Source organism: Ochotona curzoniae, unplaced genomic scaffold (assembly GCF_017591425.1).
Source record: "Ochotona curzoniae isolate NIBS_2020 unplaced genomic scaffold, NIBS_Ocur_1.0 contig_78, whole genome shotgun sequence".
In the NCBI taxonomy this organism is placed as follows: domain Eukaryota; kingdom Metazoa; phylum Chordata; class Mammalia; order Lagomorpha; family Ochotonidae; genus Ochotona; species Ochotona curzoniae.
The window spans coordinates 2,209,860-2,495,869 of record NW_024466559.1 but is presented as its reverse complement, the minus strand read 5'-3'; the positions used below and the strand labels follow the sequence as shown (position 1 = coordinate 2,495,869).

Sequence of the window (286,010 nt, the reverse complement as noted above, 5' to 3'; positions counted from 1 at the left end):
AGCCAGCATGGCAGTCCGCACTGGGCCTTTCACACCAGGTCATCTTCCCCAGTATGCTAACTCAAGGCATGGACTGCCCAGGGAGGAAATAGAATCCAAAGGGCAGCCTGCCCTCCCGGGAGCACAAGTTGTCCCTTTAAGACCAGCAGTTCACACATCTTCTGCTGTCATCAAACTTGCACTTTGAATGGCAATTCGGAAAGCAGCAAGCAGAGCCCCACATGTAAAAAAGGCAACATGGCATTTTCTTTTTTTAACAGTCACTTTCATTTATTTGAAAAGCAGAGTTAGAGAGAGAGAGAGAGAGAGGAAGACAGAGAAAGACAAAGATCTTCTCTCTGCTGGTTTACTCCCTGAATGCCCACAATGGCTAGAACTGGGCTGGTCTGAAGCTGGGAGCCAGGAGCTTCTTCTGGGTCTCCCATGTGTGTGCAGAGGCCCAAAGGCTTGAGTCATCCTCTGCTGCTTTCCCAGGCCACAAGCAAGGAGCTGGATCAGAAGTAGAGTAGCCGGGACTCGAACTGGCTCCCAGCTGAGATCTTAATGCTGTCACAGTGGTTCCACATGAGACACTGCAGTGTCAGCCCCCAACGTTTTCTGCTGAGTGATCCTGGTTATACAGACCCACCCACAGAGGGTCGCCAGCAGGAGGGCGACCATCTGCCCCAGTCTGCCACCCAGGATCTCAAGGATCTGCTGGAGAAGATGCAAACAGGGGTCATGGGGTAGGCATTCGGCCTCATAGCTAGATCACCCATGAAGATGATTGTGTCCTGCAGTCGAGGGCCTGGGTTCTGGACTCAGCTTCCTGCTAACGCACCCTGACAGGCAGCAGGTGAGAATTCAAACACTTGGGTCCCTGGTATCCCTGTGGGAGACCTGGGTTGAGTTCCTGGCTCCTGGCTTCAGCTTGGTGTAGCATTTGAGGAATGAACCAGCAGGTGGGAACAGTCTCTGCTTCTGTTCTCCTGCTTCTCAAAAGAAGCAGCAACCAAGCATCTTAAGAAGACAAGCCTTAGCCTCGGGGAAGTTTTCCAGTCTCTGATCTCTGCAACTAGGGTTACTGCCCAAATACTCTAGGCCACAGGGGTTCAATCCCATTACTTGGAAATAAATCCCTGTTAGGAAGAAGGGACCCCAGTCCTCAGAGAACCGTGTCCCCAGTTACTTAGACTACATTCCTGCTACTCTAAAGAGAGGTCCTGTTATTTCAAATAGATACCAAGTAGTTAGAGTAACTGCCTGTTCTAAGTACTAACTTAGTTAAGATCCCTGTTGGTTAGAATGGCTCCCAGTTACCGGAAACAGATCTATGTTGCTTAAAACAAATCCCTGATGTAGCCTAGCGACTTAGAACGGACCCCAGGGCTGGCGCAATGGGTCAACTGAATCATCTTCCACATGCAAGTGCCAGCATCCCCTACGGGAACTGTCCCAGGATACTGTTGCTTAAAATAGACTCCTGTTACTTAGGATCCCTCTCAGCTACTTAGAATAGACCCCAGGTAGTGTATGGAGCAGCAGTTTTGCATTCCTTGTTGGCCAACAGAGGGTCATAAAGTCCCTTTCCGGCAGTGACGGCCCCCCAAGCCTCTCACCACGGGTCTACTCCGCAACTCCCCAGAGAAGAGGAAACACGAGAAGCTACGCCTGTTGCAGAGCCCCATTCCTGCATCGTGGAAGGGAAAATCACCACGGTTTTAGCCACGCACACACGGTCGTTTTGTGTGTGGGTGTTCCACTGTCCTCCACCAGCCCACGGGGGGCAAAGCGGGGCTTACAGGAGGATGTTGCTGTGGAAGGAAGCAGCACTAAGGGCTCCCTGAATCAAGATGAGTGAGAGACCTTCCCAATAAACACATTTTGGATATATATGTATATATCAAAATATATACATATTTGAGATATATATATATATATATACCAAAAGAAGAAGGCCTAGCACGGTGGCCTAGCAGCGAAAATCCTCACCTTCAATGCCCCGGGATCCCATATGGGCACCGGTTCTAATCCCGGCCGCCCTGCTTCCCATCCAGCTCCCTGCTTATGGCCTGGGAAAGCAGTGGAGGACGGCCCAAAGCCTTGGGACCCTGCACCCAAGTGGGAGACCCAGAAGAAGCTCTGGCTTCTGACTTTGGATGATCTCAGCTCCAGCTGTTGTGGTCACTTGGGGAGTGAATCATTGGATGGAAGATCTTCCTCTCTGTTTCTCCTTCTCTCTTATGTATATCTGACTTTGCAATACAAATAAATAAATCTTTAAAAAGAGAAAGAGAGAGAGCCCAGCGCAGTAGCCTAGCAGCTCAAGTTCTCACCTTGAACGTGTTGGGATCCTATATGGACGTCGGTTCTAATCCCAGTGGCCCCACTTTCCATCCAGTTCCCTGCATATGGCCTGGGGAAGCAGTCAAGGACGGCCCAAAGCCTTGGGACCCTGCATCCCTGTGGAGGACTCAGAAGAAGCTCCTGGCTCCTGGCTTTGGATCAGCTGAGCTCCTGCCATTGCAGCCGCTTGGGGAGTGAATGAACACTTGGAAAGTCTTCCTCTCTGTATATCTGACTTTGCAATAAAAAATAAAGAAATCTTTTTTTAAAAAAAATAGGTCATATAGTATGGAATGATTCCAATCTTCTGTCTTCTGGCTTGGCTATGCGTTGACACAATCGGAAGGTTAATCAGACTCTAAATCATGCAAATACAACGCAATTTCTAATGTAAGAAACTTTCGTTGTTTTTTTAATTGGACAATCGGATATACAGAGAGGAGGAGAGCCAGAGAGGAAGAGCTTCCATCTGATGATTCACTCTCCAAGCTGTCTTGCACAACAGCTAGAGCTGAGTCAATCCTAAACCAGAAGCCAGGAGCCTCTTCCGGGTCTCCCACACGGGTGCAGGGTCCCAACGCTTTGGGCCGTCCTCGACTGCTTTCCCAGGCCACAGGCAGGGAGCTGAATGGGAAGCGGGGCCGCCAGGATTAAAACTGTCACCCATATGGGATCCTGACACGTTCAAGGTGAGGACTTTAGCTGCTAGGCTATCATGCCGGGCCCTAGTATAAGAAACTTTGTATGGCTTTTTCTCTGAGGTCCTACACTGAAAACTTGTTCAGAAAGCATTCAAATTCCCACAAGACTAGAAAAACACTACTGTGTGCACACATGGAGAAGGGCTGGAACACCAGTGTGGCTGTGACACTGTGGGGTCTTAGTTCACTGTGTAGGGTGTCAGCACAGGTGTGTGGATGGTCAGTGTGAACACACAGTATAGGGATGGTGGGTGTCTACACCCTGAATCCCCACCAGGATCTGCAGCACTGTGGGTTAGAAGCCAGTGGACTTAAAACAGCTGGTCTACCCCTGCCAGGACACTGGCAAGCAAAGCCTGTGGCTTTCCACATGGCATTCCCACCACTCAGGCGTTCTTGGTGCTGGGAAGTTGAGGCCCTAGTTGGGTCTAACTCTTACTTAAAATTTCCTACCACTACCATCATGAGACATTTCACATTCATCATGAGCTTAAAAGCAGCAAGGCATTTCTTGATCGCTTCGGATGAATTCTGAGCGGTTGGTTTGAGCTACCGTTCTCAAGGGCGCTTGTCACACCTGCATATTTCCATGATCTTACTTGTTTGGAAAGTGGAGAAACAGACAGGCAGACAATCAGCCATGAGGAGAGCTCCCCTCTGCTGGTTCACTCCACAACAGCCAGCAATGGGCCAGGGGCAAAGCCAGGAGCTAGGTAGGCCCCCAGCCGGACTTCCCACATGGGTGACAGGATCCACATGGTTGAGCCATCACTGCTGCCTGCTAGTGCAGGTTGGCAGGAAGCTGGAATTAAACCCAGAGGACTCGGGCACTCTGCTATGAGATGTGGCATCTCAGGTACCAGACACCTGCTCCGAGGTTTGCGTTGTTGCAAATAACCAACCCAAGCCTCCCACGGTCATTCTGAGCATGCAGCTCTGTTCAACAGGCTGCTCACACTAGTTTCCCAGTAATGTTTCCTAGGGCTGCTCTGGTCAGTAACATCCCTCAGAACTCTACAGCCGCAGACAGGACGTTCCAATGTCACCAAGCAAACCGAATCCCTCAGGGCCTCAGCCAGCCTTGCGGGAGAGATCTGATAACACAACTCCGTGTGAACGAGCAAAAGCTAAAGGTGCTGAGAGCAGGATGCGTGTGCCCTGCGGTCAGGGAGGGGCCGCCCGGAGATCCCTAGGAGAGCCCAGGGCACCCACCCAAGAGGTCATCAGTTGGGCAGCTCTTGAAGACACACGACCAGGCCAGGCCTGTCTTCATCAGTGGTCTCGGCTGAAGAGCATGCGTCTGTGGTTCTCCAAAAGGAACAGATGGGTGTGGGCCTGCAGATGTTGCAAATCCACCCTCCAAGAACCGAGAGTGCCAGGCGGGCACACCCACACCCGGGCTGTTCCAACAACATGAACCACACCCAGTCTCTTTGTGCCTACCTGAAAATGAGGAAGGCCTCATCGCGGCCCTTCAGTGGTGCCCCTGGACTGCCCAGGGTGCCCATCCTGACCCTGCTCCCACGGAGCGCCCCTGTGCAGTGCTCCGTGCCTCCACAACCTTGTCCATGAAATCAGAATGACAGGGCACAAAGACAAAGCAAATCGGCCTGCAGACTCTTGCTGAGCTCCCACGGCGCCCAGGAGCATGGGCACCCGGAAGGGGGCTTGGAAGGGAGAAGAAATGGCACCTGGGCTACGGGTTTTCTGCAGAGAGGTTGAGCCTGTGTTACAGCAGCGAGCCAATACGCAGCACTTACGTGATGACTCAGTGCTGGCATCTGACCTGTATCTCCCCGAACAGTTCATGCATCATAGGCCGTGGTAGGCAAAGACTTGGAGAGCTGGAGGCGGTCATGAACAGGGCTTCTTCAAAGAGTCACGAGGGCCGGGCAGAAAGCTCCAGGGACACAGGGATGGAAAACTGTAGGTAGAGCGCAGGTCTGGGTCAAGAGCACCAGGGAGCCAGGTGCAGGAGAGAGTGGGAGGAAGAGGGGCAGGGCTCCCAGGGTTACAGACTCAACGTTAGCTAAGAAGACAGGAACAGGCGAGGGAGAGCATCTTACACCCACTCCTGGCAGAGACAGAGAAAAATGGGAAGAACAACAGGGGCACCATACAGGATCAGATGAAAACGTGGACCACCAGCAGGACACATCAGACAGAGCTGTGTCCAGGCTCATCTCCGTGACTGCTCCAGGGGACCAACAGGCAGCACACATGTGTCCCCCCGCCTGCACTGCTCTGCCGAGGCCACGTCAAGCCGTCACCTCACAAAGACACCGACCTCCGTGGCTCCCCGCAGCACCTTCTCACTGCGTCTTCCTCACAAGTTTTTCAAGTGTGGCTTTTCTGGCCTCCTCCCAACCCGAGTTCACATCAGTCCCTGCTCCCGCTCCAGTTTTGCACCAAATGCCCAGGTTTTGTTTTTGTTTGGCTTGTTTTTGCCTGTGGAAGCCTGAGGTTCAGGAAGCCTACTCTTGCGTAAAACAGATCCATTCCTGATTTTAAATCCGCACATAACTTCTCTCAACTCCAACGTCCTGGTTGAAGGCGCAATTCCAGCTGTGTACACCAGAGGGCAGACAACAACCACAATCCCTCCGATCCCAATCGGAAAAATCAGGAAAAGTGGTCGGGAATAGCAGCCTCTCTGTTTCCATGCCCTTCCTATGCCCTCTGTCCTCTGCAAGAAAGCAAGATGCCGATGCCTCGTGCCTGTGACTGCATTCAGGGTAGGGAAAGTCCCCAATACTGACACACGCCCTGGCTGTGTGGGCTTGCTTTAGGCTGTGCTCTGCTTTGCCCAGACAGCAAAATGATGCAAGGAAAGTGAACCCATACTGATTGTCACGTGTGGATTTTAAGATTATGCCTTTGCTTTGCAGGTCAGGACGAAGCAGGTGCAGGAGGGAAGGGCAGCGGGAATGGGCAGGCAGAAAGCTAAGCAGAGAGAGGGCACAGACAGACCAAAGGCGCGAGCCTACTGGAGGTGGTGCCGCTGTCCCAGAACCCAGAAGCAGGGACTGCAAGTCGCATGAATGAGAAATCTGCCTTCTGTTTGCCCTCTGCTGGGATGAACTTAAATCCACTGGGGGAGAGAAGCCTCTTCTCAAAGCTAGTGGAACAAACGCTGCCTGGATTTCAACGCAAAACCAATCTTTTCATTACGCTCCTCTGCCAACTCTTACCAGTGCCATCCTGTTGAACGCTCTGGAAATTGGAGCGAACAAACACCTTTTGTGGTTTTTTTGTTTGTGTCTATTTGTTCTGAGAAGCAGAGTGACGAAGACAGAAAGAGATCTTGCACTCACTGACTCATCCCTCCCCCCCCCCAAATGGCCACAATAGCCAGGGCTGGACCGGGCCAAAGCCAGGAGCCTGGAGCTCCATCTGGATGTCCCACGTGGATGCAGCAGTCCAAGCCCTTGGCTCGCCTTCTGTCGACTTCCCGAATGTCTGAAGCAGGGGGTTGGACCAGAAGAGAGAAGTAGCCGGCTCTCCGATACGGAGACCGCTGTGCCATAACACAGCAACCCCTGACCCCAGTCTTCATGATTCTTGACTCACACTTGAGGGAGGCACACCCACCCCTAAAGGACTCAGAGCCTGCCAAGCCTCGTGAGACTTCTGCATATTTTTGAATATTCTGACAGCTTTCAATTTCCTCCTACCTACTTTCTAACTCTCTGGAGATAGAGTAAGAGTACGATTTCATTTGGAAATGAAATTTGAGTGGAAGTTGTAGGTACGATTCTTGGCAAAGCGAGCTGTTTTTAAACCATCGCTCTGAGGACAGAGACACGGCCACCGAATGCCTGCAAGGCCACATTTACAGAGCTTAACCCCCTCCCCCCCACCCCCATTTCCTTCCAACTCACCACTCTGAGTAAGCCTGATTGTTGAGTGATCAATCTTGCAGGCAACAGGCCTGCCCCACCCTTGCCCAGAGTTACACTTCTGGCCTGCCTGCCCTGCCCTAGCTGGGGTGCCCTCTCTCGGCCCTCTGGGTAGTGAGTGTGCAATGCAAACCTGAGCCACAGCGTGGACCACAGCGTGGTCGGTCATGAGTCCACTTTCTGAGCCTGCTGGGTCCCCCTCAGCGTTGCCGCTGGAGTCAGCCGCTGGCTCTCCTTGTGTGGCGTCGGGGAGCTGGAGAACAGCTCTGCACCCCCAAAGTTCTGGGGATGGAGAGAACCTCAGCAGCTGAAGGGCAGCACAGTAAGGGGCTGAAGATTTCACAAACCAATGTGCACCTTTAAGGGTTTTTTAAAAAACCCTATAGAGTCTAACCTGCTGGGCACCAAAATAAGAGTTTTTAATTCTGTTTTCTCATTTTTTAAAAAAGATATTTAGTTATTTATCTTAAAGGCAGAGTTACACAGAGGAAGCAAGATAGAAAGACCTTGCATCCCTTGGGTCACACCCCTTAATTATCACAGCAGCCAGGACTGGGATGAGCCAAAGCGAGGAGTCTCTTCTGGCTCTCCCACATGGGTACAGGGGCCCAAGGCTTTGAGCCATCCTCTGCTGCTTTCCCAGGCCATCAGCAGGAAGCTGGACGGGAAGTGGAGCAGCGGGAACTTGAGCGTGTATGGCAGGTGGTGATCTCCAATGCCAGTCCCCTTCCCCACCGTGGATGTTTCCAAAGGCCCTGGTAACAATGGGAGCAGCATTCCTGGGGCTAGCCAGGAGCACTGGGGCCTGCGGGGATTTGGGAAGATTATGGGACCATAGTGACAAATAAAGAAGGGGGCTGAGGTGGCAGCTCCGAGAAGGGCCTATGGGATGATAGGGGGAGGGAGAGAAGTGACATGGCAGGGGTTCAGGGTTGACAAAGCATCGAGGGACATGGGTGACAGCACCAGGAGAGGATGTGGGTGACAGTCAGGGGAAGGGTTGTGGGGTGACAGAGCAGGACAGGCCGGGGCGACCATTTAGAACAGGGTTGGAGTGGTCCCTGGGTAGTGGGATGGCTCTCCCTATCCCCTCATCTCTAGCCCAGCAGACAGGACAGCTGGGACGCAGCTCTGAGGACCAACCAGTCAGCAGCTGATGTGCGCAGCAGCCTCCACCATCTCCAGCCGAGAAGCCGGGTGGCCACAGCCTGCACTGCCTTTGCTCCTGTGGTTTCACTTTCCAGGCTTCCTGGGGAAACAGTGGCTGGCGTGCTGCAGCTTCGTTACCATATATAGAGAGGAAACTACAGAGGGAAAGCTGGATCGGAGGAAGCCAGGGGTGAGGCGGGTCCTGGGTAGGAGAGGCAACTCCCTGCAGCGAGGGCAGCCCCCCGGGGCTCGAGCACAGGGAAGAGGCTGGCGCTGGTCCATGGGCAGGCAGACACAGGAAGGTGGGGGTCCTTAGCGGGTGGATGGAGCTCTGTAGAACCCTCCAGGGGGCTTTCCTCCACCTAGAAATTCCAACACTAATGCTCCGGTTCTCGATTGGCCTACGTTTCATGAAAACGGAACCATCGAGGATTAAGACGCTGTGGGTTGGTGGCAATCTCACTGACATAGGTGACCTTGCCAGTGAGCTGAGATGCTTACTGAACGCTTACTGGCCTCCCTCCGTGACTGTGACATAAGAGTTCTTGGCAGCCTAGAGACGGGGTTGTTGGCAGTCCGGGCCAGAAGTCCATTCCAGATCCTTCCGTTTTGCTGGCTTGGCTAGAGCACACATCATCTCCCTTTTCCATTCCCTAAGTTTCCTTAGGAACGGTCTCTGTGTTTAGCCCTTGATGAGCAGTTTCTGCCGTGGTGTCTGTTGGCTTTCTGAACCTCTTGGCCTGCCTTTGACATATCCTGCCACCTTCTATTGTCATCTGCGGACATGCGCAAGAGGGCATTTCCAGAAGTCCATGGAACAAAAAGATGAGTTTATTTAAGTAAAAAAAAAATTGTAAAACTTATGCACATAAGATGATACATGAGGAATTTAAACATTACCAAATAACCAAAGTGAGCTCATTAGCATATAAAAATTATCTATCCTATGCATATTAGTTAGGAAAATATCCTGCTAAACTTAGATGACAAAAGTGATGGAAGACACCAGATAATTACAGTGAGCCTTTGTTTGCATATCAAAGAAGAACAATTCTTTACCAGCCAAGACGAGATTGTTTCTATTTAGAAGCTAGGATGCTCATAGTACAAGAATGTAGCAACCTCTTAGCCCCAGATTCTCCAGGGAGCAGAGAGGTCGTGCCCTGCCAGAACTTTCTCAGGGTTAAACACACACACTGGATCCTAATCCTGCCGGTGCTTCTTCAGCCTGTGAACTCAATACAGCTGTGCCCACCACCGCCCATGCAGATGCAAACACGGACAGCAGCTTTGTCACTGTACGCAGCTCTGTGACTATTTTAGGAATGGGAAAGCAAGACTAGACATCAAGCCTACCCTTTTTTATTGTTCTTAGCTTGGACAGAATTTGCCTTGAGTAATTTAAAGCCCTCTCCCTTTCCGGAAACCTTAGGAACCTCCGTGTTTGCATATTAAAGAAATGAGCCTTTAGGAAGTCCCCCCAACTCAATGGCTTTTTTTTTTTTTTTTTTTTTTTTTGAGCAGCACAGTGTGCTAAGACAGGCCTTGGGTCTGCTGAGCCACCTGACCCAGCCAGAAGGAAGGGTCCACCGCGCTCAGTGGAGCTGAATGTCTTCGTTCTCGCCTGCCCCGGGGTGGGCGGCTCCACGCGATGCTCTCACCGTTTCACTGCTGAGTGTGTGCATTGAGAGCTGCTTGCTGCCAGGAACCAGTGGAGCTGTCTGCACTCTCTCCAACCCTGCTTCCTCCTTCCTAGCAGCGTGCGGAATAAGCTGTCAAATGTCCCCCAAGCTCTTGGGATCGTTCTCTTACAGGCAGAAATCCTTTAGGCGTCTCTGCCTTTCGTTGGATGGGTCACTACTCTCAGAGCTTTTCTTGTAAGGGGGTTTTCTTTTCCTTCTTGTGGCCTTCACTCTGTTTTTGTTGTCACATGTGATTACCCAGAATATGCCCCCGACTGGTCATGCCTTCATGGTCTGGACCTCTGAACAGCTGGGACTCCGAGATGTAACCCTCTTCCTTGCTGATCTGTTACTAAACAAAGCAAAAAAAAAACTCGCTGTTGTTGACACTTAATGAATGTCTGAAACGTAATGTTCCTATAATTGGTAATTTTCTCCCACCTGCAAGCACAGTACTTATTAAAGCTCAGACGCATTATCTTCTATTATTTCATTGCTTGTGATTTGGGGTTGTCTCTCAATCACACATCCAGGTCTGTTCTCCGTGATACAAAAACCTCTCTCTTTCTCGTGTTCTTACTGTCAGCGTCGGCTAGTAGATTATTGTTATCTGAGTTTTTATTCTGGTCATTATGCTTAAAATGTTTTTCTGGGTTCTTTTCATGAAGTCTATTTGCTGAGATCTCACTGGCGATGTGAATTGGATGTTTCTCCAACGCACTCTCCTGGGGCTTGTTGCAGAACTGGCTGTTCGCCCTGGCAATCAGCAGCAGCCCTTGGCACCGCTGGCTGTTCGCCCTGGCGGTCAGCAGCCCTTGGCACCGCTGGCTGTTCGCCCTGGCGGTCAGCAGCAGCCCTTGTCCCCACTTGTGAATGGGTGCCCGTGCCCTCCTTAGAACTCTGACCATGCCTCCCTGCCCTGCTTCTCTTCTGTCACTTCCTGGCTCCTTGGGGTATCGCCCAGCTTGCTAGGAATGGCCGCCCATCTTACTGGGCATTATTTCCCAGCTTATTCGGTATCATAATAACACCCAACGTATTGGGTTATGCCATTCAGCTTACTTGGAGTTACTGCCTGGCCGGTTTTGCGTGACTGCCTGGTTCTCTGGCTATTACTGCTTAGCTTATTGGGTATCAGTCCTGATGATGAGGTACTGTTGCATTACTTACGAGGTGCTGCAGCTCGGTGTTGGCTGTTTAGCTGGAATGAGTCCCTCTCTCGCTATCTCTAACCTGGAGGAGAACGTCTGAGAGCTGAGAAATAGCGGCGATTGTGTCTCCTCTTGCGTGGCGTGCTGCTGAGGTTGGAGTAGGTAGAGGTGGCTCCCCTCCAGGTGCATACAACTGTAGTGCCCGAAACAGGGTATGAGAGACCTGGAGACTGTACCATGGTTACTATGGCAACACAGGGCTGCTGTCTCCATCATCTCTTAACGTTACGTTCCTTAGTGGCTACAACATGCTTACTGAACAGAAGGCCTCATACAATACAGTCTCATCCATCCTCTGGCCCCTCTGCCCTCCTTCCCTCCACTTCCCCACCCCCGGTGAGTGGGCCCATGGGATGTTTGTTCTGTGCCTGCTGACGTCACTCTGCCGGATGTCCTCCAAGTCCCTTCACTGAGGGCAAACGGCTGGCAGATCTCCCATTTTGGAGGATGCATCAGTCCATTTGTGTAAACCACATTTTCTTGACTGGCTTATCTGTTGGTGGGTGTTAAGCTTGTCTCCATCTGTCCTGGCCTCTGTGAGCAGTGCTGCAGTGAACCTGCGGTGCATTGTCGTCAAGGAGAAGTGACCTCATCTCCAGAGAAGGACCCCTGGGCCACACCACGGGTTCATTTTTAGTTTCTAGTGATCCACTGCACATTTCCATGCTGGACCAATCTACACTCCAATACCCATGCCAGTCTACAATTCAATAACTGTGTGCTGGAATTTCCTTTTACCCCTAGCCTCACACCCATTCACTTCCTGCCCTTTTTTTTTTTTAAGATTTATTCGTTTATTGGAAAGTCAGATAAACAGAGAGAGGAGGAGAGACAGAGAGGAAGATCTTCCATCCGATGATTCACTCCCCAAGTGAGCACAACGGCCAATGCTACGCCGATCCGAAGCCAGGAGCCAGGAACTTCTTCCGGGTACCCACACGGGTGCAGGGTCCCAAAGCTTTGGGCCGTCCTCGACTGCTTTCCCAGGCCACAAGCAGGGAGCTGGAAGGGAAGTGGAGCTGCCTGGATTAGAACCGGCACCCATATGGGATCCCGGGCGTTCAAGGCGAGGACTTTAGCCACTAGGCCACGCCACCGGGCCCACTTCCTGCCCTTTTAATAATAGTCCTCCTTGGGGCTGGTGCTTTGGCTCAGCAAGTTAATTCTCTACTTTCAAGTGCTGGCAACCCATACAGGCGCCATTTTGTGTCCCAGCTGCTCCACTTTCTATCCAGCTCCCTGCTTGTGGCCTGGAAAAGCAGTGGAGGACAGCTCAAAGTCTTGGGATTCTGCATCCATGTGGGGAAAAGTTCCTGACTCCTGGCTCCTGGCTTCAGATTGGCTCAGCTGCAATTGGCTCAGCTGCACTGATAGAGCCATTTGGGGAGTGAGCCAGCCGAAGGAAGATCTTTCCCTCTCTGTCTCTCCTCCTGTCTGTAAATCTGACTTCCCAATTAAAAATAAACAAATAAATCTTTTTAAAAAAATAATAATAATTCTCCTAACTGGTTGCTAGAGGTGATGCCTCTGTGTGGACTGAATGTGTCTTACCCTGAAAATGAGTGAAGTGGGACACTTTTCAGTAGACCTGTTGCCCATTTTTATGTCTGTTCAGATCCCTTGTCCAGTCTTTCAGTTGGAATCATTTTCTTGCTATGAGCTGTAAGAGTTCTTTACACATTTTTGAGTATTGGACCTCTGTTAAGTAAGTGACTCACAGATTTTTTTTTTCAGTCTCCAACTATCTTTTCGTTTTGTTGGCTGTTCCTTCTGCTGTATAGTTTTGTGTTTGATGTAATTTTTTTTTTTTTTTGCATGGGAAATGGTACTGGTCTTCCTAATACTATTTGATGAAAAAAATCCATCTTTGCCGCATGGAATTTTCTTGTTAGCTCACATAGTCTAGAATTCTATTTGAAGTCTCTGGGCTGCTCCATGAGTCTGTGTTTCTGCTGCTGAGCAGTGAAGGGCTGAGAGAAGGGACCCACACAGATGCACAAACACCCACCTTCGCTGAAGCCTTATTCTTAGCAACCAGAAGGTGGGAATGGCCGAGTGTCTGTGAATGGATGAACGGAATACAAAGCTTGCTGTCAGCCACAGCAACGAGCAGTGGGACATCATCCGGCCTGAAAGGAAGCAAACTGGCATGCACCTGGTAGACGCTCTGCCAAGGGCGATTAGCCAGGCACACAACAAGGACACACATGGCACTGTTCCACTTGCGTGAGCACCTGGTGCAGTCGCATTCAGAGAGACAGAAGCCAGAATGGCGGTGCCAGGGCTCAGCGAGAGCGGGGTTTTTGTTTCATGAGTAAGAGTTTCAGTTTGATAAGAAGCAAAACTTCGTGGTAAATAACGGGTATGGCTGCGCAGCAGTTTGAATGGATATCCTGCCACAGAACCACACATGACAAAGAGTGAAAACAGTAAACTTTAGGTTACATAAAAGGGAAGAATGCTGGGCAGTGGGGAACGAAGCTGGGTGCCCCGCAGGGGTCCTAGCTGCACCAGTACCAACCTTACCCTCAGTCCTGGGGTCTTGCTTTCCTCCCCTCCAGGACCTGTAAGCCTGGAGTCTTCATTCATGTATTTACCCATTCAGCTGACAGTTCCCATGTGTGCCACCTTTCCATAAAACTATGGAATTACCATTATCTTCTGTATCAAACTCAGAATGGATTTGATTGAAATCTATAAGGCATAATAGCTATCCAACGATTATTCTTTTTAAGATTGTGTGTTTGCTATTCCCACTGCAGATTTTTCACATTCAAATCCAGATCTGACTCCTAAATCAGAAACTCTGAAAGAAAAATGACCTAAGCAAATCACTCAATAAAATAATGTCTATTTCAAGTAAATTTCAGATTACCCATACAGTAAAATTTTAATGCTGGTACATGGCCTCCTTAATATGACTTTCTGTTGTTGGGCTGAAGGCATGCCACAGACCCATTAAAGTCATGCCAAGGATACTTAAAATTATTCAGGTGTATTTCTTCTCTAGAGCACAACGAGAAAGCCATTTCAATTCCTAGCCTTACTTTCTGTTGAACTAAGTGATGTGCCCAGCATACTTAATCAGGGTTTTTTTTGTTTTGTTTTGTTTTAATTAGGATCTTAACAAAGTAGTTCTAAGTTGTGATTGAAAGTTGAATTTCATTCAGGTTTTTTTTAATCTGCAAATGAAGTTTATTGGTGATGCCTTCAAGGGGCATGGTGGTAATTGTAGCGTGATATAAGGGCTTGAACTTGGCATCCGGGTCCTTGCCGCTCCTTGTAGAAGGTCATGTAACCTCTTTGACCTCTGTGCTGGAGGTTAGGGGGGTTGTTGTCCCATACACCAGTTCCCCAATGGTACTGTGTACATGTCACATGTATGTAGGATTTGTTAGCCACAGCATAAGAGAATAACAGCTTTCACTGAAACTGAACTCCTAAGTTTCATTAAACTGTGCAAGAATGTACTGCGGTACAATATCAGTTGTGAAGATGCTATGTGAGCTCAGTTGTTTTAATGATATAGAAATAAACTGTTATTGCCCAGAAAAAGAATCTGTATAGACAGATTTCTGAATCATACCTGTCATGAGGCAGGCTTCTCTGTCACCACGCCCCCCCTCCTACCAAGTCTGCTTCCCCCCACAGAAAGAAAAACATGATTTGTTGGCCTGCCACCTGCTCGCAGTCCTCTGGCATCACTCATTTAAAGCATGCAACTAATTTTTCTATTGGAAGTCTTATTAATTTTACTTATTGATGTTTTCAATTTTACATGTTTTGATAAAGTCCTTCCTCTCCTGGAATTAGCAGGAGCTCCAAACAGGTAACAAGAATTTCCATTTCAGACCGATTCCATCAGACAGTCACCAACCACAACAGAATAAACCCGTAGAAAGTTAAAGTTCTCTCGAGCTGACACGAGTTTTAAAAAGGATGCTTGTAATAAGCAACAAGAGGAGTCAGTGATGGAGGACAGGTGTCGGCCAACAAGGCCTGCAGTCTAGAACTGGTCCTGCTTCTGAAAACCAAGTTTGATTGGATCACAATCGTGTGTGTAGCTACATGTTGTCCAGAGCTGTCTTTACACAGAGACCTGATGCTCTGCAAAGCCAGAAACATTGACGCTTTGATCCTTTGTAGAAAAACCTGCCAATATCCAATTTAGGGATCAAACAGAAGAAAAAAATGATCCTGTGCTCCCTTTTGCAGAAGATTTTTAAAAACCAGTTTCTGTGCAGAACTGAGAAGCAAAGCTGACTGGAGCCTTGCATTCTGGGGCAGCCGGCCTTTCCTGCTAGGTGAGGAAGCCAGTGCGAGCTAGGTTCCTCCCTGCAGGGGTCAGGCACAGCTGACTCCTTCCTGATCTGTGGGCAGTGTGATTTTCTAGGACAAACGGTAATATGCAAACAACAGCAAGTTGCAAGCAACAGTGAGATAGACGGAGCAGGTTCTTCCCGCAGACTGCTGGACAAGCTTCTTCATCCGCGCTTCGTGCTTTGAGGAGCTGCATCTTTGAGACCCCAAGTCTAAAGCAGAGCCCAACAGGTGGGCAGCAGTACTTGGAGGTGAATCCCGATGTTGCAAGCCGCATCTGTATGCACTGGCCACATGCTGTGCCTAAAATGGCGCCGGCCAGAGAAACCACACCTTCGCCTAGCGCATGCGCAGTGAGCTGCGGCGTGGCCGGCACGTGAACACTGGGGACTGACGAATCCAGTCGCCCAGGACCCTGTGTGATCATGACGCTGACCTATCATCAGTGGAGGCGGGGCCAGTCAGCACATAAGAGCAGAAAGACTGCCGGGGTCGCCCCCTTCTTCTTCCTCATCTTTGTGCGCGCAATAAATTTTACCGCAGAAGGCTTCACTCGCGTCTGCCTCTTACTGCTGGGCGGTAAGACACGTGGGCGCGACATCCCAAGAGTCTGTCTCCAGACCTAGATGCCTCTGCATGTGGATGAAGCTTCTTTTCACACCAGAGTCACAGCACCAGCATTTGTTCCTATGAAGCAGAGACAGTGATCAAAAAGGAGTATGTGGTCGCCACACATCACAAGGTGAGACAATATGAGAGTGATCCTTCAGCCTCCTCAAGCCAGGATCACCTACTTCGGGACCCAGCCTTCACCTGCTGCTGCTCGTTCCGCACACCTCACTTTGTGAGTCACCTCATCCTTTCCGCTCCGGGAAGCCTTCCCTGCCCACCCTCTGGGTACCAGGACAAACAAGGTGGGAAGCCCGGCTGACGTTACAGTCCCAATCTTAAAGCACGTAACTCCACCTTTAAGGATGTTTCCTCTGGGATCATAATAAGAATATGCTTACAATACAGAAAAATGCAAAGAATATAATAAAGGCACAAGTCATTTTTATCATCCTGCAGTTCAAAGATGCCCCTCTCTCTCTCTCTCTCTCTCTCTCTCTGTCCCTCACTACCTATGCTTTATTACTGTTTTTCATGCCAACTCATACTGCCTCTAGACCTTATGTTCATTTGGCATGGTCATCAAAACTTCAGACTAACGGCAAGTCTAAGCATAGGACACTTGGCAGGCAGGATGTTATGGTCTGACTATGATTTTTTCTATCACTCATGTGGATGTTTAAACCCTAAAGTAACAGGTTGAATATATGTGGAGACTTTGTGCAGTCATGGTGTCTAAAGGCAGTGTCTGGGGAGAGCTTGGTTTAGGCTGGGTAAGACTGGGTTTCTTGGGCGGGTTGATTGTGTTGGGTGAGTTAGGTTACCTTTGTGACATCTATAATGGAATCCTTGTGGTTTTATAAAAGAGACTAGTTGGATGTGGAAGGATCACATTCTCCCGCATGCCTCCCTGCCCCCCTGAGTTGACCCTGGAACTCCTTCTCAGCCCTGATCTTTCCTCCACAGCCTTCAATGGACACCTCATCTCAGAATTGTGGGCCAGAACCAACCACCTTCCTCCTTATGTAGTGCTTCTTGGGTCATTTCTGTGCCCCAAGAGGAGAATGTATCAGAAAGTTAGAAACCTGTTCTTATCAAGTCAGGAGTAACACAGGAATGGGGCTTGTGGTGAGTGGGTGTTTGGTGAATCGGGTTTTGACCAAGCACCTATCCCACCCCAGCGGGCTCATGGGAGTAGGGCACATGCCTTCCCACTGCCCAGGCTCTCCTAGCCCTGTTGACCAGGACCTGGCCAGGCCATGGTATGAGTCTGCACATCATGTGTGAGCAGATTCATCAGCATTTGACCGAGGCAGGACCCATACAAGGAAATTTCCAGAAGCTCAGCTCGCCTCCCCAGCCTGAAGTGGATTCTGCCCCTCCTCCCCACTGGACCTGCTCCATATCAGCCCTGGTAACTCATTCTGCCCTCCCCTCTCCTGCACCAGGGTCGGAAGCTGGACACAGCACAGAAATCCCCAGGGAGATGAGGCAGGTAGGAGAAAGGAAGGCGGCAAGACTGGGGGAGCCATGGGAGTGAAAAAATCAGCGGCTTCAGACCCACATCTATGTGTCAGGTTCCTGAAAACAAACCAAAGGAAATGTACTTGCCTGGAAGCACCATGGTTTGTTCATCAAGGAAAAGCCCTGGTTGCCGAGCACTTAGGATGACCCTAAATCACCATGTGTCTTGCCCTTACACTGTCAGGTTGATAACCCCGAGCCAACTGCCTTGGGCAGTTGACTCTGGGACTGAGACCAAGGTTTCCCCTCCCATTTCAGGATGATCCCTGGCTGGTGCTGTAAACCTCGAATGGACTTTTCAAGAAACGCTGGGCTGTTGATACGCAGGGAGACTTCGTTTGCTGAAAATGCATACTCTGGAAAGATTGTGATTTTTTTTTTCTTTGCACCAAATATGCTTACCTTTTGTTTTATCCTCAAGCTGTGTAAGACTCCTGTCCCTATTTTAGTCTCATCAATCATCACTCACCCTAAATAAGAGGAACTCTTGGCCAATTCATTTCTACAAATATTCACCGGTAAAGGTCCAGTGTTTGCCTCTATTCCCTACTCCGCCACATACAGTCATCCACAGGGGGCACAGTCTGGTTCACCCATTTGGTTGCTGTTTGTGGCTCATCCCCAGACCCTCCATCACTTAAGGAAGAAAACATCTGGTCTCCCTGCCTGCTTGTGAGTAGGTTTGGGGGAGTCATTCACAGCGTGTTCTCACCTGTCACTGATGTTGGAGATAGCACAGCTATTTCAGCAAGGGCCAGAAAATAGAATTTCACCAAGTTGATTTCCGGATGCAGCCTGCAGTCTGCAGCTCAATGTGGGACAGGAAATGCCGCTCATGAGGACCCTGTGGCCCTGTCTGCTGACTCAGCCACCATGCTAGCCCTGGGGCCAGACCTCCCGGGGCTGTTTGTCCAGCCTGGAATTCTTCAGACTCCCAAGCAGGCAGAACTTAAAGGCACACAGTCCTATATGCCTGCTTCTGCATGTAATTAAAAGAATCGATTAGAAGAACAAAGCCAGCTCGTTTTCTGCTGAAGTAGAATTAGAATCTTGCTAACATTCTTCTGGTTCTGACTTAATACAATGAAATTCCTTTCTTCATGCAAAAGGATTGGATTGAGTAAAAAAAAAAAATTATTATTCACAGAATTTTGAAGTTGCGAGGACCTTAGAGTCACCCAGTGATAATAGGCAAATCTGGTCTCAAGAGCTTTCAAGACTGCAAGGTAGTCCAGAAAGATTGGACAGGGAGAAGAACAGTTAAAAGATAAGCATACCTTTTAATGTGCCTACTGAACCTGAAATCTGTGCATACAAGGAATCTTCAAAAAGTTTCTGCAAAATACATGCAATTAAAAAAAATTATGCACGGTTTTTAAATAACAAAACAAAGTTATCTTTTAATTAAATTTTTCCACAAGCTGTGTAAAGTGCCTCACGTGCGGGTGCCCTGGCCTTGACCAGCCTGTGATGGGGTGTAGCCGGTTGATAGCTAACACCCCCTTGCTGCTTCCTAGGTTAATTGACAGTGCAGATAGCTCAGAAATCTCCGTTTTGGCAGCCCGCCTTTCCTATCTCCTTCCGCACCTTTCAAGTTAATTGAATGCGGGAAACTGGTTCCAGAGGTTTGGAGGCTCAGAGGTTTGAGGGACGTATCCTGCCTTCCTTGTGCCATTCAAGTTAATTGACAGCACGGGTAAGATTCCTCTCCCCAGCCTCTCCTGCCTGCTACCTGCCACTTAGGTTAATTAACTACACAGAAACTTTGGACTCCTTCAGCTCCCTTCGTGCCTCCTGCCACTTAGTTCATTGAATGTTTTGTACTTCCTTGGAAACTTCCTGCTGCTTGGCTCTCAAGTTGAATGGAAGATGAGAGCTTGGAAGCCCCTAACTTCGGCCAGCCGGGGGCGCCGTAGCTCCCGGTGTGTAGCACCAGCTACGTCGCCAGGCTTAGACAATAAAGACTCCTCTTTCTCTCCTTTTCTGTGTAAATCTGCCTTTCAATACAAATAAATAAATCTTTAAAAAAAAAAAAGACTCTCAACATCCTACCCTTGTGTCCGGGTCTCACTGGTTCTCTGTAACAAACCCAAACTTCTCACTTCCCGGGAGAGGGAAGGAGATCCACCTGCAGACACACAGGACAATAACAGCAGTGAGCACACAGACAGCTATTTATGCAAACTCGTGTCTCTCTGGTTTATTACCAAGAAAGGCGAGGGAAGCTGGAGGAGAGCAGGCTGAGTCTCCTGGAAGAAACCTTGTAAGGAGAAGGCAGTTGGAGGGCTCTGCAGGGAAGCATCCAGGGCGTCTTCCGGGGGATGATCTTTCTAGGGGATCCTCATGGCAGGCGAGAGGGGTGCACTGGACAGAGCACCCAGCTTGTTTCTGCTCTGCACCGCCTCCGCCTTGCTCCACCTCACTCTGGTCCTGGTAGCCCCAGAGAGCCTGCCAGCACCATGCAGTGGTGGTGAACGCGGGGCCTGATTGATTTCAAGTGCGTCTGACTCCTGGTGATGCACTCAGGAGTTGGCTGCTGCTCTCAGGAACAGTCGGCGTGGACTCAGCGGCCCCAGGCTCTGCAGCACGAGGAGCGTTCCAATAGATGCTCGGTTAGTGGGCTGCTACCTTACGGCGCCTCAATCCTCCCGGGCCCGGCCCCACCCCTTAGCTGGATTTCTGTGCTGTAGGAAAAGCATGGCAGTTTTCAGGTGGAGACAGCCACGGTGCTGAGCGGGCGTGGGAGCATGTCCATAAGGATGCCCTCCCTAGGTGCCGGGAAACTGCTGCTACTGTTGGATCCCACACTGAATGCTGGCCTCATCTTCCTAAGTAAGGACTTTCATCTTGGGCACTGAGCTCTTCAAACATGAATGAGCAGAGATTTGACCCAGAAGAGACGGCTGGACTAGAAAATGTGGCCTCCTGGCCACCAGGGTGGCGGACTCTGCTGATTTTAGTCTTCTGTCACATGAACTCCGTGCAGCCACGTGTTACAAAGCGGGATTTAGTGGACCCCATGACTAATCCACCCTACTCCCAGATACTGATTTAGCATGTTAATTATAAGACCAAAAGCTACAGCTGAGGCGTGGCGCTGCCACATGCATTATGCTGGAAATTTCACCCCTGCCCGGATGTGGCAAAGGCAGAGCACGTGTACAGTGTCCAGTGGGCATGCGAGATAGGGTAGCCACCCTGGGAAGCAGTGTGGCAATTTCTTTGAAAACTAGAAACAGACTTGACGTGTGAACCAGCAATTCCACCACTGAGTTTACACCCAAAAGACTTGGAATACGGACCATCAAAGAGACACCTGCCCCACCACGTTCATACCTGCACGTTTGTATTGCACAATAGCCAAAATGTGGAATCAACCAAGATGTCCACCAGCAGACACCGGAAATAGGAAACGTGATATATGTACACAATAGAATATTACTCAGCTCCTTGAAAAAGAATGAAATGCTACCATTTGCAATAAAATTGATTTGGCCAGAACGACTTCATATGGTGTGAAAATAACCAGAGCCAGAAAGACAAAAATATCACACATTTTCCCTGTTGTATGGGAGTTAGAATTTGGAAAAAAAAAAATGTGTGTGTTGTTATTGCTGTAAAACTTTATACCTTTGTGAAACCAATGGTTAAAGAATGTTATACTACTCTATTTTTAATGATCTATAACGACCTTGTAACTCACTGTATATGGGAGAAATGGTTGTTGTTCCAGTCAGCCTTGGAGGTAGGACTCGTTGCCATTTTTGCAGACAGAGAGGTTAAGCAACATGTGCAAGACCACGCAGCTGTCAGCACAGCCAGGGTCTGCACGCCTTTGGGGATGGTGTTGTCCGGGGCTAGAGGTGTGAAAGCACAGCCCCCTGGGGGAGAGCCGGCTTCCATCACGTGTCCGCTGCACAGCTGAGCTGTACCTTCCTCCCCAAAGCCCTAGGAATGCGGACTAGGATCGTGGCCAAAAGGGCACGATGCTGCTGCCAGACAAGCCCGAGAGCCGTCTCAGCTCCTGTGTCAGTACCTCGGATTCGGATGTTCCAGTTCCCAAATCTCCCAGAAATGATGATGTGCCCTCGCCAGCTGACTGCCTGGTTCTCAGCTGACTCATCACGGCCCCTATCAAATGAGGAGCCACAGCAGACTCATGTTGGAGAGAGGGGGCTGTGAAGGCAGGAAATGGTGCAAAGCTCGGCTCTGACACTCTGCTGACACACAGCTTCTGGCTCATCCTTGGTGAGTAAGCCCCTGTAGGTTTTATTACTGGTTTTCCTTCCTTCCTTCCTTCCTTCCTTCTTTCCTTCTTTCCTTCCTTCCTTCCTCCTTCTTTCTTTCTTTCCCCCTTTCCTTCCTTCCTTTCCTTACTCCCGCCCACCCCTCCCTCCTCTTTTTTTTACCTTCTGGTGTTCTTTCCCTCACTCCCAACCTCGCTCCCTCCCTGCATCCCTTTCCCAGCCTTTCTTCTTCCCTCTCCTATCTTCATCCCTTCCTCTCCTTTTTCCTCACTCCTCCTTTCCTTCCCTCCTTTTCTCCCTTGTTATTGCCAGTCTACTGTAGGCCAAAACTTTTATGAAATACAGTCAAAATAGCTCAGCAAAGTCAAATGGTTATAAATGTTTGAGTGTTCAGCACCAGGCCCTTAAGGCTTCAGGGAACACACTTTGAATGACACAACTTGAAGCTTTTGTGTTCTAATCACCAAAAAAAAATGGGAGCTAGCTGTGAGAAACCCAGAGGAACAGTGCGGGAGAGTACTGGGAACATCACAGGCCTAGTACATGGGCAGTGTGGACACTCAGGGGCCTGAGCAGAGAAGGGGCCCGAGGCTGTGAGCACAGATGCCCCATGAGTCCCCAGGACCCCTCACTCTGGACAGCTCATATGTCCCCTGCACCCCAAGCTACACTTTTTCCTGGGGTGCATTCTTAGGGGGCAAGCAAGCAGCTGCGTCAAGCTGTGTGTCACCTCCGAGGGCTCCACATTCTGAACTTGGCCTGCTATTCTGTTTAGCTCATGATCAGAGAACATCACAGGTGTCAGAATGCCTGTGCCGGCTGAGAAGTTAGCAACAGGAGCCAGCCGTGTGGTGAAGCAGGCTGTGTCAATATTTCAGATGCCAGCAACCCAATAGGGTGCGGCTTCTAGTCCTGGCTGCTCCACTTCCGATCCAGCTTCCTGCTGATTCTCCAGGGAAGGGAACAGAAGATTCCCCTGCACCCATGTGGGAAGCTGGGAAGAAGCTCCTGGTTTCACCCCGGCCCATTCCTGAATATTGCAGCCTTTTGAAGGAACAAAGCAGCAGGTAGAAGACACCTTTCTCTCTTTTTCTGTCCCTCTGCTTTTCAAATAAGTAAGAAAATCTTTTTTTAAAAAAACCTTTTTATTTGAAAGGCAACTTTTGTGGAAAGAGAAGGGAAGATGGGGATAACCATTCTTTGGTTCATACCCCAAATGGCCAGAGCTGGAAGCCGGGAGCCTCTTCTGGGAGCATGTAGGGTCCCAAGGTCATGGGTCATCTTCCACCGCTTTTCTTTTTTTTTTATAAAAAGATTTTATTTTAATTTTTTTAGTGGAAAATCAGATTTACAGAGAGAAGAGACAGAGAGAAAGATCATCCACTGCTTCATTCCCCAAGTGGCCCCAGTGGCCAGAGCTGAGTCAATCCAAAGCCAGGAGCCAGGAGCTTTCTCCGGGTCTCCCAGGGTCCCAAGGCTTCGGGCCATCTTCAACTGCTTTCCCAGGCCACAAGCAGGGAGCTGGATGGGAAGTGGAGCATCCAGGATATGAACCGGTACCCATATGGGATACTGGCACATGCAAGGCAAGGACTTTAGCCACTGGGCTACCACACCGGACCCTCCACTGCTGTTCAAGGCCATTAGCAGAGAACTAAATGGGACGTGAAGCATCCAGGACATGAACTGGAGCCCATATGGGATATCAGCACTACAGGGTGGAGGATTACCCTGTTGAGTCACTGCACCAGCCCCTAAATAAGTGAATCTTAATGAAAGAAAACACTTTCTGTCTATTGTTTATTTCAGATAACAAGACAGAATGTTGAATGTCATTTTTTCCCATAGTGGTGACATGGGAAGATAAAACACAAAAAAGGTCTGAAAGACAATGTCTTTAAAAAACAAGATTAATTTTTATTTATCTGTTCATTTACTTATTTGGAAAGGTAGATCTACAGAGAGAAAGCGATTCAGAGGGAAAGATCTTCCATCTGCTGGTTCACTCCCCAAGTGACCACAATGGCTGGAGCTGAGCCATTCTGAAGCCAGGAGCCAGGAGCCTCTTCTGGGTCTCCCATGTGGGTGCAGGGTCCCAAGGCTTTGGGCCATCCTCGACTGCTTTCCCAGGACACAAGCAGGGAGGTGGAGGGTCAGCCGGGATTAGAACCGGTACCCATATAGGATCCCAACAAATGCAAGGAGAGGACTTAGCCACTAGGCTATCGCACTAGGTACCATGTCTTTTTTTTTTTTTTTTTAAGAAAGCAAAATAAAGCAAAGTTACAGAATGAAACACAGAGAGAGATCGTCCATCCCTTGGTTCAGAGAGAAAAAGGGAGAGAGATTCTCCATTTGTTGGTTTATTTCCCAAATGACCATAATGACCAGACAATCTAAAAATCAGATGCTACATCTGGGTCTCCCACATGGGTCTCAGGGGCCCACGCACTTGGACACACACCACCTTCCCAGGCCCATCAGTGGGGAGCTGAATGGGAAGTGGAGCAGCTGGGACTCAAACTGGTGCCCTCAGGGATGTCGGCGCTTCAGGAGGCAGATTTACGCAGTAGACCACAGCATAAGACCCCAAAAGGCTATACTGAAGTCAAGAATGAAGCCCCCAGGACACCTTCCACACGAAGTCTCATTGGAAACAGGCAGCGGACAGGGTGTGGAACAGTCTGGCGAAAACCCGGCCGGTAAGAAGGAGCATCACCAAGTGACCAAGTGACCCGATGGCCTCGACACGTACAGGGCTGCTGCAGCACTGTCTGCTCCCACCATCCGAGCCTGCACTGTCGGGAGGGCCAGGCAGGAAGGCAGGACACAAAGTCGCTTCACGCAGCTGGGTGGAGCAGTGGGGCAGGGGAAATGGGAGGTTACAGTACACCAAGCAAAGTCTACAGCACAGGGGCCATGGTGGGCAGGCTCGGGCAGGTGGAGGGGCAGCCTGAGCCACACGGGCCTACCTACCAAACAGGATTGGTCATGGCTCCCTCGGGGGTTAATGAAATAGTAAGAGAGGTGGGGGAAGGAGATCTTCAAAAAGTTCATGAAAATGCATTTTGGGCGTGGGGGAACTAGGCATGAATTTAGATCAGGTGTATTGGGGGTGCTGCAGAGAAACCAAAATAAACACTTGGCTTAAATTCTGGTTTTTTTTTTTTTTCCAGCTACCCTCAGACACACACATAAAAAATACTTGGTGAGTTCTAACACATGCTCTCAGGTAAAACAATGAGGGCTGTTATTAAGAGAGCAACAGGGTGGGTACTTGGCCTCCTTAGGATAAGACAGCTGTGTCCGGCATGCTAGTGCCTGGGCTCCGTGCCCAGCTCTTGTTTCTGACTCCACACTCTGGCCAATACAGATGAGTGATGGCTCAGGGACTTGGTCAGTCCTGGGTTTGGGACTGCTCCCTTCTGCCTGACCCAGCCCTGGCTGCTGCAGGCGCTTAGAAGTCAACTGGTGGATGGGTGATGTTTGTCTCCTGTTTGTGTGTGTGTCTGAAACGTGCATGTGCTAGTGTACAAAAAGATGCAAATGTGCAAATGTTCTAAACCTGAAGCAAGGTAGGCACATTGCCAACCTGCACAGCTGGCTAAAGGGAAGCTGCCCCGGGGTCATGGAGAAGAGACGAATACGGGCAGTGCACCAAGAGCCCGTTTCATTTCATATCATGTGCAAATTAGAGTGAAATAAATGAGCTCAGGAGTAATTCGTGTGCAGTCAGACAATTCATCAGGGTGTCAGTCATTTGTGTAACAAGGTGGTAATATTTGACTTTTGAACTTTGTGTGCTTGGAAACAAGTATTTCCGTGGATTACTGGCCCGGCTTTTCCAGAAAGTGGGCAGGGGAGGACAGGAGAGCCATAGTGCTTCCAGGCTGGTCTTTAGCTCTGATCTGAATAAACCAATTGTCTAAACATGAGTCTGTTGGACCCTCAGGGCAATTGGAGCATGGATCCAGTACTGGATGTTCAGGGAGAGGCTGTTTCCCCTGGGTGCTAAGGACGGGCTCCTGGCTGTGGGGCCAAGGCCTATCCTGAAGAAAGGAGAAGTGGAATGGGCATTTGGAAAGGAATACAAAAGAACTGGAGGGGGCGGGGGGGCGGAGAGAAGTTGGACCTGGGCCAGGCTGAAGCCAGGAACCAGAAATTCCATCCAGGAGACACCCATGAGTGGCAGGGGCGCAAGTGGAGCCATCGTCACTGTCTCCCAAGCTGTGCATGAGCAGGAGTCTGGAGGCAGGAGCTGGAGCCACGTCCTCCCATGTGGAATGCTGGAGTCCTAACTGGCAGCATTGGTGCCAGGCCAAATGCCACCTCTTAAGAATTTCAAAAAACCACAGCAGCTTAATTTGCCACGTGAGAAACCCCTATCTTATATCAGAGGCTCTGGTTAAGTCTTGGCCATTCCACTTGGCAGCAATGATAGCCCAAGATCATGGGCCTCTGCACCCACAGAGTATAGTTCCTGTAGTTCCAGTAGCTCCTGGCTCCTGGCTTCATGGTGGCTGAGCCCTGTCATTGTGGGCATTTGAAAGTGGACCAGTGGATGGAAGGCCCAATGTCTGTCTGTCTATCTCTCTCTCCCTCTCTCTCTCTCTCTGCTTCTCAGATAAAATGAAAATGTATAAACAAAAATTTAATAATATTTTCAGAAAGCTGCTCGTGGAAATGAGAACTCAATTTATTCATATTCACTTTTTTTCCCCAAGAAGAAGATGATACAGTTTCTCTACATTGCTTTGTAGAAACAGTACGATTATTTGGGATTTGCAATACTTACAATGTCGGAATCCCCACTTTGTTCAATTTATGGGCAGCTCTGATATCAGGACATTTGGCTATGACAAAGCAATTCACATACTCTGAGCAGTACGACTAACACGTTGAAGCATTTACTTCATGACCACAAGGCTACAGAACAAATTGGACAATGAGGTTAACTTTGAGATTGTTTATTCATCCATGTACAAAAACATCAAGAATAGATCAAAATCTGGAACTGCAAAGGTCACGTGGACCCTCTCTCTCTGTGGGGCGCAAGCTGCATGTGGTGTGAGCTGATTCTGATTCCACTCTCCATGCATGGTACATGTGTGTCTGTGATGTGTGCTGTGTGTGGTGTGAGCTGATTCTGATCCCGCTCTCCATGCATGGTACACGTGTGTGTGTGATGTGTGCTGTGTGTGGTGTGAGCTGATTCTGATCCCACTCTCCATGCATGGTACACGTGTGTGTGATGTGTGTGGTGTGAGCTGATTCTGATCCCGCTCTCCATGCATGGTGCACGTATATGTGTGACGTGTGCTGGCATTGGCTTCACCTTCTCTGACAACTTCAGGCACCAACCAATCTCTTTACCCAGTGGATCCCTAAGGGGTTTTAATTGTTTTACAAATACCCAAAAGTGCTGTGGACGAAATAAGCTATGACAACAACCCCCAGTAAGCATCTATAATAGGATCTGGAATTGAAACCTTATTGAATCCTTCACTGAAAACCTGAGAAGCTCACGACTAAACTGCACATCTAAGCAAAAATTAGAGTGGGTGAGGGTTGGTTGGGCTTTGCCACATCATCAGATGGCAGAGGCTGGCACTGGGAGCCAATTCTGTTAAGTTAAATGCCAGAACCACCTGAAGAGTGCATAATCCAGAAGTTAGAGTGGCCTTTAGGGAGATAGTGGGCACCTCCCTCATGGGTTACCACTCCCACTGGAAAGACGAAAACCAGGACTGGGGCAGGGGTGGCTAGACAGAAAGACATCTGCCAGTGTGGGTGTGGGCTGGATAGTAGGTTGGTTGGGTTGAACTAGGCTTCAATGCCCATTGACAAGTACCAGAGTTAAATGGGATGTGGGACAGACTGAACAAGCCTGCGGTACATACTGGCATGCATGGGAACCAGGGTAGGGGGCAGGCCTGGTGGGGGTTATAGGGAGTTGCCCCAGCTAGGCTGCAGCTCCCACTGGTTTGCGTGAGGACCAAGTATGGAGTGAGTAGGATCAGGCTGGACTACAACACCCGTTGGTTCACATGGAAGACAGGGCTGGGAACAGAACCGACCCAGCAATTGCAACAACCAGCATGTGCATAAGCTGATTGGGGCAATGGACTGTGCCAGACCCTGTACTGGCAAATTCACACAAGAATCAGGTTTGGGATCATCTCTGATGAAATTTCTTTGGAGATTCCTCCAACTGAACTGCTAATCTCAGAACCCCAACCATGGAGAGATTATGTCAACCAGTGGACTATGTCAACCATAGGTCTCATCGCGATTGGAAAGGCGAGATTGGCAGCAATTCAGAACTGTTGAACTCTCAAAACTGTTTGAGCAGGACCCTCGGAGTGTGCCTCACATTGGGGGCCTGGGATGGGTGGGGGGCTGGGTGGGGTTTTTCCCTTTGTTTCTCTCCTGACCCCAGATACAGGGAAAAATGATATTAGTGTGGAAACAATGGTATTACCCACAAAAAAAAAAAAAGCAAAAACTGCACATCTACTTGTGGCAGTATTATCCTAATGTAAAAAGGAGATTCTGGGAGGTGATACTGTGGCCCAGTGGGCTAATCTGCCAACTGGAATGCTAATATTCCGTATCAGAATGCATGGGTTTCAATACTGGAATTTTCTCATGCTAAGTATTGGGCAAGCATACTCAGGTTCCTCTCCCTCACCAGCAAGTCCTGGATTGAGTCATAAATGGCACAGCTGTGGCTGTGGAGGAGAGTTGGGAATGAACTAGCTAACTGAAGATCTCTCTTCCTCCCTCTCAGTGAGTGAGTGAGTGAGTGTGTGTGTGTGTGTGTGTGTGTGTGTGTGTGTGTGTGTTGCTCTCTCTTATTAAATGACAAATTAAAAAGTAAACATTGAGGGCCCGGCGCGGTGGCGCAAGTGGTTAAGGTCCTCACCTAGCACGCCCGGGATCCCATATGGGCGCCGGTTCTAGTCCCGGCAGCCCTGCTTCCCTTCCAGCTCCCTGCCTGTGGCCTGGGAAAGCAGTCGAGGACGGCCCAAAGCTTTGGGACCCTGCACCCGTGTGGGAGACCCGGAAGAGGCTCCTGGCTCCGGATCGGCATAGTATCGGCCATTGCGCTCACTTGGGGAGTGAATCATCGGATGGAAGATCTTCCTCTCTGTCTCTCCTCCTCTCTGTATATCCGCCTTTCCAATAAAAAATAATAAAAATAAATCTTTAAAAAAAAGTAAACATTGAAAGAAAGATTTAGAGCTGCAGAAGAATTAGAGGATGAACTTATTTTCCTTGACTCGTAGAAAGTTTAACATCTCAAAATCCATGTCAGAAGTTCAGCCCTGGAATCAGGATGGAAGAGCAGGGAACCACCAACCTGTGCTTAACACCCGACAGAGCTGTGCGGCTGAAGACTGCCTGAGCGGCAACACTGATTTATACCGCAGGACTGCCCTGGGTGAGTCAGCCTGCTCACAGAGCTGGGGGTTCCCACTGGCACCTCTGTTGTGCAGCTGGTGTCACAAAGCCTTTCTCCTGGCGTGTGATGAACACTGCACTCTGTTGTGGCACTCGGGTGCTTCTCCTTCATAGCTGGGGCCTGACTTCCGTATCCTGAGCCTGCAGACCAAGGTCTCAGAGAACTGTCCAGCAGTTGTGTTTCTTCCAACAATAATCCATTGACTCCACTGGCAAGAGGATGAGCTGAGAACCCCTGGCCATTACTGGAGGAGACTGGTCAACCAACTGGATGCCAGGGCTTCACACCCACCAAGCATCACGTGTTGTCAGGTGCACACTCTCCCACAGCCCTCGCTTCCTTTGCTCTCCTCCATCTCTCCCTGCTGTCTTACATTCTCATATTTCTTGTGTCAGAACTGTTTGCTTCCAAAGACTTTCATTCTCATCACAGGTACCAAAAACAACTATTTTTTTTTCTCAAAGGTGGAAGATTTCCTTCCCAGAAATTAAGCATTGTGCCTTCGAGTCCGCTTGCTGCACTTAGTGAGAAAGGAGAAGGTTCCCACTGTGCCGAGCTGTGACCATTAACACGTGGCTGGGTCCTAACCACCCACTGGCAGGCGCCCTAGTCTCCCCTGGCCAGAGATCCTAGGACCCACCCCAGTTGCTGCATAAGAGTAAGGGACCTCTGAGGTTAGACTGCCAATGCTAATCGCGACTTCAGCGCTTTGTGAAATCAGCTTTTCCTCACCACTTGCTAGGTCCCTTGCTCAAAGTTTCTCTCTCTTCTTTCTGACTCCTCCTCCCTATTTTTAGCTTCTTGGTGACTTTAGGGTGCAATCTGTTTAGAGCCCTTCCCGTCCTATGCCCGTGGGTTGACTGCTTGTGGGTGCAGGTGCACCTGGGCACCTTAGCAATGCTCAGGGTGCCCGACTCAGCCATGCACTGTCTGCTTTACATAACATCCTGGCCTGGCCCTCATCCCTGCAGTTCAGTAATCCTGCTTGCTCTGCTTTTTCTTTTAGCTTTTGCCTGCCTGCCCTTTGATCTCCGTGTTTCTAAGCCTGCCGCAAATCCAATTGATCCCATCGCATTGGAGGGTCTGAGCTGCACACAGCATTCTTGCAAGTGGGGCTGCCCAGCCCAGGAAGGCAATTACAGGACAGAAGAGCCTAGGGACCCACCCCTGGGGCAGGAGTGGTGGCCACTGCCCGACTGGACCAGAATGTTTTGAAAGGAAAGCGTTGCCTGCTTTCAAAAACGTGTGCCTGCTCTGCTGTTTCATATGTGGCCTTTGGCTTGTCTCTATGTCGTGTATATCATCTTGTTTAAAGCTGTGAGAACGGAAAGGCTCTCACTACCCGAAGTAAACAGCTTCTGAACAGCAGAAGCTCAGCCAGGAAGGGTTAGAATCACAGGGGCATTGGCAGGGAGGGCAGCTGGCATAGAGGTGTAGCAAGCTAATCCTCAGCCTGCTGGTGCCAGCATCTCAGATGAGCACCGATTCCTGTCCCAGCTGCTCCACTTTTGATCCAGCTCTCTGCCTTTGGCCTGGGAAGGCAGGGGAGAATGGCCCAAGTGCTTGGGACCCTGCACCCACGGAGGAAGCTCCTGGCTCCCTGCTTCAGGTCAGTTCAGCTCTGGCTGTGTGGCCATTTGAGGAGTAAGTTGGCAGAAGGAAGACCTGTCTCTCCTTCTCTTTGTGTGAAATCTGCCTTTCCAATAAAAACAAATAAGTTAGAGAGAGAGAGCAAGCTATAGTAAACTCTGCTTTAGCGTGGCCCAAGTGGGCATTGCCAATACTAACTGAGCTTGGTTTGCAAAAGCGGCAGCAAGGCAAGGCTCCTGCACAAGAGGCAACAGTGTCTGAGCCTTCTGACCCCGTTCACTCTGCTTCCCCAGGGCCACAGGGCTGGGGCATGGGGTACAAGGGAGGGGATGCGAGCTGCAAAAAAGAGCAGGGAGGAAACCGCTGTGGATGGAGCGGAGATGGAACGTAGTGCATGTTCCTGACATCAGCTTGGAGGTGCTTAAGCGAGCTTCCCACAGGCTTGATGGTGCTAAGATTGAGCTTTCCTGATTTTATGCAAAGCTGGGCCTGCAGTTTGCAAGTGGCAGTGTTCAGGGACTGGCTGCTTTCTTTCATTTTTCTTTCTATAAAGAGAGCAGATTTTGCATGTTTTATAGGGAAAATTCTACAAAGAAAATCAGACTCCTCCTCCATTCCTGGTTCCCTGAATTCCCCCTCCTGTTCAGTGGTGTTCAGACTGACGTCCTGGGGCCCTCACCCGCCTCAGACCTAGCCCTGTCTTGACTTTATGCAAATTATGTTAATGCATCATTTATTGTCTGTAGGTTTTACATCCGCTTTTTTCCCCCTGACTCACGGCTAGCACAGCAACATGAATTTGACTCAAATTCTCTTTTCCATGCTTTCAGCTCTCCACAGATATTCAGTGTAAGTCAGGGCGTTTCCCAGGACCACTCTGGCACGGGTGCTTATAAAACACTTGCATTCTGGGCCCAGCATGATAGCCTAATGGCTTAAGTCCTTGCCTTGCATGCGCCAGGATCCTATATGGTCGCCAGTTCTAATCCCAGCTGCCCTGCTTCCCATCCAGCTCCCTGCTTGTGGCCTGGGAAAGCAGCTGAGGACGGCCCAAAGCCTCGGGACCCTGCACCCCTGTGGAGGACTCAGAAGAAGCTCCTGGCTCCTGGCTTTGGATCGACTCAGCTCCAGCTGTTGTGGACACTTGGGCAATGAATCAGTGTATGGAAGATCTTCCTCTGTCTCTTCTCCTCTCTGTATATCTGACTTTCTGATAAAAATAAATCGATCTTTTTTTAAATTAAAAAAAAATGCTTACATTCTTCAGGCTGACTTGAGCCAGCCCACAGAGGAAGAACTTGACCATTACAGATGGCAATTTTCTAGTATGTTTGAACACGCCTCAGTCTGTACATTAAACCATCTCTTCTGTTTTTCCCCTTCCTGAAGTGTACTTTCTACAGATGGAGCGACAAGCACCTGCTCATATTTAACACCTGTAGGAGATACTATGCACAGAAACTGTGCTATAATACAGACCAGAGCTTGGGGAACAAGGCAGACTCAGAAGCCACAACGTTGGAGAATAATATATGGACTTGAAATTGTATAAAGACATCAAAGTCGACTGGGTTGGAAAATGTGGCTTTTTGCAGTTGTAGTCTCTCACTTTTTATTGATATGAAAAGTTTACGTTTTGGGGTGGGGGACAGATGGAGTAATGGATTTATCTTTTCATATATGTAGAATCTTAGCAAGTTAATTTAAAGCAAATACATTACCTTCCATATGATTTCCATTAGCATTTGTAGACTCTAATTAATATTAAATTACAACTAAAACAGTGGAGTTTGGGGGAAAACGTTTGGCCAGGGGTGAAGATGCCGTTTGGAATGCCCACATCCCAGAGTACAGCGTGCCAGTTTGTGGCCTGGCTGCCCCGTTCAAGCACAGTCTTGGCGGCCGTGATTCCAGCACTTGGGTCCCGGTCATCCACGTGGGACACCTGGGTTGAGTTCTCAGATCTAGCCAAGCCCTGACTGTTGTGGACATTTGGAATTTAAGTAGTGAGTTAGCCGTTACTATCAGCTTTTTATTTTTTCTAAGTCCAGTGTTTTTTTGAAACAGTTGCATTCATTTCCCCTCTTTGATGTTAAAATTTCCTCACTGCAGGCAGTGGAAGTCTTTAGAAGCTGGCTCTGTATAATTAGGACATAATCCAATTCACCTTCACACACACACACACACACACACACACACACACACACACACACACACACACCTTGCCTCTTAATGACATTCTCATGAGATGCCAACTTTACGTCGGCAACATTACCCACTGTGCCATAGCACAGGGCCCTCTTATCTGTTGTTGTTATTCAATCATAGGGGTTCTTCATATATTCTGGACTTTTCTCCTTTATCATTCACAAGGCTTGCAGGTGACCTCCCTATTTTGTCTGCTGCATTTCAACTCTGTGGTTAATTCTAAAAGAAATCTAATTCACGTATTTTTATTTTGTCTCTTGTATTTTTGATATCACATCCAGGAACTCTTTGCCAAACCCAGTGCCAAGAGGATTCCATCTTGTTGGTTTGTGCTCCCAGAGTTTCCTGGTTTGGAGACTACGGTCCATTTTGGGATTGTCTCTGTGTGTGGTATAAGGGAAGGGTTCTTTCTTTTGAGTGTGGGCACCCAGGTTTCCCAGTTCATTTGTTGAGGAGACTTGCAAGGTCCTGGCACCATGTCTGTGAGGGCATATTTCCAGATTTTCCTTTGTGTTTGTATGGTAGCATCTCAAGTCTTTGATTAAGGTAGCTTTATTCTGGTGAAAAAAAAAAGCTTTCAAATCTATGCTTATGTGAGGTCCTCAAAAGATTCAGGCAAAATAATGTGGTGCTGTGATGTAGTCGATTAAGCTACTCCCTGCTGTGCCAACATCCCAGATAGGCACTGTTTCAAGTGCTGGCCACTCTGTTTCCATTCCAGCTCCCTGCTAAGGTTCCTGGAAAAGTAGCAGGTATCATCCCAAGTCCCTGAGCTCCAGCACTCACAGGGGAAATTCAGCCTGGCCCAGCTCAAGCCATTCTTGTCATTTGGGGAGTAAACCAGTAGTTGGAAGATCTCTGCACTCCATCTCTCCCCCTTTCACTCTCTACAGCTCTGCCTTTCAAACAAATAAAATAAAGCTTAGAAAAAATAGAAAATATGAGAAAAGCTTATCTTTTTTATTAAACTTTTTTTAAAATAAGTAGTTTTTTATTGGAAAGGCAGATCAAACTTTTATGGTGAGAAAGGAGAGACAGAGAGAAATCTTCCATCTGATGATTCACTCCTCAAATGGCCACAATGGCCGGAGCTGAGCTGATCTGAAGACAGGAGCCAGGAGCTTCTTCTGGGTCTCCCATGTGGGTGCAGGGACCCAAGGCTTTGGGCCATCCTCAACTGCTTTTCCCAGGCCACAGGCAGGGAGCTAGATGGGAAGTGGAGCTGTCAGGACTAGAACCGGTGCTGATATGGATGCCTGTGAAGATTTAGCCATTGAGCTGTTGCGCCGGGGCCCCCAAACAGTTATCTTTTATCTACTGAATAACTAGGCTTATCTTTTAATTCTACTTTTCCGTAGACTTTAAAGGTATTTTAAAAACTTATTTGGAAGGGAGAGAAAGCCTACCTGCTTGCTCACTCACCAAATACTCACTCATTTCTCAAATGCCTACTACTATGGCAATGACCATGGCTAATACTGGGCCAAGCAGGATATCTGGAAGCTAGAAGCTTCATCCAGGCTTTCCACCACTACCACATGGGGGTCATGTCAGCGGGAAGCTGGAACTAGGGGCAGGACCAGCTCTTAAACCTAAAACCCAATTCCCACAATTTTTCCTAAGTACCCCAGTGCAAGACCTCTCGTGCGCAGGTGGTTTCCTCTGTTCTTGTTTAGTGCTTTCATTATGAATTAAATGTGATATTTTAAAGAGTAAGAATGCAAGGACATTGAACAGTTACTTTTTTTTTTTTTTAAAGATTTATTTTTATTATTTTTTCATTGGAAAGGCGGATATACAGAGAGAGGAGAGAGAGAGAGGAAGATCTTCCGTCCGATGATTCACTCCCCAAGTGAGCGCAACGGGCCGATACTATGCCGATCCGAAGCCAGGAGCCTCTTCCGGGTCTCCCGCACGGGTGCAGGTTCCCAAAGCCTTGGGCCGTCCTCCACTGCCTCCCCAGGCCACAAGCAGGGAGCTGGAAGGGAAGCGGGGCCGCCGGGATTAGAACCGGCGCCCATATGGGATCCCGGGGTTGCAAGGCGAGGACTTAACCACTTGCGCCACCGCGCCGGGCCCCGAACAGTTACTTTTTAAGTTGTTATTTTAACGTTGCTCCGAAATCTTCACACCATCGTCATGAATTAAATGTGATATTTTAAAGATTAAGAACGAAAGGACATGGAACAGTTACTTTCTGAGGTGTCATTTTGATGTTACCCTGCGATCTTCACACAATCTTGAAATGGCCATCACCCTTGTTAAATGCATCGCGAGCAGGTCCCTTATTCCTTGGGTGGCCTGTGCATGCCAGGCCCTCGTGGAGCTGGGCTGGGCAAAGAGTAGCTATTCTCATGGGTTTTCCATTTCTATAGTAGAAGAAATAAAATAATCAGGGGAAAAAAATAAATGGGAAAAGGATCAGACAGCAACCGATGGCAGGATTACTGTGCGGCGGTTGGAGAGGATCTGGGGCAGAATTCTGGCGTCTGAGGTGACAGCTAAAATCTGGCGGTGCGAAGTCACCCTGTGAAGATCACTGCAGGAAGGGGACTTCAAGAACAGAAGCCACAAGGCAAAGCTCCTGCAGTTAAACACAAAGGATGGGGGGGGGCGGTGCCATGAAATCAGTGAAGAATAGAAGAGTGATTGCAATTTGTAATGTAAAAAGAAATAAATACAAACAAATGATGTGATACAATACGTTAAGCTTGTACCTGTGGTGCCTGCATTCCACCTGGGCATCACTTCAAGTGTTAGCTGCTGCACTTCCAATCCAGATGCTTGCTAAAATGTACCGTGGGAAATGACCCCTCCACCTCCTGCTGAGTTCTTGAGATCATGCACCCACGTGGAAGACGTGGCTGAAGTTCCCGGCTGTGGTCTGGTCTGGCCCTGGCCGTTGCGGTCATCTGGATAGTGAACTGGGAAATAGAAAATTCTCTATCTTCCTTCCTCTCTATAACTGTGCCTTACAAATAAATTTAAAAAATGTTTATAAAAACTGAAGCAAATAATCATAGGTAGGAAACATTGTTAGGCACACACACACACACACACACACACACACACACACACACGTGGTCACCGCCCTTTGGGAAATAAGAAGCTAAAAGGCCTCTACTGACAACCATTGGGAAGATTGGGTTGGACAGTCTTAGCTATATCTGTAGGTCTCATATTTATGGCTGTCGGGGGCTCAGGGAGCCTGACACAGTCTCATGGCCACCTGAGCTGTGTCAGAGTTGAAAATGCCCCCCTGAACCTCCAGAAATGCTGACCCTGGAGGAGAGCACATTTTTGAGCAGTACACTCTCACACCGGCCTGTAAGTCACAGCAGCAGCCACTGTCTCTCTCTGCAGAGTGACAAGGGGATCAGACAGCAGCACAGAGGGCTCTTGGTTGGACTGCCTGGCACAAGCCTCTACTCTCTAACCTCACTTTTCTCCCTTGTGACATGAAGGCAAGCCCAGTGCCACTCACCCAAGGGATTGTACCAGTCCATTGTCTGGCTTCCCTGACTCGCTGCTTACAGTCACTGATTATCCTGTTCCATAGATGTGCCCACGGTTAGTCCCCTAAAGCAGAGTTTCTCTTTTTTATTTAAGATCTATTTATTTGAAATATTTTATTATTTGAAAATTAGATTTGGGCCAGGAACAGTCGCCTAGTGGCTGAAGTCCTTGCTTTGCATGCACTGGGATCCCATATGGACGCCAGTTCTAATCTCTGCGGCCCTGCTTGCCATCCAGCTCCCTGTTTGAGGCCTGGGAAGGCAACTGAGGACGGCCCAAAGCCTAGGGACCCTGCACCCGTGTGGAAGACCCGGAATAAGCTTCTGGCTTTGGATTTTGGCTCAGCTCTGGCTGTTGGGGGGCTCTTGGGGAGTGAATCAGTGAACAGAAGATCTGCCTCTGTGTCTCTTTTCCTCCCTGCATATCTGACTTTTCAATAGGAAGCAAGGAAGGGAGAAGGGAAGGAGGGAGGAATGGAAGGAAGGAAGAAAGAAATTTAGAGTTACAGAGAGAGAGGGAGAAGCAGAGAGTGGTCTTCTATTCACAAGTTCACTCCCCCAGATGACCCGTCCACCTCAAATGGCCTCAATGGCCAGAGCTGAGCTGATCCGAAGCCAGGAGGCAGAAACCTCTTCAGAGTCTCCCCTGTGGGTGTGCAGGGTCCCAAGGCAGTGGGCCATCCTCTGCTGCTTTCCCAGGCAACAGGCAGGGAGCTGGTATGGAAGTGGAGCAGCCAGGACATGAACTGGCACCCATATGGGCTCTCAGCACTTGAAGGGGAGGAGTAGCCAATTGAACCAGGTCCCAGGATAAATTTCTTAAACCTTAGAATTCAGTTTCCCTCTATTTTCTGAACTCAGTATCACATGTCAGTATCATTTACTGATGAAATCTTGCTTAAAGTGCTTTTTTTTTTTTTTTTCGTCTTAGCCAGTCTGAGAAGAAAACCAGTTTACTTTGTATTTTAGGCTTATGCAGGCTGTTGGGCAGCTATGGACACTGAAAGATTTCTTAGCATACAAGGAGACTCCTGGCTGAGGATTTCCATATCCCCTGTTAAATGAAGGCAAGATAAGGCATAAAACAGCATCAAAGAGTAAGATGGTCTAATCTTTTCAGATTGGGATGATTTGATTCTAGTACGGTAACGCCATGCAAAATTCTTTCAACTTAAAAACTGCACCCAGCTGGCAGCTGTGGGCTGCTCTCAAGCAGGAATTCTTGTGGCCAGAGGGGAAAACTCTGACGTCAGCCTGTAGCAATGCAGGGACCTCAGTGCCCCCGTGTCACCAAGACGCCTTACAAAGGCTGCCCGAGAATATTGTTGGGAAACACAAAATTTCTGTGGTCTTGTTCTCAATCTCACTGAGAAAGGTTGCGCGAGTTCTTAGCCTGGGTGGATTTTATTTTAAAATGTGTTGGAGGGGGATCGAGGGAGAGGGAGATTCTTCGAGAGAGACAGGGAGAGAAGAGAGAGATTCCGTTTGTTAGTTCCTTTCTTAAATGCCTGCAATAATTTGACAACTCAAGTCCCAGTTACTCAAAGCATCTCAATTTCCTCTGGATGTCTACACTGGCAGAAAGCTGAAGACAGGAGCTACAGCCAGGTACTTCGAGTTGAGCACCGGTCTTAACCCCTAGGTTATATACCGGTATTTAGGGTGATTTTTAGTGATGGCCTCTAAGTTCTAACATAGAAATTGGAAATCTGAAGAACAAAGGTTATCTTTGGAAATTTTTGATACTTTGAAAAATAATCACAAAGGCCTCTTGTGTGAGGCTGCTTCGCTTCTACCTTCTGCAGTGACCATCTTTTTACAAAACGATGCTTCCAGGTGTCATCTGCTGATCTAAAAGATTGTTTCAGGTGCGCCAGTCAGAACCCCAGCTTTACAACCAAGTTGTTTTAAGGCAGTTTTCCCATCACAGGGACTGATCCTAAGCAGCGATGCACGCCTCTGAACAAAGATGCCAGGAAGTCTGTCTGATATGTGTAGTTTGGCGAACGTGTCCTGGTACCCCATCTGTGGACTCAGAGAACCTTATCTTGCCTAACACGGGCTGCCGGCCTTCAGGGTGGTGGCCTTGGTGTGGCTCACCACACACGCCTTTGTTCTTCAGTTTGCTCCGAAGGCAGAGTGGCACAGGCTCAGTGTCAGCAGGCTCGGAAGGACTTAGGAAAGAGATGTTGTTGTACAGTCCCAGGCCGTAAACCCGTGGGCAGCTCAGTCATTTCCTCTGCTCAATGACCCTTGTGCCTAAAAATATCGCCCCTGCTATTCAGTCCGTCCCATCTGGTGGGTCCCTCATTCCTATTTGGGAAAGGCACAGCTGCAGTAGTTCAGGGTTTGCAAAGAGCTGCCTAACGACTCTCTTCCCTGCCCCCAGGGCTATGAAGAATGTGCAACCTCTGAGGGCTGGCAGGAAAACACGCCACACCCGGGGGAGGTGCTCTCAGGCCTGCGGGAAGACCAGGAACGCTATATATGGAAAACAGGAGGCAGAGCCGGTTGGGGCAGCCTTACTCATACCTGACCTGTGTTCACTTCCCAGAAAAGGACCCAGCGAGCTAACGGACAGCCTCTGCCAGAAGGGACACAATACCAATCAGGCCAGACTGTCAGGCCCTTTGCCACCTCACTTTTAAATAAACAAGGAGATGGTGCAGGCGGACTGAAGCCTCAGGGCAGCTCAGCCACCGCTTGCTAGGTCTCAGCACTCGCCCTAGGATAGGGGCTGTGTGCTGCTGGGTGCACCTTGCCTGCTTCCTCCAACAGATGCAGCTGTATGCTGAGTGTTCTCCCAGGCCTGAAGGTCAAAACGGAGCAAACAAAAGAACCTTTTAGTTTCCCTGTATTCATCGAGTACATGCACCTTATTTATATATTTGCAGGCAGAAAAAGGGAGGCACTGGATGGGCTGTGTCACCCCTTCTTGTTTTTCAAAGTGTCAGGGCTTCCCAGGGCTGCTCTGTCTGGCACCAAGGCATACAGACCCACATTGGAAAAGGAGCGTGTTGGAGAGTCCTTGCAAAGGAATGGGATTACTCCTGATGCCGAGACCCCGGATCACCAGCCCTTCTCCCTTCACAGCTAGGACACAGTCTAAGTGGCAGGAGGTGACATGAGGTGAGGACAAAGACATCCAGGTCACTCCGTGCAAAGTTCGTGCACAGGTCTCGACAGCTGAGGCCTCACCTGGCTGCGCTCACTCAGTCTGCCCCATGGACAATGAGATTTAAACCTCAATCCTGCGGATGAGCCTGGTTACTTCAGGACTTTTCTCCTCCTTAACCGAGTCATGTACGGGACAGCTGCACTGCAGAGGACTCGGTGGCCCACACACACCTTCTATAATTCTGCTTCAGCAAACTACAAACTGGGGTGTCTTGGCATACCAGGGCGCAATGTCATTTTGCTTATTAAAAGTCATCTTGGTGGACTTGTGACTGTCGGTGAAGGGACCGTACTATAGTAATAACATAGAGGAAAAGGAGGGGGTGGGGAGGGAGGGGATGTGGGGAGGATGGGAAGGGGAAATTTCTGAGGCTATATCATGAAAAATAAAAACAAATTTAAAAAAGACCATGGGGGAGGCCTCTGTTTGGTTTGCCTACAAGCATGTCTCAAGGGGCTCTGTCCCATGCTCAGGTCTGTTTCTGAACCCAGCTTCCTGCTAGCAAGCACTCTGGGGGGTGGGGGGGGGAACCTACAGGTAAGATGTTCCCCATTGGTGGTCTCCTAATTAATTAGGAAATGGGTGGGCAGTGCTGGTGCCGCCCACCTGAAGGTGTGGCCAAGACCTCAGCAGGCCTGGATGGGTCTCGCCTGTTGCAGCATTGTGGAGGGTGAACCAGAAGATGGAAGCTCATATCTGTCTCAATGCCTTTCAGTAAATGAAACACAAATAATAAAATTTAAAAATGATCTGATATGGATGGTGTCAGTCCAGTACCAAACCCAGGAAAAGCCTTTTTCTGTCTTGTCACTTGCCGAGTCTGTCAATGCGGGTACCCCTCCTCCATCCTAAGCTCTCACAGAGTCCCAGGCCTTCTTACCCCACGCTGTCCAGGCCTTGGATGGTGCCTTTGTGGACAAGCCACGCCGAAAACCGCCTCTGGAGAATCGCGGGGTGTGGGGACTACAGGGAGTACGTCGGCTTACTGCGGAGCGGATTGGGATATTAACTGTGAGATGGTGTGGGGAGGCAGTGCTTCACCTGGCCTCGGGGCTACACCGCAATGTGGCTGGCACTCTGCCTAAGTAGCACGGGTAGGGAACTGGCTTGGGAGTGCGTGGGCCACCCATTCATAATTGCATGACCGGATGCACTACTGAACAATCTGCTTTTTCTCCCTTTCTCCTGCCCTTAGAGCTCAGGAATCCTCCCATTTGCTCGCTCAGAGTTCCTCCCTGGTCCTACTGGAGCCAGCAAGGTTTGGTTAATTTATCCAATATCCCAGTACCTGTCTTTGTGTGCGAACGTGTGTGTGTGTGTGTGTGTGTGTGTGTGTGTGTGTGTGTGTGTCTGGTGGGTAGGAGGGGCTTGACAGTGGTCCCCGGAAAGATGTCCATGAAGAACTTTTATAAAGTTCTGCAAGAGGAGCTCCGGTCCAAATCCCACCTCGGGAAGAGAATTTTGGGTCAGGCAAAGCGCTGCTGAATTAACTACCACCTTCAAGTTCACGGGGGTAGAGTGCACAGCAGCGCCTCACAGGGTTCTCCCGTCCCTAGCGGTCACCATTCGTGGGACCTCGGAACTCGCTCCTCAGCGGGCTCCAGCGATCCTCCCTTCCCGTGATGGAGACCACGCGCAACGCCCCCCGTCCCCAAAGCGGGGGGGCCTCCGTTTTTCTCCCCCACTTGATCAGACCGGCGGCCACCACACCGTCTCCGGCCCCGGGAGGCCTAGCCTTGCAGGGTACAGGGAAGAGCCGGCAGGAGACGGGCCTGGCGGGGCCGGCACAGAGGGGGCGCGCGTGGCGAGGCCGGGCGCGCGTGGCGTGGGCCTCCTCGGCCGCTCCGCGGGGCCCTTTGTCTGAGCGCCTCCCGAAGCGCAGCGGGCGCGGCCCACAGGAATGCGCTTCCGGAGCGCGGGGCGCGCGAGCCGGGGCGCGGGGGCGGAGCGGCGGGGATGTTTCCGGCCGGGAGGCGGTGCGGGGCCGGCGAGACCACGCCTGGTGGCCCTGAGGCCGGGGAGGAGGAGGAGGAGGAGGAGGAGCGGGAGGAACCGCCGCCCGCCGCGCCCGGGAGCCTGGAGAGGGAAGCCGAGCCACGGGAGCAGCAGGCCCAGGCCCAAGGCGCAGGCCCGGACGCCTCTCGGAGAAGGTGAGCGCCTCAGGCGGGCAGCGGGAGGCTCGGCCGGGCCGGGCCAGGGAAGGTCTGGCCTGCACCCGTCCCTTCCTCGCCAACCTCCCCTGCCGGCTTTCCTCCCTGCCCACGGGCCGCCGGAGCCCCCGGTGCGGGAGGCCGGGGACGATCGCCGATGGGAACCGGCCCTTTTTCCGGCCGCGCCCGGACTTGGCGCGTGCGAGGAGAACCGGGCCTTTTAGCAGCCCTCGTTGAGGGCCTGTCCAGCCCCGGGCGCCTGGGAGCCGGGGCCCTTTGCGCCCGGGGGGCCGGGAGGAGCCGTGGGGCTTGGGATCCGTCGTCCTCAGCCCCTGACCAGCTGGGCGGAGTCCCTGGGGGTCCCGGTCCTCAGCCCGTGGGAGCCGGGAGCCGGGAGCCGGACACGCTCTCCTCCCAGGGAGCTGGGAGGAGCGCCTGGGAGTCGTGGAGCAGACGCGAGGCCCTGGACCCTGGGGAGCTGGGAGGAAACGCGGGAACCCCGGCCCCGGTTGCCCTCAGGAGGCGGCGGGAGTGGCCGGGGCCTGGGATCCCCAGGAGCGGGGAAGGAGCCGCGGGCGGCGCTGGCGGTCACGTCCGCGAGGGTCGCGGGGACCGTGGGGATCGTGGGCTCTTCGGGCCGGAGGAGACCATGATGGGCGCTCTGCATTTTTCCTCGCAAGTAATTGCTGGTGCTGCAAGCGGGCCTTGGGAGCACTCTAACTGGGACGCCAACCCGTTTTTGGCTTTTGATTTCCTACCTGAGGGAAAAACGGTAGTGACCACTCCCCACCCCCAAGCTCCTGGTTCCTCCTGTGTAAACGGGGCACAAGGAAGCCCACGCCGATACTGACATTGACAGACTGTAATTATCTCGCTCAGTTTTGGGATCGGGCAGTGAGCTGGGAGGGGGTCCTGTTGTCACCCCACCTCCCGTTTCACAGATGAATATCCCATGCGTGGTCCATGGGCCCAGGGACTGAGGGAGTGGCCATCGGGACCCTGCTGTGAACGCTTGAATGCAGATGTTTACATCTGTGGGGTAGTTGGGTACATGGATTTCTCTGGATCTGCCTTCGGCAAAGCTTCCACATAGATCCTGGCGGGCGGAATCCTGGCTGTCAGTTACTGTATTGTTTGGGTGTTTTCTTAGACTCTGCTGTGTGTGTGTTAGGCCACCTTTGCAGATGGCTGAGGAAGGAGGTTACCTGTCCTACCTTTGTAAGACTCCAGATACAATGCTCGTATTTTGAAATGACCTTGCTTTATTGATCAGTACTAAACGAATGCTTGGAGAGTGTAAGTGATGAATAGGAGACACGTGAAACAGATTGATGTTTTGCCCCGGGCACTTGGGGTTGGGGGTAAAGCGATTTTGCTTGGCAGAGAACTGGGTATAGAGCGGGAAGTGTTAATACAGCGCTGGTTTAAAACAGGGAATGTGGTCAAAGCCTTGCCATGTAAACAGAAGGCTAATGAACTCCCACCCGAACTTCAACTCTGATTGCATAGACCTGCAATTTTAAGTAGTCCTGATGTTGGGTTTTTTCTTTTAGGAATGTGAAATTCCATTTTAAGGGTTTTTTTTTTTTTTTTTTAATCTCAACATTCTGTGCATGCACAGTCATTAGCTGGAGCAGTTTTAGCATTCAGACCACTTTGCTCTGGTTTTGTAGGGAGTGCGGTTTAGATCGGCTCAGCTGCCGTCACTGAATGGAGCTGGTAGTCCCATCTTGGTGTTGCTGAATTCCCACTTGCAGGAGACGCAGGAGAGATGCTCATGAAAATGAATCGGCTTGTTTACTATTGTGGGAGTTTTCATAAGAATTCCTGCCATTTGTGATTTGCTGATTTGGCATCTTGCTGAGTGAGTGGTGCCTTGCCGGAGGGATTGGAGAAAATGTTTCTGCGTTCACCTCAGTTGGCTGGTTTACTCTGAGCTCATCAGCGCTGCAGGGACAGCTTTCGAGTTGGTTTAGATCTGTGTTTGGCTGAGAGAATTTGGGTACGCCTTGGCTAAGCTCCTGGAGGGGCCTGTGTCCCGCCAGCAGTGTGTTCTGAGGGCTCTGTGCTAGGGAGGATGAGTATGGAAGAGCATATAGTTCATGGGATCCAGGGCCCCTGAGTTCATACGTTGCTGTGGAATGCTTCAAGATAACTAACGAACTAAATATATACATTCAGAACCTTTGCCGCTTAACAATGGTTTGGCAGATGGGTGGGAAAAGGTGCTTTTCTGGAAAAAGTGTGTGCGAAAAGAGCCCAACGATGTTTTGTATTTTTCATTGCTTTGGAAATGGCTATTTATAAGACTTTAACCAACTGAGGTTTTATTTATAAAATAACGCCATGTGACTTTTTAGAGGTCAGCTTTAAACTTTATTTTTGGTTTGTGGATTTTAGAAGGTAAGGTTAATTATACTAGAAGTTACTTCAGCGAGTGCACATGACCTCATCATGAGGTGAATAAGTGTGAAAAAGAGAAGCTGCTTCAGACACACAGAAGGTGTGCGCACACAAATCCATATTGTAGGAGAGCTGTAATTCCACATAGTCCCAAAGCACCCCCCCCCCACCGGATAAGGTATCAGATTATTCACTGGGGTACATAAGACACATTTAGGCCTACTATTGTGAGTATTTTTGAATCTCATCGCTTCAAGGCTTAGCATTTTATTGCGATGAATAATATTGTAAGCTATATTGGTATTGAAGCATATGTGATTTCACTTGCAACTGTGCCTATATTTTAAGTGCATAAATACCTTCCCAAATGTTTGGGGGGCAAAAGTGTGGGAGCACAAAGCCTTGGAGAGCTCTGATAGGACGGGGATGGTTTGATTGGGAGCACACACGCTGTGTTTAGGAGGGAGACTTGTGGTGTCTGAGGTCAGGGAAATAAATGGTCCAGTCACCCAGATAAGCAGCGCGCTGGCAAAGGGAGCTGGCTGGCTGAAGGGAAGGGGGGACTCTCTTGCCAGTGGACATGTGTAAGAAGGGCAGGGGCGTGTTCAGGTGCACAGGTTGGGAGGTTCTGCCTTGGGGATTCTTAGGCTGTAAACACTGACAGCCCCAGGATGCAGAGGAAGGAAGGAAGCAGAGTGTGTGGAGAGCCGGCAGCCAGAGAACGCTAACAATGCTTGGCCAGGGGTGGGTGGGAGAGGAGAAATGCAGGAGAGGTTTTTCTTTGCTTCATTTCTTCTCTGGACTCTAGTTCTTTTGGATGACATTTTCCCTAGTGAGTGAGGCTCTTGTAGGATTTTCCAGTGACAGCGTACTTGAAAAACAAAAGATGTGACATTCACGACCCTCTGCGGTGGCATTGTTGGTGTGTTACGAGAAAAGCACTTGGGGAGGAAGTAACCCAGTGTCAGCGCAGGCCCTGCTGCTGGGTTTCCCTGTAACTTTTGTCCAACAGTGTGACCCCCGCGGCTTTACTGTGAGTGTGTTTGCACTTCACCATGGTCTCTTGATCTTTTTGGGTCTGCCATCCCAGGCCTTGAAGGACAGTGCAGGGTCCAACCTTTTTCTCCTGCCAGCAGCTCATTTTCCCCTGACAGACCCCCAAGAGGGCAGGAGTGTGCTGTGTTACGCTGTTTTTTTTTTTTTTTGAAAGATTTGTTTATTTGTATTGCAAAGTCAGATAACAGAGAGAAGGAAAGACAGAGAGGAAGATCTTCTGTCCAGTGATTGACTCCCCAAGTGACTGCAGTGGCTGGTGCTGTACCAATACGAAGCCAGGAGCCAGGAACTTTTCTCCAGGCCTCCCGCATGGGTGGAGGGTCCCAAGGCTTTGGGCCATCCTCCACTGCTTTTCCCAAGCCACAAGCAGGGAGCTGGATGGGATTAGAACCCGCGCCCATATGGGATCGTGGCGTGTTCAAGGCGATAACTTTAGCCGCTGGGCCACCGCGCTGGGCCTTCTCTGTTACGCTTAAGGAATGCGTGCCAAAGCTGTCCAGCCCCTCTTGCATGGTAGGGCCTCTGCAGGATGCGGCTGCATTGCATGTTGCGTGTTAGTCTATCAGCGTGTGGCGTTTGAGGCACCTGCAAGAGCCTCTGCTGAGTGGTTGTACATCAGGAAGTTGGCCTGGTGCCTGATGTTGAGTATTGTCTGTCTACCTGGAACAGTGTGTGTCTCTGCTTTAAAAACTGAACAACAACTGCTAGAGCATTAGTTGAGGGGGAGAGACAGAAAGTGCAAGTGACCTTTCGTCTATGGCTTTGCTCATAAAATCTCAAGAGCTGAGCAGGCCAAACCAAGGAGCCACTGCTTCCAGCTGGGTCTCCTGTGTGGGTGACAAGGACCCAAGTGCTTGAGCCATCCCCTACTGCCTCCTGAGGTGAGCAGTAGCAGGAATTTAATAAACCAGACTAGATTCTAGGCATCCTGTCTGGGATGTGAGTGTTCCTAAGTCGGTGGCTTAGCCAGCTCTGTCCTAATGGCATTGGCCTAACAGAAGACTGCTGGAGATTGGATTTGCGCTTGGAACAGTGATGAGCAGACACAAGGGGGCACCTGTCTGTGGGACCAATTTTTCCTTTAAGAGTTTATTTTATTTTTATTTGAAAGGCAGAGTTAGGGAGAGAGTGGGAGAGACAGTTCCTCTATCTACTGGTTCTTCAAAGCACCACACTGGCCAGAGCTGGGGTGGTCCGAAGCCAGGGGCTTAGAGATTGTTCTGCTCTCACATGGGTGCAGGGGCCCAAGGACTTGGACCATCCTCTACAGCTTTCCCAGGCCTCTAGCATGGAGCTGAATGGGAAGTGGTGCTGCCGGGTTGGGACTTGAACTGGTCTCCATGTGGGATGCTGGTAGCACTGGTCCCAATGGGGAGAGATATATATATATACATACATATATATATATATATATTTTTGAAAGGCAGATTTTAAGGAGAGAGACGGAGACAGAGAATGTGTTTGATCTTCTGCTTCACTCTCTAGATGGCCACAATGGCCAGAGCTGAGCTGATGAAAGCTAAGAGCCAGGAACTTCCTCTGTGTTTCCAACGTGGGTACAGGGTCCCAAGGACTTGGGCCATCCTCTACTGCCTTCCTAGGCCATGATCTGAGAAGTAGAGCAGCTGGGACGTGAATTGGAGCCCATCTACAATGCTGGCACCACAGGGCGCAGAATAAGCCTGCTGCACTGCTGAGCTAATGGGGCCAGCTTTAATGTTCCATGTTTAGTTCATCACAGCTGCATGTCGCTGTGAAGTTGTGTGTGTGTTGGGGGGTATATGCCATGAAGGTCCGAATTCCGGTGTTCAGCTCTGCTCTGTTTAGCCATGGACATGAATAGAATAACTTACAGCCAGTGCTTCATTGAAACCTAGACAGTGGGCCTGGCATGATAGCATAGAGGCTAAATCTTCACCTTGCATTTACTGGGATCCTATATGGGCATCAGTTCGTGTTCCAGCTGCTCCACTTCCCATCCAGCTTCATGCCTGTGGCCTGGGAGGGCAATTAAAGATTGCCCAAAGCGGGTCCGGCGCGATGGTGCAAGTGGTTAAGGTCCTTGCCTTGAACGCCCGGGATCCCATACGGGCCCCGGTTCTAATCCCGGCAGCCCCGCTTCCCTTCCAGCTCCCTGCCTGTGGCCTGGGAAAGCAGCCCAGGACGGCCCAAGGCTTTGGGACCCTGCACCCGCGTGGGAGACCCGGAAGAGGCTCCTGGCTTCGGATTGGCATAGCATCGGCCGTTGTGCTCACTTGGGGAGTGAATCATCGGACAGAAGATCTTCCTCTCTGTATATTCGCCTTTCCAATAAAAAAATAATAAAAGATTGCCCAAAGCCTTGGGACACTGTACCCATGTAGGTGACCCAGAGGAGGCTCCTGTGTCTTTCCTTCAGATTGGCTTAACTCCGGCCGTTGTGGCCACTTGGGAAGTGAACCAGCTGATGGAAGATCTTTCTCTTTGTGTCTCCTTCTCTCTGTATTTCTGCCTTTCCAATAATAATAATAATGATGATAATCTTAAAAAGCAAAACAAAACAAAACCCTACACTGTGTTACTGGGCATCGTTGAAAGTTTGTCACGCGGAGACTGTTAGAAATGTGCTTTGGAATCAGAAAGAAATAGTTTTTGTTGTTTAATTGTTAGAGATGAAGAAGCAGTAAGAGCTAAAAAGAAAGGTATAAGAGAGATTATCTTTCTTTTGTTTAGGATCAGGCATGTATCATTTGACATGTGGAAGTCCTTTCAGTGCATTTGTATTGATTGAATTTTACTAAAAACTTAGATTTTGTGAAATTAGGCAAAGTGATTTACTGTCATTCCCCCCTTGCAGCCAATATTCCAGTTCTCTTTTCTGTCAAAATGTCAGTGCTTGTAAAACGGGTAGTTGTGCAGTCATATCTGACCGTTAGGGAAGAAGTTGCAGTTTGAGTGAACACATTTACATTTAGTATTACGGTGTTATGGCCGCGTGCTTTGAGAAGCTTGTAGAAAATAGATACTGTATAAAAGCTGCACAAGGATTTAAAATTCTTATGCATCAATAAATTTAGCTTTTAATTCCATTTTCCCACAACCTTCAAAGTATCATCATATTAGGCAAATATAATACAATTACAATTAATAGAGAATAAAATTGATGCCAATTAAAGAAGTATGAGTTAAAGACTGAGTAACATGGGCCCGGCGGTGTGGCCTAGCAGCTAAAGTCCTCACCTTGAACACAACGGGATCCCATATGGGCGCTGGTTCTAATCCCGGCAGCTCCACTCCCATCCAGCTCCCTGCTTGTGGCCTGGAAAAGCAGTCAAGGATGGCCCAAAGCCTTGGGACCCTCCACCCATGCGGGAGACCCTGAAGAGGTTCCTGGTTCCCGGCTTCAGATCGGTGCAGCACTGGCTGTTGCGGTCACTTGGGGAGTGAATCATTGGATGGAAGATCTTCCTCTCTGTCTCTCCTCTCTGTATATCTGACTTTGTGATGAAAATAAATAAATCTTTAAAAAAAAAAAGACTGAGTAATATGTATTAAGTTTACTCGGGTTCTTTATTGTAGAGGCTCTTGGCAAGTGAGTTGATGAAGAACGATGGAGCCAGCAAGTAGATTAGGAGCTGAAGATCGCTATAAAGATGTTTCCTGACCCAAAGCTTTCACAGTCATAATCCTGTGCTATCCTCCTGATGAGCAAAATAAAAACTTAGATGACTTCTTCCTCCCTGCGTATAGTTCAGTTTTGCATGTGGAAGACACAGCCAGTGCTGTTTTTGTTCCTGATTGGCTAGGACAGAAGATCACGACCGGCAGTAGTTTGGTCAAGATAGGGTTTTTGAATGGTCCTACCTAAACAGTGGGTGAGATGGTGCAGTTTGGGGACATGACTCACAATTCCTGACAAGTTGTATGGAATCCAAGTGCCTGTGGTTATCATTAGTCAGGAAGTCCCTTCTGCCTGCATTCACTAGCATCTTTGTAAGCTTGCTCCAGAGTCAGCTTTCTGAACTCCAAACTCAAACACTTGCTAACTTTGCTTCTTCTCATGGGGAAAGGCCAACACTGTTCTTAGAAAGTGTCCACAAGAGCAGCCTGGGTTTTGCTTAGGTGCTGGAGGGACTCACTGGCTCAGCCCTGGAGGTTTGAATAGCTTTGTTTAGCCTGCTTGTTTTGCCATTCCCTAAGGCTAGCTATCCTCCTGCTGTTTTGAATGTATTTTGCATTCTCTTTCTTTGAATTTAATGCTTAATTTCCCCCCCTTGTACTTAAGGCTGTGTTAGCGGGAGAGGGTGGTTAGGTGGTTGACCAGTAGTTCCTTTTTTTGGGTCATGTTGATTGGCTTGAATTTTGTACATTTTTCTTATCTGATCTTCCTTTTGTGCTGGTTGATGTTTGAGTTCTGTAGAGGATCCTGATCCACATTTCCTTGCTTACTTTTCCTCTTTTTGTGGTCTTAATGTTTTGATCACTGGGATAAGATGTATTTGAGGTTTCCCAATTCCTTAAAGAACAAAATGAGTTCATGTAGATTTCCTTCTTCTAGAGGCGATTCCTTCCTCACTCTCACTTTTTGTCCTGGAGAAGCAATACGTGGTGTGTTGTCATTCTGTGTCCCCTGTGCCCCAGTGTTCCCAGCCTTTGCCTCTGCTTAACTCTTGGGCCCCTTGGTAGCTGACCTGGCAGCATGTCCCACTGTGCTCCTCGTGCATGTGGACTGGTCAGTGGTTAGTAGTGGCTGACCTTGCCCGGTGTGTCATTTCCTGGAGAAGGTGGTTAGGGCAGTCACCAGCGAGGAAGATGTTTGCAGTCTGTTGCTGTGTGACTCTTGAGTCTCTAGCCCTGTTACAAGCTGCTCTTGGATTTCAGACTTTGGCTGTTGGGGCTCATTAACTCAGGCCAACAGTAACTCTGGGTGAAGAGGTGTTGGTACTCCTTAGAGAGTTTTTTCCAACAGGGTGAGGATATTGAATTGTAGGAGGTTTCCGGTTCAGACTGCTGTTCCTGGAGTGGTGGGGGACAGGCTTCAAATGGTCGCTCACCTAGGCTTTCTGTCTTCTGTGTTACACAGCCTCTTGTCTTGTCCTCCTCTTACTCATTCACTCACTCACTCATTGCAGTTCCTTTTCTGTCCTTCCTGCTAGAGTTTGTTAATCATTAATCCTTCGATGTTATTTGGGCCATAAACATGTCTAGTCATCACCATACCTCTTCCTGCCAGACAGAAGGGAAATTTTACTTACTCTTCCTATAAGGGGAAGGGTGTTCTGGCCAGGGGTGATGTCATCCCCACGCCTCACCATCAAATGCTACAAAGCTCAGTGAGGTGTCTCGGTTTCTCACTTCTGTTCCCATTTGACCCTGTTTGTGGGATAAGTGGGAACTACCACATAGTGGTTCTAACTCATCAAGTCTGTTCCAGAGTACACCTATTTTTTAAAACTCCCTTTTAAATTTTGTATTTTTGATTATACCATACACGAGGCCCAGGGTTTTCATCCCTTCTGCCCTCCGCATTCCACCCCACCCCCATTTTCCCCTATGTTATTACAGGACTGTAGTCCTTCAGCAACAGTCATAAGTCCATCATTCTGCTACTGAACTGTCATGAGATTTTCAAAAATGTTATTAACATAAAGAAACTGGTGTAAGAAGATAACTGTACTTTCTTCCTTCTTTCACTCTCTCCCTTAATCTCCCCTTCCTTTTTTCCCTTAATTTTTACAAAGATCTAATTTCAGTTCACTGTAAAATCACAGACTCAATTCCCCAGTAACTATAATATTTAAGTAAAAAATAAGACCGTTATTATCACTGAAATAAGCCAGTCTCAAAAAGATAGAGTGATCTGCTTTCTTTACTATGTGGCAGTTAACATAGGATACCAAAGGAGTATAGGAATGAAATGGGTATCTTGTCATGTTTTTAGCTATTGCTTATTACTCCTGTGGAGCTAAGATCTTTCTACCTTTTACACTGATTTCTAAATATTAAAATCCATTATTGGCCCGTTTCTTTTTTCCTGTTTAATAAAGTGTATTAGTCAGGCCCGGTGTAATGGCTCAGTGGTTAAAATCCTCACCATATGGGCGCCGGTTTGTATCCTGGTTTTTCTGCTTCCCATCCAGCTCTCTGCTTGTGGCCTGGAAAAGCAGTGGAGGATGGCCCAAAGCCTTGGGACCCTGTACCCACTCAGGAGACCTGGAAGAAGCTCCTGGCTCCTGGCTTCGGATTGGCTCAGCTCTGGGTGTTATGGCCACTTGGAAAGTAAAAGCGGTGTGTGGAAGATTTTTCTCTGTAAACCAGACTTCCCAATATAAATAAATAAATCTTTTTTTTTTTTTTTTAAGAAAAGGTATTGTTAGGTTCTCTAAAGGTACAGAATTGGTAGGAAATCAAGTACGTGAAGGGGAATATATTAGGGATTTAGCTCCTGTGATTGTGGCAGCTGACAAGGTCCTGGCACACTCACTCCGCATCTAAGTCAGTCCAGGGCCTCGGGACCAGGGTTGCTGAAGATGTGTCCATGGGGGCGTGAGGTCAGAATGTCAGCAAGGGGGCTCCAGGTTTGGTCTTGGAGTCCAGATACCTGTACCCACAGCTGACATGTGAGGCAGGGGTCAGCTTGCCTCTGTGCTCAGAGTCCAAATTGCAGTCCCATTCTGTTTCTTCAGATACCTGGCCATTGACGATGCCCACCCATATGGAAGCCAGGTCTTCCCACCCAGCACAGTCAGCTCTTGCATGCTAATCTTACCTGGAAGCACCCTCACAGGGACCAATAATGCTTTCCCAGGTTTCAAAGTATTCCTTACCTGGTCAGGTGGGCACTATAAAATTACCCATCCCAAAAAGCAAATGCAGGAAGTAATAGTGGCAGTTAAGATCTGGTTTGAGAAGCCTGCATCCCATATCTGAGTCTTGGGTTCAGGTTTCAGCTCTGCTTCTGATTCCAGCTCCCTGCTGATATGCACTCCGGGAGGCTGCAGATAACCAGCCAGGTACTTGGGCCCCTGCCACCCAAATGGGATACCCGGGTGGAATTTTTGGTCCTTGACTTCAGCCCTGCTTAGCCCTGCCCATTGTGGGCATTTGGGGAGTGAAACAGTTAGATGATGCTGTCTTTTCACTCTGTCAGTCAGCTGGCTCGCTCAGCTTTCAAATGAAAATAAAAATACATAATAAAAATGTGGGAAATAATAGTGATAGAACAGACTTGGGATACATCCAACTTTGCTGTATTTCAAAGTGTGAGCAAATAAAATAAAAATAGATATTTTTTAAAGCATAGGGGTTGTGTAGGAAGAACTCTTGTGCATTACTTCTTGTATGGGTTAGTTTATGGAGATCTTACCCTGAAACTTTGATGTAAATGTCACCACTATTTTTAAAAGTTAGGCTTTTCCGTGAAGTGTAATTGCTTAATTTCTAGAAATACAGCATAGAATGAGCATCTCTAATGTGAAATTACAAACTATAAACTGCTGGAGGATCTGAAAGGTGAGGTGATACCCTGAGTGGAAGATTGTGCACCTGACCTGGGGAAGGGTTCACAAGCTGACGATACACTAACAGTCCTGCAGATCGTCTCCTCCGGCTGCCTATGAAAGCTGTGTGTGTAAGGAATTTCATGTTTAGACTTGGGTCCCATCTCTGATATATCCTGCTGTGCAAGCTGGGGTTTCAAAAAGTTAATGGAAAATTTGAATTATCATTCAATTCCATTTTCTACAAGCTTTTACCTCTCCACCCCATACACACTTCACTTCAGTATCCCCAAAGATCCAAAATCCAAACCTTTCTGGTCTCGTATTTCAAACAAGCGATTTTGACCTGTACATGCAGTTTTTAAACTGTCTGCAAATGTAAAAGAAAATGCCAGGTGAGTTAACTGAGTGTGTATTTAAAAGCTTGAGGAGAATATAAAACCATCTTTAACCTTCATGGATAAAGATGCTTGTACTGTGAGAATTGAGTCAGTTGGGCAGTTTTCCTGACAGTAGCAGCATTGCACCCATTTGCTGCTGTTAACCATTAAGATGAGATTGGTGTGTGGGAGGTGCCTAAGATTATTGTTCAGAAGGTGAATCATGACCCCATAGATAAAATTGAACATGATAGAAAATGACCTCAGAGTGAATATTCTGTTGGGAATTGGACAGAAACCTTGTGTCTGTGTTTGTGAAGTAACAAAGTTAAAATAGCTCTTGTTGGCCTCCAGTCAGCCCGAGAGCCCACAGGACCAACTCATCCAGCATGACAAGCTCTCCACATTTCTGCGCCCTGAGTCAGTTCTAACATGATGTTGCTTCCTTTAAAATAGTGATTAAGCAAGCCTTCAACAACTCAGAGCTAATGATGTTCCTATTCAGACCGCCTCTGGGCTCAGGTGGTCTGGTTTCAGTCCCACCCGTGCTAGTTCTTTACCTTGTCTGTGGCTTGGTTTCCCAAATAATGACTCCTGAACCTCACCGGGTGACTGAAAGATATAGATGCTATTATTATTGTCATTGTCCCTGTTATTTGAAGATGTTGGGATGAAAGCCTAGTATTGAAAGTTTAAGTGAAGTAACTCATGCATTCAAGTACTTGAGTCTCTAGAACACATCTCCTATGTTCCTGGGGAATGGCCTGTCTGACCTTGTCATGGAACAGGTCTTTCCCAGTGGGCACCAGGGGTCATTTGTGAAATCCAGCTGTGCCTTTGAGTGATGTCACATGGTCTCTACCAGGTGACCAAGTGGGCACTGCTTGGAAGAGTAGAGGAGGAAGTGCTCCTTGAGCAAGGCCACAGTTTCCCTGCAGGAGCCTGGAGTTGAAGAGGTGCTTTGCACTGATGCTCCTCTGAGCGCACGTTGTTGCTTTGGTTGTCAAGGTTGAGCCTCCAGGTACCCACTCTGAGATAAATACCTGTGTGTTGGCTTTTTCCTCTTTCTCTTGGGTCCCTCTCTTAAGCACCTCTTCTGAAGTCAACTTCAGATAAGACTGCTGTACGCTCATTGCTTTAAGAGGCAAGAGAGCCCTCATGCTTTGGTTCACTGGGGTCTGCATGGTGGGGCTGGGCTGGGGTGGGCTGAAGCTGGGAGCTAGAAACTGGTTTGCTGTGTGGGTGGCAGGAATCCAACCACTTGAGCTTTCACTGCTGCCTCCCAGAGTGCATTAGCAGGAAGCTGAGTGGGGAGCCAGAGCCCAGATACTCCAGTGTGGGTGCGGATGTTTTAATCACTAGGCAGATGTCCACACCTCTTTTATTCTGTGTTGCTGCCATCTCTTACTTTCCTGCATCTCCCTTGCCTGGAGGGAAAGCCTGGCCTTTCCCGGATGTCATCAGCTAGTAAGCACACCTACTTCTGGCCTGGACCTCAGCATCCCCAGGAGAGAGGAGTTGAGTGCTGGGACTGTTACAGCCCTCTCATGGGCTCATCTGCTCTCCTGTGCTCATGTTGGTCTCACCTGGTTCTGGATTGGGAGCTTAGCAGAGGCAGGGGGGTTTCAGAAGGTGCACCTTTACTCGTCAAGGTTTATTGAAGGAAAAGGGCAGTGCTCCTGAAAGTGATGTTTTAGAACTGATAGTCTTAGAATAATAGTAGGACATATTTTCTGTTGCCCAGTACCCTTGTCCTAGTAGCAAGTCTTGGAATTCTGTGGCCATTAAAGTAGCCTGAGTAGTGTCCCAAATGTGACTCCATTTGTGTGGTGGCTAGTCCCCCTGCTCCTGTGTGTGGAAGCTACTCAGACATCTTCATCAGGCAGTGTGTGTCCACAGGGCTCCTTGCACTCATGCCCTTGGAATTGTCAGCATTAGTTGAGTTGTGTAGGTTTCTAGTCTGTTCTAATGGATTGCACATTTCAGGCAGGCCTTAGAAGGTGAACTGCTGTGTGTTTTCCACTTGCCACCCTACCCTTCTGCTGCCATCTTGGATGCAGTCACAGGTAATGTGTGAGCAAAACTAATCTCAAGGCATGACAGAAGCAAGGCTTACATCATCGATGCCTGTGCAGGTTCACCTCGTGTTTCCCTTGGAGGAGCCAGCCTGGAGCTGGGGTGGCACAGGTGTTGCCAATGCGTATGGCACCATGGCATGGGAGTGCACCCAGGAGGGAGAACACTGGGCTCAGAGTTCAGTTAGCTCTTTGTTACTGGCCAAAACTTACCAAGAAACAAAGTTACTTGTTTTCATTAAAAAGCAATGTGACAGATGAACATGTGAGCACGCATGTGTTGTCTTCTATGGTGCTGTCTCTACACACACACACACACACACACACACACACACACACACACCCTGCTGTCTTCTGTGGTGTTGTCTCTTTTCCAGGTGTCTTGGTGGTTCATGTGCTGTCACTTCTGCTCTCCTTCTGTGTCTGTGTGTCTGCTGTGTCCTGTGAATGTGGTGGCATTCTGTCCTTTTTCCAGCTGAGTGTCCATTGCTCTGATGCCGTTGCACTTCCCTGTATCTTCTTGTAAGTGTCCTGAGCGCTGTGCTGTGGTGTGCTTGTGGATGTGCCTATGGGCGATTCCCCAGCAGTTGGGTTACTGAGTTACAGGGCAGAAGCTCTGTGAAATTACTTCCCCTGAGAGCTGCAGTTGGTTTCTCTTGGCCATCTTTAAGCAGGTTTTGTTGAGTTAAAACAACTTTTTTTTTTTAATTGTTCCTGCTCTACTGTAGGTTGCTTTAATTTTACTTAATTTGATAGCTAGGAAAGGCAAACTTTGGTGTGCGTTTCCTTTTTTGGTACCTGTGTCTTCATGTGTACGTAGTGACTAGAGTAGCTGCCCAAGGGTGGATGTGGTTAGAGAGTGCATCCGCGGTGCTGGCCGCTGAGCAGCCCCTGCTTCTCTTAGTATCTGCGCCTCGTGGTTGGGGACGGAGGGGATCTCTACGTGTAGAGTGCTGATCAGTTTTTTTTTTTTCTTGGAGTCTAATGATTGCTTAGGGACTTTGCCTTTTGATTTATTTTTCATTTCTATTGAAAAATCAGATATACAGCAAGGAGGACAGCCAGAGAGGAAGATCTGTCCGTTGATTCACTCCCCAACAGCCGCAATGATTGGAGCTTAGTCAATCCAAAGCCAGGAGTCAGGAGCTTCTTCCGGGTCTGCCATGTGGGTGCAGGGTCCCAAGGCTTTGGGCCGTCCTCCACTGCTTTCCCAGGCCACAAGCAGGGGGCTGGATGGGAAGCGGGGCTGCTGGGATTAGAATCAGTGCCCATATGGGATCCTGGCCCCTATAAAGTGGGGACTTTAGCTGCTAGGGTATCTTGTGCTGGGCCCACAGGCTGTGGCTTTTTAAAAGAATTGTTTTGCCTCATTTTCAGTCCTGCAAAATGTAGAGAATTAATATTCTAATTATTTTACCTACATCTAATTAAAAAAAAATGGGAACTCAGATGCAAAAATTTATTTGGGACTTTCTGCAGGTTTGTTGATTTTGGCCTGCAGAGGATGAAAACTCTTGAATAGTTGCAGAGGGGCCATGTGGATCGGGATTTGTTTGCTCACACTGATGCTCAGCCTTGAGGGTGAGCAAGGTGACCCATGCCTAGTGTTCTGACTAGGCCTCTGGGTCCTCCCCTGGAGCTGGAGAGCCTTGATGCTGTTGGAGGACACTGGGCACTGTTGAAGATTAAGATGCCTGTGAGTTAGAGAAATGCCACAGTGCTTCCTTGGGTGTGACATGGAAGTTATTGTGCTGGTGGGGGAGGGGATGACAATGGCTGTGCAGGTTTATAAAGTCAGGAGATGGACTGCAACGTTTTGTACTAAATGCATTTTCATTTATTCCTTTTTTTTTGATATAATGATACATATTTTTAAATTTTCAGATGCATTTACAACTGATTTTCTGCATTGGACTGATCGGTTCGATTTGCTGTGTGTTTGGCCAAACAGGTAAAAGAAAGTTTTCTCAGCTTTTTATTCTGGTACTGGTGTTTTGTTTTGTTTTGTTTTTAAAGATTTATTTGAAAGCCAGAGTGTGAGAAATGGTGGGAGAGTGAATGTTCTTCGATCCACTGGTGTTCTTCAACTCCCCAAGTGGCTGCAGAGCCATGGCTGTGCCGGGCTGAATCCTGGAGCTTTCTCTGGATCTCCTGTGAGGTCGCAGAGGCTCAGGTCCTCAGGCCATTCTCTGCTGCTTTCCCGGGTGTGTTAGCAAAGTCTAGATCAGAAATGGAGCAGCGGGACTTGTTGCTCGCATGGAACACCAGCGTGTGGCAGATGGTGGCTCACCTGCCGTTCCACCATAGCAGCCCCTTGTTTTCACTCTTGACCGGGCTCCTGGATAAAACTCAAGTGCAGTGTTGCCACTCCCCGGAAGCCCCACAGTGACACCATGTCCTCAGAGTGAAGGGCAAGGGGCCTCCGTGGACAAGCTGCCCCCACTCCTGTCCTGTTGTGTGGCTAAAGGCTGAGCTTACAAGCATGGATTGGACAGGATGACTGAGCGTGCAGAGAGAAGTCCTGGCAGGTAACGTGTCTACAAGCAGATCATGATCTGTTTGTCCCTGCCTGGAGCCCAGCCCAGGAGCAGTGCCTCACTACAGGTAGAAACAGTGGGAGGCTCCACCAGGGAAAACATGTTGGTCTACGTGGGTTACACAAAATAACCAATGACAGCAAGAAAAACAGTATGAGTTGGGATGTGATAAATCACACTAGAAATTAAACAGGCTTATACCTTAAATGATGTGAGCAGAAATCAATAAAAACAAGAAATGTGACAGTTGAAAAATTTGCAAGCAAACACAGAACTTAATAAGTGACCAGTAAACATGAATAATTGAAGCCTTAAATAACTTGACAGTTTGATGCTTTCTTTATGCCTAGTAGTAAAATTAAAATACATTTTTACATTGTACTTTGTTTGAGAGGAAGAGATAGAGGCAGATAGGCGTAATTGAGTGCCTAAACTCCCACAACAGCAGGAGCTGGACTGTGGCTGACGCCCAGAGGACAACCCAGGTACCCAGTGTGGGTTGTAGGACTCAAGTAGTTGAACCATCACCACTGTCTTCCAGTATGGGACATGCATGTTTTAACCACTAGGCTCAATGTCCACTGAGGAGCAACATTTGTGACATTAAGTACTTAGCATTGGAGGTTTGGTGAAATGGTGTTAATACATGGCATGTGAGAGTATTAATAGGTATATTACTTAAGTAGAAATTAGAATGTTTTCAGAATTGTGAAAACATTAATGTAATGCTTAGTATGACCCCTTTTGGAATGTCCAGTGTGTATATTAGATATAAGTGGTTGAAATGGGCGTTGTGGTGCAGCAGGTTCAGCAGTTGCTTGAGAACCCGTATATCATGTTGGAGCACCTATTTCAGTCCCAGCTATTACACATCTGGTCCAGCTTCCTGCTACCACATCTGGGAGAGAGCCAGTGATGGCGCACATACTTGGGCCCCTGCTGGGATTCTTTGCTTCTGACCTCAGGCCTGGCCTATTCCTGGCTGCAGTGGGCCTTTGGGGAGTGAATCAGCAGATGGAAGAGCTCTATTTTTTTCTCTGTCTCTATGGCTTTCATATAAATAAGTAAATCTTCAAAACAAAACAAAAACAGTTCAGAGTGCATAGATAAATGTGCGTGTTCACAATGTGAGTGTGTGTGCGTGTGCAAAGCACTGTGTATGTGTATGGTATGGTATGTGTGAGGATGAGTGTAGTGTGTTGTACATGTGTACTGGGCATATGTGTATGTATAGTAATTGTGTGCCCGTGCATGGAGTCTGCACATGTGAACAAGCATGTGCACACACATGGAATTGTCCCAACATTAAGCAGGATATATTCAAGTAATGAGAAGCTGTATAATAATTACAAGGCATGTTTTTGAAGAATTTGTAATCACACAACAAAATACTTAAAAAGCGTCATATTAAGTGCTATGCAAATTGTGTCATCAGTTTCATTAAAATGGTCTGTGTGTGCTTGCTTCTCTGTCTCTGCTCAAGACAACAGCTGGAAAGAAATAGGTGGCAGGGGTGCAGTGGTTAGCTGGTAGCGGTGGAGATGGCTTTTTTGGATTTATGGTTTTATGAATTTTTCAAATTTCCTGTGAATGAGAACGTGAAGTTAATAATCGGGAAAAAGGAGGACAGCCAGTCCTTGCTGTGTTTAGTGTATGAGAGGCGTGCTGCTCCTTAGGCAAGTTCAGAGGCATTTAAGGACACTGAACAGAACAGAGCAGCCCTGGGTTATGGATCGGATCAGTTAGCGCCTCAGTGGCTTCATATCCCTAAAGGAAGGTCCCCAGGGGTCATTTTGGGTAAGTGTTAGCCCTATACCTGATTGTAAGAAGGTGTAGGACATTTGTGACCATCCCAAATGACAAATTTTGGAATCCGTTCCTTTGAACACAAGGACGTAAATGTACAGAAGGTACCTGGCTTTCATATGGAAGACAAGGAAGACAGCTGTCCTTCCATGGCTTGCAGTACCACATCTGGGGTCAGCCGGTGCCTTCAGTTTGACATCTGTCATGCTCACTCACACAGCGTCACTTGTTTCAATGATCCTATTTCATTGTATTCTCTCTGCAACTTCATGGAAAATGGTCTGTTCATTTTCTTGACAGATGAAAATAGATGTATAAAAGCCAACGCTAAATCCTGTGGAGAATGCATACAGGCAGGCCCCAATTGTGGGTGGTGCACGAATTCGGTAAGTGGATGGCTTCCTGTTTAAAATCTGCAGTCCTCAGATCCCCAATGTGTATTATATAATACGTGATGGCCGAGAACTGAGCCATTCAGCATAGCAGCCCGTGGGCCCTGAGACTGTGGGGCTCTGACTTTTAAGGCTGCTCAAGCTAGCAAAGATTGTCTGCACCAAGACTTACCTTTCAGTTCTGATGCCACCAACTTCTTGCAATACCCTTGTTTGGGTGTTAGAAACTGAAAATTGCTGTAAGTTTGAAATATATATTGTAATGTTGAAATAATGTCATTTTGAATATATGCATATTTTGCATGTTTTAACACATCATTTTAGAGTTACTTTTTCTTTTTTTTTGTGTGTGTGTGAATGCTGGATAGGTTTAGAACATGTGTGATTCACCTTTAGGACAAGTGTCATATTTGTATTGGGTAACTTTCCAAAGTAATTGAGCTGTTTGTTGTAACTTTTCGGGGGTGTGTGTGTGTGTGTGAATAAATTAACTCTCCCAGTGACGTCTGAGTTAAAATAATATAGCATTGATTTGTGTCCTTAAGAACCTGCTGTGGTTGGGATTTGGATTCTATCTCTTCTGTCATTTTTAATGCTTTCCTTGCACAGGTCCTATTATCAGAACAGGAGGTAGAGAGGCCAGATCAGAAGTCAAGCAGTTTATTCACAGAATAAACAACTAATATCAGAAGATAAAAGCATAATTTTTTATCAGGCATTTGGACCCACATTTTAAGTACCTATTTGTTTTTGTTGCCATAGCTGCTCACATAATCAGATTTGTGATTTGACCATGGAAGAGCATTGAGAAACTTTGTTTCTTTACAGAATTTTTCTGTTGACACCTGGTGTTCTCTTGAGAATGGTGTGCAGGGTTGTATTGGGATTACACGGTGTGGGATTGGGTGGGAGGCATTGCAGAGACAGCGACTGCCCTCCGGGTCTGGCACAGAGCTTGCCTGACTGAGGAAGTGGAGGTGGTGCTCGCTGTGCTACGGGATTCACTCAGGCGTGGGATGTTCCTAAAAATTCAGCTTCAGAGTTTTGGGACATAATTTTTAAATGATTAAAAGTTCTCTCAGAATGTACTCTTAAAGTGTCTGAATTGGCTGATATGTGGGAAAGTATAATCCCTACCTAGATTTTGTGCTTTGGGTCAGGAGCTATTTCAGAGCTGAAGCTTTAGTCCCAGCCTTGAGCCATTTGTGTCTTGGTGGTCTCTCCCAGCTGCTTCTCAAAAGTGACCTCAGCAGTGTTGTGTTTGACTTGAACATTTGTGAAGTCATTGTTCTCTTTGTTCTGTTTTTATTTGAAAGCCATAATTAGAGACAGGGAGAGATGTTGCATTCTATTGGCTCATTCTACAAATGGCTGCTGAAGTCAGGATCCCGGAGCTTCTTCAGGTCTCCCATGTCGGTACAGACACCCACGTACTTGGGCTCTCTTCTGCTTGCTCAGATGTGTTAGCAGGGAGGTGGATCAGAAGTGGGCAGCTGAGTCTTGAACTGGTGCCCATATGGGATGCCTGCAGCACAGGCTTTACCTGCTGTGACCCAATGCTGGCCCCTGTTTATTCTTTACATTTAAGCATCTTCACTCATACTTTATGTAAAAGTCATGAAATTGGTGCCTAAGAACAGATATGATTGTCATGCCCTTACTTTTCCCTCCGTTTTCATATTTCACAAAATACTTAAATTATTTCAGAGAGCGACAGAGAGCTGTAATCTGCCAGCTCCTTGCCCAAATCCCTGTAATCACCAAGATTGGGCTGCACTGGAGCTGGAAGCCGAGAACTTAATCTGGGTCTCCCGTGGAAGGCTTAGGCCATCACCTGCCACCTCCCCCAGAGTCTGCGTTAACAGGAGACAGGAATCGGAAGCTAGAGCCAGGCATGTCAGTGTTAGATGTGGGCATCTTATTCAATAGAGAGAATGCCTGCTCCTGTAAAATACTTTGATTTAAATCGCTTCTAAACTCTTAAAACAATAGCCAATACTTAGAAACTTTTTCCGACTCTCAGGAATACTTCAATCAGTGTTAAGTTTCTTAGTCTCCTGAGATGTGTTTATGCTGCTGTGCTTTTCCTTAACTTACAGTTAAACTCCCAAAGTTGTGCTGAGGGAAGTGCTGTGGGGTTTTTGAAAAGGCACTGCTAAGGAAAATTCTGGGAAAGTGCCTGATACTTCAGTACGTAGGTTACCAGTTGCTGTCAACTGTATTCAACACACGGTTTCACTGAGAAGTTTAGTTTTTGAATTCACAAATGGAACATTTAAAACAAACACTTAGGTCAGTTCTTGAAAGAGGTGATACTTTCTCTGGAATGATTTTGTTTTTAAATGAGTACTTTAATGACTTGAGTGAAGGGAGCGCTTTATGTACAAGCCAGGAGTGAGACATGTCATATGCTCCCCTTTTACTTACGTGTTCATGTGTTATTTAGACCTTTCTACAGGAAGGAATGCCTACTTCTGCACGGTGTGATGATTTAGAGGCCTTGAAAAAGAAAGGCTGCCATCCAGATGACATAGAGAATCCCAGAGGTTCCACAGCCATCAAGAAAAATAAAAATGTCACCAACCGTAGCAAAGGAACAGCAGAGAAGCTGCAGCCTGAAGACATCACGCAGATCCAGCCCCAGCAGCTGGTTCTGCAGCTGCGATCAGGTGAGACCCAGCCCTCTGCCTCAGCCTCCATGGAGGCCTCAGGCTAGCCAGTCAGAAAGGCTGAGAGTTTCACAAGCACAATTCTTAAGATTTTCCAAAGGACAATACTAAATTTTTGTCTAAGATCAAGTAAGTTCTTGCAAGTATTAATTTGACTTCCTGGGTTTCACAAGTGTTTATTCTCTTTCTATTCCATAATATAAAAGCAATGTTTTAATGTTTTCTTTCTGTTGTTGTTTTTTAAAATTACTGGAGTTCTATTATCTGTGGCAGTGCTGGAACTCAAAACTTGTGTGCTGTCTCTGGAGGCGATGCCTTTGTGTGCAACCTCCTCCCCTTTCCCCACATCCACGCCCAGTCCGCTGCAGCACACCTGCGCTCAGTCTGAGACACCGCAGCCCGTGGATCCTGTTGGGGCTCTCTGGCCCCTCTGTGCCCAGCAGAGCAGTGTGCTTCCTCCAGGACATGGCTCCTGACTGCTCTCATCTACACCAACGCTTCCCAGGCTGCTTTTTGTGTGTTTCTATTCCCCCACCCCCTTTGCAATCCACTTGTTGGAGTGGTTTTCCTTGAGATTTAACAATATTTGCTTGTTTTTCTCCTACCTGCCTACCAGGAGTTTCTTCAGACAGAATTTAACAGTGGTTCATCTAAACCTCTCATTCTCCTGTTTCTGGAGGGAAGTGTGCCTGACATCTCTTTTCTTTTCTATCCTCATCATTTCAATTCATTTCTTTGTCACCTCCCTCTTGAATTTTTCCTATTATTTGTTAACTAGCCTTTGTGTCAATAATACAATTTAAAGACTATTCCTGAGTTTTCTGAAGTAAAAATAATATTTGGTGACTGACATGCATGTGGTAGTTTCCTGGGACCAACACCTGAGGTTTGTTAAAAATCCAATCTCCGTCCATCCTAAGTCAGTTAGGAAACTTAATTTTTGAGACACAAGTTACCTAGTATGGGTTGGGCATGCTGTTTATTTCATCTTTGTACTCGCAAGGCCTCGTGTGTGAAGTATTTGTTGAATGAAATTGAGTGTAGACTCAGTGAATTATTTCTAGAAATCTCTGGTTTTTGTTGATGTTCCTGCGTTTGCCAGGGCAGTCAGATCTGCTTGGTTTTCCCATTTGCTCTTGATGCCTGGCACACTCACGTCGTTTCTGACCCACGTTTGATCAGGAGAGCCACAGACGTTCACGTTGAAGTTCAAACGTGCGGAGGACTACCCTATTGACCTGTACTACCTCATGGATCTCTCCTACTCCATGAAGGACGACCTGGAAAACGTCAAGAGTCTGGGGACAGATCTGATGAAAAGGATGAGTTCAGTGACTTCAGACTTCCGAATCGGTAGGAATGTTGGGAAGATGAGTGGCTTTCACCTGCACATGTCTGGGCAGGTTTCATTCTTGGTTCTCCAGCGTAGACTTGGGAGATCGGAGGGCCAGCTTTTTGCTCTTCCTTCTGAAATGAAATGTCAGGCTGTGCACACTGTGCCTCTGAGCGGTGCAGGTGATAAAATACATTCTGTTCTCGCCTGCTGCAGCAGCTTTGTCTCACCTCACACCAAGTGTGCCATGTTGGAATGCTCCTCTTTCCAGCCCTTCCCATTCCTGTGCGGTGGTCTCCAGCTGCGCCTCTTTTTGCCTGCTATTTCCGGCTCTTGCTCCACCTGAGGTGTAGCAGCAGGGTGCTCGGAAACCTTGACAGCTCCTTGTGGCTGAAAAGCTGCCTTTTAAAAAGGAACTCTGTTTCAACAGAAACCATAAGAGAATAGCATTTGGTTATAGTTCCGTTGTCTTCAGGAAGCACAGATCTAGATCTAGGATCGTGGAAATAGGAAGTGGTCAGAATTCTAGAACATTGCTCCATTCATTCAGTGTGGCAGTGTGAAGACCTGAGATACAAGAAAGGCAGCGGGAAGGCAGAAGCTGGATGCATGGTCTGGTCCTTCTGTGATGCTATAGGCAGATGGTCAGGCGCAGGGATGCATGTCTCTCTGTCACATGGAAAATTGGGCTTTCATGGACATAGACACTGAGTCCATAGCAGCTTGTGTAGGAAACAGGGTTATTGCCTATCTGTGTATCTGTCTATTCTAGGGTTTGGCTCCTTTGTGGAGAAAACCGTGATGCCTTATATTAGCACCACACCTGCTAAGCTCAGGAACCCTTGCACGAGTGAGCAGAACTGTACCAGCCCCTTCAGCTACAAGAACGTACTCAGCCTCACAGAGGACGGAGCAGTGTTTAACAGGCTTGTCGGGCAGCAGCGTATTTCCGGAAATCTGGACTCTCCAGAAGGTGGCTTTGATGCCATCATGCAAGTTGCAGTGTGTGGGGTGAGTGTGTTTGTGTTTTACTAGGGGATGTCACTTGTGTTACTTATATAAATGCTAAGCGTGATTTTACTGTCAGCAGAAAAAGTGGCCTTATTTATCGTATCGCTTAATTATCCCAGCAGAGTCTAGTTCTTAGCCTTTGAGATTGCCTTCAGCTACATGTGCTCTGTTTTTCCAGCTATAAATGCTTTATTCCTTTAATTATTAATTCCCCTTTAAGGCAGGCAGTGGGTTCAGTTCTGAGGTTGGTGCTCACCCGTGGCAGTGGCTGTCTTCGTTGCTGTCCTGGGTTTGAGTAGAGGCTTCGTACCAGAGATGGATCGGTGCTGTGTGGCGTGTCACAGAGACTGTGAAAGGGCTGAGCTGCAGGAGTGTCCGGCTCTGGCACCCTTTCCTCACTCGCTGATGCTGTCCCAGCGACCTTGTAAGACTTGATTTGTAAGCTGGAAGAGAGCATGCCTTTTAGCATTTTTAAAGTTTTGTTTTGTTTTGGTTTGGTTTTTGATTTGGAAGGCAGACTTTACAGAAAGAGGAGGAAAGACGGAGAGAGTTCTTCCATCCTCTGGTTCACTTCCCCAAATGGCCACAATGGCTGGAGCTGAACCGATCCAAGACCGGGAGCTTCACCTGGGTCTCCCACATGGGTGCAGAGACCCAAAGGTTTGGGCTTCCCTTGGCTGCTTTCCCAGGCCATAAGCAGAGATCAGAAGTGGAGCAGCCAGAACACAAACTGGCACCCTTGTGAAATGCCAGTGCCAAAGGATGGAGGATTAGCCTGCTACACCACTGTGCCAGCCCCAGGGTAGCATTTCTAATTGCAAGCTTCTCTGTGGTAGTGAGCTCATCTGTCCTGTCCCAGTGATGGCATTGTATGTACCTGAGGGTTTTGACATGAGACTAAGAATGAGCATTGGGCAGTAGATAGAGTTTTGGTTTTTTTTAATTTTAAGCTTTATTTATTTCTGTTGGAAGGCAGATTTACAAAGAAAAGGAAAGACAGAAGGATCATGCATCTGCTGGTTTACTCCCCAGTTGGCTGCAGCGACAGCACCTGAACCTGTCTGAAGCCAGGAGTCTCTTTTTGGTCTCCCACATGGGTTACAGGATCCCAAGGCTTTAGGCCATCCTCCACTGCTTTCCCAGGCTATGAACAGGCAGCTGGATAGGAAGTGTAGTACCTGGGACAGGAACCAACGCCCATATGGGATGCCAGCACTTGCAGGCTGAGCATTAGCCAGTTGAGCCATTGTACCAGCACCTGGAGGTAGCTTTTCTTGAATGCTTGCTGTTGTCTGTTTTCCTCCTTGTATTACACCTATCCATGGAAGGCCTTTCTCTCCTTCTCTCTTCAATCTCTTCCTTCCTCCTTCCTCCTTTCATCCCTTCCTCTCCCTCCCTCTGTCCCCTTCCTTCTTTGTATTTGAAAGGCACAGCACCTGGGAGTTAGAGAGATTTGCCATCTACTGGTTCACTTCCCAAATGCCCATTACAGCCAGGGTTGGTGGGCAGGCTGATGGCCAGGAACCTGGAATTCCCAACTGGTTCTCCCACATGGGTGACAGAGACCCCCCCCCCCCCAAGTCCTGCCAAGACTGGACCCAGAAAGCTGGTTTGGAAGTGGATTATCTTAGATTTGTCCAGCTCTGGAGCAGCACCTTCCCTTAGGTGTCTCTCAGTGGTTATTTGTCGGTGAGTTTTCACTCAGGTCTAATTGGTATCCAGGAGAGTGAGTACAGCATTATGGAGTGGTAACAATTTTTCTTCACTATTGTTCCTAGACTTTTTAGTCTCTGTAGGGTTGCTGTAACTTTTGAGTACAGTAATTATTAAACTATCAGCTAACCTTAAAAATAGTAGCTACTAAGTTGTTAGTTTCGACTGCTTTTAAAGATTAGAAAATAGAATTTCAGTAATGTTTCATCTCATTTAGTTTCTAGTCATTTACTTGAGCAGCCTTTTCTTTCTTTTTAATTTTTGTTTTATTTATGTGAAAGGCAGTTACAGAGTGGGGGACAGAGAGGTCTGTCATCTGCTGGGTCTCCCTGTGTGGCTGCAACAGCCGGGGCTTGGCCAGACCATGAAGGAGTACAGATGTGGGGTGCCAAAGCACTGGCCCTGTTTGAGCAGCCTTTTAACAAGGCCTAAATCCGAAGACCAAAGCACAGCAGCCAGCCACATGGTCATGGCTGCTGTCCATCTTCACCATGCTTTCTGCTTCTGTAGTGCAAAGGAGATAGACTTCTAGCATTAATACACTTCCTTGTACCTCTGGGATTAGACTCACAAAGGCACAAACAGTTACATTTAGTAAATTGAGACAAATATAACAAATTTAACAGAGAGCCGTTTAAGTTTGTTGTTGCTGTTGAATTAGATAAGAAAAATAAAGGAACAAATCAACAGTATTGATTGATGAGTGGGTAGGCTTGAGCAGGCGAGTGCCTGGACTGTTACGTGTTTCTGTAATGGAAGAGCAAGCCTTAAATGGAGGCCACTGCAGGAGCAGACGGTGTGGAAGATGGAGCGCAGGTGGGTGGATCATGGCAGCAGTCCCAGGATGGTGTGATTTCACTCAGCAATGATTCTATATGCCAAGCTCTGTGTCAGCTTCCAGAGAAAAGGATGATAAGCAAAACCAAAACCAGTTTGGTTCTTTTTAAAGATTTATTTATTTGTTGGAAAGTCAGATATACAGAGAGGAGGAGAGACAGAGAGGAAGATCTTCCATCTGATGATTCACTCCCCAAGTGAGCGCAACAGCCGATGCTTTGCCGATCCAAAGCCAGAATCCAGGAGCTTCTTCCAGGTCTCCCACAGGGGTGCAGGGTCCCAAAGCTTTGGGCTGTCCTGGACTGCTTTCCCAGGCCACAAGCAGGGAGCTGGATGGGAAGTGGAGCTGCCGGAATTAGAACCAGCACCCATATGGGATCCCGGGGCGTTCAAGGCAAGAACTTTAGGCACTAGGCCACACCGCCGGGCCCAAAACCAGTTTTTACAGAGCAGAGATGGGGACAGCCAGGCAGAGGGATGATGCTGGGTGGTAGAAGTCTCAGTGGGTGCTGCACTCTTGAGCACAAGCAGCAGCGTTGGGAGTGAAGACACAGAGTCGGCAGGAGAGTGCAGGAAAGCCAGCAGATCTGTGCTCAGACCCAGGGACGCTGTGTGAGCCTTGCCTTTCTCTTGAAGTCACTGATCGGCTGGAGGAATGTCACCAGGCTGCTGGTGTTCTCCACGGATGCCGGCTTCCACTTCGCTGGAGATGGGAAACTTGGCGGCATTGTTTTACCCAACGATGGACAGTGCCACCTGGAAAACAACATGTATACCATGAGCCACTATTACGTAAGTGCTGGTTCCTAATGGTGAATTGTGGTGCTTCCTCTGCATGTTTGGTGGGTGACTGCATTGTGTGTTTCTCGGGGTTTGGCAATATGGTAACTTAAATGTACAGGGATGCTGGAGGCGCTGTCTGTGGGGAGTGACTGAACCTGCTTCCTTCTGTGCGGGGAAGGTCCTTGCCCAGGAAACAGGGGCTGCCTAAGACACAATTTCACTCCTAACTCGTCTTGTCTGCTTGCTGGAACACTTGGCTGGCAAAGTTGATGATTCCTTTAAACATTTTTTTTATCTTAGTTGATTTTTTTAGATTTATTTCTTATTGGAAAGGCAAATATACAGAGAGGAGGAGAGACAGAGAGAGGAAGATCTTCTGTCTACTGATTCACTCCCTAAGTGGCGGCAGTGGATGGAGCTGAGCTAATTCAAAGCCAGGAACCAGAAGCTTCTTGCAGGTCTCCCATTGTGGGTACAGTCTCAAGACTTTGGGCCATCCTCAGCTGCTTTCCCAGGCCATAAGCAGGGAGCTGGATGCTAAATGGGGCCACCGAGATTAGAACTGGCGCCCGAATGGGATCCCAGTGCGTTCAAGGTGAGGACTTTAGGCACTAGGCTATTGTGCTGGGCCCTATTAGTCGATTTTTAAAAGTAGGCATCTGCCTTTACTGAAAATATTGGCAAATTATTCAAGTTCTAGAAGAAATATGAACAACATTGAATCTTTTTTTCTGAAGTGACAGATAATAACACTTCCGATTCTTTGCCACTCGGTATGCACACAGACTGTCTTTGTTTCCAGTGTGAATCTATATTTTTTTTAGATTCATTTATTTTTATTGCAAAGTCAGAAATACAGAAAGGAGAGAGAGAGGATGACCATCCGTTTGCTGATTCACTCCCCAAGTGGCCACAGTGGCAGGAGCTGAGCCGATTTGAAACCAGGAGCCTGGAGCTTCCTCTGGGTCTCCCACGTGGGTGCAGGGTCCCAAGGCTTTGGGCTCTCCTCCACTGCCTTCCCAGGACACAGGCAGAGAGCTGGATGGGAAGCGGGGGCTGCTGGCACATAAACTGGCACCTGTATGGGATCCCACACATGCAAGGCTAGGACTTTAGCCGCTAGACTACTGCACTGGACCCTAGAGTGGATATTCTTATATGTACATGTAAAAGAAGGGATCAGCTGGGCAACCCCTGCTGTGTGTTCCACTCACCTTGGCCGTCACTGGCCTGGAGACTGTGACCTGTACAGGTGTGAACATTTCAGAGCAGATTGGAAGGAGGACCTGTGTCTAAGCTGTGTCTCTTCATTTCTTAGGACTATCCCTCTATTGCTCACCTCGTCCAGAAACTCAGCGAAAATAACATCCAGACCATCTTTGCCGTTACTGAAGAGTTTCAGCCTGTGTACAAGGTATGTGTGAGCTAAGAAGAGAGACAGAAGTGCTGGTTCTTTGTTGTTGTTGCCTTAGAGAGGTAGAGGAGTATATACGAACTGAAATGCAGGAAGGTGCCACTAGCTCAGTAAAATTGGATTTTACAGAAGAGGTTGATGTTATTCATACCTTGAAACGTGTGTTTTTCTGGTTTCACTCCCAGAGTGGCTTAGGAGATGTACAGGCAACGGGTATTTATAAAGACGCAGGTTGCTTGTTCAGTGGGCGCTGATCGGCTAGTGAATAGTAGATGTGCTTGATGTGTTACATTGTTTAATCGCAGGAACTGAAAAACTTGATCCCCAAGTCAGCAGTGGGAACGCTGTCCGCAAACTCCAGCAACGTCATCCAGCTGATCATCGATGCCTACAATGTGAGTGGCAGCAGACCCCGGGGGCTCTGGACTGTGCCTTGTGCAAGCGGAAGTGCTGAGAAACAGTGCGGGAAGCCCGGGGGCAACACAGAACTTAAATTCCGTATCTGGAGGGACGTCTTACACTGTGTGAAAAGCATAGCCTCAAGCAAGCAGAAATAGGATAAAAGCACATAAGGGAACCGCTCATGTGTGTGTCACTGTGTGAAAGCAAGGTTGCTAGGGAGCTGACGCCTGGATTTGGGGGGTCCTCAGTCCCCCTTCCCTCTCCAGAGTGTTCTTGGTACATTCTTGTGTTTGCTGGACAAGCATTTGTGCCACTTCTTTCCTCCCATACATGCAGAGAACATTTGTTTCTGTTTTTAGTAAGTGTACGCACTCATTTGTAAATGTAAGTGGAATATATAAAAATCTGAATATGTGCTTGTCTGCAACGGGGCTATTTTAAAAGCTTAATGGAATTCTTTCTCTTCACCTGGGAGAGCTGAGTTGATATTAGAAGGAGCTGTGCTTTCCCTCCAAGCGTAAAGCTTTGATTCCCATGAAGCATTGTGTAAGCAGGCATTGGAAGTGTCACCCTAACTCTTCATGTGCTGCATACACCGCTCTGATCCCCCTTTAACCTTTGGAGAGTTGGTGTTGGTTGAGTTTTGAGTATTTTTTTTCCCCCTTGGGAATCTCAGTATATTTTGGAAAGACCTGGTTTGAAGACATGAACATTTGGTTCACTCCATGATCGGGCTGGGAACTTAATCCAGGTCTGCTTCAGTCCTGGCTGCTGTCTCCCAGTGGGCCAGGAGCTGCTCAGCGGGGAGACAAACGCTGATGGGCAACCTGCTTGGTGTTGTGAGCGCTAGGACAAACACCTGCCCAGGACTTCAGGATGTCAGCAGTTCCTACGTCCTCCCTAAGCTGCTTTTCCCCACCAGACTGTTTTCCCAATTTCTGTCTTGTCCAAGAATGTGAGCAACTACCATCTTCTCTATTTGTCCTGAGAGGTCTGCTTGCTTGCTGTTCTTTTTTTTTTTTTTAAACAAAATGTTAGTTTTGATTAGAGACAGAGATGGAACTCCCGTCTTGGATGTCCACAGACTGGGCTGGGATGGGCTGAAGCTGGAGGCTGAGAACAGGAGTGTCCAAGGAGGGTGCTGGGAAATGCTGCCGCACTGAGTCGGCTGTGGTGGGAGGTTGAAAAATCAAAAGCCTTGAGTCCCACTTCAGCTGGGCAGGGGGTGGGTTAAGTATTGGCTTGAGTCTTTCCCCTGCAGGCGTGGCTTGTTTGTGTGTGTTTTCCAGGCAAGCAGTGGTAATTGGGTCAGGCCTGAACTGCGTGCTCATTGGTATTTCACCACAGGCATGGGGCAGAATGCTCTTTTCTACAGTGTCTGTGTTTGCAGATCCAGTCCTGCTTGACTGGAGCCTGCCTGGTCTCAGTTCTGTGTTTCCTAGCCGCTCTGTTGACCTGAGCTTCAAAACCCTGTCTTGACTGGATATGTCCTGTCAGCATTTTACCTGTCGGTCTCATGCATTCCGGTATATTCTGCTTGGCTTTCCTGTATATAACCATGTTTTGTTTCAGTCCCTTTCCTCAGAAGTCATTTTGGAAAACAGCAAATTGCCAGAAGGAGTAACCATAAATTACAAATCTTACTGCAAGAATGGGGTGAATGGCACAGGGGATAATGGAAGAAAGTGCTCCAACATCTCCATTGGAGATGAGGTATTGTATATTTATAAACAAATATCTGGAGAAATGCCAAAAGAAATGATGGCTTTTGGAAATATTTTCAGTGGATTGGTATTATTAAGCATATTGTTCACTCTATCTTGCTTTTTTCCTTAAAGGTTCAGTTTGAAATCAGCATTACTTCAAATCAGTGTCCGAATAAGAATTCTGAAACCATTAAAATCAAGCCTCTGGGCTTCACTGAGGAGGTCGAGGTGATCCTTGAGTTCATCTGTGAGTGCGAGTGCCAGGACGCAGGCATCCCTGCCAGTCCCCAGTGCCACGATGGGAATGGCACGTTCGAGTGTGGGGCCTGCAGGTGAGCCGGGATCGCGGAGCAGGACCCAGACGTGCACGGGGTGGGCAGAGCACTGGGAGCAAATAAGGAAATGTATTCCAAACTGGTGATCTTGAACATGGCATTCTGTTTTCCTGTCTGTCTCATCTTTCAAATGAAAACCTCATAGTCTAAGATTGCACTTGGTTTTCTGTCATGAGACGGTACTGTGAATTTGTAGTGAATAAGCCCAGGTAAGGTTTCAGACATGCATGACCGAGGATGGTAGCTTTCTCTGGGAAATGGAATGAAGTTGTCCTGAACAATGTTCAGTTGTCACCGCTTGTGCTTCTGCACTGTTGGAATCTTAAAAATATGTATGTGACATAAAATTAAAATAATGATACTTTTCAGAATATAAAATGTAACATCAGTAAAGCTATTTCACACTGTAATTACTTTTTAAGTTAAAAGCTGAACCTGAATGCATCCTGAATACACGGGGACATCTGATGTCCATGTAGGTTGTAGGTGACTAGGCCGGCTGGGTGCCAGCCATGAGGAAGGCACATGGCTGCCCCGAGTGCAGTTGCCTGTGCTGCAGAGCCATCCAGATGTTGTCAGCTCCTACTCCGTGCCTGATGTCCTCTCTTTGAGTCATGCGACTGTGTCTTTAGGGAAACACATGAAGAATTCCCATGAGCATGCCTCCTCTTTCTTCCCTTTCTCTGTTCACCACATGCAGAATCAGCTGGCAGTGTCCATGAGCGTTAGTTATATTTTAAAAACTCCGTAGAGTCTGGCTCAGTAGGATAACTTTGTTTTTGAAGAACATGTCACATTTTCAGCTGATGTGGCTGGCCCACTTCTGCTCGATTTCCTGTACTTCCTTGGATGTAGCTATTGTGCTTTTCTAGGTTAAAATAGAGCCATAGTTCAGTTATAGTTAAAAATGTGATAAGGCATCATTTAAAATTACGGTTGCTGTATTCTTTGAAATTACATGAATTCCGTCTTTCCAGACTTGTTTTCTCATTTAATGTTTGCAGTTTGAAGAGACAGGGGTTCTCGGTTATTTCTCCTGATACAAGTGGAGTTTTGTGATCTTGGCTCAGGTGCAACGAGGGCCGTGTTGGCAGACAGTGTGAGTGCAGCACGGACGAGGTGAACAGCGAGGACATGGACGCCTACTGCAGGAAGGAGAACAGCTCTGAGATCTGCAGCAACAATGGGGAGTGCGTGTGCGGGCAGTGTGTCTGCCGCAAGAGGGACAACACGAACGAAATCTATTCCGGCAAATTCTGCGAGTGTGATAACTTCAACTGTGATCGGTCCAATGGCTTGATTTGTGGAGGTGAGGAAGGGTCTGAAGTGTGGTCCCACTGTATGTGATAACAGGTCTTGAAAACTCACTCGGTTAACTAGTCAGGCTTGTGGAGTGTCGGTCCGTCCCTCAGACTTCTTCCGTGTTTTGGCCCCTTTGTAAGCGCATGCCATGATTTTATGTTTTCACCACTAGCTGGAAACGTGATATTTTTAATTGCAGGAAATGGTGTCTGCAAGTGTCGCGTGTGCGAGTGCAATCCTAACTACACCGGCAGCGCGTGCGACTGTTCTCTGGATACGACCTCTTGCATGGCCACAAACGGGCAGATCTGCAACGGCCGGGGGATCTGTGAGTGCGGCGTCTGCAAGTGCACGGATCCCAAGTTTCAAGGGCAAACCTGTGAGATGTGTCAGACCTGCCTGGGCGTCTGTGCTGAACACAAGTACGTATTTCCTGATTGCTGGCGAGCGTCGCTGCGTGAGTGTGTGCTGTCGCCCGAACTGGGGCAGGGCCTGCGTTAGACTGTGTCCAATCTAAATGCTTTGTGGAAGCCCACTCCTCATCCTTAAAAACCCTTTCTCAGCAGCTAATGACTGTTAATAGCACACGAAAATGTGTCATGGAGAGGTGTAAGGATATTTTGATTGGAATTTTCTAAGGACTTGGCTCTCTTCAGTTGCCTTTTTTTGTTAAATTTCTTAGAGTACTATTTTTTGACTTGGCAGAATAGAAGGCTTTTTTCCTTTGAAGGAACATTATTTTACCAGTAATATACTGCTTAAATTATTATAGTTTATTATTATTATTGTTGTTATTGGAAGGTCAGATATACAGAGAGGAGGAGAGACAGAGACGAAGATCTTCTATCCACTAATTCACTCCTCAAGTAGCCACAGTGGCAGGGTTAAACTGATCCGAAGCCAGGAGCCCAAAGCCTGCTCCAGGTCTCCCCCATGAGTGCAGGGTCCCAAGGCTTTGGGCCATCCTCGACTGCTTTCCCAGGACGCAAGCAGGGAGCCAGATGGGAAGCGGGGCTGCTGGGATTAGAACCAGCGCCCATATGGGATCCCGGCGCATCTAAGGCAAGGGCTTTAGCCACTAGGCTACTGCAGCAGGCCTGTTATTATAATTTTGTATTAATGTATTTACTCTGTGACAGGACTGTCATTTTATGACCTTTTTTAAAAACAATATTTTATTATTATTACTATTTTTATGATACAGTTCCATAGGCTGACCTTTTATTTCTCTATTGTGATTTTAATTTGAAGTTTTAATTTGTAATTTGGTTTGGAAAAGTACCATTTTGTAAAGTTTTCATTTGTTAATTTAAGACTTTCTGTCTGCTGGCACACACCTCAAATGTCCTTCATGAGTAGACTAGGCTGGCTTGAATCCACAACTCCCACAAGGGTGGCAGGAAGTGTAGCTTGAGGCACGGTGACTGCCTCCCGGGGTCTGCACTGGAAGGAAGCTGGGGTCAGCATCTGCAGCTGAGGTCACCATCTGGAGCTGGGGTCAGCATCTGCAGCTGAGGTCACCATCTGGAGCTGAGGTCACCATCTGGAGCTGGGGTCAGCATCTGGAGCTGAGGTCACCATCTGGAGCTGGGGTCAGCATCTGGAGCTGGGGGTCGAACCCAGGTATTCTGGTGCGATGTGGGTGTTTTAACCACTAGGCAAAAGGCCCACTCCCAGAAATTGTCATCCTCTGATGGAGTTTTTCCATCCAAGAGACAATACGCCTCTGCTGACTAAAATTCGATTTCATAGCACCTGGTTGAATTTGATCACCCAAATTTAACACTCAAGGTAATGTTTAAGAAAACACTTAGCTTCAATGGGGAATGTGAACTGTAATGACTTGTGTGTCTACAGAGAATGTGTTCAGTGTCGAGCCTTCAATAAAGGAGAAAAGAAAGACAGGTGTGCCCAGGAGTGTTCACATTTCAACATCACCAAGGTGGAAAATCGGGACAAGCTGCCGCAGCCCGGCCAGGTGGACCCCCTGTCCCACTGCAAGGAGAAGGACGTGGATGACTGCTGGTTCTACTTCACGTACTCGGTCAACGGCAACAATGAGGCCATCGTTCACGTCGTAGAGACTCCAGGTCAGAACCCGAGCGGCCCAGAAATCCCTCCCGCCCTCTCCTGTCTCCAGACTGCTTAGGCTCATTGTCAAGTTCCAGGCACCCAGAAACAGCTTCCGGTTGGATTCCCTAGGTTCAATGTGGGGGCATTTTTCATCTCTTAAGGCAGTATCAGAGAGAAGAGAAGCTGAGTTTCAGGTTGTCTGAGGAGGGAGTGTGAAGATGTCAGGATGGGTGTTGCAGGCGTGTAGAACATGCAGACTCAGGCCATGTTCAGTTACCACTGGTGACCTGAGATTTGAGCTGGATTGGGCTTGGGCACTGGGGAAGATAACCTGTGGAAGGATGGAACGGAAGTGTTGAATTTGCTCCGCTTCTCGGCAGATGGAGCACATCTTGGATTTTCTTAACAACTTTTTACTGGATTTCTTGAAATTCTTCTCGAGTAGGCAGGATTTTGTGAATGCGTGTCCTATATCTCAGTTAAATTTAGAACCAGAACTCTGGAACAGGCGGCAAGCGTGTGTTGAATGTGGAAGTGAACTGCCCAGTGGTTCTGCATTGGTTGGCATGTTGTGGCATAGAGTGTATTTGCGGACAAGCTTGTGCAAGCACTGCTTCCCAGTGTGTGTCTCCTGGTCATTCCCAAGCGCTGTCCATTGAACACGAGAGTTTGTGATCTTGAGCAATAATTGACCAAGATTTCTCCCGTGGATCTCACTTGACTTTTGTGTCCAAGAGCATCCTCCGCACGGTCGTGTCTTAGCATGTGGAGCAGGGTTCAGTGGGTGCCTTCGGCTGGGACCACTGTCTCCCTGACGCGCATGTACAAGCCTGTCTCTTACTATGGTCGGCTCTCAGTCTGTTCCTCTGAGTTTTGAAAATAGCTAATGTGAGCACTCCAGACTTCGTTCTTTCCCAAAGAGTTTCTGAAACTCTTACCTGGCTCTTCACTTTTCATATAGATTAGTTTGCTGATTTTCAAAGAAGTCCCATCAGGATTTTGCCTGGGAATAGTTTGCATTTATAGCTCAAATTGGGAACCAGTGGTAATCATGGCAGTATTGATTTTAGTTCTTGGACAGGGATTGTCTATTTATTCAGATTTCCTTTTACTGCTTTTAATACTGCGTAGGAATCTTTTTTTTGTATCTTAGGAGGTTTATTCCAGCGGGGCAGGAACAGGGGAAGGGGAAAGGAGGCTGGAAGGAGAGAGAGGGGAGGAGCAAAGAAGAGCAGGAATCTTAAATGCACAAATTTTTCCTGTATTTTATGAGACTAACCAAGTTTTCATGATTTTGATGACACTATAACGTGACTTTAAAAATTGCCATTTTTAATATGCAGAAATATATTTTTATTCAGGATTTTTGTTTGGGATCATCTAGCCTGGGGCCTGGCAGACTCGGTGTCGCTCTGGCTGCGCTGTGCTTACTCCCAACCCTCTGACTTTGCAGAGTGTCCCACTGGTCCTGACATCATTCCAATCGTAGCTGGTGTGGTGGCCGGCATTGTCCTCATCGGCCTCGCGTTGCTGCTCATTTGGAAGCTGCTGATGATCATTCACGACAGAAGGGAATTTGCTAAATTTGAAAAGGAGAAAATGAATGCCAAGTGGGACACGGTAAGTTGCATAATATCTAAAAATATAAGGTGCCTCATGCACTACTTAAGAGGACAGTGCAAGGATTTTACCTGGGTCTGAGACTGCCTGTTTAGTTAGGCCTGGAATTTTCTCTGAAAGTTTATTATTAAAGTAATTAGCATTTAGTGAGAAATAGAAAGCATCCTAAATGTATTCCTATTAACCAAAACTTTGCAAGAATGGCTATTCTTATTACTGTGTCCAGTGTGTCTGATTCTTCACTAGTGTGGGGGTTAAACCTGCCTCTCTGTCTGGTGGGAGGACCCTGACTAGTGTCACTGTGTGGGGAGCTGTTCCGTGAAGGGTTCGTACTCCTTTCACACAGTGATGATTGAGTGGCGAGCAGCTAGACGCCATTTCCATGATGTTCTAGAAAAGACAAGTCTGTGGGGACAGGAGTCTTGTTGCCTTTAGGTTTGGGGGTGTGTCTGCATGCTCAGGGGACTCCACTCAGAAAGGTACTCTATACAAATGTTATCTCAGGAAATTGGCTTTATAGGAAGGTTTCCAAGGTGCTTACTGCTTGCAGACTGGGAGTCAGGGGAAGGCGTGACACACGCCACGCCCACTGTTGTCTTCTTGACAGAAGAAAGCTGTGACAGCGTATTCAGATGTAAATGAATTTTAGTCATTTACATTTTACTAGTTGCTTGAATTTTTCAAGAATTGTCAATTTCTGGGGCATGGAAATAATAAATCGTAGTAGTGTTTAAACACCAGGAATGTCCATTTTCTTTCTGATGAAATCATTAGAAACCGTTTCTTTTGCTTTAGCAAGAAAATCCGATTTACAAGAGCCCTATTAATAATTTCAAGAATCCAAACTATGGACGTAAAGCTGGCCCCTGAGTTGCCACCGGTATCTCCTTTCCCTTTCTGCCTTGCACGTGAGCTCCTGCCTTTTGACTGCACTGGGTGTCCATTTAGCACTGTTGCTACATTTTTGGAAGTCTGGCTTTATTGATACGTCTAAACTGCGGCTTTTGCTTTTGTGTGTACACTCAGTCTCTTAGAAGGGCTTTTAAACAAAAGTGGTATGTGAAATCAATGACCCAAATGGAGTAGTTTTGGCACTGGAAGACCTGTGCTGCTCCTTCGGGACGATGCCTTTCACCAACACCCTGAGTTCCCTTGTTGTCACATGCACGCTCAGCAGTATGTGGTGCCAGAGCTGTTGTTTTCCATGGTAGCTGAGAATGGCTTGGGCGCTGAACTTCTCCCTGGATGTGGAGTTCTTAGCGCATTGGAGAATCTACATCCTTGTTTGTGTGCGGTGATCAACATGCTTGAGTTCATTATACTGGGCTCCATGGGCATTGGACGAGAAGGGACACAGCAGGGTTTCCGGGAGAGCTGCAACTAAATCTGATGGTGTGTGAAGTTAATGACCCAAATGGAGTAGTTTTGGCACTGGAAGACCTGTGCTGCTCCTTCGGGACGATGCCATTCACCAAGACAGGGAGTTGGTGAATGTAGAAAGGACAATTAGCTTGTGGTGATGAGCCAGAGCTGGGGTCAAAGCCCAGCTCCCCACATACTAAGTGGGACAGCTGTGTGTCCGCACTTCGCAGGCGTTAGCCCCTCTTGTCTTTGGTAGGAGGTGGGCATTTCTTTGAGAAGGAGTAACTGACCGGGGCCAATGCTCTGTGGTTATGATGTCACTGTGCCAGTATTCATCCTCATGACAGTCCTGTGCCTGAGGTGGGATTGACCTGGCATAACCAATTGCTGTCCATGTCAGGGTTAAACGTGACTATTGGACCTGGGAAGTCCAAACTGCAAAGTGGATAAGCGTGACTTGCTGTGCTGTTTGTGTAGTACACAACTGTAGTGCTATTGCTAATGATTCTAGAAGGAATTCTAGAAGGAATTCTAGATTCTTCAGTTAGTGTTTACAGCCTGGAATTCCTTTAGAAGGCAGAAGAGCAGGAACGTGCACAGTGTGTCATCCTGACCTCTGGATGACATACTTGGAAACACGGATTAATATCATTGTGTAAGCTCCTCAGACCAATAGAGAGGATAAAGGTGTTTGGAGCCCACTTTCCCTCCTGGTGTGATCGGAGCTCTTGTTGCTCAGCTCACCTCGTGGGTGGTGATGGGACATGAAGGATTTGTCTGTTCTCCTGCCATCTTGTTCAGGCTGGCTTCCAGTTCACCTGTATGTATGTTCCTGTGTCTCTGCCTGTCGCACAAAGCGTCACAGGGCCACCTCCCACCGTCACCAGATCCCAGAGCCTTTTTACAAAGAAACTCTTGAAAAGCATAGAGCTATTTCAGTTTATTAGTACAGTGACTACTGCTGCAGGCAACGTCTTCACCATGAAGTTGCTTTATTGCATAGAAGTCAACTCTGCCCTGTACCCGGTCACTCTCTGGAGGTCTGCTTTTATGATGGTAATTTTACCGAGATCTTGAAATACAGAGTTGTTCTGTATTTTTAAGGGATAGCATTAGAAGTCATTACTTGTTAGATTTCTCACTTATTTCTGATCAGATGTTAAGACTTTTTAAAGTTACATTTGGTGTCAGAAGGGTAGAAGAATACAGTGAAACTGATACAGGAACAAACTTTCATGTCTTTTAATTTGAAACTCAATGCATTCTGTTACCTAAGACTTCCAAAGAAAGTCATTTTTATCGTTTTCAAAAGATTTATTCATTTGTTTAAAAGGCAGAGTAGAGTGAGACGAGATACTGATTTTCTGTCTTCTGGTCCACTCCCCAAATGGCTGCCTCAGCTTTCCCAGGCGCATTAGCAGGGAGCTGGAACAGAAGTGGAGCAGCTGGGACACGAGCCAGGGTTGCAGCAGTTCAGCGTCTACACTACAGTGCCGAACCCCTGAATTGATGTGGAGAGGAATAGCAAGCTCCTTGCATATTTTCTTGTGCTGATTTTGTAGGTGGGTAGCAAGCAGACACCACAGGTCCACAGTTACTTCTGTTTGTCCTACCCAAACTTTCACCTTTGCTGTATGTTTAGTTAAACTTTGAAAGCATCAAAAAATAGAAATGATTATTTAAGTCCAATTTCTGTAGCATTGACTAAAGTTTTACGTAAAATGTTACTTGTTCAACCAAATTAGGCTTCTTATATCACACAAGAGGCCAAAGCTTGGTAAAAATGTCTTGTACCAGTGAAATCCATGCAAATGTAGCCTAAAGTTTTGGCTGCAGATTATTCTGAACTGTTCTTAAGAAAAACAAAGTAGAAATTAAGGGATGAGTGGCTAAAATCCTTGCCTAACATGAGCTGGGATCCCATATAGGCGCCGGTTCATGTCCTGGCTGCCCCAGTTCCCATCCAGCTTTGCCTGTGGCCTGGGAAAGCAGTGGAGGACAGCCCAAAGCCTTCAGACCCTGCCGTTGCTTGGGAGACCCAGAAGAAGCTGCTGGCTCCTGGCTTCAGGTCAACTCAGCTCTGGCCATTGCATCCACTTGGGGAATGAATTAGTGGACAAAGATCTTTCTCCTCTCTGTAAATCTGACTTTCCAATAAAAATAAATGTCTTTAAAAAATAAGGGACGAACCATTAATCAAACAAGTGAAATGATCACGCATTCTGAAGCACTTTTCTTGTACTGGACCAACCCTTGCTGGTTCATTCATGAGTCACAGCAGGAACACATCTGGGGGGACATGATGGTGTTACTGACAGCAGGAACATATCTGGGGGGACATGATGGTGTTACTGACAGCAGGAACATATCTGGGGGGACATGATGGTGTTACTGACAGCAGGAACAAGCGCTGGTTCTGCCGGGCACAGCGCACTGCAGCACGTTAGGCTTGCTTCTTGTTGCTGCCACGGGACTGCACGTGGTTGCTGACTAATCTCAGGCACTTAGTTGGCCTCCAGGGTGTCTAATTCAGAGTGAGCTTATTTTTACCTCTAACCTTGCATGTTCAACTTTTGTTGGGACGGACTTTGAGATAATGTAATGACAAAGAAAATATTTTCTCAAAGGTAAGTGCTTCCTTGCTGTGCGAAGCATAATGTAGGTTGTACTTGGGGCCCATCAGACAGTAATAGTCTTTGCCATTCTATTTGATTTTTTTTTGTCCCTCCCTTGCTATTCTTAATTAGAACACATTAGGCGGAGTGATTCCCACGCAACTGGCCTCGTGCAGGTAGTCTGAGTCTTGTTCACATTCTCCAGGACCTTCTAAGAAGGTGATCGCTGGACCCCATTTTCCCGACTCCACAAAGTCCCATTTTGGGAGTCTGGCTAGCAATGAATTGACTCCAAATGGGGGTGGGACTTGGGATTAGAAGTCCTGTTGAGTTTGACCTCAGGTGTGTGACCCATTTTGAGAGGGACCCTGAGCCCGTGTCACAGCACAGCTGGCCTGGTTGTTCTGTGGTCTGGCTTCTTGCAGGAACCACCCTTGGTGTGCTGGACTTCCCTGCCCACGTCTCCCCTCTCCCTGGTAACATGCCCACACTCTAGTCAGGCACACAGGACCTGGGTGATTTGTCTGTCTTGTCACCTCTCCTTGCCCAGCACCTTAGCAAGTAGACCTTTTACCACACCTAAGAACTTTCGAATTATGTACATTTCTGTATGAAGTAACTGTTCTTTTTCCTACACGTTGATTTGATTGGTATTTTTAACTCTGTACGTTTTCACCATGAACCAGCTGCTGATTTGTTGCTCACTTTTCTTGTTCCCTTGCTATATTTTGTTGTGCAAAATTCTATTTTGTTCTATATCAGAGTACTTATTTCTCTTTCACTCTCCAAATTGTATGCTTCCCGGGGGCAGAATGGTGGTTATTCATTTTCTGCTGAAAATGTTGCCAGCAGTGATTTGCATGTTGAGAGATCTTGAGCTAATGGCCTGGAGTCACTGGCTTGGTTGGCTTGAGGCTTGATTTCAGTTCTGTTCACTAAAATCTGGCATTGCAGTAAGCATTTCTCCTGGGATGACAGTTGTGTCCTGAGCGCCACGATTGTCTGTGTTAGCATTCTGAGTGGATTCAGTGGAGGGTCCCGCACCTCCCTCCCTGCAGTGGAAACTGAGGCTCCCTTGATTACCAAGCATCTGGGTGTCCAGCAAGTGGTGAAGAGTCGGGCACCGTTAATGCTTCCCTAAGGAGGAGTGAGTCTGGGGATGCCTTGTGCTGGCTGCCGAGGATGGAGGGTGCTTCCAAATCTGCCACTGCAGGAAGGACCCAGGGAGTGACAGGGAGACAAACCAAGACCGACCATAGCAGAGCACAGCTTCCATTTCTCAGTTGTGCAGGTGGTTACTAATGCTTTCCAAATAAGACAGAATGACTTATTAAAATGACTACCATTTAATTTTGATGTATAAATACCACATGATTTTATAGTGCAATACTTTTTTTTTTTTCTTTTTAGGGTGAAAATCCTATTTACAAGAGTGCTGTGACAACTGTGGTCAACCCAAAGTATGAGGGCAAGTGAGCTGCCCTGCAGACTCCGAGCACTGATGTAGCTGTCTTCCTAGTCACAGTGTAGTCGCTCTAGGGCAGTAGCGCCATGGTTTTACCCAAGGGCAGGATTTGAAAATGTACAGTATGTATAATTTTTAAGGATTTTTATTATTTCGAAATAATGTTCTAATGCATGCCAGGGACTGACAGAGACTTGAGACAGGGTGTTAGCCTTGTCAGCTAAGGTCACATTGTGCCTTCTGACTTTTTCCTCCTGGACTGCTGAAATCACGTTGCCACTGCGTTGGTGATGCTTGTGGGGTCATTGGAAGGGCGAGGGGCAGGGGAATGCGCATGGGGAGAATTTCTGTTAATCATGTGTTACAGTGGATTTTTTAACTTGACAGATATGTCCATATTCAGTTCTACAGATTCCCAAAAGTAAAGGTTCCACTAGCTAGTTTAGGATTATTTAAAAAGTGTTATTTTGCCATTTGCCTTTTATTACACGCCTGATGACATATCTGAAAGACAAGTGTGTTGGGAGTTCCTGAGATGAAACAGCGTTGAGATGGTTGATCTGCAAAGGCCATGGGGAAGGTTCAGAGATTTAGGAAGGAAAAACCAATAGCTTTAAAACCTGTGTGCCATTATAAGAGTTACTTCGTCGTGGTAACTTTTATGCCTTCTCTTTAAATTCCAGCCTTGGATAAGAATACTACAGCTTTTGGCTTACCCATCCTTGGTTTAGCACTGTACACACAGGCCGTAATTTACATAGCATTTGCTCAAGGGGGATATTTTGCATTGAATTTTATTTTGTTATTTTGTTTGGAGCCTGGTGCTTTTTATCTCCTTTTCTAATCTGATGCTTATTTGTTTCCATGTCAGGTAAGATTTCCTATCAATGCGTTTCCTTTGAAACATTAGGTGTAATTTGCTTTTCAGTAAACTTGTGATGTCCTCCTGTGGCTTGTGGGACAGTCCCCCCCATACAAGCCTTACTTACCTTTGGTTAGTGCCACAGGGACCACCCCACCTGTATTGTGCTTCTCACAGCTTGAGTTGCCCCTCACACCTTATTTTAAGTGCCTTTTAATTTTAACAGATCACTTTTTACAGTGCTATTTTCTGAAGTTATTTATTAAATAAAAAAGCCTAAAATACTTGAATTGAATGTTTTGGCTCTATGTTGTTATATTTTATGTCAATTCATAGGTTGAAAAGTTGAGGAATAGTATTTCTGACTGGTTAGTTTCCTGTGCGACACTTAATCCTCAGTTGTCAAGAGATACGAGCCACAGACATGGAGCAGCGGATGTAGCAATATACAGACCCTGAGACTGTGGCCGGCCGGGCTGCCCGGAGGCTGCTGGACAGCTCCTGGCGTGCTGCTGTGGGGAGCGGGCTAACTCTGTGACATCCCTGCAGAAGTGCAGGCTCATTTTATTTCACACGGAGATAAGATTGTCACTCTTCTGACAAGGAAATTTAGGGGAAAAAAATGTATTTTCAAATTGCTTTGGTTTATTTATGTTTGAAAGTATGTATCCTTAAAAACACATTCGCTTGAAGCTTATTGCTGGAACAGCAGGAGTCCGGAGGGTGGGGACGAAGATGACACATGGAATGTTCTGGCCTTGCCGGCATCCGACATCTCTGTCCACTGAGCTTCTTTGTATGTATCCACTTGAACATTCTTTTAACTAAAGCATTTTAGAGGTTAGAACATCACATTTTTGCAAGTTGGTAATTCTGTGAGAAAAATGACAATCTTATTTATATCACTCTGTATCAGCTTGTCTTCCATAAATCTCTGCTTCTGCTTAGCTTTATTCAGTTTATTCTGCTCAAGGTATAATCACCTAAATTGACTTATGTATTTCTGCTCCAGAGCTCTGATCTATAACATTTTAAAATAAATAGTATAAAACTGAAGTCTGTTTCCCATATGCACTTTTTCACCCCTGGTATCATTATATTATCACTGAGATGAAAATATGGTGATTCTAAGAAAAATTTCTATGACAATCATAATGCATAAAAAGACTATAGAAATTCCTTTGTTGGTACAGAACGTCTGTGAGGTATTCTTCATGCTGATTTTAGAAATACATTTTAATTAATGTCCGATGAAACTGTCATTGGGACTGGCGTGGTGGTATCAGAATACCAACAGTGGTTTGAGTCCTGGCTGGTCCACTTTTCTATCCAGCTCGCTGCAGATGTTCCTGGGAAAGCAGTAGAAGTTGGCCCAAGTCTGTTGGCCCTTGGACTTCTGTGGGAAGATACAGGTGATGTTACTGGCTTTGGCCTGGCCCAGGCTTTGGCTGCTAGACATGGTTTGAGATTTAACCAGTGTGTGGAAGACCAACCAATCGATCTCTCTCCCTTTTCCCTGTTTCTGCAACTGTCTTTCCAATAAATAATCTCTTTGACAGAAACATTGGGCCCTGTGTGATGGCTCAATTGGCTAATCCTCCCCCAGCCAGGATCTCCTGGGCACTGCCAATTCATGTCCCAGCTGTTCCACTTCCCATCCAGCTACCTGTTTGTGGGTCTGAGATAGCAGCAGAGGATGGTCCAGAGACTGGGGACCCTGCACCTGCTTGGGAGTCTTGGAGGAACCTCCTGGCTCCTGGCATCAGATCAGCTCAACCCTGGCCATGGCAGCCATTTGGGGAGTGAACCAGCAGATGGTTCCTTTTCTTTCCTTCTCTGTAATTCTGCTTTTCAAATAAAAAACAAATCTTTTTTTTTTTTAAAGTTATCATTAATATAATTTCCCAGAAATATTTTTTGAAAAGTCTACATTTATTGGAAAGGCTGAGCAACAGAGATGAGAGAGACGGGGGCGGGGAGAGGGATGGAGTGTTGATTGATCTTCTATGTATTGGTTCATTCCCCAAGTGCTAGCAATCCAGAGCTGTACAAGGCCCAGGTCAGAGCTGGGAACGCTATCCGGGTCTCTCGGTCGGTGCAGGGGCCCAAGCACATGCGTTACCAGAGGGAAGCTAGAATGGAAACGGGAAGTGGACTTGAACCAGGCACTCTGTTACTGGATGTGAGCATCCTAAGTATTGTCTTAACTGCTGCATCACATTGGCTGCCCCGGAAGTGTTACCTTCGGATCTCCACTGAAACACTTTGCAGATAAGTGTTCTGAAAGGAAACAAAATTATTTCTAGGGTTTGGTGTTATGACTGAACAGGTTAATCCTCCACTCTGTGGTGCCAACACTGCATACGGATGTGGGTTCCTGTCCTGGCTTCTCCACTTCTTTTCCTGCTCTGCTTTTGGCCTGGGAAGCAGCAGAGGGTAGCTTGAGACTTTGCCCTCTGTGTGAGAAAACCGTTTCACCCCCTGGCTGTGAATCGGTTCAGCTCTGCCCTTGTGGAGTGAACCAACAGGTGGATGACTCTGTCTCTACCTGTCTGTAAATCTTTTCAAAGAAACATCTAAGATAAGATAACTTATAATCAAATTATAAGAAATTGTTGTGAATTATTGTTACACACATGATTCATGACCATTGTTGTATTTTGCGTGTTTCCTGTGTGTTACCTGTAGCATCTGAAAGATGACCCCGAGTCTAGCCCATTTGTCGTTAATTGCCTGTGTCTTCTAAGACTTAGATGCTCCTCGCTGTGCACACAGATGTGCAGAGCTCAGCTTGTGAAGGTACTTTGCGGTTCTTCAGGCTCCCTTGTATGGTCCTGTATTCTGAGAATTCGGGTGTAGGTAGAAGTACCTTCTGCACGGGTTCCCGTTTTCTAGCTATTTCAAATCAAGACCAAGTCACACACCATGGCTGCATCACTGTGAGATGATACGTTGTCTGAATTAGAAACTCGGGTAAGAAAATGCTAGAGACATATATTGATTGAAAGTGGTAAATTCTTAGATTAATTTCCTTCAGTGATACTTCAAATGATTTCGATTTTACATACTCTGATAATTATGGTCTTATCAAAACGAATCCTAAAGGAGTCTGGTATACTAAGTTACTTACGGATAACCTTGTGAATGGAAATATTATTAAGGAGATTTAATTCCCATAATGGGTTGCTTTATTTGATTTAAAGAAGACACCACACAGTGACAACTGCATTAACATTACTGTATTATTGTGCCTTGCTTACTGAAAAATACTTAGGTCTCCTGTAGTAGCAGTCAGCTGACCCTCCCACGGCCCTTAACCATGAATTGGGTGATATTCAGATACCGTCTCCCACCCAGCCTGACTTTCAGAGGGTCAGGACTATCACGCCCGTGTTAAGTGTGATGTTTCTTATATTTGAGAGACATGGAGAGAGAATGAGTGGGAGAGAGACGAGTTGGAGATGGAGTTAGAGAAGAACTGTTAGAAGAGAGTAGGAGACAGGGTTCCAGAAGGTTAGAGAAAGAACAGAGCTAAAGTTAGAGAAAAGTAACTGTAGAGAAGAGAGACAGTTACTCAGAGTTGGGGATATACACACACATACATAAACATATAGAATTTAAATCTACATAGAGATTGCTTAAGGAGAGGTTTGAGACATGCTAGATAGGTGATACTGCAGAGTATCAGTATGTAGAGTAACGTGACATACCTGAACGTAAGAGCTAATGCCCTGACAATATTAGAACATATAAGGACAGGGCCCAGCGTGATGGCTCAAAGGCTCAATCTTCCCCTTGCATGCAGCGGGATCCTATATGGGCGATGGCTTGTGTCCCTGCTACTCCACTTCCCATCCAGCTCCCTGCTTGTGGCCTGGGAAAGCAGTCAAGGACAGCCCAGTGCCTTGAGACCCTGCATCTGCGTGGAAGACCTGGAGGAGGCTCCTGGTTTCAGATCTGCTGAGCTCCAGGCATTGCGGCTGCTTGGGGCATGAACCAGAGGATGGAAGAACATTCTCTTCTCCAATAAAACTTTAAAAAATCTTAACAAAAATGAACAACAAATTTTAACGTGTTGGCTTATGCAGTGGTTTGTTGTATATGAAATGAAAGGTTCAGACAAAATAAATTGGACTTGAAAATTTTAAAAATTTGTGCCTTTATTTTTAAAAATGTATGTTTTCTTTTTAATATTATTTACATTGTTTAGAGGGATACATGCCTGTAGCAGGCCTCTGATTAGAGCTGGGAGGGTCAGGTATGGAGGAAGGTGAGTGGGACAAATGTTTGCCCTTTTTTTTATCCTATGTCCACAGGGGAGGAGGGTCATTGGGAGCACTCCTTGCTGTCAAACTGCATCAGCACTCGGGGATGGGGACAGTCATTTGATGATGTGTTAGAGATCCCAGTGTAGGGAAGAGAGTTCTGAGGGTGTTTCAGTAGTTCTGAGAAAAGATGAGAACATCTTTGCAAAGGTCTCTTGGTTGACAAGGCCTACCTTAGTGCTCCCACAGGAACATGCTGCAAAGCTTGGCCAGGAGAACTGTTCAATCTGTTCTGCTTTGCATCCTCTGATGAGACTGTTAACACAACCCTCCTGGCCTAGAGGAGCTCACTCTTGTGTCCCCCTTGTGTACCTGGACATGGTGTCCACTACAGAGACATCAGCTACTTAGGAGGCACAGTCCAGATACATACACCAAGGTCGGAACACATCCTGTGATTTTTTTTTTTTGTTTCTTTGTGGCCAGGGTCGAAGTTGAGTGTTGTAGTTGGGGAGTCCCTAAGAAACTTCACCTGAGATGACCTCAGACTTGAGTCTTGTATTCACCAGCTAGCACAGGTTTGGTCATCACCTGCACCTAGCACTGCACATACAGGTGAATTTAGCTGCCTGGTCAGTTCCATAGATCATGAAAACTGAGGGATGCTGTGGCACAGCCCAACCAGCCACAGACTTGGTCCTCACATCTATCAGCAGTTAATGTGGATTAGGGTGACCCTCCAGTAACACCTGCCAGGCCCATCCCAGCTCATTTTGGTGCATGCCAGCCTCTGCTGCAGCCTAGCCTGGCCTGGTCTGCATCTCAACAAGCTCTCATGCACACCCATGGGTGTTAAGGCTTAGCTCAGCACAAATTGCTCTCAAACCTGACCTACTTGCATGCCTATAAGTGCAGCCATCTTGTCCAGTCTGGCCCACCTCAGGCTCTTGTGCTCACTAGCAGGAGGCAAGCCTACCAAGGCAGTGTCCACAGTTCCCTTGGTAGACATGCTCCCAAACCCAGATCTTGAGCCTGCCAGGGGCTTCTGCAGTCCAGTCTGACAGGACTTGTACCGCCAGTCCTGGAAATTGCCAGCTGGTACTGTGACCTAGCCAAGCTGGCTCTCGTTACTTCTGCCTCATGCCAGGGGCTGTGGCAGCCTAGCCCAGCCTGATCCATCCCCATCCCTGCTCTCATGCTTACCTGTGGAATCAACAGGACAGCAGGTTAATCCCAGAGGCTCCCCTACTAGGTTCACTCCCTACTCTTGAGTCGTGTGTGCCAGTGGGTGCTGTGGTACAGTCTGAGATGGCCACTCCCAGTCTGCATTTGGCAGCACTTGCTGCAGCCTGGCTCAGCTCAGACTAACCCACCCCAATTCAGCTCTTGCTAGCAGATGTGACAGCCTAGCCTGGCCTGGCCCATTCCTAGTGCCAGCCCTCGTAACTGCCCAAGCTGTCCTAGCATGCACTCAGTCCTGGCTCTTATGCAAGTGTGTGCTGTGGACTCACCCTGCCTGGCCTATTCCCAGCACACAGGTATCATGGATGCTGCAGCCGAGCCTGGTCTGGTCTCTCAGCTCCAGCTCTCACACTCAGCTGGGGGAGCTAGAGCCTAGCAGGGAGTTCCCCAAATTTCTCCACAAGGCCTTCTCCCAGCAACAGATCTTGTATGTGCCAGTGGGTGTTGTTGCCCATACTGACATGGCTGTCCCCGAATCCTGGCATTCAGTGATGGGAACTGTGGTCTAGCTTGACTGGCCTGTACCTATTCTGTCTCATTGATGGGTATTACAGCCTACCCAGACCCAGCCCTCGCCCTTATCAGAGCTGCAGCCCAGCAGGGCTGTCCCCACAGTCTCCCTAACCAGGTCTGTTCCCAATCTGGAGTCTTGAGCATGTAGTCATGTGCTTTACCCCAGCCTGGAAGGTCTGCCTGCAGTCTCAGTTCACTGGTGTTGTGTTGCAGCCAGGTGTGGCCCACATCCTTCCCTAGCTCTCCTGTGGGCCAACAGGTACTGAGTCCTGACCCAGCCTGGCCTTTTCTCACACCTGGCCCACACAGACTCACCTTGCCTGCCCCCAGTCCTGCCTCTTGTGTTCTCAGCAGGAGCTATGGCCTAGTAGGCGAGTTCTCCATGTTCCCCTTCCAGGCTTGTGCTCTCAATCCCAAATGTCTCGCTTGCCACTAAGGACAGCAGCCCAGTTTGTCATGGCTTGCCCTCAGTCCTGGCCCTTGCGTGTGTTGAAGTGTTGCAGCCTGACCTAGCCAAGCTTCCTCCCCGTCCCAGCTCCCACATGTGTCAGGTGGGTTTCTGTCAGTTGAGTTCTTTGGTCCAGCCTGGCTGAGCCAGTCACCCACCCACCCCCAGCTCTGCATGAACAGCAGGTGTTGCAGTCACAGAATCGGTGAGCCCACAAGTCCCCCATAGAATCTGACCCCAGATCCAGTTGTCCTACGTCCTGTTTGGTGCTGTGGCCCAGACTAACATGTCCTATGCATTGCTCTAACATTCATGGGTAGGTACTGCAGCCTAGCCCAGCCAGGCATGCACCACCAACTCCATCCCAGCTGGTGTGTGTGCACTCTTGAGTAGTGGGTGATGCTATTAAACGTAGCCCAGATCTCCCATGCGGGTGAGTGCTTTGGCCTGACCCAGACATGCCTGCTGCTTCTGCCACTAAATTGTACTGTCTCAACTCCCTCACTTACCTGCAGGTGCAGTGGCCTGGTCTGTAGAAGATGCTAGAAATCGTTCCTGTCAAACATGCCTTCAGCTGCTCCCACTGTAGTAGGTTCCCAGCTGCCCTCCCTTGCTCTGGGAGCTGGGTGACATAGTCCAAGTGGCATTCCTGCTTTCCCCCACATTAAAAAAAAAAAAAAGGAACCAGCTATGCAGTCATACTGGTATAGTTAGCACACATCTGGCATTGACCAGGCCTCGAATACCCCCAGCAGTTACCGGCTGCTTCTTTCTAGAGGAAGGAGTGAAAGAATAAAAACAAAATTGTATATAAGGGATTAATACGCAGAATTTATAAATAACTGTTAAAGTCAGACATAATGAATTCCCAGCTTAGTGCCTGGTGCAGAAGTCTAGTGTCTAAAGTTCTCTTGCCTGGAGCTCATATGGACACCTGTTCTAATCCTGGTGGCCCCGCTTCCCATCCAGCTCCCTGCCTGTGGCCCAGGAAAGCAATCGAGGACGGTCCATAAAGCTTTGGGACCCTGCACCCGCGTGGGAGACCCAGAAGAAATTCCTGGCCCCTGGCTTCTGATCAGCTCAGCTCTGGCCATTTCAGCCACTTGGGGAGTGAACAAGTGGATGAAAAATCTGTCTCTCTTCTCTGCAAATCTTCTTTTTTAATAAAATAAGTAAATCGGTGAAAAAAGAAATAGTGGGGTTGGCATTGTGGCTTAGTAAGTGATGCTTCTGCCAAAGGTACTGGCATTCTCTATGTACAGCAGTTTGAGTCCCACTGCTCCACTTCTCACACAGTTCCCGGCTTATGGCCTGGGAAGGCAGCGAAGGATGGCCCACGGGCTTGGGCCCCACACCCTGTGCGAGACCCGGAAAGAAGCAGCACCTGGTTCTCGGCTTCAGACACATCCCAAGTCTGGCTATGGAGGCCATTTGGGGAGTGAACTAGCGGATGGAAGATCTCTCTGTGTAATTATACCTTCTGGATGAATAAGCCTCATGCAAACACACTTCACTGGGTTCTACACATTCATAAAAATGTATAGTTTCTGCCATTTCCATTTGAGACATGGCATGGAGGCACAGAACCATTTCCAGAGGCCTGGTTTAGGAATGCCGTAGCCTTAGTCCATTTTCTGCTGCTATGACGGAAAACCCGAGAATGGCTAGTGTTTACAAAGGCTTGTTCAGCAGGCTGACACGCTGCTGGTGTCTGAGCAGCTTCTGCATTGGGCCTTGTGGATCACAGCAAAGGAAAGCAGAAGGGCAGGAGGCTAGCGCATGTGACAGGTGCAAACTCTGTGGGCTGGCTCCCGTTGCAGCAGTGCACTAGTGTAGAGTTCAGTGTCACTGGAAATGCCTTAGTCTCTTCACAACCTCACACTCTCTTAAAGATCCCAACACTTCTCATTGTTACACTGCACTGGAAATTGGGTTTCAACATGAATTGGGAAGCCACAAACTCTATTCAAACCACAGAAGAGGATTTTTGCACCCCGGTTCTGTTACCAGTGAATCTGTGTTCAGCACTGCAGCCTTGGTGACCCGGGTGCTAAGTGTCTGAATGCAGCCCGAGGAAGAAGCTAACAGAACATGGGACACTGAAGAGTACAGGAAAGCTTTGTTTCAGGTGCCCTCTAGTGCTGGAGCATTGCAAGTGCAACAACAGGGCGCTTGAGGCAAACATCAACTTTCAGCACCAGTTTAATGTTGAAACAGCAAAAGTGTCCACATTCTAAGAGAAAATAAACAGGTTGCTTGGAGTTTCATGGAGAATATCCACATAGACAGACAATAAAGACTGAAAGAATTTAGCCCTTTGATGTTCAGATGATATATACCACTAAACATCAAAAGCTTTCAGAGAACCATGTTATCACCTAATAAACAGAACGAGCTGCCATAAGCATTCAGATAACAACGGAAGCCTGCAGAATCAAAAACAGGTGTTAAGTGAACTCAAAGAAGTTTGATGCAATGTGGGAAAATGACTCACTACTTTAAAAACAAATAATTTAAAATGTCAAACAGGAGTACTGGAAAGGCAAAATTATAAGTGACAGAGAAGGCATCAACTCAGAATCGATCAGTTAGAATCAGCTCAGAATTAGTTCAAGCACAGACTCTTTGAAAAACGCACAGCTGGGAGAGGAAACGCAGGAGGAATGAAGAAAGATACTGGGATTTGGGGGGCAACCTTGATAGAGCCATGATTTCAGTTGTTGGGGTTCAAGAGTTACTTTCAAAACCAGATATACACAGCATAGCCACAGGTATAGGAACAATAAATGTGCCACATGCAGATAAATATGCAACTATTCAAGCACAGGAAGGTCTACACCGATAGGCATACTCATCAACCAGGTCCACCACACACTGAAATCAAGCCCTTGTGCAAGTTTAAACACACAGAGGTTAATTACAAGAGAGTGGCCCCGCTCACCTAACTAGAATCCCATCAACATCATGCGTGGGATGAGACTTTCATGGTACTTACAGAAAAAAAGATGATAGCCAGGAATGTTCCTTTACCTCTGAAGGAAAGATAAAGTTTTCCCAACAAAAGCATATTAGACCTATATTACAAGAAACAGTGATGGGAATTTCTCTTAGTAAAAGAAAAGATTCCATGAGAGAAGTGGCAGTGGCCACACAGCCTGGGAAGGCCCTTGGTGCACCTTGGCCCACAGGCACCTGCCATACATCCTCCCCAAGAGGAAGACTTGGGATGTGTCTGTACCCCACCTTCTTGTACCCCGCAGCCTTCCTGCAGGGGTGAAGGAAGAGCCCAGGAGGAGATGGATGAGGTTTTTGGCTAAATACACCCCTGCCAATGTGTCATGCAGCCAAGGGGGGTAAATCACGGGACACGAAAACATGCAAGCACGGAGAAGGGACGAGAAAACGGAAAGGAGCCATGGAAGAATTGCCTGCAGAAAATGAAGACACGAAAAAGGAGCGTCCAGCCTCTGATGAAGTAGCAGAAAAAGATTAGTACTGTAAGCCAGGTCTTATCAGTGGGCCCTGTCTGCCTTGTACAATATGGAGGAGTATTTTGATTGGCTACTTTGTAAATGCAAGCATTTTCTGCTTTATGTCATTTTAGTGGAAGTGGTTAATGTACATTATTTTTAAAAAGAGGTAGAGTCACATGCGGATTGTTTATTCTTTGATACAACTATATCCATCAGTACAACTCATGCTACTTTGCAATTGGGAGTTACGGTTTGTTGTTTTTGTTTTTAACATGGATGGGCCCAGGCAGACGTGGGTCCCATCCCATATTTTGTTTTAAACTTGTGCATGAAATCTGTCTTGAACATTTCAGTTGCTGATGAGGATTATTGCTCCTTGCTGCTGTCAGAACCGTGTGTGCATCTTTGGTTATGGTAATTCAGTTCTCCTAATCTTGTTAATGTGCTGTCAAAGATTGAAAATTTCAGTATGTTTTGTAAATGATGTTAAATTGTGAACTGGGAGTTGTGTAACCACCACATTTGAAGATGCTGGTCCTTCACAGTCTGTTAAGGAAGAGTTGTTTCCAAATGTGAAGCTGGAAAGTCACTGACTAAAGTTTAAAAAGACTAACATTTGGGCCCAGTGCTATAGTCTCACGGCTAAAGGCCTTGCCTTCATGCTCTGGGATCCCAGTGGCTCCATTTCCCATCCAGCTTCCTGCTTGTGGCCTGGAAAAGTGGTCAAGGATGGTCCAAAGCCTTGGGACCCTGCACACACGGGAGACCTGGAAGAGGCTCTTGGCTCCTGGCTCCTGGCTTCAGGTCAGCTCAACTCCAGCCATTGCAGCCACTTGTGGAGTGAATCATTGGATGGAAGATCTTCCTCTGTCTCTCCTCCTCTTGTATATCTGACTTTCCAGTAAAAAGAAAAAATCTTTTTTAAAATTATTTTTAAAATTATTTTTTATTGGAAAGGCAGATATACAGAGGGGAAAGACAGAGAGGAAGGTCTTCCGTCCGATGATTCACTCCCCAAGTGAGCGCAACAGCCAATGCTGTGCCGATCCGAAGCCAGGAGCCTCTTCCGGGTCTCCCACGCGGGTGCAGGGTCCCAAAGCTTTGGGCCGTCCTCCGCTGCCTTCCCGGGCCACAGGCAGGGAGCTGGAAGGGAAGCGGAGCTGCCGGGATAGAACCGGCGCCCATATGGGATCCCGGGTGTGCAAGGCGAGGACCTTAACCACTTGCACCACCACACCGGGCCCAAAAGAAAAAATCTTTAAAAAAAAAATGAGTATGAAGAAAATACCAGAATATAGAAAATTCACTGGTGAGGGTACAAATTCAGGATTTTCTGGTATTAAAAACGATGGTCTGTAATCCATTCACTGGCTTTGGTATGAAAAGAGAAAATCCAACCCAGTAAACACCTCCAGAAACCTCCAGGTATTCAGCTGTCTGGAATTGCTCTGTGCCCTACCTTTGAGTATTTAAGTAAATGCATCATCTAGGCATGGCTGAGGAAATTCTTTGTCATTGGTGGCCAATTTAACCTTCAGCCTCTGTTCCCACCCAAGATTTTGAGGTCTAGGGCAGAAAGTGCCAAATATCAAATCTGGTCCCAGTCTGTCCAAAGCCCATCCAAGTCCAGGAGCTCTCTGAGCACTGCCAGCCACAAGCCAATTCATGAATAGGCAACCTAATTTATGAATATACAAGCTGTACAGCTTGTATTTTATTTGGAAACAGAAGTTATTCAGAACCAACTACTCTGAACTAAGAAAACCAGGCTGCTAGCTCCCATGTGCTTCATGTTGATTTCCCGAAAATTGTATTTATTTATTTTTATTGGGGAATCAGATTTACAGAGAAAGAAGAGACAGAGAGAAAAATCCTCCATCTGCTGGTTCACTCCCCAAGTGGCCACAATGGCCAGAGCTGAGTCGATCCAAAGCGAGGAGCCAGGAGCTTCTTCTAGGTCTCCCACATGGGTGCAGGGTCCTAAGGCTTTGGGCCATCCTCAACTGCTTTCCCAGGCCACAAGCAGGGAGTGAGATACAAAGTGGAGCAGCCAGGACACCAATCAGTGCCCACATGGGATCCTGGAGCATGCAAGGTGAGGGTTCAGCCACTAGGCTCTTCATGGCAATTTTAACAGAGGTAACCGAAAAGGTGGCCCTCGTTGGTGCACAGGCAGCATCTCCCACAGTGGTTAGATGGCCGGTGAGAATATCAGTCACAGGCCATACATATGCAAATCCATTTTCAAACTCTTGATTTTATCATTACATTTTGAGCACCCACCAATCACCGATCGTTGTGAGTTTCTGATGTTTTTTCTTTCTCATTTTTTCTTTACTTCTTATTTTCCATTTTACAGCTTTGCAGGTATATGGCTTCCTTCTCTTTCTCCCCTGCCCTTTCTCCCCTCTGCACTGTCACTGTGTTTTGCAGTGATATCATCCTTCAGCTGTAGTATTGAATCCAGCTTTCTGCTCTTCATGTGGATCATAACATTGTAGGTAGAAGCAATGGTAGAGAGCCTCGTATTTTGTTGTCTGGGTATATTTAGCGGTTTTATTGGAGGCCTACTTTTATTTCAGAGTAGAAATGCATACTGTTGGTCTTTGGTTCCTAGTACTCTGGTCTCCATTACATCCTTTATTTGTGAGATTACAAGTGTATACTTATCTTTTTTTTTTTTTTTAAAGATTTATTTTTAGGGCCCGGCAGCATGGCCTAGCGGCTAAAGTCCTTGCCTTGAACCCGCGGGGATCCCATATGGGGGCCGGTTCTAATCCCGGCAGCCCCGCTTCCCATCCAGCTCCCTGCCTGTGGCCTGGGAAAGCAGCTGAGGACGGCCCAAAGCCTTGGGACCCTGCACCCACGTGGGAGACCCGGAAGAAGCTCCTGGCTTCGGATTGGCTCAGCTCCAGGTGTTGCGGCCACTTGGGGAGTGAATCATTGGATAGAAGATCTTCCTCTCTGTCTCTCCTCCTCTCTGTATATCCATATTTCCAATGAAAATAATAAAATAAATCTTTAAAGAAATTTCTGGCCCTTAGATTTAGCTGGACCAGTCAGAGCCACAGTGGTTCTGTGGGGAGTGAACTAGCAGATGAAAGGTACGTCTCTTACTCTGCCTTTCAAATAAATATATCTACATAAATGGCGGGGGGAGAAGAAAAGAAGAGCTGAGTTTGAGTTGAACAAACCATTCTTTATACACCTATTGTTGTTAAAAAAAAAAAAGTACAGAAAAACCAAAAGTAGTGTGAGCCAGAAGGAATTAAGAAATGAATGAGAGAAAATGTGTAACACTTCGAGAATTCCTGTACTGTCACAGGAGATCAATGGTGAAAATATGAACAATAAAGGTGCTAGTGGGGAAGGTTCTGAAAAGACATGAGGAACATTCTGGATAACACAGGAGACAATCACTGTTACACAATGAAAGGAAGTATAACTGAATTTCATCCTACAAGTCTGATTTAGATATTAAAAAAAAAAATCTTTATTTGGGCAAGAGAGCATCATCAAGATCTCCCATGGAGATATCAGGGACTCAAATTCATGAGCCATTGTCTGCTGCTTTCCCAAATGCCCAAGCAGGGAACTGGACTGGAAGGGGAGCAACTGGGACAAGAACCAGTGCCCATATGTGCTGCTGGCATCCCAGGTGCAGCTTGAATTGCCATATTGTTCGCCTCTGGTAAAGTTCTTCTTTCTGCATATAATGAAAAAAAAAAATCTATGGTAAGAGATTAGTTGAGGAGAGTTAAAAAAAGAAATAAAGGGCCTGGCGTGGTAGCCTAGTGGCTAAAGTCCTCACATTGTACGTGCCTGGATCCCATATGTGTGCCCGTTCTAATCCCTGAGGGCCCCGCTTTTCATCCAGCTTCCTACTTGTGGCCTGGGAAGGCAGTCGAGGATGGCCCAAAGCCTTGGGACCATTTATCTGCATGGGAGACCTGGAAGAAGCTCCTGGCTCCTGGCTTCCAATTGGCTCAATTCCAGTCATTGAGGTCACTTGGGGAGTGAATTGCTGCATGGAAGATCTTCCTCTTTGTCTCTCCTTTTTTCTGTATATCTGAGTTTCTGATTAAAATGAATACATTTTTAAAAAGAAGAAAAAGAACTAAGATGCTATGGTCTTAGACTACCTAGGTTCAAAGGGATGTTAAAACTAGGAGACTCACTGTCAAGCAATGAGCTCCAGAGACAAGGCACATAATGTGACAAGACAATCATTGAGCAGTGTTGAAGGGTTTAGACACATGTCCCCTCAAACACTGTAGCAGAGGTCAGGAACAGAAATGGGACAATCCAGGAGAAACATGTCAGGACTTTTGTTTAAAGTGTAAATCTGAAATACAAGAGACCCCCAAGGGTTTTGAGTATACTGCATCAAAGGAAACACTGCCAGTTTGTACCAAAAGGGAAAGAAACGATGAAAGGGAGGAAGACAGACAAGCTTCCAGTTTGCACTAGCTGGTAAAATCATTCAATTGCAAGTCTTCCTGATTCAGTAGCAGGACTCTGAGGGTGAGGGCCTGAGATGAAGAGCAAGGAACCTCAGCCATGGACAATCACTGCCAGGATGTACGGTATAACCGAGCCTTTCTGGTTGGCCTTTAGATTTTCTTAGGGCTGCTCACTCCTTCCTTTTCCCCTTGTGGAAGCAGAATGTCCATCCTGTGGCTGTCCTCCTAGCATTAAAAGTTGGGAGCACAGGCCGTGCTTTATTTTTCTTTTAAAAAGTTTTGTTTATTTCTGCTTGAAAGAGTTACAGAGAGAAGCAGAGACAAAGAAATCTTCCTCCTGCCAATCCATTCTGCAAGAGGCTGCAATAGCCAGAAGTCAATTTATTTGCACCCAGGAGCCAGGTTCTTGGTCTCCCATATGGATTCAGGGGCTCAAGTTCTTTAGAAAATCTTCATTGCTCTCCCAGGACACAAGCATGGAGCTGGATCCAAGCTGGAGCAGCCAGTCATTGAACTGGCATGCTCAAGTGAGATGCTGGAGCTACAGGGAGAGGATTAGCCTACAATGCCATAGCCTTGAGCCCAGATGATGTGTTTTCCAATTGTAGAGGTGCACAGGTGCAAAATGACTTTCCCCAGATGAATCATATTCAAAGTTTCATTCTTGATTCACCTGAAAGAAATGATGAAATCTAGAACTTTGGAGCTAAGTTTGAGATAACGGTATCCAGATAAAACTTTAGATCTAAGTTGATGCTGCAGTGGCTTAACACCTTTGGAGATGTGAGAAGGGGTAAATTCTGTGAGTGTGATGGATGTGAAGGCTGGAAGGGTGAGGGGGGGCTATATAGGCTGAATAATAACCCCCAAATTAGCCAGAGCTTATTGTTACAAGTGATGAATACTTACATGGCATAAAGTTTTCCGGCATAAGGTTAAACTAAAGATGTGGAGATGAATTTGCCATGGGTCTTCTGCACATGTCCTGAATGTAATCCTATGTGATCTTGGAAGAGCAAGACAAAAAGAGATTTAACTCTAGAGAGGGCAACGACATGAGAGCTGAATCAAGGTGCTACATATTTGGGTATTTAGGCCAAGGAAGCCATGGCAAGCCATGGAAAGCAGCTGCACAGGCAGGGGGAGCCAGGGACTAGGACTGCGCCCAGCCCACACTGTTTTCCTCTCAAGTGAATTTGACTGAGGACTTCTGGCGTCTGGAACCATACACTTCTGAGTTGACTCAGGTCATTAAGTGGGTGGCACTTTCTTAGTGCAGCCACAGGAAGCTCACACACCTTCATCTGAATCTGTTTTCCCCTTATTGCTGTGCAAGGCTTGTTTTAGCACTCCCCCCCCCCCAAGAAAGCTCTCTAATCATTATTGTGGATTTTTCTTCTTCCCTCCTTAATCTGGTTTTGTTTTATGCCCTTGGAGGCTGCACCTTATACATCTCAGGCTCACTCACAGACTTGAGGGAATTTCTTCGCAGCCCTGGGTCCTCTCTGCTATGTGGCTTCTTCCTTTCCAGAAATGAGTTTCTCACTTTCTATTGGCTCTGTCAGCCTCCAGTGCCATTCAGTAGAACCTGAGATCAATGCAACTGTGGCTTTTCTACTATAAGCTAGCAAGCCCACCCATAGGGTATGACCAGCACAGCGATTACTCAATAAATGTGAAAAGGCACAACCTGCATTATGTACTCTAAATGTCATTTACTTCATATCTGCAATAAGCCTATATTTCTTTCTTGGAATGAAAAAAAAAACAGTACCAGAATGGCTAAATAAAATTATGAAAGACACATATCCAATAAGTCTAAGATGGAATACCTGAAATTCTACACCCAAAACTTACTTGTGCCATTTCACCACAACACAGTCTCTCATTAACAGTGACTCTGTTACAGCCAGGAAACCGAAGGAACCAAGAAGCACTCGAGACTGTGGAAAGGCATGCGTGTTCACGCCTGTGAGCTTGGCAGGACGTACATACCAAGAGTCAAGCGCCAACTCTTGGTCTGTATTTTTATACTCCAAATCTGTCCACCAATGTTGCAAGGCTGTTTCAGGAAGCAGAGATGCATAGCAACCTGTAAGCAGCAAGTGGAGGAGAAGGTGTGGTCCCTAAAGCCAAAAAATAGGCTTTCCAGACTGAGTTAGTCACCCCAGCTAAGGGGACACGTTTTTGAGTTTGGGGGTATGTAACGTTTCGTCTCCGTGTCTCTTTAAAAGGTTTATGCTTATTTTTTGGGAAAGGCATATTTAAAGGAGCCAGGAGTTTCTTCTAGGTCTCCCACGTGGATGCAGGGTTTGAAGGAATTGGGCCATCTCATTTCTCAGGCCACAGCAGGGAGCTGGATGGAAAACGGAGCAGCTGGGACAGGAACTGCTGCCCTTATGGGATCCTGGTGCCTGCAAGTTGAGGCTTTAATCATGGAGCCATTGTGACACCCCTACAGTTTGTCTTATTGGGGCCAGTACTAAGTAAAAAGTCATTGGAGATTGATCTTGGACATCCACAGGTTGATAAAACAGGCAATGGCATTGAATGAGCAGGTGCCAATTACAGCTACTAAAAGGAGGAAAACCAGGTCTGGTGAATGGCTCAGTGGCTAAATCCCTGCTACAATGTGCTGGGGTTCCATATGGGTACTGGTTCACGTTCAGCTGTTCCACTTCCCATCCAGCTCCCTGCCTGTGGCTTGGGAGGGCACTGGAGGATGACTCAAAGCCTTGGAACCCTGCACCCATGTGGAAGACCTGGGGGAGGCTCCTGATAAGCTCAGCTCTGGCTGTTGTGGCCATGTGCGGAGTAAGTCAGTAGATGGAGGACCTTACTGTCTCTTTCTGTAAATCTGCCTTTCCAATTAAAAACCAAATAATTATTTTTTGAAAAAAAAAAAAAGGAAAACCAGGGGTCCAGTAAAAGGTCATTGCCAAGGAATCAATCTATCATGAAGCCCCACCATGTGAACTGTGACAGAAACTTACATCATCTATCGTTTTTATCTTGAAGTTGTGAGGTCTCTCAAACCAACCCTAATCTGTGAGCACAGAAGCAACATTCTTCTTGGAGGAATAAGCAAAGGCCTCCACGGGCAGCATTTCAACCAAGGCCTCGTCATTTGGGATGCTTGGTGGCCAAGGTGTCTAGTTACTGTTGGAGGGTCTAGTCAAATGTGTGAAGGTGATAGCAATTTGTTGAGTGGAAACTCTGGACTCAGCATGGGACCGCCCTGTACCCATGGTCTCAGAATGGCCCTGGTGGCAACCAGACCAGTGATGAGGGTTAGGCAAGGAGGGTCGCAAGACCCTGTTACGCAGGAGTAGACTATCTGAAAAAATGAAATTTCTGTCACAATGCAGAAGACACGGTGTGAGCAGGCCATAGTGGTATGATTGGAGCTCAGACTGGTAGACCTGGACAGAATAGGAGAAATCTCCATAGAAGGGTACTGGGGCCATCAGGAGCTCTCAGCAGATGCCTGTGTCAATAAGAGGGCTACGGAGAAATCCATAGTGGCTCCAATGTATTGTAAGGGTCATGAAATCCAGCAGTTTCTGATTAGTTTGTGTTGGCATTGAGTACATACCTATCCAAAGTGTGTTTGATGGTGAGCTGGTCCTGAAGCTGCCTGGTCTTAAAGTTGCCAAGGCAATAGCGTTCATAAGGCTGTTGGGGAGTAGCTCAAAAACATTTCTGGGAAAGTAACCTGATCAAGCACCCTGGACTTCAGCATGACACAATTACAAGAGACAAAAGACTTCTAATAGATCCACCATTCTTATACAGAACACAGCCAGAGCAACTTTTAGTGGCCTGCTCCAGTCTACTGGGGCAGCCTCAGCTACACATGCAGATAGCAGCGAGATCAGTATTTTCCTTAGCCCTAATGCAATAGGGTGGAATGGTGAGTCACTTTTCGAAGGTTCATGTGGTGGAATCTGAGCCTATCCCCACCTGAAAGCTCTCTTGGACCGAATCACCCAAAATAGAGACTTGAGGCTCCTAGGGGATAAAGTTCTCTCTCAGAGACTAAGGCTTCTCTTGGCAACCCAGAAATGAGAGGGCAGATCCCAGGAGTAAACAAGAGTGGTGCTGTAACAAAGTCAACTGCCTGCCTGGTGGCAGTGGGTGTTTGAGAACAAAAGCACAAAGCCTGCTATCACTTGCCCATCGCAATTGAGAGAAGACACAGTGCCTTTGGAGTGTAGAAAGGCTAGCTGCTGATTATTATACACTGTGTGGCAGGAGCTGGACCACTCCCACTCAAGGCACCATTTTGGCAGGCAGAGGCCGCAAAAGCACAAGGCGGTGGGGGACCCTCACCAGCTAGAACACTCTGAATAGCCACTCCACTGTCAGAACTATTTAATCTATAGGAGCCCCATATCTGCCCCACAGCAGGAAAGGTGAGTACCCAAGAGAGTGAAAGCACTTGTCACCCACAAGGTGGCAGCAGCCAACAAACCTCCTGACCACCTAACCTGCTGACAGAAAAATTAGTGTTGTTTGACAGAGAACCACAAGAAACAGATTACAGGGAAGAAAAGGGGGGGGGTCAGGCAGTTTGCATGGGGTACCTGGAGACCCTCAGGACAAAGGGAAGTGGCAGCAATGCTGGAGCAGTGTTGCAGTGAACAGCAATCCCTACCAGTGTCTGGTGGACAACAATACAGACCCCAGTGGACAGCCAAGGATCTAGCGGCAACCATGGCTCGACTCTTGTGGCAGCCAAGTAATACATCTTAGAAATCTGCACTAAGGAGATGAATCTGCCAAAAAGAATTACAACATCAAGAGGTAAAAGAAGACACAGAGGCACTATGATTGTTACTGAAGTCTCTCCAGCAAAGGAGGAAAAGCCTTGACCACTCTCAGAGTTAACTGAGCAAGACCCTTAAAAAAATGGGAACTTAGAATTCAGAGAACTCATTATAAACTTTCTTTTTTTTTAAGATTTATTTATTTTTATTACAAAGTCAGATATACAGAGAGGAGGAGCAGAGACAGAGAGGAAGATATTCCGTGCGATGATTCACTCCCCAAGTGAGCACAACAGCCAGTAATGTGCTGATCCGAAGCCAGGAACCAGGAACCTTTTCCAGGTATCCTACGTGCGTACAGGGTCCCAAAGCTCTGGGCCATCCTCGACTGCTTTCCCAGGCCACAAGCAGGGAGCTGGATGGGAAGTGGAGCTGCCAGGATTAGAACCAGCGCCCATATGGGATCCTGGCACGTTCAAGGCAAGGACTTTAGCTGCTAGGCCATGCCACCGGGCCACATTATAAACTTTCTAAACAATGAGAAGCACAAGGAATTTAAGGAATATGTTAGATAGTAAATAATAGCAATGAATCAAATGAAAGCAGATATATCAGAAATTAAGTACACAGTGGAGCAAATTAAAAGTACAATGAAGACTCTCAAAAATAGAATGAATGGAGCAGAAGAAAGAACTTCAGAATTGGATAATATTTCCTGTCAACAGAAGGAAACAGTCAAAAAGCTGGAAGCAGAGCAAGGTCAAACTAAAAAAAAAAAAAAAAAAGTATCCAAGAATTAAGAGATACAGTTAAAAGACCCAACCTAAGAGTTACGGAAGTTCCAGAAGGTGCAGAAAGAGAAGCTGGGATTAAAGATGTACTAAAAGAAATAATAAATAAGAAGTTCCCAAAGCTGGAAAAGAATTGGGAAACAATATACAGGAGGGTCATAAAACTTCCAACAGAGTTGATCAAAAGCGAACCTCACCACAACACATGTAATCAAGCTCTCTTCAGTTGGACATAAGGAAATGCGCACGTAAAAGAAAAAAATGAATGACCTATAGAGGAACCCCAGACTCACAGCTGACCTCTCAGAGGAAATACTAAATGCCAGAAGAGAATTGAGTGACTTATTCCAGATTCAAAAGGGAAACATTTTCAGCCCAGAGTACCATATCCTGAAAAACTCTTCTTTGTCTTTGAAAATGAAATAATATTATTCCACAGCAAAGATAAATCCAAGAAACTGCTTTCTAGACTTGTCTTGCAAATGAAATGAAAGATGTTCTCGTGAAAGCAAAAAGGAATAGCAACTACCAAAACCAAAGGCAAATCTGAAGAACATCCCACTAAAAGACTAGCAGAAGACTAAATCAAATAACAACCCATTGCTAAAATGACAGCACCAAACTGAAACCTATCCATATTAACACTGAATGTAAATGGCTTAAAAATATCAATCAAACACTATAGATTAGAGGACTAGAACAAAAGACAAACTCCATCTATCTGTTGCTTGCAGGAGACACATCTCACCAACAAAGATCAGAGGAAACTGAAAGGGAAAGGATGGAAAAGATATTTCGAGCAACTGGTAAAGAAAAACGTGTGGGTGAAGCTATTCTTATATCAGATGACATAGATTTTGATGTGAAAACCATCAAAAGAGATGAAGGAGGACACCACCTAATGATCAAAGGATCCATTCAGCAAGAAGAGATCAATATAATAAATGTACGTGCACCAAATGCTAAGGCATCTGGCTATGTGAAACAAATATTGATGGATTTAAAGGGAGAAATAGACTGCAATACATTCATAGTGAGGACTTTAATACCACATTAACATCAATGGACAGTTCGACGAGACTGAAACTCAGCAAAGAAACAACAGAATCACCCAAACTGTAGAACAAATGGGTTTACTTGATATCTACCAAAAATTTTACCCTACAGAGAATGCACATTTTTTTCATCAGCACATGGAACCTTCTCCAGAACTGACCATGTTACAGACCACAAAACAAGCCTCAATGAATTAAAAAAAAGATTGAAATCATACCACGCATCTTCTCAGACCATCATGGAGTGAAGATAGAGACCAAAAGTCAAAACACCCAAGAAGACTTGCAAACACATGGAGACTGAATAATATGTTACTAAATGATTGCTGGATTAGAGAGGGAATCAAAGGGAAAATTTTTAAAATGCTTGAAACAAATGAAGGCATCAACACAACAAACCAAAACTTTTGGGACACAATCAAGACAGTGTTAAGAGGAAAGTTCATCTCAGTCAATGCTTATGTTAAGAAACTGGAAAGGAACCAAATAAATGAGTTAACCCTGCAATTGGAGGATCCAAACAACAACAGCAAAGAAATCCAAAATAAGTAGAAAAAAATGAAATAATCAAAATAAGGAATGAAATTAAATAAAGAGAGACCAAAAGAATTATATATGAGAATAATAAATTAAAGAGCTGGTTCTTTGAGAAAATCAACAAAACAGACTCCCCACCTGCCCAACTGATCAAAAAATGGAGTGAGAAGATAAGCATCTATAGCATCAGAGATAAGAAAAAATATAACAATACATAGCCCAGACACACAGGAAAATATTAGGAACTATTACAAGCAATTATATGCAAACAAATCAGAAGACGCAGAAAAGATGGACAGATTTTTTGGACACATACAGCCACAAAACTAAATCAAGAAGCAATTCACAACCTAAATACATTTATACATTGGACTGAAATTGAATTCAAAATTAAAACCCTGCTAACCAAGAAAAGTCCTGGACCAGATGGTTTCACTGCTGAGTTCTAAAAAAACTTTTCAAGGGGAACTATTCAAGAGGATTTATTCCAATTCTCCACAAGTTTTTCCAAACAACAGAAATGGAGGCAATCCTTCCAAACTCTATGAATCTAATATCACCTTAATACCAAAGCCAGATGGAAAACAACAGAAAAAGTGAAATGTAGACCAATATCCTTGATGAACAAAGATGCAAAGATCCTCAACAAAATACTAGCCAACAGGAACCGACAGTACATCAGGCAGATCATTCACCTGGACCAGGTGGGATTCAGCCCAGACATGCAGGAAAGGTTCAACATTCATAAATCAATAAATGTGATACATCATATCAACAAATTAAAAAAATATGATCATCTCAATAGATGCAGAGAAAGCATTTGATAAGATCCACTACCACTACATGCTGAAAACCCTAAGCAAGATCAATTTAGGGGAGGAGTCAAGTTGGCCAACGGAGTTAGACTGATGTAACTGATGATCCTAAAAGTTAGGGACGGGAACAGTCTGAAGTGAGCCCGAGAGGAAAAGAACCGCGGGGAACACTGTGGGAAATCCCCCAGTCCCGCCAGGACTGAGAAAGGCAGCACACAGCAGAAAAACAAACACGAAGTACTGGGATCAGCAACCTGAGAAGGACAAAGAGGGAGCCCTGGGCAGCGGAGACTCAGCGAAATTCAGGGAGCCGCTAACACAGGGAAGTGCCCGCCCTTAGCAGGAGGTGATGGGCAGGTGGATTTTGGGACAAAACACGGTGAAAGGTGCCTGAACTGTTGGCTTGGATCTGGGCAGGCTTGGATCTGGGCAGATGAGCCGGAGAGGGCAACTAGGCACAGAAACAAAGAACCTGGGAAATCCTGGGAACTGGAACTCCCCAGCACTAGGCACTGCCAATCCCAGGGCTACGAAAACTCCACAGAAGGAACACTCAAAAGCTACCATAAATCCTGGTTTTAAAAAGCCCACAAGACCGCAGACTGAAGAAGTAAGGGGAGGGAAATCCAGGTGCCACAAAGAAGAAAATCAAATCTAGGTCAGCAAGACCTCAGGTCACCCACTAGGAGGCAACAGAGGTTTTTGTGTTTGTTTGTTTGTTTGTAAAGTCAGATTTACATAGAGGAGAGACAGAGAGACAAGGAACAGTGGTTCCTTGGAGAAACCAGCAGAGGGCGAGGGTGCGCTGGAGGAGAGAAGCCTCACCATGAGCCCTGAGGGTGAAGCCTCACCCCGTGCCTTCCTAAGGGAGCCCCTGACTCCTCCTAGGGGAACCTCACCCTGAGCCTTCCTGAGGGGGAGACACACCCCACGCCTTCCTGAGGCAGAAGTGTCAAACACGTCTTCCTGAGGGGAGACCCTGACTCTCCAAGGGGGGAGCTCACGCCACACCTTGGGCCTCCCTCTCCAGGCGGTTAGGAGCCTGGGCTCTTTGGTGTGGTGGAGTAGAAGGAGAAAAACTGCTTACCTGAAGTTGGAAGTCCTGCATCTGCTGGATTTCAGCACACACGGCTGCCCTCTGCACACAGCTAGCCTGCCCTCTACAAACACGTTGCTGTTGAAAATTGGAGCCCAGAGCTGTAATTAGAAGGGGGCAGACCGGACAGGGCCAAGCAAACTTCAACTGACAAAAAAGGAAAGAAATCAGGATGGAGCACATGTCATTCTGACCTTGGCTCTTACCCCAACTGGTCATCATGAGGTGGGGATACTACGGCACAGCATCGAAGGGAAAGGCTGAGACAGGTGAGGGGCTAAGCCAACTGGGTCAGAGCACCCACTGGCACACATGCAATCTAGGACTGGGAATAGACTGGGGGAGCTGTGAGAGTACACCCTTGCTAGGTTGGGATTCCCATGGGAGAGTGCGGAGGCTGGAGTGGGGGCTGCGTTCTGGTCTGGACGCGGCTGCAATTGTGGTCTGGGGCTGGGTGCACCTAACATGGCTAGACACCAGCACCATCTGGGGATCTGGAGAACCTGGGTAGATACAGGACAGACTAGGCTGGGTCTCTACCCCTACTGAGCCATGTGTGAGCAGTGTCTGGGTCTGGACAAGCCTTGGCTGGGGTGAATCAGCCAGCACCAAGAACTGGAATGGATTGAAGGCCAGCAATGAAAGCTGGCCCATGGAACCAGCAGTACACGCAAGACCTGGCATAGGGATAGGTTCTGAAGGAGAAGCTTGGGAAACTCCTCTGTCGGAACACAGTCCCTGCAGGTGAACCATGATATGGAGCAACCCAGACCAGACCAGAGGAAGATACCCACCATCACACATATGGCATAGGTGGGGAGCACACCAGGCTAAACCCATTCACATCAACTGCTGGCGAATCCGAGCACCAGAACGAAGTGTGGGTCAGGCCAGGTTCGGTCACATCACATACCAGTGCACATTAAGGAATGCCAAGGTGAGGTGAGCCGTACCAGATGTGGTTGCAGCGCCCAAACAGCACACATGAGAACCGGGAGGGCGGTGGGGGGAGGCGGAGAGGAGGCAAAGCCAGCAGGGGAATGTGGGCTCCCTTGCTGGACAGCCACTCCCACTGGAGAGCATGAGTTGGGATGGGGGCAGACCATGGGGAAAACAAAACAAACAGAACCAAACAAAACAAAATAAAACAAAATAAAACAAAAAACACCGCGGCAGATGGCAGTACCTTTCCCTGTGGTTCCTTGGAGAAACCAGCAGAGGGCGAGGGTGCGCTGGAGGAGAGAAGGCAGCAGACGCAGCCGATTGCCTCGCTCCGGGAAGTGCATCCTGGCAAGGGCCAGAGGGGGGAGGCAGTCACCCGAGGACGACTTCCGTGAAAACAGTCCATGTCTGTACTGCTCAGTTTGGATAAACTCCTCTCTTATGCTGTCATGCAGGGTTCCGCGGGCTGTTAGCTTAGTGATGAAGGCTCCTTCCTTCCACCTGGGTCCCGTGACCGTTAGCACAGCTCCCTGCTAATGCAGATCCGAGAAGTGCAGCCTGGACAGTTCCTGTTAGCCTGCGGGGGGGGGGGGGGGGGGGGCGGCCGGGAGAACCTGAATTGAGTTCTTGGCTCCTAGCTTCAGGTCCATATTGGGGACTGTGTTCAGGAATTTGGGGTGGGGATGGGAAGGGTGATGAGCCAACGGATGTGAACACCTTTGTCTCTTGTTTTTTCAAAGAAATAGTTATTTATAATCACCTGTTATAGGACAATGAAAAAAGAAGTCCACGTTTTTATTTGGAAAGCAGAGTGCCAGAGAGGGAGAGAGTGGAGAAGCAGATTTCACTGCTCGCCCTCAATGTTCAGGTCTGGATCGGGGCCAAAGCAAGGAGCCTGGGACTCCGCTTGAGTCTCACACACAGATGGCAGGGGCCAAGCTTAGGCCATCCTCCAGGACTTCCCCAAGCACCTTAGCAGAGAGCTGGATCAGGAGTGTGTCAAGGAATAAAACTGGTGCTTCAGTATCGGATAGCAGCATTACTGAGGGCCACTGAGCCCTCTGTGCCAAAATGCAACCCCAGGCAATGTGTTTGCTTGCTTCATTATAAAACCCAATTGGGGTAAACGTACATTGTTGGCTGAGGGCTAAGTTGGTGAAATATAATAGGCAATGTCTGTCTAGTCTTGGGAGACATCCGCTGGGATCCCACACACTCACCTATATCTGCTGAGTGTTCAGAATGTGTCGATGATAATGTCCAACATAGAATTGCCTGCAGTAGTTAAAAACTAAGTTTAAACGCCAGTGAGGGGGAAATGCCAGAGTGGGCTTCAGTGATAGGTGCAGCAGGTCAATTGCTAGCCCCTCCTTGCCGAGCAGATAGCATGGAAACAGAGGTTCCCCAAGCACCTGGTTGCAGTGCAGACAGCATGGGAATGGAGGTTCCCCACCCTGCCCCCCTTGCCCCCTGCGTGGTTCAAGCTGATTGACATCACAGAAGTGGCTGCAAAAGCTCTGTGCACCCTGCCCTCCCGCCTCCTACCATGTTGCTTTAGGAAAACTTTCCGTTTCAATCCAGAATCCTGATGAGAGACCAAATCTGGAGAGCACCCAGAACTGTAAATGGCCTACAGAAACGGCTCCGTGAGCATTGCTAACTACAGTCCTATTTTACCAGAGAAAAGCGCCCTTTCTTCAGTTTCCTAGTGATGTTTCTTCAGTTTCCTATCATTCTCCATACATCCAAACTGTAACTGGGGCTAGTGTTCCAACACAGTGTGTTAAGCCACCACTAGTGATGCCAGCATGCTCATATGAGCACTGTTCAGGTCCTGGCTGCTCCACTTTTGATCCAGCTCCCTGTTAGTGCGCCTGGGAAAGCAGAGGAGAGGATGGCTCAAACGCTTCTGCCCTGTATCTAGATGGGGCACCCAGATGAATTCCTGGCTCCTAATTTTGGCCTGCCCAGCCAGAGCTGATGTGACCATTCTGAGAATGAATCAGCAGATGGAAAACTCTCTTATTCTCTCCCTTTCGAAGAAATAAAATAAAACAGAAGCCAATTGCCAGCCTCCACCTCCTGTTCATTCTTCCTCCAAAATGCTTCTGAGTTTATCTCCCGATTTATTTATATTTTGGTCTGCTTTACAGTTCTTGAGCATCCATTTGTGACATGAACTTATTTCCTCTGGATTCTACTGGCACGTCCCAAGCTAAGCCCTCACCACCACTCCTGCACACCACTACCAGCAGCTTCCTGGGCACTGTCCTTCTTTCCTACATGCCACAGTCACATTGATTTTTCCCTATGCACATTCTGATTGGCTTGGGGTTTTAATCTCTCTCTTTTTAAAAACATGTATTTATTTTCATTGCAAAGTTACATATACAGAGAGGAGGAGAGACAAAGAGGAAGATCTTCCATCCATTGATTCAATCCCCAAGTGGCCACAGCCACTGGAGCTGAACTGATCCAAAGCCAGGAGCCCAGAGACTCTTCCAGGACTCCCACATGGGTCTGGAGTCCCACGGCTTTGGGCCATTCTTGACTGCTTTCCCAGGCCACAAGTAGGGAACTGGATGGGCACAAAGGCTTGAGGGATTAAAACAAGCGCCAAAATGAGATCTAGGCCCGTTCAAGGCGAGACCTTTGCTGCTAGGCTACTGAGCCAGGCCATGCTCACATTTTGAAACTTGTCCTTTAGAACATCCCTCAATTTGAATTCCACTGGACATTGTAGCCATGCTGCACCTGAAACGCCCAGCCCCTCTTCCATCCTCCAGCTGACAGCATAACCATACCATGAGCACATATCAGAATCAGCACAGCCCGCACTTGCTGTGTCAGGAGCTTTCCAAAGGTTCTAAGGTGTGGTAATTGAGTCATGGTGCAGCAGAAATGGCTCAAGTAATTAAGCCATTGCTTGGGACACCCATTTCCCACACGGGGGGGATTGGGTTTGAGTCTCCACTTTCATTACAAATCTAGCTTCCCGCCACTGCACCCTGGGAGGCAGCAGCTGATGGTTCCAGAACTTGCATCCGTGCCACCCTCATGGGAAACCTGGATGGAGGTTTTGGTTCTTGGCTTCAACCTGGCCCAACCCTGACTGTTGCAGACATTTGGGGAGTGAGGCAGTAGATGGAAATCTCTCTATGTTTGTTTCTTTTTTCTTTCAAGCGTTCAAGTAACTAAATGAATAAAGAGCATATTCTTTATGATCAGGACTATAGCATATAGCTAGTAAAGCTGCTGCCTTTGGGGCTGGCCTCACTTAAAGACACCAGTCTGAATTCTAGCTGCTCCACTCATAAACAACCACCTGCTAATATGCTTGGAAAAACTGCAGAAGATGGCACGAGTGCTTGGACCCCTGTACCCATGTGGGAGATTGAGGAAGGGCTCTAGACTTCTGGCTTTGGACCGCAGCTCTGGCTGCTGTGGATATTTGGGGCGTGCATGAGTGCATGGGAAATACTCTCACTGTCTTTCCAACTCACTTTCCTTAAGTCTGCCTCTCAAACAAATAAAAAAAAATTTTAAAGATTTATTTTTATTGAAAAGGCAGATATATAGCGAGCAAGATCTTCCATCCAATGCTTCTTCTCGGTCTCCCATGTGGGTGCAGGGTCCCAATGATTTAGGCCATCCTGGACTGCTTTCCCAGGCCACAGGCAGGGAGCTGGATGGGAAGCAGGGCTCCCAGGATTAAGCCAGCACCCAAATGGGATCCTGGCTCATTCAGGACAAGGATTTTAACCACTAGGTTATCGCCCTGGGTCCCTTTTTCAAAAATTTTAACATAGGGGTTGGCACAATGGTTCAATTGGCTAATCCTCCACCTACAGGTGCCAGATTGCATATGGGTGCCAGTTCATGTGTCAGGTGCTCCAATTTCCATGCAGCTCCCAGCTTTGGCCTGAGAACACAGCAGAGGATGACCCAAAGCCGTGGGACTCTGCATCCATGTGGGAGACCAAAAAGAAGCTCCAGGCTTCCTGGCTTTGTATTAGCTCAACTCCAGCCATTGTTACCTTTTGGGAAATAAATGAACCATAACATGGAAGATCTCTGTCTCTCTCTCTCCTCTTTGTAAATCTGCATTTCTAATAAAAATAAATCAAAAATGAAAAATACAAACAAATAAGTTAATTAACAAAAATGCCAAAAAATGGTCCATGTTTGCTCAAAAACAAAACCTCAACGTGTGCATTTGTGTAAGGTATTTTTGCAAGATAAAGAATCTTGCACATTTATGCAATATCTTCTATATCATCAGTGAATCCATTCTCTTCCTCCCCCCTCTCCCCTGTAAGATTTGCCCCCTGTGTTTCCTGTGGCTGAATCACTCACACCTGCTATGGCAAACAGCACGCACTTCTCCAGGCCCAATCCCATTGTGGCTCCTTGTCTTACTAGACTCAGCCGAGAACAGAACCATCTGCTGACAGAGCAGTCAACCTCACCTTCTATTCGTGGCGTCAGTGGCTGTGGCCAACTGCAACCTAGAACACAACACACAAACGTAAGGGACCACATTCCTGTCATTTTCATTCCAGTTGATTATTCCAGCAATTTGGGTTGCTAATATCTCATTAATGAACACTATGGGTTCAGCTTTCTCTGAGGTTTCAAGAATCACTGGGGAGCTTAGAACATATTTTTCACATTTAAAGAGGCTTTACTGTGCCCCATAGAATCTTCAAATTAGACATCAAATTACAAGATAGGGGTGAGTGTTTGGCTCATTTGTGACAAGGCCACTTGAGACACACTCCCTCTCATAGGATGAGGGTTCAAGCCGGGGCTTTGCTGCAAACCCCAGGCTCCTGACAGTATGTGTCCTGGGAGGCAGGTGGGGAGAGCTCAGGAGTTGAGTCCCTGACACGCTTTCTCTGCCTCCTGAGTGACCTGGCCCAGCCCAGCCTTAACAAACGAGGCTGAGGAAGACGACCAGAAGAGCACCCGGGCTCCTCAAGGCCCAGAAAGTTTCCTGGTCACAAGTGCAGTTGGTCCCTGCCACCAGGAGCACCAGTGGCTGTGAATGTCCTCACAATGATTTGTAAGCGGGCACGAGGCATTCAATGCGCTTTAACTTGAGGACCTGTAACATTCCAATACTCAATTCTGTAGACGTGGGAACTCACTGATTCTCTCTCTCACGCTGGCATACTATTCTGTAGTAATATTCAATGTTCTTACACCATGGGCATATATTTCAGATTGGAAATACCTTACAACAAAAAATTAACTACTTGAAAAGAAGGCATAGGCCAAGAGCTATTATACTGCCACCTGCAACATTGGCATTCTGTATGGGTATAGGGTTTGTTTCCCAGCTGCTCCACTCTGACCCAGATCCCTACTGATGAGCCTGAGAAAAAAGTGAAAGATGGCTCAAGTGCTTGGGCCCTTGCCATCTACAACAGGAACCTGGGTGAAGCCCTAGGCTCCGATCTTTGGCCTGGGCCAGCCCTGGCTATTGTGGAGCTTGGGGAGTGAGCCAATGAATAGAAGATCTCTGCTTGTGACACTTCCTTTCACATAATTATTTAAAGTAAGATTAAAAAAAATACAAAGAAGACCAAAAGGAAGAGAAAGAGTGAGAAGAGAAAGATACAAAAATATGAGAAAGTCAGTTGCATGTGTTGGCCTAGATGTTTTGGGCCTTCCTTGCCTCCTAGCCTGATCTTATCTGCGGCACATGCTTTCCACTTTGAGCACACCGCAGTACCACTGGCCATTTGCTCTGGTCCAACACAGTGCCAGCCCTGGGGAGACCCTGAATACCCCAACTGCACAAACTTTGCAACAATGCTAAGCTTTTTGACACTGTTTGGATTTTCTAAGTAAAAAAAAAAAAAACCACTCTCCAAGAAGTTGAATCACTTTCCCAAAATCACATAGCCATGTTAAGGCAGACCTAGGGTAGGAGCCAGGACTAGCCCTTTCACAATGGTGCCTTCCCAGGGTTCCTGGGTTGCCCTTGGGGCTGGCTCCACAATGGACACTCACTGTCTTTTTGTTCAAGTTCAGAATTCTCACCGGCTTTTCATTTTGGGACTGGGAGGATGTGCAGAGACACAGAGCAACCTGTCTCTACCCAGAAGCGAGTGCCATCTGAAGTAAAGGGAGTGATTGGTCTCAATATGTTCCCACCCTGTGTCAGTCGAACTTTTTATTCTGATATCAACAAATGCATGTCTGCTTGTCCAAACAGCAGGCATTTTTATGATGCGATGACTGATTCTCTTTAACTCCGTCTGTACTCTAATCAAACGGCAAAGTCACTTAAACTCTTTACAGTATAGTGCATAATGAATACGTTAACACGCAGCTAAGGAGGAGATACCTGTGTCTGACTGATATACAGTTGTCACTAAAACCAAAGTTAGAAGACAGCAAGAATGAGAGAGGCACACACGGGCACAACAGACTTCGGACTGATGAGGATTTTGCTCTCCAGGGAGCCGGGTGAGATGAGACCAGTCAGAAGCTTTGAGCGGCCTCTGTCAGCTGTTGGTGAGGGCAGCCCAAGGAAGGGTTTCCAGGACGCATGGAGTACGGCCTTCGGAAAAGGCTTTGCAACAGCAGGAAATATGCATTGTGTCCAAATCAAAGAAAGGTCAAAGGTTCATGAACACAAAGAATTAGGGACTTGGGAATGAACATCTAATATATATTATTATATTCAACTGCATTTTTGCAAGGAAGAATGAATTCCCTCCACGCCAGCAGACCTGCGCACATCAGTTGAACATGTGTGTGTTCAGAGCAATCCAACTCCACATTAAGATCATTTGACATGAGGTGCAAGATTAGTCTGTACTGCAATATCATAGAGGAATATACCTAATGTTCATTTTGGTTTTTTAAAAAGATTACTTTTGGGCCCAGGGCGATAACATAGTGGTTAAAATCTTCGTCCTAGAACGTGCCAGGATCCCATATGGGTACCAGTTCTAATCCCGGCGGCTCCACTTCCCATCCAGCTCCCTGCTTGTGGCCTGGGAAAGCAGTTGAGGACAGCCCAAAGCCTCAGGACCCTGCACCCACGTGGGAGACCCGGAAGAAGCTCCTGGCCTCTGGCCTCAGATTGGCTCGGCTCCAGCCGTTGTGGCCACTTGGGGAATGAACCATCAGATGGAAGATCTTCCTCTCTGTCTCTCCTCCTCTCTGTACATCCGCCTTTCCAATAAAAATAAATAAATCTTTAAAAAAAAAGATTAATTTTATTTATTTGGAAGAGTAACAGAAGAAGAAAGAGAAACAGAGTGTGAGAGAAAAAGAAAAGAAAAGAGGGAGAGATAGTCCATGCACAGATTCACTCAGCAAACGGCTGCAATGGGCCAGATGGAAGGCAGGGCCTGGGACTCCATCCACGCGAGTGGCAGGTGCCCAAGAGCCTGGGCTGTCATTCACAGCCTTGTGGTGCATGAGCAGGAAGTTGGCTCAGAAGAGAAGCAACCAGGACTCCTGCTGGTGCTCTGATAGGGCATGTTGGTGAGCCCAAGCCATGACTTCGCACACTGAGCCACCAAGCCCAATCTCCTTAACAGAATTTTAAGAAAGCATTAAATTGATAAATCAATTTGAGGCAGAGTAAACATCTTCACTGTACAGAATTTTACAATCTGTGATAAGTCTCTTTTAACTTAGATCTTTGGTCCTTACATTGGTATTTCAGCTTTTATCATATGAAACTTGCAAATGTTTTGTGAGCAGATAGCACCATGGCACAGTGGGCTAAGCTTCACCCTGCGATGCTGGCCTCCTATATGGGTGCTTTATTGTGTCCACCTGTTCCATTTCCCATCCAGCTCCCTGCTTACGGCCTAGGAGAGCAGTTGAGGATGGCTCAAGTCCTTGGGACCCGACATTCCTGTGGGAGATCCAGAAGAGGCTCCTGGCTCTTGGCTTCAGACCAGCTCAGCTCAGGCCGTTGCAGACATTTGAGGATTAAAGCAGAGGATGCAAGATAACTCTCTCCTTCTGTCTGTAACTGTCTTTCAAGTAAAAATACAAATGATTTTCTAAAAAACAGATAAATGGATTAAACAAATGTCTTGTTTTTAGATTTATACTTCAACAATTTATGTTTTGGTGAAACTAAATTCCTGTTTCCCTGTATTTGTTGCTATTATTTCCATATATTAGCATACGTTTCCATAGCTATTTTGCCATAAACTAGCATATACATGCATACTAGTATATTTCCATATACTTTTGTATCTTGAGCTTCTTACATCCTGTACCCAGCTAAGGGAGACCCAGAGGCTCTGCATCCTCACCAGCATTTAGTATTTTTATTTTTATTCTATTTTTATTCTATAAATTTCTGTGGCTCATTTGTATTATACTGAAAAGGCAAAGACACAGCAAGCTCCCATCTGCTGATTCACTCCTCAGGGGCCCTTAACAGTGAGGGGTACCAGGCTCAGCTAGAGCCAGGGACTCCGTATCTCTCCAGCGACCCAGTTACTTCAGGCACCACCACTCGCTCTCAGGGTGTGCGTTAGCAGGAAGCTCCCATCACAAGCAGTGGATTAACACACTGGGCCAAAACGCTGACACCTCCTTTAGTCGCTTTTTCCTCTTTGTTTTCCTTTCCTTCCTTCCTTTCATTTTCCTTCCCTTCTTTCCTTTCTTCTCCCATTCCTTCACTCCTTCACTCTTCCTTCTTTCTTTCCTTCCCTCCTTCCTGCCTTTCTTTTCTCCTCCCTCTCTCCCTCCCTCTCTTCCTTCCTCCCTCCCTCCCTCCGCTCTTCCCTCCCTCCTTCTTTTCCTTCCTTCCTCCCAACAGCTTATTACTCAAACATGTGTTTGCTGATCTGCTAATACGGTAATAAAAACATAAAGTCAGCTGAAATTTTGGTGTGCAGGGGCCAACTTAGCATTGCATTTCTAGCTCGTGTTGAATAGTTTGGAGTCCAGTCTTCAACCCATGAGCACAGAAAGACATTTCATTGTTTGGTGTACCTTGGATTTCTTTCAATAATGTTTCGCATTTTTAAGTGTGCTGGTCTTTCATCTGCTCAGTTAACTTTTTTTTCACCGTTACATTCTGTTGGATGTTACCGTACACGATACCGCTCCTTCCTTTTGGCTTGCCTACTTTTAGTGCATATAAACACAGCTGATTTGGGGGAGTTGATTTTGCTCCTTGTAACTTTGCCGAATCTATTCTTAGTCCTAACAGGTTTTCTGTGTGAAATTTTAGGATTGTCTACAAACAAGATGATATTGTTTGCAAACGAGAGATTTTTCCCTCTTCCTTTCTGATTGAGATAAACTTCTAGATGAGGTTGTAATCTTGTGCTTGTCTTTGACAGGGCTTCCAGGGCAGGTGACAAAGGGCCTCCCTGCTTTATTCCTGACCCTGGGGGAAAAACTGTCCATCTTGTGCCATGGACCACGATGCATTCCCTCTTTGGACTCTCTGCACAGCCTGCGTAATCTTGAGTCAGCTTCCTTCTCATCTTGGTTGGGTAGTTTTCATTGAGAAAGGCAGTGGAACGTGCTCAAGTGCTTTTTCTGCGTGTATTGAAATGATCATGTGATGTTCTAATCATCTGTTTGATGAACCGTATATCACATTGATTTCCATCTGATGAATTATACTTGTGTCCCAGGGAGAAGCTCTGCTTGGTCATGGCGTTTGAGCACTTGGCTATGCTTTTGAATTGGGCTTGCTTATACGTTATTAAGCATTTTTCCATCTGTATTTATCAGGGATGTTTGGCCTGTGGTTTGTTTTTTGATTCCTGCTTTTTCTAAGTGGTCTTGTCTGGCTTTGGATTCCTGGTGATAGCGATATCATCAAACGATTCGGTATGTGCTTCCATCTCTCCTGTCTTTTAGAAGAATTTGACAAGGAGTGATCTGTTACAGACTCTTCTTGAAATTTTGATAGAATTATATACTGATGGTATCTCATCCTGGTTGCTGAAGGAATTTTTGAAATTTTGCATTTCTTTATATCTACCTTAACTGCAGAGTAACAAGAGGAAAGAGAGAGAGAGAGATGATATCTTCCATGTACTGGTTCACTCCAAAGGCCCGCAATACCGCGGCTGGCCAAGCCACTTGGACTGTACTTTGCTGCCTCACAGGATGTATTAGCAGGAAGCTGGCTTAGAGGTCAAAGGTAACAGGAACAGGACTTGGAGTCTCCTATGGGATACAAGTGTCCTAACTAGTGGCTTAGACTGCCACACCCCAACATCCACCCCATGCTGTGAAATTTGTGACAAGTCATCGAGCTTTCCCACCTAATATGAATCTAATGATTCAGAGTCGTTTTCCTTCACGATGAGATCTTAGTACACTGCATGTGGCTGGAAATTCTTGCATTTATTCCAGGTTCCAGTCTGCGGGTGCAGTGATAGGACTTCCATAATCCTTGTTCCTTTTGTGACATCAGGAATGACTCCTCTTTCATTTCTGATTGTGTTTATGGGAATTTTGCTCATGTTCACATCTTCCTTCTTTTGTAATGTAGACTTTCACTCTTAACAATGCATTTTGGGCCCAGTGCGGTGGCGCAGTGGTTAAGATCCTCGCCTTGCACACCCGGGATCCCATAGGGTGCCGGTTCTAATCCCGGCAGCCCCGCTTCCCTTCCAGCTCCCTCCCTGCCTGTGGCCCGGGAAAGCAGTCAAGGATGGCCCAAGGCTTTGGGACCCTGCACCCACGTGGGAGACCCGGAAGAGTCTCCTGGCTTCGGGTTGGCATAGCATCGGCCGTGGCAGTCACTTGGGGAGTGAATCATCGGACGAAAGATCTTCCTCTCTGTCTCTCCTCTCTGTATATCTGCCTTTCCAATAAAAATAAAATAAATCTTTAAAAAAAATGTGCATGTGAAAAAACAAATCAGTTGACATACAGAGGAATGGCAATTAAATTCACAGGTGACCTCTCACAGGAAACTACAAGCCAGAAGAGAGTGGAGCCACATATTCCAGATTCTAAAAGCAAAAAATTTCAGGCCCAGAATAATGTACCCAGCAAAGTTTTCCTTTGTCTTTTAGTTCTGGCTGCTTCACGTTCAATCAGCTCCCTGCTAATGCACCTAGGAAAGTGCAGGAAGACAGTCCAAGTATTTGGGCCCCAGGCACCCACCTGGGAGCCCCAAAGTGAGTTTCTGGATTTTGGCTCAGCCAGGTACAGCCCCCCAACCATCTTGGCCATTTGGACAGGGAGCCAGCAGAGGGAAAATTCTCCTCCTCTTCCTCCCTTCTTCCCTATCTCAGTTACTTTTCATTTCCGTTTTTTTTAAATATACTTGAAATTATTTTTTGAAGGCCGAATTGCAGTGAGAGATGAAGAAATCTTTCATTGATGGTCCACTCCCCAAATTGCCACAAGGACCAGGGCTAGGCCAGACCGAAGGAAGGGGATGGAAGTGCAGGGCCCCAAGCACTTGGGCCATCTTCTGCTGATTTCTCAGGTGCGTTAGCAGTGAGCTGGACCAGAAGTGCAGCAGTTGGGTTAGGAATGGGCACCCATACGGGATGCATTACAGGTGTCTAACCCACCAACTTCCTTACGTTGTACTACCCCCAGCCCCACCCCCCAAAAAAAAAACCTTTTAAAGCACAGTAGTACAGTGAAGTCTCTTGCTAACACATCAAAATTTCTAGTTCAGATGTCCTCATTTTCTCAGAAATATTTTTACGGGTCCCACAAACGGGTGCCGGTTCTAATCCCGGTGGCCCCGCTTCCCATCCAGCTCCCTGCTTGTGGCCTGGGAAAGCAGTGGAGGACGGCCCAAAGCTTTGGGACTCTGCACCCACGTGGGAGACCCAGAAGAAGCTCCTGGCTCCTGGCTTCTGATAGACTCAGCTCCAGTCCTGTGGCCACTTGGGGAGGGAATCAATGGCCGGAGGATTTTCCTCTCTGCCTCACCTCCTCTGTGTATATCTGATTTTCCAATAAAACAAATAAATTTATTATTTCATTTTTTAAATGAAAAATGAATATCTTTTTACACTTCAAATCAGCATGCAAGCAGTTATCTATTACAGCCAACTGCTTCTTTGCTACGCCATTCGTGTGTTGAGCAGATTGAGCCTAATGTATAATTTAAAAATCCACAATAAAAAAAACTGCAGTATGTGCAAAAACAGTCATACAAAGGAAGTAAATTCAGACTTAAGTCACAGCACGGAGGAATTTTGAGGCCTTTATTCTAAGTGAATAAGCTTGTCCCAGCCTGGCACGTTTGAGGTGCAGGAGTTTAAGCCACTGCCTCGGATATGTAGGATACCAGAGACTTTGAGGCTCAGGAAGTCTGCTTCCACTCCAGTTCCCTGCTAATGTGCCTGGGAGTCAGTGAAAGATGGACCAGCTGCAGGGCCCCCGCAGCCCACGCAAGGAGACCAGATGGCGTTCTAGGCTCCCGGCTTTACCTGTCCCAGCCTCCCGCTGTGGTAGTCATTGGGGGAATGAACCAGCGGAAAAAAGACCTCTTTCCTTATTTTTTCTTTATTTTTGAAATTTATCATGCAATTTTGTATAGTCTGGGATTCCCATCCCCCCATCTTCCACCCAACGATTGATTTTTACCATAATATCACAACTCAAGAAGATCTCTTTTTCTCTCTTTCCCTGTGTCTGTCTGCATTTTAACTAAAACATTTTTCAAATCTTTAAAAAATTTATTTTTATTACAAAATCAGATGTACAGAGAGAAGGCTATTTATTGTTATTAGAAAGTCAGATATACAGAGAGGAGGAGAGACAGAGGGGAAGATCTTCCATCTAATGATTCATTCCCCAAGTGAGTGCAATGGCCGGTGCTGAGCTGATCCGGAGCCAGGAGCCCGGAACTTCTTCCAGGTCTCCCACATGTGTGCAGGGTCCCAAGGCTTTGAGCCATCCTTGACTGCTTTCCCAGGCCACAAGCAGGGAGCTGGATGGGAAGCAGGGCTGCCAGGATTAGAACTGGTGCCCAAATGGGATCCTGGCATGTTCAAGGTGAAGACTTTAGCCACTAGGCCACCGCGCTGGGCCCCATTTTTCAAATCTTAAAAGAAAATCTACATGATTTCATTTATGTGAAGCACCCAGAGTGGTCTAATTCTCAGACAGAAACTCAACACTCCCTGCAAGGGTCTCGGGAGAGGGGGTACTGGGAGGCAAGGAGTTACTTTGTGGATTCAGTTTCAGTTTTATGAGATGAAGAGAGCTGCAGAGATGGCTTGCACAGCCACATGAAGTCACTCGACACTCCCGGGACCACACGTGGATTGAGGCAGAAACGTTGCCTCATGCATGTTCCATCACAGTTGCACATTTTTACAAAGAAAAAAATAACTCACTTGGGCAGTCGGATCAGTGGACACAAGAAGTGGCTGACCAGCTGGGATTCCACTAAGGTGCTCGAGGTCAGAGGTCAGATGACAGTGGCTGGGACTAGGGGACTGGAGGTGCAGGATGCTGGGCACAGTCAGATCTGGGGTCTGTGTTGAAAGCAGAGACAGCAGGAATTGGAGATGGAGAGTGCAGGAAAAGGAGAAATGGCAGAGAACGCCTAGGCTGGGACCTGCTTTCCTGAGTGTGATGGCACCGGCCAGCAGGCTGAGGTCCTGTGGAGGAGTGAGCTGCCAGGTGGCACGTTGATGATGCTGGACCTGTTCCATGCTGAGGGGGTAGCAATTTGTTCCTGCTGGATTTGTCTCCTGATTCCAGGCTTGGATCTGGTGTCCCTGGCTGCTTGCCAAGCAAGTCTTCCACTGGAGCTGCTTAATGGTGCACATTCCCTTATGGTCATCTAGACAATGTGGCTTCTTACTGACAAGAGACTGGCAAGCAGTGGCCTTGTGAGCACGGTACTCCCTTGTGGCATCACAGTCTCTCGGCCCCAGGAGCAGGTGGCTTGAAAGGACAGAGTGAAAGGCCACTGTTTGCCACTTCCTGTGCCAGCTGGAGCTACACCTCCAAATGACACAGTCTGTTCTCTAGCTGCAGTTGCCATGTCTCCCCTTGCCAGGACACATTGGGCCTGGAATCCTAGCATCACCTGTGATGGCCAGCTTTCTATCCATGGACTGTTCTCCTGTGACTGGCGTGGGAGTGACAGAAACAGGACTAATACAGTGAAATGTAGGAAAGGACACTCCAAGCGAGGTATGGGGCAGGGCCTGGGCTGTTCTTCTTCTCAACTTAGGGCTTTTATTCCTAAAGTATGAGGGGCCGTGCCACTCATGATTGACATCCTGGAACTGCATGCCTTCGACTTAAGCACAAGCTAAGCTTCAAAGTGGGAGGTGTTGGGTAGCCCCTGAGTGGAGATGAGGGCTACCCTCTGCCCTACTCCAGAGAAAGGTCTTGGGGCCCTTCCCCTGTCACCCTTGCATGACTGTCCGCCTTGTACAAGAGGTAGCAGCGGCAGAGTTTGGGGACTTCTCAACATGACACCTCCCAACCCAACCTACCCTGCACTATTTGCCTCCTATACCTGAAACTCTAGTTAGGAGATGCTGTTACACTGAACAGACAAGCTATCACGTGGAGACACAGCCCTCCCAAAGGGACTGGCACCTCACCTGCTAAGCCAGGGGATGCTGGCCAGGTTCTACACGACCCACATGCTCTGATACCTGTCTATTGGTGGGGGTGGGGGGAACACTTTCTGGATTCAACCTATTCCATTTAGGTCCACAGGGTCTCCATGGATTACCTTCTCTGATGTTGTACCCTGCCCCCAGTCTTCCTCCCACCACATCCTCCCCACCACATCCACACCACATGGATTTCCCACCCCCTTGCCTGCCCCTTTGAGATCTCCTGGCCTGGTTTGGGGGAAGGCTGCATGAAACAGATCGATGTCTCTGCCCAGTGACACCACAGCCATCCTGCAGCTGCAACCACCCTCGCACCCCCTGCTGGGCTCTGTGCCTTCCTGCAGCGGGTCCAGGGTGGCAAACAGCAGTCACACACACTTCCTTTTGAGTCTTGGCAGGCAAGCAGCAATGAAGATGCTCATTCCTCTTTCTACAGGAGCCAGAGCTATTCCAGCAGGCAGAGCCCAGCCTTTGCACTTCAAAAGAACAGTAGAGGCTCCAAGATGCAGCCCAGAATACCTGCACCTGCCGTAAGGTAAGTGGTGACCTGCTGGCCCTCGGGCATAACTGATGCTTCTAGTGCAGTGCACAGCATCTGGCCAGCCAGCTTCCCCAAGCACACAGAGTAGGTACACACCACTCCTGCCATGAGGAAGGCAGCTTCACTTTGGGGTGGCAGTGGTTGTGACCTCACGTCATTGTCTTTCATTCCATAGGTGGGCAGAGTGAAATCTTAGCCAGCTGGGGTGACTCTCAGCTAGTCTTTTTTTTTTTTTTTAAGATGTATTTATTTTTATTGGAAAGGCAGATAGAGAAGGAAACACAGAGATAAAGATCTTCCATCTGCGGATTCAATTCCCAAATGACCACAATGCCTGGATCTGAGTCCATATAAAGCCACGTACCAGGAAATTCTTCCAGATAGCTCACACAGCTGCAGGTTCCTAAGCCTTTTGGCCATCTCTACTGCTTTCTCAGGCCACAGTCAGGGAGCTGGACAGGAGGTGGGTCAGCTAGACTTGAACTGGTGCCCATATAGAATGTTGGCACTTCAAGGGGAGGCTTAGCCAATTCATCCATTGCACTAGGCTCTCAGCTAGTCTCAGAGTGTCTCTAAAAAGTCCAATCCCTCCCCAACACTGCCCTTGAAACCCTCCCTCCCATCCAAACTCTGGGCCTGGCTGCATGGAGCAGCCCCCCGCTGGCTGCCTTCATGGGTCAGCTCTGCAGGTGCCCTTGTCCTCTGGCACGGTCCCTGGCTCTGGCCTAGCACTCTCTGCTGTACTCTGGCTCCATCTCTCGGCTGCACCTACACTGCTCTGGGCCACACAGGTGCACAAGGACTCAAGCTGCCCCAGGCCCTGGGGCCCAGACATCCCCCTCTCTCTCTTTTGCAGCTCCTAAGCTTCTTTTTATGGGAGGGAAATGCTCTTTGCTCTTCCAGAAACTGTAAGAAGTTGATTTGAAAAACAAACAAACAAAAACCTGCAGAGCTGGCACAATAGCTCAATTGGCTAATCCTTCACACCTTGTAGCAACTGCGATGCTTATGGGCACCTGATTGTTCCACTTATCCAGCTGCCTGGATGCGAACTGGGACCATAGAATGGAAGATCTTTCTCTGTGTAAATCTGCCTTTCCAGCAAAAATAAATAATTCTTTTAAAACACACACATACACAAAGGGGTAGCAACCAAGATGCTGCTGGGGTTTGAAGCCCAGCTCTGCCTCTGACTCCGGCTCCCTCTTGTGGCATGCCTGAGAGGCAGCAGTTTGGGGTCCCAGTATCTACAAAGGAAAGCTCAGATGGAGTTCCTAGCAGCTCTTGACTTCAGTCTGGTCCAGCCCAGCTGTTGTGACCATTGGAGAAGTGAACCAACAGTTGGGTGATTCCCCCCCTGTCTCTCAAAAAAGCTCACAATAAAAAAGCAAAGCAATGTAGACTCGCCTGAGAAAGTGCCCTCCCAGCAGGCTGTGACAGGTGGTATGCCTCTTCCTCCAGGGCCCAGCAGTTGGTGAAAGCCTGGAGCCCTTCTATCCGGGTCGGTCTGAGGTCCGGAGTTCCTACAAGCTACAGTTTTCCTCCTTTGAGAATCAAGGTCAGTCCGTGCAGGGGTTTCTAGAACAGTCACCTGTGCAGTCCTCATAGCTGTCAGTCAACAACCATGATCCACCCGCATGATGGTCACAGTTACAAAGCCCACGCCTGTCTGAGGCTTCAACCCAGCTGGATCAACATCAGTCATTTGATTCTCCCCTTTTCGTGATTTCATTCTCATTTTGTGGGTCCACCCAGTCCTGCGGGAGGCAAAAATCTCCCTTCCAGTGACTGCAGGCCCCTCCGCCCCTGCAGCATGGAGTCTTCTCTCTGGATTTCTTTTCCAGGACTGAGGGGTGGGCGTCTGTAATGTATTGATCAGTCACCCCAGGAAGGTCAAGGACAGAACCAACCCAGAAGGCCTTGCGCCCAAAACTGATGACAGAGCAAGGGCCAGGCCCTAGACATTGGCCCTCTGGGTATGGGGAAGCAGAGCTCCAGGTGACAAGTGAGTGGGCTTTGGTAGGGCTGGGAGGTAGGAGGGAATGTGGAAGGAATCCGTGGCCACGTGGTTGTCCTCAGTTGGGAGTTTTGATATCTGTTTTACTTTGATTCTGTATCAAAGCCTGGCTTTGGAAACATCACAGTGGTGATTTTCTGTCGGGCTTCCCGGGATCAAATGAGGTACGAGCTCTTGCCGCGGGAAAAGAGGAGAGTCAGGAGGGAATCAGGTCAGGGCCAGCGTTCTGGGCACAGTGGGTAAAGCCACCACCTGTGATGTCAGAACCCCACATGGAAGGCAATGGTTCATGGCCTGGGTGCTCCACTTTTTATCCAGCTGCCTGCTAACACACCTGAGAAAGCAGTGGAAAATGGTCCAAAGTGCTTGGGCCCAGGTACCTGCTCCCACATGGGAAACCCAGGCTGTTAGGGCTAACAACTCATGCAGAATCTGTTTGACCTGTTCTCTCTCTCTCTTTCTAACTTCCCAAAATTGTGTTGCTGATGGCACCTGAAATACTAGAAATAGAGAAGTGCAATTTGGCACAGCAGGTGAACCCACTGCCTGTGACAGGGGTGTTGCAGGTCTGAATGCGGATCCAATTTCCTGCTACTGTGCCTGAGAGGACAATAGGTGTTGATTCTGCCACTCACATGGGAAGCCAGTCTAACTCCTGCTAATGTACCTGGGAAAGCAGAAATTGGTGGCTTAAAAACTTGGACTCCTGCCACCCACATGGAAGATGTGGATGAAGCTTCCGGTTCCGAGCTTCCCCTGGTCCTGTCTCAGACAATGTGAGTGAACCAGCAGAGGAAGTTATCTGTATGGGTAACATTCCCTTTCTCTGTAACTGCCTTTCATTTAAACAAAATAAATCTTAAAAGAGGGGGCAGAGGAAAAAACAACAACAACAAAAAAAACCAGCAGTTCTTCCTGATTCTGCGATCCAGTCGGAAGAGGTTAGAAGATCTTTTCTCTTTATCATTCAGACTTTTAACCCTCAGTCAGTCCAAATGGTACTTGCATAATTCATGTTTAATCTCCTCCATGAAGTAGCCCAAGGATGGTTATGGGGGCTCAGATGAGTGGCAGTGAGCACAGAGCAGCTGGTGCTCAAGGGAGGCAGGGAGCACAGTACAACTGGGGTTCGGTGAGAGGCAGGGAGCACAGCGCAGCCCGGGCTTGGAGGAGGCAGGGAGCACAGTGGCTCGGGGGGAGGCATCCAGGAGAGAAGAGGCCTCTGCAGGGATGCAGCAGGTGGACTGGTGTGGGGTCAGGCTCTTGGGGGGCTGTGCAGGCAGGGTCCTGGGGTATAGCACATGGCAGAGACTCAGCAAATCAGTCCTCTCCCCTCATTCTCACGGCCTGATCCCACAGAAGCTGGTGTGAGACAGAGCCTGGTGAGTATCCCTGGGCAAGGTGAGGACGGACTGTGCCATTCAAGACGGTGATCTTGGAGAGTAAAATCAGGGGACAGCATGTGCAATAGGATGCCAGGGAACTCAAGGAAATAGAAGGAACCGGCAGGCTTATTTGCATGTAAGAAAAAAAAAACATTGAATTCTGTGTGATGTTCTCATAGGATGCATTTTCCATGACCTTGCTGAAGACACTGCTTGTCACCCTCCTTTACAAACACAGCGTGTTCTTGGGTTTCACGCGGTGACATATCATGCTAATCTCCCACCTGCAGTGCTGGCATCCCATACAGCTGCCAGCTCATGTCCCAGCTGCTTCATTTCCAATATGGATCCCTTGATTGTGGCCTAGGAAAGCAGCAAAGATGGTAGAAGTCCTTAGGACCCTGCACCCACATGGGAGGTGTGTAGGAGGTCCCTGATTCCTGGCTTCAAAATAGTTCAGCTCCAGCAGTTGTGGCCATTTGCGGAATGAAACTGTGAATGGAAAATCTTTCTCTACTTCTCTCTGTAAATCTGCCTTTCCAATAAAAATAAATAAATCTTTAAAAAGAGAGGAAAATCTGTAACTCACAAGTGGGTCCTCTTAGTCCATCGAGGTATAGATGTTGTGAATTTCTTCCTTTTCATTCTCTGTATTGCCTAACTTTTCTATAATAAAAGTTGATTGCTTCTTTTCTTTTAGCTTGCATAAAATTTTCTTATTTTTCAAATTTTAAATTTTTATTGCTGATGTTTACATAGTTGATCAGGGTGGGAAGGACTGAGGGTGAGGAGAAAGTGGATGAGACCATTGTTTTTAACTTTTCCTCTTCCTGTATCTGGCAGAAGGGGGGAGACAAGGGAAGAAGCCACATTCAGCCTCCCAACTGCCCCAGTACCCAGGGATGGTTAACAGCACCTGATATCCACTGAGGGTCCCTGATGTGGAGCATGTTCCAAAGGTTCTGCTTATGTAGTTTCAGTAGTTCTGAAATATTGTCAGTCTCACAGATCCAAGGATGAGGAAATCCTTCTAAGGTTCATTGGCTGACATAATCAACCTTAGGGTCTCCATTTGTCCAGATATTTCCTGTCATCATTTGGCTGTCATCCATTGATCAATTTGTTCTATTCTCCTGCTATGGAGCCAGATGTCCTCTGCAGGCGCCAGTGGGCTGCCAGATCCTCCGTGTGCATCTGGGCATATCATCCACTGCTCTGGCTTTTCCAATGAGGAGGCCCAGTCCTGACACATGCACTCCATGGTCAGACCACAGATCTTGGACATGAACCGTCATGTCCCTGCAAGTGCCATTCCCTAGAACTCCTGCAACTCCACACACCAAGCCTTACTAGGGCACTGCCAGGCAGCCATGGGGGTTTGCCTGGGTCCACTGGTGCCCTGGACCACCTGGTCAAGGCCCCACTGGACTCCCACCCCAGGACTCACAGACCCAGCACCCACAATGCAGATGGACCTAAAGACCCAGGAGTGGTGACCCGGGCCCCGCTGTAAGCTGGCATCTCCTCCCTACACACACATCTTTAAAAAAAGAAAGAAAGAAAATACAATAAGCTAGGTGACTATACTGGCACACTGGCATGGTCAACACAGATTTGGCACTAACCAGGCCCAGGATGCCTGCCAGCTATTAGCTGCTTTTCTCCCAGCAGTGTAACACTATCTAGGTACAGGGCAACCTAGGCCGTAACCCACAGCTGGGGATACTGGTTGCTTTAAATCTTATACCATTAGGGCCAATACTGCAATGTGCCACATTAAAATGTACAAATACTACAAGTTCATAAAATTCTTTAAAATGTAAAAATAATTAAAAACACATTGCAACAAAACAAAACAAAAACCAGCTAGCAAAGTTGCTATGGGTGCAGCATCTGAGGTAGTTGTTAAGATGTTGTTCGGACATCCATTTCTCATGCTAAAGTGCATGATTTCAGTTCAGTCCCAAAACCACTCTCCCTGATAGCTTCCTATTGATGTGCACCCTGGGAGGCAGCAGATGATGGTGCAAGTACTTGGGTCCCCAGCATCACTGTGGGAGACCCAGATGGAGCTCCTGGTTCCTGGCTTCAGCCTGGCCCAGCCCGGGTATTGCTGACATTTGACAGCGGATCAGTATGTGAAAGATTCAATGTCTTTCAAACAACATAAAAATAAGTTGACAGTTTTTACAATGTCCAAAGTGATGTGGTTTGGGGTATGTCTCTCAAGGGCTCAGGTGCTGGAGGCTTGCTTCTCAAGGTGACCGTAGGGAGCTTTCCCAGTTGGCAAGGAGTGGGATCCAGCGGGAAGTCATGAGGTTTTTGGGGGTGTCACCCCTCTCAGGGGGTTTGTGCTGGTCATTTGGAGAGTTCTCCTAGGAGTGAGCTGTCATGCAAAGTGCAGGCAGTTCACTCCCCTCTCTACTCTTCTCTCACTCTGTGCTACCTTCCACTGGCAGGTGTCCCGGCCATGATGCCATCTACCAGGTGGTGATTGATATAGCCAGGGAGCACCTCCCACTGGGGTCAGACAGATGGGGCTCCCTGATTTTGGAATTCCAGCCCCTCAGACTGTGAGCTAGATGAGTGCCATTGCTTGATTTGGAAAGAAAAAAAAAAGCCATGGCCATCTGAGCACCTGTCAGCAGTGCTGGCACAATGGGGATCCAGGTGGCACCACATGAAGTTGGACACCTTGTCTCTTCAAGCTGCATGCCAAGGCCAATATATTTGATTTCAAAAAAACTAGACACTGACAGGCATTCATATAAAGGGAGGAAATCTCAAACGCACATGAGACAAACAAAATACTGAGAGGTCCATGAAACAGAATGATAGTTCTTGGATAGACAGAGTCCCAGAGTAATAATAATAAACATAGCTTGGGGCCAACGCCTCCAATTAAGCCTCCACCTGAAGCACTGGCATCTTACATGGACGGAACTGCTCTGCTTCTAATCCAGCATCCTGCTAGCAATCTGGGAAAACAGCAAAGATGGCACAAGTGCTTGGGCCCCTGCATCCACATAAGAGACCTGAAGAAGTTCCTGGCTTCAGACTGGGCCAGCTCTGGCTGAGTGGTCATCTGAGGAGTGAATCAGCAGATGGAAGATCTTTCTGTCTCCTTCTCTCAGAAAATCTACTTTTCCAATAAAAAGGAAATAAATAATACCTTAGGTGTTGATAGCTGAGAAATGCAGCTAATGTGACAGACAGCTGGTTAACAGTGAAGATGAGAATTGTGCCGTGTGCAGACCTGTCACACTCAGTGAAGGGCAGGGTCATTGCAGGAAGAGAAAGCAAAAAGACTGAAGGTAAACCAGGCATGACCAGCCTGGGATTCTTCATGTCATCAGCCAGATGGGTGAAATGGCCTCTTCTGAGCTGGGGCCAGCACAGGGACAGGCCACAGGGCAAGTCCATGCTCCCTCACGGCTGGGCAGTGCCACCTGGATGAGAAGCATGCGTTCCCTGACAAAGACCGCCAGAGAGAAGCCAGAATAGGACTGGAACAAGGACCCTGACATTAAGTGAGAGAAAAGAGAGAAGGGCGGGGGGCGGGGGGAATAATCGCCCCTAGTCCCACTGTCCTGAAATAGTTGCAGTCATGTTGGTATCTGCTCCTTTTTTTTTTTTTTTCAGGTACGCCTAGCATTTAAGCATACCTTTCAAAAATGAAAGAACTCTTAAAAACAAAATAAAACAAAACTTTGTAAAACCTAAAACTACTTGTTGGTTGACTAATACACCTGGCATAGTTTGCAGTGTTGCTGAGTATTCTTTTTGCTTGTCAAAATATAAACAGCTTTGTCAAAATATAAGCAAGAATAACCGCTGAGTTTAAAAGGTGAGTCAGTGTTTCGCTTAGCAGATAAAATGCTGCTTGGGGCTCCATCCTATGCCAGAGTGTCTGGGATCAAGGCCGAGCGGCACCCTCAATTTCAGCTTCTTCCTAATGTGCATGATAAGGCCAGCACTGGTGGCTCAAGTGCTGGGGTCCCTGCTGCCCTTGAGGGAGACCTGGATGGAGTTCCAGGCTCCTGGCCTCAGACTCACCTAACCCTGGCCATTGTAGCCATTTGGAGAATGAGCCAATGGCTGGAAGAGACCTCTCCCTCTCTTCCTCTCTCTCTCTTGCCCTGCCTTTCATATAAGTAAATAAAAAATTTCAAAGACAAAAATCCCTCAGGAGCCATCTGATCTCCCACATGGTTGACACAGACCCAAGCACATGGGCCATCCTCCACTGCTTTCCCAGATGCTTTGGCAGGGAGCTGGATTTAAAATGGAGCAGCTGGGAGTCAAACTGCTGTTCATATGAGATCCTGATGTTCCAAGTGAGAGCTAAAACCTTGAAGCCACACCATCAGCCCCTGTGTCTCTGCATCATCGGGGCTGAAGCAAAATTTAAAAATTATTACTAAAAATTATTTAAAAAAAAATAAACAAAAGGCAATTTCAAGCAACATAGAAATGCATGCAAAGGAAAGAAAATGGTACATGATATTTCGCTTGGGACATCATACCTTCAGCTGGTACCAATCACAAAACGGCTAGAGGTCAGCAGGTGGGATGGCTGGACAGTGCCGCCAAGCTCCGAGGGTGTGTCTGCCTTTCTCTGCCATCTTGAGTGCACATGTGCACACACACACACACACACACACACACACACACACACACACACAGAAACCCTGCTGTGTAGCTGGCAGGGACTACTAACCACGTGTTTCTCAAACCCTGCCTCCCCTTGAGCCCAGTGTCCTCCTAACCACAAGTTTCTAGGGACAACCAAAGCCATGCCCACTACCTCACTCCTTCCAGGCCATGCCCCCTTGCTCAAACTGCACACTAGGCCCAGCTCAGTACAGCACAATGTCCGGGTTGGAGCTGTTTACTGCTAACTGGGAACTGCTCTAGGGAGGAGTCAGCTTGCCCTTCAGTGTGTGGTGATGTGGAGGAGGCCTGAATGCCTGAACCTAGTGGGAATTCTTCCAGAAGAGACAGAGCAAGTGTGGTCAGATGGTCAGATGAACCATGGGCAGCTCTCTCACAGCTCATATGGACTTAAAAACAGACATTCTGGAGCTGGCACGATGGCTTACTGGCAAATCCTCCACCTAAAGATACTAACATTCCATATGAGAGCTGGTTCATGTCCTGATTGCCTCATTTCCCATTCAGCTCTGCTTCCACCTGGGAAGGCAGTGGAGGACGGCCCAAGTCCTTGGGCCCCTGCTCCCACGTGGGAGACCCGGAAGAAGCTCCTGACTCCTGGCTCTTGGCTACAGATTGGTTCAGTTACGGCCACTGTGGCCATTTGGGGAATGAACCAGAGGATGGAAGATCTTTCTGTCTCTCTCTGTAGATCAGCCTTCCCACTAGGAACAAATAAATCTTAAAGAGATTGCATTTTCTAAAATCAAAACTAGCACCTTCTGAGTATTTACATACATCTGCATTCTGCTATTATTATTTAAAGATAGGTTTGTTAGTCAAGACAGAGTAAGAGAGAGAAAAGGACCTTCCATTCACTGATCCACTTCCCAAAATTGCTGCAACAGCCAAGCTTGACATTGCTTCAGGGTCTGCAATGTGGTTGCTGGAGACCCAAGTGCCGGGGCCATCTCCTGTTGTTTCACAGGGTGTGTGGGAGTTCCAAGTTAAGGTGGGACTTGAACCCAAGCACTCCAACTTGTGGTGTGGATGTCAACATGGCACCCCAGTGCCTTGTGCCACACTGCTTGCCCCTTACCTCTGACTTTATGGAGACTCCTGACTTGAGGGGTAGTCGGGTGATCTCCTGCGTCCCGTGGATGGGGCTGGATGTGTCGGCCTTGGCCCTGCCCCTTTCTGGCACAGTCACTGTGAAGCACAGGACCTGCCCAGTGGTGCCTGCTCGCCTTGGCTGCAGTGGCTATGTGTCTTCTGCCTGCCCACTTGCTGGGCTAGCCCCATGAGACAGACAGTTGCTGCTGGAAGCTGACTTCTCAACTCTCTTCTGCTGTGGCCTGGGACTGATGTCCTGCAACCAAGTGGGGAAACAACGCCCCCACAGAACATTCCAGATTTTCACTGGCCAGCTCAAGCCTCTTTATTTCCTGTGGGATTTTATCAGAAAAGGAGAGGGGGAAAAATTCAATCCAGCCTCTTGTCATTACTCTATGCACTCTGCCTCCCCCACTCCCCAAAAAAGGGAGTTGTGGTTTATTCCAGAACCTTCTTTCAATACAGCCTTAAATGCTTGGCCTTTGGCTGTGCTATGTATTTTGGGCTTTGAATTTCCTGAAGTCGGTGGCAAGAGGCTGGGGAAGCAACCTGGATGTCAAGTGCAACTTCTTGTATTCCTTCTAGTCAGTGTTGGCAGGAGGTTCTATACCTGTTCACAAATCATGGTGAGCAGGTACTGCCTGGATGTTCCTGCATTCAATTCCGCATCTTTAGAGCATCCCCTTGCAAGGAGAGAGGGTCTGATGGACTTGAGCCATGCTCGGCCGACTTTGCATGTGTCGTAGCTGTAGTGTGCTCTGGGTGCACACAGCCAGGCACTCCTGTGGAAGGGCATGCTGTATTCACAGTGACAACAAAGCCTTGGCCATGCTTCGCAGCCTTGTGCTGGGCTCTCAGGGGAGCGGGCCCAGATGAAGCCATCACAGGGCTTTGGTGTTCCAGGACACACCAGGCCCTCTGGGGACTCTGAGCAATGAGCCCTGTGAGTAGAACTACGGTTGGGTGCCAGATGTGCTCCTCAGCTGTGTTCCCATAGCCTTTCACTCTCCCCAGCCTCCTACCCTGCCCCTCCTGGATGCTCCCCTGCCGGCAATTCTTGTGTGTCCAAAAGATCAATGTGCTGATAGCCATCAGCTTCTGGCCAGTTCTTTGTCACAGACAAGCAGTCCTACACATGGGCACACACACACATGCTGACTCCCCACCGTGCAGCTGTCAGAAGGCAGGGACCACTAACCTTGTGTTGATCAGACCCTGAGACTTGACCACCTGCGTGAAAACCTCACAGGTGCTTGTTAAAACTCAAGTCATGGGCGACACCTCAGACTTGTGGGAGTTAAATCTTGGACATAGGACACAGGGCTCAGAGGTCTGGATCTCATTAAAATGTAAAAACTCCTACAACCCACAAAAATGCTTTTTTTTTTTAATAAACAATCTTATTTTAAAAAAAAATTTGAGGAGCTAGTGCTGTGGCACAGTGAGTAAAGCTATCGCCTGTAAGTGCCAGCATCCCACATGGGTAGCAGTTTGGGTCCCAGGTGCTCCACTTCCAATTGAGCTCCCTGCTAATGTGCCTGGGAAAGCAGTGCAAGACGGCCCAAGTGCTGCAGCTCATGCCACCCACCGGGGAGACCCCGCAGAAGCTCTAGGCTGCTGGTTTCAGCCTGACCCAGCCCTGGTCATTTTGGCATCTGGGAAGTTAACCAGCAGCTGATTAGCTCTCCTTTGGAACACCCTGGTTTTAGGACTGTGCCAGGTGTGGTCACTTGGCTTTTGAATTTTCCACCCCATGCCTCTACTGAGGGAAGCCGTTGGAGCATGTGCTGCGATGGTCCAGGACACGAGACAGGGGAGCGGGTGTCAGCGTGGGTCGCTCTCGTCTCAGGAAGCAAATCCCCAGCAATCTTTAGTGAACCCATGCATGAACGAGAAGGAAGCCATGGAGGCTTTAAGGGTGTTGGTCGCAAGTGATAGAATCATGTCAGACTGCTGTCCCTGCTCACGCCCAAAGGCTAATTCCAAATTCAGGGTCTGTCACAAGTGTGCAGCACTGAAAAGTTGAGCTTTTAAAAATTTTTTTTAAATTTTATCTATTCTTATTATAAAAATCAGATATACAGAAGGAGAAGAGACAGAGAGGAATATCTTCCATCCGATGGTTCACTCCCCAAGTGGCCACAAAGGCTGGAGCTGAGCCAATCCGAAGCCAGGAGTCAGGAGCTTCTTCCGGGTCTCCCATGTGGGAGCAGGGTCCCAAGGCTTTGGGCCGTCCTCGATTGCTTTCCCAGGCCACAGGCAGGGAGCTGGATGGGAAGTGGGCTGCAAGGATTAGAATCTGCACCCATATAAGATCCCGGAGTATTTAAGGCAAGGACTTTAACCACTATGCTATCGTGCCGTGCCCAAATTTGAACTTTTTAAAAGCAGTACTTCCTAAAATCAACTCCCATATTTATAAGAAACTCTATTCCATTTTGAGTCTGTGTGAACAGAGTACAGCACTTCCTGGGAGAGAGTGAAGGACAGGAAGAAACAAAGGAACCTGGACAGAGTAATGGAGCTGAAAGCAAACCAGCCCACGCTTGGCCCAGACGGCCAAAAACCAGCCCTGCTGCCTTTACAGACAAAAATGTGATTCTGACAGTCTGTACTTAGCCCATCTGCCAGATTTTATCCCCCTAACATTTTCAATCTCAGTTTAACTGTCTCTGCATTTGGAGGTGGCAGATCAGAAAAGCTTACTATGTGAGTCTCACACTTGCCCAGCAAGACCCACTACCAGGGTACCACTCTGTGCCTTTTGGAATCCCAATTTGCTGCCAAGGATTCCTAAACCTTCAGTCGCTACTTAGTTTAGCTGCTATCACCTCCTCCATTAGCAGGAGTGTGGAGGAAACATTGATTAAAAACATTCATTTATTTTATTAGAAAGGCAGAAAGAGAGAAAAAGCACGCTTTCATCTGCTGGCTTATTTCCCAAATGGCCACAAAAGCTGGAACTGGATCCTACTGAAAGCATGGGTCCCAGGCACTCGGGCCATTTCTGCTGCCTTCCCAGGCACATTGGCAGGAAGCTGGATTGGAAGTGGAAAAAGCTGAGACTCAACCAGCGTCCACATAGGATGCCAGTGTCACAGACAACTGCCTAACTCACAAAGCCACAGGGCCTGTGCCCAAGATAAACTTGTCTTTGAATTTGATTTTCCACAAACGTATTCAAGTTCCCTAGCACACATGAGCAAACCCATCCCTCTGATGCAGTTGCTCTAGGAATGTGAATTCCTTCAGCCCTTACAAAGATGAAATGAGGGGGGAGAGGAAAAAGAATGGACCAATTAGGAATGAGAGAGAGGAGGATTTTAAAGCCAAAATGATCTGGGCAAAGTGTATAGCTACAGAATAATACACTGAGATCTCAGTTTGGGTAAACATTGGCTGTTGGGGCTGGCACTGTGGTATAGCAGTCTGAGCCTCCACCTGGGGCACTAGCATCTTCATACCCAAACCAGTTCGAATCCTGGTGGCTCTACTTCACACCTAGTTCCCTGCTTATGGACTGGGAAGGGAAGGCAGTAGAGAACCCTGCACCTGCATAGGAAACCTGGAGGAATCTCCTGGCTCCTGATTTCAGATGACCTCAGCTCTGTCCACTGTGGTCATTTGGGGAGTGAACCAGCAAATGGAAGGTCTCTCTCTCTGCTTCTCTCTATAGATCTGCCATTGAAATAAAAATTTAAAATCCCAATAAAAATCAATTGGCTATAATTCACAAGCAACTCTTTGGTTAAAGGTCTGTTGTCTCCTGGAAAAGGTGTAACCCCAGGCATATCTGCAAATTAAAAAAAAAAAATCAACAGGCAAGGTCAGCAAGTGTTCTGATTTCTTAGAATTTGACTCCCTCCTGAATTGTTCCCCCACACAGCAATGGCTGGAACTCAGCAAGCAGCTGCTGCTCATCTGCAGCACAGTCCCGGGGCAAGCGGAAGGAAGAGGAAGGGATGTGCTGCCCAGACCCAGGAAAGCACTGGGCTCCAGCTGGCTTGGTCTCTCAGCAGAATGGGGGAAGGAAAAACACGGGAAGATTCACATGAATACACTGAAGAGAGAAAAATGTGCAATCCTTGTGACACACAGGAACATCAGAACTGCTGGGGAGAAGTCCCGAACAGCAGGCGTGAGTGCAAGGTCATGCCAGGAGTGGAAAACGTGACTGTCATCTGGCCGGGGGGTCCCATGGGCAGAGGTAAAGTGGCTGATGGGTGGGTTCTGTGCTCAGTGGCAGCCCCTCCCACTAATCCCCCTGGCAATCCAACGCATGCAGATGGGACATTTGATCCCAGACTTCGCTTGTATGCTTATCATTGCAGTTGCAGCGATTTGGGGACCTTGTCTTTGCTTCCTGAGCTGCAACTGTGAAAGGCAGAATCTTCTTTCTCAAAGAATCCGGGGCTAACAGAGGGTGCAGCAGTTAACACGCTCTCCTCCCTGATCCTGGAACATACACACGTCCTAAACAGGAGTGCCTGGGATTGAGTCCCAGCTCCATTTCCTACTCCAACTTCCCCAGTATGCGCCACATGGCTGATGGCTCAAGTGGTTGGATCCCTGCCACCTGCATGGAGATCTGCATCAAGTCCCTGCTGCTGCGTCTGCGTGCTAGGCGGGAGTGAATCAGTGATGGAAGCTCTCTGTTTCTCTTCAAGTAAAGAAAAAAAAAAAGCAGCAAATAAATAAAAACAACTCATTGCATTGTGTCGAATATTTTATATGTATGCCCTCTATTTTTTGCTGTTGTTGAATCAAGATTTTATTGTCTGTAGTAAGCCCACTGGCTAAATGCTAAGTACTAAATTGTCCCATGTGGGTTACCACTGTGCTTCCCCCACCCATGTGAAGCAGTATGTGATGGATTGTGCACCTGCCTATCTTTATGCGTCATATCCACCTGTGTCTGGAAACCTTTAAAAGGAGTGGGTGTCTCAATGAACTGTCCATCGTCCGTGGGCTCCTGACCTCCCCTCTCCTTGCATATGAGCTGCCCGCAGTTCCGGAGTGCCAGCCAAGTGAACAGGGCAGAAATGGTGCCATTTCTGTCTTGTTTGAGTTGTAAAAACAACATGCATCACTTAAAACCATTTTTTAGTGCACAGACCAGTGGCATCATGTCTCTTCTTTTGCAATCGTCACCACCTTCCCAGGACATTCTCATCTTGCAAAGTGAAAATGTCACATCCATTAAATACTGGCCCTCCATTCCCATCCCCCATCCCCAGCCTAGTCCCTGGTAACTGCCATCAAATATGCTCTTTATGAACGTGGTTGCTCCAGGTAACTCATGCGAGCGGGATCCTATGATGTTTGTCTCTTGAGACTAGCTAAGTGTGCTTCCCACTTGGCACTAGTGGTTGAGGTGCACTAGTGGTTTCCCACAGGCCGGATGCCCCTTCTTTTATAAGCCTAGTAGCGCATCATTATGGGTAAGCACATCGCACTGTGCTTACCCATCCAAATGTGATGCACATCGGATCAGAGCTGCTAGGGATGTGAGCATATAGAACTTGTTTTCAAATCTCCTTATCCTTATTATTATTTTATTTCAAAGGCAGAGTTACAGAGAGGAGACAGAGATAGACAAAGAGAGATACTCCATCCACTGGTTTGCTCCCCAGATGGCCAGGAGCTTGATTTGGGTCTCCCATGTTGGTGGCAGCAGTGCAAGAACTTGGGTCATCTCTTCTGTGGCTCTCCTCAAACCATCAGCAGAGAGCTAGGTCTGAAGTGGAACAGCTAGAACAAGAAATGGTGCCCGTATGGGATGGTGCCATTGCTGGCAGTGCCTTAACATGCTCTGCCACAACACCAGCCCCCGTGGCTACTCTTCGGAGGCAGGCATCATAGTGCAGTGGGTCAGGCCGCTACTTGAGATGCTCACACCCCATGTCATAGTGCCTGGGGTGGAGTCCCACCTCTGCCTCTTCCATGTACCCTGCCAATGTGCATTCTAGAAGGGTTGGGTTACGGTTAGGCAGGTGATGTCCTAAGTACCTGGGCCCTGCCACCCATGTGAGAGACTGGATGGAGTTCCTCCTCTTGGGATTTGGCCTGCCCCAGCCACCTTGCTGTGGGCATTTGGGAGTGAATCAGTGAATGGAGATTCTCTCTCTCCTTCTCCCCATCTCTGCCTTGCAAATAAAAGTGATTTAAAAACAAAAAAGAACAGGCATCTGACATATACTGAGTACCTACACTGCAGGTGGTACTGGATTTCTGAACGCAGAATTGGTGTTTCATATTTAATTCTCTCAACCCTGCATGATCAGTATTATTATTTTCATGTGATGTGAGGGGGTAAGGAGGAGGGGAAATGAGCCTCTGCTACATTAAATAACACACTGCAAAGTCCCAGGATACAAAGTAAGGAGATTTCAGGTAGGAAGTAACTGTAAGGCCCAGTCAGAGACACGCAACAAAGTAACATCAGCTGAGATTTCTTGCTGGTGCTACTGTGCTCTGCTGGGGTCACCAGGTGTGCCTCCCCTCAAACGTGTATGTTGAAGCTCTAATTCTCAAGGCGACTGTGTCAAGACAGAGTTTTCAGGGAAGTGATGAAGATCAGGTGAGGTCATGGGGTGGTGCCCAGATCCACTGGGGTCAGCATACCTACCAGGAGAGATGCTTCTCTGCTTGTGCCCACACTGCACTGAGAATGCGTCACGGGAGGGCACAGTGTGCAGTGGTTGTCTGTAGGTTTGGAAGTGAGTCCAAGCCAGACAAATACCACATCAGCTGGAAAGTTGACCTTGGCCTTCAGACTGACTGGTGTACAACATGGACTAGCTGGCCTGGGGCAAGGACTGCTAGGCTGGCTGAGATGGGGCAAGGAGGACAGCTCAAGAGTCCACAGTGCTGCTCAGGACATCACTCACTTTTGGAATTTCTTTTTTTTACCATTTCTGGTCACACAGATAACCGAAACTGCAACAGAGGAAGAAGACACAGGAGGGAGAGGACATGGAAGGGAGAGCACAGGGAGGGATCCCAGGGGCAGGGGAGCACGGGGAGGGGAGCACCGGGCAGGGGAGCACAGAGGAGGGGAGCACCGGGCAGGGGAGCACAGGGGAGGGGAGCACCGGGCAGGGGAGCACAAGCAGAGGAAGCACAAGGGAGTTGGAGCACAGGGGAGGGGGAGCACCGGGCAGGGGAGCACAGAGGAGTTGGAGCACAGGGGAGAAGGGAGCACAGGGGAAGGGGAGCACAGGGGAGGGGAGCACAGGGGAGCAGGAGCACAGGGGAGGGGGAGCACAGGGGAGGGGGAGCACCGGGCAGGGGAGCACAGAGGAGGGGAGCACAGGGGAGCAGGAGCACAGGGGAGGGGGAGCACCAGGCAGGGGAGCACAGAGGAGGGGAGCACAGGGGAGCAGGAGCACAGGGGAGGGGGAGCACCAGGCAGGGGAGCACAGAGGAGGGAGAGCACAGGGCAGGGGAGCACAGAGGAAGTGGAACACAGGGGAGCAGGAGCATAGGGGAAGGGGAGCACAGGGAACAGGGAAGCACACAGGAGGGAGAGAACTCAGATAATAGGTTGAGGTCCTTTATGGAGACATCATCTAAAGACAAGGAGGACAGGATTGCCAGGTGTCAGAGAAGCTGCCCACCGCCCATCCAGCACTGCAGTGGGTGAGTCCCAGGCCACCAGCTGTGTGCACCTGCAGACACCCCTGAGCCTCATGGCAGTCACAGTCTTTCCTCAGCTCCAGCTCCCAGGTGCCCCGCTCCATGTGTGGGGGACTCTGGGAAGGGGCCAGGGTTCAAGCCTCCAACACCCTAGGGGATCAGCGAGGTACAAGTGACACTATTGTCACTTTGGCTAAATTGTTTTCTTTAAAATCAACCTTCTGGGCCCAGCGTGGTGGCCTAGTGGCTCAAGTCCTCACCTTGAACGTGCTGGGATCCCATATGGGCACCAGTTCTAATCCCGGCAGCCCCACTTCCCATCCAGCTCCCTGCTTGTGGCCTGGGAAAGCAGTCGAGGACGGCCCAAAGCCTTGGGACCCTGCACTCGCTCCTGGCTTCGGATTGGCACAGCACCAGCCATTGCGGTCACTTGGGGAGTGGAATTATCGGATGGAAAATCTTCCTCTCTGTCTCTCTTCCTCTCTGTATATCTGACTTTGCAATTAGAAAACAAATAAATCTTTGAAAAAATAAATAAAAATAAAAGTAACCTTCTGATTACATTCATGTGTGCTTTGCCTCGCAGCTCAAACATTGAAAAAGCGCTAAAGGAGGGCCTTTCTATGGCTGATGTTGTGGCACAGTGTGTAGACCCACCACATGCAGTGTCGGCATCCTGCATGGGTGTTCATGCCCCAGCTGCTCCATTTCCAATCCAGCTCCCGGAAAATACATCAAGGAGAGCAAGGGAATACGATTCAAATGCTTGGGCCCCTGTCACCCACATGAGAGACCCAGATGGAGCTCCAGGCTTCCTTTTTGGGTCTGGTACAGTCCTGGCCATTGCAGTCATTTGAGGGAGTGAACCAATGCGTGAAACATCCTTCTCTGTCTCTCTTTTTCTCCATAACTCTGACTTTCAAATAAACAAATCTTTAAACACAAAATGTCCAGTCTACGGTTTTATGATAATTCCTTCATGTCTCAGACCGAATCTAACAATCATTTTATTTCCTTCTTTGAGAACTAATAGCATTTTACACACATGACGGTGCAAGATGCATGCACAAGAAACTGGTGTTTACTGAAAATTGCCAGCAATCTTTACAGCAGTGTGACCCATGCAATATTATGCAATGTAAAACAAGCAAGCTCCATGCCCTGGAATTCTCTTAGATGGAACTTGTACTTGAAAAACACCTGCTTTTATTTTCCCTCTTTCCTTAGTTACAATAGAATGGATGATCAGAATTCAGCTTTAGGGCCCATCGCAGTATCCTGACTGCTCCACTTCCCATCCAGCTCCCTGCTTGTGGCCTGGGAAAGCAGCTGAAGATGGCCCTAAGCCTTGGGACCCTGCACTCACATGGGAGACCTGGAAGAGTCTCCTGGCTTTTTAAAATTTATTAATTTTTATAAGGCAGATTTACAGAGAGAAGAGAGAGAAAGAGATCTACTGGCTGGTGTGCTTTCCAAAATTCCACAATAGTCAGAGCTGGGTTGGTCCAAAACCAGGAGCCAGAAGCTTCTTTTGGATCTTCCATGGTGGCACAGGGACCCAAGGACTTGTGCCACCATCCACTGCTTTCCCAGGCAATAGCAGGGAGCAGGATCAGAAGTAAAGCAGCCAAGACAGGAACTGGTCCCTGTATGGGATGCCAGCACTGCAGGTGGAGGTTCAAACTACTGTGCCTCAGCACTGCCCCTGATATTTTGATTTCTTAAAAGATGGGGGCAGTAGAAAGACAGCATTGCTTGTACCATAAAATTCAAAATTTTAAATAAAATTTTTTTAAAAAGAAAGATAGCATTGTGGCAAAATGGGTCAAGCCACTGCTTGTGATACTGGCATCCAGTACTGTAGTGTTGGTTCAAGTTCTCTGCTAATGTGCTAATGTGCAAAGCAAGGAAGTGACACAGCCCAAGTATTTGGACCCCTGCTACACACAGGGAAGATCCACCTTCTCTCTGTCACTCTGCCTTTTGAATCAATCACTTCTTTAAAGATGACAAATCAATCCTTTAAAGATGTTCAGTAGTTAAGATACTGGTTCAAACATCCATGTCCCACTTCTGAGAGCCTGAGTTTGCTACCTGGCTCCAGCCTCCCGCCGATGGCACTGGTGAGGGTTCAAGTATCTGAGTCTCTGATGAGAGATGTGGGTTGTGCTCCAGGTTCCAGACCCCACGGCATCACAACAGGATGGGGGCGTGAACTAAGGAAGCGGGGGAAAAAAAAAGATCAAATCTAGAAGAATGAGCATTCAAATTGAAATGAAGCTTCCTGTGATGGCTGATTTCATGCGTCAGCTGGACTAAGTTAGGGGTAGAGCATTCCTTCTGGGTGTGTCTGGAAGAGGTTAGTACTTGAATCTTTAGATCCGGTAAAGAAAAACTGCCCTCCCCAACGCAGGTGCGCAGCATCCCAGTCATGGGGAGCCGTGTGGGACAGAAGTGGTAGTGAATGTCCCTTGAGCGGGATATTTGTCCCCTTCTACCCTCAGGTACTGGAGTTTTTGATTCTCAGGCTGTTGGCATAAAGCTTGAGTTACCCCACCAACTCTCTCTCCTACTTCTCCAGTCTGCAGATGGAAACTGTGGGACACATCAGCTCCTGTATGACTCATAATAGCATGAATCAATTTCCATAATCAATCTCCTCACTTATATACCTGATTGGTTCTGGTTTTCTAGTGGACCCTGACTAACCCACAAACAGTTTTACTTTCCCCTCTCATCCTGTAAGATGGCATGGAGGACATGAAAAAGGAAGGAGTTCCCTTTGTTGTAACAAAGAGGTAAAACTCCTCGGCGAACTCCCAGCAACTCTCTACCACTTGCATTCACGTGAGGAAGAAACACCTCCAAATTGAGTATTTTGTAACAACTTGCCCTGTCTGAACAAAAATTGGCATCAATTGGTTAGTAATGGTGTGAGATTTTGTTCTTCTCACAAATCACCCTCAAAATGTAGTTGCTTAAAGCAGCAACCAACTACCACAGTTCTTCGTTGGCCCTTTGGGTGATCTTGCCAAGCTTGGCCTGTGTGAACCTCATCTGGGATGTTGGATTGGCTGGGCTGGCAGCTGGGTCCTCCACCTGCCTTGTCACCCATGTGGAGACTCTTAGGGTGACTAGCAGCAGTAGTCAAAGAGGCAAGCCCTTGTGAACAGAGCCTATGTGGCCTCCGGCTGCCATTGTTCTTATGTCCCATTGGCCAGGTTTAGATTAAAGGGGTGGGAAAATTTTGGGGCTCTGTCTCCTGCTGGTTAGGCACATCAAGGCCACAGGGCAAGGGGGTGCGCACCCGGGCTGAACTGACAGCCTTCTTTTGTGACATGAGAGCGGAATGCCTCCGTTACTGAAAGGGGATGGGACAGTTGAGTACAGGCCACACAACAAGCAGGAATGGGCGCAGCGTGGAGTTCCTCCATTCGGCACCACACCTTGACTGAAGCCTCAGAGAGTGACCTGTGGGCGGGTCACAGTGGGTTTTGGGGTTGTCCCCACAATCATGCCATTTGTGCCTTGCATCCCAGATCAAGTTCAGTGCAAGCCACTGAAAGGATGTGGGCAGTTTATTTCCACACATGGCCAGGGACAGACGGTGCCTGTAAGCACACATGGCACCTGAAGCTGTTTCACACAGCATTCCTCCACTGGAGTTATCATTTAAATCTCTCCCAGTTTTCATCCTAGCTCACTTACTTCTCCTGCCAGGCTGAGACCAGAGCCATTTGCCTGTGTAGTTTAGATCCTGCCTGCTACAAAGACTTCAGGCAATTTCCAAATTTCTTTTTCCCATTCCTTTGGGCACGAAGGAAACACATTCCTCCCTGAGTCTGACTTTTCAGTCCAAGCAAAGAATGCAGTCTGCTGTTTCTACCCTCCCTCTCTATAATTCCAACTTTCAAGACAAAAAAAAAATAAATTTTTCCCCATCCCCAACGCATTCTTGATAGATTAAGAAACCCCTAACCAGACTAAGTCAGAGTTGTTCAGCTTTTTTCATTTTAAAACTTTTATCTATTTCTCTTAAGAGACAGAGACAAATGTTCCCCCTACTGGTTCACTTCAAATGTTCACAGTATTCAGGGCTGGGTCGGGCCAAAGCCAGGAACCAGGCAGTCACTTCAGGTCTCCCAGGGGTGGTAGGAGCGCAACCACAAAAGCAGTGTTACCTGCTGCCTCCTGAGGAGTGCGTGAGCAGGAAGCTGGACTCTGGAGAGGAACCAGGCCTCGACTGCAGCTAGTCTGACACAGGATGTGGGCATCCTAGCTAAGGGTTTAACCACTGCACCAAATACCCATCCTTCTTCTTTGGGTCTGACAGTTTTTATTTTTTAGTTTCTATGCTTACTGACTCTAACTGAATATGTTTTCAAAATTTGGCCATAATTGTGACATGCTGTTAATAAGGAACCATATTAACTAAGTGATGACCACAGAGAGAACAAAAAAAAAAAAAATGTTCTCTGAGAAAATAGGGCATAACAAGATCTTATCACAAGCTATTTTTTTTCCCTGTCTACCTCTTCCTACTTTGATCAGAAAAGGTGCATACCAAAGCCTACTTACAGACTACTGGTATGCCCTACACAAGGGCATGACTCGGCATTGGGGTACCAGTGATTACATAGCTCCAAGTTGTCAGTTAAGAGCAGTCCCTTTAGCTTTCGCTCGCCAAAAGAGGGTTTGGGAACCAAATGGCCAGCCCTGGGATCCTGTTTTCAGCCAAATGTGAGGGAGGATGGCATAGCCATGGAGCACCTGTCCATGGATGTGCATTGGTGAACTTGGAGTAGACCACAGGCTGGTGTTAAGGGTTTGGGGATTACTGACCTCTGGTTTGTTTTTCTCAGTACCACTAAGAATTGTTTATTTCTCCTTTTGAGAAGTTTTGGATAACAAAAATGATTGCTTCTCGGCCTTTTGGCTAAGATTAGGTGTGGCTAACAAAAATGAAATGAAATGAAACGAAATGAAATGAAATAAAGGAAGAAAAAAATAGGAGAGACAAGTTCCCGGTGGCTTGTGGTACTTCCTGCCCACCCCCTCCCCACTCTCTGCTGCTGTCCACTCTGCAGGTTTTTGAGCACACAATTACTTGTCGCTGGTGGCCAGGTTTTCTGGAATTTGAGTGAAACCCTAAACCCTGTATGAGACTTGGTGTCATCTTTGTTACTGGGTGCAGATAGCTCTGTGGAACTGATCCAAGCAATGAAAGGGTGATTGAAAGGAAGAAATGTGGTGAGGGATGGGAGGGTGGCACCAAGGGTGCAGTATCAAGGTGCTAGGCCTGCACCCATGTTTCGCAGTGTGTTCTTCCTTCACCTCTACACAGGCCAGCTCTTCATCCCTCTCCTTACTTCTGCTATGAACTAGTCACAATTTCCTTTCACTTTTGCCCATCATACCTTCTTCAGTAGATTCAAATCCAATTCCTCTACTCAGTTTTGTTGCTCTGATAAACACTGAGAAAGAAGCAGTCGTCTTTAAGAGATGAGCACTATTTCTAAGCTGGTATCGTATTCAGGTATTTCATTTGCATTTTAATTCAAGCAGCTATGCTAGGAAATCTCTGAATGAGATATCTAACTTTTTCATGTCCTTTCGTAAAAGTTTGCCCACAAGGAGCCCAAACTGAGTCACTTTGAACACTGGTAGGGGCAGCTATGGCTGTCAGGCCATGCCCTCTGCTTTCCGATCTTTGGGGGTGCCCATCTCTCACTGGAGGAGGAGAGGGAGAAAAGTAGCAGTGATAGTTGATTTTTTAGCTTGTGGTTTGAGCTTGGACAAACCTTGAGACATCAGATTCTGACTCAGAAGCAATATGACAGAAACGCCAGTGGACAGGTGGCTGAAGGCACTGCAAAGTCAGCTGGTGTTGGCAGCGTATCCCTCTGCCAATACATGACTGCAGATAACTTGTTAATCTGACCCATGTCCATCTTGAGTAAAATCTGTATATGAGTAAGAAGAGGTTTACAAAGTGCCTGTTTAAAGGTTCTCCACATATCTCCATGTAAGATTTTACAACTTTCTGAGATAGGCAGGGATCATCACACCTCTTTTATAAGACAGAACAAACTAAAGCTCAAAACAATGCAGGAGCCTTGTTCAAGCCTACTTTCATGCTTGGAAACTTACTGTAACTTTTAAAATCTGATCTTTCCATTTCATGAATCCCAACCTCTTCCATCAAAGATTCGAGTGGATATATTTTTAGCTAGAGCCTACATGCAAATGGTTTTAGCCAAAGTAAATGTCACTTAGAGAAAATCTGGCATCTTTCTAGAAGTATCCTCAGTTAAAGTTACCGGATAGTTTCAACTGAAACATCATCTATTTGACAAATAATACATCATGGGTGTGGGGATCCTGCTTACAATTATCCAGATTATACTTCATATTTCCTTTTTTTAAAGATTCAATTAGTTTTCATTGGAAAGGCAGACTTATAGAGAGAAGGAAAGACATAAAGAAAGAATTTCCATCCACTGGCTCACTCCCTCAAGTGGCTACAATAGTCAGAACTGAGCCAATCTGAGGCCAGAAGCCAGGAGCTTCTTTTGGGTCTCCCATGCAGATGCAGGGTTCCAATGCATTGCACCATCCTCCTCTGCTTTCCTATGCCACAAGCAGGGAGCTGAATGGGAAGTGGGGAAGCTGGAAATAAACCATGCTCATATGGGATCTTGGCAAGCAGAGGATTAGCTAGTTAAGCCATCACACCAGGCATGTACTTCATATTTCTTTTTGTCTAGAACAAAATATTTACTTCAAAACAAGTAAAAGATGTATTTTAAAAGAAATCACAGAATGCATCTCTTTAATGCCTTATTATTATGAGATATATAATACAGAAAAGTATCTAAACATATGAGTAGTGTAGCAACATATACAACTGCTCACTGAATCAATAAAGGATAGAAGCACCAAAGAAGCAGTCTTGCCAGTACAGCATCCTTCATTATCAACCCAGTGCTCAACACAAAGTATCCATGAGCCTGATTTTTTTCCAAAGTTGAATTAGGCACAATCATGGAAAATGAACATGGAATTGCAGCAGATTTGAACTGGCAAGTTATTTGATTCAGCTAACTTGTTTCCACAAGTCAAGGAGAGTGAACCTATGAGAGGAATTGAGGTCAGCATTATTATGACTGATATTATTATTGTTACCATTTCTAATATGATAGGGCATCATTCAGACCTGAATAACCATGTTAAATGGAACTGCCATAAGTAAGCCAAAGTGAAACCATTTGGAACAAAAAGAAAAAGTATTCTCTCCGTATTGGAGCATTTAGTGAATTAGACAGGAGGAATAGAAAACTGCAAATCACATTCACACACCTGGAGGTAGACCCTCAAAGCCGATGTGCTACTCTCTAGTGTCGGACACCAGGCTACTACCCTGAGCTCATAGTGGGAGAAGGCTGTTCAGGCTCCAGCTGTAGCCAGAGTGAAAGCAGAAGCAGAACAGCCCTTGCTCATGACACATCTTTCTTGTAAGTTCTGCAGGGAGAGGCAAGAGTGGCACAGGGCACAGACACGTTTGGTAAGTCGGAGAATCTTTGGACAGGGTAAAGTATAATACGTAGATTACAGGGAAAAATAGGGTTCAGACAGCAAGCAGGGGATACCTGGAGACCCCCTGGACACAGGGAAGTTGCAGTCATGGGTCAGCAGTGTTGCAGTGGACAGAAAAACCCACCAATAGTTGGCGAGTGGCAACTCAGACACCGGTGATCCGCTCTGGTGATCCAGGCTCTGGTGATCCGTTTCCAGTGCCAGCCAGACCTCCAGCAGTGGCCTCTACACAGCGCTTGTGACCGCCAGGTGGGAGCCTGAGTCTGCATGGGGAGCTAGGGAGGCGAGTACAGTCTGGAACCTGACAATCAAACTGGGTGACTGGGACCAGCCGCAGGCTGAGAAAGAGTAGGAGACTCAGGATGCCATCTTGTGTGGAGAGGTGGAACGCGGAGTTGACGGAGCGGCACAGAGGAGGCTCCCTCCAGTTTGACAGAGAAGAGGACTAGCGCCCACCAAAACCAAAGGCAAATGGGAAGAACATCCCAGTAAAATGACAACAAAAGACTAAATCAATGAACAACCCATTCCTAAAATGACAGGACCAAATTACCACCATTTGCATTAACCCAGAATGTAAATGGCTTAAGCAACTCAATCAAACAACATAGATTATCAAACTGGATTAAAAAACAAAATCCACCTATTTGTTACCTACAGGGACATATCTCATCAACAGAAATCAGTGGAAACTATGCCTCATGGATTTTGATTTTTGTTGTTAGTTTCATCTCTTTAAAACACTTTCTTCTGATTAAATTCTTCGATGACTTATAGACCATACAGTAGCATCATTTTCTTCAAGAAGGTTCTTGATTTTCGTTTCTTCAGCAACACATTCAGTAGCATGTTATTTAACTTCATGGTGCTGTTAATTTCTTTTTTCTCCCTGATGTTGATTATGTTTTGTGGCTTTTCATTTAAGGGGATGCATAGTAACTGTGTAATGGAGATTATCATATCTAGCAGCATGTTATTTAATTTCATGGTATTGTTAATTTCTATTTTTCTTCGTATTGATTTTGTATTGTGGCTTTTCACTTAAGGGGATATATAGCAACTGTATAATGGAGACTATCATATCTAGATGTGAGGATATAATGCAGTATGCATCTCTACTTCCAGATCAAAGATGGACTTGCGATGAAACTGCTTACTGTATCTTGACAATATGATGATGGACTGCCTGCCATTGTCCATGCCCACGATGGACATATGAGTGTGTACGAAGAACTATACTATAGTAATTACATAGGGGAACTCAGTGAGGTGGGAGGGAGTTGGGAAGGGGATGAGGTAAAACCCACTATCTATGGAACTGTATCATAAAATGATAATAAAAATAAGAAAAAAAAAGGTTTTACTTATTTTATTTATTTATCATGGATGGCAGAAAAAGAGAGCTCTCCTATCTGCTGGTTCACTCCTGCTGAGGTTGAGCTGGGTCAAATTCAAGAGCCCAGAAATCCACCTGGGTCTTCCATGTGGGCAGCAGAGCCCAAGTTACTTGAGGCATCACCTGCTGCTTCCTATAGTGAGAGCATTAGCAGGAAGCTGGAATCTGAATCCAAGCTGGGACTCAAAAGCAGTTTCTCAGATACAGGATGTAGGCATTATACCCACTATACCAAACAGGTGTCTCCACCATGCTCCTCCTCCTCTTTCTTTTCAAGATTTATTTATTCATGACTTGAAAGGTCAATTTACAGAGAGGAGAGACAGAGACTGATCTTCTATCCACGGTTCACTCCTCAACCGGCAGCCACTGCAGGAACTGAGCCGATCCGAAGCCAGGAGTCTCCATCAGGCCTCAAACCGGGATACAGGGGCTCAAGGACTTTGCTGCTTTCCCAGGCCACAAGCAGGGAGCTGACTAGGAAGTGAACCAGTCGGGACCTTAACTGTTGAGCCACTGTACCAGTCCACAACACTCTTTAAAAATAATTTTTTATTATTATTATTTTCCATGATACAGTTTTGTAGGTGAAGGGATGCCTCCGTTCTTCTATCTATCTTCCCTCCCCATTTTCCTCTCTCATCATTTCCCCCCATATTACCATAGTGGTGTAGTCATTTAGTAACAGTTACAAGTTTAACTTTTTTTTTAAGATTTATTTATTTATTGGAAAGTCAGATATACAGAGAGGAGGAGAGCAGAGAAGAAGATCTTCCGTCCGATGATTCACTCCCCAAGTGAGTGCAACGGCCGATGCTATGCCAATCTGAAGCCAGGATACAGGAACTTCTTCCAGGTCTCCCACATGGGTGCAGGGTCCCAAGGCTTTGGGTCGTCCTCGACTACTTTCCCAGGCCACAAGCAGGGAGCTGGATGGGAAGTAGAGCTGCCGGGATTAGAACCGGCGCCCATATGGGATCCTGGCACATTCAAGGCGAGGACTTTAGCCACGCTGCCAGGCCCTAACTTTTAATTATTTAAGTGTTTCATGGGATTGTAGACACAGGCAAAAGTAGAACATATATCTTCATAACACACTTTTTTTTATAAGCACATTTACTGGAATAAAAGCCTCAAAGTAGATGTCCTCTTCCTAAAATTTAGAATCAAAGGGACCCAAGAAAGTACTTGTTGGTCTTCCTTCTGCCTTGCCTCAAGGACAGATAACTAGGACAATATAGAAGCTCTGGAAGGCAGGAAAGCTAAAGAGCTCTACTTAGGGACACCATTCACCGGCAAAACCATTAGCAGACTAAGAAGCCACAGTGGGCTGCAGCCTCTGCACTTGCCCCTGTGTATTTCACAGGGAGCCTCCTCCTGCCACCCTGAGGCTGCCCTGCTGCTCCAGGATTCAGTGAGGGACAAAAGCTTTTGTCACAAAGCCTAACGGACAGGGCTGAAGTAGAAGAAAGAGAAATGCCTTCTGGGAAGAAAGGTTAAACAACTCCAGGCACCGCTCAATAGCTCAGTGGCCAATTCCTCACCTCCAAGCACCTTCATCCCACAGGAGTGCCAGTTCTTGCTCTGACTGTGTCACCTCCCACCCAGGTGGCTGTTCGTGATTTAGGAAACTCGAAGGAGAATGGCCCAATACCTTGAGACCCTACACCTGCAAGAGACCCAGAAGGAGCTCCTGGCTCCTGGCTTTAGATCGTCTCTGACCGTTGTAGCCAATTGGGGAATGAATTAGTGGATAGAAGATCTTTGTGTCTTTTTCTGTCCGTAAATCTGCCTTTCCAGGAAAAATAAATAATTTTTAAAGAACTTGCCCTTTTCTCAAACTCTTTGTTGGGGAAATGTTGCTGGTGTATGGAGTTCCCAAAGTGTTCTAAAGCTTTTTTTGTTATTGTTTTAAGCATACAGCTCTGTGGCGTTCAGTTCACCCGCAGTCGGGCCCACATTCCCACCTCCTCCGAGACTCGTCCCAGCACAATGAGGCTGAAATTCTGCTTCACTCTCACCCAGCTCCTGCCGCCATCCTGCCTTCTGTCTCCATGACTTTGACTATACGAGCCTGGGACCTCATGCCAGTAAGTTCACATATGTGTACATTAATATCTTCAAGGTTCACCTTTTGTAACACATTTCCTTCCTTATGAAGAACCTAGATGTTTTCTGCTTTTGTGATCTGTGCCTTATTGGCTTGGCTGGGGGCTGTGTGAACTCCAGGCCGGACAGTCTACATGACACCCGGCAGGACACCTGGCAGGTCACGTAGGCAGAGCACTCCTCAGGAAGGAGGTCCCTGGTGTTAGATAAGACCCACTGCCCTATAGCCCATCAATTTGTACTTTTTGAAAGTTGCTTGCTTCAAACCTACCAATGGAAACCTGCCAACTTGCTCTTTTTGAAAGTTAACAGATAAACTGACCAATCATGACTATATAATTACATGGAATTGTCCTGAAGTGTATAAGAACCCTGTGCTGTTGAATCTCACTCTTTTTCTCTGCCTTGATGTTCCTGCTGTAGCCTTCCTTGGCTGCAGCTGCTCCTCCCCTGCCCAGCCCTGTTGGTCTGGGGGTGCGGGGGGAGATGGGCAACTGGGAGACATAGGTTAACCTGAATAAACTGCCCTTTAAGTGTTAGCAACGACTTCAGACCGATGATTTTCTAGGGATCTCAAAATCCAGCACAACACCTAGAGGAAGCCTTTGGCCTTGCAGTTAAGACAATCAAATCCTGTTTGAGTATCTGGGTTCAATTCCTGGCTTGGGCTCCTGGCTGCAGTTGGTTTTCTGCCAGGATGGACCCACGAAGACAGTTGTGACAGGCTTAAGTATTTGGAAACCTGGATCATGTTCCTGGTTCCTGGTTTCAGCCCCGGCCATCACAGGTCTCTGGGTGCTAAACCAGTGGATGGGAGCCTTCTGTCTCTCTCTCTGTATGCCTCTACCTCTCAAATAAATACTTAAAAAATTTTTCTTCTTTGAGCCTGGCACAATTGCTCAACTGGCTAATCCTCCCCTAGCAAGCACCAGGAACACATACGGGTGCCAGCCCATGTCCTGGCTTCTCCACTTCCCATGCAGGTCCCTGCTTGTAGCCTGGGAAAGCAGAAGAGGATGGCACAACACATTGGGACCCTGCACCCACATGGGAGATCTGGAAGAAGCTCCTGGCTCCTGGCTTCAGATCAGCTCAGCACTGGCAATTGCAGCTATGTGGGGAGTGAACCAGCAGATGGAAGATCTTTCTCTTTGTCTCTCCTTTCTGTGGAACTGCCTTTCCCATAACAATAAATAAATCTTAAAAAAAAAAATCCTTCCCTTTACAGAATCAAGAGTGTTCTATTCCATGTATCAGCTACATTTTAATTATGTACCAACCAACACTTGGATTGCTTCCAGCTTTTGGCTGGTGCGAGTGATACTGCCATGAGCATCCGTGTGCAAAACTCGGTTTGGCACTCCTGCTTTCTTTTGTGGCATTGTTAGCTACATGGTAAATCTTTTTAAAAAAATGTTTTGAGGAATTAACACACAGCTTTCCCCAAGAGCTGAAACATCTTCCAGGTCCCCCGAATCATTAACAAGCTCTTAATTTCTGTTTGGAACAGCCATCACGATGCGTGTGAACTTGCCTTTAAGGATCAGCAGTGTGCTTACAGCCCATGTGGAGATGTGAGGGGCCAGAGCATCACCTGCAAACCCTTCACTCATTTTTTTTCAGAGTTGTTTGCTTTCTGGTTACGAAGCGGAGAGAACTGTTTGTGTCGACTGAGCATCCATCCCTTGCCCGTTGGATATCTGCACAGTGCTTGAGGAGGAAGCGGCTCCACAAGGAAGGTGGAAGAAGTCGCAGGGAGGGGCGCACTGTGCGTGTGACAGTCGCTAGGGGAGCAGGCAGTGGAGACACGATGGCCCCTCATACGCTGTGGGCAGGGGTGGGATATATATACCCTCAGGTGGAGTTGACTTTGCCACTCACTTTTTGCCATGCCTTGCTGGGGGGTTCTGGTGTCAAAGTTCTGTGACATTTCTCCTTCCATCTCCAACTGCATCACCCAGGACTTCCCGAGACAGACCATGTGCTCCAGAGAGAACTGCTCCAACTCCCTTGCATGCAGCCATTTCCATCATAGTTACTCCCGCCCCCACACTGCTTTTCTTCAGTTCAATTCCATCCTGGGAGCTAACTTCATTTATTTTTTTTCCCCAACTTTATTTATTTTTTTAAATATTTTATTTACTTTTATTGGAAAGTCAGATATATAGAGAGGACAGACAGAGAGGAAGATCTTCTGTCTGATGGTTCCCTCCCCAAGTGACCGCAATGGCCAGTGCTGAGCCAATCCGAAGCCCGGAGCCAGGAACTCTTCTGGGTCTCCCACGCAGATGCAGGGACTCAAGACTTTGGGCCATCCTTAACTGCTTTTCCAGGCCACAAGTAGGAAGCTGGATGGGAAGCAGGGCTGCCAGGATTAGAACTGGCGACCATACGGAATCCCAACACATGCAAGGTGAGGACTTTAACCACTGTGCTACTGTGCTGGGCCCTTCCAACTTTATTTTTAAAAGAAACTTTAAAAGGAGTATTAAAAATGGTAAACCAGATAGGTGTCCCTGTAGGCAATGCAGATGACCAACAATCATAACTCTTGTTATTCCAGGACACCCTTGGCTGTGGTTCCAGATAAGGAAGCCCTCTCCCTATCAGGCAGCCCGGTAGTGCTTGCTGGGCCTCACTGTAGAGCAGAAGTGCTGCTCCACAGAAAGCCTGTACTTGTGTAGACAGGGGCAGGGGACCTCCCAACTGTAAACATGGTAAGTTTGGAAAACACTTGGCTGGGATCGCATCCTTGTCAGGCAGGACCCTGTAGTTCCCAGAGGTGTACTCTGTGTGTGTGAGGGAAACGGAGAAGGGGACAGAGGTAGAACCGGCCTGGCTAGCGGGGCCTGGAGGTGACCCTCTCCTTCCACGCCTCTCAAGTGCTGGGGTATCAGCACCTCGTCACATTTCACAAAGCAGTCTCTAAGGCGCTTTCATTTTTATGGGCTTTGCCCAGTGGTACTCGTCATGTAGGATTTAATGTTGGAAGTGGGCTGTGAGACTGGCCATCAAGACCTCGCGTATCAGAGTGCCTGGATCCAACATCTGGCTCCATCTCCCTGCTACTGCATACCCTGGGAGGCAGCCACTTGTGGCTTAGGTAGTGGGCTCCCGCCACACATGCGGGTGACCTGGCTCAAATCTGGGGCTCTCAGCTTTGGCCTGGCTCATTTCCAGCTTTTGTGGGCATTTTGGGGGAGTGAATCAGCAAACGGAGCTCTCTCTTTGCCTATCAAATAAGTGAATAAATAGTGAAGACACGTTAATTCCTTGAAACTAGTGATAGGAGTAGGGGTACACACAGCAGGTTGACACTCTTTGGGTGCCCACATCTCATACTGGAGTGCCTGCATTCAAGTCCCAGCTTGGCACCATTCCGATTTCCAGCTAATGTACCCTCTGAAATGCAGCAGGTGCTGGCTCAAGCACTTGGTTCCTTGTCATGCTTGTGGGATGTCCAGTCTGAGTTCCTGTCCGCTCGTTTTGGGCTTGCCCAGCCTTGGCCTACTGTGGACATCTGGGGAATGAACCAGTGGATGGAAGATTTCTTTCTCTTTCTCTCCATCTTTATCTCCCTGACTTTCAAATAAAATAAAACTTTAAATGACAATAAGCTGATTACATGTTAATATAATCTTATGAAAAAATAACTGATACAGAGGGTGGAAACCTTTGTGCGCTGGGAGGCAGCATGGACTAGAGTCCAGGTACTCCCAGGTCCCACATCCCAGCTCCTCTGCTTACATTATCTGACTCTGGCCAAGTAATTCAGCTGCTTTGTGCCCTGGTTCTCCTATCAGTATGGTCAGGGCATAACCCTGACATAGATGTGACAGACACAGAGATTAGAAAAATAAAAAGGGCCTTGAAGGATGTAGTCAATAAAACAGGACGCTCACTGTCTTCTGTCTTCTAGTTCACTCTCCAAGTGGCCACAATGGCCAGAGCTAAGCTGATCTGAAGCTAGAAACCAGGAGCTGCTTCTGAGTCTCCCATGTGGATGCAGGGTTCCAAGGACTGGGGCCGTCTTCTTCTGCTATCCCAGGCCACAAGCAGGGAGCTGGCTGGGAAGTAGAGAAGCCAGGACACAAACCAGCACCCATATAAGATGCCAGTGCTTGGAGGTGGAGGATTAGTCAATTGAGCCATCACACTGGGCCCCCAAATCTGTAATTTTTATTCATGGTGTATCTTTCACCAGGAGAACTTTAAAAATGTCTATCAACTCTATTGCTCCCCACTCAGGGCAAAGGCTTTTTGATGAAAGCCATTATCCTAGCATAGGCATTGGGCTTAGTGATTAAAATGCCATTGGAGATGCCCACATCCTACATCTAAACACCCAGGTTAAAATCCTGCTGTGTTCCTAATCCAGCTTCAGGTTACTGCGCACCCTGGGGGTGGCAAGTGATGGTTCCAGGAGTAGCTGGGTCCCTGCTGTCCACAGGGAAGACCTGGATTCAGTTACCTGTTCCTGGCCTCAACCTGACTCAGCCTTGGTCATTGCAGGCATCTAGAGAGTGAGCCAGCAGATAGAAGCTTTGTTTATCTCTGAAGTAAATACATATATACACAACAAAACCATTCTCCTGTACTTTATTTTACGAATTCATTTTCTTAAAAAAAAAAAAAACTTAGATATTTAATGCAAGTATGGAGTTAGATAGGACTCTGGACTTAGGGAGACATTACATTTACATATAAATTTGGGGGCAGATTGCCAGTAAACAGGCAGAGTTGAAAGTCATGAAACTGGAAGATGGATGTTGGAGACACTTAACCTGAGCCCTGGGGATTTAGGGGAAGCGATCTGAGAAGGGTCTAAGGAGGAAAGGAGATTCCAGTAACGTGCCGAGGAAGCACAGGGCAAGTGGTCTGGACTTCCAGGGGAGCAGGTGTACCAGGGTCAGGAAGTGGCCACTGTGGCCCGTGTCATTGCTGGGTCAAGCAGTACCAGGACTGACCACCGATTACTGACATTCACACACAGAAGCTGTTCTTGACCGCGCTGGTGCAGTGATGGGGAGAATGGGTCCAAGTAGGCATTCAAAGGAAGCAATGTGGAGCAGCAAATATGAACTATTATTTCAAGGTTCTGTATTGCCAAGGGGAGACCAAAATAAATAAATAAATAAAATAAAATAAAGGTAGGAGTGGCAAGAAAGTGGTTCCAAGAGGTCCCAAGTTACTAGCAGCAAGAACACTGATTGGTTGCTGGTGTCAATGTTCTAATGTGGACACAACCATGGACTACCGTAGGAGAGAAAGGGGCAAATGCCCTGTCAATACTGTCAATACTGACTACATCAGAGAGGAAGAGATCTGGCACAGGAATCATCAGTTTTTTTGTAAAGGACCAGAGACTGAGTATCTTGGACTCTGAGCCACACACAGTCTCAGGTACATATTTCCCCTCCAGCCATCTAAAAATACATCGATTCTTATTTCATGGCTTGCATGAAGATAGAGGATTTAGTTCAGAGGCCACAGGTGGCAGGCCTCTGATCTAACACACCACCAGGGGGCCTGGAGGCTCCATGGCTGGCGAGCAGTGGAGTGCGGCGGGGAGTGCGAGGCTGACACGGAGACAGATGCCTCTGCAGGAGGCATCCTCTAACTATTTCAATTTTCTCTAGGAAACAGGAAAAAAGTTACTACTTGGGGAAGGATTTACTGTAGAAAGTATTGGGTATTTGGGGAGGGTAACTAGAGAGAAGCATAAGAAAGGGGGAGAGCTTGTGTGCCCTTCCCTCCACCCCTCCCTATATTGAATGTTTAACTCCTATGGTGGTGGTAATTGGAAGGCAGGATGTTAGCAGGGGAGGACCATGAGACAGGAACCATGATGACTGGGATTAGTGTCCTTCGGGAAGAGGTCCAACAAAGACCCCTCATCCCTTCCACCATGCACGATCACAGTGAGAAGGGAGCCCTCCTGACACACCCAGCCCACTGTGCTTACTGCCTGCACTTTACAATCTTCAGAACTAGAATAAACAAATCTGTCATTTATAACCTACCTAGCTCGTGGCATTTTGTTGTACTAGCCTGAATGGGTGAAGACAGGAAGAGTGAATAAACTCGAAGGAAAAAAATAAACTGATTGGTAGCATTTCTGAGCCACAATATATTTATGTTCATAAATTTAAGGTGAGACCCTCAGATTTTTCTTTCTATTCCACTCTAAGAGGAGCAAGAGTACAGTCAATCAACCCTGACTAGGGTTCTGGCTTTGCTGGATGGACCAAAAGAGGGACATCAGAGACTAATGGAATGATGGGTGACTATGGAATTCAAGCATTGAAAGCAAGATGGAGAGGGAAGAACGGGATTGTGGATAAAACAGTGACAGGGTCAGTGCCCTGGGATTCCTCATAAAGTGGAACAATTAGTAGCAATCAGGGATCTAGAGCCAGTGAGGTGGTGGTCACAGACAGGACTGTACAACACTCAGGTGAATAAGGGTTTCCCAGTGAAACACTAGCACCAACTGGCACAGCTGTGCGTGAGCCAGGAGGTCAGACAGGAACAACCAAACCACCCCGAGTGAAGGCAGGAGTGTTGGAAAGATGGACCATGAGCCAAACAAAGACAGCCTCTGCTGACCATGAAACGCTGTAGCTTTCAAGACTGCTACCTTCTGATTTGGCCCAAATACTGCCAACCACACGGTTAACATCTGCAAGCACTGCTTGATATCAACTCCCTACTTGTGGGACACAAAGCTGTATTTAAAAAAGTTCCTCCTGTGGCTGTTCTAAAGTCATTGTGCAGACAAAAGGCAGTGTCTTGGTGAGCCAGGCAGGAGCAGGGGGAGCAGCTGTAGGAGGGAGAGCTACTCAGAAGGAACCCACAGTAGAACTGAATGATGAACAGGATAAGATGCATGACAGTGAGCAGCAGCCAGGAAGCCGCCTGCTCTGTATCAGGTGGACAGTCAGTCCACATCCTCAACAATACAGATGCTAACAGGACGCCTCTGCTCCGGGTTAGCCTGACTCACAGGCACATGGGCCCACATGCTGCCTCAGCTCTCACTGCACCAAGAAGATAACGACATGTGGGGTTTTGTGAGAACTGTGTGAATGCAGAGGAAGTGCTCCATGGCAGTAAGTTAGCTTTAGTCTTCATTGAGACAGGAAACAAACATGATCAAGTTAAGGCATGAACTCAGCGTTGTGGGGTTCAAGACACATGTGAGGCCATGTGGAGGCGTCATATATGCAAGCAATACGATGTTTAGGCCTGGGTTGGGAGATGCACATTGCCTCGAGTGACACTTCTGTGTGCACAAGCTGTGCAAGTTTGAGAGCATAGAAGGTAGTCAGTGAGAGGGCCTGGATCTTTCTAAACATCGAGGGAGAAGTCACACAATTTAAAGGTCCACTTTACTCGTTCAGTGACTTAAGTATTTTCACAACTACTACAACTACCTAAGCTACTTTTTGTCTGCAGATTTGATTCTAGACCTTTCACATAAGTGGAATCACATTCTCTGTGGTATTTTTAGTGGGTGGCTTTTTTTTTTCCCCCCAGGGCCAATCCATGTTGTAGCATGTATCAGGCCTTTATTGCTACTATTCCATTGCATGGTTACACCACCATTTGTTACTCATTCAGGTGTTGATGGAACATTTAGGTCGCTTCCACTTTTTGACTATTTTTTTTAAAGATTTATTTATTTTTATTGGAAAGGTGGCTATACAGAGAGAAGAGTCAAAGAGGAAGAGCTTCAGTCCGATGATTCACTCCCCACAAGTGGACGCAACGGCTGGAGTTGAGCCTATCTGAAGCCAGGAGCCTCTTCTGGGACTCCCACGTGGGTGCAGGGTCCCAAAGCTTTGGGCCATCCTCAACTGCTTTCCCAGGCCACAGGCAAGGAGCTGGATAGGAAGCGGGGCTGCCAGGATTAGAACTAGCGCCCATATGGGATCACAGCGCGTTCAAGGTGGGGACTTTAATCACTACACTATCGTGCCAGGCCCACCACTTTTGACTATTAAAATTTCACTATAAATATTCATATGCAAGTTTTTGCTTGAATGCCTGTTTTCTGAGTATACGTTTAGCAAATCGTTAACAATTTACTGTCTATTCTCTATAAAACTCTGAGGAACTTCCAAAATGGTCTGCACATTGACTTCATCTTCTTACTTTCTCTCTAGCAATTTATGAGGCATGTAGTATCCCATATTACCATTACTCGGTCAGTGTGAAGTGGACCTTGCCACTGTCTCAACTTGCATTTCTCCAGTGAGTACTGACAGTGAGCCTCTCTGCTCATGCTTGCTGGCCACTGGACTATTCTTGGGGGTGGGAACAGAGTTTTGGCACAGCGAGTTAAACTGCTGCTCGAGATGTTGGGCTGACACGGCAATACCAGTTGTAAGTCCTGGAATCCAGCTGCTTCATGTCCTGAGCACGTGCCAGGGAAGGCAGTGGGGGATGGCTCCGTGCTGGGCTGCCTGCCACCCACATGTGAGACCAGAGGGGAGTTCTTGGCTCCCTCTTGCTTTGGCCTGGCCCGATCTTGGCTCCTGGCTTCTGATCAGCTCAGCCATAGCTGTTGCGGCCATCTGGAGAGAGAACCAGCAGATGCACGATCTGTCTTTCCTCTCTGTAACTCTGCCTCTCAAATAAAAACAAATAACTCTTAAAAAAACACACATATATATATATATTTTTTTTTCCTCCTGACTTCCTTTAGTCTTTTGCTCATGAAAACCTTAAGGTGGGCCCGGTGCGGTGGCTCAGTGGTTAAGGTCCTCGCCTTGCACGCCCGGGATCCCATATGAGCGCCGGTTCTATCCCGGCAGCCTCGCTTCCCTTCCAGCTCCCTGCCTGTGGCCTCGGAAAGCAGTCGAGGACGGCCCAAAGCTTTGGGACCCTGCACCTGCACGGAAGACCCGGAAGAGGCTCCTGGCTTCAGATCGGCATAGTATCGGCCGTTGCACTCACTTGGGGAGTGAATCATCGGACAGAAGATCTTCCTCTCTGTCTCTCCTCTCTGTATATCCGCCTTTCCAATAACAAAATAATAAAAATAAATCTTTAAAAAAAAAAAAAAAGAAAACCTTAAGGTTTTCTAGCATTTGGAAAGGAATTGATGAAAAGCCTTTGTCTAGCATTTCCAATGTCTGGTTTTCAGGGATAGTTTAACGTTTATTCCATGTATGGGCAACATTTTCTTTCTTTCTTTTTCTTCCTTCCTAATTTGTTGTCAAGGATTGGACACTCTGACTACTTTGAACAGGCAGCTCTGGCAGTTTGAGACTCTTCCCCCTGTGGGGTTCACTGTGATCTTAGTGGCTTCAGTGAACTTTGTAAACATCCGTCTGTCTTGTGCTGTGTGACCAGTGAAGCCTGTTCTGTCAGCTTAATTGTTAGCTAGTGATGCAACAGAGCTTTTGTAAACTCAGAAAAACAGGGATACAGAGGAGGACAAAAAAGGAAGATGATCAAAAAAAAAAAGAAAAAAATTCCCAATCTTTGGCCAAAGGGTAGGTGCTAGAGCACACAATTACCACTCAGTTGGGCAACTTAAAAACGCTCCTTAGCTTTCTCTTCCTATTTGAGTAGAGCTTAAACGCTGGCCAAAGGTGAGAGTTTAGGCTTCTTGGTAAGCCTTTGACCTGCCTGAGGTGCATATGTATTCTTTCAGATTCCCAGGAACATGTGGACACTTTTAAAGCTCTATTCCCTCAAAGTGTCTCACTGCCTAGCTTTCCCCCAGGTTTTCTGATACGTTCACTGTTCGTTCCACTGTCTTTGTCCCAGACAGTGCCTAATAAAGGTGCAGTGAAGTGTTTTCTACAAATGCCACCTTTATAATCCCTGTTTCTTGAGAGTCACGAGCCACAGAAAATAAAGGCCCTTCCGTCACCTGTCCTTCAGTGAGCCACCAGACAGCGGAAAAAAAAAAATCACAATTCTTTGAGAATAAGTTCCATCTGTTTCTTCTGACAAGAAGAATCCACTTTAGAAAAGAAAGCTGTGATTCTCAAAGCTGCTGCTGGACTTGGGACAGACAAGTTTTAAGGTTGCAAAGTCCTCTCTGAGACTCCACTACCCTTGTCTCCAATGTGTGCGTAGTGAGTTAAACTGCCAAGCTCTGACAAGCTTCCAGAGTTCACAATGAGCTGACTCTGACAAATTGTTCCTTGCCAATTATTCGCTGTTCTGAGGAAGGATGGGCCCATGGATCCTTCCTTTGTTCTGACATTACTTCCATGGGACTACTTGTCAGAAAACTTCACCATACGGTGGTGGAATAAAAGAGAATGGAGGAGGACTGGGTACAGTCAGAGGTCACAGAGGTCAGAGGAAAATCAGGTGTGTGTTACAGTCAGAAGGGCAATGCAGAGAGCGGAGGTCAGTGCCAAGCCTTCTGTGTTCTGAAGTGTGTTGGTGTTGTGGTTAAGATGTTGTGCAAGATGCCTGGATCCCACTGTGTGGTCTTTGGGCTCAAGTCCTGTCCCTACTCTTAATCCACTTTCTGCCTAATGCACATCCTGAGAGGCAGTGAGTGATGCCTCAAGTTAACTGGGTCCTTGGCACCCAGGCATGTGCCAGGATCCCACACGGGCGATGGCTCATATCCTGGCTGCTATACCTTCCATCCAGCTCCTTGCCTGTGGCCTGGGAAGGCAACGGAGAATGGCCAAAGGCCTTGGGACCTTGCACCAGTGTGGGAGACTGGGGGTCGGGGTGTAGGAGGGGAACTCCTGGCTCCTGGCTTCAGATCTGATAAGCTAAGCTCAGGATGGATGGGCAGAAGAACTTTTTTTCTTTTTCTTCTTCTTTCTGTAAATCTGCCTTGCAATAAAAATAAATAAATCTTCAAGAAACAAACACAAAAATTGAGTTTCTAGTCCTGGGCTTTAAACTTGGTCCATCCCTTGCTTGCTGTGGACATTCGGGACTTGAACCTGCAGATGAGCAATTTCTCTCTTATTCCTGCCTGGGTTTTTTTTTTTTTTTTTTCCTTTCTTTCTGTATCTCTTGCCTCTCAAACTAAATACATAAATTTAAAGAATATGTTGAATTCAAGTGAAAACACAGAATGATAAATGTCTATTGACCCTGGGTACAAAGAAGTCATGTGTGACTTTACGACTATTTCTTGAGGCAGTAACACTGCTATTTGCAACAGGTATGCAGGCCTGTCCTGGGCGGCGTTGTTGTTGTATGTTGTTGTATGTTGTTCTCCACTAAGCAAGCACTAATCTTTCATCTTCACTGTTACTGAAAATACGCCAAGCGATAACCAAAACTGCCACTACACATTGCTAAATGTGTCCTGAAGACTCAGCCCTGACTCCTGAAGAACCATTCATTGCCGTGGGAAAATTTGGTTTGCTAATGTTATAGGATACATGTCAGATTGTAGTTACCTGGAGAATTAAACCAGTGCGGTGCCATGGGTAAGTCTCTGTAGAGGTTTGGTAGAAATAAAGAAGGTGACAGAGCCGTCATTGCATAAGGGAGTAGGTGTCAAAGAAGGATTTTTAAACCAAGATTCAGGGTCCAGCACTGTGGCATAGCACGTTAACCCATCGGCTGCATCACCAACATCTGATATGGGTTGCTTTAAGTCCCACTTGTTCCATTAGGGATCCAGGTCCCCAAAGATGCATGTGGGAAAGCAGTGAAAGATGGCGCGAGTATTTAGATCCCTATATCATGTGGGAGATTCGGAAGAGGCTCCTCACTCTGGCCTAGCCTGGTCATGACAGCTATGCAGCGAGAGATCTCTTACTTTAGCTTCCCCTCCTTGTCCCTCTAACTCTGCTTTTGAAATAAATCTTTAAAACAAATATAAACACAGGATTCAGACATGCTGAAAAGCCAAAGGAAAGTGGAGCTTGAATACAGGAAGAAGGGAAGAAGAGGTCCCGGAAGGCATTGGAAGGGGTACAGGCAAGTATGGGTGGACCAAGCTAGTGATCCTAACTCCTGCACTGAAATAGTGACCTCAGGACAATGCAGCAGTTTCTGAGCTGGCTTATTTCCTTCCTTACCCCACAGCAGTTTTCAGCACAGTGGTCAGTACCACTTCTCTACTCACAGCACTCCCATGCTGCCCATCTCTCTGAAGCTGGGTCTACAGGGCTGGTGGCCCACAGAAGACCTGTGACATCTTTGGGTCTGGCTCTGCCAAGGCAACCACAGATGACACCCGAAATTCAGTAAATCTATAGAAGGCAAACTTTTGAAACTCCCATGTGTCCCACAAATGATATGCTAAATATCTGAACGGCCTCTGGCAGGAAAATGTTCTCCCGCTGGTGCAAGATCCTTCAGAACGGAGTCTCCCACCCCTCTAACCTGTCTGAGCTCATTCTTTCAACCACAGGGCTGGAGACAGGAAGTGCACTTCTGCCACAGCCCCTCAGCTAGGCGCTCTCCTACCCCCATGCAGCTTGCCGCCTCTTCACCCTCACGTTTTAGCTCTGATCTCACCTATCCAGTGACCACTCCACTTGAACATAACATCCTTCGACCCAGCGTTTCCTTTGACCCAGTTCTTGTCTGTAGCCCTCATTCCTTTCTAGATAATGGTCAATGATTTTATGACTAACCTTTCCTACGGGAATATAAGCTCCCAGAGGGCAGAGTCCTGCTTGTATTGTTCACCCATGTAGTCCCAACACACAGTGGGAACTCCATAAATACTGGCTAAGTAAACAAGCGAGTGAGTATAGGTAATCCGCATGCGTTAAAGCAGGAAGAGAGGGACTGCACTGAAGTGCAATGGACATCGCATACCAGGGCTCTGGGGCAAGTCCTGGCAGCTACACTTGTGATCCAGGCCCCTGTTAGTGCACCTGGGAAAGCAGCAGTGTAAGATGGGCCAAGGGCTTGGATCCCTGTGACCCCCCATGGATGGGATCCCACGTGCCTGGCTTCAGCTTGGCCTGCCAACGACTGTCTCAGACCAAATACAGGGAAGAACTGTCTCCTCTCCTCTCTTTTTCACTCTTTTCAAATGAATAAATCTTGAACAGCGATAACAAATAAAAGCAGCATTGCATTTCCATTTGGTGACTTCCGTTTAAGAAGGCAGTTACATTCCTGAAAGTAAAGGGAAGGTCACAAAGTGAGGGGGACAGGCTTAGGGAGAAAAGAACTTGAAAAACGTGTTGAAAATTGTCTGGTTGTGCCAAGGGCCCATTTGCCTTTGACGATCCTGAGACTGCAATGGGATCCGTTGAACTGACTATTTTATCACGAAGAGCAGCATGCACCTGCTTACAGGTACTGACAGAGTACACAGCGGAGCTCATTCAGGTCAAAATGTTTTGCCAGGCCGACACAAACAGTTGACACGGGGTGGCTCTGAACAGTGGAAGAAGCTTTAAAAATGACCAGTTTGGTAAACCTAATAGTTATCACTGCTGCCAGCACAACAATACTTAAGGCAGCTGTTGCTATCCCTGCCTACAGGGGCTCGCCACATATGGACAGCATGGTTGCTGGCCTGGAGGCTTCTTGGTCCCCTTTTCTAAATGGGAAATTCTGCTGCTTCTTACTCTTCCTCCTTGAACACCGACAGTTAACACATAAAGTCTGTAAGTGAAGCGGAAGACCGAGTAATTTAGTGTATCACTGTATTCCCAAGACCTGGCACACAGCAGCTCAAACACGCTGTTTTTCTAATAAGTTTTTACTTAATGGATGGATAATAGCTAACAGTAATGGAGCGTGCATTTTCCATACACTGCTACTTACGCAATTTCACTTACTTTTCACCGACACTACTATATCCTGTCAAGTTCAAACATTGCCCAAGGTCAAATGGCTAGTAAATCAGAACATATCCAGAGCTTAACTTGGATTCTAAAACCCATGCTTTTAGTCAATACATTATACTGCATTTGAGAGGAAGGTGAGGGCAGAAGAAAAAAGAAACAAAAAGTATGCGGAAATTTCTGAGAATGTATCCTTATTTTGTGACCCTTTAAAATCTGCAGCAAAATATGTAAAATTTACTAACAATGAGAAGTGAGATTCTTTCCCTCTCCATCTTCCCCATCAACAGGATCACATTAAAAATTTTTCCCAGGCCTGGCGCAATAGCCGAGTGGCTAAATCCTCGCCTTGGATCCACCACGATCACATATGGCTGCCAGGTCATGTCCTGGCTGGTCCACTTCTCTTCCAGCTTCCTGCCTGCGGCCTGGGAGGCAGTAGAGGACAGCCCAAAGCCTTGGGACCCTATACCCAAGCAGGAGACTCAGAAGAAGTTCCTGGCTCCTGGCTTTGGATCAGCCTAGCTCTAGCCGCTGTGGCCACTTAGGGAGTGAACCAGCAGAAGGAAAACCTTTCCTATCTCTCCTCCTCTTTGTATATCTGCCTTTCCAGATTTATAAATTAAATAAATCTTTAAAAAAGATTCCCCTTTATTTTTAAAAATTACTTACCTGGAAGACAGAATCACAGAGAGAAGGAAACAAAGAACAAACTCTTCCATCTGCTGGTTCACTTCGCAATTAGCCACAAGGGCTGGAGCTGAGCCAATCCGAAACCAGGAGCCAGGAGCTTCTTTTGGATATTCCTCAGGGGTACAGGATCCTAAGGTCCTGAGCCATCCTCTGCTATTTTCCCAGGTCATAAGCAGGGAGCTGGATGGGAAGTGGAGCAATTGGAACATGAACTGGCATCCGTATGGGATGCCAGCCCTGCAGGTGGAAGATTGCATTCTATGTCACTGCCCTGGTCTCATCTTTATTTTTTTAAAGGTAGAGTTGAAGAGAAGGGAATTAAAGAGAAAAGACATCTTCCATCCACTGGCTTACTCTTCAAATGGCTGTAAGAACCAGGGCTGGGACAGGCTGAAGCCCAGAACCAGGAGTGTTAGCTGGGCCTCCCATGTAAGTGCTGGGGTTTAAGCCTTAGGCCATGTTGCACACCTTTTCCCATGCCAGCAAGGAGCAGGACTGGAAATGGGACAGCAGCTGGGACAGGATGGGATGCTAGTATTGCAGGCAGCAGCTTTACCTGTGTGCCAAAGTGCCAATAGTGAGACCTGTATCGTTAGCCTTTGAAAGTGATCAGTGTGCCCATGGTGTCAGGGGAGAAGCCACTGGCAGGTAGGGCAGAAGTGGAGGCCTTTGCCAATGATGGGCTGCTTGGGTGGGAAATGAATCAGATGAATACGGAAGTGCATAGAGGTCAGAGAGTAGAGGTACCATGGAAGCAAACCTGGCAGGATCGGCTGCCACGGCGTGTAAGTCCAGTGGCTCCTCCAGAGCTGGCTCAGGCAGCGAGCTTCATCCAGCTGCAGGCATGAATGCTATAGCCCTAGGAGAGAAAACAAGAGTAGCTGTGAGATTCTCATCCCGGGGCACTCTTGCATTTAGGTGCTGGAAAATGAGGAAGAACCAGCAAGGAGACCAACAATGAATGGCCCTTCAGCAGGGAAAGGAAGCATGTGGACTTCGGGCAAAGCAAGACAAGGGCTTCATAAAGAAAGCTGCTCCCCAGGCTGCACCAAATGAAGTGAAATGGGGACACCGACCCCCTTCAACAGGCTCAGGAATGCGCGCACGGTCAGATTGTGTGGCTTTAATCGTCCCAGTGGAGGTATTTCAGTCAAGTAGAGACAGTCACAGAGCAATGGGCTGGTATTTGGAGGGAGCTAACACTTCCAAAGCGTCTTGTTCTGTAAAGTGGGTAGCTTCGTTTAGAAGCTAACGGAAGCGATTCGGCAGCCAGGACAAGTCCACAAGCACAGGAACTGATTCGGAGTCGAACGCAACTCAAGGCCCAAGCGGCAAGGCCCATCCTAGATGATGTATCCTAGGCTACCGGAGCAGAGCGCTGTAATCAGATGCAGAAAGGTCGGCAGGTAGAAGCAGTTACCAATTTCTGATTTAGTCCATCTTCTTGGAGATGTGAGCTTCTGACAGGGTTGGAAGACGGACAAGAAACAGGTGGCTGCGAGAAGGGAAGGGCAGAGGGATTAGGGAAATGCAGCCCGGAGGGTGGGAGCTCCAGGAAGGGGCTCCCTTCAGAGACGGTCCGATTTTCCCCTTTCAAGTTCACCTGGTCGGTGCAGATGCACAGGTCGTAAGCCTGCGGTTCAGTCAGGCAATAGGGAAAAGAGGAAAATATTTACAAAGGAGCACTCATGTAACATAGGCAATGAGCTGAAAATAATGGGCATAAGATTCAGGCGTGCTCCTCAGTTAACAGTTGATTCTTGTTCTTTGCAGTACTTAACTAAGGCTTTGAACTGCTGATAAACGCAGCATTTAAGTTCTCGCAAGCCTACTGGTCATATTTAATCAACAGATCCAGTGTTTCACGGGTTTAACACACAATGTTGACTTATCAACACGGTGCACAGGACTCACGGCACCAATGACGAACGTGAACTTTCTCGGTCTGTAACTCAGGATCCAGAGCTGGGATGGGCCCGTGCTTCCAGCGCCTTCATCGGCCTCCTCACCCTGGGAGTTAGCTATGGGACTGCCCAAGGAGTGGAGTCCTCGCTGTCCATGCAAGAAGCCTGGACAGAGTTCTTGGCTCCCGGTTTCAGCCAGGTCCACAGCATCCAGGGAGAGAACCAGTACACTCTCCAATTTAAAAAAGCAATTCAGCACGGGGATGGGGTATTTAAAACAGCAGAACAATTAAAACAGCAAAACAAACACTTCCCCCCCCCCCCCCATGTCCTGTGCGGGGGAATCCTTTGAAGCCCAGCTGTGAACGGGAAAGTTCAAATTTCCATCACCTGCAGAAACAGGAGGAGTACAGCCGGGCCAGGTGAGCAGCGAAAGCCGACTAGGGCCGGTGCACAGCACACAGCCAACACGTCTACAGGTCGCTTTTGGGCAAATGCCAACCCGTGCTTGGACTAGAGCTAGGCATTTTGCTGTTTTCACGGTTTCTGTGAAACGGCTGTATTTGGTTTTAAGCTTTTCCATCCATTTCTGAGTAGATGGAAACTGCATTCTGCTAGTAGGGTTTAGTTCTTGCAACTCCAGGAGGCCTTAAGCCGGCTTCCTATAGTTTTTAACACAACAGGAATGCTCTGAACGGCAGGTGGAAGTGATACAACTTTCCAACCAGTGGTGCGTTCAGGGCTTAACCCCTCCTCCCCCATCACTGCAGCTCTTCAGCGGGCCTAGCGAACTTAACTGAGCACCCGATAAAGTACTTGACTTTGTTCTGACTTGTACCCTGGGGTAAATAAAGCCTACCCTGTCGGCTACATTTGGGAATCCCGCTGCATACCCAATCCTAAGCCACAGCCTTGTGCCCCCTCATCCACGTCCAGCCGCTCTGCACGGGGCGTTAGGTGACGACGGGGAACAAGCACAGACGAAACGAAGGGGACGGGAGGGAGAAGCGCACGTGCCGGGCCAGGGCGAGGCGGCTCAGCGCCCCAAGGCCCCGCAGCGGCTCGCGGGAGGCCCCCGCACGCCAGCGCCCCGACGTCCCACGGCGCCCGCCCGCCGCTCTCGGGGCGCCCCCCGCGCTCCCCGCCTCCCGCCGCGCCGCCGGGCGCACGCGCAGCCGCCGCCTCCCTCATTTAGCCGGCCATGGCTTCCCTCGCGCCCCACCGGTCTCCTCCCGAAGGCGGCTCCCTCCCAGCGCAGGCCGGAGCCTTCGGGACCGGCCTCGAGCAGGTCCCCGAGCGGCACTCTCCTTAACGCGGAGACGGCGCGAGGAGCGAGGCCGGACCTGAGCGACTGAGGGAAGGGGGTTAAAAAAGGAAAAAAAAAAAAAAAAAAGCGGCCGCCGGAAAAGGGCCGCCAGGTCGCCGGGAGGCAAGCCAGGCCTGAGGAGAAAGAGGAAGGCCGGAGCGAGCCGAGGTTTGCCGAAGGCGGCTTTCCGGAGCCGCGCGGGGGGCGGGGAGCCGGGCCGAGGGTGGGCCGAGGAGGGGCGCGGCGGAAACTGCCGAGGCTTCCCGAAGGCGGCGGCGGCCGAGTTGCCCGGATGTAGTTGGTGGAGCGGCAGCGGCGGCACCGGCGGCGGCGGCGGCGGCGGCGGCGACGGGAGGAGGAGGAGGAGGAGGAGGCGGAGGAGGAAGACGAGGCGGCGGCGGGGAGGAGGGAGGTGGCGGCGAGGGGCGGAGGAGGCGGTCGCTGTCGGCAGGGCCGAAGGACGCGTCTTGTGGCTCCGACCGCCCCCCCACCCCCCACCCGTCCCCGCGGGCCGCGCCGCCGCCGTGTCGTGGGGGGCGCCGCTGCCCCGGCTGGAAGTGAGCGTGGTGTCGGGCGACGGGACGGAGATGGCCCGGGAGCGCCGGCGCCAGTGACGGGGGGCCGCTGAGAGTCGCCGAGGGCGCGCCGGGCCCTGCGCCGGGGCCGCCGCCAGCGCGCCCGCCGCCCGCCGCCCGCCGCCCGCCTCTCGCGGCCGCGCTCCCCCCTCCCCGCCGCACACGCTCACAGGCCGGGCATTGATGGTAATGTATGCGAGGAAACAGCAGAGACTCAGTGATGGGTAAATTGTGTTTTCGTTTCGCTTGGGGCCGCGGCGGCGGCGGCGGCGGGGCCGGGGGAGGAAGGAAGGGAGGGCGGGCGGAGGTGGGGGCCGGCGGTTCCTCCCGATCGGGAGCTAGCCGCAGCCGCCATTTTTGTTGTGAAGCCTGCTCCGGCTCCGGGCTGGGGAAGAGCGGCGGCGGCGCGGGCCGCGGGCCTGGCCGGCCCGAGGGGGGTGGTCCGGCGGGGGGCCCTCGGCGGCCCGGGGGGCGCGCGGCCCGAGCGCGCGGGGGGCTCGGCGGGGCGGCGCGGGAGGGGCGGCCCGGGACCCCGGCTGCTGGGGGCGCCCCCCGCCGCCCCCTCCCCCCGGCCCGGCCGGGGCTCACGCCGCCATCTCTCTTGGTGTTTTTCAGCTGTCACGACCGGAGGGGGGACTCGCAGCCTTACCAGGTACCAGCCGAGGCCGGGGCGCGGGCGGCGGGAGGGAGGCGGGCAGGGACGGGCGGACTACTCGAGCGCAGGCTCCGCGCGGCGCCGCAGGCCCCTCGGCCGCCCGGAGCCCCGCGGGGGGCGTCCCGGGGGGCTGCGGCGAGTTGAGGGGGCGTGTGTTTAAGAGGGAGACGAGGGATCGGCTCGGCAGCCAGGGCAGACCTGCCCCGGTCTTTTGGGTGTGGAGGAACAGGGGTTGCGGGGAGGAGGCCCGCGCCCGCTCGCGCGCGGGGAAGGGAAAGTTGGCGTGGGGGCCTCCCCCGCCAGGAGCTGCGGGGCTCGGGGAGGCGGTGGGGGTTGGCTGCGGGCCTCCTGTCCCGAGCCCAGCACAGGTGCCTGGCAGGGGGAGGGCAACAGCTAGAGCTCCCCTGGAACATCAGCAGCGCCCCCCACTCCCCCCCTCCCCCGTCCTTGGCACTAAATCTCACCGACTGTCCCTCCAACCGGCTGCCCACCCTTGAAGACGAGCATAGCACGGTTTGGTCAGAGCAGTGGAATATTCTGTAAGTTCTGTTAAGCTCTGCCTGAGATACCAGTGCTGTTTAGGGTTAGGTGGGCCGGTATTTTGGTATGTTACTGTGGTCCACACCTGCAAGAGCTCGCATGTGAGGCCTGAAATGTTTGCATCCAAGAACCGGCAAGTCAGTTTTTTGTCTTTGGGAGGTTTGGGGGAACAGACACGCCTGTGGCTGTGAGTTGTGGAGCAGAAGCAGTGTAGAAGTATGCTGACTTTGTAGTTGTGCTTCTGTTGGATCGTCGCAAACGGGCCTTAAGCCCGCTTTCCCGGAAGTTTCTGAGGCCTCCGTGTGCCCAGGTGGGGGAGTGGATTTCTCCTCTGACTCTCGTTGGCTCGTGGTATCTCTGCTGGCATCTGCAGCCTTACAGGGAGTTGCACACACAGTGCGGCCTGGGTACAGGACAGGAAGGTGAAATTGGAAAGAATTAATTCTTCCTTCCTAGCGGTCTCTCACACTAGGGGGTCAGTGGTTATAAAGTTAAGAGTTGACATTTTTTTCCTCTCTCTCTTTTGGGGGGTGATGTCTTACAGGCACTTAAATACTCCTCAAAGAGCCACCCCAGTAGCGGTGAGCACAGACATGAGAAGATGCGAGACACCACAGACCCTTCTCCACCCAGTAAGATGCTGCGGAGATCGGACAGTCCTGAGAGCAAATACGGTGACAGCACAGGCCACGGCAAGGCCAAAAACGTGCACGCCCAGCGAGTGCGCGAGAGGGAAGGTGGTGAGTCGCTGGCTCCCTAGAAGCTGTGCGGGAGATGAGGATGCTCTGGGGTGGACGCACCAGGGTGTGGGTGTGTCGTGTGTTTGACACGCAAGCCGCTGTAGGAGCAGATCAACAGGACCGCTGGCCTGGCCAGGTCTTGCTGACAGGTGATTTGATTTTTCTGAGGAAGATGCCCTGGCTTCCTCACGTAGTGATGTGTGTTTGAGATCCGTGCTGCTGCCTCAGCTTTACTGTTAGGAGCGCCAGTCTGACCGACCATGAGTTTTCAGATGCAGGCATAACCCTTCACAGATTTAAGAAAGAAATTGTGGCTCAGAACACAGTGTTGGTTTTGCATGGTAAACATTGAGCATTCCCAATCCTGTATTCATTGCAACACTCCACTTTTTCAAAAGCTTCATTTGTTTTGCACATAGCTGATGTCCTTCAGCTAAAGCACCTTACTTCATGCTCCTTAAAATGGTAAGCGGGGATAAATAAATAAACCAGCTCTCAGTAATTGAGGCCAAGCTTTTCCAAAATCAGAGTAATATATTTCATGCCTAAGTGTACACTAAGAATGAAGCCAGTTTTACTAAAATAATGGAGACAAATTTTCTCCTGTTGTTAGATCCATTGCTCAACTGGAGGTACTGTTTGAGATGACCTACAGGATATCAGAGTTCTGAAGGAAATGGAATATCATGTGCTTTTCTAGTTTCTCAGTAGTTTGCTTAAATTTAAGGAAAAAAAAAACCTGCATCTTTTGCTTTCCCTGTTCTCCTAGAATAGAGATCAGTTTTATTACAGTTTTAATACAGTCTGTGTGATTGTATATTGGAAAATAACAGCATCCTCTAAACAAAGGTTGAGTTGACAGTTGTTGAAATAGAGTAACTTTGGTGGTTGGATGGGAAGCAGTTGATTAAAGCTGTACCTCTGCTTCTTACATAGATCACATTTTTGTTTGTAGGTTCGTAGTACTGAGCTGAATCATTGTAGTATTGGGAGGTTTTTTTTGTGAAATCAGGATCTTGATGTTTTTGGTTTTGTATGCCAATTTTCCGTAATACTAGATGTAACAAGAGATGATACTGTCGGCTCCTTTTCTGTAGTGACTTTGGTCTGACGGCTAGCTCTTGGAGGGTGCCTGTGATTGTCCTGTACTGCGCTTGCTCTCAAGATGCTGGTAATTATGAGAGCGGGATGTGACACCTCACTTCCTTGCACATAGGCTCTGGACTGCAGGGACACGGCCAGCTTCTCTGCCCGAGTCAGGAAGTCGGTATAGGCTCTCACCCCAGTGAGCGAGGAAACCTCTGAATCCTGGTGCCCAGTTACACTCAGCCGCCTTAGATCGCTTCCTTCGCAGATGAAACTGTCCCCAGACATGGGGCATACCAGCACATGGTCCATACTGGAACTCCAGAGAGCTAGGCATCGTCACTGTTCCTAAGGCTTGGTTCTTGAGGACTGGTGGAGTTGCAGCCATGTGTTTACCCTGTTTTCTTTGCTTTTCATCTGCAGTGTGAACTCCAGGTCATTTCTGATTGCGTCTTTGCTGATGTTTCCTCAGCTCCAATTTTGAGGAGCTTGCTACGTACTTATCTGAACTAGGCCTCAGTAATTTGCTTTCTAGCTGCTGCCTTGAGCCTCCTGTGTCCATGTCCTGTCTCATGAGCTTGGTTGTTGTATTCTAAATCAGTACTCACTGATCAACAGGGACCCAGGGTACCCTCTTTGTTCTTATTCTTGCCTTTAAAGATAGAAGGAAATGTCTCTTCCTTCATCTGATACTGGATAGTATGGCTTCAGGCATATAGGTTCTGTTTCTTTATTGCTAACACGTGGTTGAAACTAAGCTTTTATAAATACGATTTTATTACAGACATTACGAATTCCCCTTTATAATCATTTATGTGTGTGTGTGTATCAATCAGACGTTACCAAAAGCTGGAAGTGAATTGGCTTCTCCGTGCTTTGAGCGTGCATAAGTAAGAGTAAGAGCATGGAGGTCTTTATTTTACATTGTTTTAGGTCGTTTTAAATTGTGGTAACTGACAAGCGTACCTGCGTTTCACACAGCCAGGTGAGCACGTGTGTAGCTTGGAGAAAGCATCATCCTTAGGATGGGATATGACTGCCGCCACACCAGACATCGCGCTCGGCATCCTGGGGTTGCTCAGAAGACATGGAAGGGAGGACTCTGAGCAGACCTTGGGAAGGATTGCGCCTGTTAACAGTCTGCGCTGGCATGTGTTCACTGCTGGGTGTTTGTCAGCCCCAGTAACAGGCATTGCTAGTGAGAGGCAGTGTAGCTGCTGTTCTGCACCTCGAACTGGTAGAAGCGGTTTTTGTGCATTAATTGACATCAACCTTGGAGGGATTGGGAGTTGGTATGATAAATTAAGGGTTAGAAGATTGGCTAACATAAGACTTGCTGCAATCCAGCATGTGCAGTTTGAAGGATATGATTTTATCCTTTAGAGCCCGTGAAAGCAAATGTAGATCGTGTATTGCATAACTATTAAGTTTATAACAGTTAAAAACTTTATGTGAAATGTAACTTGACATTTGCTTGGTGAGGTTATTTCTACATAACTCTGACCCTCTTTTTGCTCAGAAGTAACCCAGAGTTGGGGAAGAGGTTGCAGTGAAGCTGATAAGGAGCGGATGGATGTCTGATGCAGCTGTGGAGGCTTGCGGGGCACCCTCAGATGCAATATCAGAGGCTCTCCGGGTTTGTCTTAACCTTGCTTCTGGTTGTGGTGTCCCTGGGTCACAGCAGGTAACGACTCCAGTGTTTGAGTCTTTGCCCACCATGTGAGAGACCTGGATACATTGCCTGGCTTCTGACTTCAGCCTGGCCCTGCTGTTGAAGTCATTTCAGGAGTAACAGTGGATGCCAGATCACCATCTCCCTCATCCTGCACAGGCAGAGACTATTGATTAAGCTACATCCCAGGGTCTGTGTTATGGTGTGGTGAAGCAGTGTGGCTGCTCTCCTTATAATCCAGCTCCCTGCTGATGTGCCTGGGAGAGCAGTGGAAGATAGTCCAAGTCCTTAAGCTCTTGCCACCCGCAAGGGAAACCAGGAGGGACCCCATCGCTTCTGCCTGGCCCAGCTCTGGCTATTGTTAGGGAGTGAACTAACAGATGCGAGATGGAGGTTTCTCTTCCCTTCCCTGGACACCCCCCTATGTTTTTTTCAAATAAATAATTTTTAAGAGGTACTCAAGTTTGTATTGGAGTTTCTGGGTCCCATTTCCATCTTCTGAATAATGTAGACTCTGGGAGTGAGTGGGTGGTGGCCTAGGTATCTTGTTCCTGCCAGGGCCACTCCTGCAGGGACCTTAGTTGAGTTGTGGCTCTGGGCTTACCTAACCCAGATCCAGCCTTGATGACATTTGAGGAAGGAATCTGGGGAGGGAGCTTGCTTTCTATGTTTGTCTCAGAAATCAAAGACAACATGCTATAGGAGGAGTAGTAACCAAAGCGAAAATGATAAGGCATAACTGTTGGAAGTGTTTTGGTTTTTTTACATTCATTTTTATAGCTTAGATATGTTTAAAGTGTAGCTGTCACTCAAATCTAAATATGAACACACTGTGGTTGGACTGTGCTTTTTACATTTTTCTTTGGAAGTCAGAAAAAATTCTAAGCGATTGTCCTGTTGTTAGTTTTTAAGGACCAGATCTGGATAGTTAGTTTGCCAGGTGACATCAGGATGAAGCTACAAAGGAGCGAGGTTTGGAGGGGACTTTAGGTGTTCTGGGAAGCTTTCCTCCACCTCCCCTTTCAGGATTGCTGTAGAAGCTTCTCTGCTGGGGATGCTTAGAGTACTTGTCAGAAATGTCCTTTGTTGAGGAAATGGCTCAGTCTATTAATGACTGGTTCCAGGTTTGTAGGGATTCTTGTAAATTTACAATAGTGTTTTACTTAGCATGTGAAGAACTTTTTGCTAATAATTAAAATTACTTTTAGAAGGGCAATAAGTGTTGTTTCTAAAGATTCTACATTTATAGCTCTGCAGTGAACTTTTGTCAGACAATTCTTTGGAGGAATTTGGGAGGTTTTTTTGTTTTTTTTTCCTAAGACTTACTTATTTGAAAGACAGAGTTGGAGGAAGAGAGAGAGAGAGAGAGAGAGAGATATGCTTAATCTGCTGGTTCATTTCCCAGTTGTCTGCAGCAGCCAAAGCCAGAAAGCACTGCTTTTTTCTGGGTCTCTGCATGGGTGCAGGAGCCCAAGCCCTTGGGCCATCCTCTGCTGCTTTCCCAGGTGCATCAGCAGGAGCTGGATGGGAAGTGGAACAGCCAGGAGCTGAACCTTATGTGGGATACTGATGCTACACGCTGGAACTTAGCCTGCTCACCACGATGCTGGCTAGAAAATGCATCTTCATCTTGTAATTTAACTTTTTTTGTTTTTTTTTTCTGAAGCAGATGGGTGTAGAGAGGAAGAACATGCTATTTCCCTACAGTTTCAATACCAAGATGCTGTGATAGTCACGGTGGGGCCAAGACTGAGGCTGAAAGCCAGGGACCCAGGGTAGGTCCCTGACTGGGAGGAGGAGCCTGGTTCCTTAGAGCCATCAGCCTGTCTTCCAGCCTCTGCATTAGCACAAAGCTGGGCTGGGATTGGCACTGGGTGTGGGATCTTGGTGCATAATGTGGGATGTGACAGAGGACACGCGTGTGTTAATCACAAGGCCTCACCCCAAAGGTTACTACGGGTTAAACATCCTTAGTCTGAAAGTCTGAGCGCTCCAGAACCTAGAATTCTGTGAACTCAGCGTGTTTCAGAGTTTGGATGTTTAGCTGAGGGATGGTCTGGTAAAGGCTGTGCAGGTGCTCCCAGACTGAAGTCCTCAGCCTATGTGGGTATGAGCATTTGAAAGCCGTTATTTTATAATGATGCCATGTGGGATAACTGTTCTTGCAGTTTTTTTAAAAAGTCAGTATAACTTTACATTTTGAATAAAATGAAATGTGCTTTGGATTAGTAATGTGAGAGAAGCACTCATTAACTCCATTTGTTGACACTGGAAGGTAGCTAGAGCACATAGTTACCCTATCTTACAAATGGGAATTTTGCTTACGTAAAAGTGAGAACAGTGACCGTTGACTGCCCAAGTTAGTTTTGTCTGCTCTGGTGAATGGACTGCACTGTCAGAGATGAAACAGACCTGCTGACAACTTGATCGGTGCTGGTTAGTATTACAGAAATTAGCTGCTAGTTATTCTTGCTTTTGTCCTCTTAATACCCTCACCCCACTTCCATCAGTACTTAGTCCAGCAAATTTTAATATAAAAGTCAAAGCCAGAACAGGGATATACTGTTGCTGCAAATGGGTATGTGTATTCTTGTCAAGTTGTCACATATTATAAGAGTTTTTAGCATGAAAACATTCCAGAAATTTCACTAGAGAAAAACTAGGGGAAAAAAAAAATTAGGAGAAGCGAGTATGAAGGAAAACCTAAACAGCAATATGTTAATGTTTGCATATTTGTAATAGCCATTTTAAGTGTTGCTTGATCTGATGAGACTAAGAAAATAGCATATTTTGAAAAAATGATATGTGCTGTGTGCTGAGCTAACAAACTGGACGGAAATGTTTGCATTGGGTTTCTGTAAGGCCAGTTCAAAAAAAAAAAAAAAAAACAACAAAACGCAGGAAACTTTATTTCCAGGGAGAACAGAATGAGGTTCATTGGGTAGCAGTCCTCATGTTTCAACTCTTTATTTTTCCATAGTTTTAGAAAATGGTAGTTCATGGAAAATGGCATGAAGAATATGTGTGGGTTTCAAATATTTTTAGCACCAGAATTTATTTTTCAGCTTCTTTTTTTTTTCTATTTACTTTTGTGAAATATCGACATTAATCTAAGAGTCTGTACATGTAAACTGTGATATTTGAACATTGTATCAGGTTTTCTAATGGCTTGTCATCACAGAATTTTAACATTTTTCTTTTAACATTTGTTTGCTTGAAAGGCACAGCAGCAGAAAGGGGGAGAGACAGAGATCTTCCATCTGCTGCTTCATTTTCCACATATCCACAACCGTCAAGACTGGCTCAGGCCAAAGCAGAAATTCCATCCCTGGTGTGCCACATGAGGGGCAGGGGCCTAAGCGCTGGGGCTGTTGTCACCACTCTGCCTCATTGTGTTATCAGGAAACTGGCTGGAAGTGGGACAGCAGCACTCAGAGCTGGTGCTCCAGGAGAGGACACTGCCACGATGCTGGTCCCTATTTTGATACTTTTGGAGGGGTGGCTTTATGTATTTGTGATTTAATGCTGTATTTTAGAGTCATAGAAGCATTTTGAAATGCTTTACTTTGGCCGCATAGGAAATTTTTTTTAAAAGACTTTTCTTAGGAAGGTAGAGATTTAGATCTTGCATGCACTGGTTCATTCTCCAAATGGCAGTAATGCATAGGCTGAGCCATGCCAACGTTAGTGGCGTGGAGCTCCCCACCTGGGTCTTTCCTTCCATGTGGTAAGGACCCCAACACTTGCGCCATCTTTTGCTGATGTCCCAGGTGCATGAACAGGCAGTTCATTTAGAGATAGATGGGGCAGCCAGGACCCAGCCAAGCTTCAGCATGGTAGTGGTGGCACGACTGAGCATATCCTACAGATTTATTTTTATTGGAAAGGGAGACATTCAGGGAGAGGCTGAGGCAGAAAAAAGGTGCTCCATCCACTGGTCCACTCCCTAGATGGCTGCAATGGCCAGAGCTGAGTGCAAAGTCTTAAGGACTTGGGCTATCCCTGCTTTCCCAGGCCATAAGCAAGAAGCTGGATGGGAAATGAAGCAGCTGGGACATAAATCAGCATCTACTTGGGATGCCAACTCTTTTTTTTTTAAAGATTTATTTTTATTATTTTTTTTATTGGAAAGGCAGATATACAGAGAGGAGAGACAGAGAGGAAGATCTTCCGTCCGATGATTCACTCCCTAAGTGAGCACAACGGCCTATGCCAATCCGAAGCCAGGAGCCTCTTCCGGGTCTTCCGTGCAGGTGCAGGTTCCCAAAGCTTTGGGCCGTCCTCGACTGCTTTCCCCGGGCCACAAGCAGGGAGCTGGAAGGGAAGCGGGGCTGCCGGGATTAGAACCGGTGCCCATATGGGATCCCGGGCATGCAAGGCGAGGAGGACCTTAACCACTTGCGCCACCGTGCTGGGCCCGGGATGCCAACTCTTAAAGGTGGAGTGTTAACCTGTTAAGCCAAGGCACAGGCCTAAAGACATTCATAGTGTCTCCTGCTTGTGCTATATGTATTTAAAGTTTTTAGTATAATAGGCGTAGAGGTTTTGATCAGTTAGGGAGAAAATATATTACCCTGGTTTGTGTCTGCACAAACCCCCTGACTGGTGGTCCTGATTCCTGTGGTTACCAGGGAACTTCAGAGAGTTCAGCCTTGGGCTTGAAGGATGAGCTTATTCTGGTACAGACGTTTTGGTATCATCACATAAAGCATCTTCAACATTCCTGAAAGATTTATGCTGTGAAAAACCAGTGTGTGGATTTCAGACATTTATGGCAGCATAAACCTGTGTTTTAATTCTGTTTCCCAAAAGTTTGTTGAGGTCCCTTTGAATTTCCCTGTTTGGCTGCTGGAGTGGTCCATGTAACCTTTCATCGTTCTGGTAACTGCTGGATGCCCTGTATAGCCCAGTGTCTGGATGGTCACTTCTGCCTTCTCCTTTGTTTACACTGGCCCTGCCAACATGCTTGTTCTATTAGGGGTCTTGCAGGTTGTGTTGTCTAGAGCCTTTTACCTGTTCTGTTTTCAGTCACGTTGTACTGTGATGTCACCCCTCACTAAGACTGACCGCCATGGCCACTCGAGAAACAGCCATTCTCACTGGCCGCACCTCTGTCCTGTGAATGTATGCAGCCTGATGGGAAGTACTCGTAGCTGTTGTGCTCTGCAGAACTGTACCACGGATCTGTGGACAATGACTTTGACAAATCAGAAAATGCTGTTGACAGATTAAGAAGCATGGGGGGCCTGGCGTTGCGGCCTAGGTGCTAACGCGTGCTCCCATAATGCGCCGGTTCTAATCCTGGCAGCTCCACTTCCCATCCAGCTCCCTGCTTGTGGCCTGGGAAAGCAGTCAAGGATGGCCCAAGGCCTTGGGACCCTGCACCTGCGTGAGAGACCTGGAAGAAGTTCCTGGCTCCGGGCTTCAGATCAGCGCAGCACTGGCCATTGCGGTCACTTGGGGAATGAATCATCGGACAGAAGATCTTCCTCTCTGTCTCTCCTTCTGTCTGTATATCTGACTTTGTAATGAAAATGAAATCTTAAAGGAAAAAAAAAAAACATAGGACTTGGGAAAAAAAGATTTTAGTGTAGATTTCTAGAAGGGATAGTCAAAATTCACGGGGATTATGTTTCCTGGGTTTGTTTGGTTTGGCTTTGTTCTTTTCCTTTTTTCTTTTTTTTTTTTTTTTTTTAAGACTTGGAGATAACTTAGACCACGCTAGCCAGAGCTGGGCTGTGCTGTATTATGGAGAGGCCCTGGGCTTCAGCTGGTTCTCTGGGTGGCAGGCACCCATTTACTTGAGCTATAACCTGCTGCCTTCCAGGATCTGTGTTAGCAGAAGGCTGGGTTTGAACCCAGGAATTCTGAGGTGGGATTTGGATGGCTTGTTTTGTTTAGGATTTGGAAAGGCTGATTTACAGAGAGAAGACAGGATGTCTGCTGGTTGACTCTCCACGTGGGTACATGGCCAGAGCTCAGCTGAGCTGGAACCAGGAGCTGCTTCCCGGGCTCCCCTGTGGGTTCAGGGACCCAGGAACTTGAGTCGTCTTCCTCTGCTTTCCCAGATCGTTATATTGGCAGCGGAGGAACCTGGACTAAAACAACATCCACATGGAATTCTTGCACTGTAGGCAGAGGATTAGCCTGTTGAGCCATTGAGCTGACCCTGGATGTGCATGTCATAACTGCTAGAGCAAATTCCTGCCCTACATTCTCTTTTCCCCCTGCAGTCTTTTTGGAGTGCCGTTATACATAGCAGATATTTATGAATTACTTGAGCATTACAACAAACAGATGCATTGTTGTTCAACAGGGCATCTGTTGGAAGGATCGCAGGGCTCTGTTAATCTGACATCCTTGGGCAAGTTGTTCCCCTAGACGCGAATGGATGTGGCTTGTAACTGACCGTAGCTTTAAGCAGCTGCCAGGTGTTTGAGGTCTGTCTGGGTTTAGTGAGTTTCAGTGTAGCTTGATGCAGCTGAGTGCACCTGGCACAGGTGAAGTTACACAGAAATAACATGAGAAATACATGTTCCTATTCTGTGATGTACCAGTTGTGTTTGAACAGCTGTGCAAAGTTTGCATTTTTAAAAGCAGATGATACAGATCCATTTTTTTAACACATTTTTATTTTGAATTTTGAATTGTTTGGTGTAATTTTGTGTAGGCTGGGATTCCTCCCCCAAACTCCCACCCCCATTAGATTTTTTCCATCTTGTTACAGTAGTGTAGTCCTTCATAAGGAATCAGAATTCTGTCAGTCTCTTATTTAAGATAATTTTTTCTGTAATTTGTCCATCTTTTCTGTGGGATGCAAGCTTTACTATGTTTTTGGGTTTTTTGGTTTTAGCCACAGGTTTACTAGGTCCTCATACCTTGTAGTTTTTCTTTTTCATTTCATTTCTCTTCCCCTTCAACTTATACTGGGCAACATGGGTCTCAGGTGACCGGCTTGCCACGGGGACCAGTGTCCCCACTACCCTCCCACAGTGAGAGCTCCAGGCGGGACGTTAGTGGCCAGGGGGCAGGGAGTAGTTGAGCAGCTTCTCAGTCGAGTGCACCTGGGACAGCAGCATGCGGCAGCAGAAGCAGCGCTTCAGGTCCAGGGTGTCCCCTTGGTGTACTTGGCCTGCAGCAGCCCCAGTGGGCTCCTATTTGTTGCTCACGATCTTGCCACAGTGTACTGGGCTCTGTGCTCTCCACCTTGTGGAGCTTCAGTTGGTGGGCACCAAAAGACAGGAGAGGTTGTCGTGATTTAGGGAAGGGACAGAGCCTCTGCCAGTCTGCAGTGTGCTTGTTGCTTAGCTGGGAGCTTGGTGAATGCAGAGCCTGCCGCAGCTAATGCCCATTCTGTGGGCTTTATGTAAATACTTTGGTCCTGGCGTGGCACTTTGCCAGTGAAAACAGCATTAGCTAGTCGTGCGGACAACATGTCTTCTTTTCTCACTGTCTCATTTTAAAAAGTAAGTGAATTTTAGTGATTTTTAACCTGATGTATCTGAAGTACTAACATTTCAGTGTGTAATTGGAAAATTGACAGCTATTAAGGAATGTTATATTTCTTTTTTGTCCAGAATCTCTAAAGTCCAAGCATATTTTGTACTTACAGCACCTTGCAGGTTAGACTAGCTATGTTATTGTGTCCAGTGTGGTTGGTGGTGGCCAGTAGGTTGCACGGTACAGTCCAGAGAATGCTGTGCCACATGCTTGTCCTTAGAGAAGACTAGATGGACCTGCTTTCAGGACTGTGTTTATGCAAAGCACAATTTGAATTGAGGGTCCATCGGCTAGATAGTGTTTGGTTTTTCATGTGTTTTGCTTTTTTTTGAAAGGCAGAGTTAGAGAATGTTTGATCTGCTGGTTTACTGTCCAAAAGGTCTCAGTGGGTGCGGCTGGGCCAGGCTGAGTCCAGGAGCCAGAGAGCTTCTGAGTCTCTCACTTGAGTGAAGAGGCTCCAAGACTTGGACTTTCTGCTGCTGGATCAGAAATGAAAGAGCCACGAATTGACCTGGTGCCCAAATGGTATGCCAGCACGCCAGTGGTAGCTTAAGTTACTATGCTACAACTCTGGCTTCTGTATGGTGCTCTTTACACTACATTCGTTAAGAGAAAAATTAGGAAATAGAATGAAAGAAAAATAAAATTACTTTGCAGCCTGTCATTTACACTCAGTCACTAGTTTCCATAGAAGATATTTTTTATGCCATAAAATAATGGGATTGTTAAAAATCTCGCTAGCATTTTTCAGTATTTGCGTAATGGACTGGGCAGATACTTGGTGCTGACAGTCTCAGTCTGAGAGGATTGCCTTGGAGTGTTGGTAATGCTCCAGGGGTAGTAACCCTGCCTTTGTCCTGAACTGATGAGTGACATCTTTTCTCAGGTTTGTGTTTAAATCCGGGTACCTTTAGGTGTTTTTATTGGGAAGGCAGATTTACGATAAGGAAAGACAGAGAAAGATCTTCCATCTGCTGGTTCACTCCCCAGTGCCACAGGCCGATCCCTCAGAGCCTGGAACCTCTTCTGGTCTCCCGCGCGCGTGCAGGGTCCCAAGGCTTTGGGCCGTCCTTGGCTGCTTTCCCAGGCCATAAGCAGGGAGCTGGATTGGCAGTGGAGCAGCTGGAATAGGAACTGACACCCAGACTGGATCCTGGGCATACAAGATGAGGACTTTAGCCACCAGGCTAGTGCACCAGGCCCGTACCTTTAACTTTAAAAGGCAGAGTTAGAGAGGAGCAAGGATAGCATCTTCCATCCTCTGGTTCACTCCTCAAATGACCACAATGGCTGGTGCTGGGCAGCAACTGGGAGCTTCTTTCAGATCTCCCTTGTGAGTTCAGGGCCCCAAGCACTTGGGCCATCTGCTGCTGCTTTTTTCCAAGTGCATCAGCAGCAGGGAAGTGGATCAGAAGTGGTATAGCTGATGACAGCACTATGGCATAGTAGGATCAGCTTCCACCTGCACTGCCAGCATCCCTTATAGGTGCTAGTTGAAGTCACGGCTATTCCATTTCCTAGCTGATTTCCATCTACGTGCCTGGGGAGGCAGCAGGAATTGGCTCAACCTGGAAGTTTCCGGTTCCTGACTTTGCACTTCCCCACTCCAGCCATAGCAGCTATTTGGAGAGTGAATGGGAGCAAATGGAAGATCTTTATCTGTCTCTCCTTCTCTATAAATCTGCCTTTCCAAAAAAAAGAATGCAGCCAGGCAAAGTACAAATTGGTACTCACATGGAATGCTGGTGTTGCAGGTGGAGGCTTAATATGGTATGCCACAGCATCAGCCCCAATGTACCTTTAATTCAATGCTGTGTCTACTCCCTTATCATTGTTACGGGACTAAATGAAATTATGTGTGCACAACCATTTTAAAGCCTTTGTTCAGTTCCTGGGCCTATAATGTAACATTTTTAGGGTTACTGTTACTGTCATTTAAAAGCACCAAGGGCACCTTCATCTGGTGTAGCAGTTTGGCCACTGCTTGGGAGACACACAGCTTGCCTTGGTGTGCCTGACTCAGTTCCAGCTCCCACTCCTGTGTGCAAGCAGCGCTGGGCTTGTGTTTTTCTTCACTCCTGGCCCTGATCCGGCATGCCCCTGAGGTAGTGAATCAGCAGATCAAAGCTCTTTCCTGTGAAGATCAACAGTCTTAGGTGGCAACTCCTTCTTCCTTTAGAGTTGGCAGGAAAATGCTGAGCAGGTGGTGAGTGAGAACCATGAGAACTGTTGGGGCCTTCTGTGGATACAGTTTGCAGCTCAAGGAGGTTTAGGCAAGGATAGCATGTTTGAATCTAAGGTGTAGGGGAGACTTACTGAAGGAATCAGACTTTAAAGATTGAATTTTGGGCCTCGGCATGATGGCTCAGTGACTGAGACCTCACCTTGCACGCGCCAGGATCGCACATGGGTACTGTTTTTTTTCCCGGCTGCTCCACTTCCCATCCAGCTCTCTGCTTGTGGCTTGGGAAGGCAGCGAAGGCTGGCGCGAGGCCTTGGGACCCTGTACCTGCGTGTGAGACCCAGAGGAAGCTCCTGGGTCCTGGCGTCTGATCCGCTCAGCTCTGGCCGTTGTCGCTACTTGGGGGGTGAACCAGCAGATGGAGGATCTTTCTCTTCTCTGTGGGTCTGCCTTTCCAATTTAAATTTAAAAAAATTTTTTTAAAGAAATTTTATACTTAGGAATATCAATATTGGACTGGTCATCTGCCAGCAGATGGACATGGAGCTTTTTTCTGTCTGCTGCTTCATCCCCCAAATGCATGCAATGGCTGGGTCTGGGCCTGACCTTGGTCAGGCCTGGGAGCTGGACGCTCCTTGTGGATCTGTTGCTGCTGGCAAGACTCAAATACTCAACTCATTGGCTGCCGTTGAGGGTGCAGGTGAGTAAGAAGCTGGAAACGGGTGGCACTAAGGGTTCAAACCCAGGCACCCTAATGTAGGATGAAGGTGTCCCAAGTAGCATCTTCACCGTTTGCACCTGTAATATCGGGAATTTTCTTCCTGGTCTGGAAATGTGGCATAGCTGGTTAAACTGCTGCTTGCTGTGGAGGCATCCCGTATCATTCAGCGATGGTTTAAGCCTTGGCTGATTTACTTGTGATCCAGTTTCCTTGCTCTGCCGCCTGGGAGGGTGACCTGAGTGGAGTGCCTTGCTTCAGTCAGCCCCAGCATTTCGGGGGTAAACCAGTAGATGAGGTTTTCTTGTAAGTCACTCTTTCTGCCTTTGAAATCAGTAAGTCCTAAAGATTTTTTTTCATCTCATCTTCCTAGATTCACCGATAGTGTTGTGGTTTGTATGCACATTAAACAGTTAGTAGCACGAGGCCAGGACAGAGATCGTAGTGGCTGTTAGCAGCTGGATGAACCAGTGAGTTCTGCGAGTTATTTGAGCAGTGTGTGGAGTCAGCACTATTACTTCAGATAAAGCTTTGTTTGGTCTAAGTATCCACCTCTGTCCCCTTGCACGTTGTCCTGGTAACAGTTTAATGGTAAATCTCAAAGCAGTTTCTGTCTTGAGTTTGAGAAACAGCCTTTATCCATGCCGTCGTATTCCTGCTCAAACCCTAAATGTTGCAGTCCTTTGGGGATGTGAACCAGCAGATGGGAGATCTCTGTTTCTCTGTCTCTGATGCCATGCCTTTCAAATTAGTAAACAAATTTTTATGCGAACTCTAGTCATTGTAATGTTTGAAGTTGCTTTTATACATTCATGAAGCACATAATTTTTAGACTTTCCAGGACAATGTATATGAAAAGCAACTTATAAACTGAAAAGAATGGTGTACATAGTTGATGTGGTAATTACAAACTATATTACAAGTTAAAATCCCTTAAGTCCTCTTACTTGTTAGACTAGATTCAGTTGCTTTGTTAAAATCCTATAGAATCAGTATATACTTGAATAATGAAATTACTTAACATCCTATATCTCTAACTTTCTCCTGATTTTTTTCTGTGCCTGTCTAAGCCATTGTTTTTCAAACCTTGACTGGTGTTAGTTTTCACAGCATATTAGAAGAGTAGGGGATGTTTCCTAAGCATAGCCCCTGTGCTGGGATGTTCAGTGAGCCTTTTCAAGCCACCGATGCATCCCTACAAAGTCTCGGTTCCCTTTGTCCTTCAGAATTGCTGCTTTCCTAAGTGACACTGCTATTAACTGACGGTCATTTATATCAGGAAAAAAAAAAGAAAGCGCCTGCTAGGGGAGCTGATTTTGAATGTATGTGTGTGTGGACAGCCAAGCTGGGAGTCCAGCAATCACACAGTTGAATTCGCATATTGCCACTTAGCAGATCAGTGTTGTGGGGTGCAAGAACGGATGTTAAGGGATCTTTATTTACCACACGTGGTGATGGCAGTGCCCACTAGCAATTAGCAAATGAAGTCACTGTGGCAATCTAGTTTGAATTGAAACCCTGAGAGGAATAAAAGGTCATTACTTTGAAACCCATCTGTTAACCTGAAGACCCATGTTCCCTTTTCCCCAGTAATAGAAGTTACCCTGAGAGATATGCAGCAAGCAACCTGGACACTTGAAAAGCTGCATTCACTTTCCTACATTCCATCACCGCTAGGCCTTACCTCTCCTGGTATGCACGTTAGAGATACAAAGTGCATTAGCAGTTGCGTCTTCACTGACTCGCCCAAGCAGTGAACTGAGGGTGAGGAATACAGAGGTACAGGGGCCATGCTCAGAGACTACCTGCCCTGTCTGTGGGAAGCCAGAGAGCAAGCAGGCACTGGGGAGCCCGAGGGTGACAGACGCACGTGACCCAGTGCGAACCCCTGCCTACCATGGACCTTTCTGGGGGCTGCAACGGCACAATACCGCCCCTTCTCAGGTTCGAGGTGATGATGGGTGAGCATCATAGTTGGGCAGGAAGGACAAGTAGGTGGCTCTCAAGCACGTGATCCTGACTTAGCTGCCTAAGACCAAAGCAGTCAGTTCCAACTCTAAACCCATCTTCCTTTTGATCTGAAGATCTGAAACAATGTAAACCAGTTGACTTCTGTTGTGCTTCCTAGTATTTCCATTGTTTATTGGTTATTTTTAAGTAGTTAAATCTCCTCTGTGATTGAAGAGCGAAGTAAAAATATTTGAACAAGCTATCAGGTCTGAAATTATTTCTCTACACATGTATTTGAAAATAGGCTTGTCACATTCCTTCAGGTGAATTTGTCTTGTACTTTTCTGAGTTAATATTGTGGTATTTACTTTTCAGAACACATTGCTGTCTAATTTTTTCTGTTACTGCTTATCCATAAGAATATGTGTGGTTTTTAAAAAACAGCACAAGATTTTGCAGTTGCTGGGTTACCTGTATCATGCTATGGTTATTTCCTTTGCTTCAGCTGAGAATTGACCAAAATTGGGAGGAGAGATTCCAACATGTTGGTCAGAGTGCTGCTCTGTTTGACTTTGTAAGGCTTGTTATCTGCTTCGAGTTGGCTATTACCCCTGCTGTCAGTGTCAGTGGAGGAAGGCAAGGAAATATAGACAGAACTTCTGCTTGGTTTTGTGCACTGCTCTTTCTAAGACTTCCTCATGGGCTTTTTAGTGCAGATCAAAGTGTCATATTTATTACAAAATAAAAACTTGAAAAAACTGAATAATATATCCATAACACTTTATCTTCTCATTATTTTTTCATTTTTTGAATTTTTATTGAAAAGTCAGATATACAGAGAGGAGGAGAGACAGAGAGGAAGATCTTCTGTCCACTGAATCACTCCCCAAGTGGCCACAATGGCCAGAACTACATCAATCCAAAGCCAGGACCCCAGAGCCTCTTCCAGGTCTCCTACACAGGTGCAGGGTCCCAAGGCCTTGGGCCGTCCTCTGTTGCTTTCCCAGGCCACAAGCAGAGAGCTGGATGGGAAGTGGAGCTGCTGGGATTAGAACCAGCGCTCACATGGGACCCCAGCACATGTAAGGCAAGGACTTTAGCCACTAGGTTACCATGCCAGGCCCCATACTACTTTCTCAGATTTATTTATTTATATTTCAGAGGCGGGTTTACAAATAAAAGAGAAGATGAGGAAAGATCTTTCATCTACTGATTTTACTCCCTGAATGGCTGCAGTGGCCAAGGCTGAGCTGATCCAAAGGCAAGAGCCTCTTCTGGGTCTCCCGTGCGGATACAGTGTCCCAAGGCTTTGGATTATCCTCTGTTGCTTTCCCAGGTCGTCAGCAGGGAACTAAATGGGAAGTGGAGCTTCCTAGCCATGAACTGGTGCCCATATGGGTTGCTGGCACTTGAAAGTATAGGATTAGCTAGTTGAGCCATTGAGCTGGTCCTGAATAGCCAGAATTCTTTGCCTGACTACTGAAACTATGTTTGGTGTCTGCCAAAGTCTCTTTTTGGGTTTGAATTGAAATGCTTCATAGACTGTTGTTAACAAGAATGAAAGTGAGAAAAATCAGCTGGCAAGTCTTGAGATCTGAATATTGTGATGATTTTATTAGCTAATAGTGCTCTCATAGGGGCAAATCTTACAGTCATTTCTGCTTTCTCATTATTTCTTGCTGAAGAGTAATGTTGAGTTTGCTATTCACCAATGTCCTTTCCAAATAAATTGCTTGTGGCTTGACTAGGAGAACTTCCTGCTTCTTGTACTCTGAAAATGCTTGCTGTGTGTCCTGTAGACCTACAGAGACTGCCAGAGGAAAAATTAATTGTGTATGGCGGTATGTGTGTGCAGCTCTTTGCAGTAGTCTCAGTGCTTTTCCTTGAGGTTTATGGTCAGTTTGTAGAGAAGAGTAAACACAATAGTTATCTCTCTATTTGTTGAGTTGAAATTGAGAAAAAAATATTTTATTTTTATTGGAAAGTCAGATATATACAGAGGGAAAGAAAGACAGAGAAAGATACTCCATCCACTGGTTCACTCCCCAAGAGGCTACAGCAGCCGGAGCTGGGCTGATCCAAAGACAGGAGCCTCGGGTCTCCCACATGGGTGCAGGGTCGCAGGGCTTCGGGCTGTCCTCTACCGCCCTCCCAGGCCACAAGCAGAGAGATGGGTGGGAAGTGGCAAGATGCGAACTGGCACCTATATGGGATCCTGGTGCCTGTGAGGCGAGAACTTGAGCCACTAGGCTGCCACTCTGGGCCTGAGAAATATTTTTAAAGCTATTTTAATAAAAGTTTTTTTAGTTTTGCTCTACGTACTTTTTTTAAAAAAACAAGTTTTGTTGTACAAAATAGTGCAGTTTGCCACCTAATAACTACAGTTGGCAGTTCATTGTGCTCTAAGTTTTTTGCAAGTTGCAGGATTCATTTTGTGAAAGAAGTCAGTAATTACTTACTTTAGATATATTGAACATGTTACCTTAATGTATTGGACACATACTGATTTGTACTTGTGAAGGGTTTGCTTTTAGGAAATCAAAGGAAAATACTAATCTCATGTTCCAGAGTATTTTTAACTTTGCATCTTTTCTAGTTCTTACTCATAGATGAAGTCATTTCTTTATACTCTATAGAATAAAACTCGGGCAGTTCTCTAGTGCCATTTAAGATTGTGGAGAGACTTGTCTGTTCTAAGTTTCAAGTGTGTAAGTAGAATATAAATATATTAGTATCTGTACTGTGTTTTGGTGCGTTGGAATTTTCAAAACTTAAAAACACACGTGATGTGTGTGCTGTGGCTACGGAACACAGGGCCCTGGGTTGTGGGGAAGTTAGGTTCTTTGGTGTCATAGCTCTTCATTCTCAGAAAGTCCCCAGTGTCCTTGGAGTCTGTTAGGGTTCTCTGAATAAATTTGTGAAACTGCTTGTTCTGCCTTAAGTCTTGATTGTTTGGGCATTCAGTCTTTCTCTTCTACACTTCAGCAAGAGTCATCTCCTAAGAAAACATGTTTGGAGGCCAGTGTTGTGGCATAATAGGTTAAGCTGCTGATTGCGAGGCTGGCATCTCATGTTGGTCCAACCTTAAGTTCCACAGTTGTTCTGCTTCTGATCCAGTTTCCTGCAAATGTGCGTGGGAGTACTAGAGAGAATGTGACCAACATACTGGGGTGTCTCTGGCCATATGAGAGGCCTCAAGGAATTCTTTGTCTCCTCCCTTGGTGAGGTTCTTTTATAAATAAAGCTGGTTAAGCACAAAGGATACCATATCCAGGCTGCCTGCCCTCTCCAGAAGTGACAGCTGGGGGAGGAGTGAGACTCATGGGGATGAGAAATTGGCGGCAGTGGCCAGAGGCAGCTTACAGCTGTGGCCTGTCAGCAGTCACTCTATGGGAGGAGGTGTTAGGTGCCACAGAGCTGCCTCTGGCCTGCGATGCTGCAGATTGCTCTTTTTGTGGCACTTGCAGTATGAGCTGAACTGTTGGGCAGCGCCATGAGGCATTTGTGGTTTTCCTTGGGAGTAAAGGGCCAGGATCTGGTGGCAGATAGCTCCCCAAAACTCCAGAGACATCCTGACTGCTCTGTTCTATCTCCTGCACATGGGTTTGGAAGCCCTGACTTGCAGAAACATCAGGGTGATAAGGTCCTGTGGCTGCACTGGTCTTGGGAGCCTGCTGAGGTGCCAAGGGGGCAGCTGCAGTGTGCGTGCCTGCGGCCAACTCCCGAATGGCCTTCTCACTCGCTGGCTGCTCTGCACTGGCCTGCGTGTGCTACCTTTATGTCACGTTGGTGGTCTACTGTAAGGTGCTCTGGAACCGCTACTTCTTCCTTCGCATCAGCTCCACGTTGGCCAAATTGGACAGCATTTAATAAACTAGGAGCTGTTTGGATGATTTTTCTTTTCACCGCTGCCCCTCCCCCCCACCCCCACCCCCCAAGCATTTCTTGTTGTAGCTAGTCACCCATCTTGGGAACTACTTGAATAAAACACAGGGCTGTCACGGTCCAGCCCCAGATGCGGGCCTACATCGAAGATGCCTGGTGTCCCTTCGTAGGAGGACTGGGCCTGGTGGCTGATGGTGTCCTTTGAGGCGTGAAGGGGTTTCAGCCAAATCTCTGTCACGCAGTACCAACAGGGTTTTGTTTAGTCCTGGTCTGAAGTCACTGAAGGGCTTTAATTTTCTTTATTCTCCAACCTGTCTGCTTGTTCACTTCCCATCCTTCCTTCTTTCTTTTGATCATTGCTCTCCTCAAGAGGTAAGCTGCCTGCCCTGCTGTGCTGGAACCCCTGGAGCATTTCCAGCACGTCTGTGCCTCCTGTCCTGGTTTTAGCTGTTCTCAGTCCCTCAGCTATCTCCTCATTTAGGAATGTTAGCAATGGTGATATAAATTGGCTAAGAATAATTACTGGCGAGCATTAACATACTGAATGTATTGAAACATTTAGTCTAAATGACAGAAACAGACGGACAGTTGTGTTTTTGCTTGTATCTTTGTATTTTGGTTTTTTATTCCTCCATAGAGAAGTCTAATCCTAAAGGCTTAGTTCAATATAATTATTTGGGGCCTGAAGAAGTTTCTTTTTGGAAGGTTGAAAACCATAAAATATGCTGCCAGAGATCTTTACCAAGTTGGTCCATTTCACTGTCTTGAGAACATAATGTTTTGGTGTGTTTCAGAGAAACTTTTTGCATGCTCAGAAATATCGTACTGTTGTTTCCTTGATGTTTGGTTCATGGGCCTGAAGTATTAAAAATGCTGCTCAATTCACTCAAGATCCAACGAATGAAGACCTGTGAGGTCTGTAAAGCTTCCTAGACTCTGCTGGTGCTGAGAAGTTCTCAGCTGCACTTTGTCCTCTTTAGCAAGACTGATGGACTGCAGAGGCCTTGTTTTCCATCAGAACCTTCCTTGCAGTTAGTGGCAAAAGGTCTGGGATAGCCTTCTAAAAAGTATGTAGCTTAAATATATGTTAAGTTTTGGTGTTTCAGTTGAAGCTTTGTTGAGGGGACAAAAGCTCTTCAGATCTGGAGATGTGACAGTCATCTCTTGACGTCCGTGGGCTTTGGTCCCAGTACACCTGTAAGATCCTGGACTGACAGGTCCTTAGAATAGTATAGCGTTTGAGTGTAACCTCTGCACATTGTCTCCTTGTTTTAAATGTTTTTAGATTGCTTGTTAAATCTGAAACTGCGTAAATACTTTGTTTTCAGGGAACAGAAAGGAAAGAAGCTGTATATGTTTTGTATGGATGCATTGTTATTTCCCTAAGCATTTCAAATTCATGGTTGGCTAGCTCTTTGTAGGAATCCATGAATATGGAAGGCTAACTGGATCTTTGTTTTCTAAAAGAAAATGCAAAATTTGGGGACTGAAGAAGACCCCGTTACAGTTCCCAGTATATGGACTGGGACCATGACAATACCCTTGAGTTAAAACTGCCAAAATACTCATATAGTAGAATATTTTTATACACCCTGCTCTCTTGGGTAAAACCTTTGTTGTATTAGTGGCTTGGACATCCCGGCTTCTCAGTTTTTCCCCGTAGCCATGAATTGTACATATACTCAGTTTTGGGTCTGGATATGAATGGACTTCAGTGGGTTTATGAATGCTGTTCTTCATGCTAGTATTCCAAATGGGAAGTTTACCCCTTTAGTCTACTTCATGTATACTAGTGGTAAATGGAGATTGTTTTAAATACTCGATTCTGGTAATTGCATACTAATTATATTCCTGAAAAGGTTGCTAAGTCAAATTTGGGAGGGGGCTAGCTATCTAGTTTTGTCATTAGCAAGGTTACATTTTTATCCTTGTTTCAAAAGGAGAAGTTTGTAGAATAGCTGTAGTTCCCTTTAAAAATTTTGCCAAAGATTTAATGCATTTGAGATGTACATTTTGAAAATTTAGAAAGCATGTACATTGTGCATTGAGTGTAATGGAACTAATTAACACTTTCATGTGGTTAGATTTTCAGTATTGGCCCCCCTTCATTTATTTCAAAGAGGGAGAGTGATCTTCCATCTGCTGCTCCACTTCAAATGCTGGGAGCACACAGGGCTAAGACCAGGCTGAAGCCAGGAGCTAGGGACTCCATCCATGTCTCTGCCACATGACTGGCAGGAATACAACATCATCCATTGTCTCCCACCTAGGTGCATTAGCAGGAAACAGAATCCAAAGAACAGAGTATTTGCAACTGGAACCAGGCATTCTACCTCTCCAGAACTTCTTGTTCTTAAAACTGAAAGTTCGTGGGCCAGGCATGATGGCCTAGTGACTAAAGTCCTCACCTTGTACACCTGGGATCCCAAAACCTTCCAGCTCCTTGCTTGTGGTCTACGAAAGCAGCTGAGGATTGCCCAAAGTCTTGGGACCCCGCACTCACATGGGAGACCCAGAGAAAGATCCTAGATCCTGACTGAATCAGCTCAGCTTCTGCTGTTGTAGCCACTTGGGGAGTCAACCAGTGAATGGAAGATCTTTGTCTTTCCTTCTTTCTCTGTAAATCTACCTTTTAGTAAAAATAAATAAATCTTACAGAAAGTTCTTATAACATGTATGCAATATTTTAAAGCAAACCTATTTGACTAGTGTCGTCCTATTTCTTCCCTGGCCCCCTTTAGATTTCAGATTACACATTTCAGATTACGATTACACAGTATTTGTGTTGGGTGTCGTTCCAGTTAGCCTAAGTAAGGTTCCCCAAGCTCAGTGCGGTTAACAGGTGGCAAGATCTCTTTTCTTGCAGGGGGAAGAGGAATTTTTTTTTTTTCAGCCATCCACACAGTTGTGAGGTAATATATCATCACAGTATTGGTTTGTGTTTCTGTAATAACTTGGGATGCTGAGCACTTTGTCATATTTATCAGTTGGTTATTTGTATGTCTTGGAGATGGCATATTTGAGTGTTTTGCCTAACTGAATCCTTTCAAAGTTGAGTGCCTTATGTATTCTTGATGTTAATACCTTCTCAAATAACAAGGTGTACAGACTTTGTTTGTTGTGTAGGTTGCCATTTTATTTTGTAATATTGCACAAAAGCTCCTTAGTCTGCTACAGATTTTTAATTTTTTCCCGTTGCCTGTGATTTTGATGCCATGTGTACAAAGTTACTACCAATGCCGGAGTCAGGGTACTTCATTCCTGTAATTCCTTCTATTACTAGCTTTACAATTTCAGACCTTACATTTTTTTTAAGATTGATTGACTGATTGATTGGAAAGGCAGATGTACAGAGAAGATCTTCTGTCTGATGATTCACTCTCCAATTGTCCGCAACGGCTGGTACTGCTCCGATCTGAAGCTAGGAGCCAGAAACATTTTTCCCGGTCTCCCATGCAGGTGCAGAGTCCCAAGGCTTTGGGCCGTCCTTGACTGCTTTCCCAGGCCACAAGCAGGGAGCTGGATGGGAAGAGGAGCTGCTGGGATTAGAACAGGTGCCCATATGGGATCCTGACACATTCAAGGCGAGGACCTTAACCATTATGCTATCACGCCGGCTCACAGACCTTAAATTGAAATTTGTGATCCATTTTGAATTAATTTATACTGTGATATACCACAAAGATCTGGTTTCATTCCTCTGTATGTAGTTGTACACTTTTCCCCCACACTACTTATTTAGGAAACTTTCCATTTCCCACTGTTAGATGCTTAACGTTCGTTTTGAAGATTAGTTGACCATGTTGTACGGATTTATTTTGTAGACATTTCTGTTTCTTTGTGTATCTTTTGCAGTACCACACTGTCTTAATTACTATAACTTTATCATAGTTATCATTTAAAGTTAACTTCGTTTTATTTGAAAGGCAGGAATACCAAGATAGCATCCATTTGCTAATAAACTTCCTAAATACTTCACCCAACCAGGGCTGGAGTGGGATCCCACATAGGTTACAGCCATCATCTGCTACCTCCCAGGGAGTCCACTAGTGGAACGCTGAAGTGGTATGACTGAGGCATGGAGACATGACACAGGCTCTGCTCTTCCTGTAAGAGAATTTTGAGACAGTATGATTCTAGACCTTTATTGTTTTTCAAAGTTGCTTTAGTTTTTGGGGTCTGTTGTGGTTGGAAGCAGAATTTAGTATTTGGGGGGGGAATACCATCGAAAGCTTGATGTCAAGATTGGTTTTGTTCTTTCTTTTTTTGGATAATGTTACTTAGTTGATTGGGGTGAAAGAGGGCAAGGATTAGGGAAAAGTAGGTGAGACCATTATTTCCACGTTTTCTTTCTGTATCTGGGAAAGGGGGAAGATAAGGGCAGAAGCCGCATCCAGCGTCCCAACCACATCAGTACCTAGGGATCGGGTGTGGCCACCTGGTGTCATCCCAGGGTTCTTGATGTGTGGAGCATGTTCTGAGGGTTCTGCTCAAATGGTTTCAGGAGTTTGACATGCTATTGATTTGGCAGATCCAAAGATGAGGAAATCCATTCAAGGTCCGTAGGCTTAGATCGTCTAGCTTAGAGTTTCTGGAAATTTGCTGTCGAGTTTCCCTGGGGTAGTTAACTAGTTTGATCTGCTCCCTTCCTCTGCCTATGGTACCAGATATCTTCCTCAGACATCAGTGGACTGTCATCCCCCATGTGCTTCTCAGAGTATGCTGTCCACTACTCCATCTTCAGTAACTGAAGTGGCCCAGTGCTTACACATGTGCTCCGCTGTGATATCACAGGTTCTGCTGCTCTCTCCATCTGAGTCCAGTGGTTTAGTTTGGACACCCCTCAAAGAAGTCTCATCTGAGGTGATTCCCAGAAGTGACTCTGGGGTGCACCCACTCGTACGGGGTCCAGCTCATCCCATCACCCACATCAACCTACACACACACTGATAGTTGCAATTGCTAGGTCATGTCTATCTCCAGCTTCGTCTCTTAAGCATACCAGCCTAACCCTGCTCCCCCAACACACTTAACCCTCATGTACACCATTGGGAGCTGTGACTCAGTTGGAACAGGCAGTGTTTTTAATGGGACCAACAGCAGTTAAGAGCACCACCAGAAGTAGTTCTTTTCTGCAGAGAAGGAGCTCTTGGCTGCTCCCCAGGTTGTGCTGCACATCACTGGCCCAAGAGAGCATCATTTGAAGTTCGCTTCCCACTGAGTGTATATTGCTTTTGTACCATGATTCACTTGAGGAATGCACAACTGCCAGTGTAGTGTACAAGGAGCAAAGGGCAATGTTTAAGTGAGCGAGTATGATCAGGGTGATAGAGTGAAGTTTGTCTGCCTCCTCTGTAGACAGAAAAGAAAGGTTAACTGGGGATTAATTATCCCTTATCCCTGTGTTACTTAAAATGTTTCTGAGTCAGGGCTGTGAAGAAGGACTAGCAAAAGAGATTAGATGTGGCCAGTGGATGAGGAAGAGGATCTGCTTAGCAAGTTGATCCTGGTGACAGCAGGTACTTGCGGATGTGGGAGGGATGGCCTGATGGAGTGGACTTAAGAGTGGGAAGCCATACCTGGGAATATCATAGACTGCTGAAGTTGGCTAAAAGAAGAATGGAGAATAACACTTTAGCTACGAAGGAGGTGGATTAAGGAAGAAGGTTTGCTTTTTTTCTTTGTTATGACCACCGCTGTCAGCATATCCATATGCTGATGGAGCAGATACAGTAGAGAGACAAATGGCTGGACTGGTGGGAGCAAGCGCAGTTGCTGGAGAAATGTCACTGAGTAAATTCAAGGGCTGGTCTTAGAGCATTAGCAGGTTGTTGATAATGAGGTGGCAACCTTATTATATAGTAGGATTATTTGCTATTTGCTTAATTAAAGCTCGAGAGATCACTCAGATAACAATCATTTTAAAGTTAAACATGGGGAGGCTTCTTTAAGGTTATAGTCTATGATGGGAAGGACTGGACAAAGCTGAAGCTTGATGCCAGGAACTCAGTCTGGGTCTACATTTCATTCTGTGCTGTTACTGTGAGAGAGACAGAACCACAGGGGCTTGCGATGGCCAGGACTGGGGCAGTGTTGAAGTCAGCAACCTGGTGCAGTTCAGGTCTTATACTTGGTGGGATTCCCAGCGGGACACTGTCCACTGCAGCTGACTCCCTGTACCCTTTTTGGAAGAAGTTGAATGGTTACATTGTAGCTGTCCTTATCAAATATTAGGTGCTGGGATGACAGAGTACATGTGTGTGGCCTTGGGATACAGTGAAAATCATAGTTTAGAGGGCGGGGACTCTGACCCCTGTTGGTTTCTCCTTGACCGTGTGGCCTAGGGGTCAGTTAGGTAAAAATTTTTTTTTGAACTGTTGAGTAAATATTTTGCTCTGGGAGTAAAAGATATAACATGTCTGAAAAAAACTATTTTTAGTAGATACAAGGTAAGCCAAAACTTATCATTTATTTTATGATGCTAATGTTTGAGTAAAAAATCTTAGACATGGGCACAAAGAGCTCTGATTTTTTTTTTTTTTTTTTTTAGCATTACTCTTCAAGTAATTGGATTCCTATTCTGAGTATCATTCCCACTAATTCTGTTATTGCAAGGCTAATGATCCAGGTGATAGGACAAGCAAGGTTCTGGAGTACAGCTTTGTAAGCTAACAACCTAAAAAAAATCAAAATTAACAGTTGATTTGTGAGTTTTATATTTACATGTCTCGATGGAAACTTTTGCGTTTCTGGTTCTTCAAGTTAATGACTCAAGATTTTAAGGAGAATTGTAATAAAACCTTTGAAATAGAGGCTTGCTTCCTGGAATGACATCAAATCTGAAAGTGAAAGAGAACAGTGAGGAAAAGATTTGTGCTATACGGTTCTTAGGCATGCACTGTCAGTACTGTATGTAGAAGGCAGGTGACTGGAGATGGGTCTGATGCTGGTGCTGACAGAGCCATGAAGGTAGAGTTAGGTAGGAATGGTGGAGGGGATCACAGGGCAGCCTCTCAACAAGATTGTCTGTGAGGAGGGAAAGGAGAGAACAAAAACCATAGCGGGGACCGTAGAATGCGCCGTCACACTGGGGTTTAAATATAGCTGTGTGTACTAATCAAAGCATTTACAGTTTTAAAGTGACTGTACATTTCCCTGAACTTGTAACAGTAGTACCCCACTTGTGTTTAAGAGCACTAGCAAACCAGGAAGGTGACATGAATGCATCCATGGACTTCCCATATTTTGCTAGTTGCTCCTGACTCATGTGTCTGTGTGTGTTTAGTGCTTTGCACATCTTTCACATGAGCAGGCTACTGAAACCACTGCCTCACTCAGAGTAGAAAGCAGTTCCATCACAGAAATGTGTGCTTTCTTTATTCCTGGCCATTGCTACAGTACTGTCATCATCCTTTTTTTTTTTTTTTAATTCATTTTTATTGAAAAGTCAGATGTAGACAGAGAAAGATCTCCAGTGGTTCACTCCCCAAGTGGCCAAAATAACCGGACTGAGCTGATCTGGACTGATCTGGACTGAGCCAGGAGATTCTCTATGTCTCCCACGCAGGTGCATGATCCCAAAGCTTTGAACTGTTCTTTTTTTTTTTTTTTTTTTAGATTTTTTTTTTTATCGGAAAGGCGGATAGACAGAGAGGAAGATCTTCCGTCCGATGATTCACTCCCCAAGTGAGCGCAACGACCAATGCTATGCCAATCTGAAGCCAGGAGCCTCTTCTGGGTCTCCCACGCGGGTGCAGGGTCCCAAAGCCTTGGGCCGTCCTTGACTGCTTTCCCAGGCCACAGGCAGGGAGCTGGATGGGAAGCGGGGCTGCTGGGATAGAACCGGCGCCCATATGGGATCCCGGGCGTGCAAGGCGAGGACCTTAACCACTGAGCCACCGCGCTGGGCCCTGAACCGTTCTTTACTGCTTTCCCAGGCCACTGGCAGGGAGATGGAGTAACCAGCATAGGAACTGGCGCCCATATGGGATCCCAGTACATGCAAAGTGAGGATTTTAGCCACTAGGCTACCACACTGGGCATGCTTCATCCTTTAGCCCCTAGTAACCAATACTGTTCTAGGTCTCTGCATCTGTCATTTCAAGATCATATATTTATATGATCATACAGCATTAACCTGTTGAAATTGACTTTTTTGGTCATAATTCCATTGAGAATCATCCAAGTCCTAGTCAATAATGCACTCTTGTTTTATTGCTGTGCGCTGTGGTGGTACAGCAATATGCCAATGAATAACAGTGGACTATGTATGTTTTTAGGTTGTTATGGGTGCTAGGATAATTATCTATAGTCTCTAATTTCTCAAATAGTATTTGTTAAATCATACTGTAGCCTTTGACTTACTATTTTAAGGGGACATTATTGAAATATGGTTGGTAGGGTAGCTGCTACCCTTTCCAACTTCCTGTTGTCAGCCCCCCATATGGGTGCTGGTTTGTTTCCTGGCTGTTCCATTTTTAACCCAGTTCTCTGCCAGTGGCCTGGAAAAGCAACAAGAGATGGCCTGCACTTGGGGACGCTACCACCATGTGGGAGACCTGGATGAAGCTCCTGGCTTCATGCTGACCGTCTTGGGATTAGAGCCAGTGAATGGAAACTGCCCTGTCCTCTCCTCCTCTCTGTTTAACTCTTTTGAATGAATAAGTCTCAAAATATTCAACATTTTGATTTTTGGAGAAATCTCCCATCCACTAGTCTCATTCCAGATGCTGTACCAGCCATGGCTGGGCTGACTTGGGTGGAGACTGGAGCTAGGAACTCCGTCTGGGTCTCTCACTGGACTGATAGGGACTTCAGTCCTTGAACCATTACCTGTTGCCTCCCAGAGTGTGTATTAGCAGGAAGCTGGAATTGAGAGCTGATCCGGGGCTCAAACAAACCTTGGCAGTCTGGTAGGAGATGTGGCCATCCCAAGTGGTATCTTTCCCTGCTGGACTGTGTGCCCACCCATCTGAAATGCTTAATGGTGATGAGAAACAAGAACGTCTGCTTTGTTGCCCAGGATCAGCGTATATTATTACATATTATTACTGCTGCTAGAAATTTTCTTTTTGTTGCCTTCTCCAAATACTTTGTAGGCTGTTATACACTATTATACAAATATCTGAACTTTGTAAAGAAAGAAGTTTAATTACTGCATGTTAATTGGTTTAATATTTATGTTTGATGTGGAATGAGAAAATATGAGACTTGCCACCCCTTTTGTTTACAGAATAATGTAAACAAATTGTCTTACTGTGCAAAATCAGTACATACAGTGGAACACTGTTGGAAGTTCAACATTGTTTTACAGGATGTATAGAGGCACTTCAGCTATTCTGTTTTCAGTCTGACCTTTCTAGCAAAGTTCCATAGCTAATAAACTGCTGATATAAAAAGCCAAAAAAGAAAAAAAAAAAAGACTAAAGTGCAGTACTGGATGTTGCTTGACCTCTGAGGATTTAGGAGCTCAAGGGATTGTACTAATTGTTGTTGTTCTGTAGCTGGTGTATAGTTCCTACGCCTGTCTTTCAGAATCACCCGGAAAATTGAAGCACATCTGAAACGTACCAGATTATTAAGTGTTAGGGTGGGACTAGGAATCTTAATATTTTAACAACAAAAAAAAAAACACATCGGTTTTGTTTGATATGAGAGCACCAGAGAGGAATAATTTCTGTTTGGTTCTGTGGGTGCCTTAGCTCAGTTCTCTCCTGCAGTTAATTTCCAGTAAAGAAAATGCTGAATGAATGCACGGTGTGGGTGTTGCATGGGGAGTGGTTAGAGTACTTTTACCGTTGTTATAAAACAACTGTAAAGCTTAAAGTATGGCCAGAATTTACTGTGAGCCTTATTTGGCCCAAATGAAGTAACAGTTATTGAAATAAGGGCTTGATCATAAGAGTAGCTGTTGATGAGATAAAGGAAGCAGGTGGCTAGATTTTGTGCACACTGCAACAGTTCAGAGTACAGCCACTCTATTTGCAGACTGGCTGTTTTTGATATTTCTTGTGATTGTGTTTGGTAGGGCCCTCTTTTATGAGTACTTCAGCTTTTTAAATTCTTATGTATTTGGCAATGTTGTTCCTTTATGATATTACTCGGGACTGACTGATTGACTTGAAAAAATTCTCTGAGTCACAGCCTTCTCCTTTTAGTGCAGGACATGGCTGCTTTGTCCTCTTTGCCGTGTTTTTGAGTTTTAATGGTCTAAAATCCAGGAACTTGAGTATGGGTGGTGTGTGTTCTTGGTTTGTGGTGGGCTTCCTCAAGGAAGTTCTGCATCATACCCACAGGGGTGCCCTCTCTGCTTGCTTGCTTGCTTCACCAGACCTTCGAGTTCTGGGTAGGAAGAATTCCAAGTGTTTCCCTCTTTCTCTTGTTGGCGTGCTTGGTGCTAGTTCTGTGGGGTTTTTTTGTTTGTTTTTTTGTTTTGTTTTTTTTTTTTTGTCCCTGGTGGTTCATGTAATTTCGGTTTTTTTAATTTTTATTTTTTTATTTAAAAAAATTTTTTTATAAAGATTTATTTTATTTTTATTGGAAAGGTGGATATACAGAGAGGAGAGACAGAGAGGACGATCTTCCGTCCGATGATTCACTCCCCAAGTGAGCACAACAGCCGATGCTTTGCCGATCCGAAGCCAGGAGCCTCTTCCGGGTCTCCCATGTGGGTGCAGGGTCCCAAAGCTTTGGGCTGTCCTGGACTGCTTTCCCGGGCCACAGGCAGGGAGCTGGATGGGAAGCGGGGCCGCTGGGATTAGAACTGGTGCTCATATGGGATCCTGGGCGTGCAAGACGAGGACCTTAACCACTGCGCCATTGCGCTGGGCCCAATTTTGGTTTTTTTAAATCTCATAAGTTCCTTTTATTTTTTTCTAGATACTCTTCATGTGCTCTGTGCATGGCCTCACCTGTGTTTAATCTTTTGCAGATTGTATTCTTGTCCTGAAATTTACTTTCTTCATCTGTGTTCCCTTTCCCCTGCACCAGTTTGAGTCTGTGCAGACTGTCGGGACAAGCTTCCTGGAGCTTGTCCCAAGTAAAGTCATTCTGTCCAGTGCATGTGTGGTGGGCGTAGCAGCTGGGTGGCTGGCATGGTTACTCTGCCTTTGATTCCACTTTGTGCCAGAGAAAGGTCTGAAAAGTGTGTACTTGGAAAGCAGAGTAATTAAGTGCAGTGGTTGGGCAGTTCTCGACTTTGCCAGCTTCTCTTTGTATGGATCCCATGTAGAGGTCTGAGCAAAGGTTAGGTACGCAGGGCCGCCTGCTGATTCGGGGGGCAGAGAAGCCTGGTAGGCGCATAGTATCCTTGTCTGCTGCTTTCCTGCCCTATCAGTGCCATGTCTATTCTGTTCCCTTGTGCTTGGTCAGGATTTGGTTGCATTTCTCTTACTGCTCTTGTCTGCTTAGGAAAGGTGGTGTGGAGGGCAAGTAGGATAACTGTGCTGCCCGTTGTATGTGTGCACATTTGCTGGTAATACAGTTTACACTGTCACTGCGGCTCTCCCTGATTGATGGAATGTTTTGTTTTTTAGTTTTTTATTTATTATTATTATCATTTTATGATATACTTCCATAGGCTCCTGGCATTTCCCTTATCCCTGCCCCAATTCCCCCCACCCCACCTAGTTCCCCTAGGACCCCTTCCTTAGACTACCATTTAGCTAATTTAAATGAAAAGAAGATTAGGAGTCTTGTGGGGTGTAGCTTGATGACAATACATGGCAGTTTTTGAGGATAGGTAAGTGCTGGGTAGTTTTGCTTGGATTGGGTGGTAAAGAACAGCTTTTCTGAGAACTGGATGTTTACACCTAGTGAGAGCTGAGGTTGAGAAGCGGAGAAAGTAAAGTAGAAGGGATGGACTGACTGTAAAAGTATTGACCGGTCCTTCAATGCAGGTCAGATCTGGGAGTCCCAAGAGAGTAACAGCATTCTAGACTTAACTTTTAGTGGCTTTAAACTTTGATGATTTCAAAAGGCAGACCTACGGAAAGGATTCTCTTCCCTGGATACCTACTGGAACTGAGGCTGGTCCAGCCAAATCTGAGAGCCAAGAATTTGATCCTGGAAACACATAGGGTGGTAGTGCCCAGCCATTGAGCTGCCCCCAGCTGTCTCCCAGGCTCTACTGGAGCCAGACCTTGGCTTCATGAGCTTGGCTTCAGGAGAACTGGTGTCCCAGTTGACATCTTAACCACCAGGCTAAGTGTCCGTCTCTAAGTGCCTGCCATTGAAGGTGACCATAGGTTGGATGGTCTCGTTTTTATTTAGCCCAGCAGACACACAATCTGATATCTTGCCCGATGAAGTGTTCTTGTTGCTGAGTAGTGTTTAGCCTAGTTAGACCTTAACTGCACCCCTTTAAAAAAATATTCTGCAGGATTTTCTTGTAAAAAAAATTGAGAGCTAAGAGGCAGATGGTTGTAAATACGGGTTATGCCACCACTCAAAATGCCCTCTTCCCATGGACAAGTAACTGGATTCAAGCCCTGGGTCCTTCATCCCTGGCATTGTGTCATTGGTAACTGAGCACTTGGGTCCTTGCTAACTCTAAGGGACCTGACTCCAGCACCCCCGCTCCTTCTTGGCAATTAAATTTGTAAGAAAGAAACTTAGTCGCAGATAAAATATCATGTCCTTGTTACCAGCTGGCCTTCTTCGGATGCCTTAACCATTCTGTCCCTCTGATTGTCCCTCTTAGCTTCTAACTACTCATAGGCTAAATGTTCATAGATTCTGAAAATTACCAAACTAAAATACAGTTATTGTGGAGTTATATACCAAGTGTTTCCAGATCTGTATAGTCATGTGACATTGTCTATTCAGAGTGTCCTATAGGGTTAGGATTTGATGCAGAGTTTGATCCAAGCTAGACAAGAGTCACGTGCAAAATGCGGTACCTTTTTTCAGGTTTGTCTGTTTGAAAGTCAGAGTAAGAAAGCTCTTCATCTGCTGATATGCTCCTCAAATGGCCACAACTGCCAGGGCTCAGCCAGGCTGGACTGGGCCAGGCTACGAGCAGAGCTTCTGGGTTTCCTAAATGGAGAACAGGGGCCCAAACACTGAGGCCATCTTCCATTCCGGGTTGTTTTCTTAGAGAATTGAGCCTACTGTGCTAAGCAGAGCGAGGTTCTAGGACTCCCAAAGCGCTCCCCCGAATGTCAGTGGGCCTTCTCGTCCCTGCTTGTCTAGAGCAGTGCAGCTGAGCAGTCAGCAATGCGATTAAATCCAAGGTGACTGTCTGCAGCCAGCTTTCTTCCCCTTAAATATAGTTCCATTTGAAATGTAGACATAGAGAGCTTCCATGCATTGGTTCATTTTCTAAATTCTGTAAGGGTTGGATCATACTGAAGCCAGGAATCTGGAGCTCCATTGGTTCCAGGTCTCATGCTGCTCCTGCACCTCAGCACGAAGCTACAATTTGAAGCAGGTCCTTGGGAGTGGGATACTTGTGTCCCAGCTGTTACCAGTGTTCCATACCTGGAATTGATTTTATGTACTAAAAGATCTGGGATTTTTATCATAATTAGCATAAAAAGATTAATGTGTTTGCATACTTTTTGTATTAAATTTTTAATTCTAGTGTATTTTGCATATATTGCATATTTCATGTGCTTAGTAACTGCATGTGCCCAGCTGTAAAAGCAAACCCATTATTGACATGAGTCAGTTGGTAAACAATTGGTAAATTAGAGTCACATCAGTATAAGCTAATGATGTTCATATGTGATTTTTTTTTTTTCGTTGGCAAGGAGAATCAATAGCCAGAATATGGAACTAGCCTTTAGGAAGGGAAAGGGTCTCAACCTGCTACTGAAAGTTAGAACCGCTGGGAAGAAAATGTTCTTAGCCCCAAAATAGCACTTTCCTTTCTTCTTCGTTTTTATTTGTATATTTGAAGGTAGATTTTCAGGAGGAGAGACGGATCTTGCATCTGTTGATTGGCTGTGTGCTTCCTTCTGTGTGTACAGAATTGCGTGTCATTCTTCCGCTGTCTGCCTGAGTCCCCTTTCCTAAATGAGCAGGGGAATGTAATCCCTGTTTCTGGTCAGTCAGGTCTGCTTGCACAACTCGGCACCTTTTTCAGAGTCCTCTCCCAAGAGTTCCGACTGCGTCAGGCTGCAGGCTCTGTGGCTTGATCATCTTAGGATTTTGCATCTGAAACTTCAGAGGATGCCAACTAGGGATCTAAGTTACCTTTCAGATACTGGAGATTTTGTCAAGGAACAGAGCAGTCTTTTGATAGCCATACATAATACTTTCATGGTTGACTGCAGCCGTGTTCTAATAAAACTGTTAACTAAAAGAGCACACTCAGTTTGCTTGACCCTTGCTGTGTGAAACTAGTGTCTTATGTTGTTGGAGTTCCACTTCATATCTTAAATTAAGCACTGGGTGAACTTCCCTCATGTTTTGAAGTTCTTCAAGTTGTAAGCATAAGCATAAAATCCTGTTAGTTTGTTAAGGCTACAGGATTATATATAGAAAGGTCTTCCATCTGGGGGTCTGAAGCCAGGAGCTTCGTCCGAGTCTGCCACATGAGTGCAGGGTCCCAAGCGTTTGGGCCATTCTCTATTGTTTTCTCAGGCCATAAGCAGGGAGCTGCACAGGAAGTGGAGTAGCTAGGACACACACCAGAGCCCAGATGGGATACCAGTGCTTGAAGGTGGAGGAATTAGCGTGTTGAACCACCTTATTGGCCCCAGCAGCATGTATATTTGTCGTACTTTGAGCACTTGAATGATCTTCGGATTTGGGGCTGAAATTCTGAGTTCAAGTTTTATGTTCTTTGGATGTGCCTCTATCCAGAAATCAATTGTTATTTCGCTCACCTTTTTTTTTTTTAATTTGGATGTTACAATAAATGAGTTTGTTATTATACTAATTACAGGATTTTTGTCTTCCTGTAGTTGGAAGATTTGTTTTATGAACCGTTCCAGGGTCAGGGATTTTCCCCTCCTGCACCCAGTTCCTTTCCCCCACTGATTTTCTCCATTATCATTACAATAGTATAACCTTCAGAAACAGCTATAAGTCCATCATTTTGCGATTTACATGTACCCTGACATTGTAGGTATGGATAATGGCATACAGTCTAGCATCTTATTGTCAAGATACATTTGTTGCATTGGGAGTCTATCTCTGATTTGGAAGCAGAGATTCATGCTGCGTTGTATCTTCACATCTTGATATGATAGTCTGTTTTACATACTTCCTCTAGATGACTATATGTACGTGCATGTTTACGTTTGTATCTCTTGCTCTTGCATTTTACATAGGATGTTTGTCCTTTTGAGATTGATTTATTTCACTGAGCATGATGTTCTCCATTTGGGACCATTTTGTTAAAAATGGTAGAATTTTGTTCTTTTTTAATGGTAGAGTAGTATTCCATGGAGTAGATGTACCACAGTTTGTTTATCTACTCATGGGCATCTGGGTTGTTTCCATGTCTTTGCTGTTGTCGATTGTGCTGCTGTGAATATAGGATTACAGGTCCCTTTTTCATTTCCTTTGGCTATATTCCTAGAAGTGGGATAGCTGGGTCATATTATACTGATTTCCATAGTAGTTGTACTAGCCTACACTCCCACCAGCAGTAAAGAAGGGTGCCTTTCTTCCCACATCTATGCCAGCAGGAATTGTTAGTAGAGTTCTGAATGTAAGCCATTCTCACTGGAATTAACTGAAACCTCAATGTAGTTTTAATTAATATTTCTCTGAGAGCTAAGGATTCTGTTTATTTTTTCACATCTATTAGCCATTTGAATATGTTCTGTTGAAAAATTTCATTTCCTTTGCCCATTTCTTCAGAGGGTTATTTTGTTCTGTAAGTAGAGTTATGGTGTCGCCAAGCAGTGTAGGTAAACCTGTTGCATAGAAAGTGAGATTGGATCTTCTCCAGAAAGCTCCTGTCAGGCCGGTAGGAAACTTCACATTTATTCATTAAGGGTAATACTTGGCCAATCGATGAGGACCTAGATCTTGTGTCATGAGAAGCCAGTAGACCTCATATATGATGTATCTTCAGAATATGCTACTCATCTCCTTGCTAAAGAGTGATTGATTGATTTGAAAGGCAGTTACAGAAGAAAGTAGAGCAGCTGGAACTACAGTTGGTGCTCCCGTGGGACGCCAGCATCATAGTTGGCAGCTTGACGTGCCGCACCACAATGCCAGCCCACATTGCATCTTTCCACAGTGCTTCAGTGTGACTTCTGCCCTGGGGATGATTAGATCTTCTCAATCAGAAACTGCTGTGGGCAAGTGTCAGAAGGGCGTCTGATCCAGGCCACTGTTCTTAAAACTAATTCTCCATTTTGTTTTCTTCCCTTCCTTCTCTTTCCCTTTTCCTTTTTTCCCCCTTCCTTATGCTTTGTTTCTTCCTTTTCCTCTTTCTTGGAATTGTAGAGATAGAAATCTGCCTGATTACCTCCCCAGACTTCCCCCTGGGATCTCTGTCCTGCCCACAGCAGGAGCCAGTGCTCAGTGCTAGGCCTCACACATGGTTGTCATGGACACAGTCCTGACTCAGCAGCAGTTAACTTTTAGGCTGTGCGTAAGCAGAAAGCAAGAATGTGAAGTGAAGCTGGGGTTTGAAACTCAAGAACTATGATGGGGACTGTGAACATCATTAATTGCTTTGTCAAATGGCTGTCCCCAAATCAGGCCTCTTGATGGAATCTATTTTGGCCTTCCCTCCATTATTGTCAACATAATGAAATTTCCATGGAATCTCAGCTTTATGCATAATATAAATACTAGTAGTCATGTTGCTCATTCTTTCTCATTTGTATTTAGCTGTGAATCTAAAAATAATTAACATCTGTCTGAAAAGGAGAGATTGTTCATTGATCAGAGATTTCCTTAATATTGCTTCTATTTTTGTTACTAGTATTTGGAGATCTTAGGACCACCCACAGGTTCAGTGTTTCTGAAAGATACTTCTGTCCTAATTTGGTAGTCACTGTCATGCCCATGACTTCCTGCCAGGGGCAGGTGTACAAAACTAAAGGGGTGGAATAGAGTGGAAGAATCGAGGTGCAGTGCTCCCCTGCTGGACTAAGTCGATCTGAACTGATTTTTCTGCCAATGAATTTGTGACATTTTATGTGCCAGAGAAACTCACTGGACATTTAGTGCATAAGACATCTCTTGCATGTAACCAGTTATGAACGCATACTAGGCCTAACATGTACCAAAATTTCAATCGTGAGTTGGAAAGCTATGTTCAACACAGACCGTATTGTGTACACAAAGAGCATAAGCACAGCAAGCAGTGGGAACTCTTTTTGAAGTTCCTTTCCTGCTCAGGGCCAGCCATGCAAGCAGGCCTTTCTGTGGTAGCAGTGTTAAGTCCATTCTGTTGCCTGTAGACACACTGAACTTATTTTGATTGATCATAATTTTTTTAAAAAGATCTATTTCATTGCAAAGGCAGCTATACAGAGATGAGGAGACAGAGGACAAGTTCTTCCGTCCGATGATTCACTCCCCAAATGACCACAGCGGCCGGTGCTACGCCAGTCAGAAGCCAGTTGCCAGGAACTTCTTCTGGGTCTCCTACATGGGTGCAGGGTCCCAAGGCTTTGGCCCATCTTTGACTGCTTTCCCAGGCCACAAGCAGGGAGCTGGATGGGAAGAGGAGCTGCCAGGATTAGAACTGGCGCTCATATGGGATCCTGGTGCGTTCAAGGCAAGGACTTGAGCTGCTGGGCAACCACTGGGGGCCCCCCCCCCTTTTTTTTTTTTAATTTGTGAGGCAAAGGAGATGAAGACAAAGCACCTGTCTGCTGGTTCACTTCCCTAACTGTATGCAATGACTGGTGCTGAGCTAAACAAGAGCCAGGAACAACTCAACCGTAGTCTCGTGTGAGTGACAGGGACCCAAGTCAGCTCTCACTGACTGTCTTCCACTCTGTGTGTGTTGCAAATTGAAATCAAACTGCCAGGACTTGAATCTGGGGGCTCCAGATGGGGGTGACAATCCCAGCAGACATCTTAAACACGGAATCAAGCACTTGCCTCAGATCTCTTCTTGATTGTGTTTATTACAGTGCTTACTCAAGGTTTTGTTTATTGCCTGCTGTATGAAAGGGGTTTATATAAATAAATCCTATAAAACAAGATAAGTAGAAGCAGCCATTAGGCATTTCCAAGGACCAGGCTTCTTGGGAAATCGATGTTTTGTACCATCTGTGTTGTTTTCTAAGTAGCCATTACATGTGTTTAAGTGTTCCTCCTCAGGATCCCTCCCAGTGAAGGGGGCATCCAATGATACCAGTAGGCTTCTGGAGCTTTGAGTCTGCATATTCTTACTTAGAAGTGGACCCATCTTCCGTCTTGGCTGTTGCCATTCTGTATTTCATTTGTGAGCTCATGGTGCTTGTGATTGCGCAGCAAAATCAATCTTCTGCTTTTGCTCTCTAATGGGAAAAAACTTGCAAATTCACACATGGGTAGTCTTTCTCCAGGAATCTTAGTTTGATCTGAATCTCTTGACCATTTCTGCTTGGATCATCTGGAACCTTTCTAGTCGTCTTCTCTTACCCATTTTGTTTTTTCTGTTGACTGAAATAATTCCTAGTAATTTCTACTCTTTCACTAGTTCTGACTCCTAGTTCATAAACCAGTGGACCATTTTAATTACTCTCCTACTTTCAATTTGGCTTCATTTGTTCTAAAGTAGGAGTATTGATGAAAGCCTCTAGATGTGTACAGTGGCTTTGAGGAACTTTAGGCTTTCTGTACCATTGCCCAGTTTCTGCAAAGCCTGCACTTGGAACTCTTCTTTGAGCACTCTTGAAAGTTTAATGTTGTTTTAGTGAAAAATTGACAAGACTGTTAAAAAGCAAGTTAGAGAAACTGCAAGAAATGGAAGGGTAGTTGAAAAAACATTAATAGAAGCACCTTTGAGAACTGGATCATTGAACTTTTACTCCCTTTTCTCCGTCTGCATTGTTTCTTCCAGTAAAAATTTTCTTTATAGATTTCTACAATGTCTACTTTTTATTAATTACAAGACCTAGTACCTTGTTCATCTAATTATAAATGTCATATTTCTGTAAGTTATCAGCTATATAGCTTAAAGCTGCATCTGTACTAGACTCAGATGTGTGCATTCCTGATGCTTATGCATAATATTGATCTGCAATATGTTTAAAAAAAACAGATGGAATACAATTTATTTGTATTCATGTTGCTTTTTATTTTTTTAAGGGACCAGTTACTCTCCACAAGAAAACTCACACAACCACAGTGCTCTTCATAGTTCAAATTCACATTCTTCTAATCCAAGCAATAATCCAAGCAAAACTTCAGATGCAGTAAGTATTAATACACATGCCCAATTTTATTTTGGGAGAATTGGTTGCAAACTTCTGATAGCAAGACTCCTTACATCCAGTTTGTGTTTTTAGTCCAGCTCAAGTTGACCTTTCCTTCATGTGTTTGATAAAATAATACTGTTTTAAACTAATGGATGATGGTAGAATTGAGGAGCGCCGATAAATACCATCTTGGTATAACCTCATCAATACTGCTGTACTAAGAAAAGTTTTATCTTTGCAGTATGTGAATTAAAAAGAAATTCAGACTTAAGCTTCCGTAATTAAAGTAGTTTTAACTAAAGTAATTGTTACATTCATTTTTTTTAATTGTTCAGGTTAAACAGATTTCCAATGTTTTTATTTCACCAGAAATAATTTAAAGTTTGAATATAAAGATTTATTTATTTTAAAGACAGAGAGAGGCAGAGAGTAAGTTTATGCAGTAACTGGGGCTGGTACAGGCTGAGCCCAGGAATCTGGAAACCCAGTCCAGGTCTCCTATATGGATGGTGGAGTCTCAAGGACTTGGGGCCAACTTCTGCTACTCTGTCGAATGCATAAGCAAGGAACTGGATCAGAAGTGGGGCAGTGAGGACTGAAACTGGCAGTCATGGGATGGCAGTGTTGAAGTCAGTGGCTTAACCTGAACCACAACGATGAAACACCCAACTTAGAGGACTTGTGGAGACAGAAAAGTGAAAAACACAGTGCTTGTTAAAGTAGCTCTGGGAAGCACTGAGGGTAAGGACTCCCAGCTTGGATGGGGAAAATAGTAAAATGCAATGAAAGCTTTTTGACTGTTGAAGGGCCTCAGCCAGTAGAGTTGGTGTGTCTGGACATTGTGTAGCATAAAGCAAAAGAACATTGACACAGAGTATGAATTAGAGCATGTTTGGAGAACCTTGAGGATTTAATAGGGTAGAAAAATGGCAGGAGCTAAGTGCAGTTTAGATTAAATGGAATGTTTCATGAACTTTGCATGTCATCTTGTGCAGGGGTCGTATTAATCTTCTCTGTACTGCTCCAATTTTAGTATAGGTGCTGCTGAAGTGAGCACATAAAAAAGTCTTGTCTTGTTGAGGAATACAAATTTTGTGCAAAGATGTTGAAGGATATAAGCAATAAATTAGCAGGCTCACAGTTACAGTAAAAAAAAATTGTTTGAGGTGGCAGTATGGAAAATTGTAAGAAGCAATCATTGGAAAATGGTGACAGGTACAGGTTGATTTAAACAGGTTTAGCTTGTGTGTTACAGTAATTATGATGCCTTATTTGGAATAGGAAGATCCTTGTTGAAATAATCTGTTAGTTTGACATCAATTAGAGAAACAAATGATAGGACCTGACATGATAGCTCAATGGTTGAAGTCCTTGCTTCTTCAGCACCAGGATTCCGTAATTTGCACTGGTTTGTGTCCCAGTGGCTCTAATTCCCGTTCAGCTTTCTGCCTGTGGCCTGGGAAAGCAACAAAGGATGGCTCAAACCCTTGGGACCCTGCACCCATGTGGGAGACCTGGAAGAAGTTCCTGGTTCCTGGCTTTGGGTAGGCTTGGCTCCGAGTGTTTTGGCCATTAGGGAAGCCAGTGGGCAAAGTTCTTTTCGCTGTCTTCCCTTCACTAACACTGAGTTTATGTCCAATTAAGGAGAAAATACATGTGTTAATGACTGGGGTGAGGGTGAAGTGAAAAACATGAGGGCTGTGTTTCAGTATCAGAAAGTGAAGATTTTTGGAACTTGATGATGTAGAGGTGCCCACAACCCTGTCTGTGGGTATCTCAGAACTGGCCCGGGTCAAGAGTTGTGGGTTCATGTTTCAGTCCTTCCTGGCAGGAAGCTGGCTGGCTAAAGAGAGCAGTTTGCTGGCCCGGCGAGATGGCGCAAGTGGTTAAGGTCCTCACCTTACACGCCCAGGATCCCACATGGGCCCAGGTTCTAATCCCGGCAGCCCCGCTTCCCTTCCAGCTCCCTGCCTGTGGCCCAGGGAAAGCAGTCAAGGACGGCCCAAAGCTTTGGGAACCTGCACCCATGTGGGAGACCCGGAAGAGGCTCCTGGCTTTGGATCGGCATAGCATCGGCTGTTGCGCTCACTTGGGGAGTGAATCATCGGATGGAAGATCTTCCTGTCTGTCTCTCTTCTCTGTATATCTGCCTTTCCAATAAAAATTCTTAAAAATAAATCTTTAAAAAAATAAAAGCAGTTTGCACCACTGAGCACACACTTGAGGGGTGTGGTTAAATCTAAGGTAATAGCAAGGTAGATTTCACAGGTAGCTACCATCAGTCCATTTACAAGTAGTCATTAGAATGAATTTTTTTTTTAATGGAAAATGGCCTGTTAATTTACAAAGTGACTCCTAAATTTTTTCTGATCAAAAATTGAATCAGAGTTGGAAAGGGAAAGCAAGACAAGGGAATTTTAACCTGCTGGTTCACTCGCCTGTATTGTAATAGCCCCTGTGGTTGAGTCAGGCCAGAGCCAGGAGCTTGCATTCTGGTGTCAGTCTTTGGACAAATGTCAGCAGAGGCTGGGTGTAGGGCAGTAACTGGGACTTGAACTTGCACTTCATTTGGAATGCTGGTGTTCAGGTGGCGTCTGTACTGCAATGCCTGCCTTCAGCCTAACTTATATAACTGACGATTCAGGATTATTAAGATATGTCCATTGTCAGGACAGTGATATCCAATGTGGACATTGTTTTGTGGGGCAAAATATAATTCAGGGCCTCAGTAGCTGTTTTATTTATTATTATTATGTTTTAGAGCAGCAGTTGATTTTTTTTTTGAGATCTGTTATTTATATGCACTCTCATCAATATTGTAGTATTAAAAATCAGTTAGGTAGTCCGTCTACCTTCAGATCTGATGAGAAGCTTTATCTCCCTCCAGCATCAAGGTGTTAAGGAGTTTCTCCCCCAATCCCACTGGTTCAGATCTTGGTTGTTCTACAGTGCACCTTAGGCATCCGTTGTTGGCTCAAGTAGTTGGCTGCTTGTCCCCAAGCATGGTAGAGCTAAATTGAACTGGAAGATAACATTGCAGACATTTGGGGGAGTGGACCAGTTGATTGGCATGTCTGTCAAATAAATGGATTAAAATTTTTTGAAGAGGTTGGTGCGGTGGCCTAGTGGCTAAAATCCTTGCCTTATGGGCACCGGTTCTAATCCTGGCAGTTACACTTCCCATCCACCTCCCTGCTTGTGGCCTGGGAAAGCAGTCAAGCATGGGAGACCCGGAAGAAGTTCCTGGTTCCTGGCTTCAGATCAGCACAGTACCGATAGTTGTGATCACTTGGGGAGTGAATTGTCGGATGGAAGAACTTATCCTCTGTCTCTCCTCCTCTCTGTATAACAACTTTCCAATAAAAATAAATTTTAAAAATTTTTTTTAAAAAATTGAGGGATTTTTAAAGTACTGATCACAAAACCATTAGACATTGAGAAGTGCCTATTTAGAATTTTCATGTCTGCTTCCATAGTTGCTCTTAGTAAGCTCTATAGCCTTGTGGTAGATGAAGACAAAACCATCTTGGTATTACAATGAAAATAGTTTATCATGTGAGCAGACCTCAGGGTACTCCATGGTTTTTCGGGTAACACTTGGAAAAATTTTTTACCCTAGAAATGGTTGTAGCCTGTTTCCAACTTGAGATAATTGTTTTAGCAAAAATTGAAATTGATACTTGATGCCTACCAGTTTCATCAATTATCTGTTACATGAGTGTTCTTAACTCCTTGAAGCTGGAAGTTGGGACAAGATTGGCTGGAGTTAGGAGTATTTTATTGTAATGCTGTACCCTGGAGCATTGATTATAGCTTGTACTAACCTAGGATATGTAATGCCATAGGCCAGAAGTCTGCAGGCTTCTGGCCTGTAAACTATTAGTGTGGAAGTTGTGCCAGAGAGAGTGTGTTGATGCAGACTCCTTATCTCCTGTGTTTGCAAATGGTCACTTTGAGAAGTACTGGTCTAGATTAACACTCTCCCTCCCAGTATCTTCTGTGTGCTGGCTTTAAGTCTTACTTTCTGCCCTCTGACCAATCCAGTAACTCCATATAGCCAAGCAGAGCCAATTTTCAAGATAACCTCTGTAAAAGAGCGATCATTTTGCACAGTTAAGGTATGGGAAGGAAAGTGGGTGATGGAGAACTTGGTGAATTTGGCCTCTGTGATTGGCCTACCAATTTGGTCAAAGCTTATTTCTGGCTGCTGATGACTAAGAATCAACTCCCCACTGCTGTTACAGATCAGGAGGCACTGGGCTGACGCCCTTATTTTTAGGCGTAAACTTTGAGAGAACATGTGTGGCAGAGTCTGTAGCATTTTTCCAACTGCTCTCAGAATTGTTAAGGCATTTCCAGAATTGGTGTCCAATAAGAATAAATTGCACTCAGAATTAGTTTTCTGACCTATGGACAACCTAAGTTCTCTCAATATGTTTCCTTGCTGGTGAAATTAAAACCTGGGTAGAACAATTGGGTGACTCAGAATTGGCTTCTCAGACTTCACAGTTGTGTCACTTTGGGGTAACCTGCATCGCTGTGTCTGGCACACATGTGTCTACTACCTGCCTCTGCCTCCAGCTGCGTATGGGTTTGGGGCTGCTGCAGGCCATTTGGGAGGGAGCCAGCAAATGGGCAAGCTCTCTGTGTGTGTCTCACAGATGGTCAGATTTCTAAAGACAAAATTGTGTCTTTACACACTGTTAAAACCAAAAGGTCAGGCTGACAGTGTAACATTACTCAGTTTTGGTCTTGCACCTCTTGAGAAGATAAAGATGCTTCAACATCTGTGGTGACCTTTCCCAGCAAGTCACTGTACTACAGGCAGTTTGTTTTGTTACACTATATGTAATTATTATGCCACAGAGTAAAATCCCCCCTTCCATATGCTGTTGGATTTCAGTATTTATTAAACTTAGGGCAATTGACTTCTTTAACTTTTACTAGAGATTTTGGCTTTGCATATTTTGTTGTGACTAGTCTATTTAATTTTGATATTTTAAATAGGGTTTCTGTTATGTATGAAGGCTTTTGGGCTAAGATGTAATATTCATTTTAGTAGTTAACAGTCTAGAGCAAGGTACTTTTTATCAGAAGTCTTCCCATGTGTACACTTTGGCAACTATTGACATTTTTAAACTACTAAATAGCATTAACATTTTCTAATTTTTAAAAATCTGTTTTTAAGCCTTACGATTCTGCAGATGACTGGTCTGAGCATATTAGCTCTTCGGGGAAAAAGTACTATTACAACTGCCGAACAGAAGTCTCACAGTGGGAAAAACCCAAAGAGTGGCTTGAAAGGTATTTTTAATTTCCGTATCATGACATCCATTATTTCTCTTCTTAATTGTAATAGTTGATGTGTTTATTGTTTTCTGTAATTTCTCTTAAATTTAGAGCACATAGCAGCTATCCATAAGGTCCTATGAGCAATTAGCATATTCAATAAAATACTTACTAATCTCCATTTGTGCATCTCTTATAATAAAGATCCTTGTCGTTTTTATGGGACAGTTGTATTCATGTTTCTTTCACCTTTATAGTATGAGGTTATTCCATTAGGTGTTTAAATAAGGGATATAATTTTTCCATAATGAAGAAAATGTGAGTGTTCTATGCACTCATCTCCTGTACCAGGTGAATTGCAGACCACATTGAGTTCTTTGGTTTTCTGTTTACCGTTTTGTTCAATATTTGGCTGGAGTAATGTGGAGACCCATGTCCTTGATGTGATTTTTATACACTGCTCTATTTTTTCTTCTTATTTTTAGAGAACAGAGACAAAAAGAAGCAAACAAGATGGCAGTTAATAGCTTCCCGAAAGATAGAGATTACAGAAGGGAGGTGATGCAGGCAACAGCTGCTAGTGGGTTTGCCAGTGGAAGTAAGTATTAATTTTGTCTCTGAAGCATTGTAATATTTGATTTATTGCTGTCAGTCATAAATTTTTAAATCTGTATATTTCCACTTACATAGGTAATGCAGTTTCTATATGTTACCTGTCCAGTATCTCTGTTCTTGAAAAGTAAAAGGATACACATAGTGCAGTATGTATTTCTCACTGCCCATTATGATTATGAAGAAATGGTAAATGATAAAATTTTGGGTTTTGGATCGTCCTAAACAGGAGAATCCAAACACAAAAACACAAGAAAACCCAGTGAAGTTCAATTCAGTAATTGAATCGTAAGCATTGCCATGGTGGCTCTTTAGTCATAAAAAGTGGCTGTTTGTTATCCATGAGAAACTTAATCTATTTCTGTGTAGATGGTTGAACTTGGAATTTTTTATTTTATAAGCAGCCTCAGTGTATACTCATAACCATTTTGTTTTTGACTTTTCAGTATATTTAAGAAAGTACATGAGATAGACAGCATTGTATTCTAAAGTAGGCCTTGTATTAGATGATTCCCCAGCCCCCACTTTTAAGTGTTCTAAGCATGTTTAAGATGGCCTAGGCAAAGCAGTGATTTTGGTAAGTTGAATGTTAGTGCATTTTTAATTTAATGATCTTTTCAGCATGGCCTGTTTATCAGGATATAACCCTTCTGTAAATGGGATGAATCTGAATGTGGAAACACATTCCTCCATGATCCTAGGTCTGACATCTCTGCAGTTTATGTAGCCAAACAGGTTCCCGCTGGAAACGTTTTCTAGAATCTTTTTGTTCTGAGGTGCTTTTTAATTCTAGGCATACCTGACTGTTCTTTTGAATGATGTGAATTCAAATTTTGAATTTTTTGAATTTTTTAAAGGATGTGTTCTGGAAATTCTTAGACTTCAGTATTTGAGTTGTGCTGTAACTCAGCAGTGTAGGAGTGTTTGGTCTTAGCTAGATACTTTGACTCTTTGATGGAAAAAATTTCTTAAGATGAAACAGTTCCATGCTTAAGGTTTAAAATGTATGTTTCTTGGAACATTAAAACTTTATTAGTGAAATTATACTTAGTTCTTAGAAAACATTGATTTAAAGTAACTCAGGAAGTTAAAGAACATCATATTTTGTGACACATCGTGTTTTGTTTTTAGTTCATGGGCAGGGAGCTGGATAGTAGCAGCCAGAACTTGAATTGGCACCTATGAGGGATGCTAGTTTTGCGTGTGGCAACTTTACCTGCTATGTCACAGTGCTGGGCACAACATAGTATACTTTATTTTTCAAGAAATTCATTATTTCTTAAGTTCCCCCCCCTCCCCTTTTTTTTTTACAGTAAGCAAAGGAAGAAATTATAATAGATATATGACAGAAAGTGAAAATAAGTATTTTTATACTTTGAATTTATCTGTATGCGGGTTTTTTTTTTTCCATTCAGAAACTCCATAGTTTTATTTTGGAGTTTTTTGTTTTGTTTTGTTTTGTTTTGTTTTTAAACCATGTATTTTCATGGTTTAAAAAAAAAAATTGGTCATTTGAAAGCAGAGTTACATAGAGAGAGGTCCAGGTTGGAGCCAGGTGCTTCATCCCAGGGTCATGGGAGTGGCAGGAGCCCAGCCGCTTGGACCGTATGGCATGTCTCTCCCAGCAGTGTTGGAAATGGAGGAAGCTAATGGCACAGGCCAGCTCCCTCATCCTGATTGCAGATTACATTTTTATTACAAAATTAAACGAGAGGTAAGGTTCTCTTTTTTTTTTTTTTTTTTAAACCCTGGGACCCAGTAGTATTTTAGGATGTGTGCTTTTTTCTGTGTGCATATAAATCTATGTAGAAATTACCTACATTTGTATTTTATGTCAAAGATGGGATAATGTATTACTGATTTCGACCTGTTCATTTTTCAGTCATCTTTCAGGCCTGTGTTTACATCTTTCTTTGTAGTTCTGTATTTGTTGTGTTGTCCGACTAGCATTGCACTAATCTGATATACTTCATTTATAAATACCCTCTGTGCAGGGGTACTTGTGGTTTGGATTGTGGTTCTTATGTGCCTACTTAACCTGATTTACAAATAAAGAGTTAGCAGGTCTGAGGCTGTGTCAAAGTTTGGATAATAACTCTTGGTATTTTAAAGTTCTTGAGAAAAGACTTTGTTTCTTCATTCTTGTTTGCTTTTTCATGATCAGCTAAGCTAATGGTTGTGGATTTGGTAATGGTCAGTAAGCCATTTAAATTCTGGGTTTTGACTATCAGATGTGGTAGCAGTTTCCATGTGTGTTCAGCTTGTTGGTTTCTGTAGGGTGTTGGTTAGAAGTGAGAAATGTTAAGAGATGGGGAAGGATTGGGAAGATTTATTAAGTTTGCAAAGATATGTTAGTGCATTTGGTGAATAAAAAGTTGACTTCTGTGTCTGCCTTTTAGAGTGAGTGCTGTGTATTGCAAAGCCTTGTTGCGGCTCCTCCTGGCCTCAGTGGCATTTTGAGTCCCTCAGCAATTCTGTGTTGTGGAAGCTGTCTCGCCTTGTAGGTGTTGAACAGGATGTCGGACCTGCACCTGCTAGGTGCTGGTAACTGTAGTGTATCCCCAGGGGCCATGTAGGGACTTTGACTTAACAGTCTCATTGTGCTATCTAGACTTGTAATAGCTTCCAGGGGCCTTGTAGTGCTGTTGTGCACCCTCCCCCATTTGTAATGCTTAGCAGCAATTGAGGTGTCATTTTTAATGTATCTTGAGAATATTCTTTAATCAGATGAACTGAAAATTAAATTTTCCCGTTTAAGTAAAAGTTGTGGGTAGTGAAGTGGTGCGGCTGGGTTGATACTTAAGTTGTTTCTTTTTCTAGAAGCTTTTTTTTTTTTTTAATTGTAATAGTAGTTCGTATTCTTTTTGCACAAATCAACTATGGAATAAAGTTTTGAGAGTTAGCTTACTGATGTGCAGGCATTCCAGGCATTATAGGCTGAGCTAGTTGTCTGCTGATTTCATATTAAGTCATTGGCCAAAAGAGCTTGCATTTTGATGTGATTGCCATTTCTTGACAGTAACCTGGGATAGTAGTTGTGTCTGACAACTTGAGTGGACTTGTATAGTGAGTGTGCTGTCGTCTTTGTGCTATGTTCTTCACAATTAGTTTGGGATAGACTTGTAAACTTCATGTGATTGCTCACATTTTCCTTTCTACAGTGGTTTTCATTAAATTGTGGATTAAGATTGTGGTGCTTATTGCTGAGTTTTAAGGTTTGGTTTTTTGCTTGAGTTTGGCTTTGAATTCAGAGAAATTCTGTTTGAGTATAGTTGGTGATACTGATTTCCCTGTAGGGTCTGTCTCTGTTTTCATAAAGTGTTATCTGTCATAATTTTGTTGCTCTGGATTTGTCAGCATTAAGAATTCTGAATTGGTTTACGTACCGACTGGTTTGTTCGGTTGTCTTCAGTGAGATCATTTGAGCTCTGGCATATGCTACTTTAGAAAACCACTGGTTTTGTATCTTAGCATTTAGAAGGATCAGGTTGATAAAAATTTTCTTTGCAGTTGAACATTGTGTATAATTCAGTTGTAGAACTTACAGTTTAGATGTTACAGAAAGAAGCAGTTCTGTTTTTAGAACATTAAAATTCTTGAGTGAAATGTTACCCCTCCAGATACTGATTTCTTTTAAATGTTTTTATATGCACTATAGTGTGGTTGTAAAGAATCATGAGTGGCCCACCTTGAGTATAGATTGATATTTATAGTTGAGTAAAAATTTTTTGTTTTACTATTTATATAGCAGTGCTAAAACTGCATGAACTAAAAATGCACAAACTAGGCTTGTACTTTTACTGAAAGATATGTAACAGTGTTTGCTAAATCAACTGATGTTAAAGAAAGGATTCTAATGTCATCTTTTTTCTTCTCCTTCTGTCATTCCAACATCCTTTTTCGAACTGTGAACTAAAGTGGAAGACAAGCATTCCAGTGAAGCCAGTAGTTTGCTCCCACAGAATATTTTGTCTCAGACAAGCAGACACAATGACAAAGACTACCGACTGCCAAGAGCAGAGACTCACAGTAGTACCACGCCAGTACAGCACCCCATCAAGCCAGTGCTTCACCCAGCTGCTACCCCGGGCACTGTTGTTCCTTCTAGTCCATTTACGCTGCAGTCCGATCACCAGCCAAAGAAATCATTTGATGCCAATGGAGCATCTACTTTATCAAAACTGCCTACACCCACATCTTCTGTCCCTGCACAGAAGACAGAAAGAAAAGGTATGCACACTGCTACTAAATGCTGCTCGATGACTAGAGTTTGTGCTTTTTTCCATTATTTCCTTTGGCTTAAACAAGATTTTGATAGTTTTCTAGAATGTTACTGCCAAGACTTAAGTCCATAGTTAGCTGTACTGTACTTTCTTATGATTATCAAGCTTCAAAGCCATTTTTCCCATTGACATTGCTGTCAGATGCTTGATGTGTAACATGTGTAATTTGTCAAGTGACTGTCACTTTATATTTGTGTAAAATAATCTTATAACCCTGAAAGTGTAGAAATTGTCCTAGTTTTCTGCAGAAACTTACTATAAACAGAGACATCTTGGTTTTATGTAACATGAAGTCCTTGGATTCATTTTGTAACTCATGAATCACAAGTTAGCATCTGAATTGGGTTTCAAGTTTGCTTGGAAATGAAGCATTGCTGTACAAATTGCATTTGTCCAATTCAGTGTTAAAATCATAGCATGTTTGGAAAAGAATTGTGGCAACAACTACTTGGGATGTGAAAGCTGAGTAATAAGTATATTTGCATAAACCAGTTACTCTCCCAGACTTGTACTTCACAGCAGTTTAAGAAATTTAAGGACATTAAAAGGCAATAAACAGGTAGTTCATGGTTAGGCCCCTTAGCAGACCATTTGTAAGTGCTCAACAGTTTCTGAAATGCTTGAGTTTAGAGGGTGCTGACTTTTTAAAGCCCTGCCTATTGTTAGATGCACTGCTTTGGATTGTTGGCAGAGCTTCACGTAGCTGCTTTGTTTTGCCTTTGGTTTTCTTTGCTTGTGGCTGCTGTTTGACTTTCCCCTGTGCTACAGCAGTTGTGTTTTATAGTACGAAGCTCTTTTTCTTTATTACACAATGTAGAGTTAAATCATACAGGCTAATACTTGTTGCAAATGTTTTCAAAATCCTTAAAGGTGGTTTGTACCAAAATTGATGGGCAAAGCAAATTCTTGAGAGATAAAATACAAATCAATATGTTAATAAATTTTTGCAAAGGATGGTTTGAAATTTTTTTTTTTCCTTTTTTAAGGTCCTATAATTTTCTTTGATTATCTGGTTATAGAGGAAGTTATTTTATAAAAGTCCCCATCGGTCTGTTTAAGTGTTGAGGCCTTCAGAAGTCTCTTAACGTTTCTCGGCTGCTCACCCAACACTTGCAGCTCTTCCTGTCCTTCGGTTACCTAGTTCTGGTCTCTTCCATAAACAGCAGTATGAGTACTTTTCTGCCCTAACGTGGCCTCTTGCTTCTGTTACAGCCTCCATGTCTTTGGTTCTGTCTAGTTCACATTCTTGTTTAGACTTCTATATGCTGTATCATACAGTGTCCCAAATTCCTTTCTGTGCACAGTTCACCCTTAGGTCCTCAGGAACTGATTAAGAATGGACGTGTCACGCAGTAGCCTTCAGATAACTGGCACTGCCCCATCCGCTCACTGCAGTATCACCACTGTAGAATGTAGATTGTGTTCTGGTGCTTCATTGCTACAAGCCATGCCCCAGTGTAAGAAGTGGGTTTCCCTGATTGGATCCCTTGCACATATTCTTGGGACATGTTAACCTTCGGACAGGTTCCCTGCATTTGCTAAATGCAAAGACATGTCCTTATCTGTTGAGTCCTTATCTGACTCTTCATTAGCAGTCCACATCACACATCCTTCCAGTTCTTACTGTCAGCTTACCTCTCCCAGTCGTCTCCCAAGCACTTGGTGCTTTGTCTATTTTAGTACTTACAGCATTTTTTTAGTTTTTACCAGCAGTTACATTTAGACTGGACATTGTGTTTTGCTGCATTTTGTGCTGTGCTTGTCTTATTTCCCTCCTCCTCCTGGCTTTAGTCACCATTCCTGACAACCTTAAGTAAATGTGAATCAGCGTTTGTGTCCGTTATTTTACATATACTTACAGTATTTCCTTGAGACATTTGAAGCCAGGATCCAGGAGCTCCTTCTGGGACTCCCACATGAGTGCAGACTCCCGAGGACTTGGGCTGTCCTCCTCTGCTTTTCCAGGTCATATGCATGGAGATGGAAGGGAAATGGAACAGCCAGGACATAAGTCAGCACTCTTACGGGGTGCTTGCATTTGCAGGTGGAGAATAAGATAGTTGAGCCATCATGCCAGCCTCTCTCTTCCTTCCTCCCTCCCTCCCTCCTTCCTTCTTTCCTTCCTTCCTTCCTTTCTGTTGATGTGTTCCACTTGTTGCAGTTACTCTGAATTTGAGTGTTCATAAACTTGCCACTCATTTTTTTCCTTCAGTGACAATGTTATTAATGTTAGCCTTTCTTTTGACTCCTTATCTTCATTACTATTATTATTCCTTTATTTATTTGAAAGAGTTTTACTGAGAGAGTAATCTGCTTTTCCCAACCTGTTAGCAGTGACCTGGATCAGAAGTGAAGCAGCCAGGATGGGAACTGGTGCTCATTAAGAGATGCTGGCATCGCAGGTAGTGGCTTTAGGTGCCAGTCCAAACTCTACTCATGGTCACAGGAATTTTCCCTAACAATATGTTAAAGTATAATGGTTCAAGTCAGGTTGGTCAGTCGATTTTAAAGTGATAGTAGTATAATAAAGTACTAACAGTGTCATTGGTAGCAAGTTTTATAAAATAATAGAAGAGTCTTACCACTGCTTCTATCCCCACTGCTTGGCTCATGACAGGTGGTAACTGTGATTAGTGACAGATGGATTGAGGAAGGCTATGGAAGCTCCTGTGTAGGTTATGGTTTTAAAAATATGTTTGAAAAGAAAGAATCTTTTTCTCTCCAGTTAAAGGATCTCAGCTGGGCATGGACAGGGGTTTAATGCTGGCATGTCTTGAAAGAAAGAACCTAGGAGAAGCTCAAGAATCTGTGCTTGCTTCAGGGACAGTGCGGGATAGTGCCTGTGGAGCCCGTTACTCGGAAGGAGAGCACTCCTGGGGTTGGGGTCAGAGCAAGAGATCAGAGTGCCCCTTCGATCTTCTGCCTGTGTGGTAGTTGAGAGTCTGTGGGCAAGAGCCATCACTTTGGTGTCCATAAAACAAACCAAAAAAAAAAAAAAAAGGCTGTTAGATAACGTAAAACTGAGTTTTGTCAGCTGGCATCTCCTGACCTTCTGAATTGTAATCACTCTGGTGTCTTCCAGTTAGGCGGAAAGACAACACGCAGAGGATATATGGTCCCTTGTTTCTTCCTGTTTGTTTGAAAAGCCCACAACAGCTAGAACTGGGCAGCTTAGAGCCGTGTGGGTGGCAGGAGCCCGGTGACTTGAGCTACCTGTTATTTTTCCGAGGGAGTATATGAGAGCAGGAAGCTGGCCTTTAGCATCAAGCCATGACAGGTGCCCAACACTCCCCATCTGGGGTGACGGGGAGCCAGGTGGGAGCGTGACTGCTGTGTCAGATGCCTGCTCCTGGGAAAATTTAATGAATTTAAGTAGCAGTTTCTTTACTGAGTAATATGGAGTTACAATTTATTTCATGGTTAAGTTTAAAGTTAAAATTAGCCCTAAGAGCAGACCTGTTCATAGATCTTAAGTTTAGGTTTCAGAGGATTAGCCCAGAGGGGGTAGATTTTGTGTCATATACAAATAAGAGGTGGAAGTCTCTTAGAATGAAATGTCTTTTTTGTTTGTTTATAGATAGGAAAGAAGAAAAGGCAGATTTACAGAGAAAGATCTGTCTTATGCTGGTTCAGTCCCCAAATGGCCACCAACAGCCAAAGCTAAGCCAATCTAAAGCCGGAACCTCTTCAGGGTCTCCCACATGTGTGCAGAGTCCTGAGGCTTTGGGCCATGCTATACTACTTTCCCAAGCCTCAAACAGGAATTTGGATGGGAAGCGCAGCAGCCGGGAAACATTGGCGCCCATATGGGATCCTGGCGCAGGAGGGAGGGGGAATGGGGTTAGCCATCACACTAAGCCCAGAATATCTCTTTTGTACTTTTATATTTCCTATAGATTTCATGGAGTTTGGATAAACTTAGGGCTTCAGTATATTTTGAGTCATTAGCTGTAGAAGGCTGTTGATTTAGCTGTGGTGGATCAGCTCCAGGGTTCAGTTTGCTTTACTTTAAGATGATCTTATTTCAGGATAAGGAAGACTGTCTTAAAACCTAAGATGCATGTCCCCCTTAAAACGTTGATGAGTCTGGGCCCAGTGCAGTGGCTTAGTGCCTAAATTTTGCCCCACAAGTGACAGGAACCCATATGGTGCCAATTCATGTCCCAGCAAGTCCTGGAGGGTGGCTCAAGACCTTGGGACAGCTCCAGCTCTTGGGGCTACTTGGGAGTGAACCAGTAGATGGAAGGTCTTCCTCTCTGTATGTTTGAATTTATCAGTATTAACAACTTTGTCAGTGAAGCAGCCCCTGGAATGAGAAAAGATGTTTACCCATTATAACTGTGATAGGGGGTTGAAGTCTAAAATACTTACCAAAATATGTTAAAATTTATGACATACTAATGTTTTGTATGTATTATATGACTTTTCTCAGTGAGAAAATAGTGAGACAAGTTGCAGAGTTACGCTGTAAAGAATTCTGCTTCGTTAGACATCTTCGTGCATGGTAACAACAGAAGACACAATTCAGAAGTGTACCAAGAACTTGGCATAGGCGGCAGTTCTCCAGACAGTGTATCTGAGTGGTCAGTGAGGCATGAAAAAAGCTGCTCAGCTTCATTAGTCACTGGGGGATGCACGCCTAAACCATGGTTCAGTACCGTACCTTGCCCGTTAATAGGCGTGACATTTTTTTAAGTAGACTTGAACACCAGCTGTTTTTGAGGATGTAGAAAAATTAGAACCCTGTACATTATTTATGAGAAGTATAGAGTGATAGAGCTGCTGTGTAACCTGGGTGTCGTCACAGAATAAAACAGTTACCTTTGGAGTCGGACTGCTTCATTCCCAGAGCTGTGTTCAGTTGGAAGGTGAAGTAGTACACAATATACATCATTTATGGTGGCAGTCATTTGTAGCAGACACTAGATGGAAGGAATCCATGTGTGCATATTATGGGAAAGGGTGAAAATTGTTGCATGCACACAGCATTAGTCAACCGTTGAAGACGCGGAGCTGTGGTAACATGCTACAGCCTGGGTGAGCCTTGGAGTAAGTCAGGCTCTCCAGAACAAGCCTGTGTGTGGTTTCAGGTAAATGATGCTCTTGGAAAGGCTGAATTCCAGGAGACAGGAGGAGCTGGTGCTGCACGGGGAGTGGGGTTCAGTGAGTAAGGTTAAAATGCGAGCTCATTCTGGCCCTTGAGGTTAGTGACGGTTGATGTTGGGATGTGGGGAAACCAGATGGTTGGGAGTGTGTACGTTGGTAATGATCGTGTGGAGGTCATGTTATCAATCTGTTGGAAGTTACAACATGCTAATGTTTTATATGCTTACTCTGACTTCTCAGATGAATGAGACTGGGTTGCAAAGTTACAAAATGCTATAAAGCAACAATAGTGCATTTATGTACATTCATCAATACATAGGACAAATGATTAAAGATATTCCTGATATGTATTTTAGAGTAAATTGAAATGAAAGTTATAGTAACATGTAGAGGGGGTTGTGATTGTCTTGGTGTTTTTCCTGCTACGTTTGCATACCCTGCTCTCCCTGGTAGCACGCTCTGCAAGTGCTGTGTGACACCCCCGCTGAGGGGAGGGAGCAGCTTGAGCTTCATGTGCCCTGTTCAGGGCTGTGTGCTGGCAGAGCACGTTAGAAAAGTGCGGCTTACACTGTATCACAAGGCAGTTAATTCAGCATGCCAGAAAAATAGATAAATGTGGGTGTTGGTGCATACTTTTTGGGGCAACTTAAAGGGGTGCTTATAATTTACAGTTGAGTGAACACTGTGTTCAATCTGGGAAAGCTAGGTTGCAGTGCATGTACTATTTGGCAGCTTACACCCCCTTCTGGCAGTAATCTCAAATACATCAGCAGTTCAGAATTACTAACAAAGAAAGGAAAGCAGTTTTCTATCTTCAGATAATAGGGCAGAGCCTGTCTGTCAGAAGATGTCAGAATTGGGAAAATAAGTTAAATATCTTCAAAAGAGATTAAATATTCCAAAAATGACTGTAAAGGCACACACGGAGAATTAAAATGCTAGAGCCAAAAATGGATAGCATTTTATTATTCAATGAAAGAATTTCCTAGAAATCACTGAAGTTTCTCAAATGTTTGGAAAAGTTTGTATTAGGAGAATGGGAATAGAGTGTGATATTATTTTTTATTTTTGTTTATTTTATTAGAAAGATATTTATAGAGCTGGAGAGACAGAAAAATCTGGGTCACTCTGCAATGAGCACAAGGGCTTTAGCTGAGCCAGTCCAAAATCGGGAGCTTCCCTCGGGTCTCCCGTGTGGATGCAGGAGCCCCAGGCTTTAGGCCATTCTCCATTGTTTCTCAGATCATAAGCAGAGAGCTGGATGGAAAGTGGAGCAGCTGGGACAAAAACTGGTGCCATATAAGGTGCCAGTTCCTTTTTATTATTAAAATTTTTATTTTATCATTGGGGGAGGGGTGCTGGCTCTTGTAGGCAGAAGATCAGCCATTGTGCCAGCTGAGTGTAATATTCTTTTTTTTTTTTTAAGATTATTTATTTATTTATTGGAAAGGCGGAGAGACAGAGAGGAAGATCTTGCGTCCGATGACTCACTCCCCAAGTGAGCACAACGGCCGATGCTATGCCGATCCGAAGCTTTCCCAGGCCACATGCAGGGAGCTGGATGGGAAGTGGGGCTGCCGGGATTAGAACTGGCTCCCATATGGGATCCCGGGTGTGCAAGGCGAGGACCTTTAACCACTGCACCATCACGCTGGGCCCTGAGTGTAATATTCTTAAAGTGTAGAAGAGCTGAGTTTAGTCTTCTAGTGCAAATACTGTGTCCATTTTCTTAAACAAGCTCATTCTTTATTTTCAAAAATCCAGGTTTTCTTTGTGTTCGATTTGTGCAAATACTGATTAAATTTGTTTGAAGCAGTGGACTTTTATTTGTGTGTAAGGTAGTGGAGGATAAGATGAGCTAGTCATTGTCTTTCTGTTGACAACCTCGTGCTTTCCTCCCCCCGGCATCAGTTTTGAGCATGTGTAGAGGCACCCGTGCCTTTGTTGCAGAAGCAGACAGGTCACAGATACCTACCAATGACCATTCCTGAAGGAATGAGCTCATTGTAGTAGGTGAGAGAGAAAATAATCATTGTTAACACAGTAAAAAAGACTCTGGTCCAGGTGATGGGCTTGTCAGGGCTCCCTGAGACCACAAGATTGGTACCGAATCAGCATCTTAAGTGAAAAACTGAGAAACAAACATGAGCACTCAGAGTGGCCTTGTTCTGTGTCACAGTTGGTTACTGATGACCAGTTAGGAATATCTTTGAGGCATGTAATATAAAAACTTTTAAATAACCTTCAGCGACCTTTGGAAGGGTGCTTGTGTGGAGCAGGGGGTCAGGCTGTGAAAAATAGTATTCAGAGGTCCTGTCTGGGAAAGTCCTCACTTTCTTTGCTATTGTTCCTAGGCCTTTGAGTATTTTGTATTATGCTGTCTGCTGTATTTTAAAATGTTTGAATTCTATCTGTTTTTAAACTTAAACATGGGGTTTCATAGACTTGCTAGTTTTTTTTTCCAAATCAGTGAGAGGTGCCAGAGTCACACCTTGAACTTTGGCAGTTGTCATTACCAGCTTGTCAGATGCTGCAGGAGTGCTATCAGGACTTGGCTTCCACATTGCATCTCCATGAAAAATTTGAAGTGGAATCTTAGAAATAATCTGTTTTCTTTGGGTGTTTTCTGGTTCTTGTAATTCCATGTCTGGCGTATGTTTGCTAGTGGAAGGGGTCTTTTTAGTGCTGCTCATCACAAACAGATAATTCAAGATTTCTTGGAATCTTACCCAGGGGAACTTCTATAGTTCTGAAGTGAACTCTGCTCTGCAGTGACCACTCATGTTGATCCTGATTTGTATATTAAGGCCATTGTCCTGCATAGGTCTGTTGTTATCTATGGTCGTAACTTTTTCTTCCACCTTCTTCCTTGTTTTCTGAGACACATACATTTAGTTGTATATGATTAACAGAGGCTGTTTGATTGAATGTGACTGAGGCAGCATTTACAGTAGGCAGTTTCATGCCAGACATGGATATAGATGGGCAGGTCATGTGACTTTGTTCGAGATACTTGCACACTTGATTTTTGTTCTGCTTTGCCAAACTTGGGTAGTTTTTTTCAGCCATATTGTCCTTTTGGTTTAGAGTCTGCACCAGGAGACAAGTCAATACCACATTCTTGCATAACTCCTTCCACATCTTCTGCCTCCGGACTGAATCCCACTTCTGCACCTCCAACATCAGCTTCAGCCGTCCCTGTGTCTCCTGTCCCACAGTCCCCAATACCTCCATTACTGCAGGACCCAAATCTGCTTAGACAGCTGCTTCCTGCACTGCAAGCCACACTGCAGCTTAATAATTCTAATGTGGATATATCCAAAATAAATGAAGGTAAGTTTTCATGGTCGCAGTGGGGAGAGCTCCCATCCAGCTGGTTTATTTAGCAAATGACTTGCAATGACACCCAAGCCAGCAGAAAACCAGAGCTGGGGACTCAATTCATGTCTCCCCTGTGGGTGTTAGGGACCCAAGTACCTGATCCATCACCTGCTGCCTTTCAGCAAGATAGAAAGTTTTTAGGAGTTGTACATTTTTATTGGAAAGTCACATATACAGAGAGGAAGAGGAGAAACAGAAAAATGTCTTCCAACCGTTAACTCACTCCCCAAGCGGCTGCAGTGGTTGCTGTATGATCCGAAGCCAGGAACTAGGAGCTTCTTCCAGGTCTCCCACCTGGATGCAGAGTCACAAGCCCTTGGGCCGCCCTTGACTGCCTCTCCAGACCACAGGCAGGGAGCTGGATGGGAAACGGAGCTGCCAGGACACGAACCTGTGCCTATATGGGATCCTGGCATGTGCAAGGCGAGGACATTAGTCACTAGGCTACTGCACAGGGCCCAGGAAGCTAGAATTTAAAACAGAGCTGGAACTCAAAACCCAGACCCCATAGTTAAAAAAAGAAAGTTTAGAGTTTGCAAAATTATGTAGTTTGTAAAATCTGATTGGTTCTGTTTTTTTTTTTTCTCTCTCTTTCCAAATTCATGTTTGAACTTTTTGTAATTCTGTTATTTGTATCCCTGTAGTTTAAAGCAGTCGACATGTGGTTAGGCTACTGTTCCTTAAACTTCCGGTATATTTTTCAAGACTTACTGTGTATGTGGAGATTACTAAGAAATCAAGAGTTCTGTAAGATACCTGAGTCATTTTCTGAAGTAGCTAGGGTCCTGGATAACATTTTACTATTTCCCCTGGTTAGTTGCGTTGTTTAAGTCTGGCCTGCTTTTCAATAGGCCATTAAAGAATTCTTAAGAAAAAATGGATATAGTTTCAATTTCAGAACCATTTGAATTCATACATGGAATCCTGGTCACATTGCAAAACTATGTGGGGAATGATGAATTTCTGTTTGCATATGTTTTCATATACTATATTTAACAGTGGGGTAACACAGTTGAATTTTTAATCCCCAAAATAGCTGGTTGGTTGATCATTGGTCCTTTGCTGTTATTCTCAACTCTGAAGTACCAGCTTTTTGTTGTTATTTGAAAGGTAGTTTTTAGAGAGAAAGCTTGCATCATTGGTTCACTCCCCACAAGGCCACAATGGCTGGATATGGTTTTGTCTCAAACCAGGAGCTTCTTCCAGGCCCCTCTTCCGCTGCTTTGTCAGGGGTCCCTTCTCTGCTGCTGTTTCAGGCTATTAACGGGGAGCTGGGTCAAAGCAGAGCAGCCAGGATTACAACCTGCGCCCATGTGGGACACTGGCACTGCAGGTGGAGGCTTTAACTGTACATGGTAATTTCTTTGTGTAAAGAAAACTTTTGGTGAACTTACGTTTCTTTTTCTCGTTCTCATATTATTTTGAATCCTTTCCACATTTTTTTAGAAGATTTATTTGCTTTTATTAGAAAGACAGGTAAAATTCACAGAGAAAAGGAGAGGCAGAGAGAAAGATCTTCATCTGCTGATTGACTCCTGAAGTGGCCGCAATGACCAGAGCTTAGCGTATCCAGAGCCAGGAGCTTCTTCCAGGTTTTCCATGCCTGGTGAGGGTCCTAAGGCTTTGAGCCATCTCTTCTGCTTTCCCAGGGCATAAGCAGAGAGCTGGAAGGGAAGTGGAGCAGCTGGGGAATGAACTGGCCCTATGTGGGATATAAAGTGGACCCAAATCTGCTTAGACAGCTGCTTCCTGTGCTGCAAGCCACACTGCAGCTTAATAATTCTAATGTGGATATGAGGTGATTTAGCCGTTGAGCCATTGCACTGAACCCCCCAAAGAGGTTTATTTTGTTACTTGAAACACATAGAGACAGAGATCTTCTGTATGCTGATTTACTCCCCAAATGGCTGAAATAGCCATACTTGGCCACATTGAATCCAGAAGCCATGAATTGTGTCCTGGTATCCCATGTGGAGGACAGGAGCCTGCTGCTTAAGCTACCACTCACTGTTGCCTTGCTAAGCAACGTTAGCAAGAAACTCGATCAGAAGCAGAGTAGCCAGCACTTGGCGCCTGTGCTCTGATATGGGATCTAACATGCCAAATAGCAATCCCGCGCCTTAGCCCTGGGCCCCATTTTTAAATCTTGATTGCATTTACTCTTTCCTCTAGTGTTGCTTCATTTTGTTTTTTAAAGATTCGTTTTGTGTATTTGAAAGGTAGAGTTACCAGAGCTATTTGTCCCAAGCGGCCACGGCACCTCGGTTGGAATGGGCCAAAGCCAGGAGCCTGTAGCTCCATTCATTACTCCTGTAGAGCCACTCGCTGGGGCAAGCACGCTGGGGCAAGCACGCTTGCAGGGAGCTGGATCGGAAGCAGAACAGCCGGGACTCTGACCATTCCCCCTTTTCTAGCTTACTATTTTGAGAGTTGCGGTTGTCAACAGTTTTACCGTGTCCTCTTGGGGTTTTCAGATTGTTACCCACACTGTGTTAAGTCTCTGAACTTAGAAGATCATGTTTTTAGTTCTTACAGCAGCTGTGACCCAAGCTTCTCTGCAGTCCATAATTCATAAGTTTCTTACCGCTGGACCATCTGCTTTCAACTTAACCTCTCTGATCTCGCAAGCTGCACAGCTCTCAACACAAGGTATCCATGTTTTTATTCATCTCCACACTTGTTTTGTTTATCTATGATTTCTTTTAGTTGGTTTTTAAGAGTGTTTTACCCCAAACATGAAGGTAAACTTTGACAGGCCCTCAGTGTTTGTGAAACACTGTTACATACTTGAATTGAACTTTCATTCAGGTTCATGTTGGAGGTTTAGTTTGTTTGTTTGTTTTTTTTTTTTTTTCAGAGGCAGAGACAAAGGGTGTCTGTCCATTGCTTTACTCTCTAAATGCTTGTAACAGTTGGGACTTGTAACCAACCAAAAACCAGGAGCCAGGAACTTCCTGCAGATCTCCCGTGTGGGTGTCAGGGATGCTGTGTTTGGCCCCTCTTCTGCTGCTGGGCCAAGCATGCCAACCTCGGGTGCTAATGTTGCAGGCAGTGACTTGACCTGAGTGACATGACGACGCCTGTCCTGATGTTGGATAGCGTGTGGTGATGTGCCATGGAGCTATGTGCAGTGTTGACCTTGGATTAACTTTTCCTGGTCAAGTAGGACAACACAGTGGCTTTGGAAAGCCCTCTGGCTGAGCTGTGAGGCGGAGACTGAGGCAGTGCCTGAGCAAGATGAGGGTGCTGAGGGGCTGCTGGGTAAGAGTTGATGCCAGCTCAGCCTTCTGCTCTTAGACTCTGTGCTGGGCCTGCCCATCTCTAACATATAGGTCCCAGGGGATGCCAGGTTCTGTCTGCTTGGCTGAATGCTCCTTGTGTGGGGTACATAGCATAATTCAGAGATTGTCACACAGTGCACACAGGTTGGATTATTCCAAATCATTTCTCTTACAGCCCAGCCATCTAACCAGTCTCCAATGTCTTTAACATCTGATGCGTCATCCCCAAGATCCTACGTGTCTCCAAGAATAAGCACACCTCAGACCAACCCAGTCCCTATCAAACCTCTCATTAGTACTCCTCCTGTTTCATCCCAGCCAAAGGTAGGTCACGTTTAAGGGAAGTGGGCCAAAGAACCCAGGTTACTTGGGAAATAGTTATTTAATTAATGGAATTTATATCACAAACAAAACTGCCTGAGAATGAAGTAGTGTTGAAATGTTGGAATGAATGACAGGCGAGGGAAGAGAGCAGAACGGGATTTTACAGAAAGACAGAAAAATCTTCTATCTGTTGGTTCACTACTCAAATGACCACAATGGCCAGAGCTGAGCCAGTTCAAAGCTAGGAACCAAGAGCTGCTTCTGTGTCTCCCACATGGGTTCAGGGTCCCAAGGCTTTGGACCGTCCTCCACTGCTTCCCCAGGGAGTGGGAACAGAGTTAAAGTAGCTAGGACACAAACCAGTGGCCACATGGTGTGGGTGCTGGCACTTGCAGGTGGAAGATTAGAAATTGAGTCATCCTCCTGTGCCTGAATCTGTTCCTTTGATATAAGCCCTTGTTCTGTTCCCATTTGGCTGTGGGATTGATGGCAGGGAGCAGGAGAAAGCAGATGTGCTAACATGAGAGCTCACTGGTGTGTAACTTCTGTAATACTTCTATTCCAAAAATAGCTCTCAAGATGAAAGTTTCTCTGTTAGGATTTTTATGCATGCATACATACATTTGATTTTTACATCATAGGTTGCCTGTTTGCAAAAAGAAAGTTCAACTTTCTGTTTCAGTCTGCTGTTTGTGGCAGAGCCTGAATTTGAAAATTCAGCATTTCTCAGTTCAGTGGCCTTTATAACATGCTGTGTTGCTTGTGTTTGTCGAAGCAAGAGCTTATTTGGATGACGACTCAGAACACAGGAGAGCGTAGGTCTGCTCTTGCTGCACAGTTAAGGGCCTTCTAGCACCACCATTGGATTTTGTAGCACATCAGTGGGATCTTGGCCAGAACTCATCAATTGTCTCATCCCACCCACTCCCCCTTTTTTTAAAAAAGTTTTTTTTTTTTTTTAACCTGAAAAGGTAGTGTTCTGAAAATGGCAGGAGAGAGGCCGAGATCTTGTTTCTGCTGATTCCCTCCGCAGATGGCCACCATGGTCTGTGGGGGCTGAGCCAGGCGGAAGCCAGGAGTGTCGAACTCCATCTGCTCCGCCCCGTGGGAGTAGGAAGGAGTCCAAGGCTCAGGCCATCTTCCACTGTCCTTCCTAGGCGTTGAATCGGATTTGGAGCAGCCAGGTTGGAGCTCCCCTTTGCACACCAGTGGTAAAGGTTAAGAGGTCTGGCATTCAGGTCACACAGATTGTGGGTTTTTTGGCTTTTAACGCTCTTAATGATAAAATGAGTGGAAGTTCTTTTTAGTATTTGTGAAACCATAGCTCTTTCAAACTTTTTAATGACAAAGAATACTCATTATTAAGCAAACATCTGAAAAATAAAACACACTGAGGTATCTTTTTTAAAAGGTTGCTAACTGTCTCTTTGGTCTTCTTGTTTTTACCCGTTGCTATCCTTCCTTGGCCATTGATCTGAACATGGGTTCAGCTCAGTCTGGATTGATTTTAAAAATCAACAACTGTTAATATTTGACTGCATTTTGGTGAGGGAAAAGTTAAAAATGTGAGTTTATCGGTAGTGACCCTTACTTCAAGGTCTATTTTGAGGATAATATAGTGCCTAAAAGTTATTTAAAAAAAAAAAAGAGGTAGTAGGTTTTCTGAGAAAATCACCATGTCAGATCCTATAAGCAGTGGCTGTCAGCACTTCACATTCAAAATTCTCTTTCAAGTTCTTTTTAAGAGTACTTGAACATTTCAACTTATTTTTAGATTGGAATGAACAGGAAATACTCAGAGGTGTCATGGCTTTGCAGATTGCTTTGGCAGAATGCTTTTACAACAAAGCCCTACTGTTGTTGGAAGTGACTTGATCATAGAAGGCTCCCTCTGCCTTGCCCTGTTACTTAATTTGGGACTTTTATTTAGTTTTAAATATTTCTTTTTTAACTGGGAGATTTTCAGAGAGATACAGAAAGATCTTTGCTCTCCATGCTGCTACAACGGCTAGAGCTGAGCTGATCTGAAGCCAGGAGCTTCTTCCAGATCTCCTACACGGTACAGGGCCCAAAGCTTTGACCCATCTGCTGCTTTCCCAAGCCACAAGCAGGGAGCTAGATGGGAAATAGGGCAGCCTGGATGCAAACCGGTCACCCATATGGGATCCTGGTACATGCAATACAGATTTTAGCCACTGAGCCATCATGTTGGGCCCTAAAAGTCCAGATTTTTAGAGTATTTAAGATTGTTAGCATGTTTTCAGGACAAGATGTGGATTGGATTTGGGAACCTAGCCTTAATAGATGTCCTTTTCATTGTGAAATAGAATTAAGACAACTGCTGAAAACACTGGAGCATAGATAACAGGAGAGTTTGATGGGTAGCAGTGGACCTTTGCTTTGCTCTGATTGCGATGTGCCTGTGTGACAAGCCCATTTCAGCAGATGTTGCCGTTGCAGGTTAGTACTCCAGTAGTGAAGCAAGGCCCAGTGTCGCAGTCAGCCCCACAGCAGCCTGTGACTGCTGAGAAGCTGCAGGGCCATGAGCCTGCCTCTCCCAGAAGTCTTCAGCGCTCAAGGTAGGCTGCATTCCCTCCTAACGTGATGCACTGTCCTGTTGTGCTGCAGTTATGTGTGTGACAGAACCTTGAGACAAGTCATGACAGTGTAGGGGCAAATGCTATGCACAGCAAAGACGATGCTGTCTCCAGGAAAGTGGTCGGAATTATTTCAAAGCAACTGGCTCTTTTAAAAAGGAAAAAAATAATGAAATAAGTAGAATTGCGTCACGTGCAAAACTGACGTGATTTTATGGTACTTTGGAATTAGACCATTTTTTAACCTCATAGCATTTTTCATTGAGTGTGTTGATGAATCTAAAAATGACATGCGTCATCTTGGGCCGATATCCCGGTTGCTATAAGTCAGGCTTTCCTAATGGCTTTGGTTTTCAGTTTAGTGTTGTCTGATTGGTTTCAGATTAGTGTAGTATTGGGTTGTCACTTGATGTGTTCATGAATAGTCAGCTTTAAATATAACATTGATTAATTTTCTGATTTTTATTTTATGCCATTAAGTAGCAGAATAATTCAACTGTTGTTTTTATTATTTTCCAAACAAGCATTTCAGAACTTACACATCTAAATGAGAGTTGTTCCCTTTGGAATTCTCAGCTTGGCAAGCTGTCTGCTCACCCCGGCAGTGTTGCCATTGCTAAGGGCATTTCTGGGGAAATCTCATTTTAAGAGTCCTTGGAGGCTGCAGTAGTACTTTACATACCCTCAATGGTAAAAGCTCTTCATTCTTTGGGGAGATTTGGCTTTTGAAAACTAACTGAAATTCACCCAGAGCCAAGTCATTTGAAGCAGATAGGAAATGAGGTTGGGTGATCAGATTTTCGATTCACATAACCATATCCCCAAACCATCTGTTATTTTAAAGAAGATAACCAATCTCAGAGGGTTGATTTCTGGGTCTGCTTTGCCACTATACCCCTTGAGTGGCACCTAAAAAAATGCCTGTTTTCTGCTTTACAATATTCAACTTGTTCTGCTGTTGAACCAAAATGTGTGTTTCGTCCCTGCTTGTCTGGCCATCCTGGTACCTAATCCTCAGATATGTCTCAGTATTCCTACTGGAATGTGTGGTGAGCTGTAAGTGGGCTCAGCTCTGGTCCTTGGGGGGAGAGAAGCGGCATTGCACTGGTGCTGACAGTGGAGTGAATTGTGCCAGCCCCAGTCCAAGTGTATTGGAGAGCATGAGATAAAAATCTGCTTTCGGTTGCTAAATTTGTTTATTTGGTATTGAAGTAACATTTTTCTTAGGATTCTGGATATCTTTAAATTAATGGAAGATATAAACGCAATTTCTAGGATACCTAGAAACAACTTAGATGCTCACTTCTGTGTTTTAGTAGCCAGAGGAGTCCTTCGCCTGGTCCAAATCACAGTTCGAGTAGTAATGCGTCGAATGCAGCAGTTGTACCCCAGAACTCATCTGCCCGGCCTGCGTGTTCATTAACACCCACGCTAGCAGCGCACTTCAATGAAAGTCTCATCAAACACGTCCAAGGGTGGCCTGCAGACCATGCCGAGAAGCAGGTACGTGCTGTGACTCTTGCCCAGTCTTCATCTTTGCTGATGAGCCACATGGAAGTCACCTCTGCTCTGATCTGCACCACTCAGCTCCAGCTGTATGCTTGTTTCTGACCCAGAATTGTTTGGGAAGCTGCACAACCGTGAGCCCTTCATCCTAATGCTGTGCTGTCCTGTCCTGACAGGGAGATCTCAGAATCACTGCTTTCTATGATTAGAGGCAGGTGGTGGCGCTGGTGTGTGTGTGTGTGTGTGTGTGTGTGTGTGTGTGTGGTTTTTTGGGGGTGATTTGTTTAGAAGAGTTATGGAGAGAATCTTCCATCTGCCACTTCACACCACAAATAGCTTCAACAGCCAGAGCCAAATTGGTGTGAATCTGGGAGCCAGGAGTTTCTTTTGGGTCTTCCACTTGGATGCGGGGGCACACATTTGGGCCATCCTCCATTGCTTTCACAGTTCACTGTCAGAGAGCTGGATTGCAAATGGAGCAACCAGGGCCCAGTGTCTATATGTGTGCTAGTGCCACAAGCAGAAGCTTAAGCTATGCCACAGCACACTACCCCAAGAGGAGGTTTCTTGAAATCCTTCCCCAAGCTGCTCGCCCCAGATTTTAGCAGAAAGAATTAATCTGCAGTAAATTCTGTTTAGGAACTTCATGTTTCATTTCTATTAATGTCTTCCTTGTGGCTTGAATCGACAGGCATCAAGATTGCGTGAAGAAGCCCATAATATGGGAAGCGTTCATATGTCAGAAATCTGTACTGAGCTAAAAAACTTACGATCTTTAGTCAGAGTCTGTGAAATCCAAGCAACCTTGCGTGAGCAAAGGTAGGTTTTTTGGTGAGATTTTGACCTTTCGTAGAATAGGCAGTGCTTCTCATGCCTATCAAAAGTTGAGCACAAACTGACCATTGTACAAGTCACTGGGTTAAAGGCAAGTTTACCCTTGTTAATCATGCAGACAAAATATTGGTAAGCACATAATAGGAGTTCCTAGTAAACTTTTTAAAGCGAGGGGTTTTTTTAAATCAATTTATGAATATCTGGAATTACTTTTTGAATATCAGTTGCTATTCTTTAGCTGTAGAATTCTGAAAATAATTCTGACATACATGAAGCTTTGTTTTTGGCTTTTAGGAAATTTTTCTGTGTATCACTGCATCTTAGGAAGAAAGTGTACACACCAAATGTCAAGCCAGTGTGCGATCCACCCCATAGGTACTGAGTGAAGTCAGTCACGGGGGAGGGCAGACCTGATGCAGTGCATGGAAGTCTAATCCAGGTGTGGGGTTTTATGTTCCTCCATCTGCCCTGGGGTTGGGTTTGATGGCACCAGAGACTTAAGCTCCTGACTGTTCACTTCGGATCCTGGGCTCTGCATCCCTGTGGGACACCAGGATGAAGTGCATGTTCCTGGCTTTGCATGGCCCAGCCATCTGGAGAAAATAGGGGTTTTATCCCAGCTGTAAGATAAGGTGGCTTTTTAATAAATGTAATAGTGTGTAGAACAAAGCATTTTAAAGCGGTTCTTAAGTATTTATATATTTGAAAGGCAGAGTGACTGCACAGACAAGGGAGACAGGTGCTGATCCTATGGACATTTTGTCCACTGATTGACGCCCAGTGGCCATCATACCAAGGGTGGGCCAAAGCCATGAGTCCTCCTGTGTGGTTGCCAAGGGACCACGTGTTTGACCATCGCCATCCACGGCCTTTGCAGGTGCCTTAGCAGGGCTGAAAGCGAAACAGGCAGATCTCTAACTGGCACTCCCTTATCGAACACAGGTGGTCGTAGCCTGCTGTCAGCAGTTATTTTTATATTAAAGGTAAAAATTGAGACATTACTAAGAACTAAGAAATGTTCTAAATGTCATCTTCCTGATGCTTTAATATGTGTCATATATCCTTAATTATTTTGCCTTAACTGTAATAAATTTTAAATTATTTTACTTATTATTTTAGATTATCACTCATTAGCCTCTGTGTGAATACTTGTAACATGTATATCCACCATAGACACTGATGCCTGATTTTCTTTTTTCAGGATACTATTTTTGAGACAACAAATTAAAGAACTTGAAAAGCTAAAAAATCAAAATTCCTTCATGGTGTGAAGATGTGAATAATTGCACATGGTTTTTGAGATGGGAACTGTACATCTGTGGCCCAATCTTAACATTTTTGAGCTGCATTTAAGTAGACTTTGGACCGTTAAGCTGGGCAAAGAAAATGACAAGGGGCTGGGGTCTGTGTGCATCAATTCAGGAGAAAGACACAAGGTTGATTTGTAAAACCCTTGAAATGTAGATTTCTTGTAGATGTATTCTTCACGTTGTAAATATGTTTTGTAGAGTGAAGCCATGGGAAGCCATGTGTAACAGAGCTTAGACATCCAGAACTAATCAATGCTGAGGTGGCTAAATACCTAGCCTTTTACATGTAAACCTGTCTGCAAAATTAGCTTTTTTTAAAAAAAGGAAAAAAAAAAGAATTTTGGGGGGGCTAATTTATCATTCAGAAATCTTGGCATTTTCAAAAATTCAGTGCAAGCGCCAGGCGATATGTGTCCAAGGATACGATTTTGAACCATCCAGGCAGTGTACAAAACACCATTGAACACCGTGTCCACACCTGCACCTGACCGAGAGCAGTGCTTCTCCATTTGTTTGCAGAGAAATGTTTTCAGTTCCCGTGTGTCCATTCCCTCGGAAACCCTGACCGGCTTTGATCCATTTTGTAGGGCTTCTCTTTTCTCCTTTCTTAAGGCACTGTTGCTATGGCACTTTTCTATAACCTTTTCATTCCTGTGTACAGTAGCTTAAACAACTGCAGTGATTGAGCATAACCCACTTGTTTGTATAAATTATTGAAATCCATTTGCACCCTCTAAGAATGGACTTGAAAGTACTGCTGGGCATGTGTGCTCCAAGTGCAGTGATTGCTCAAACACAAGGAAATGGGCCTGATGAACGTGGTGTGGGAGGGGAAAGAGGAAACGAAGCTAGGCGGATGTGAATTGTATCTGTTGTAATAAACATGTTCAAACAAACAAATTGTTACTTTTCTTTTCCTTTGGTCAATGCATATTACAATTTGAACTACCTGGGGTTTCTTTATCAGAAATATTCTTGTTGAATATTTATACTTAATTGAAACAGTTCCGAAAGGGAGGTTTTGTTTAAAGCATATTAACAGAAAGTGGTGTGTAAGACATTTGATGAAATATGAAGTTCAACAAGAATGATTAAGTCACTTCCCAAGTGGTTGTCATTTTAAGCCCTGGTTTACCTGTCTTGCTCTTCTGACATTTCATGTTGAAGGATGTCTGTGTTGTGGCTGACTGTTCAAGTCTGGTGCTGACTGCTGTTCTTAGCCATCACAAAATGCTCAATTTGTGTAATTGGAGCTTCCTGCTGTTTTCGGAAAATGGTGGGGGAGCTCAGCTTTGTATATTGTTTCCTAAAGTATATTAAAATAAAAAAGAAACTATTGCTACTATAAAATTGTCTTGGCTTGCTCTTTCCTTTGCTGAGATGTTAGTTTGTGTGCAGCAAGGTCTTTGGGCTGCTGGATGTTAGCACCTGCTTGGGAGGCTGTTGTTTCCCTGTCGGGACAAATGACCTAGCTCCACTGCCAGCACCACCTCCCTTGTTCTGCTGTGTTAAAGGTTTGGAAGGTAATAGCAGCACTTCTTGACAAATTGTAAGCAGTAGTACTCTGGGTGTTTTACAAAATACAGAAAATGTTGTTGTGTAACTGAGGTTTGTTTTCATTGAAAAGGCAGATTTACAAAGAAGGAGAGACAGACAGATCTTCGATCCTCTGGTTCACTCCCCAAGTGGCCACAACAGCCAGAGCTGAGCCAGTCTGGAACCAAAACCCTGAAGCCTTTCCAGGTCTCCCAGGCAGGGTCCCAAGGCTTTGGGCTTTCCTCCACTGCTTTCCCAGGCCACAAGCAGGGAGCTGGGTGGGAAGCGGAACAACTAGGACACAAACCAGAGCCAAGTGGGAATCACAGCGCTTATAAGGGGAGGGTTAGCCAGTTGAGCCATCCTGTCAGGCCCAACAGTTTGCTTTAAAGAAACCAGATTATCTCCTTCGCAACCATATGAACTAGTAAAGTCTTGAGGAATGAGGTGTTTAAAACCTCGCAATGAATGGTTATCCCTTTCATAAATCCTGCTTTTGAAAGACTTGTGAGAGGGAGTGGAATATTAGCAAGTCCCTTCACCCGGCGCTGCAGGGTTTAAGCTCCTGTTTTTGATGCTTTGGATGCAGATTTCAATGGCTGTGAGTGTGACAGCAATCTTGTTTATGTACAGGAGCATAAAAAAAACTTGAAATTAATACTTTCTGGCGGCCTTATGCAGCTTTCAGAAATGTTTTGAAACAGTCTCAGAATACTGCTTCCCACGGTGGAAGCTTAAGTCAGAAGCAGAACTGGGGCTCAGCACGATGGCTCAGTGGTTAAGGTCCTCGCCTTGCACACCCGGGATCCCATATGGGTGCCGGTTCTAATCCCGGCGGCCCCACTTCCCATCCAGCTCCCTGCCTGTGGCCTGGGAAAGCAGTCAAGGACGGCCCAAGGCTTTGGGACCCTGCACCCGCGTGGGAGACCTGGAAGAGGCTCCTGGCTTCGGATCGGCATAGTATCGGCCGTTGCGCCACTAGTTCATTCACTGAATACCCTCAATTAGCCCAGCCAATGTTGGCAGCCAGGACTTTCATCCTGGTATCCTTTACAGGTGGCAGGAATTCAAGCACCATCGTTCACCTTTTTGAGCACCCAACTGGACAACCAGGCACTCCAAGGTAGGCATGCTGGTGTTACAGGTGGCTGCCAAGCTGCACTGTGCCACACCACCCATCATTGTCACTGTGACCCTGGGTCAGCATTATGCTGAAACCAGCACACAGGCGCAGTGACCCCTCTCTCCATCTCCCTCTATCAGCACTGTGCCACGCCTCCAGCCCACTGATACCTGATTCCATTTTGTTCCATGGCACTTTGTAGACACTGTGCCACACCGCACCTGACCCATTCTCCTGCATGGCACTTTGTATGCTGTGCCAATCTCCCAGCCCATTGACAACTGGCTTCATCTCCACAGCTCTTGATCAGTACACTATGCCACACCGCCAGTCCATTGGCATAGTGACCCAGTTCTCTTCATCAGCAGTGTGCCACACTGGCAGCACACTGGCAGCTACCCCGTTCTCCTCCACAGCAGTTGAGCAACAACTGGAGAACCTCTGTGTGCTTGGCTGCCTGGGTGGCCTAGGAGATTTTCATGTTCATGGGCATACTCCAGCTTCTCATCTGGGTCCCGGTGCCCAGTGCGTGATCCAGCAGCATTTGAGCATCCATGCTCCCTGCCCACCTTCCTAACAGGAGCTGTGGAACTCGAAGGAGTGTTTAAAGGCTAAACTTCAGGCCCTGCATGGTAGCCTAGTGGCTAAAATCCTTGCCTTGCAAGTACCAGGATCCCGTATAGGTGCCGGTTTGTATCCCCACTGTTTCACTTCCCTTCTAGCTCCCTGCCTGTGGCCTGGGAAAGCAGTAGAGGATGGCCCAAAGCCTTGGGACCCTGCACCCACGTCAGAGACCCGGAAAAAGCTTGTGGTTCCTGGCTTCGGATCAGCTCAGCTCTGACTGTTGCGGCCACTTGGGGAGTGAACTAGCAGATGGAAGATCTTTCTCTGTCTCTCCTTGTCTCTGTAAATGACTTCCCAGTAAAAATAAATAAATCTTAAATATATATATATACATATATATATATAAACTTTGTCTCCTTCTTGGCCTGATCTGACTCCAGACTGCCTAGCAGACACCTTCGGTGCTCATGATCAACGGTGCCTTTTAGCTCCCAGTCATCTTCCTTGTTCCTGACATTGTGTCCATCCACGTGGCCCTGGAAGACTGGCCGCCTTCCATGGACCAGGTACATGCCAAAGAAGGAGAACAACAACAACAACAAGAAAAAAAAGTTATCTCCAGGCTAATTAACACTGTTCAAATGCATTTGTGATTGATCCAATGGGCTTCGTGCTGCTGGGAATAAATCATGCATTTTTTTTCTTGGCTGGTTTTTACTGCATTAGATCATGTTATTTTAACCCAAGGGCCTCAGGAAGTGCATCGTAAATTGAAACACTCAAATAATGATAACAATAATAATAAAAAGGTATGCGTGTGCTAATTACACGTGCTACACGTGGTAGAGTTCAAGGTTATGTGCCTGCCTGAGCACACAGCGCCCTCCCCTGGGAGCGCCTGGCAGGTGGGAGCAGCCGAGAGGCCATTGTACTCTGCACACCAGTCTGCTCCGGGCAGCTTTGAGAGAAAACACGCCTCATGACGACCCCTCCTTTGTGCTCATTGACTTGTTTGTGTGTTCTACAAATTGATCTTTTGCTGCTGGCCCTGACCCAAGTAGAACAGGCTCGTGTTTGGGACCACTGCTGCGTTGGACCTTGTAGGTGTGCTCAGTGGCAACCCAGGGAATGTGAGCAGGGAGGCAAGCACATCTCAATTTAAAGAGTAAGTCACATGAGGGGTTGACACTGTGGCATAGTAGGGTAAGCTTATGCCTGAGGCCTGGCATCCCATATGGGCTCCAGTTTGTGTCTCGACCGCTTCACTTCCAATCCAGCTCCCTGATTATGTACCTAGAAATGAGTCAAGTCCTTGGGTCCCTGTACCCATGCGGAAGACCTGGAAGAAGCTCCTTGCTGCTGCTTTTAGTTCAGCCCAGCACCAGCCGTTGCAGCCGTTTGGGGGGAGAACCAGCGGACAGAAGACCTCTCTCTATATATCCCTTCTTCTCTCTGTCTAAGTTTGCCTTTCAAACAAATGCACTTTTTTTTCTAAAGTTATAGACAAAAAAAGGAGAGCCATATGGAGAGCTTCCATTGCTGGTTCACTCCCCAGATGTCTGCAACAGCCAGCGCTGCGCCAGGTCGAAGCTAGGAGCAAGCGCTTCACCCAGGTCTTCCCTGTGGGTGGGTGGCATGGACTCAAACATCCGGTGCATTTCCTGCTGTTTTGCCCAGGCCATTACTAGGGAGCTGTAGTGGCCAGGACACAACTACCCCACAGGGGATGCAGGTTTCACAGGCGGCTTTACTGTCACACCACAGCACCGGCTCCTGTAGCTGGGGAGCCTGCTTGTACAAGCCAGCATGGGGTACCTCTGGTTTGGGTGACATCCACCTTTGTCTTCATCCTTGGGGAGCTGGTACCTTGGGACTGGGGTGGTGGCTTCTCACAAGCTGCTTGATTCCTCAGAGGTAAATCTCATATCTTCTCCACCTGACAGAAAAACCAAAACACACTAAAAGGAGGGAAACCGTGGACCCACACAATGGCTCAATTGGCTAATCCTCCATATTCATGCACTGGAATCTCGTGTGAGCTCTAGTTCATGTCCCGGCAGCTCCACTTCCCATCTAGCTCCCTGCTTGTGGCCTGGGAAAGCAGTCGAGGACGGCCCAAAGCCTTGGGATCCTGCACTCATGTGGGAGACCTGGGAGAGGTTCCTGGCTCCTGGCTTAAGATTGGCTCAGCTCTGGCCATTGTGATTACTTGGGAAGTGAACCAATAAATGGAAGATCTTTCTATCAAATCTGCCTTTCCAAAAAAAAAAAAAATCTTCAAAAAGAACAAAAGAGGGAAATCATGCTGGCATCACAGGCTGAGACCTTCACACTCCTGAAGGTTCCCTCTGCAGAGCCGCGGCAGCCACGTGCAGAGAGGGCTCCTGGGACAGGCTCTGTGCTCTGAGCCCGGCCTGCCCATCACCCGGTGAAGGCGTCCTGCCTTCTCATTCTGAAAGGAGAATGGGGAGGCTGGGGGCCATGAGAGGGAGCAGTGAGACGAGAATGGGGAGGCTGGGGGCTGTGTGTGTTAGGGAGCACCACTCCATAAAGTCACCTGTAAAGAGACAGGAATTGGAGAGTGGCATGGTGTAGTGCTGGCACGAACGGGTTCAAGCAGATCCACTGCCCTTTGTCTCTCCAATGGGCTGCGCCCACAGGGCAGGCGTGTCTCATGAGACCCCCCTGAACTGGAAGGCCGGCAGTAGTGACCCCACACCACAGGGACGCCTGCCTCATGGCGTTTCAGCCAATGGTGGGCTGTACCATACAACAGGGGTTGCCTAAGCTGATGTCGCCTGGCAACACCGTAGTTCTCTTACATTGGATATGCGTACTCATCGACTCTTCCAGCGACACCATCGACTGCCCATGCTGTTCTCAGAATAGATCCCATTGTTGATGTGGCTGTAGCCGTAGAGTTGTTAAACCAAAGCCAGGTCCTCCATGGGCCGAGATCCGCTTTGCCCACCACTCCTGCTCTCCCCAGCTCATCTCTTTCTAGCTTCTGCTTCAACAAGTCCATCAGAAAGCCTAGAGCCACCAGCATTCTTCCTGTCCTTGCTCCTCAGATTCTTGCTAGGGCTTTAAGCCCAGAACCCTTGACCTGCTCAGTGTGTTGGGACCTGGGAGACCCCATCCCCACCTGTCAGCAATGTGAGGAGGGAGGCAGTATCCTGTGATGGGGTGTGAGTCTCAGGAGGACTGAATAGCTTTTTAATCTCCCTCCCAAGGCTCCTGTGCCAAGAGTCTTTGCTTCCCATTTAACAGGCACACGTAAGGGAATCCCAGATGACCCATTAGTGCCAGAGTGGTTAAAGGCAAGCAGTGATGGCTTTGTGTGTGCACATTGAGCCTAAGGAACAAGCCCGAGCCCCTTTAGTGCCCTTGGAGGTCCAAAAATGAGCCTGACCCTTGGCTTAACTTTTTTGGGAAGTTTCCAACACTGGCTATTGGAGGGGCCAGTGGCTCTCGTGGCAGATCACTGCCTGCCAAGTAACTGCCAGGACCTTTATTTGTTTTGCCAATTGCAGACAGGAAACCAAGGAAGCGATCAGAGGCTTTAAACATAGAAGCAGAGCTGTCCACCCCACCCAGCGGGTGCCTTAAAGAAGCAATCATTTGGCTAGAATCTTCCAGAATGGGACACTTACAAAGGAAGCTGGGTAAAGTCCAAAGCAGAACACACAGAAGCCGAGCAGCAGGGGAGCCAGCTCCTCACACCGCTTCCGTAGAGTGTCCCTCCTCTCAGAGACAGCCAGCTCCTGTCGGTGGCACAGCGGCCCTGGGAGGAGCCCAGCAGAGCCCTGTGCAGAGTGGCAAGCCGCTGTCACCCTGGAATTGGGGTCATGCAGCAAATCCATCGGCAGGTCGGCCAGTTGGAGTCCTCCCGATGCCTCCTGGATCCAAGGTTTAGCCTGCAACACCACCGTGCTGGCCCCACAAAACCGTGAACACAGTGCCCCACCCCGAGCTTCAGAGCAGTGGTGTGGCCCTTGGCGGGGTAGGGAGTAGTGGAGAGGGGGCGTCCTTGCTTTCAGCAAGACGTGCTGTGATGCCTCCTACAACGGCAGCTGCGGATGTGGTCACACACCACTCTTGGTGCACAGATGGCTCTGAGGTGAGCTCGTAGGGACGGGTAACGGACAGCTGGAGGCCAGCTGTTTTCCCGTGAATCTGTCCTACAATTGCAGGTGCCCATGCAGTGGTGGTCGGTGGCTTAGAGAAGAGGAGGATTTTGGCTTAATTCTCCTCTTTGGGGGTGCGGCGGGGTTCCTATTTGATTCCTCAGGTCAATGTGGTGAAAACAAGTCACGTGTTTAGATATTAGCCATTAGGAACAGTGCTGGTTCTATTCATTTAGCCATCCTCATTCCGAAAAGTTTAAAGCTGGGACGGGTCCCTTCGGACGCGTGCACGTAGCAAGCATATGTGGTCAGATTCGGCTCCTCTGCTTCTGATCCAGCCTCCTGCTGATGATGTATGCCCTGGCAGGTGGCTTAAGTGCTTGGGTCCCTCCCCTCCACATGGGAGACCCAGTGGAGTTCTGAGCTCCTGGCTTCAGCCCAACCCAGCCCAGCCCAGCCTCCCCCACCCCCCCGCACACACCCTTGCTGTTTTCTCTCTGTCTCTGCCTTTCAAATAAAAATCCATAAGCAACTAAGGAACAAACCAGGGTCACCCCAGAACACATAGACCCGACAACGGCATGGAGACAAGGACCCCTGATGCCTTTATATCCCTTGCTCGTGGCTTATGCACGTCTGTCCAAAGCCGTGCGGAGACCGTGCCAGCAGGACATGGAGACACAGTCCTTAAAATATCCAGGTTAAACATTCCTACCAACGACCTTGCTGTTTTATCAACAGCAAACGCGGGCCAGCAGCGCCCTTGTCCCTGTTGGGCGTGCTTCCTTCTCTCACCACCAGAGGGCGGAGCAGACACACGCGATGGGACCGCTCCCTCCGCACCTGCAGGTCCAGAGGGTGCAAGGCTGCAGAGGGAGTGGTCCCAACTACAGCCTGATTCGTTGGAAGACAGCAATGGCAACAGACATGGATGTTATCCTGTGGTTACACTGGTGTGAGTGTGTTGTGGGGAGGAGGGGCTGTTTTGTTTTGGGGTTAGTTGATTTTTCCCATAACTTTTCAAGAGCCTGCAATGTGATTCTGTATGTGCCAGAAGGGGAGAAGGGGCGGGTCTGACAATTTGCCTCAAGAACCCTCTGCTCCCCAGCGCGGCCACTCTTGCTCTGGGCAGACTGTCCAGGAAGGGGGACTCAGTGGAACATAGTGCTGCTAATGTGATCTGGCCCAGGTCCCAGAGTGCCCCAAGAAGGAAGTGCAGCAAAAACTGCAGAATGGGGCCACCGCACCACAAGGACAGGCAGCCAACCTTGGGAGGCTCATTCCCCTTTGCTCTTCCTCATCCGGACTCCTTTGTGTTCTTTCTGAAGACCTTTTTGGGGGGTTGTTATTTAAGATTTATTTTGAAAGACAGAGCGGATCTGTATACAAGTCTCTGACGTGGATGCAGGGTCCCAAGACTTTGGGCCGTCCTCTGCTGCTTTCCCAGGCCACAGGCAGGGAGCTGGATGGGAAGTGAAACATCAAGTTTATGAGGCCATGCACATAGGAGAGCTGGTGCCGCAGGTGGCAGCTTAGCCTACATGCCACGGTGCCAATGCCCATAGGCACTGTTTTGACACCTGTTGGGAAAAAGAGGCAAGAACTGCCCTCAGCCAGAGAAGGTTTGGGAAGACCCATCTGCATCCGGAAGTGAGAAGAGCTTCCTGGCTGTCTTCATGCAGCCCTGCCTGTAATTACCTAGGAACCAGTTTTGCCAGGTTGGTGAGGGCTGGGCACTTCCCACATTTCCGTGTGCACTTTACAAGGCTTTTCTGCCAGGGTCTGGGGCCCCAGGCTCTGCCCCTCTGCTGCTGCCTACTACTTGTCCAGACTCACACATTGATGACGCAGCACTGCCATCCTCCGAGATGACAACCGGAAGCTGCAGGTGCCTCTGCCTACGGAGGGTGCTCCTGGCCCAACCCTGAATTGTGTATCCCCCGAGGGACTTTCCCCAGGCTCCCAAAGCCACCCACTCCGGTCTCCATCCTCACCCTCAGGCAACTTGGCCACTCTCCTTCTTTTTTTATGATTTATTTAAATTGTATTTGGAAGGCAATTAAAGAAAAAGAGACTGAGGTCTTGCATCCATTGGTCACAATGACTAGAGCCGAGTTGACCTGAAGGCACATGGGTACAGGGGCCCAAGCCTTTGAGCCATCCTCTACGGCATATTAACCACAAACTAGTTTGGAAATGGAGCAGCCAAGATTTGAACTGATACACATTTGGGATTTTGGCCTTCTACGGAAGATTAGCCTACACCACGGCGCCAGCCTCTCTTCGTTATTGGATGCCTAGCTGGCTCTTTTTTCCTGGCATTTGCCGGTGCTGGCCGTGTCTCCTGCTGTCCATTGCATCCTCTGTGTGGACATGGTACTGACGCCTTCAACTTGATGGCTCCACTTCCTTAAAAACCTTTCCAAGGAATTGCCCTCTGTGGAGTTCCATTTTCTAGAATGATCTAGAATGCCCCGGGTCGCTTTCCAGGCTGCCTTGTGTGGAGCTTGGTCACCTGTGTTTGGGCGGAGAAGTCGTCAGAGGCCCACAGAGCAGTTCCGCCTCAGCCGACCAGAATGGAGCAGCTGACCACTTCACTGGCCCTTTGGGCTCCTGCCTCGTTTTCAGGAGGTGGGGCGGGTGAAGCGGGAGAGGTGTCTTTCACCAGGACCTGCAGGGCATCCTGGAGCTCTCTCTGTTGCTCCTGTCCTTCAGGACCAAGGTCTGCAGAGGTTGGACCATGCCTGGCCCAAGTCACGTGCTGGTCCATCCTGGCCCTGGGATGGGGGGTGCACTCCCACTGAGCTGCCCGCCTGCCCCTGCCACGGCACAGCCACAGCAGGCTCCACACCTCCAGCTGCCAGGACCTCACCAATCACACATTACTGAGCAGCCAGAGATGAGTCACGGGGCCAGCTGTGTTGCTGACAGCCCACGTGAACATGATCACACCGGTTCGTGTCCTGGCTGCTCCACTTCCCATCCAGCTCCCTGCTTGTGGCTTGGGAAAGCAGCAGAGGCTTGCCCAAGACCTTGGGACCCTGCACCTGTGTGGGAGACCCAGAAGAAGTTTGTGGCTTCTTGTTTTCAAACTATTGTGGCTATATTGGGAGTAAAGCAGGGGACACATGCTCTGTATACCCCTCCCTCTCTGTAATGCTGCCTTTCAATTGGAAAGATTAATCACAACGGAATCACACACACACACACACACGTACACTCACAACCAAACACAGGCTATTATTTTGTAAAGTTAGCGCATCCCGCCCACACGCAGGCTCGCCTCCTAAATCGCTCTCCGTGTCTCCGATCCTGTGACGCTGCGTGTGCTGGCGTCACCCCCTGATGCTTCAGGACGTGGTGGTCACAAGTTAAGGCCATTGAGGCCTTTCCACTCCTGTCCACCACACTTTCCCACTACCATGGAATCCTCATTCATTCATTAGGAGAGACAGAGCGATTCCATCTGCTGGGTCATGCCCCAAATGCCCACAGCCACAGGGACCGGGCCAGGTGCCAGATGGGAGCCAGGAGTGTCCTCCAGGTCTCTCATGTACGGTGGTGACAGAGCCCCAAGTTACCTGAGCCGTCGCCTGCTTCATGTTCCCAGGGTGTGCACTTTGAGCTGGACCCTGGAAGCCAGGCCCTCTGACAGCGACGCACTGGGGACAGAGCTCTGGTGGGTGCGGGGCTGACACACACACATGCAGGGCCTGCAGCCCCAGGGCCGGGAGGGCGGCAGCCGGTGGGCGGGACCCGCGGCGGGCGCGTCTGGTCCCGGCTGGCGGTGCCGAGCGGCGCGGAGCGGCTTGGCGCCCCGGCACCATTACCTTCAATTATAGTAATTGGTGCCTCTCTCCAGCCTTTGCATTTCCCCTAAGGGACTTCTCGCTCGGATCGCGCGCCTGCTCTCTTGCAGGCTCTCTGCCGCCGAGCACGCTCCCAGCACTGCGGGGGCCCAGCCCTTCCTTGCCCCGCCCGCCCCCAGCCATCTTTCCTGGGTGTCCTGCCCCGCCAGGCCCGGAGGCCACCACCGCGGGCTTACCTGCGCACGGGGGGGGGAAACGCAGACAGACGTGGACAGAGGCACCTGTTGTATACCCAAACCGGTACCTACATGCACTAGCATCTCTTCTTCCAGTCCAAGAAAGGACCGCGACGCGGTTTGGGGAGGTGGGGGTGGGGGTGTGTGCGCGCTGCAGTGAGTGGAGGGGAGACAGAAGGAGACAAAGACATTCGGCTGGCTACGGGGCCCTCCCCTGCGCCTCTCTTTTTCTTTGCGATGCTGGCTGGTGATGGAGGCTAAGAGATCTTAAAGTTCCAAAAGCTTGGACTGTACTTTTCAGAAGTCACCTCTAACAGACATGGGAACACACACACACACACACACACACACACACACACACACACACACGCCTCTTTTGCTTCGACTGGGACTGGGGCGCACAGATTTCTGAAAAAGCCTAGCCTCCTTTCTTCAGCAGTGACTTGGACAAGATGAGGAAAAGTTACAGCACTGCCGCCCTCCCCGACCCGCCAGGCAACCCTTAATTAACCCAAATGGCTCGCCCCCAAGAAGGCAGGTGGGTTAGGAGCGTTCCAGGGGCAGGGCCGGATTCTGTGATCTTACTGAATCACGACTGGTATGGTCGTAATTTATGAGGATTTTATTGGGAAATGTGGCCGTCGGGTAGTCCAGTCAGCCACGTCACTGAATTGGAAATGGGTGATCTTTCCAGAGTCTTTTTTTTTGAGATTCATGATTCTTTTATTTGAAAGTCAGAGCTACCCCCACCCCTTGCATCTACTGGTTCACTCCCCAAATGGCTGCAATGACCAGGGCTGGCCGAGGCTGAAGCCAGGAGCCAGGAGCTCCTTCTGTGTCTTCCATACAGGTGCAGGGGTCCAAGCCCTTGGGTCACCTTCTGCTGCTTTCTCAGGGGCAATAGCAGGGGGCTGAAATGAAGCGTAGAGCAGCAGGGACTCAAACCAGAGCCTATATGGCATGCTGGAGTCGTGGGCAGTGGCTTTAACCAGTGCCACCAGTGCCAGCACACTCTAAAGTTGTATATTTGCAGAGTATCCCCTGCAAAAGAGGCTTGAGCGTGCCTCCTTATATCCTGACAGGGTAGCCTGCCAATTGGTCTCCCCTGGTTCCTGTACCATCCTGCTTCCCCGGATCAAGATCCGTGCTAGGCTGAGGGAGAGAGAGCGGGAGGGGATGGCATGGCCCTAGCCAGGTGGAATGCTGGGTTGCAGTGGCATAGCTGGGCATCTGGCATCCTCAGCTGTGGGGAGAAAGAAACCCTATAATCCCATAGGAACTCCCGCCCTCCCCTCCGCCCTGGTCTGCAGTGCTGGCCGGTCAGCACAACCTGTGTTACTCCAATGGCAGTCTCTCAGGCAGCTGGTCTCCCCGCACATCTGTCCACGACTGGCAGGAGGCGACCCTGAGGACCAGAGGTCATTCAGTCACTTATGAAAACAGCCTGGAGTTATGTTTTTCCATGCTAAGGTGACTTGGAGGGGAGGGAGCCAGGCAGGACGATGAGGTAGGAATAGTTGAGCTGGAATAATCTTTCATGGCTGCACTGGAAGTCCACCCTGTCCCCAGTCCAGGCCCCCCCTTTCCCTTGCTGTACCCAAGTTTCACCCACAAGCAGGAAGGGGAGACACCATCGTGCCCACGTGTAGTTAAGCTCCGGACAGTGGCCCTGGGCAACTCCCAGAAAGCCTGACACATGCTAAGCCCCACGTTGGTTGTCTGTCATCAGGGCACTGCCCCTACGTCACAGAAGGAGCTGGCAACATGGGAGGGTCCTGCCTCTTTGGCTCTTGGCTTCGGGCTCCTAGTCTGGTCTCTTCCCCTCCCCTCTCCTGATAGACACCTCTCAGGTCCATCACGAGGAGCGTGCCCCACACTCTGGCACATATGTGTGCTTCTCTCTCCCTTTGGAATAAACCATGCTCTCGTGTGTGTGTGTGTGTGTGTGTGTGTGTGTGTTGCATTAATTCCTTTACTTTGGAATCTTACCTCTGTGAGGGCAACAACTTAGAATAAAAACTGAATGCCTATGCCCATAGCATATGACTTCTTTCTTTTTTAAAAAAGTGTATTAGTGATGATGTTTACATAGCTGATCGGGGTGGGAACCGTTGAGGCTCAAGGAGGTAGTGGGTTTACACAATTGTTTACACAATTGTTCTTCTTCCCATATCTGGAGGGGGAGAGGAGGGGTACAGGAGGAAAAACCGCACCCAGTCCCCCAATTGCAGCATCACCCCGGGGATTGGGGAATTGCCACCCGACGTCATCCCAAGTTCCCCAGCGTGGAGCGTTTTCTGAGGATTCAGCTCATGTGTTTTCAGAAGTTCTGAGACGCTGCTGATAAAACTACTCCACGGATGAGGAAATCCTTCCGGGGTCGATTGGCTGTCATAGTCTGCCTCTGAGTCTCCGCTGGCCCAGGAATTTGCCGTCCAGCTTCCCTGGGGTAGTTGATCGCTTTGTTCTGCCCTCCATCCTCAGCAAACCAATGGGTAGCACATTATCTCAACCTAAAATTCATCTAGGGTCACACAGACAGGTATGCAAAGAACCGAGAGCACGAGAGCAGCATTTTCTTGTCTTGAAGAGGTTCTCTTTGAGTACGACACAGCCCCAGAAACGATGCTTTCTCTCGTGGGGCTGCTGTTACACACAGTGGCTCACCCCTCCACCTGCAATGCCAGCTCTCTTACAGGCACTGGTTCGTGTCCCAGCTGCTCCACTTCTGATCCAGCTCCCTGCTAATACACTGGGAAAAGCAGTGGAATTGGTCCAAGTGCTTGGATCACTCTCATGTAGGTGGCCAGATGAAGCTCCTGGTTTTGGCCTGGCCCAGCCCTGACTGTTGCAGCTATGTGAGGAGTGAATTAGTGGATGGAAATTCTGTGTCTCTCTCTCTTTGTAACTCTGCTTTTCAAATACACACACAAATCCTTTTTAAAAATTAGGAGTTCAAGAAATCTATTGTATAGCATGTTAAGTATATCTAGTGATGACAGTAATTTTTTTTCAAAGACTTATCCACTTTTGTTGGAAAGGCGATTTACAGAGAGACGGAGATACATAGACAAAGATCTTCTGTCCACTAATTCACTCCCCGAGTAGCCACAGTGGCCAGAGCTGAGCCAATCCAAAGCCACAGATCTCATCCAGGTCTCCCAAGTGGGTGCAGAATCCCAAGGCTTTGGGCCATCCTCCACTGCTTTCCCAGACCAAAAGCAGGGAGCTGGATGGGAAATAGAGCAGCCGGGATACAAACCAGCGCCAATATGGAAACCTGATGTAGACAAGTTGAGGATATCAAGGCATGAGGACTACATTCTTGAAAAATATAATTGGTGGGAACTGTCTATTTTCTTTATAAAGATTTATTTGAAAGCAGAGTGACACAGGGAGTTTACTCCCTACACACCCACGACAACCAGGGCTGGGCGTCGCCAAAGCCAAGAATCAGGAGCTCCATCCGGGTCGCTTGCATGAGTGGCAGCATGTCAGAGACTGTGTCATTACACTCTGTCCCCAGAGGCATCAGCAGGAAGCCGGATGGGGAGTGGGGCGTGCCCAGGACTTAAACCAGGTACCCGCTGTGGAATGTGAGTGTCCCACATGGTGAGTTAACCCACTAGCTAACCCTGGTGATAGAATTCCAGGACGGTGAGGAAAGAACAGATGTTAAGTGTTCTTAACTCAGAAGCGATAATGGTGTGAGGTGTTACATTTGTTAATTACCTCGATGTAGCCACTCTGCAGTGTAGATACACTGCAAAGACATCACAGTATACATAAATGCCTGACTTCCTGTCACCAGCTTTAAAAGCCAGCCTCAGAACAAGTCGGGCCCACCATGGTAGCCTAGTCGCTAAAGTCCTTGCCTTGAACTCACAGGGATCCCATATGGGCACTGGTTCTAATCCTGGCAGCCCCGCTTCCCATCCAGCTCCCAGCTTGTGGCCTGGGAAAGCAGTCGAGGACGGCCCAAAGAATTGGGACCCTGCCCCTGTGTGAGAGACCCAGAGGAGGCTCCTGGCTTCAGATTGGCACAGCTCCAGCCATTATAGCCACTTGGGTAGTGAATCACTGGATGGAAGATCTTCCTCTCTGTCTCTCCTCCTCTCTGTATATCTGACTTTCCAATAAAAATGTAATAAATCTTAAAAAAAAAAAAACAGTAAAGGTCAGCAGACGGCCTGTCAGGGTTCCGGGGGGCTCTCTGAGATCTGCATGGGAAGACCCAGCTTTGGGGGAGCACGGCTTAAGGGCAAGATAGGTCACCTGCGCCATGACATGTGTAATATAGCCCAACTTCAGGCTATCCAGAGAAAGTACTGTACTAACACCTGTGCATTTTGTTTGCACGGAAATGATTCTTTAAATCACCTAAATGAGGCATTTTCAACTGAGAAGAGAGAAAAACCAAACACAAACCTTTCCCGTAGCATTCTGTGGGGCAGGTATTTGCATAAGACAAATCGTTAGATTTGAAGCACGAATTCATCAGTTTAGCTTTCAAGGAAAAACACGAACGGAACCCAACTGCGTACTTGACATTATATTGGCAAAGCCAGCAGGTCACTGAGTACTTTTGTAAAGTTCCACTGGCCTAGATGAGGCTTGTAGTGACAACCAACTAGAACAAGAGGGTTGTGCGACCACCAAGCATGACATCAAACGCATTTGACACTGGTTATCAACAACATCCGTTGGCTTCCTAAAGCAACGACTTCTAAACAGAGAAGACTGGGGCTGTTACAAGAGTGGGGGTTCCGACCAGCGGCTAAGATGCCTGCACCCCACATCATTCTGAGCTAGGTTTGAGTGCCAGGTTTGTCCCCACCTCCGGCCCCTGTCATTGCTCACCCTGGGGGGCAGTGGTGATGGTCCAAGCACCTGAACGGAAGCTGTGCTCTCACACAGGAGTCCTGGGATGGCGCTCCTGGCTCTCAGCTCCAGCCTGGCTGCCTCAGCCATCGGGAGTGTGAACCTGCAATTGGACTATACTCTCTCTCTGATTCTCAAATCAATTGAAAATGAAAATCTTCTTAGATTGATTTGAAAATGAAAAGCTTGACTCAGCAGCTGGCCAGCCCATGGTTTATTGCAGGGCCTGGGACATCCTTGCTGGAGGCAGCACTTTTGGGAATATGGGCTGCAGTGCTGCCCATTTTTTGCCAGGTTATCATGGTACCTGCCGAACTTGGCAGGTGGCTCCTTTCTCCTTTTTCCACTTTAAGGGAGAAGCAAAACAAAACAAAACTTAAAACAAAACTAACCTCCCCAAACAACAAACAATCCTCTTCCTAAGCCACCGAGGGACCCACTCCTGAGCTGGGTTAACCTCTCACCTTTGACATCATCTAATGCTAGTGAAGGTCAAAGTTGAACTCCCAACTTTGACTGAGAACAAATGACTAAAAACACTCTGCTACTGGGAGCTCGAAGTGCTACCCCGGCTCTGTGCGTTCTTCTTGCGTGCGTTTGTGGGCTGGGTAGAGACGTTAGCTTCTATCATGAGCCTGCCAAGAGCTGTTTGCTGCCCAGGAACTTGGGCACGAGTGCCTGCCTACTCTCTGACTACAAGGCACCAAAGGGCTCATTTTCATGGGCGTTGTGAAGAGAGAGGCCTTGATGCAAGAAAGGCTCTGGAACTTTGAAAAACAGAGCAGAATCTTAGTAAGCAGAGTTTGATAGAATACATATAGCTTTGTTAGCAAATGAATCTAGCGGGTACAGAATAACTTAAGCATGTTTCATAATGCCCCCCGCCATGCAACATGGTGGCATAGCAGGCCATCTGCTGTGCACAGCAGCGGCGTCCCATTTGAGTGCCAGTTTACGTTCTGGTTACTCCCCTCCCCATCCAGTTTCCTGCTTGTGGCCTGAGAAAGCAGGGGAAGATGGCTCAAATAGCCTTGGGCCCCTGCACCTGCATGGGAGACCCGGAAGAAGCTCCTGGCTCTTAGCTTTGGATCAGCTCAGTTCCAACCATTGTGGCCACCTGGGGAGTGAACCAGCGGATGGCAGATATCTCTCTGTCTCTTTTCTCTGTAAATCTGCCTTTCAAATGAAAAAAAAAAAAATCTTTTAAAAAAAGATTGTATTCCAGTGGTATGTAGTAATTATATAGTTCATGTTGTCAGGGATAGATCACATTTAGAAAATGGTGGTCACAAAACAAAGCTGTTACAATGTCTGATTGTTCCAGTTATGTCAAGGAGACCTCCTCTTCTGCTCCTTGACACAGCTTGTTTCCAGGTGTATGTTCAGAATCCCCTTTATAAGAAATGGGATGTTGGTTATGGATTCTGTGATTTAAATTTCAAAGGACAATAGACTTGTACTAGTTCTCCCTATAGTTATTAACCTACCACAGGAAAATCATAACCGAATTATGGACAGAGCACAAGTAAAGTTCGTTCGAGAAGCAATTCGCCTTAAAGAGTATTAAATTGAATTTAGATTGTTGCCTATTCACTCACCTATTGATATGCCTCAGACTTTGCATATATCCCTAAACCAATTTTGATTTTTCCACATTGATTTGAACACTCTCATTCACTTAGCTGGAAAGACCGCATCTGCTCCAAAGCCATTAGATCAATGGCAGACTCGTCTCTCTTAAAGCTAATTTGTAGCCATTTGGAACATTTGCCCATTAATAATAAAAACCAAGAGGAGTTGAAATCACTATCTGAAGAACAGAGCCCAAGTTCTTCTTCCAGACGGTATCTGGAACAAACAAACAAAAAGCATATAATGCAGAGTGACAAATGACTTTGTAGAACCTAAGTCTAGTTTGGGCCCTTTGAGATGCAAGTCAAAGAGCTTTTAGCAAAAAAAACAGGGACTTTAGAACTTCCTGTACTGGCTGCAGTGCAGAATCTAAGCAAGGGGCAGGGACACAGCAAGTTGAGCCACCGCCTGGGCGTTGGGGGGGGGGGGGGAAGCATCCCACGGAGGACCGTGGGACCACCACGGTATCACCTCCACTTCACATCAGTCTCCTGCTCTTGCGAGCCCTGAGAAGCAGCAGGTGACCTGAGTGCTGAGGTTCCTGCCTCCCATCCCCAGACGGGGCTGCAGTTCCTGGCTCCAGGCTTGGGCCCCAGCCCCAGCTGCCGCGGGAATTTGGGGGAGCGAACCGAGCCATCTCTTTCTAACTCTCCCTTTCTCTCTCTTTTTTTTGGAAGAGTGAAGCCCGAGGGATGCGAATTCTTTGACTATACAATGAACACCCTTGCCACTGTTGTCATTGTCTCTTGGCAGACAGCATGCAACTGCCCTGAGGTTCAGAGTTTGCATAGTTTTTTGGGGGGGAAATGAATCAGCGGAGACCCAGAAGGCAAGAATCTAATCGGTCCTGCCCAGCTTATCTACAGGGCAGACTCTCAAGTCCATTTGGAAAGATCCACGGCACTACAGCTCCGTTTTTCAGTTCGTCCCTCCCCTTGCTTCACAAGTTTTCCGCACATCACCCAGCCCCCTGCTGGGGTGATCTGCTAATCCCGACGTGGAGCTGGTCCTGCTGAAGGGAGCCCCTCTGGATTGCAGGAACCGCATAAAGGGGAAGACTTGACCGGGCCAGGCCATCCCTCCTCACAGCATTTTAGACGCAAGGCAGTTCCACTTTCCTGCTTCAAAAATCGGGCTTGCATCTCCAACCAATCCCTTCCTGCAACTCCCCAGGACTTAACAAAGTCAAACGTAACAGGACCTTTGTTTCTGCAGCCCTTGGGACTTCTCCTATCTTCCCCCTTTGCATTCTTGCAAACGTGAGGAGGCCCCCCTTACCCCCCCCCACACACACACGCCGGTCGCCCCCTCGGGCCCCCTCATAAATGAATGAGGCTCTCAGGCAGACCCGGGCCCGGCGGCGGGGCTGATATCGATCAGCGCCGGCCAGTGTGTTTGCCTGCGATTGTTTGGGGGCTGCTTAATTGAGTGTCAGGCCCGGCCAAGCGTCGTCTTGCTGGCGCCGGGAGCTTTTGGATTTGCTAATTTTCGTGATGCGTCTCCGGCCGGCTCCCCGGGCCCCTAGTGTCTACCCCGGAGAAGCCAGCAGCTCCCCGGCCCTCCACGGCTCTTGTCTGTCTGGGGCTTTATTGATCCTCTCCGCCTCGGCGGCTCGAGGGGGAGAAGGAGAGCTGCGGGAGGCAGGGAGGACAGAAGGGCAGGCAGCGCACCCCGTCTCTACCTCCTTTTCCCCTTGCCACGCACGCCTCACCCCCGGGGTAGGTCACCCAGCCCCGGGTCGGGGGCGTGAAGGAGGCCACGGTCGGCTCGAGGCTGGGCTGCGAGCGTCTCAGGGTGCAGGGTGCAGGGTGCAGGGTGCAGGGTGCAGGGTGCAGGGGACGTCCACTCCGGGCTCCCCGCGCGTCCAGAAGGCCGGGGGCGCACGGGCCTCCGCCAGGGGGAGCGCAGGGGACGCCAGCGGCCCAAAGAGGCCGGTGCCAGTGGCCGCCGCGCGCGCGCGCGTCCCTGTCCAGCCCGCCCCTGCCCGGTCCGGTCGCCAATCGGACAGCGCCGGGGCGGGCCCGGGGCGGAGCGCCGCGGCTCGGGGGGCCTCCCGCGCGGGGCGCTATTTGAGACGCGCCGCGGCGCTGGCCGCGGCTGGGCCGGGGGGTTCGTGCGCGGGGTGCGAGCTGGCGGCGCGGCCCGGCGGCGCTCCTGGAGCTCGGCCTACTGCGCTGAGCTTCCCCCGACCGCGGCGGCCACCGTCCCAGCGCGCCCCATGCTGCTGCGGCCGCCGCCCGGCCCCTCCTCGCCCCGGCGCTGACGGCGGCCCGGAGCCGAGCGCGGCGCGCCCCGGGGCTGGGGGCGGGCGTCCATGGAGCGCCACTCCAGTTACTTCTTCGTCTGGCTGCAGCTGGAGCTGTGCGCCGTGGCTGTGTTGCTCACCAAAGGTAAGTGCCGGGGGCGCGGGGCGCGGGGCGCGGGGCGCGGGCTCCCCCGGGCTCTCCCGCTCCCAAGCCGGCTCTGGTGCGGGGGGCCGGTGGCGGCCCCCTGTGTGTACTCGCGGCTGTCCCGGGGTCTGTGTGAGGAATGACTGGAGTGTATGCGTGTATGTGTGCTTGTGTCTCTAGGCGTGTGTGAACCTGGCCGTGTGTCCCTGGACCCGTGTGTGTGTGTATGTGTGTCTGTCTGTCGTGTGTCTCCATCAGTGTGTGTGCCTGCGTGTCCCTGGGCCCGTGTGCGTGCGCGTGTCTATCTCTTGTACGTGTTTGCGGGTCTCTGGACCCGTGTGTGTGTGTGTGTCTCCATCAATGGGTGCGTGTCCCGACCCGTGCGTATGTGTGCTCGCGTCTCTACCTCGCCTATCTCTGTGTTTGAGTATCCCTGACCTGTGTGTGTGTCTCTCCATCAGTGTGTGTCTGCGTGTTCGTGGACGTGTATGCGTGATTATCTCGTGGGTCTCAGTCAGTGTGTGAGTGTTTCGGAGTGTGTCTAGGTGTGCCATTGGCCGAGCCAGAGGATCCTCCGGGCTGTGGTGTGTCTCGGGGCTGTGGCCCCGCTGTCCACGCACCCTGGACTCGGAGAAGACAGTGAGTCCCCTTTCCTCCCCAAGTTTCGCCTTCCTAGACGGCTGGGCTCCGTCGGAGAGCCCTTTGGTGAAAGGGCGCTTTTTTTTTTCTCTCTAAATAGGAAGAGTTTCCTAGCCCGTTTCACCCCCTACTTTTCTCTAATTGCTATGTAGCAGGCATGAGGTTAAAGGATCAGCTACCCCGGCGAGGGCGATGTGCTACAGTATTTATTTATTTTGGAAGGAAGGGTGTAATTAACCCTAAATAACAGCCCTGCGCGTCGCCGAGGGCAGCCTGCTGCCCTATCAAAGGCCGGCCGAGCGGGAGGGACGGGGCTGACGCGAAGTGGCGGAGACCGAAACTGCGGGCCTGATAATGATAGCATTAGGGGATCAGACGGCACGAAGCCTGCACTGGCTCCCCGTAGCCATCTTGACGAAAGCAGACATTTTTCTGTAGTCACCACGTCCAGGAAGCAGCAAAGGGTGCACACAGGAGCATTGTTCTGCGTTTCTGAGCCCTGGCCTGCAGCGGGCCCAGAAACTTTCAGGGAGCGGCAGAAACGCACTTTGAAGCCGGTTTAACACAAGCAGCCATTCTCTGGCTCCGTGTTTTTTTTTTTTTTTTTAATTTTCTTTTTAAGCCGATGTTTGCCCTTTCCCAGTTACTTATCCCAGCGTTTCACGGATGAGCGTGTTCTTGGTCCTGGCAGAGCGGCTCTGTAAACGGGGACGCGGCCGCTGCGAGGCTGTTGGCTCTCCTGTGAATTTGCCTTGCCCCGGCTTGGGGGCCGAGTCTGTCTCAGGCGGGCTCTAGGCAGACAGCGTGGAAAGGGGGGGGGGGGTCAAGCACAGAACTTGGGCAGAGCAGGGGCTGTAGCCAGGCGGGCAGGAGCTGAGCAAATCAGAGGGTTCCACGTGCACCGGTCTGGAATTTGGAGAGATAATTCAATGAGACACCTTCAGCAGCAGATGCGTAGGGAAGAGCGAAGGTTGGAGGGTCTGGAAGTGGAGGAGCCTTCTGCTTGTGTTTGCAGCGGCTGGGGCATACAGGGTTGGGGGGTGCTGGGGGAGGGGCGGCGGTCACTGGAGGAGCCAGGTTACCCCCGACAGGAAGCTGCTGGGCCAGCCTGTCACGGGAGACTCCCCTAGCCCAGCAGCACACAGAATCAGTTTTTATAAAGGAAACTTGTAATCACTTCCTGTTGGGGAAGTTGAGGTTTCCTTTACTGGGCTTTTTCATTCAAGCCGCGGAAGACTTTTTAACCCCCTGTTACATCGCTTGTCGACTGACAGGGCATGCTGGGGTGGGAGTCGGAGGAGAAGTTAGCCCTTGTGTTACGGGGCCTCCCCACCCCCCCTTCCCATTTTTATGGCTTTCCATTTGGGCCCGACGAAATTGACTTTGGCAAGCAAGCCACTAATTGTAAAGTGCCTGGTTCCTGTTTTACAATACCCCGACTCAAAGCTCCTCTTTGGGGCAGGATCTTTACAGGCCTAAGTTTGCCTTTTTGGAGAAGTTGCAAATGGCTGCCAGTTTCCTAGTTTTCAGACCTGACCTCAGCAATTTCTAGATTGTTGTGTTTCTGGTTAATAACTTTATAAGGTGTTAGCTCAAGCTCTTAAATCTTGGCATGGTCCTTCGGGATAGTAAACAATTCAGTAGTTCCGATCAAATATTTATACTGACAAAAATGTTAAAAAGCCTGAAGTTCTGTCGTACGGTCGGCTAGGGTCAGACTGGATACAGTTTTTCTTGAAAACAAAAAGTGCCCCTTTCCTTCCAAAGATTGACTTTAACTTATTTGAGAGAGTGAGTTAAGAGAGCGAGCGCTCCCGTACACTGACTGAGCCTGGGACTCCTCCGGGGTCCCCCGTGTGGGTGGTAGTAAAGGGCCCCCAAAGCACTTGGGCCATCCTTGGCTGCTTCTGAAGGCTCATCATTGGGGAGCTGGATCAGGGACCATGGGGAGGTGGGATGCCAGTGTTGCAGGGGACCTCGCCCCGAGGCTTTGCAGCCTGCATAGCCTGGTCTGCCAGCCTGACAGTAGTAGCTCTGTGTGTGTGTGTGTGTGTGTGTGTGTGTGTGTGTGTGTGTGTGTGTGTAGGCTGACCCTTGGCATAGGCTGCTCTGCCAGCCTGATGGTAGTAGCTGCGTGTGTGTGTGTGCGCGCGCGCGCGGGCACGCACATGTGGAGGCTGACCCAGGGCTGACATTGCTGCTTTGCAGGTGAGATCCGCTGCTACTGTGATGCTGCTCACTGCGTGGCGACCGGCTACATGTGCAAGTCAGAGCTGAGCGCCTGCTTCTCCCGACCGCTGGATCCTCAGAACACAAACTCCCCCCTCAGCCACGGCTGCCTGGACTCTGTCGCCAGCACGGCCGATGCGTGCCAAGCCAAACAGACGCACAACCACTCCGGCACCAGCGTGCCCACATTGGAATGCTGTCATGAGGACATGTGCAATTACAGAGGCTTGCATGATGTGCTCTCTGCACCCAGGGGAGAGGCCCCAGGTAGGTGGGGGTAGCTGCAGCCACGCTCTGTGTGTGTGTGTGTGTGTGTGTCTGTCGATTCTGTCGCTAATGGGATTAGAGACAGGGGAGAGGCCCATTTCTCTTGGAGTGCCTTTTATGTCTGCATGAGCATTTGCTGTCTGCAGAAGAGGTCTGGCCCGTTGTTTTCAACATTTGGAAGACCGTAAGAGGCCATTCCTTCTCAGTCTGTAAACACGTGTCTGGGAAGGGGTCCCTTCACCGGATGGTATTTGTGAGACTGATTGATCTGGTTTTCTTTCCCGATCACGCGGATGGCCCTGGGAGGGGCTCCCTTGTTCCACCCGAGTGGGGATGAGGAGGACCCCCCGATAGACAGCCTCATGGTTTCGCTTGTGCTGCTCTAGGTGCCAGCGGCAGGTACCAGCACGACGGCAACAGGAACCTGCTGAGCAAGGTGCAGGAGCTGAGCTCGTCCAAGGAGCTGTGGTTCCGCGCCGCGGTGATCGCCGTGCCCATCGCGGGCGGCCTCATCCTGGTGCTGCTCATCATGCTGGCCCTGAGGATGCTGCGCAGCGAGAACAAGAGACTGCGGGACCAGCGGCAGCAGATGCTGTCACGGCTGCACTACAGCTTCCACGGACACCACTCGAAAAAGGGCCAGGTGGCCAAGCTGGACCTGGAGTGCATGGTGCCCGTCAGCGGGCATGAGAACTGCTGTCTGACCTGCGACAGACTGAGGCACGGAGACCTGCGCAGCGAGAAGGTCCTGTCCCTCGTGCACTGGGGCATGTGCAGCGGGCACGGCAAGCTGGAATTCGTATGACGGGGGGCCCCACCCGGCGCACTCGCTGGCGCCGGCTTCTGCTGGGACAGGCGCACTTTACAAGAGTCACCTTGGAGAGATGGCAGGCCCCTGCCCGCCACCAAGGAGACCTGGGGGACTCCTCCGGAAGGATTATTTGCACAGCCTGGAGATGTAGTGTTGGCTTGAAAATGACAAAAACATTTAAAAAAAAAATTAAAAAGTGAAGTGGAGCCGCTGTACACGCTGTTAGCAGGGTTGTTCACGGGAGTGGGAACTGAGTGCTTCGGTCAAGTACGTGTGTGCTCTGGGCGCTCTGACACCCTGCCTTAGTGTAAAGATTTTGGAAAAAAATATATATATATATTGTGTGAAGTTGATAGTGTCTTTTGTGTCAGTGGGCATCTGTTGAGAGTGGAGGTGTGTCTGTCGCTGCTCCCTGCTGAGGCTGCAGCCTGCCAGCAGCACTTGCCATGCGAGCAGGCTCCGTTCCCTCACTCAAACATGTATGTGTGTTCCTAGCAGTGAGAACACCGCGTTACTGTAAGGCTCATTTTTTTGGGTTTTTTTTTTTTTTTTTTTTTTTTTTTTTTGCTAAGTTGGCTTAGCATAAGTAATCTTTATTAACTTGTTTATCGAGCTGTTTTGGTAAAACTGTTGCAAATACGTGAGCTCTGCTGGAAGAGAAAAGAAAATAAAACCCAATTCATTTTTTTTTTCAAACAAGATGAAATGTTTTGGGCCCCCCCCGAATTGGCCAGATTTTATTGTACAACAATCCAAGTTTTCAAACCTAATTTTTTGGCATGTTATATACTTTTATTTAGAAACTGCTTGCAGTGAGAGTTAGATGCTGATTGGAAGTCAGATATGACTGGGTTTCTCGCCTTTAAAAGCTCCTTTTGGTTGATGCAAGCGAGTGGGATGTTGGTGCTAGCCAGTAAGTACCACAGCTGAGCAAGAGCTGAACCCTCCTGTGAGGCGTTAAGCCGCCAACCTGCACTTAAGCCTGGTCACGTTCGTGCGGTTTTCCATCAGGTGGATCCTGATTATGTAAGGAAAATAATTTGTTGTCGAGGATTTTTTTTTCTTGATTCTTCTATATGTTTGAGGTGTTTGCTTAAAAATGAACCCATGGCCTACGTATTGGAGTATGCAGTTTTCTTTGCAGATGTTTTGGGCATACTTTCTTGGGGTGCATGCATTTTGTTTGAAAGAGTGACAGAGAGGGAGAGACGGAGATCTTCTATTTGCTGATTTATTCCTCCAATGGTTGCATTGGTCAGAGCTGAGCTCATCTGGGAGACAGCTTCTTCCAGGTCTCTGACATGGGTGCAGGGGCCCAAGGCCTTGGCTCATCCTTTGCTGCTTTCCTAAGTGCATAAGCAGCGAGCTGGATCTGAAGTGGAGCAGCGGGTACTGCAGGCAGAAGAGTAGCACGCAGAGCCGCCACACCGGCCCCTGCCATATTTACTAGAACAGTGAATGAGCCGAGTCCTTTTGACAAAAGAGTCACATTCAGGGAAGAATCTAGCATGAAAAGAAGTACCTGGATGATTAAACGCATAGTGAACCTGTGTCCCCAACAAACCTGGCTATAGCATGAATGCGCATTTTTATAAATGATAGTGTTTGTGCTGTGGTTTCTGGGGCCAATTGCTCGGTCTTCCGTGTGGCTGTGTTTGGGGGACCCGAAGACGATCCTGGCTCCTCAGCCCTGGCGTACAGGTGATGCTGGATCAAAAACTTGATGGCTGGTTCCACTCCAACCGTAGATTGCACTCTGGTTCTGGTCCTTCTCGAGAGGGGGAGACTTGGTTCAGCACCCCAGCCCCGCTTCCTCATCAGCCTTTGGAAGGGGTGTGTGTGTGTGTGTGTGTGTGTGTGTGTGTGTGTGTGTGCAAGAAAGCATTCCTTCCAGGCTCTGGTTGGCTAGGAGCTCAGCGAGGCCCTGGAAGAAGCATCAGTGCAGAAGGAAAAGCCAGCTGCTGGGCTTGGTGCACATGGTCACACAAGTTAACAGGTCAGGGTCTTCCTGCTATTGTGCGTACTGGCTTGCCTCCTGTCCCCAACTCCCCCGCCCCACAGGAAGGGTGCTGTGTGTGTATGGTCTTGGGTGTCTGGGGCTCCAGTGGCAGCTGCATCCTAGCTCAACGTGCCCCTACCTAGCGCCAAGCTCCCTCTTTGAGGAGCATTCATTTCATACTTAAATGTGTCCTCAGCAAGCATTCTGCATGGGCTCTGGCAACCCAAAGGGCAGAGCGCAGCCTCCTCTGCTTTGCACCGACCCACCTCTGCTAGGACCCATGGAATGGCTTTGCTCATTCTGAGATGTCCACACAAGGTGGACTCTCCATGAAAAGCTTCCTGCACCAAAAAAAAGGAAAACAAAAACACACAACAAAAACTTTGTAAATGGGAATTTGTCTGAACCGAAACAAGTGGGACCACAAACTTGCCAGGCTTTTCTGTACCTGCCCGTTGGGCGACATGGATGTGTTGCAAGTGGTTTTCTGTGATTTTTTTTTTGTCTCCTCTGCATGGCTCGGGAGCTTCCTGGCAGTTGACTGGCATGTCTCTAATTTCTGCTACGCTGATTTTATTAAAAACATGGCACCACAGGGGGGTTGACCTTCTAAAATACCAAACACGTCTGCCTTCGCAAATCACAGAGCTCTCGTCAGTCTGGTTTCAATACGGCTTGATTATAGGCGGAACGCTTGAAAGCAGTGGCTGCTGGTGTGGTCATGCTGGCGCTGGCCTTGCTGGGGGCGACACAACTTTTTTTTTTTCCCTCACATCTCAGTAATCTTGGAGTGAACTAGAATATTCAGTATAAGCTGAGAGCTTGCGCCCATTATTACACAAGAGCTGTTTTAATAGTTCAGATCTCTGCCAGTGTGAGGTTTGCAGAACTGCAGGTAGGTCTAGAATGTTCCTTCTCAATTGGCTGCATTTAGCTTCTCACACCTACCAAATATGTCTGTTTGCCATCGTCTGAGATGCTTAAGTTTTGTTTGTGGGGCTGGTGCAGTGGCCTAGCATCGTAATTCCCTACCTGCAGCAATGTCATCCTATATGGATGCAGTTTGTGTCCCAGCTGCTGCAATGGGAGAGAGTGGTACAGACAGTGGGAGATCTGTTGCTGATTTGCTCCCCAGATGGCCCCAACAGCCTTACCCAGTCCTGTGGAAGTCAGGAGCTTCATCTGGGTCTGTTGTGTGGGTACAAGGGCCCAAGCACTTGGGTCATCCTTTTCTGCTTTCCCAGATGCGTAAGGAAGCTGGATCGGAAGTGGAGCAGCAGGTTCGTGAACCCTTGCCCATGTGGGATGCCAGCACCTTAGGCGGTGTCACAGAGCTGCACCGCCCTCCCCCTTTTATTTCTGTATTTGAGCTAATGATATTCCTTTAAAACCTTGAACCGGTAGAGGTGGCTGTTATCCAAGGAGTGTAATGTGCTAACACATCACGTTTCTGTGTGGCTTGGGCAGTGTTTGTTCCATTGATGCCTTTGGACACAATGCAGCTCTCCATGACACCTGCTCCTTAGCTGCCTCTGCAGAATACAAGTTGTTCCACCACTGGAGTTGGGGACTTTGCAAATGCAGGGATTGGGAAGGGAGCTGGTTTGTGAAAAAGCATCAAAATAGATGAAATGGATTTAGTTACTAACTACCTTAGTGAGTTAGGGTGATGGTTACAGTGGGAAAAAAAGTGAACTGCAGAGAGCAAACTCGCCCCCCTTTTCTTTCTATTCCTCTTGCAGCCATGTTGCTCTCAATCTGTTGATTTTAAAAGGCCAGAATGTGAGACTTGGTGAAGTGGGTGACATTACATTTCTTACAAATTGCGAAGTCTTGGTTTGGGGTGCAGTTTGTATTCTGCACACGTACTTGTTAATGTGTGTACACCCCCTGGTTTTGCAGTGGGTCAGCAACTGGTCTGCTATTCCAGATATTTGGAGATAGGATCAAAGGCAGCTGAGCTGAGCTTTAGCAGATAGGGGTTTGCCCTCTTGCTCCCCAAGGGGTCTGCTCTTTAGGGTTTTCCAAGTATTTATTGCCAGGGAAGGCTTAGCAACCAGCTCTGCTTCTGCAGACTTCCCCCATTCTTTCTGGGTAGCTGGAAATACACTGATAAGGAATCCCTAGGCAAGCAGTCAGATACTATCTCAAGACATCTGTCATTCCTACAGACTTCTAGGAGACTGCTCCGACCCAGGAGCCAATGGGGACACAGCCCTCAGGGGGACTCTGGCAGATGGTGTTAAGCTACCTGCTTCTGGTCGGTAAGCCTGATGTTGAACTGGGCAACACCCGGGAAGGACAGACTGGTAATAATTTACTGCACGGGGTGTGTGTGTGTGAGAGAGAGAGAATGAGATGCTCATTTGATACATTGGGCCATTCTGGAATAACTTGATGTTGAATAGCTTTCAAATCCGTGGAAATTCAGCAATTTGTAGGCATGGGAAGGCTGAGTGAGGGTGATACATTAATAAACCGAGAGGCTGCTGTGTAAAATTTGCTCTGAGAGATCTCCGGGTACCAACCTAGTGGAACAAAAGTGGTTGGAGCAGTGAAAACCAAGAGAAACACACAAAGCTCTTTATTACCAGTCTCTTCCTGCTGGAATTTCCCCAGGGAGCAGATGAAGACAGTGGAAAAACACCACACTTGCAAAAGCTGTTTCTTCCTTTTTTTTTTTTTTTCTTGACAATTTATTTGCAAGTCAGAGTTCCAGAGAGAATGGGAAAGACAGGGAGAGAAATGCAGCTGCTGGTTTACTTCCCAGATGGCTGCAATGGCTGGAGCTTCTTGGGGTCTCCCGCGCGGGTACAGAGGCCCAAGGCTTTGAGGCATTTTCTGCTGCTTTTCCAGGTGCATCAGCAGGGAGCTGGATGGGAAGAGAGGCAGAGTTCATATGGCATCGTAGCGTTGCAGGGTTGGGGGATGACTTAACATGCTGTGCCGCAATGCCAACCCTGGTTTCTTTTTCACACGGTGGAAGCCCACACCAGTGCATGTGGATATGCGTTAGAGCCCACAGGTTTTAGCTCAGAAGTTGCCTCCGCGAATGGGCAGCACTTGTGTGGATCTGGAGTCCATCGGGGGGCCTCCGAGTGGGCAGCAGCTGTGACCTGTCACTTGTGTGTGTTTCCATAATCCTCCCTGTACTTGGGTCACCAGTAAATAAACAAGCACTGCCTTCTAACTGCCAGCGTCCCCAGAGGATACTCAGCTTCAAACTCAGAAACTGATCCATCTATCTATTTATTGATTTATTTGCAAGGCCTCATCTGCCCCCTTTCCCCACTGGTGGGTGCAAGGGCCCAAGGGCATGGTCCAGCCTCTGCTGCCTTCCCAGGGGCATTAGTGGAGAGCTGGACTGGAAGTGGAGCTGCCAGGACTCTCACTGGCATTCTGATGTCAAATGCTGGCTGGCATCACAGGCAACTGTGCCACAGGCAGTGGCTTAAGGCCTTGCATTGCACTGTTGTATATTATTAAATTGTATTCTTGTTTGAAAAGTAATTATTTCAGAGAGAGCATTGACTAACAAAAAGTCAATAAAATCAACACTAATGTTTGTGTAGGGTTGATCATTCCTGACTTCCCAGTTCTTGTATTGCTCCTAGTGTCTTTGAATCTTACATTAAAAAATGTTGTACAGACATAAATAGAAACAGGTTTTCTAGGGTCTTTGGTTCAAACTGATGTCAACCTTTGTTAAAAGTGTGAATAAGTATGGTGAGTGCTTAATGCAGGGTTTCTTGTTGTTTTTTTTTTCTTTTTTTTTGAGGATTATTTATTGATTTGAAAGGCAGAGTTAAGAGACACAGACAGATCTTCCATTCACTGGGTCACTCCTCAAATGTCCACAATAGTTGGAGCTGGGCTGGGCTGCAGTCAGGGGCCAAGGAGCATCTTACCAGTCTTGTGGGTGCAGGGAACCAAGCACTTGGGTCATCCTCTGCTGCCTTCCCAGGAATGCCAGCAGGGAGCTGAACTGAAAATGTAGCAGCCAAGCGCACATGGGATAGTGACACCTCGGTGCCAGCTCCTGATGCAGTGTTTAAGATCCCAACCTGGGATGCCCAAGTCTCATTTCAGAGTGTCAGGGTTTGAGTCTTGATTCCTGCACTGCTCATCCAGCTTCCAGCTCACACACACTGTGGGAGGCGGCGGCAGCTGATGGCTCTAGGACTTGAATTCCTCCCTGGATTAATTGCAGCTTCCTGGTGTTGACTTGGCACAGCGCCATCCGGCATGTGGGGAGTGAACCAACGGATGGCAGCTTTCTTTCTTGCTCTGTCCCCCTGCCTTTCAAGCAAATAAAATAAATTTTTGGAAAATGATGCTAAGTACGGAAAACAAAAACCCTACTAATCTAAAAGCATCCGTGTGGCCATTATTTCAAAACCGTAGATTGCTAAGTGTGGGACAGGAAAATACATTGTCCTGTAGACCCAGCTTGGCATTTATGGTGCTTGATTGGCATTGTGGTCTCTGGGACAGTTCCCATCTGGCCACCAATTTCACAGGCTGGATGGAGCAAGGAGGTGGCGCCAGGGGTAGGAGACAGGATCCTGACACTTGACTGTCAAGCAGATCTCCTAGGGCCTGGACTGTGACAAGCACTCCAGGCGGACAATAAAACCCAGCAGCCTTAAACACAGAGCTTAGCCACAGGAGGCTGTTCCTCCGCATTTGTATGCAAATTGGGGTGAGCACTTAACAGGTGGCTTTGAAATGCTCAATTTGTTTGTCTCAACCTGGAAAGAAGCCCCAAGCTTTCCTACGTGGACGAAAAGATTTATGGAACTAGTTGTCAAGACTCAGGTTGAGCTGGACCCCGGGATATCTATTGGTTCCGAGGAGTTTCAACAGGCAGAACAATCAAGGTTTCTTGCACCAGCTGCAAAGGGGGAGGGAAGAGCAGCTCCTTTTTGGCTTCCGACTCCTGCTGAGCCGGCAGCACACACTCCTGGAAAGGGGAGGAAATTCTGTTTTCAGAAAGCTATCACAGCCTCTCTTCTGGAAACAAAGTAACAGACTTCGATTTTATGTTTTAGCCTCCTGTTCATTTCTGGGACAATTCACCACCTTCCTTAGCCTATGGCAGGATTTGACGTGAGGTGTTGGCTGGGTTATAAGGCGTGCTTCCCCCAAGAGCTCTCCCTAATGTTTTTGTGGTCTCAGGGCCACGTGTGTATGGCTTTGGCCTCCAGGGATCTGGGTTCAAGTTCGGACTTGGCCTGTTGCTAGTGATAGGACCCAAGGCCAATGACTCGCTCATCTCCTCCATGTGGAGTTAGTAATACAATGGGTACCGGGAGCTTGCAATGGAGAAGGCCAGTGAAGACTCAGTGTAGAGTTGACGGACAGGTGGCGGGTGTCTGGATGGACAGGTGAAGGGTAACTGTGGTGGCTTCACAGCTGGAAGAAGTAGACTTTAGACAGATGAAAAACTCCAGTCTCATTTTGCATTTTCATGCATGTCTTTAAGCATCCTTGGCTGAACTCTGTATGTTTCTGTTTCGCTCAAGAGAGAAGGGAAGCTCTCTGTTTTGATTTAAAAATATGACACTGCATTGTCCCCTGCGGGGAAAATGCCATTTATTAGGCTGTGTGATGATGTGGGACAGCAGGGGGCACTCTTCAGAATCAGAACTGGGGAGCAATAGTTGAAGGGAGTGCTTGGGAAGCCTGCGTCAGAGGGCCAGGGTTCCAGCTCTGCCCGCGGATGCCCAGCCCGGAGGCCACAGGCCATGACCCCGGTGCATGGATCCCTGCCATCCACATGGGTGACCTGGATGGAGCTCTGGGCTCAGACCCAACCGTAAGTGTTGTTTCTCTCTGCTTCTGGCTTCCTCTGTCTCTCTTGATGTTCAAATAAAGGTAACTTTTTTTTTTTTTTTTTAATTAAGAAAGGAGGGAACTGGCATTGTGCTGTTGCACACTGAAACGCTGTCTATGAGGGCGACATTGAATACGAACGCCGGTTGGGGTGCTGGCTGCTCTGCTTCAGGTCTCTCTCCCAGCTCATTGCGCTGGGAAGGCAGCTGAAGAGGACACATGGAAATTGCTTCCCAAATGTGTGAGCTCCCCAAATGTGTGAGACCAGCATTTTCTGAAGCTGTCTGTAACCCCACAAGGAGATGGGATTGGAGCCTAGGGCTTGGGTGAAGTGCTCACGTCGAGGGAAGACCTTCTCCCTCCCCATACCCTGCAACTGCTGGAAACTGCCCTGCACCTCCTTGGCACAGTCTGTGACATCTGAGCCCTGATTTCCTCGCCCTCTGCAAAAACAATTTGGTAGTACCCATGCTATGGTTCTCTGCAGAAATGGAGTGGGTAGCAGTCTTGGTCTAGTCCAGTCTTCATTTGACCCGTCGCCCATCCTACCAGGTTGAGGGTTGGCCTTTGACCCAGCAATTAGGACTCCAAGTGCAATGCCTGCATCTCACAGCGAGTGTCTTGGCCTTGACTTTCACCTCTGGTCTCTATTCAGCTTCGTGCCAACAATGACGCCTTAGAGGCAGCATGTGGTAAGTCAAGTCCTTGGGTCTTTGCCTCCCACCATGGGCAATCCAGATCAGGGTCTTGGCTTCCAGCTTCAGCCTGACCCAAAACCAGCTATTGTAGGCATTTGGGGGACTACAGGGTGGAGAAAGCTCTCCTTTGCTCCTTTGCACACACTAATTAAGTTCAAATTAAACAGCCGCTGTCACAGCTGCAGTTGTTCCTCTGCTGCATCTTGATCTGGTGCCTGTTCACTACTTCCTTACCATACTGAAGCCAGGTGGCAGGTTTTGAGAAAGAAGTGGTAGACTTCTAAGAGTGACTTAGAAGGCAGAGAGAGAAAGAGAGAGAGAGAGAGGGAGAGAGAGAATCCTCCCCAAGTAGCCACAATGTCTAGGCTGGGACAGACTGAAGCCAGGAGCCAAAATTACTTCCAGCCCCCACCTGGATACAGTTAGCAGAACCCAAGTCCTTGAACCCTCAACCAGTGCTTCCCAGGCACGTGTGGCCAGAAGCTGGACTTGGAAGCAGAATGGGACTTGAGCCAGGGACCAATGTGGGGTTGTGTCCCAAGTGCCAGTTTAACTCACTGCACCACAGCTCCTGCCCCTCTTCCAGGCTGATAGTCCTCTGCACTCTTAGTATATATATATATATATTTGAAAGATTAACAGAGAGGAGATGTGACAGAAATGGCCACAATGCCATTTCTGATCTGAGGCTGATCTGAAGCCAGGTGCCAGGAGCTTCTTCTGAGTCTCCCACGAGGGTGCAGTGCAGGAGGACATTATGACCCTAGAAGGTCAGCAAGCACAGGATTACAGTTGATTGGCTAATATTTGCATGAGAACAACCGAATGGCCACCTTTTGTATACCTGATTGGATATCATTTGTATAAGAACAGTGGAATGGACAGTAGGTGTGTGAGAGCACTTGGTGGAATATACAAGACAAAAAGAGTTCCAAACAAAAGCATAGAAACTGTTACTGGGTTTTGTTAATGAGCTCAATACTTCCTCCCTTATCCCATATGACCCTCAGTGTATAAAGTCTGATGCCCCTAATAAACTTCAGCTTTGACCATCAGTCAGGGTCCACGTGTGTTATTATCGGCTCCGTGCACCAAGTCCGTCGCTGCAGGACAGCGACAGTGCAGAATCCCAAGGACTTGGACCCTCTCTACTGCTTTCCCAGGCCACAAGCAGGGAGCTGGATGGGAAGTGGAACAGCCAGACTAGAACCAGCACCCATATGGGACGCTGGTGCTTGCATGCAGAGGAGTAATCAGTTGAGCCATTGTGCTGGCCCCGGCTCTGGGCTCTGTACCCAGGCCTGGATTCCTCTCTGCATTCCTTAATGTCATTAATGAAGGCAGTGAGGTTTGCTTCAAGATGACAGAAAATGGTGTCCACACGGTGCCTTGAGGCCATCTGTCCCTTTTCATCCATGCAAGCACTGCCAGTTTGGCAACTTGTTTGTTCTGGCGTTTACATTTGCAGTAAACCTCCGACTCCACCTCAGGCCTGGGGCAGGCAGGCACGGCAGAGAGTAGCCCAAACACTGCCATCAGCAGAAGTGACAGCGACGTTGCTGTCCGCAGCTCGCAACAAACACGCTGATTTTCCTTAAAAGTCTCCTGAATAATAAAACGACACAGAACCAAACAAAATCTAAAGTTCAACCCCAAAACACAAAAACAAACCAAGCCACCCACCCACCCACACACACACACAAAAAAAAAAACCCTAGAAAACAATCTACCTAAAAATAGCTTTCATCTTTGTATTTTTTTTTTCTTCTTCCGCTTAAGAATATTGTGTAATAGAGGTTATCTTAAACAGTTTTTCTTGCGCTGTTCTTTCTTTGAAGGCCGGAGACAGACAGGGAGCAGGATCTTCCGTCTGTTGTTTTGCTCTTCTGAATGCCTGCAAACAGACGGGGCAGGGTAGAGCCAACGCTGGGAGCTGGAACTCACTCTGGCTCCCCCACGCCGCGGAGGTGGAGAGGAGTCCTTGCTCGAAGCCTCCCAGGGCATGCATTAACTGGGATGGGATACCAGCAGGTCTTAATCACCGTGCCAGATGCCCTGTCTTTTGTTCTGGACACCTTTCTAGGAGTCATTGAAATCCTAACACCGGTGGTCTTTGTTCTGTTAAGAATATTTGGAGGAAGGGCGGGGGGGGGGTGGCGCTCTGTGGCATGCTGGCTCAGCACACCGATCCTCCACCTAAAAGTGCCGGCATCCCATATCGGCACCGGTTTGTGCCCCAGCTGTTCCACTTTTGCTCCAGCTCTCTGCCGGTGGCCTGGGAAAGCAGTGGAGGATGGCCCAAGTGTGTGGGTCCTTGCACACATGGGTGAGACCTGACTGGAGCTCCTAGCTCCCTGCTCTTGGCTTTGGCCTGAACCAACACCCCTGTGGGCAGCAATTCGGGAAGTGAACTTGTGGATGGAAGATCTCTTTCTTTGTAACTCTGCCTTTCAAATAAATAAAATAAATCTTTTTTTTTTAAAGATTTATTTTTATTATTTTTTTATTGGAAAGGCAGATATACAGAGAGGAGAGACAGAGAGGAAGATCTTCCGTCCGATGATTCACTCCCCAAGTGAGCACAACGGGCCGATACTATGCCGATCCGAAGCCAGGAGCCTCTTGCGGGTCTCCCACACGGGTGCAGGGTCCCAAAGCTTTGGGCCATCCTCGACTGCTTTCCCAGGCCACAGGCAGGGAGCTGGAAGGGAAGCGGGGCTGCTGGGATTAGAACCGGCGCCCATATGGGATCCCGGGCGTGCAAGGCGAGGACCTTTAACCACTTGCGCCACCGCGCCGGGCCCAAAATAAATCTTTTTTAAAAAAAATTAATAAAGAAAAGATCAGAAGGCGAACTCACATGCGCTGGCGAGCCTGGGCTGCCCTACAGTCACCTGCTGTGCGTGGTCCCAGAGGAGCATGCAGTGGGGGAGGGGAAGCTCCAGGTGCACCCCGCACTCCTTCAGCCACGGTCTCCAGTGGAAGAAAGGGCGCCCCCCTCATTTGTTGGTCTCTTTCATGAGGTCCGAGGGCATAAGGCCACCTGGGTGCTTTATGATATGCCCATACCATTCCACCTGGATTTTTTTTTTTTTATACTCACAGTGTTTTTTTTTTTTTGTTAGAATTATTTATTTTTTATTGGAAAGGAAGATATACAGAGAAGAGGAGAGACAGAGAGGAAGATCTTCCATCCACTGATTCACTCCCCAAGCAGCCGCATTTCCAAAGCCAGGAGCCAGGAGCTTCTTTCCGGGTCTCCCACACGAGTGCAGGGTCCCAAAGCTTTGGGCCGTCCTTGACTGCTTTCCCAGGCCACAGGCAGGGAGCTGGATGGGAAGTGGGGCTACCGGGATTAGAACCGGTGCCCATAGGGGATCCTGTTGCGTTCAAGGCGAGGACTTTAGCTGTTATCTTAACCTGCAAATTGCCTTGGCGTCTTTACCCCAAGTCCTGGATGAAAATGATGAATCCTCGGTAAGGGGCATTTTGATTGACAAGTAGTGTACAGTCACGTGGGTTGGGGGCTTCTGGCTTGCAGGTACTTTCAGCTCAGCAGACCCTACTGCATTTGCTTGTGATCCCACATCAGCCTCCCTTCGGCCCAGTCGCTCCGAGTGCCCTGCCATCTTACAGGGCTTGCAGACAGGAATTCCCATTCCAGCTCCTTCAGGGACGAGGACTGGCTGGCTGGTGAGAGTGAATATGTCTTTGAAGGAAGGTTCCGTGCTCTGTATTAGTCTTGCCAGCAAAGGATTTATTTTTGTTTTTAAAATGTATTTGAAAGGAAGAAAGAGCTAGACAGAGATTTCCCATCCAGATTCTGGCAAGAGATTAGACTGGGTCAGGCTGACTCTGGGAGCTGGGTTGCAATTCAGTCCAGGTCTGCCATGTGGTTGGGAGGGACCTAGGCACTCAGGCCGTCACCTGCCACCTGCCAGGGACTTGCATCAGCGGGAAGCCAGAGCCAGAGGGTGAGGTTAGGGCTCATTCCCAGGCATTCCTCTCCTGGGGTGGGCACTCCAGGCAGTAGCCTAGAGCAAGCACTGTGCCCAACACCTGCTTAGAAGTGGTTGGTATTCTTCTGGTTCAGGAGTCCCGTGACTCTGGATTAGGAATGGACACTGCTGGCTTTGTGTTGTTTTGAAGTACAGCAAGATGGAAGAGGGGGACGAAGTTGCTTCTTGTCTTTAACTTCTACCTTTTGCCTCATGAGCCATTTTTTTAAAGATTTATTTATTTTTATTGGAAAGGCAGAGAGAAGGAGATATAGAGAGGAAGATCTTCCATCTGCTGATTTATTCCCCAAGTGGCCACGACAGCCAGAGCTGAGCCACTCCGAAGCCAGGAGTCAGGAGCCTCTTTGGGTCTCCCACATAGGCGCAGGGTTCCAAGGCTTTGGGCTTTTCTTGACTGCTTTCTCAGGCCTCAAGCAGGGAGCTGGATGGGAAGCAGGGCTGCTGGGATTACAAGCGGTGCCCATATGGGATCCTAGCACATACAATGTGAGGACTTTGGCCTCTAGGCTACGACACCAGGCCCTGCCTCATGCACCTTTCAAATCACCCTCAAAACCGTCGGTGGGCCTCGTTGACCTCTGTGGCATTCAGGAAACTGTCTGGAAGACTTTCGGTTGGTGGGTGATCTTTCCCTTGGAATCATCTAGAATTCCCTGTAGGAAAGGCCCTGCCGTATTGAATTCACTCGTGGATTGTCTCACTTTTTCAGAACAGGAGGTTCTGGTGCTTCTTCCTTGACTAGCACCAGGCTGTGTTTTTGTGACATCCTAGAGTGAGATCCCGTCACTCGGAGCTCTGGAAGCTCACTGGCGCTGAGACGCAGCGAGTCTCCCCATATAGAGCAGAGCACCGCCTCGCCACACTCTGCCCTCTCAGTGGATGAGACCCATCCAGGCCTGCTGAGGTCTTGGCCACACCTTCAGGTGGGCGGCACCAGCACTGCCCACCCATTTCCTAATTAATTAAGAGACCACCAATGGGGAGCATCTTACCTGTAGGTTCCCCCCCCCCTCTCCCGCCCAACAAGGAGGGGTCAGGGAATGAATAAAATCCCAAGACCTTTCCAAAGACCCCTTTGGTGTGTCTCTCTCCCTCCTCTTTCGAGAGGCACCCCATCTCCTGGCCTTCTCCGAGGTGCTTCCCCTTCCCTGCTCACCTGGTCTCTTTGCAAATAAACTTTTCTGTCTGCATCAGATTCCCGGCTTTTTATTTCTATCCTAAGCTGAGGAAAGAACCCACCGGGCATTTCTGGTAACAGTTGGCTGTTTTCTTCACCCTGTCCTAAAAGCCATCCGTGAGTGCCCCGCCCCCCCCCACCCTGGGGTGGATTTTCTGCATTGCTGGATTCGGGGAAGAGAAACGCTCTATTTCTAGAAGAATCCAGCAGCCCAGAGACTCTCCATGCCTCCCTGAACAGGTGACAGAGATTTTAGAAGCAATGTAAGACTTGTCATGCATTGATAAAATGCCAGAGTTCCTTAGCAAGACCTCAGCCTGCATGGAATGCCCATTTGGAGCCCAGCACAAGAAGGTCACTAGGGTTGATTAGCATATTAGAGGTCAGTGCCAAAATGAAATGCATAGGGGGAAATAAAAGCCAGGGAGGAATAAACAAAAAGAGCGAGGGGTGGAAGGTCAACACAAGGCAATATTACACAAGTGGGAGGAAATTGATTTTGTTTCTAGGGTGTACACAAAGGCATCATGGGACACCTGCAGTCAGCCCCCGGGGTCTCCCGCCCTCCTCCCAGGGGCAACCAAGTCTGCTCGTTAGATCCTGCTGCGTTCAGGGTGCAGTGACCAAAATACTCAGGGTTTGCAAGCAACAGCCTACTGAGTTTCTGGATTTCAGGCAAATTAGACCTCACACTCATCACCCCAGACTGTTAGATCCTGGTCATTGTTTCTATAAAGATTTTTTTTTTCTTCGTGGGGGAGGGGTGGTCCTGAGCCATGGTGTAGCAGGCTAAGTGTCAGCCTGTGGTGCCAGCATCTCATATGGATGCCTGTTTGAGTCCTAGCAGCTCCACTTCCGATCCAGCTCCCTGCTCACAGCTAGGGTAGGCAGTGGAGGATGGCTAAAGTGTTTAGGTGGCTGCCACAAATGTGGGAAAGCTGGGAAAAGCTTTTGGTTTTGGATCAGCTGGGAGTTACAAAGCCGGGAGGAGACACAGAGGGACTCTTTTAATCCACTAGTTCACTCTTCAAATGGCTGCAATGGCCAGAGCTGGTTCAGACTAAAGCCAGGAGCCGGGAGCTTCTTCCAGGTCTCCCATATTGATGGCAGGTGCCTAAGCACTTGGGCCAGCTTCTGCTGCTTTTCCAGTTGAATTGGCAGGGGGCCGGGTGAGAAATGGAGCAGTTGGGACTCAAACTGGTGCTCAGATGGCATGCTGGCACTGCAGGAGTATGTTTAACTTGCTCTGCCACAACTCTGGTCCCAGTTCCTGGTCATTTTTTCTTTTACTTGTGCTGTGCCTTCAGTGTTGTTTCTATCATTCAGAATGTCCAGAAATAACGGACAAACAAACAAACAAACAAACAAAAAACCATGTGACTTCATTGTTTCTTTCTATTGTTTTCTATTTTTTGTTTCATAAATTCTCTCACCCTTACTATTTCCTTCCTTCAACTTGCTTTGGAAATAATTTATGATTTCTGGCCTCTTAGGCTGGTTTTTTTTGGTTTGTTTTGTATTTAGATTAATTTATTTATTACTTGAAAGGCAAATTTTTATAGAGAGAGAAAAAAAGGAGAGAGAGAAGTCTTCCCACTGCTGGTTTAGTCCCAAAATGACTTCAATGGTCAGAGCAGAGCTGATCCAAGACTGGGGGCCAGGAGCTTCTTCTTCTTTTTTTTTTTTTTTTTAAGATTTATTTATTCTTATTACAAAGTCAGGTATACAGAGAGCAGGAGAGACAGAGAGGAAGATCTTCCGTCCAGTGAGTCACTCTCCAAATGAGCGCAACGGCCGGTGCTATGCTGATCTGAAGCCAGGAACCAGGAACCTCTTCCAGGTCTCCCACGCGGGTGCAGGGTCCCAAAGCTTTGGGCCATCCTCGACTGCTTTCCCAGGCCACAGGCAGGGAGCTGGATGGGAAGCGGGGCTGCTGGGATTAGAACCGGTGCCCGTATGGAATCCCCGCGTGTTCAAAGTTGGAAGGACTTTAGCCGCTAGGCCACGCTGCTGGGCCCCCAGGAGCTTCTTCTAGGTCTCCCATGTGGGTGCAGAGCCTAAGGACTTGAACTAACCTCTGTTGCTTTCCCAGGCTTCCAGAGGACCTCTTGGGAGGGACACTCTTCTCCCCAGGACTGGTTCAGAGCTGGAGAGAGCTCGGCCCCCAGGGCTCAGGCTGATGAGGGCAGAGAAAGGATGGGCTTGGGATGCTGCTCAGTGCCGTGCAAAGCTGTTTGCAACCTGAAGAGGTTAGAGGCACAGTGGCTGGTCTTGTGGTGTAGCAGTAAAGCTTCTACCCACTTCAGCGGCATATCATTGGAGCACACCAGATAGGGTCCCAGCCTAGCTCTCTTCTAACACACTGGGGAAGGCAGTGTGAGATGGCCCAAGTCCTTGGGCCCCTGCGTCTGCTTGGTAGGCCTGAATCAGTTCCAGGCTTCTAGCTTTGGTCTGGCCCAGTCCTGGCCATCGTGGCCATTTGGGGAAGTGAAACAGCAGATGAGAGATTTTCATTCTCTCTCTGCCTTTCAAATAAATAACCAAATCTTAGTGAGACAGAGAAGAAACGAGCAAAAGAGAAATCGAATCAGAGTTGACCTTTTTGCAAGCCTGGGAGATAAAGAATGATCATTTTGGGAGTGGATGATCCATTGCTGGAAATAACCCACAGAGGCAGTTTAAGATGGTGGCAGTTTGACCAGATGCCACTTGCAAACCGTGCAGTGAGCCCCTACCCCGCACCCAGCTGGTAGAGGACAAGAGACGTAGGGACCAGGCAGATCCTAGGAGGCGCTGCAGGAGATCAGGACTCATGGTTCTCAGATTGTATCAACACTGAAAGCAATCCTGCCTGGAATCCCATTGGACTCAGAAAGAGGTGAATGGCTTAGGACACATGAAGATTGTCTTCACAGTTCATCCCAATAGAGGAACTTCCGGTGACTGCTGACTGTCAAGTGACAGTCAAGTGACAGCGACATGTAACCCTATGGGATATACTGAGAAGGCGGGAGTGGGTCATTACTTTCTTTCTAAAGATTTATTTATTTGTTTTCTATCAGAAAGTCAGATATACAGAGAGAAGAGACAGAGAGGAAGATCTTCCATCCACTGACTTACTCCCCAAGTGGCTGCAATGGCCAGAGCTGAGCCGATCCAAAGCCAGGAGTCAGGAGCTTCTTGCGGGTCTCCCACACAGGTGCAGGATCCTAAGGCTTTGGGCCATCCTCTACTGCTTTCCCAGGCCTCAAGCAGGAAAGTGGATGGGAATCAGGGCAGTCAGCATTAGAACCAATACCCATATGGGATCTTGGGGCAGGCAAAGTGAGGACTTTAGCCACTAGGCCACTGCGCCGGGCCCAGGAGTGGGTCATTTTGATACCTTATGATCCTGGATCCTCTAAGAAATGCAACTCCCCCCAACCCAGTCTCCTCTTGAGTCACTTATCTTTCTATCTCTACTTTCTGCCTAAGGGACAGTGGCATTCAAGGAGTGAACCAATGGATGGCAATCACTCATGGGCTATGGCAATGAGGATGTAATGGTGGATGGTGAATATTAGGGTCTTCCGCCATCGGTGTGGGTGCGACTTGCTGGAGAACCACTGTTCCAAGCATGAGGGCGGGAGTGAACACATGCCTCAGCTTGGGATGGGGCTGGTGGTGATGGCGGATGCTGCTTTGGGAAAAAGCTCTATGGAGAGTTTTGTTTTTTTTTCATTGGTGACTCAGTGAATGAATGAATGAACAAATGCAAGGAGCTTTCTCTCTCTCTGTCTCTCTTACAGATTTATTTATTTGAAAGGCAGAACTGTATTTGAAAGGCAGAGTGGAAGAGACAGGAAGAAAGAGAGAGAGACACACACACACACGCACAGAGAGAGAGAGAGATCTTTCATCTGCTGATTCACTCCCCAGAAGGCCTGGCCACAATGACCAGAGCTGGAAGAGCCAGAAGCCAGAAGCCTGGAAGTCCATTCAGATCTCCCCGTGAATGCAGAGACCCAAGGACTTGGGCCATCCTCTGCTGTTTCCTCAGTTGCTTTATCAAGGAGCTGAATCAGGATTGGAGTAGCCTGGATTAGAACCGCTTCCCATATGGGTCAAGCCACCATCTTCAACCTTGGCATCCCATATGGGCAGGGGGCAGGTAGGTGGGAAGGCAAGATGGAGTAGTTCAGGTGGTTTTGTTAGCCAGCTACAGCTGTGCCTACTCTTCGGCCCAGTCGGTGAACCTTTTTGAGGCTCAGATGAGCTAGCTCTGGAGGTGAAAGCAGAAAACACGTGTCAAGTACCAGCGCGACTGTTGAAAAGAGGCTATGCTATCATCTCATGCATCCCAGATGTCAAACTCTGACGAGACCCAATTAACCAACACACAAGGGTCTTCAACATGACCATGGCAAATGCATGGAATGAAAGACTTGTATCTGAATTTCAAGATTTCAATCTTATATCTCTATTCTTTCTATCTATCTGTCCATCCATCCATCTATCTCAATCATCTATCCATTTGAAATGGCAGAGGGATGCAGAGAGAAATTGTCCATCCATTGGTTCACTCCTTGAATGCATGCAACAGCTAGGCTTGGAGTCAGGAGCTCATAGGTCAATCTAGGTTTTCTATCTAGGTGGCAGGGATGCAAGTACCCAAGCCTACCTGTTGCCTGTCAGGGCGCACATTAACAGGTGGCTGGAATGAAGAGCAGAGCTGGGACTTGAACTTGGGCATTTTGGTAGCAACGAGGACACCCCGAACAGTATCGAATGGCTATGCCAAATGCCCATCCGTAAACTTAGCATTTAATTCCACTTCTCCACGAAATTTTTGAAATGCCTATTGTCCTTTAGCCTCTTGTGATGAAATTTCAACTTCTTATTTATTTTTACCCTTTTTGCCCTCTTTAGGAACTGGAACTTGAACCAGTAGGAATTTCGGTGAATGAATCATTTTGGATCCATTCTGCACACAGCATGTCCCGACAACGGTGTGGAATCCTGTTCCGTTGGAAGCCACAAGGGAAGCCGTGTGCTTCCCTCTCCCCTCCCTGCCCCCCACTCAAAGGCCAGAAGCACGGTGCATTCCATTCAAGGCAAAAAAAAAAGCATTAACTTCCCTCCCAGCCTGGTTACTTGGGACATTAATCAGCCCATAAAAATGGGATTAAGTCAACTCTCAATTTAGCTCAGCGGCTCACATTTAAAATGTAACCACTCTGTGTTTTAATATCTGACGATCGCATTTTACTGGAATGAAAGAGCAGGGTTATTTTCACACAGCTTTTCACGGGGATTCACGATCGCAGATGGAACCCTTTGCCAGAGGTAGTAAACAAGGATTCCAGCTGTGGCAGGGTGCTAAGTTGCCTAAGAAGCTGAGTCCGTGCAGCAGCACCTGGAGCAAGCCCTAGACACCTACTTCTCCCCTTGACCCTTGTCTTCTTGGAGAAAATGTTGAGGCTATCAGGTGGCCAGCAGCCGCACTGCGCTGGGTTCCCCAAGGTGGATGAGTGGACTGGCCAATCCTTCCTCTCAGAGCCTTGCCTGGGGCCTTGGATCGCTCCCGAGTGCTGAAGCATTGACCTTGGCTTTGAGGAACAAGCTCTGACTCTTTTTGAAAGGGCCACTTGTGGGCCTGGCGTGGTGGCGCGGTGGCGCACGTGGTTAAGGTCCTCTCCTTGCACGCCCGGGAACCCATATGGACGCCAGTTCTAATCCTGGCAGCCCCACTTCCCATCCAGCTCCCTGCCTGTGGCCTGGGAAAGCAGTCGAGGACGGCCCAGAGCTTTGGGACCCTGCACCCGCGTGGGAGACACAGAAGAGGCTCCTGGCTTCGGGTCAGCATAGCATCGGCCGTTGCGGCTCACTTGGGCAGTGAATCATCGGATGGAAGATCTTCCTCTCTGTCTCTCCTCTCTGTATATCCGCCTTTCCAATAAAAATAAAATAAATCTTAAAAAAAAAAAAGAGTTCAGAATCCTTAAAAAAAAAAAGAAGAAAGGGCCACTTGTTTCCCGTTCCACTTTTCCTTCTTTAGAGCAGGGGAGCTCAGGGAGTACGGAGGCTGCCGTGAGTGGAGGCAATGGCATTGCTGCTTCTTTTTTTCAAAGATTTATTTATTTCTATTGGAAAGGCAGATACACTGAGAGCGAAGGAGAGACAGAAAGATCCTCCACCCACTGGCTCACTCCCCAAGTGGCTGCGACGGCTGAAACTGGGCTGATCCAAAGTCAGAAAAACCAGGAGCTTCTTCTGGGTCTCCCACACAGTTGCAGGGTTCTAAGGCTTTGGGCGGTCCTCCACTGCCACCCCAGGCCTCAAGCAGGGAGCTGGATGGGAAGTGGAGCAGCCAGGACGTGAACTGGCGCCCACATGAGATCCTGGCGTATGCAAGGCATGGACTTTAGCCATTAGGCTACCTTGCTTCCTCTTAAACAACCATTTTTAGTCTGAGATTTTTGTTCTTCTTTGTTGCGTAAGATTTCCTTATTATTATGTGATTAAAACATTAAAAATATTATTTATTTATTTGAAAGGCAGAGAGGTAATCTTCACTTTATTCCCTAAAAGATTGTGCCATTCGGGATAGTGCCAGGCTGAAGACAAGGGCCTGGAACTCCATCTGGGTCTGTGTGTGGGTGCAGAGGCCCTGGTACCTGGGTCATTTCCTGCTGCTTTCCCAGGGGTATCAGCAGGGAGCTAAACTGAAAGTAGAGCACACAGGACTCGAACTGACACAAGCGGCAGCTTGTCCCTCTATGCCACAACGCTGGCCCCTGTACCTGCTGTTTTGGAACTAGACGGGCATTTGGTACCTTGAGATGCCAGCAGCGTGCATCCCGGGAGGCAGCAGGGGATGGCTCCAGTAGTCAGGTCCTTATTATGCACGCGGGAGTTCCTGGTTCCTAGTGTTGACCTGGTCTATCCCTGGTTGTTCTGGGCATTTGGGGACTAAGCCAATGGAGGAGAGATTTCTTACAGAAATAAAAAGAAGCTGCTTCTTTTTAGTGAGCAATATGCTAGCTATAAAGCATGGAACAGATCTGGAAGAAATGTGTCTAAATAGGAACGTAACTCCCAGATCCCAGCAGTACTCTCAGTATTTTTGTTTCGGCTAAGTCTGTCACCTTAAGGTGAGTCTCCAGTGCGATGGCATTGCCAGGTGGGAGGTGATCAGGGACCATGGCCTCCAACTCCCCAACACCTCCCCTGGCTTGGGGGTGCTGGCCTTCGTAATGGAGGCCAAGGGGCAAGTGTGTATCCTTCCCCCCTGCCACGTGAGGATACACAGCAAGCGATCGTGGGCAGTGCCAGCCCCTCTCCAGAGCCTGCTGGCAACGCATTGCATTGGCAACCCACTGCCTGGTCTGCACAGCCCCCACAGGCTAAGGGAGCCTAAGCCTCCTGGCTGGGCTTCGTCAGCACTGCTGCCCTTGGCAGGAGGCCGCAGGGCTGCTTACCCTGGCAGCAGGCTGTCCCTGGGGCTGAAGGCATTCTAAGTTGCAGCCAGCACTGGGACCTTGGTGTCGTCCCATCATCAGAGCCATGGTTTTTAAAGATATTTCTATAGGGCCCAGTGTAGTAGCCCAGTGGCTAAAGTCCTTGCCCTGCACACATCAGGATCCCATACAGGGTGACAGTTCCAATCCTGGCTGCCCCACTTTCCATCCAGCTCCTCCCTGCTTGTGGCCTGGGAAAGCAGTCGAGGATGGCCCAAAGCCTTGGCACCCTGCACCTGTGTGGGAGACCCAGAAGAAGCTCCTGACTCCTGACTTCGGATCGGCTCAGTTCTGGCTGTTGCGGTCACTTGAGGAGTGAATCATTGAACAGAAAATCTTCCTCTCTGCCTCTCCTCCTCTTTGTATATCTGCCTTTCCAATTAAAAAAAAAAATCCTACTGCAAGGGGCTGGCATCATGGTATAGCAGATAAAAATCACCACTTGTGATGCTGGCAGCCCATATGGGAGTTTATTTCTATCCTGGCTGCTCCACTTCCATTCCAGCTTCCTGCTAACAGCCTGGGGAAAGCGTGGAAGATGGCCTGAGTGCTTGGGCCACTGCCACTCATGTGGGAGCCCTGGATAAAGCTCGTGCTTCCTTGACTGGTGCAGGCCTGTCCAACAGAGCCATCGGAGTGAGCCAGTAGACAGAAAACCTCTCATTCCCTCCTCTGTAATTCTGACTTTCAAAAAAAAAAAAAAAAAAACAACCAGACAAATCTTTATCAAGTTCTTACGATGTGCTGCTAAGCACATGGGTACATTTTCTTGTCCAATACAAAAACCATGCATTTCATAAAAAAACAAATGGTGTCGACCACTGTCATCCAATGAATAAGCAGTATGTGGATCCGAGGCCCGGCTTGTGGACCCACCATTGTGCCTGCAACACGACAGCAAAGAGGAAAAAGGGGGGCCATGGTTGGAGGCTCTCGTGAAACGGTACATGGGAAAACATCTTGGTCACCAAGTGGCGGATTGCATGGTGACCATACAGTCGTGGCCGTGGAGAAAGGCCGATGCTGAGAGCTGTGACCGTCCCCGCACAGGCACAGGGAGAAGCTGCCAGCCAGGGCTCACTCCAGCAGGCTTGCTGCTAAATTTTGCTTGGCTTGCACAAAGGTTAACATTTTCAACCATTTAAAAATCAGAGATGTTTGCTTTGCTTCTGAAAATCACGAAAGTGCCAAGCTCTGACCTCTGAGTGATTTCTCATGCAAAGCTCTCAGGTGAAGAGCCCTCTGTCCTCTGGTACCTGTCCAGGTGAAATGATGACAAAAGATGCCATACCTGTTACTGGTTAGCCTGCATCCAGACAGGACAGCTCTTACTGCTAGCCCGAGGGATGGTTTATTCTAGATAGGAGGCTGTTTTCTCTTTTAAAGGAATGCCCCCTTGGAAAGCTCATCAAAAGGTCATCAGACCTCTTGTTTATTTACTGGTTGGGAAGATCGGGTTTCCTGTGAGAGGTTGCGGGACTCCAAAGAAGCCCCCAGGGAAGCCTGAAGCTGACCAAGTCAGTTACAGTGAAAGGCTGCTTTCTCTTATCGCTGCAAGACCGCTTGTGGGAGAGAATCTATGCCCTGCATTTCTGCAAACATTTATTATTATTATTATTATTATTTTTTACGCAAGACTCAAATCCTTCAGAAATGACTCAAGAGCAGAATAATATACTTATCTGTAATTTTTTTTGGAAGACATCCAGCAGTAGATAATCGAACATCCAAACATAGTCTGGCCCTCTTGTTCCTTGAGACTGAAAACCTCTTAGAGGGCTTTTTAAAAAAAATTATCTGAAAAGCAGGGTGGCAGGGAGACAGAGAGCGATTTTCCATTTGCTGGTTCACTCATCGAAGGGCAAAGCCATGAGCCAGCAACTCTGTCCAGGTCTCCCGTGTGGGTCACGGGAACCCAAGGACTTGGGCTGCCGGCTGGGGCCTCTCCGGTTCCTTGATAGGAAGCCAGCGAGGTGCTCTGTCCCAGGCACCGCTATGGGAGGCAGACCTCTCACACCACAGCTTAACCCACTGCACCACACAAACCTTAACATTGAAAACGTTTTAAGGTTGACCTCAGAATCTCCAAGTTCAAAGATGCCAACTCAAAGCTGATCAATGTCAAAGTATGTGCAAATTCTCTTTGATCTCCTTGGATGTCTTTCCAGGGAGCACAGAGATTCCAGCACGGAATTCCAGAAACTGGTGCAAGTCCTTGTCTGTCGCAAGCAGAGAGATAGGGTTTCATGGGGTCCGTTCCCCTTATCTGGGCCTGGTGCAGCTAATGGAAGCGTTCAGCCCTTGGGAGGGGCTTGGGACTTAACAGCATCCAAATGGTTGTTCTTTCTAGTTTTACTAAAGAAGCCGGATCCTTCTCATGAGTTTCCCATTAATGGGATTATAAACTGATGCCATTTTAAGTCCCAGAATGCATAACTGGTGTGTGGTAAACACACATGTGTTTGGTGTTAGATGTAAACCAGTGTAGCCAAAGTGGGCAAGAGCTGCAGACTTCAAACATAAAACAGATGGAAGGTAATTAGAGGCATGAAAGTGATGACAATGGCAGTGAACTGTAGCAATAAATGAATTGTTAGTTTAGGCAAGAATCACTGTGGCCCTGAGCGCATTTATCATGTTTCTAGCTGCTGTGTGAACTCGACGTTACCGGTTCTTTGAGAACACTTTTTTTTTTTTTA

At 47.2% G+C, this 286,010-nt stretch overlaps 3 protein-coding genes, 1 long non-coding RNA gene and 1 other non-coding gene across 12 annotated transcripts; 4 read left to right on the top strand and 1 right to left on the bottom strand.

The window, feature by feature from the left end:
• Nucleotides 1-41,673: 41,673 nt before the first annotated feature.
• On the top strand, nucleotides 41,674-84,458 carry ITGB1 (integrin subunit beta 1). 2 transcript variants are annotated; one of them, XM_040992567.1, is made up of 16 exons: nucleotides 41,674-41,773; nucleotides 57,050-57,116; nucleotides 59,809-59,894; nucleotides 62,347-62,569; nucleotides 63,752-63,922; nucleotides 64,675-64,913; nucleotides 68,100-68,255; nucleotides 69,565-69,660; nucleotides 69,966-70,055; nucleotides 71,635-71,775; nucleotides 71,901-72,100; nucleotides 73,174-73,412; nucleotides 73,605-73,827; nucleotides 75,263-75,495; nucleotides 76,932-77,098; nucleotides 82,486-84,458. In XM_040992567.1, exons 2-16 carry the CDS (start codon nucleotides 57,050-57,052, stop codon nucleotides 82,549-82,551), a joined length of 2,397 nt encoding a protein of 798 aa, XP_040848501.1. In that variant the 5' UTR covers nucleotides 41,674-41,773; the 3' UTR covers nucleotides 82,552-84,458. The 2 variants fall into 2 exon arrangements, with proteins under 2 accessions (XP_040848501.1, XP_040848502.1); XM_040992568.1 differs by lacking the exons at nucleotides 41,674-41,773; nucleotides 59,809-59,894 and having other exon boundaries at nucleotides 57,058-57,116.
• A 61,167-nt stretch (nucleotides 84,459-145,625) lies between these two features.
• LOC121164457 lies at nucleotides 145,626-166,119 on the top strand. Its single transcript, XR_005885100.1, has 3 exons — nucleotides 145,626-145,693; nucleotides 163,919-163,923; nucleotides 166,044-166,119. It is a non-coding gene; the product is annotated as an uncharacterized LOC121164457 (long non-coding RNA).
• Nucleotides 166,120-168,570: 2,451 nt separating this feature from the next.
• WAC (WW domain containing adaptor with coiled-coil) lies at nucleotides 168,571-238,736 on the top strand. Of its 7 annotated transcripts, none has more exons than XM_040992563.1 (14): nucleotides 168,571-168,654; nucleotides 169,677-169,713; nucleotides 170,801-170,996; nucleotides 209,208-209,314; nucleotides 214,506-214,621; nucleotides 215,092-215,204; nucleotides 219,137-219,448; nucleotides 227,695-227,940; nucleotides 230,515-230,637; nucleotides 231,445-231,593; nucleotides 234,054-234,172; nucleotides 235,507-235,693; nucleotides 236,388-236,515; nucleotides 237,732-238,736. In XM_040992563.1, exons 3-14 carry the CDS (start codon nucleotides 170,858-170,860, stop codon nucleotides 237,799-237,801), a joined length of 1,809 nt encoding a protein of 602 aa, XP_040848497.1. In that variant the 5' UTR covers nucleotides 168,571-168,654; nucleotides 169,677-169,713; nucleotides 170,801-170,857; the 3' UTR covers nucleotides 237,802-238,736. The 7 variants fall into 7 exon arrangements, with proteins under 7 accessions (XP_040848497.1, XP_040848500.1, XP_040848496.1 ...); XM_040992562.1 differs by lacking the exon at nucleotides 168,571-168,654 and adding an exon at nucleotides 168,768-169,285; XM_040992560.1 differs by lacking the exon at nucleotides 168,571-168,654 and adding an exon at nucleotides 169,188-169,285 and having other exon boundaries at nucleotides 170,783-170,996; nucleotides 235,510-235,693.
• Nucleotides 210,268-210,374, bottom strand: LOC121164483. Its single transcript, XR_005885103.1, has one exon. It is a non-coding gene; the product is annotated as a U6 spliceosomal RNA (small nuclear RNA).
• A 19,298-nt stretch (nucleotides 238,737-258,034) lies between the features above and the next one.
• On the top strand, nucleotides 258,035-262,423 carry BAMBI (BMP and activin membrane bound inhibitor). The gene is made up of 3 exons (XM_040992527.1): nucleotides 258,035-258,138; nucleotides 260,986-261,273; nucleotides 261,660-262,423. The coding sequence occupies exons 1-3, from the start codon at nucleotides 258,063-258,065 to the stop codon at nucleotides 262,076-262,078; spliced, it is 783 nt and encodes a 260-aa protein (XP_040848461.1). The 5' UTR covers nucleotides 258,035-258,062; the 3' UTR covers nucleotides 262,079-262,423.
• Nucleotides 262,424-286,010: the final 23,587 nt, after the last annotated feature.

Excerpts from the sequence above, each read along its gene's own strand:
- BAMBI (XM_040992527.1), top strand. The coding sequence starts at position 258,063 with ATGGAGCGCCACTCCAGTTACTTCTTCGTCTGGCTGCAGCTGGAGCTG. Across the intron at positions 258,139-260,985 it reads GGCTGTGTTGCTCACCAAAG|GTGAGATCCGCTGCTACTGT; the intron begins GTAAGTGCCGGG and ends GCTGCTTTGCAG. Across the intron at positions 261,274-261,659 it reads ACCCAGGGGAGAGGCCCCAG|GTGCCAGCGGCAGGTACCAG; the intron begins GTAGGTGGGGGT and ends GTGCTGCTCTAG.
- WAC (XM_040992559.1), top strand. The coding sequence starts at position 169,245 with ATGGTAATGTATGCGAGGAAACAGCAGAGACTCAGTGATGG. Across the intron at positions 169,714-170,782 it reads GGGACTCGCAGCCTTACCAG|GGGGGTGATGTCTTACAGGC; the intron begins GTACCAGCCGAG and ends CTCTCTCTTTTG. Across the intron at positions 236,516-237,731 it reads GCAACCTTGCGTGAGCAAAG|GATACTATTTTTGAGACAAC; the intron begins GTAGGTTTTTTG and ends TTCTTTTTTCAG.
- ITGB1 (XM_040992567.1), top strand. The coding sequence starts at position 57,050 with ATGCATTTACAACTGATTTTCTGCATTGGACTGATCGGTTCGATTTGC. Across the intron at positions 70,056-71,634 it reads TGATCATCGATGCCTACAAT|TCCCTTTCCTCAGAAGTCAT; the intron begins GTGAGTGGCAGC and ends GTTTTGTTTCAG. Across the intron at positions 75,496-76,931 it reads TCACGTCGTAGAGACTCCAG|AGTGTCCCACTGGTCCTGAC; the intron begins GTCAGAACCCGA and ends CTGACTTTGCAG.